This window comes from Tachyglossus aculeatus, chromosome 1 (assembly GCF_015852505.1).
Source record: "Tachyglossus aculeatus isolate mTacAcu1 chromosome 1, mTacAcu1.pri, whole genome shotgun sequence".
NCBI lineage: Eukaryota > Metazoa > Chordata > Mammalia > Monotremata > Tachyglossidae > Tachyglossus > Tachyglossus aculeatus.
The window spans coordinates 70,754,679-71,023,955 of NC_052066.1; the positions used below are offsets into that span (position 1 = coordinate 70,754,679).

Genomic DNA, 269,277 nt, shown 5'->3' on the forward strand with positions numbered 1-269,277 from the left:
TGTATCTACCCCAGTGCTTAGAACAGTACTTTACACTTAATAATCACTTGAAAAATACTACTACCACTATTACTACTAATAATCATTACCCTGTTAACATCCCTCTTGCAAAGGGGTTAACTTACAAGCTACAGGCAACAAAGAATTCGGCTCCTTTGGCCTGGTCGTTGCAGGCTGTAGAGGAAGGATGATGTTACCCTCTTTCAAAAAACCCAGGCTCCAAGACAAAAACCCCTTGCCAACTGGGAGATTTTTAATATATTTATTTGAAAACCAAGTTTTGTGAAAGAGTACACTAAGTAGCCATATAGCTTTTCTTCAACCCCAGACACAGAGACTCGCTTCTTTAAGTCAGCGCAGAGGCGATGTTGCATGCATGGAACTTGAGGTCTTGGGTTGAATTTCCTCATAGATGTGATTCCAATACCAGAGCAATCTTCTGTAGATGGATGACTGAAGATCCTGGAGGACAAAAAATAATCTTTCACTCTCACTTAATTTTGTGCCTTCATTTTCACTGAACAGCCTTTAACAATGCCAACAACTCAATGATAGCTGATTCTCAGACCGGGATGGGGACTGTGTCCAACCTGATTATCATAGTAAGCGCTTAACAAATGCCATTATTATTATTATTATTATTATTATTATTATTATTATTATTATGTACATATCCGTAATTTACTTATTTATATTAATGCCTGTCTCCCCCACTCTAGACTGTAAGCTTGTTGTGGGCAGGGAACATATCCGTAATTTACTTATTTATATTAATGCCTGTCTCCCCCACTCTAGACTGTAAGCTTGTTGTGGGCAGGGAATGTGTCTGTTTATTGTCATACTGAAGTCTTGCTGTAACCCCCCCAGCGCTTAGAACAGTGCTCTGCACATAGTGAGCGCTTAACAAATGCCATTATTATTATTATTATTATTGTATCTACTTCAAGTGTAGTCCAGTGCTTGGCACATTGTAAGCACTTAACAAATACTAAAATTATTATTATTACCACTATTATTAACTGAAATGTCGGAGAGGGGGCCGGATTTAAAACACTTTACCTTGATCCACAAACTCTACATTGTCTAATCAGACAGGACGTGGAGGCCCACACTGTGTAATCTGGGGTGACATCTTTGGTTCACTCAAATCAACTGTATTTATTGAGTGCTTACTGTGTGCACAGCACTGTATTAAGCGCTTGGAAGAGTACATTATAAAAGAGTTGGCAGACACGTTCCCAGCCCACAACGAGTTTACAGTCTATGTTCAGAGCCCCAGGCTAGGCCGGCCCAGGATGGGGCAGGGAAAATCCCTGTGGGCCGATACGGCTTCCAGGAAACTCTTGGAAGATCCTTCATTTCGGCTGTGCCGCTCTGACCGGCTAGAGGAGTCGTGTGGCAGAAGTAAAGGAACTTTCCTTCCAATCCCCTTCATCTCAAGTATTCTTCCTGGGAGGTCCTGATAAGAATTTTGGACCCAGTCCAGGCCTGGAGATCACAAGAGGTGTGTGTGGTTGTAGAGGAAGAGGAGGAGGAGGGGGAAGAGACAGTAAAAAGGGTTTAAGGAACCAAACTGATGAGACAAGGAGAGGGGAAAAGAAGTGAGACCGGAGAGGGCCTTCTGAATAGGAAGTGGCCCGGGTTGGTGGCACGGAGAAGCGGCGTGGCTCAGTGGAAGGAGCCCGGGCTTTGGAGTCAGAGGTTGTGGGTTCAAATCCCAGCTTCACCCACTGTCAGCTGTGCGACTTTGGGCAAGGCACTTAACTTAGGGGAAGCAGCGTGGCTCAGTGGAAAGAGCATGGGCTTTGGAGTCAGAGGTCAGGGGTTCAAATCCCGGCTCCGCCACTTGTCAGCTGTGTGACTTTGGGCAAGTCACTTCACTTCTCTGGGCCTCAGTTCCCTCATCTGGAAAATGGGGATTAATGGGGATCACCTTGTAACCTCCCCCGCACTTAGAACAGTGCTTTGCACATAGTAAGCGCTTAATAAATGCCATTATTATTATTACTATTATTATTATTAACTTCTCTGTGCTTCAGTTACCTCATCTGTAAAATGGGGATTAAAACTGTGAGCCCCTCATGGGACAACCTAATCACCTTGTAACCTCCCCAGCGCTTAGAACAGTGCTTTGCACATAGTAAGCGCTAAACAAATACCATTATTATTATTATTATTATGGTTGGCCATTATCTGCAGCAGGAGGACCGAGGAGGATGGTTGAGCTTGGAGATCGATCAATCAATCAACTGAATTTAGTGAGAGCTATGTGCAGACCATTGTACTAAGCACTTGGGAAGGTACAGTATAACAGAGTTGGTAGATACAGTCCCTGTCCGCAACGAGCTTATAATCTAGAAGGGGAGGCTGACATTAATATACATTACAGATAGGTACAAAAGGGCTGTGGGGCTGAGGAAAGGGTGAATAAAGGGTGTAAATCCAAGTGCAAAGGTAGTGCGGGAGGGAGGGAGAGAAGAGGATATGAGGGCTGAGTCGGGGAAGGCCTCTTGGAAGAGATGTGCTTTGAACGGAAGTTCGGAGGTTGGGGAGAGCGATCGCCTTTTGGATACGAAGAGGGAAAGAGTTCTAGGCCAGAGGCAGGACGTGGGGAGAGGGGTCAGTGGTGAAAGAGATGAGACCGAGGTACAGTGAGGAGGCTGGCATTAGAGGAGCAGAGAGAGAGCAGGCTGGGCTGTATAAAGATTAGGGAGGTAAGGTAGGACGGGACAAGGGGATTGAGTGTTTTAAAGCCCAAGGTAAGGAATTTCTGTTTGATATGGAAGTAGCTAGGCCACTACTGCAGGTTCTTAAGGAGTGGGGAAACATGGACTGAAAGGGTGTTTTAGAAAAAGGATTCCACCTGAAGTGGGGAGAGACAGGAGGCAGGGAGGTCATTCATTCATTCAATCATATTTATTGAGCGCTTACTGTGTGCAGAGCACTGTACTAAGCCCTTGGGAGGTACAAGCTGGCAACAAGGAGGCTGATGCAGTAATCAAGGTGGGACAGGGTAAGTACTTGGATTAACGTGGTAGTAGTTTGGATGGATTTTAGTGATGTCATGAAGGTTGAACTGATAGGATTCGGTGACACTGAATACGTGGGTCGAATGAGAGCGGAGTCAAGGATAACGCCAAGGTTATGGGCTTAGAAAGGGAGGGTGGCAGTGTTGACTACAGTGATGGGAAAGTCAGAGGTGGGCCAGGGTTTCGGTGGGAAGATGAAGAGTTCTGTTTTGGACATGTTACGTGTGAGATATCGGCGGGACAGCTAAGGAGAGGAAATACCAGACTGTAGAGAAGGACAGAGATCTGGGGCTGGATATGAAGATTTGAGGAAACTAAAAAGGAAAGGAAAAACTAAACTAACTGCCGAGCGTTAAGGGAAAAGCAACCGAGTGGCAAAATGGAAAATTAATCCACAAAACTCAGTCAGATGCTATGACGAATCTTTAGTTAGTTGGATGGGACTCAATACTGAATTGGATTCCTTTCATGGCATTACCGGGTCAGTCAGGCCCATAGTTCACTGAAGCCAACATTTTCTAATTCTGACAGTGCTTTGAGTGACTGCATGATATCTATCCCTTCTAGCTTTATTCCTACCATTCAGGAGCGCACCACCGAACACCTCACACTTTCCCTCTAGTTTCCGCTACCACACCCACCTCTGGTCTTAATCATCGATGTACTCAAAAGGTTCTGGTGGTTCCGGCTCCTGCTCCTCCTCCTCAATTTTCGGGCCGTGGGCTGCCACTGGCTCGACCAGCTCCTCCACATCTTCACTGGTGTCCTTCAGAATGATGATCCCCCCAATGGACAGCTGCAAGAAAAAAAACAAAAAACAGCCCAGATCAGAAATGCAGAACATCAGCACCCGGATTTGGATAAGCACCCAGGATTCAGAACCTCCCGGGTACAAATAACCTTCATTATAAGATGGCCACTTAATACTCTATAGAAGTGCTCAAATCAATCACTCCAACGATGGTATTTATTGAGCACTTACCATGCGCACGACACTCCACACGACACCCTCCCTTCAAAGCCCTACTGAGAGCTCACCTCCTCCGGAGGCCTTAGCAGACTGAGCCCCCTTTTTCCTCTCCTCCTCCCCATCCCCCCCGCCCTACCTCCTTCTCCTCCCCACAGCACTTGTGCATATATTTGTACAGATTTATTACTCTATTTATTTTACTCGTACATATTTACTACTCTATTTATTTTGTTAATGATGTGCATCTAGCTTTAATTCTATTTGTTCTGACAATTTCGACACCTGTCTATGTGTTGTGTTTTGTTGTCTGTATCCCCCTTCTAGACTGTGAGCCCGTTGTTGGGTAGATACCGTCTCTATATGTTGCCAACTTGGACTTCCCAAGTGCTTAGTACAGTTCTCTGCACACAGTAAGCGCTCAATAAATACGATTGAATGAATGAATACTAAGTGCTTTGGACAGTACCACACGATACAATTAGCAGACACGGATCCCTGCCTGCAGTGAGCTAAATGAGGCTGGATGAGAAGCTAAAAGCAATGGATTAGAGAGGTATGCTATATTGGGCTCATTTGCTTTTCTGGAACAACTAGTCGCTTTCAATCATCACCCTTCCACCATCACCCTTCTGGCCTCCTTCCCTTCCCCACAGCACCTGTATATATGTATATATGATTGTTTATATTTATTACTCTATTTATTTATTTTACTTGTACATATCTATTCTACTTATTTTATTTTGTGAATATGTTTGGTTTTGTTCTCTGTCTCCCCCTTCTAGACTGTGAGCCCACTGTTGGGTAGGGACCGTCTCTATATGTTGCCAACTTGTACTTCCCAAGCGCTTAGTACAGTGCTCTGCACACAGTAAGCGCTCAATAAATACGACTGACTGATTCCAGTGTATACCAAACAGATCACGCCGCTTTCTATGAAGCAAGCACCATTTACTCAGGAGGCTTTTAGTCCAACTGTGTGTAATCTCTGCCACTGTGAAAAGCAGGAAGAAAAAAACAACAGCCGAATTTAAGAGAGCAGTTTCTTTTTACGGGGTGAAATGGTGGTAGAATGAAAACTGGTCTTCATCCTAGCTGGGCTCATTATATCTAGAAGTGGGAAATAGCGAGTCTTAGTGGATAGAGCACGGGCCCAGGAGTCAGAAGGTCATGGGTTCTAATCCCGGCTCCCCTGCATGTCTGCGGTGTGATCTTAGGTGAGTTACCTCCTCCGGGCTTCAGCTACCTCATCTGTAAAATGGGGATTAAGAGTGTGAGCCCAAATGTGCGACAGGGACTGTGTCCAACCTGATTAATTTGTAACTACGCCAGCACTTAGAACAGTGCTTGGCACATGGTAAGCATCTAACAAGTATTTAGGATAACTATTTAGGAGTATTTAGTATTAGTATTTAGGAAAAGCAATGTGGCTCAGTGGAAAGAGCCCGGGCTTTGGAGTCAGAGGTCATGGGTTCAAATCCCGGCTCTGCCAGTTGTCAGCCGTGTGACTTTGGGCAAGTCACTTCACTTCTCCAGGCCTCAGTTCCCTCATCTGTAAAATGGGGATGAAGCCTGTGAGCCCCCCGTGGGACAACCTGATTACCTTGTATCCCCCCAGCGCTCAGAACAGTGCTTCGCACATAGTAAGCATTTAATAAATGCCATTATTATTATTATTAAGTTAAAAACTTACCTAGCAGTGTCTTTTCTATCTCTTGCCTCAAAAAAGCCTTTGCTGTGCACTATACTTGTTTTAAAGAGATGGGATCTGTATCTTGCTACTTTAAATAAACAACTCCAAGTGGAGTTTCCAAATCCCGAAGAGACCTGGTCAAACTCAGCCTGCTGAGTTCACTGCTCCTCAGGCTCCAGACACTTGCTGTGGATCATGACAGGAGGGGGACTTTATAAGAAAATGAAAAAAGGAGGGAACCTTGAAGTTCAAAGGACAGAACCTTCATCAATCGTATTTAATCGTATTTATTGAGCGCTTACTATGTGCAGAGCACTGTACTAAGCGCTTAGCACTGTACTAACATGAACCTTCCATGTTGAGAGGTGACACGGCCCAGTCCACCCGACCGAATGACCGTTAGGGAGGCCACTTTTCACGGAAACCTATTCAGTGGGCAGTAGAAACAATCCGGTTCTCAGACAAATCAACCACATGGCCTGTGTTACTACAATTGTTGTCTTTTGTCAGTCCCCAATAGAATTACAATAGATATAAAGGAAATAGCACATTTCTACCAGTGGCTGTAAAAGAATGGGATAGGAAGATTAGAAAGGAAATGAGTTACACATCTCTATGTAACTTAGGAAAACATGACAGCACAATAAGGGAGAGTCTTGCTTGTGTATACAACATGGCCAGCACTGTGGGTCCCACATTGGTCTTTTCGGGCACACGGATCGAGTCATAGGTGAATTTCACCGACAGTGATGTCTTCCTTGAATCCAAAGGACAACTCACGCACACACACACACACATATGCAAGATTATATAGATACATAATATCTCAAGTGAGAAATACTTCCAGTCTAAATATTTATTTTTATAGTGTTTTTCTCTGTTCCCTCATCCAATCCCATCATCCTTTACCTTTAATTATATCTATATTTAATAAATATATATATATCTTTACTATATAGGAAATATGTGCTCTGCACACAGTACATGCTCAATAAATACCATTGAGCAATATACACATTATATAAATATGTATATATACACACACACATATGCATATACATATCTATATATGATATATACGTAGATATATGTATATCTAGATATCTCTCTCTTTCTCTATCAATCTGTCTATATAAAAGATATGAGATGGAGGGATTGGATGATCATCAATCGTAACAGAGAAAAAAGGTTTTCTGAAAAAACAGTATTTAGATTTGAAGTCTCATTTACTCATGCGGTTCCAGAATTTTACCTCCCCTCCAAAACCCTAACTACACAGGGTTGAAAACTGTCTCTGAAAAATATCACTGCTTTGCTCATCTGCGAGGTTCTGTTTTGTGAATGGGCCTTAATCCAGGATCCTCGAGTCGGGCAGGGATCAAGAAAACAGGATCGTCATGAGTGTTAAACTAAAAAACAACCTGAAAAACCTCCCAAAGACTAGAGAGGAATGATTCATGCCAAAATCAGAAGCACACATCCACATTCACAAGACAATTTGCTAATTCTCTGGACCTGGGAAGCGTGTGGCTCCAGGATGAGGTCACCGACTCATTCCGTGTCTGGATGGAATTAGATGATCTAACTTTTTACTAATACCTCACACCTCGATCAGAAACTTCAGTGACACGGGCGAGGAAAGCACACTCTGTTCTGTTCTTGGGAAAGGCCTACAACTAGAATTCCAGGCATGGGAACGCTACCCCTGTGGCTGCCAATGTCCACATTATTTCTATCTGTGCCTTATTTCAAATTGGCACAGGAGGTGGTGTGGGGTAGGATCTTTCTAAAACTCAGTGCTGCACCATGAGACCAGCATGGTGTCTAAAGAAATGGTCTCCAAAGAAATGCCCCAGGATGTCGAAGACCCCACTCTAATTACCATTTTCAAGAAGAAAAGTGCTCTGAGGATCAGGAGACCAGGGCTTCAGCTCCAGTTCTGCCTGTGGCTGGTTAACCCGGGCACAGACGTGCACTTGAATTTCACAAAGTGCTACACTCCTGTGCGCCTTACTCGTTCCCTGGGCTCCGTGTACAAGAATAATAATGACAACTGTGGTATTTGTGAGGCGCTGTATGTGCCTATGTGCGAGGTGCTGTACTAAGCACCGGGGTAGATACAAGCAAATTGGGCTGGACACAGTCCCTGTCCCACATGGGGCTCACAGTCTTCAACCCCATTTTCCAGAAGAGGCAACTGAGGCACAGAAAAGTGAAGTACTCAAGGTCACACAACGGACAAGTTGCAGAGCCAGGATCAGAACCCAGGTCCTTCTGATTCCCAGGCCCATGCTCTATCCACAAGGCCACGAAACCACACCGGCAGGGGTGAAAGGCCTTGTGGTTCTGCATGAAAGCTAACATTCCTATTATCAGTTCCTCAGTGTGGGTTCTTGGGGCCGAGGTCTCAGGTCTGAATCGCATCCTTCACCCCCTCTAAACTGTAAGCTCGTTATGGGCAGGGAACACTAAGCCCACTGTGGGCAGGGACTGTCTCTTTATTGCTGCATTGTACTTTCCAAGTGCTTAGAACAGTGCTCTGCACACGGTAGGCCCTCAAAAAATATGACTGAATCAATTCATTCTGTTGCACTGCACTCTCCCGAACGATTAGTTAGGTGCCCTGCACATAGCAAACACTCGATTCATACCAGTCACTGATTGATTGATTCCCGATGGAAGACTCCATCATGACCATCTCTGAACTGGTCTGGAGTCAGTCACTACAGCAGCATCAGACATGCTTTAGCTAGGATATTGCCAGCTGTGGAAGTGAGCGATCTTCTATTTCCAATCACTTCTTCCACCTTCCTTCATGAAGATGGCAATTATGGTGGTGGCTTTGAAGTCTTGTGGCATTCTTCGATGTTCTCGACGTTGAGGAATTGCCCACGCTGTCTTCTAAAGATTAGGTCCCTTTCAGGCCTTGATGCCACATTCCGATTTGGGTTTGGTTTTGCAATAGTTCGACAAGGATAACAACAATGGGGGCATTTGTATTGCTGAATATGAGCCAAGCACTGTGCTCAGTAGAGAAAATATAATCAGATCAGGCACATAGGTTGAGAGCCTAAGTAGGAGAGAGAATAGGAACCTGACCTCATCTTATAGATGAGGAAACGAGTCAAAGGAAAGCTATGTGAGTTGCCCAAGGTCCCACAGTTGGCAAGTGGCACAGCCAGGATTAGAATCCTTATCTCCTGAATCCCAGGCCTGCATCCTTTCCCTACCAGGCCGGACTGCTTCTCCACAATGCTGGCTAGAATCCTGAGCGCATTTGAGAGCAATAAAACAATCATGTCGGTTGCAATGGCCGTCTTTTTCTTGAGGACAGCACTGAATGGTGGTGGCTCTGAAATCCTGTTTTCCTATTTACGTTCAGGACCACCCCCCAGCCCATATCTATGATGGAATGCCAGCTTCATTCTTCAAAAGAGTGGTAACAGGAAGATAACAATTTTCTGGCTCTCAAGGGGCCTGTAAGTGTTTGAGTTCCAGAAAAAGAATAGAGGGGGAAGAATCTGAGTTACCAGCACTTGGTATAATGCTTGGCACACAGTAAGCGCTTAAATGCCGTAATAATTCTTCCCTTCCTTTCCTTAGCATTCTTTTTAAAATTCCTTATTCTTCCTTATCTCAAATGGCAATGAATGCATATAGGTACGCGCTTAGGTTTCAAAGGCAGAGAGGAAGAGATGGAAGGGGAAGAGAAGCAGCCCAAACTCCATGATCTAGGTGACAACTGTGAAGAAGCTTTTAAGAACATGCTCATCATTAAGGGCTGGCATTTCTGAGGCATACGACTCCTTTCGATTCTAACCAGTCCATTCCCCTCCTTCCTTGCTCTGTTAGTCATTATTCTGAGGAGAAAGGTGTTGAAAAATAAACTCTAAATACTTCAGATATGTGACTCCACATCCTCCTTTGGTCCCTTCCTTATGAAGGACTTGAAGGTTTCTTTTCAAACACTCACTCAGTTTTCTTTTGCTTCATTTACGCTACCGAAATGATGATTATGATGACCGTGAGACCGTAAGCTCAATGTGGGCGGGGAACATGTCTACCAACTCTGTTATACTGTACTCCCCCAAGCACTTAGTAAAGCGCTCCATGAATACTACTGATTGAGTGTGGTGCGGTAAGTATTTACATTGTGCTAAGTGCTGGGACAGATACAATTAGATCAAAGTCCTTGTCCCACAAGACTGTAAACTCCTCATGGGCAGGGACTGTATTTACCAAATGTATTTTCTCAAGCACTTAGTACAGTGTTCTGCACACAGTAATCGCTCAATAAATACCAATGCCTGCTATTAATATATTTCTTCCTTCATTTTCCTTACAAAAAGTTAGTCTCCACCCAAGGTAGAATGCTATGCAAGTGGATATAATGAACTGATAATTCAAAGTGTGAGAAAGGAGCCCCAGAACCCACTTCCACTGTAGCCAAAATCAAAGAGCATGGCCAAGTGGAAAGAGCACAAGCCTGGCTTCTAATACTGGCTCTGCCACTTGCCAAGGCAACTGTTACCTTGGGCAAGACACTTAACTTCTCTGTGCCTCACTTACCTCATCTGTAAAATGGGGATTAAGACTGTGAGCCCCATGTGGGATTCATTCATTCATTCAATCATATTTATTGAGCGCTTACTGTGTGCAGAGCACTGTACTGAGCACTTGGGAAGTACAAGTTGACAACATATAGAGACGGTCCCTACCCAACAGTGGGCTCATAGTCTAGAAGGGATATGGACTGTGTCCAACTGGATTAGCTTGTATCTACCCCAGAGCTTACTACAGTGCCTTACAAATAGTAAGCGCTAACAAATACCATAAAAAAGTACTGTTCCATCATCCTTAAGCAGTGCTAATAATAATAATAATGATGATGATGGCATTTGTTAAGCATTTACTATGTGCAAAGCACTGTTCTAAGCGCTGGAGAGGATACAAGGTGATCAGGTTGTTCCACATGGGGGTCACAGTCTTAAACCCCATTTTACAGATGAGGTAACCGGCACAGAGAAGTGAAGTGACTTGCCCAAAGTCACACAGCTGACAATTGGCAGAGTTGGGATTTGAACCCATGACCTCTGACTCACAAGCCCGTGCTCTCACTGTACTTGAATTGATTCACTGATACACTCATTTATTCATTCATTCAATCACATTTTTTGAGGGCCTAGCGTGTGTAAAAGCACTGTACTCATGGGAAAGTACAATATAACAATAAAGAGACACGTTCCCTGCCCACGAGCTTAGAACCTAGATAGTTCAACAACCTATTAACAATTATTATTGTTAAACAGTAATCAACAATTATAATAGTAATACTAATAACCTCACGATGTCAATTATATACTCTACCCCTGCCTTGCGGGGAGGACAGACATGTTATTTACTACTTCATAATGCAATCATTTAATAATTAGTCATCCACTTACCTTTGAGGAAAAGAGAATTTCCAAGGTCACTAAATGAATTGACGGCAGAACCTAGGTTAGAGTTCCCAGCTCTTTTATTTTAGTTGTGACAATTATTCCACCAATCCCTTTCCTTTTAATTCAGACTAACAATAACACTAATAATGATAATAATAGTATTTGTTAAGTGCTTACTGTGTGCCACAGACTATATTATGTGCTGGGGCACGTATAAGGTAACCCAATCAATTCTACCCATAAATTTATTCAGCCACTGAACAGAGAACTTTTTATAGATAATGACCAAAACAGTCTGTAAGAATTTAACGGTTTACAGAGAAAGCAGCTGCCACCAAAGGCAAACTAAAACATGCCACAGAATAGGGACCTCTTTTAATCCTGCCCAGTGTTCATATGCATACACATGGAACAACGGTCAAAAAGCCTATTTCCATTGGGACAAAACTCTGTAGCTGGCTTTAAAAGAGATGCTTGCCACAAGAAACCCCCTAAATATTCCAAAAGATCAAAATACAGTGTTCAACCATTAGCCTTCAGGGTTTCTCACTGATGTTCAGCAGCAGAAATCCATTATCAGAGCCAAGCCACTAAACTGTTTTATTTGACGTGGATAGTTGGCAGCATTAGACAGGGGGACAGAAGAACCCCAGCAGAAATGTGGCCAAAGCAAAACCATTCTCCCTTGATCCACTTATAAAAAAGGCCCCTGGATTGCCAGAGATGCTCCTCTTCCAATAAATCAATGGTACTAATTGAGCACATACTGTGTGCTAAGCACGGTACTAAGTAAGCACTTGGAAGAGTCCAATACAACAAAGTTGGTGGACAGACACGAATATAAACGATGTATTGTTTTATTATGATTATCAAGTGCCGTCATTTCCAAATCATAGCAACTCTATGGGTAGATTTTCTCCGGAACATCCTGCCTTTTGCCATAATCCGTAACCTTTCTAACAGTTCCGTTATCGCTGTTGTGGTCTCTCTCCATCTAGCTGCTGGTCTGCCTCTTCCACGTGTACAATAATAGTGGTGATATTTACTAAGTGCTTACTAGGTGTCAAGCACTGTTCTAAGCCCTGAGGAAGGTACAGGATAAATCAGGTTGGACACAGTCCCTGTCCCACACAGGGATCACAATCCAGGTAGGGAGGACGGGTACTGAATTCTCATTTTACAGATGAGGTAACGGAGGTACTGAGAAGTGAAGTGACTTGCCCCAGGTCACACTGCAGGCACGCAGAGGAGCCGAGATAATAATAATAATAATAATGATGAGAACCCGGGTCTTCTGAGTCCCAGGCCTGTGCTCTTTCCCCTAAGCCACACCGCTTCTCTAAATGTATGCACATATGTACACTCATACCATGACTGCAGAACGCTAGCTTATAGTAAATGGTCCACCAGACCTAAGTTCCCTTACCCAAGTAGAAGAAAGGGCTACAAGCAACTTACTGGCTTGAAAGGCTGGTATCTGCAGGTCTCTGGCATGGAAAGGACTTTGAGCTGGGCAGGCATAACACGGGCTGGATTGTCCAGCAGTTGGAAGTTGGGCTCAGGTTCCTTTTTCTTCTCTTTTTCATCTTTTTTATCCGCTTCATCCTAAAAAGCACCAAAAACCGAACAGATAACACCGTTGGTTCCCAATACGTGCGACATAATCAGCACTTAATACATACCATAACTAACTATTCAAGACAGAGTGAATTAGTGGGCAGAATTCATTCTGCGCTGCTTGAAATCACCATAGGAAGGGTAACACAAAACCAATAATTGATCAACTGAAAGAACTTTTTGGATGTAAAGAAGACAAACTCAGTCCACGTGGACTGCTAATCAGAGACTGCTAATGTCTGCTCTTCCCTCTCCCTCCAAACTGCACGATGCTGATCCACACATTTATCCTATCCCCCCATATTCATTTATTCAATTGTACGTATTAAGCGCTTACTATGTAGAGAGAACTGTACTAAGTTTTTGAGAGAGTACAATGCAACAGAGTTGGTAGGTCCGTTCTCTGCCCACAATGAGTTTGTGCGCTAGAGAGTTTTCAGTCTAGAGCATAGATCAGATTTAATCTCTGCTCTACAGAGGTATACCATATGAAGGGGATGATAATTTAGCTGCACATATACTTAAAAATATCTAATTAAAATAGATCAATCAATGCTATTTACTGAGCACTTACTATGTGCAGACCCACGAACTAAGTGCTTGGGAGAGTACAATACAACAGAGTTGGCAAACACATTCCCTGCCCACAATGAGCTTACAGTCTAGAGGGAAATTAATATAATTTATAATATATAATTTATCGATATGAACATAAGTTCTGTGGGGTTGGGACAGAAATGGCACTTGGAAATACCACAAAACCATCTTTCCAGGCTCTTCTTCCTATCTGTAATTTGGAGTCTGTCCCCGCTCCGCCCCCAAGTATGTGAGCTCTTTGAGGAAAGAGATTTGTCTTCTAACTCAATTGTGCTCTTCCCAAGAGTTTAGTGCAGTGCATGGCACCTAAGAGGAGTTGATTGATTGGGGTGTTGGAAACAAAGCCACTTAGGAGGTTAAAGGGGTTAAGATTATTTGATGTGATGGTGATAATGATGATGGTGTCTCCAGCCATGAGCGACCGGAGCAGCTCAGTCCTAAAACTTCAAGAACTAAAGGCGCTACTTACTGAATGTCACTTTGCTAACCATATTACTAATCTCGCTGATTTCCCTGCCTCTTGTCTCTCTCCACTCCAGTCCATGCTTCGCTCTGCTGCTCGGATAATTTTCACACACAAAAAATGTTCATTTCATGTCTCCTTTCTCCTCAAAACCTCCAATGGTCGACTCCCCCATTTCCACATTAAACAGAAACTCCTCACCATTGGCTTTAAAGCACTCGATGATCTTACCCTCTCCTACCATACCTTGCTAATCTCCTATTACAACCTAGTCCACACACTTCATTCTTCTAACACCAAACTTCTCGCTGTTTCGTGATGTGACCTGTCTTGCCCCCAATCCCTTGCCCGCATCCTCCCTCTGACCTGAATGGCCTTCCCACTTCATGTCTGAGAGACCACCCCTCTCCCCATCTTCAAAGCCCTACTAAAATTGTATCTCCAATAGGGCTTCCCGAGTAACCCATTTCCCCACCTATTCGCCATCCTCTCGGTCATCTATGCACTTGGATCTGTACCCCTTAAGCACTTACCTTCACCTCAATCCCAGCCCCAAAACACTTACATATGTGCCCTTACAAACTGCCACATCCCCTATGGTATTTTTTTTGTGGTACTTGTAAGCACTTACTATGCGCCAGGCATTGTACTGAGCTCTGATCTGGATAAAAGTCCTGATTATTTGTATAGATTTATTACTCTATTCATTTTACTTGTAGATATTTACTCCTCTATTTTGTTAATGACGTGCATGTAGCCATAATTCTATTTATTCTGATGGTTTTGACACCTGTCTATATGTTTTGTTGTCTGTGTCCCCCTTCTAGACTGTGAAGACGTTGTTCTAGACTACCCTTCTAGACGTTGTTGGGTAGAGGCCGTCTCTATATAATAATAATTATAATAATAATAATGACATTTATTAAGCACTATGTACAAAGCACTGTTCTAAGCACTGGGGAGGTTACAAGGTCATCAGGTTGTCCCACAGGGGGCTCACAGTCTTAATCCCCATTTAACAGATGAGGGAACTGAGGCATAGAGAAGTGAAGTGACTTGCCCAAAGTCACGCAGCTGACAACTGGCGGAGCCGGGATTTGAACCCATGACCTCTGACTCCAAAGCCCATACTCTTCCCACTGAGCCACGCTGCTCCTCTATATGTTGCCGACTTGTACTTCCCATGCGCTTAGTACAGTGCTCTGCACACAGTAAGTGCTCAATAAATACGATTGAATGAATGAATGATTGTTGAACACAATCCCTGTACCAAATAAAGCTCACACTCTTAATCCCCATTTTACAGCTGAGGCACCTGAGGTCCACAGAAGTTAAGTGACTTGACCGAGGTCACACAGCAGACAAGTAGTGGAGCCGGAATTAGAACCCAGGTCCTCTAAGTCCCAGGCATGTACTCTCTCCACCAGGCCACACCGCTTCTCCCGAACTGTAATTTATTTTATTTAACATCTATCTCTCCCTCTAGACTATAAGCTCCTTTTGGGCAGGGTTCATATCTACCAACTCTACTGTACTGTATTCTCCCCAGTGCCTAGTACACACAGTAAGCACACAATAAATAACACGGATTGAAAAGGCAATAGGAGATCTTGCCCATAAAGACTTTACAATCTAAAGACTGGTAGGCGTAATTTTCTTAAATAAATCATTGGTTCAGGAGGAAAGGTATATACAACTGGAAGCAAAACAATATGGAAAAATAAATGAATAAGTAGAGTATGTTAATATACTGTATGCATAAATTCTGGTCATATATATCACTTTTAAGAGTGATTAGGCTCAGATTTCACCAGTGATGTTGAAGAATACAATTGGGTGCCATAGCTATGTGGCCAATAATCAGGATTGTCCTTCCAATCTCATATATATCACTTTTAAGAGTGATTAGGCTCAGATTTCACCAGAGATGTTGAAGAATACAATTGGGTGCCATAGCTACGTGGCCAATAATCAGGATTGTCCTTACAATCTCCTAAGAAAGTAACTGTAAGGCAAGCTTCATACTAGGATGAATGTATGGGGAAAGTGAGGCACAACTGTCTGGCTGTGTGACCTTGGACAAGTCACTTAACTTCTCTGTGCCTCAGCTCATCTGTAAAATGGGCATTAAAACCGTATGGCCCATATGGGACACGGACTGTGCTCAACCGGATTAGGTTGTACTCCTGGCACAGAGTGAGCACCTAACAAATACCATTAAAAAGTAATTACAGTGACCATTTTCCAGGAAGGAGTCAGCTTCCTTATAATGGGGTCAGTTCTGGCACACCAAAGGCCTTCGGGTCGTACTTACCACTTCCATTTTTTCTTCTTCCTTCTTCTCCTTCTCCTTCTCTTTCTCTTTTTCTTTTTTCTTGGCCTTGGCAGTGATGGAGAGCACAGCAGTGGAAACCTGAAGATGGTGACCAGAAAAAGCATTCAGAAAGACTTCATCACACTGCAGGCAGAGCCTCGGGCCTCGTTCATCTCTACAGCACACTTTTACAAATTAGCTACTGTGACCAGCGTGGCAGTCCCTAACTCCCAGGGGTTCAGTGGGCTTAATACTAGATGTTTGTGCCCCCGCCACTGTCTGCTACGTTCTGCAATTTGGGGTGGAGTCTACTAAAGATGACATTTGTTTAATATTGGCAAAAACCTCTGGGAGACTCATCCATCTTTGAGAGCGCGGTTTGGCTGGAACCGAACTAAAAGAACCAGTATGATATATCAGTAGCTTGCTGAGCCTAAACAACTAACTCTGAGAGAATACATGAGAAGTGTGCTCCGCAGTGCTAACTTTCATCTAAAACCGGAGGAACTATGCCAGAGAACTCTGCTTGTTTATTCTCTCCCTTGTTCTTGTTTGAGCTGGTGTCTACAGAGTCGGGAGATGAGCATTAGAGTGTTATGTCTTGCCAACTTCTACAGATCAAAGTTTTCTAAACAAGCTATTTAACTGCCAATCACTCACTGGCTGGGGGTCACAGGGACCCAACCCTATTCAGATCAGGACTGCGTGGAAGGAACAACTAGTCGTTTTCTGACATTAGTCACTCACAGGACAACTTGGAGATTTCTAGACTGGTTTAGCAGTGCCGCTCCCGTAAAAGAAAAGAGATCAAAGCAGCAAGCTGTGGTCCTTCTCGTGTCAGACAGGGATTTACCTGCAACGTTTGACAACTACCTCTTATTTGCCTTCCCTGAGACCCTTTTCTTATCTCTATAAGGTGCTCTTGTACCTGGTTCATGAATAAACCTACTGGGGCTCAGGCAGCTGGCTAGTCCGGGTCCTGGTTTGGCTCCCAAGCACGGGTCTGCCTGAGAGTGTAGTGGACTTTTAAAAACAGCCTTACTCACCTTTTCCTTTTCTTTCTCTTTTGGTACCTCCAGAGGGGCGGGATATGCAAACGTAGACGGCTTACAGTTGGACTTGTACTGGACTTTCGGCATCTGAAAGAAAGATACAACCGGGAAATGTTAAAACTGTAAGTTACAAACTAAGGGGAGTAAACCCACCACCTCTTCATTTCAAAGAGATTCAAACACCCCAAATTTAATAGCCCCATCTAATTCCTTCCTTTCCGCCCTTCCCCCATTTACACGATCACAAAGGAAGTTCAGAAGCCTTTCCCAAAGTCCAATGTTCCGCTGAGGTTGTAATGCCTTTCATTATGACATAACTCCTGCTAGAATGGGTTTGATGTTATTTATATGGTTTCCTGATGCCGTTCCAGTTGAGCGCTAACTCTGGCAGAGATCATTCCTGCGTTAAGACCTGCTTCCGCTCTGGCACTAACTAGTCTTGCTTGGCAAGCTGGACCAAATGCTTTTGAGTCCTCTGGTACAAATTAAATGTCTCACTGAAACCTGTTTCCAGTATACTTTGCTGGCAATGGCCGCCCGTCGTTCATCATGGGGGCAGAGATCGACTGGTCTCTTCGTTCCTTCCCCCTTCCACTCTTTCAAAGCTTCAGAGTTATTTTCTTAAACAACCAGAAGTCTTACTACTGAAATGAAAGTCCATAGACAGGATGCATAGGGATTTAATAGCCCCGCTCGATGCAGGATTTTTTTTTTAAATTTAAATGGTATTTAAATGGTATTTGTAAGTGCTCACTAAGCGCCGGGATAGACACAAGATCATCAGGTTGGACACAGTCCCCGTCCCACGTGGGGCTCAGTCTTAATCCCCATTTTACAGATGACGTAACTGAGGCCCAGAGGAGTTAACTGACTTGCCCAAGGTCTCCTAGCAGATGAGTGGCGGAGTTGGGATTAGAACCCAGGTCCTTCTGACTCTCAGGCCTCTGCTCTATCCACTAGGCCATACCATTTCTCTTTCCACTGGGCCACAATGTTTCTCAGTGGGCAGGTGGTTTGATATTGCTGGCCACAGTTCCTGGGAAAATAAGGGGATCTGGATTTTCCAGGAAGCTGTATCTGCTCGGAACTCTCAGAAGGCTGATACTTTCAGGATCTGCCTAAAGGTTTACCTCAACAATATTTTATGCAATTAAATCTCAAACCAATAGGCCAAAAAAATCAGCTAAATGAAGAAAAAGAACGAGGAGTCTTCCCACTAGAATTTCCAGCTTTTGAAAGCAGAGAAATATCAATATCAATTTTGTATAAGGATAAGCCCAAAAGGCAAACTAGCAGAGGAAAATGAAAACGAACAGTTATTTCACAGGAGCAGTCACGTGAAAACAGTCTGCCTAGGGGAAGCAGTGTCGCTCAATGGAAAGAGCCCAAGCTTGGGAGTCAGAGGTCATGGGTTCTAATCCCTGCTCTGCCACTTGTCAGCTGTGTGACTTTGGGCATGTCACTTAATTTATCTGTGCCTCAGTTCCCTCATCTGTAAAAGGGGGATGAAGGCTGTGGCCCCACGTGGGACAACATTCATTACCTTGTATCCCCCCAGCGCTTAGAACAGTGCTTGGCACATAGTAAGTGCTTAACAAATACCAATATTATCATTATATATTACAATGTGCCAAAAGTTTGCCTTCCCTACCACCCAGGAGATTCATGAATAAGAAACGCTGACGTTGAAATTTCCTTCCCACTCGCCCACCATAAACTGGCATATGGGCAAGAGGATATTTTCAGGTCCTGCTGGAATGGACTACATCTAGAAGAGAAGCAGCTTGGCCTAATGGGGAGAACATGGGCTTGGGAGTCGAAGGACTCGGGTTTTAATCCCAGCTCCGACACTTAGTACAGTGCTCTGTACACATTAAGCACTCAATAAATACAACTAAATCGAATCAACTAGGCTTCAGTAATTCATTTAGTCTGCCCTCTCTGTGTCTCTGACACGCCAGTAGTTGAATCACCTACCTTTAGGTCCTTGTTAAGGCCAATGATACACGTAGGAGTGTAAGCCAGGGAGAGGAAGTGTGACAGCGGGAACCAGAACCAGAACTGGGTGAAGACTAGGACCCCCACAACAGAAGGCATGTGCGTATGCCCCGTCCTGGACTGCAAAGAGATTGTGACGTTGTGCCCACCTGTGTAGAGAGGGGAGAAACATCAAAACATCAAGACCATCACAAGGTGGTAATGCAGGAGAGAGGCATAAGGGCATAATAGCCCAGGAGACTACCACGGCATTAGGCAGGGGGTCAAAGGGAGACCTAATTAATATTTAGCAGTATATCCACGGTTGCCAGAACAAATTTTCACTAAGCGTTTGGGCTTGAATACTGTTACGGGTATATTCATCTGATAACAGGGACCAGTCTGGATATTGTTTAGACACAGGATTCAGAAGATACGGCTTGTATGCCTGCATATATATGCATGGCATCAGACACCACAAGTATTACAGAAAGAGGTTTTTTTTGGTGCATAGACTATAGCAATTCCCAGCTCTTCCCCTGGCCCAGGGCTAGCCTCAATTGCTGAAGGCTAGTCTCCTCCCTTCTTCACTCCTTGACTACCATCTTCAACTGTTCACTTTATAATGGCCTGTTCCCCACTGCTTGCAGACATGCATACATCTCCCCTATCCTAAAAAAAACCCCTGCTTTGATCCCAAAGCTCCCTCCATTTACGGCCCCATCTCCCTCCTACCATTTCTCTCCACACTTCTTGAGAGAGTTGTCTACACCCGCTGTCTCCAATTCCTCTCCTCCAATTCTCTCCTAGATCCCCTCCAATCTGGCTTCTGTCCCCTTCACTCCACAGAGACAACCCTCTCTACAGGGCGAGCTCACAGTCTAAAGTCAGTCCACAGTCTAGAGTGTGAGAGCATTTTAAATGTGTAATGGGGTGCGCATTCTTTCCCTGCTGGGATGGAGCAGGACACAAGGAGTCCCAGAGCACGGGGAAGCTAGGCAGCCCACCCCGGGTGGAAGATAGGCTGAGATTGTTTGTTTATATGGTATTTGTTCATTCATTCAATCCGTATTTATGAAGCGCTTACTTTGCACTCATCCTATCCCGACGGGATTACTGCATCAGCTTCCTTTCTGATCTCCCAACCTCCTGTCTCTTCCCACTTCAGTCTATACTTCACTCTGATGCCCAGATTATCTTTCTACAGAAATGCTCTGGGCTTGTCACCTCCCCTCCTCAAAAATCTCCAGTGGTTGCCTATGAATCTTCGCATGAAGCAAAAACTCCTCACTATTGGATTCAAAGCTCTCCATCATCTCGCCCCCTCCTACCTCACCTCTCTCCTCTCCTTCTCCAGCCCAGCCCATACACTCCCTTCCTCTGCGGCCGCTAACCTCTTCATTGGGCCTCGTTCTCGCCTGTCCCGCCGTCGACCCCTGGCCCATGTCCTACCTCTGGCCTGGAATACCTTCCCTCTTCAAATCTGCCAAACTAGCTCACTTCCCCACTTCAGAGCTCTACTGAAAGCTCACCTCCTCCAGGAGGCCTTCCCAGACTGAGCCCCCCCTTTTCCTTTATTCCTCCCCCCACATTGCCCCGACTCCCTCCCCACCCCACAGCACCTGTGTATTTATGTACATACTTATTATTCTATTTATTTTATTAATGATGTGTATATATCTATAACGTTATTTTGATGCTATTGATGCCTGTCTACTTGTTTTGTTGTCTGTCTCCCCCCTTCTAGACTGTGAGCCCACTGTTGGGTAGGGATTGTCTCTATCTGTTGCTAAATTGTACTTCCCAAGCGCTTAGTACAGTGCTCTGCACACAGTAAGTCTCAATAAATATGAATGAATGAATAAATGAATGAATGAATGAATGAATGAATCTTGGGCAAGTCATTTAACTTTTCTGTGTCTCAATTACCTCATTTGCAAAATGGGGATTAAGACTGAACCCCATGGGGGACAGTGACTGGATCCAACCCAATTAACTTGTGTCTACCCCAGAATCCAGTACAGTACCTGGCAGCACATAGTAATAATTGTGGTTTTTGTTACGTGATTACTGTGTGCCAAGCATTGTACTAAGCACTGAGGTGGATACAAGGAAATGGGGTTGGACATAGTCGACGCTTAACAGATAGCACAAATATCATTCTTATTAAGAGATGTCAAAATCTTTTAGAACTGAAGGGATATGGAAAACTGATTTTAAAAGTCTTACGGCCTTGGGGGTTGACGATTGGCTGAAAGAGGTCTAGGGACCATTTGGGGATTGCACTGATTTATCTTCCCTTAGCACTTATGAGAAGCAGCGTGGCTCAGTGGAAAGAGCACGGGCTTTGGAGTCAGAGGTCATGGGTTCAAATCCCGCCTCCGTCAATTGTCAGCTGTGTGACTTTGGGCAAGTCACCTCACTTCTCTGTGTCTCAGTTACCTCATCTGTAAAATGGGGATGAAGACTGTGAGCACCTCATGGGACAACCTGATCACCTTGTAACCTCCCCAGTGCTTAGAACAGTGCTTTGCACATAGTAAGCACTTAATAAATGCCATTATTATTATTATTATTATTATTATTATTATTATTATTATTATTATTATTATTATTATTATTGTGAACAATTGAGAGTCGGCCACAAAGCAATGTAATACACAGGTGTGTAAACAGACAGCTGAGTGTAAAGATGGACCCAGCAATCTGAGTGGAAAAAGGGTTAATTCAAGACGCACAGTTGGAGTTGCTTAGCAGACTGAGTTGAAGAGGGCAACAGGCAACTCCATTACCGCTGACAAGGCCAGACGCAGGGAGTCTAATCGGATTAAAACATGATCAGCCACTGAAGCCAGCGCAGCTCATAATGGGGGGCCTAATGGAAGAGCATTCCTCCGCCTGGCAAAAAGGGCCAGTCGGTGAAGCCAATGCCGAAAGCTAATAAGATCAGGTCTGCTAATGGTCTACGTGACAAAACCAGTAAAGGATGCAACTGCTTCGCCACAAACCTTCCCGTTAGATTTGACAGGAGGAAAAACAAACTTTATGAAAATGACAATAACCAACGAATGTGACCTGCCACCTCTCGGGGATGCACCTGGAGAGTTTCCAGTCCTCTACCAGTCTCGACTGAGGGAGGGAGAGTTAAGCAGAGGCCTGTCCATTCCAATCCTAGCTTGGCCAGTGGCTAGCAAGTGGCAGGCAATCTGCTACAAGTCAAAACTCCCCTTTGCTGGGCAGCAGCGGCACAGGAGAGAGTCGAGGGCAGAGACTCGGGTTTACTGTGTGGAAGGAGACAATGGTAAACCACTTCCATATTTTGACCAAGAAAACTCTATGGATCCATTTCCAGAATGACTGCAGATGGAGGTGGGGCATTCGGGGAGAGATGTGTCTATGGCGTCGCTATTGATTGGACACGCCTCAACGGCATAAGACAACAATAACAATGTGACCTGCCGTTCAATCTAGCCCAGTTGTACACAGATTTTTTTCAGCAAAGATTCTCTTAGACAACTCATCAAATTTGGGTGAGCCCTGCCAAGGCTTTTTGATTTCACTTACAGTGGGTCCTTGAGAGTAGAGGTCCTTTCTACTTCTCTAAACACCCGATGAATATCATTGACTGATATAACAATAACATAGAATAACAATAACATAGCTCAATAACATAGAAGGTGTTTAGCAAACATTTTTAGAGTAACCAAATGTAATCAAAGCAAGAACAGCCCCTCAGAACTCTTGAATTTTCCTATTCCTATGAATAACTGCCACCCGCTGCTCTTTCCCCCACAAAACCATCTCTATATGTTGCCAACTTGTACTTCCCAAGCACTTAGTACAGTGCTCTGCACAGAGAAAGCGCTCAATAAATACGATCGAATGAATGATGGTATTTGTTAAGCGCTTACTATGTGTCAAGCACTGTTCTAAGCACTGGGGTGGGGCAGGGGGTTCAAGGTAATCAGGTTGTCCCACGTGGGGCTCACAGTCTTCATCCCCATTTTACAGATGAGGTAACTGAGGCACAGAGAAGTTAAGTGACTTGCCCAACGCCACAAAGCTGACAGTCAAGGATGAGACGTTTCCAAGAGTGTCCAGAACTGAATAAATGGGAGTGGAAGACTGTGAGCTTGCTGTGGGAAGGGACTGTCTCTCTTTACTGCTGTATTGTACTTTCCCAAGTGCTTAGAACAATGCACTGCACACAGTAAGCGCTCATTAAATACAACAGATGAATGAAGAGGAAGCCAGAGTAAAGGGAAGTGAAGTTATGACCAGTATAAGCATGCCTCAGTTAGTGAGAGCCTTGCTTCGTCAGCTGAAAGTACCAAGTTTCTTTTCTAGAGAACCGGCCCCTCAATCAAAAGCTACTTACTCGTACTTCAGATCTTAAGAGGAAAAAATATTTGTATTGCCTAAAATGAGAAGTCAGGTTGAGGGAGAGGGCACAGGGGTCAATAGCTGAAGCCAGTGATAATTTAACAAGACTTGTCGTGTTAAATTAGTCAGAAAGATGAAGGAGAAAATGACCCAGAAGAGGTCAGAAAAACACATAACAAAAATGCTATAAAAGTAATTTCATTTCATGTTCAATCTTAGCTCAGAAAAACCAATGGAAGAGTTCAAACTGAGGGAATCTTAGTATTTCCCAAACAGCTGTCCTGAACTTATTTTTGAAGCATTAATAAAGAGTATTAACTAACTACTGTGTGCACAGCATTGCACAACACACTTGGGAGAGTGCAACAGAGTCCGAAGGCACCATCCCCAGCCTCAAGGAGCTTACAATCTAACAGGGTAAACAAACAAAATCATTTAAATCTAAGAGGAAAAAGAGAATGGATGAGATAGTGCTCCATCAGAAGAATATCTAAGTCTCTCATATGTACAGAAGTGCCACAGATGGTTTGGAACGTGGTACAGTAATGCTGAGATAATAGTTGGAGAGCTCTGATTTACGGAGATGAAGTAATTAGGGAGGGCTTCCTGGAGGATGTAGGATTTCAAGTCTTTTGAGCTGGGGATAGCAGTAGTTTGGCAGATTCACAGTGGGAAGGAGTTCTATCTAGGAGAACCTGAACAAAAATCTCAACTACCACTGTCTTTATGAATTACCTTCTGGAATTTTCCTGTGTGGCTTCCTTCTTATTTTATTTTTGCATCACACAAGAATGTGTGACCAAATTTCTCAAAACTCAATTCACACTACCAGATGCCTTTTAGGCATTAAGAGATGGAAATCTGTACTTGCAGACATGACAAAGTGCTACTTGTTTTCTTTTTTTTTTAATTCTTCACCTAAGGGGTGGTGATTTAAAACCAAAATATGGCTTCTACTCTTACAAGCCAAAGTAATTCTTTCCTCATAAATCCAATTTTCAAGTAGGTCAAATGTGAACCCTGAGGTATGTGAGAGAAGTTATTATTTTTTTTACCAATTCCCTGATCTCCTGCCTAGAAATGAACATCAATCAAAGAGGTTTTTCCAATTCATCCATTCCCATCTGAATGTTTATTAGCCCCTAAACAGCACCCATTAAAAAGGACACTCCAATTGGGAACAAACAAAATGATTAGCCTGCTTGAATTTGGAAAGCAAATCTTATCTTTGAACTTAAGGCCAGCTGGAGTTAATACACTTCACTCTTCTTAAATACTGCTCAGTTAAGATTTTCCCTCACTAAGTTCTAGGCCAGAAGGCAATGGCTACTTTTACTCATAATGCTGATTCACATCAATCATCATGGGTCACGGTCCTCATAAGTGCTTTTCATTAAAGTGGCCCAATTCAGGCACTCACAGACTAACGTACCGAAGATATTAAAGAGAAAAGAATCTTTGAAAGTGCAAGGCATTCCATATTTTAGAAACTCAACACTTATTCTAGTGTATTTATTGCCCATGTGCAATTTCAAATATAGTGCCCTGATTTTAAATTTAGGTTTTACTTGAAATTTTTGTCAGAGTAGGAAGCACCCTATCCGGTTTCAGAATATCTGAAAATATATCTTTTCAGGCAACTTTGGCACACTGCATATTCTACACATTTTGCAGATTTGCAGACTCTACATATTTATTTGTCCATGAATTTCGTTTTCCCAATTCTCACTGCCACCAATTGGGGTTTATATTCTTCCTCCTGCTCTCAGAATATGAATACGACTTACATCTGTCCGTCTCTCCCACTAGAGCATAGGACTCTTTCTTAATTTTACTGACCTCATTCTGCAAGGGGTAGGTGGTCAATAAAGAACAGCAAAAGAATAAACTGGATGGACTGGTGAGGGAATGGCAGAGGCAGCGCTCTGCACTATGAAAGAACTTGGAAGAGTTTGGGAGAGGTTTACAATTTCCAGCCAGCAGTCATTTATTCATTCATTCAATCGTATTTATTGAGCACTCAATAAATACGATTGAATGAATGAATTTGTATTTCCCAAGCACTTAGTACAGTGCTTACTGTGTGCAGAGCACTGTACTAAGCACTTGGGAAGTACCTACTGTGTAGAGCACTGTACTCGGTGCTTGGGAATGTTAAATGGAATTAGAAGACAATCTCTGCCCAAAGAGTTTACAATCGAGCAGGTTAGATCCACGGTAAAATAAACAGCAAGTAGGAGGGAGTGATAAAGCATAAAGAGGTTTAAATGAGTGCTACAGGGGATGTTGTGAGTATTCTAGTCCTTGGGTGATGTGGAAATGCTGAGGGTGGTAGTTGCTCCTTGTGGATAGGGAATATGTCTACCAACTCTGTTGTACTGTACTCGCCCAAATGCTTTAGTTAGCTCCACCAATTGTCAGTTGTGTGACTTTGGGCAAGTCACCTAACTTCTCTGTGCCTCAGTTACCTCATCTGTAAAATGGGGATTCAGACTGTGAGTCCCCCCGTGGGACAACCTGATCACCCTGTAACCTCCCCAGCGCTTAGAACAGTGCTTTGCACATAGTAAGCGCTTAATACATGCCATCATTATTATTATTAGTAGTAGTAGTAGTAGTAGTAGTACAGTGCTCTGCACACAGCAAGTGCTCAGTAAAAACCACTGTGAGGCGGCAGTTGCTCTTCATGGACAGGGAATGTGTCTACCAACTTTTCTGTACTGTACTCTCCCAAGCGCTTCTGTACACAAGAAGCGCTCAATAAATCCCCTGATGATATATGCTGAGGAGATGAGAGATTAATCAGGGAAGACCTCCTGGACAAAAGAATACCTTCAGAGTGTTGGGGCTTGCAAGGATGGCAAAGAATCAATTTATTGTTATTATTATTACTGTTGTAGTTGTTGTATTTGCTAAGTGCCTAGTATGTGTCAGCACTGTTCTAAACGCTGGGGTGGATACAAGTCATATAAGTCAACTCAGCCCCTATCTCACGTAGGGTTCACAGTCTTAATAGGTGGGAGTACAGGCCCGGAATCCCCATTTTACAGAGGAGGAAACTGAGGCACAGAGCAGTTAAGTGACTTGACAAAGATCAAATAGCATGCAACCAGCAGGGCTAGAATCACAACCGAGGCTCTCGGACTCTGCGGCCCGTGGTCTTTCCCCTAGGCCATGAGGCTCTTCATTCTGCAGCTTCGTCTAGGCAGAGAACATTACTTACCAACTCTGTAGAACTGTATTCTCCTATGTGCTCTTGACAGTGTGCTTGAGAGAATATAACTGAGTTACAATTTGAGCCCTACCCTGAAAGAGCTTACAATCTAAACTACATCATAAATAATGGAAGCATATTTTTCTGTGAGTCCTATACATCCTACAAAAAATAAGGTGCAAAATGCCCTGAATGGTTCAATGGAAAAATAGTCTTTTGTGTAGTCTGGATCACATTTCTTTGCAAAGCCAGCGATCAGCTGTTAACAACAGAAATGCAGGGGCACCAGAAAAGCTACAATCATTCAGCCTAAACTAATATTTTTCCTGAAGGCAGTTGTAAAATATTACCTTGCAGTTTATGCAGGAAAGGATAATAATAATAATGATGGCATTTATTAAGCACTTACTATGTGCAAAGCACTGTTCTAAGCGCGGGGGAGGTTACGAGGTGATCAGGTTGTCCCTCGAGGGGCTCACAGATTTAATCATTTTCCAGATGAGGTAACTGAGGCACAGAGAAGTTAAGTGACTTGCCCAAAGTCACACAGCTGACAATTGGCGGAGCCGGGATTTGAGCCCCTGACCTCTGACTCTAAAGCCCATGCTCTTACCTACTGAGCCACATATCATCAGGCTCCTCTCTTTCTGGGGTGATTTGGTGCCAGAATTTGCAATCTAAAAAACGATTTAATTCTGAAAATAAGCTGCAGTTTCCTACGCAGTTTTAAGACAATACTCAGAAATTAGGAATTCGATCCGGCTTCTGCCACAGATTTTTTGCATCAGGTCCCTATTAGTATTGAGTCACCCAGTTTCTCTTTTACAAAATGGTAGTGATAATCAATTAGTTCATAAATGAATTAGTGCATAACACCAAATAGTTTGACAAAATATGAGGTCCTATGGAAAGATGATTGTAATGAATACAACACTTACCTGCATCCAGAATGCCCTGGGCCAGGATAGCACCAAACTTAGCCATGACATCATCATGCTTATCGTTGATGACTTTGGAATACAGCTGTCTGAACTGGTTGACCTATAGGGAAGAAAATGGGTTACAGTCTGATCAGCCTGTACATATTTATTACTCTATTTATTTATTTATCTTACTTGTACATATCTATTCGATTTATTTTATTTTGTCAGTATGTTTGGTTTTGTTCTCTGTCTCCCCCTTCTAGACTGGGAGCCCGCTGTTGGGTAGGGACTGTCTCTATGTGTTGCCGACTTGTACTTCCCAAGTGCTTAGTACAGTGCTCTGCACACAGTAAGTGCTCAATAAATACGATTGATTGATTGATTGATCAGCCCTGTTGGCTCCAGTACCATACCCCGGGAATTCCGGGTGGAGTGGCAATGTTAAGAAGCAGCGTGGCCTAATGGATAGAACGGGGGCCTGGGTTCTCATCCCAGCTCCGCCATTTGTCTGTTGTGTGACCTGGGGCAAGCCGCTTCACTTCTCTGGGACTCAGTTCCCTCATGTGTAAAATGGGGATTAAGACTGTGAGCCCCATGTGGGGCAGGGACTGTGTCCCAACTGATTTGCTTGTATCTACCTTCAAAACTCCCAACCATGTGCTCCATCCACGAGGCTACACTGCTTCCCATTTACTGCCATGTGAGGCTGAGGAAGACGAGGAGTCCTTAGCTGCGGTATGTAGCAATAATAATAATGATGGCATTTGTTAAGCACTTACTATGTGTGAAGCACTATTCTAAGCGCTGGGGAGGATACAAGGAGATCAGGTTGTCCCATGTGGGGCTCAGTCTTCATCCCCATTTTACGGATGAGGTAACAGGCTCAGAGAAGTTAAATGACTTGCCCAAGGTCACACAGCAGACATGTGGCAGAGCCGGGATTAGAACCCATGACCTCTGACTCCCAAACTCAGTGGAAAGAGCCACGAGCTCCGGAAATTCAAGTGTCTCACTGCCCGCTGGAGTCTCTGTTTTGGACATGTTGAGTTTGAAGTGACATTAGGACATCCCCGTGGAGATGTCTTGAAGGCCGGGGGAAATGTGAGGCTGAAGAGAGGGAGAGAGATCTGGGCTGGAGATGTAGATTTGGGTATCATCCACACTAGAGGTGGTAGTGGAAGCCAAGGCAGTGAATGATTTCTCCAAAGGAGTGGGTGTAGATGGAGAATAGAAGGGGACCCAGGACTGAAACTTGAGGGACCCCCACAGTTACGGGGTGGGAGGCAGAGGAGGAGCCCGTGTAAGAGACTGAGAATGAATGGCCGGAGAGATAAGAGGAGAACCAGGAGAGGACAATGTCAGTCAAGCCAAGGTTGGGTAAAGTTTCCAGGAGAACGGGGTGGCTCCGCACTGCCAAAGGCTGAAGGTCGAGGAGGATTAGGATGGATTTGGCAAGTAGGAGATAATTGGTGACCTTTGAGAGGGCGGCTTCTAAGGACTGAAGGGGAAGGAAACCAGATTGGAGGGGGTCAAAGAGAGAATTGGAGGAGAGGAATTTGAGACAGTGGATGTAGACAACACGTTCAAGGAGTTTGGAGAGGAATCGATTTGCCCCCTGTCTTTATTGTCAAGGAAAAGTAATCACAGCTAAAATAACTAAAAGTTTGACCAACTCGATTTTATTTTCAACACACCCCAACATAAATTCACAAAAGAAACACACACAACTTGGCAGCCATTCCTTGATAATTGTGTGATTAGTGTCTATCTTGGCAGGATTAGCCACTTATACAATCTCGTGATTAAGGAAGCAGAAGGGAGTAGTCAATCACCAAAATAACTGACCCCCAACAAAATCATTAAGGAAATATTTTCTGTAAGCAACAGAAGACTAAAACAGGATGTAATACTTCTGCTCCTCAATTTTCCAGAAGTAAATCAAAGTTTTTTTAGTAATATGCCCTTCTTCCTGGTAAAACGACCTTACTTCTACTAGTATCATCCAACTAAATGGCCTCTATGGTACTCGATTCCCAATAGAGCACATAAGCTGTGTAGAACTTCTGAATGCAGAATTAGGAGCATAAATTAGTCAGTTTTCTTCATTTTATACTTAACACCTACATAAAGAGGCTTATCACAATTTCGGCCAACTACGGATCCTCAGAGGCAATTAATAGCTTTTCAACGACAAAAATCAACTCCTCTCAGTTTCCATTTCCAATGAGTTTATTATTTATAAATTGACGTTACCTTAGCCGACCCGTCAACGGACGACGGCATAGCTTCACTTTACTTTCTAATTATCTTCAAAATGACGTCTCTCCAGGTTTGTATCACGTAAAGGTTTCCCAAAATGCCAAACTGAATACATTTTAAAGGTATTTTTACAACTATTTAATTATATGAAACAATATTTAAAAGGGAGAAACGTCTTCCGCAATGACAATCGCTAACTCACAATGTCTGCTTATACTAAAAGCTCCCTCTGACACAAAGCAACATTGATAAACAATTTTAATTTTCCATCTTGGGCTTTGTTTTCCCCTCTGGCCCATCCAATAAAATCTCATTCCGGAGTCTCAAGGTCAAGAATATCATTAAAGTTATGTTTTCATTTTAAATTGGGCTTTTTTTTCTTCTTTTTTTTTGTGGGGGGAGGTTGTTTGGTTCTGTTTTTTGCTGTACTGTCATCTCATTCCTAAATTCCAAAGTCTGGGTTTGGGGGCTCCTATTATTTACAGAATTTGAGAGCTGTTAGGAGTTCTGAAAAATTGCTAGCACATGGACTGTAATATGGAATTTATACAGTAATCAGATTTGCAGAGAAACAGATCTTGGATGAAGCAAGCAGACATTCAGCAGAACTGCTAATGTTCACACTGGCATCTGAAATCTGAAAATAAAGGGGCTCTGTGCACCGGTCGTTAGAATCTGGAAAGGTGATTATGGAATTCTCTTAAAGCCAGGAAGTTATTCACTTCCACCAAGGCTCTAAGGCATAAAGGCCATCACAACTAATATGAAAAGGCTATTTCCTTGACATTCACACTTAACACTTAAGAACACTCCACTTGAGAAACAGAGCTTGAGACGACAGGTGGCTAGATGCAATAAGGAATTATATGAATTATAAGATACAAAATAGACAAGATTCATGATTATTTGAAGATTTCTGATCAACCAGCTGATACTGCAGGGCCCAGCCCAGCAAAGGGCAGGCTGATTACATGTCTTGCAAAACAACAGCCCGGCCTAAAGGAAGTCACTTGGAAATCTGGGCAGATGCCCAAAATGCCCTTGGCGGAAAAAGTTTAGGAACTGACTCTGTTGTTTAAAATATTAGGTTAGGACCAGTTTTATTTTTCCCATTTTCATACAACACTTATTTTCTAAGTTTTAAAAATGCAGTGGACACAGGGGTCCACGGGTCGTTTTCTGCAGGCATGGGCATAGTTGAAAATGGGTTTCATTGGTCTCAACTTAATCCTTCTCAGTTACCTACATTTATTGAGACTTGGCTGAGCCGACGATCCATCAGTGGTACTTACAGCACTGTACCAAGCGCTTGGGAGAGTACAATGCGACAGAGTTAGCAGGCATGTTAAGACACGACTCCTAAAGTTTGGTAGGAGGGAATGGAATGGGTGGTAATAGCACTTGAGACTGTTCTGCTCTTTTCAACTACTAACAGCCTGAAACAATGAGTGATCCTTTTTCCTAGGTGTAATGGCGTAATTTGGTTTTAAAGGATTAGGAGAGCCTGCCATGAAATTCATTTCCATGAAAACATCAACAGTGATTCAGTCCATTACCTCTCAGCCTTCTCTGAATAGGGTCAAAATATCTTAATCATTAGCCCAAATCATGGCACAGTCATCCACTGAATATCAAACTGTAACCCGAGAAATTGTTCAGGCTCATCTATGTGAGCCCGTTGTTGGGCTCATATATATCGGGAATATATATATATATATATATATATATATATATATATATATATTTGGTCCATTCCTTATCACAATGTCCATTTGGATTTGTCAAAACCTGCATAAAAAGGGCTTTCTCTCATTCGTTCATATATATATTCCCAATTTGTACTTCCCAAGCACTCAGTACAATGCTCTGCACACAGTAAGTGCTCAATAAACACGGCTGAATGAATGAATGAATGAATGAAAAGTGGAGGAGCTGGGATTAGAACCCAGGACCTCCTGACTCCCTGTGCTGTTTACTAGGCACAGCTTCTCCAAGAGGCCTTCCTTTATTAAGCCCTCCTTTCCTTTCCCCTTCTCCCTTCTTTAATCACCCCTCTCACAGCTCCACAGCACTTCACATACATATCTGCACTTTATATTAATGACCGAGTCTCCCCCTCTGGACTGTTATGCTTGTTGTGAGCTGGGAACATGTCTACCAACTGTGCTATATTGGACTCTTCCAATCTTTTAGTGCAGTGCTCTGCACACAATATGCGCTCAATAAATACCATGTACTAGAATTCAGTTCTCCTGATTTCTATTCTGTGCTCTTTCATCACTACCTCCACTACTACTCTTTCCACGTTTATGCTGCCTGGATTCACTGCCTGAACTAGTTTTCCCAAGCCAGATGTACACAGTTTGTTCTTCCAAAATGTGTTTTTTCACTAGAGGTTTTGGTTGAAAGAAGTGAAGAATTAGGGAATAGTCTTCTGACACTTTGACACTTTCCAGAGACAGTGCAATGTGGAGTTGGGAGAAATGGCTCTGCACATACACATGCTCCCAGCCACTGGTTGGGCATTACAATGCTAGTTTTCCCTAAAGTTGGGTTGAGGACAGAACTTCAGAGTTACTGAGCAGGAGCTCTGACTCTACATTTTTTTTATGGTATCTGTTTAGCGTTTATTGAGAAGTGCTATTGAGAAGTATGGATTGGACTGGGGAGGGACCGGAGGTCAGCGAGGAGGCTGATGCAGTCATCAAGCACTGTTTTAAGCGCTGGGGTGGATACAGGTTAATCAGGTCAGACACAGTCCCTAACCCATATGGGGCTCACAGCCTAAGTAGGAGGGAGAACAGGTACTGAATCCCCATCTTGCAGTTGAGGAAACTGAGGCACAGAAAAGTGAAGTGACTTGCCCAAGGTCACACAGCAGGCAAGCAGGGGAGCCAGGATTAGAACCCAGGTTTATTCATTCAATCGCATTTATTGAGCGCTTACTGTGTGAGGGCACTGTACTAAGCACGTGGAAAGTACAATTCAGCAACAGAGACATTCCCTACCCAACAATGGGCTCACAGTCTAGACAGTGACAATCACAGGTTTAGACTGTAAGCTCATTATGGGCAGGAAACATTTCTGCTAATTCTGTTGTGTTGTACTCACCCAAACTCTCAGAATATTGTCGTGCACACTGAAAGTGCTCAATAAATACCACTGATAGATTGGCAGGTCCTCCGGATCCCAGGCCCGTGCTTTATCCACTAGGTCAAACTGTTTCCCTATTCTCCAATTCCAGTTGGAAACTATGTGCTAATTTGAATCATGTTTAATGTCAGCTCCTCCTCTAGACTGCAGGTACTATGTGGGCAAGGACAGTGCTATTCTGTACTCTCCTAAGTGCTTAGTACAGTGCTCTGCACAAAGTAAGCGCTCAATAAATGCCATTTATTGATCAATTAATGCAGGTAGGTGATGGGCAACATGCTTTTTTCTGCCATCCAACCAATGTAACTCGCTACCAATAAGGACAAACATTCAAATGTTAACAGTGGCCTTTTTAAACTACACCGGCAATCCGGCCACTTAGTCCGAGTGCATTGACTTCTGATAGAAGGCTCTGAAAAGACCGCAGCTGTTATTTTCATTGTATCCAATCACAGACTCTAATGCTACCATTCAGACATGGGGGCAATAGCGGTGACCGCCTGGCCTTTGGACAGAAAAGGCGGTCTTCCATCCCCACGGAACACCCATCCCCAAGGAAGGGCATCAGGTATTGAATGAAGAGGCTTTTCTGAACAGACCTGAGGTAGCATGATGGTAACTAATGCTTTCTGTCTAGCCTGGATTCAAAAAACCTCAGGAAATAGGCACCTTTAGATGGGCGGCAAAAGCTTGTGTTTTTCCATAGAATTCTTTCTTGTCCTGACCCCGAATTCAACGACCCCAATCCCGTTATAACTCCCTTCTTTTAGGGGCTTCCACACTGGTGCTATTAAATTTTAGCAGTCAGTTCAGTCCCTCCCTCTCAATCTCCATATTCAGTCTATCATCATAACCTGACAGTCCTTCCTCCATATCCCCAGGATTCACCCGTCCCTCGCCACCCAAATGGCCACCATGCTGGTTTGGGCACTTCTCATATCCTGGGCTGATCTGAATGCATAAATAGAAACATCACGTTACGCTGCTCGGCCACCTGATTTCTGAGCTTCAAGTGCTGCCCCTCTCCAATCCAAATTTAACTCTGGGGCCCAGATCATTTTTCTAAAATGTCTCTCCCATCTTCCAAAACCTCCAGTGGTTCCTCAACCTTTCCCCCTGACAGAGAGACAGTCGTTTCCCCGCCCCTGCCCCCGACCATTGCTCTCTTCTACTTATCAGTTCTCTTCTCTCTCTCCACCTCATCTTGCAATGTGGCTGTGTTTTGCCACACATTTGGGCATCCCTTGGGCAGGCAACATGGTCTACCAACTCTGCTGTACTGAACTCTTCCATGCTTAGTACAGTGCTCTACACACAATAATTTTTTGTGTGCTGGGCAAATACAGGACTACTGTGTAGCATTCAATATATACACCTTCTCGGTTTGGCATTGAAATGATTTATCCCTCTAAAAGATTCAGTATTGAACACCATGACCTTGAGCAAATATCATCAAAGAATTCTACCTAGGCACTCTGCTGGGAAGCAAGAGGGATACATAGCCTGGTAAGCAGCAGTGGGTCACGCGGCAAGAAATAACGTAGGGGAAGCAGCGTGGCCTGGTGGATAGAGCATGGGCTTGGTAGTCAGAGGATCTGGGTTCTAATCCCGGCTCCTCCACCACCCGTCTGCTATGTGTCCTTGGGCACATCACTTCACTTCCCTGGCCCTGTTACTGCATTTGTAAAATGGGGATTAAGACTGTGAGCTCCATGTGGGACGTGGACTTTGTCCCACCTTGTAACTATCCCATCTCTTAGTTCATTTTTTTTTTAAAAGGAGATCATCAAAAAAGGCTTCACAGTTAAATTAAAAATTCTGAACATTTTAAATGGAGATGAGTATCAAATCAAAGCTCTTAGTAGGGATGAATTTAAATATACATGCATTAACATTTAAATCATAATTTTATTATTAATCCGTGATATACACTGAACACTTACTGTAGGCAGAGCATTATATTATACTTGAGAGAGTACAAAAGAGTTGGTAGCCATAATCCCTACCCTCAAGGAGCTTGTAATCTAGTAACTGTATGTTTATTATTAGTGAAGACCTGCATTGCCACTTAATCCTGTAAATTGGTAAAGTGTTAACTATATTCTTGTTTTATGACACGTCTAAAAATAGATTAGATTGTTTTTATCCATATTTTTGACCTTGGGAATAGACTAATGCCGACTGATGTTTATTGCCTATGGGAAACTACACTTTGATTAGCACGCTTTTGTGTCTGATTCCTAGAAAGACACAGACACCTCAAAGTTCTTTAGGATTCTGAAATCAATGTCGTGGTGATAAAATGGCATGGACTTTGGCTCCCTTCAGAGAACTGATAGTTGCCAAAATGTTGCGGCAATTTAACTAAACTATAGAGCTACCTTTTCTAAACTACCAAAAAATAAATTACTCAAAAACTAGAAAAATTATACACACACACACACACACACACACACACACATATATATATATATATGTATATATATATATATATATATATATATACATAATTGTTGGGGGGGGCAGGAGAGAGGGTAAGGAGGGGTTTAATACTGTCTTGAAATTAGCACTAATGGCATTCTAGTAAATGTGGGGCTGGGGAAAGCATGTTCACATAAATGCAGTGAACATCCACAAATTGTCAATCAATACCCTAACAAAATACTATTTCTGAAGGGTACTTGAAGAAGAAAAAACATAATTTGTAACTATCATCAGTTTCCCGTCAAGAGATAATTTAGCCGCCTGGTGTAACTCAGCTAACTCACTTAACACAGCAAAACAGAAAGCACTGTACAAAGGGCTGCCATATTACCACCACTTTGGTTAGTCATAACAGAATCCCCAGCAGCTATGTTCACTCTCATTCTTCTGGCCTCGCTGCCAATCATGAGAGTGTAGCTACATCTGTAGATGTCATATTGTTTACACTTGCTGCCTATCTCTTTCCCAATGCTTTCAGACTCCAGGAACTAATACAATATTACTGTTTTACCAGGGTTTAAAGCACACTTAAAAGTCAACCAGTAGGAGTTTTGAAGGTTTTCCAGTCTTGGGTGTATCGAAGAACTACACAGCATTGCAGATAGGTTTAAAAACCTTTTAGGCTCACATATATTTTACTGACCTGCACAATTTTCACTCCTGCCAATTCCCTTACTGATGACCTGAGGCATTTTTTTATGGTGTTTACTAAGTGCTTACTATGTGTCAAGCACTATTCTAAGCACTAGAATAGAATACAATAGAATGGAATAGAATAGAATAAGAAGTTAATTAGTTGGACACAGCCCCTGTCCCGCATGGGGCCCGCAGTCTAAGTAGGAGGGAGAACAGGCGAACTGAGGCAAAGAGAAGTTAAGTGACATGCCTAAGGTCACAGAGCAAGTAACTGGCAGAGCTGGGATTAAAATCCAGGTCCTCTGACTCCCAAGCCTGTGTTCAATCAATCCATCAATTAATAGACTAATGGTATTTATTAAGCACTATGTGCAGATCACTGTACTAGGCACTTGGGAGAGTACAAAACAACAGAATTAGCAGAAACGTTCCCTGCCCATAACTAGTTTACAGTCTAGAGGGATCTCAGGCCCTGCTGATTTTCAAAGCCTTATTGAAGGCCCATTTCCTCCAAGAGGCCTTCTCAAACTAAACCCCACTTTTCCTCATCTCCAACTCCCTTCTGCATCACTTTGCTCTCCCTCTCTCCCAACCCCACAGCACTTACGTGTATCTGTCATTTTATTTATTTGTATTGATGTCTGTCTCCCCCTCCTAGACTGTGAGCTCACTGTGGTCAGGGAATGTCACTTTTTATTGTTGTATTGTACTTTCCCAAGCACTTAGTATGGTGCTGTGCACACAGTAAGCGCTTAATCAATACAACTGAATGAATGAATGAATGAATGTCCAAGTGAGCAGCAAGTAGTTAGAGCAAGGAATCCTAAACTTTTAATACAGAAGCACATTTAATACAGAAACAGTATTTGTAGAAAAGCAGACCAATGGGAGCATAGGGGTCAGGGTGTGTGTGCATTGTCGGTTTACGGATTAATCATCGTATGTTTGATAATAATAACAATAACTAATTGAGAAGCACTTAATATGTGCAAAGTGCTGTATTAAATGCTGAGGTACATGTAAGATCATCAGGTTAGACGTAGTCCTTGCCCCTCATGGTGCTCACAGTAGGAGGTAGAATAGGTGCTTAATAATAATGATGGCATTTATTAAGTGCTTACTATGTGCAAGGCACTGTTCTAAGCGCTGGGCCCAATTTGCAGATGAGGAAAGTGATGCAAAGAGTAGTTAAGTGACTTGCCTAGTCACAAAGAACACATCTAGCAGATGAGAACCCAAGACTTTCAATCTTGTAATCTCTTTCCACTAGGCCACATAGCTTCTCTTGGTTTGTACTGGCGGGAAAACAGTCTGCTCGGCTCTAGATAGGCTTAGAGAAATTCAGGATGGAGCATTCATAACAGACATCAATGGAATCCAAATATCTAACATATTAATCTATTTAATGACCACATTTTAACTGTCCTTCTCAGGCAAGAACTGTTGCCCTGTCCTACGTTTGTGCTGTATACCTTTGACGACTGAGCCTATTTCTCCCACCCTTACTATTCCATTATTTCTCCTCTGGCCTTTTCCTGTGGGACTCACCTAGAAACTAAATTTGGTTTTGAAACCTTAAGAGAAATTATTATTCACTGACAGATATGCCAAAGCATCAGCAACATCAGCAAAGAAGCCGATTCAACAAGGACTCTGGTTACCGCTAATTCTAAATCTAAAAGTCAACCCGGAAGCTAGAGCTTCACTCCAAGAGTCTGATCTAGGAAGCAAATTCTATTACCGGGTGTAAAAAGAATAATTTAACGCTTGTGGATTTTTAAAATACATTTACTGGACTTTGCTGGTTTCGAAGACCACAAATAAATTATGTGATACCTGCAAAGCTCTCTTCAGTAGCAAGTTCTCTGGGACTGCCTCAACAAAAGAGAAAATCTTGCATCTATGTTTTCTCTTCCCATTTTGAGTCATTTAAACAGTGTGAGCATTTTTGAAGTGTTCAGATTGTTAGCATTGCTCGGCACACAGTAAGCGCTCAATAAATACGACTGAATGAATGAATAAGCATTCTTGAAGTGTTCAGATTGTTAGTACTGCTCGGCACACAGTAAGCGCTCAATAAATATGACAATGAATGAGTGAATTTGCCAACAAGCAACCGTGTGTTTGTGTGTGTCTATGTGTTACTTTCAGTGCCTGTCCGAAGGTTTTGCAGTTGGAACTCAGCAAAACATGACTGATGAACCCCACCTGTGTGCGCAGGTATAAGCATCTGGTTAATGACTCAGGTTGCATTTAGTTATATCATCGCATCTGGTGGTTTGATGCCTATTGCCACGTGTTTTTATGCTTCAAAAATGAATGGATCAGGGAAGGCTGGTGGCAGAGAATGAAGCAAGTTTCTGTTGGTCCCCAGAACAAGGACCTTCTTTCTGTCGGGCGGGGGTTTCCTCGACCCCATCCGGGCTGGCCTAGATCTGCCCATCAGAAGCAGGACTCACCGCTGCATTTCTACCTTCACCTCCACAGTCACTCTGCCACTTCCTTGACCTCCTCCGCCGGAGATGTCATTAGGATTCAGAAGAAGGTGGGCGCCAGGGGCAGGAATAAAAACTGCAGGGCATTTGCTTTTTCCAGTTTTTTTTTTTTAAAACCATATGCAAGTCAAAAAAAAAAAAACCACAATCCAGAGCAGCTCTGGTCTTAAAACAATAATGGTATTTAATCAATCAATCGTATTTATTGAGCGCTTACTGTGTGCAGAGCATTTAAGCACTTACAATGTGCCAAGCACTGTTCTAAGCACTGGGGGAGATCCAAGGTAATCAGGATGTCCCACGTGGGGCTCGGAGTCTTCATCCCCATTTGAGGAACTGAGGCCCAGAGAAGTGAAGCGACTTGCCCAAATTCACCCAGCTGACAAGTGGCGGAGCCGGAATTAGAACCCACAACCTCTGACTTCCAAGCCCGGGCTCTTTCCACTGAGCCACGAAATCAATCAATCAGTCAATCGTATTTATTGAGCTCTTACTGTGTGCAGAGCACTGTACTAAGCGCTTGGGAAGTACAAGTTGGCAACATATAGAGACGGTCCCTACCCAACAGTGGGTTCACAATCTAGAAGGGGGAGACAGAGAACAAAACCAAACATATTAACAAAATAAAATAAATACGATTTTCCTTGCTTACCTTTGGACAGGTGACTTCGGTTTGCTGGATCATGATGAGCGCCGAGGCAATGAGAGCTCCTTGCCTCACGTAGTTCACGGGATCATTCGTCATTGGTTCTAGCAAATTAATTGCTTCCTAAAACCATTGGGAAAAAAAGACAATTAGAACAGTGCTTGGCACATGGTAAGCACCTAACAAATATCATCATTATTGTTATTATAAACTGTTGCCAATCTTCAAAAAACAAGGATCAAGCTCACCACAGCATTAATACATCTGGCTTCTGTGAGACAGGGGATAAAATGGTGCTACAGGTGCAGGCGTTGGCTTAGCTGGCCTAATACTGGGGATTAATTGTAATAAATATATTTATAAATGGGAAATGTTGGGAAGCAGCCTGGCACAGTGGATAGAGCACAGGCCTGGGAGTTAGAAGAACCTGGGTTTTAGTCCCGGCTCTGCCCCTTGTCTGCTGTGTGGCCTTGGGCAAGTCACATAACTTCTCTGTGCCTCAGTTACCTCATCTGTAAAATGTGGATTGAAACTGTGAGCCCCACGTGAGACAGGGACTGTGTCCAACTCGATCTGCCTGAATACCACAGTCATTCCAACGGGACCTTCCCCATTGCTTTCAAACTTTCTCTTATTGCCCCTATTCTAAAAAAAAACACCCCCCTTTGACCCCACAACTCCCTCCAGTTATTGCACCATCTCCCTCCTTCCATTCCTTCCATTAGAGAAGCAGCGTGGCTTAGTGGAAAGAGCTCGGCCTTGGGAGTCAGAGGTCGTGGTTTCTAATCCCGGCTCCGCCACTAATCAGCTGCATGATGTTGGGCATGACACTTGACTTCTCTATGCCTCAGTGACCTCATCTGTAAAATGGGGATTAAGAATGTGAGCCCCACATGGGATAACCTGATTACCTTGTATCTACCCCAGGGCTTAGAAAAGTGCTTGGCACATAGTAAGTGCTTAACAAATACCATTATTATTATTATTATTCCTCTCCAACGTCCTTGAGCGAGTTGTCTACCCTCGCTGCCTCCATTTCCTCTCCTCAATATCCTACAATCTGGCTTCTGCTCCATCCACTTCATGGAAATAATCCTCTCTAAAGACACCAATGACCTCTTTTTTGCCAAATGTAATGGCCTCTACTCCACGCTAATCTTCCGCGCACTCTCAGCTGTTTTCAACCCTATGGTCCACCCCCTTCTCTTGGAAATAATAATAATGAAATATAATGATGGCATCTGTTAAGCACTTAAGTATGTGCCAAGCACTGTTCTAAGCACTGGGGCAGATATAGGTAATGAGCCCCAGTATTAATCCCCATTTTACAGATGATTTAACTGAGGCCAAGAGAAGTTAAGTGACTTGCCCAAAGTAACACAGCTAAGTGACAGAGCCGGGATTAGAACCCAGGACCTACGATTCCCAAGCCTGAGCTCTTTCCTCTAAGCCACTACGCCAAGCTGGAAACATTGTCTAACCTTATTTTCACTGACACTGTCCTCTCCTGGTTCTCTGATTGCTTGCTCCTCCTCGGCCTCTTCTGCAGACTCCTCCTGTGCCTCCCACCCTCTGGCAATGGGGGTCCCTCAAGGCTCAGTTCTGGGATCCCCCTTCTACCATCTCCAATCACTCCCTTGGAGAACTCATTCACACCCATAGCTTCAATTACCACCTCTGCATAGATCATTCTACCTCCGCAGCCCTGATCCTCTGCAGTCTCGTATTTCCTCCTGCCTTTGGGACCTCTCTACTTGGATGTCCCGCCGACGCCTCAAACGTAACATTTCCCAAACAGAATTCGTGACTTCCACTTTTTATTTAGTGGTTCAACTGCCTTCTGTGCTCCCTTCTTTGGCCCAGGGCCCCAAACAGAAATGTGGTCAGCTTCTCGTAGCAGAGACTTCTCCAATTCCAGGGCCAGTACACGTTCTTAGGTTGCCACGTGGTCACTGGCCAGCAGAAGAAATCAAACTTTGAAGCACAACTAAACAATATGTTTGTACAGATTTATTACTCTATTTATTTTACTTGTACATATTTACTATTCTATTTATTTTGTTAATGATGTGCATCTAGCTTTACTTCTAGTTATTCTAATTACTTGACACCTGTCCACATGTTTCGTTTTGTTGTCTGTCTTCTCCTTCTAGACTGTAAGCCCGTTGTTGGGTACGGACCATCTCTATCTGTTGCCAACTTGTACTTCCCAAGCGCTTAGTACAGTGCTCTACACACAGTAAATGCTCAATAAATACGACTGAATGAGTATGTACTTTCTGAGTCCTTCAACTAACATACAACATAAGGTTCTCTGAAGCAGTGACGTTCAACTAATAACAGTTTATTACCAAATATTACCTCCCCCTCTAAAATGTAAGCCTTCTGCGGGCAGGAAACGTGCCTACTGCCTCTGATATACTGTACTCTCCCAAGCGCTTGATACAGTGCTCTGCATACAGTAAGCACTCAATAAATGATTGAATGACTGATCAGTCCTTATTGGATACTCCATATTTATGGAGAAGCCACAGAAGATATTTTCTGTAGTTTCTGTAGTGATAACAAATATGCTCATTTTAAGTTGTGTTAAAATACAGTAAAAGATACTTTGGGGCATAAAACCCAAAGACCTATTTTATCATAAACAGATGCTCTCAATCTTTATGAAATAAAAATAATTAAAGCACAGAACCATGGCCAGACAATTAGTATGGTCCAGGTAACTGACCCTATTTGGGAAGCAGACACATAGAGTATGACTAATAGAAAATGTCTACATAATTAACTTTCTCAGATGCAGTGTCTCGAATAACCTCTAGTCCCTAAATGTCACATTCAATTTGGAAAATAATCTGGAAGAAAAAAATTCTGATTTGTTCTCAGTATATGAGATTAAGCAGCATGGCTTAGTGGAAAGAGCATGGGCTTGGGGGCGGAGGCTTTGTGTTCCAATCCCGCTTCCGCCACTTGTCAGCTGGGTAACTTTGGGCAAGTCACTTCACTTCTCTGGGCCTCAGTTACCTCATCTGTAAAATGGGGATTACAACTGGAAGCCCCACGTGGGACAACCTGATTACCTTGTATCTACCCTGGGGCTTAGAACAGTGCTTGGTACATAGTAAGCACTTAACAAATACCATTATTATTATTATTATTAATAATAAATGAAACTAGGTGAAAGACAATGCACCTTGAAAAAAACCAAACTTAGTAATACAATTACTTTTGGGTAATTCTCTATATTAAACTCTCTTATTAAACTCTTGCCTCATTTCTCCACATAGGTTCCTGCCAGCCCTACGGTGGTTTAGTAATGGGAGGGAGAAGCAGCATGGTCTCGGTAAAATAGGGGACAGAATCAAAAACAGCATTTTTCTCGCAGGTTTACTAATGGCTCGAGCAAATCATTTCACCACTCTTTGCTTCCATTTCCCATCGGTTGAATGGGTTACCACCTCCTGTCCCTTCCCTATCTAGCAGAGAGATTGTGGGGATGAATGAACGCATATGTTACAAGCGCTCTGAACCCCTTGGAAGAAAGACACTAACAAGATTCAGGATATTATTACTTTTGTTGCAATGATGACCAATAGAAGCGAAAATTACATCCTGACCATCCTGATTAAAACTAGAAAACACAAATGAGATCATTCTCCTGCCATTTGCTACAAAAGTTAATAAAATCCTGAGCAGAATCTGTATGAATTACTGAAACGATCCAGTTAGCTTCCTGTGGCTTTAACGGAGAATTAAATCTTTTGCCTCCTGGTCTCAAAGTAAAATGGGTATCAAGTTCAGGATAGCAGAACCTTAATCCAAACAGTGGTTATTTGGAAGAGTGAGATGCCCGTCTCTAGCTCTGGGTGCCAGATGTCACTTTTCCTGTAGCTCCGGGGTCTCTTTCAATCCCAAATCACCAGGCCTGTTCCACAAACCCAGCCGGTCCCTCTGGTCCCACCAAATCTCTGCTCCGGAAACAACGGCATAAGACAGCAGGGGAGAAGTGGCTTTCGGAGTGGGAGAACAGCACAGGCAATGGCTCGAACATTCATAATTATCACACTTATCGATTGCATACTGCTACTTGCTAAACCCTGGGGGTAGAGACAACGGTATCAGATCAGACCCAATGCCCTTCCCACAAGGGGCTCATAATCTACCTTCTCTCCATTTCATAGATGGGGAAACCGAGGTCCAGAGACAGCGACTTATCCAAGGGACAGAGCAGGCCAGAGGCAGAGATAGACTAGAAGCTTGGTCTCCCGATTCCCTGCCCCAGGCTCTTTCCCCTAGGCCATGTTGCCTCCCTCTGGAAGCACCAAGGAATCCTGGAGAAAGGGAGGAAGACCAAACGCTGCCCACCCTCTGTCTTCCACAGTCCTCCATACCCACACATCACCTGACTCGGGCCTGTGGGTACTAGCTAGAAGCCCCAAGTGTGTATTAAGAAGCAGCGCGGTTCAGTGGCAAGAGCCCGGGCTTGGGAGTCAGAAGATGTGGGTTCTAACCCCGGCTCTGCCACCTGTCTGCTGTGTGACCTTAGGCAAGTCACTTCACTTCTCTGGGCTTCACTTCACTTCTCCCTCTTTTAGACTGTGAGCCCACTGTTGGGTAGGGACTGTCTCTATCTGTTGCCAATTTGTACTTCCCAAGCGCTTAGTATAGTGCTCTGCACATAGTAAGCGCTCAATAAATACGATTGATGATGATGATGGGCCTCAGTAACCTTATCTGTAAAATGAGGACTATCCCTGTGAGCCCCAAGTGGGACAACCTGATTACGGTGTATCTACCTCAGTGCTTAGAATAGTGTTTGGAACAGAGTAAGTGCTTAACAAATACTATAAAATACTATAATTCAGAAGCAGCGTGGCTCAGTGGAAAGAGCCCGGGCTTTGGAGTCAGAGGCCAGGGGTTCAAATCCCGGCACTGCCGCTTGTCAGCTGTGTGACTTTGGGCAAGTCACTTAACTCCTCTGGGCCTCAGTTCCCTCATCTGTAAAATGGGGCTTAAGACTGTGAGCCCTACGTGGGACAACCTGATCACCTTGTAACCTCCCCAGCGCTTAGAACAGTGCTTTGCACATAGTAAGCGCTTAATAAATGCCATTATTATTATAATTAAGTATTATTATTGTTACTGGTAAGGTCTATGTGCCCAGCTGAGTACTATGATTGGCATAAAGATTGGCAGAGAAGCAGTGTGGCTCAGTGGAAAGAGCATGGGCTTTGGAGTCAGAGGTCATGGGTTCGAATCCCAGCTCCACCACATGTCTGCTGTGTGACCTTGAGCAAGTCACCTAACTTCTCGGAGCCTCAGTTATCTCATCTGTAAAATGGGGATGATGACTGTGAGCCCCACGCGGGACAACCTGATCGCCTTGTATCCCCCCAGCGCTTAGAACAGTGCTTTGCACATAGTAAGTGCTTAACAAATGCCATTATTATTATAAAGTAAGCGCATAACAAATAGCACAATCATTGTGCTCCTATCCATCCGAAAGCCAACCACGCCCACTGTTGGGTAGGGACCGTCTCTATATGTTGCCAACTTGTACTTCCCAAGCACTTAGTACAGTGCTTTGTACACAGTAAGCGCTCAATAAATACGATTGATTGATTGATCCACGCATAGAGGGGAGATGGGGGCGTAATACTACACTCTCCCCCCACCCCCGACCCCCAGCCCATTCTTTGTCCCCCTTCCACTCCCGCTGCCTCTAGCCACCGCTCTAGCCCTCACTACTCTACCCCCAAAAAGAAAGAACAGGATGAGCACAGAACGGCCACTTACGTACCATTCTGCCCGACCATATAGCCGGCCACCCTGCAAGACAGGCTAGAGACATATAACTGTTGTTACACGTAGGACCCGTTCTCCAGCACACAAAAAAGAGTCTCCTTACCCAGCCCAGCACGGGAGCATCGGCAGCAAAGTTGCAAGACCAAGTAAAAAAAAGTTAAAAAAAAAAAAGTAAGGAGTTTTTTTTTGGAGGTTCAGAGAGGGTATGCATGGATGGTTCTGTAGGTCCAGGGATGGTGTCTGGGCAGGTGCCTATATCCTGGAATAGCACAACATAAAATCTTCGAAATAATAATAAGAATAATAATGATGGCATTTATTAAGCGCTTACTATGTGCAAAGCACTGTTCTAAGCGCTGGGGAGGTTACAAGGTGATCAAGTTGCCCCACTTTTGGGGGGGGTGTGCTCACAGTCTTAATCCCCATTTTCCAGATGAGGTAACTGAGGCACAGAGAAGTCAAGTGACTTGCCCAAAGTCACACAGCTGACGACTGGAGGAGTCGGGATATGAACTCTATTTATTTATTTATTTATCTTACTTGTACATATCTATTCTATTCATTTTATTTTGTTGGTATGTTTGGTTTTGTTCTCTGCCTCCCCCTTCTAGACTGTGAGCCCGCTGTTGAGTAGGGACTGTCTCTATGTGTTGCTGACTTGTACTTCCCAAGCACTTAGTACAGTGCTCTGCACACAGTAAGCGCTCAATAAATATGATTGATTGATTGATTGACTGATTGAACCCATGACCTCTGACTCCATAGCCCGTGCTCTTTCCACTGAGCCACGCTGCTTCTCTAAAATATCTAGAAAGAGCCTGGGCTTTGACATCAGAGGTCACAGGTTTCAAGTCTGGCTCTGCCACTTGTCAGCTGTGTGACTTTGGGCAAGTCACTTCACTTCTCTGTGCCTCAGTTACCTCATCTGTAAAATGGGGACTAAGACTGTGATCCCCACGTGGGATAACCTGATAACCTTGTATCTACCCCAGCGCTTAGAACAGTGCTTTGCACATAGTAAGCGCTTAACAAATACCGTCATTATTATTATTACCTTCCTGCTACCTGTCTTAATCTGAGAATCATTTTACTCCCCGAAATGAAGGACAAAAGAAGAAGGAAACTTAGAGGATTAGAAAGATATAAAACTAAAATTCCAATAGATGAAAATAATTTTTTTAATCAGCCAGAAGACAAATGGCATCAAATCAGATACTACTGAGTACTTGGGAATCTTCTGTAATAAATTCATTCATTCATTCAATCGTATTTACTGAGCGCTTAACTGTGTGCAGAGCACTGTACTAAGCACTTGGGAAGTACAAGTCGGCAAAATATAGAGACGGTCCCTACCCAACAACGCACGAGAGTTAGAAATACTTGAATATTGGACATCTGTGTTTAAACTGTACTTGTAATTAACTCATTGTGTTTATTATTCTATTGGTGCCTGTCTACTTGTTTTGTTGTCTGCCTTCCCCTTCTAGACTGTGGGCTCATTGTTGGGTAGGGATTGTCTCTATTTGTTGCCCAACTGTACTTTCCAAGTGCTTAGTACAGTGCTCTGCACACAGTAAAGTGTTCAATAAATATGACTGAATGAATATTATGAAAAATGGGCTTTGCCTTCTTGAGTCAGTTCCTACCTTGGCTACTTAAGGGGAAGCAGAAGTACTTAACTGGACCTCTTCATTCTTTGTCAAAACAGGTCTCCAACAGGGTTGGAGCCCCTTCCTTCCCTTCCCCACAGCACCTCTATATATGTATATATTTATTACTCTATTTATTTATTTATTTATTTATTTTACTTGTACCTATCTATTCTATTTATTTTATTATGTTAGTATGTTTGGTTTTGTTCTCTGTCTCCCCCGTCTAGACTGTGAGCCCACTGTTGGGTAGGGACTGTCTCTATATGTTGCCAGCTTGTACTTCCCAAGCGCTTAGTACAGTGCTCTGCACACAGTAAGCGCTCAATAAATACGATTGATTGATTGATTGGTTGGTTAGCAGAAAGCTCTCTCAGACACCTCCCTTCTGCCGGGCCCCTCCTGAGACTCTGGTCTTTTCTCTGATCCCCACCCCTAACCCAACACTTCTCCCCACTTTCCTCACTTTCTCTCTCCCTCTTCTTCATCCCTGCTCTTGTGTGATGCCAATTTCCCCCCAAGTCTGGAGACTCTGTTGCATTGACACCAATCTCCCACCCCAGTCTGGAGACTCGGTGTATCAGGGGGCAGCATTTAAATCCCGGCTCGGATACCTGAGGGGACCGAGGGAGCGTAGGAGGGAAATTTGGAAGGATGACGTTTCAGTTTCTATCTTTAATGGAATGAATGAAAAAATGGAACAAATGAATACGTCATCTTTCAGCAGGGAGATCCGTGGGTATCGCCAATGCCAATTTGGAGTTAAGAAAAACAACAGAGTTCAGCAGTTGATCAAAGTCACCAAGCAAGTAAGTTAAGTTGATGCAAGTCTTCAGACCAAAACAAGTCATGTGGGTCTGAGTTCCCCAAAATTTAATTATATAAATTAAAGCATTTGCTAGCACCCACAATCACTTTATCACTCCTCCAACGAAGGAAATCTATACTGTCTATTAATCTGTTTCCCGAGGAGCCCGGCGGTTGGACAAAAACGAGGAAACGAAAGGCTATTCTTCTGTCACAGCTCTCAAAGTTGCTCTGCATTCTTGCTAGTGAAATTCTTTCTTTCCAGGAAACCCAATCGAGGTACCTGAGAAGGTTCTGGTGACATTTTGAGAGGCAAAATTTTGTCTTGGGGAGCGCTAAAAACGCTACTGTTTCCAACATTTCTCATTGAGTTTTGCCAGCAATGAGGGAGGCAGCCTACTGGCTTTGAGCTTTCACCTTGTTTCCTGTTCCGGCACAGCAGATGCCAAGGGCCATTGCAGCTCCGTAACGGACATGGGGGTTGTAGCTCTCTGATAACAACGAAACCACACTTGGACACTGCTCGGGCGTTCTGATAAGAAACAGAAAGAGAAAAGGTCAATGTTATAGACAACTTCACCTTTCTGAACGTAAAGGAAGAGCAATAATGTGTATATATATATGTGCATATACATATACACATTATAAGCATATATTTCAAGAAAAAATTCACCATTTTAAATAAAAACATCAGAATAAATAGCCCTGTCGTTTCAGGCAACCATTTCATGTAGTCATGTCATTCCATGGTGGAATCTCCTGGGTACAAAATTATGACCCCGTGGAAGAAAGCTGTGTGCCCTGATAGAGCATGGGGCTGGGAGTCCAAAGGAGCTGGGATCTAATCCCGGCTTTGCCACTTGTCTGCTGTGTGACCTTGAATCAGTCACTTCATTTCTCTATGCCTCACCTACATCACCTGTAAAATGGGGATTAAGACTATAAGCCCCATGTGGGACATAGACTGTACCTGCCTTGATTATCTTGTATCTACCCCAGTGCGAAGTACAGTGCCTGGCACATAGTACACACAAAATAAATATCATAAAAAAATGACTAAAAATATTGCCAATACTATCAACTCTGTCAATATGTGCACAATATGGAACGATATAAATAGGTAGAATCTACTGATTTACGGATATCTTGATTTCCACTAATGTTCTTCATTTCACAATATTTTGGGGCAAAACAAACACTGACTGTCGGTTGTTTCCATTCCCAATGATCAGAAAATAGGTATCTCTGGTAAGGCGCAGGAAAGTTTAAAACAAAACACAACAACAGCAACAACAACAAAAAAACTGGACTTATCAAAGAAGTGTCTTTTCAACATCAGAATCCACAATTCTACTCTGAAATTGGCTTGGATTTATTCAACTGATCTTTTCAGGTTTCTTGCTTAGGTAGAATCTACTGATTTACGGATATCTTGATTTCCACTAATGTTCTTCATTTCACAAGACCAGGTATTTTGGGGCAAAAAAACAACTGACTGTCATTTGTTTCCATTCCCAATGATCAGCAAATAGGTATCTCTGGTAAGGCGCAGGAAAGATTAAAACAAAACAAAACCACAGCAACAACACCAAAAAAACTGGATTTATCAAAGAAGTGTCTTTTCAACACCAGAATCCACAATTCTACTCTGAAAACTGGGCTTGGATTTATTCAATGGATCTTTTCAGGTTTCTTGCTGATAATGGCAAGAAAACAGTAATATCTGTGTGAGTAAAAAACATAAGTTCACTCTATATATCAGTGATCTAGAAGCAACATGGCGTGGTGGATAGAGCACACGCTGGGGTGTCATCATCAATCGTATTTATTGAGCGCTTACTGTGTGCAGAGCACTGTACTAAGCGCTTGGGAAGTACAGGTTGGCAACATATAGAGACAGTCCCTACCCAACAGTGGGCTCACAGTCTAAAAGGGGGAGACAGAGAACAAAACCAAACATACTAACAAAATAAAATAAATAGAATAGATCTGTACAAGTAAAATAAATAGAGTAACAAATATGTACAAACATATATACGCATATACAGGTGTATATATATATATATATATACAGGTGTCAGAAGATCATGGGTTCTAATCCCGGCTCCGTCACTTGTCTGCTTTTTGAAGTTGGGCAAGTCACTTCACTTCTCTGGCCTGAGTTAACTCACCTGTTGAAACCACCGCCCCCCCCCACCAAATTCTTCTTCATAACTTACTTAAATCCACTATGCTATAGTTTAAGCTCAATTCCTCCATTTCTTTTCTCAGTTGAGATGGGATAGAGATGACCTTTACACCATGAGCTCACTGTGGGCAGGGAATGTGTCTGTTTGTTGTTGTACTCTCCCTAGTGCTTAGTACAGTGCTTTGCACACAGTAAGCATGTTCTAGTGAATAGACCATGGGCCTGGGAGTTAGAAGGTCATAGGTTCTAATCCCACCTCTGTCACTTGTCTGTTGTGTGACCTTGGGCAACTCACTTCACTTCTCTGGGACTGTCTCTATATCATCATCATCATCAATCGTATTTATTGAGCGCATACTGTGTGCAGAGCACTGTACTAAGCCCTTGGGAAGTACAACTTGGCAACATATAGAGACAGTCCCTACCCAACAGTGGGCTCACAGTCTAAAAGGGGGAGACAGAGAACAAAACCAAACATACTAACAAAATAAAATAAATATGTTGCCAGCTTGTACTCCCCAAGCGCTTAGTACAGTGCTCTGCACACAGTAAGCGCTCAATAAATACGATTGATTGATTCTCTAGGCCTCAATTACCTCATCTGTAAAATGGGGATTGACTGTGAGTCCCGCAGGGACAGGGACTGTGTCCAACCCGATTTGCTTGTATCCACCCCAGTGCTTAGGACAGTGCCTGGCACATAGTAAGCACCTAACAAATACCACAATCATCATCATCAATAAAAATGACACTGAATGAATGACCAGAATGATCACATACAACAGACACACCCCTTTGTTGCTAATTCTAGACTCAATTAGTTCAGAACCTTTTATATCCTTTGGGTTTATTCTTCTTTTGTCTTACTTATGATAATTTCATTGCTCAATCTAAGGGACCCATCAAATATCAGTGGGTACCAAGAAGGAGGAAAGAAAAGAAAGATGCAGCAGCAGTAACTAACAATCATCACTACCGACATCTACTGAGTGCCTGTAAGCAGAGCACTATACTACTAGTAGTAATAATAATAATAATGATGATGGCATTTGTTAAGCACTTACTATGTACAAAGCACTATTCTATGCGCTGGGGAGATTAAAAGGTGATCAGGTTGTCCCACGGGGGGCTCACAGTCTTAATCCCCATTTTACAGATGAGGTAACTGAGGCACAGAAAACCCAAAGTCACACAGCTGACAAGTGGCAGAGCCGGGGTTTGAACACACAACCTCTGACTCCAAAGCCCGTGCTCCTTCCATTGAGCCACTCTGTAATAGCAGCAGTAAAGTTATTTATGAATGCCTACTGGATGAAGTACACTGAACTAAGCTCTTGGGAAGTACAACCAAGGCCTGAGCCATGTTCGCTGCTCACAAAAGCTTAATAATTGGGTATGTTTTAACTGCTTTTTATGTGACAAGCACTATACTAAGTGTTGGGGTGGATATAGGATAATTAGATTGGACACGGCTCACATGATGAGGATGATGGTATTTGTTAAGCACTTACTAAGTGATAAGCACTGTTCTAAGTGCTGGGGGAGATACAAAGTAATCAGGTTGTCCCACATGGGGCTCACAGTCTTCATCCCCATTTTACAGATGAGGGAACTGAGGCACAGAAGTGAAGTGACTCGCCCAAAGTCACGCAGCTGACAAGTGGCGGAGCCGGAATTAGAACCCATGACCTCCGACTCCCAAGCCCGGGCTCTTTCCGTTGAGCCATGCTGCTTCACATGTGGCTCATAGTCATAGAAATATTTACGAATAGGGTAATTAGAATAAACTGAATGCACTATGGAGAAGCAGCATGGCTTAGTGGCAAGAGCATGGGCTTGGGAGTCAGAGGTCATGGGTTCTAATCCCTGCTGCGCCACTTGTCTGCTGTGTGATCTTGGGCAAATCACTTAACTTCTCTGTACCTCAGTTACCTCACCTGTAAAATGGGGATTCAGACTATGAGCCCCACGTGGGGCAACTTGATTACCTTGTATCTACCCCAGTGCTTAGAACAATGTTTGGCATATAGTAAACGCTTAACAAATACCATCGTTATGATTATTATTCTTAGCACAAAGATACAAAGGTGCTGATAGAAAGGTACTAACCTACACATTAAGCAAAAACTCCTCACTCTCAGATTCAAGGCTGTCCATCCATCCCCTCGCCCCCTCCAACCTCACCTCCCTTCTCTCCTTCTCCAGCCCAGCCCGCACCCTCCGCTCCTCTGCCGCCACTAACCTCCTCACCGTACCTCGTTCTCACCCATCCCGCCGTCGACCCCCGGCCCACATCCTTCCCTTGGCCTGGAATGCCCTCCCTCCACACATCCGCCAAGCTAGCTCTCTTCCTCCTTTCAAAGCCCTACTGAGAGCTCACCTCCTCCAAGAGGCCTTCCCAGACTTGAGCCCCCTTTTTCCTCTCCTCCTCCCCATCCCTCCGGCCCTACCTCCATCCCCTCCCCACAGCACCTGTAGATATGTTTGTACAGATTTATTACTCTATTTTACTTGTACATATTTACTATTCTATTTATTTTGTTAATGACGTGCATTTAGCTTTAATTCTATTTGTTCTGACTTGACACCTGCCCACATGTTTTGCTTTGTTGTCTGTCTCCCCCTTCTAGACTGTGAGCCTGCTGTTGGGTAGGGACCGTCTCTATATGTTGTCAACTTGTACTTCCCAAGCGCTAGTACAATACTCTGCACACAGTAAGCGCTCAATAAATACGATTGAATGAATATGAGGGCAATAAACAGGAAAGTGCCAGAAGTGAGTGATGACCTGGGGTTCCAGGAGTTACCCAGGGATGTCAGAGAAGGTGAGATTTTAAGAGGGCTTTAAAGATGGGTAGAGCTCTGGTCTGTCACACTATGGGGGAGGACGGGAGGCGAGTTCCAGGTCGGGAGAACAGTGTGAGCAAGAGGATGGACGTGGGAGAGTCGAGTGTGAGGCTGAACATTAAATGGGGGGCGGCGGGGGCAAGAATGAGAGAGCAAGCTGCAGAGTAGCCACTGAATAGGCCCCATACAAAGATGGGGAGGGTTAGTGGAGGACTTTGAAGTTGATTTTGAGGTGTTTTTGTTTACCGCGGTGGGAAATGAGAAGCAGTCGGAGAGTTTTGAGAAGTGAGAAGTTGTGAGACGAGCAAAGCTTCAAGAAGACAACCCATGCAGCAGCGCGCAGTTTAGACTGTATCGGGGAGAGGTTGGAGGCAAGGAGATCAGTGAGGAGGCTGTCTGCAATAGTCTAAAACGTGGTAATAATAATAATGATGATTATGAAACATTTGTAGGATTTGTTAAGCACTTCCACTCCAATACTGTACTAAGTGCTGGGGTAAATACAAGATAATCAGGTCCCACATAGGGCTCTCAGTCTGAGTAGGAGGGAGCTCAGGTACTGAATTCCCATTTTGCAGATGAGGGAACTGAGGCAGAGAGAAGTGAAGTGACTTACCCAAGGTCACCCAGCAGACAGGTGGCGGAACCAGGATTAGAACCCAGGTCCCCAGACTCCCAGGCCTGCATGCCTTCCTTTTTTTTATAGCATTTATTAAGCGCTTACTGTGTGCAGAGCACTGTTCTAAAGCGCTGGGGAGGTTACAAGGTGATCAGGTTGTCCCATGCGGGGCTCACAGTCTTAATCCCCATTTTACAGATGAGGTAACTGAGGCACAGAGAAGTTAAGTGACTGGCCCAAAGTCACCCAGCTGACAATTGGCGGAGCTGGGATTTGAACCCATGACTTCTGACTCCAAAGCCCGGGCTCTTTCCACTGAGCCACGCTGCTTCCTTTAGCTACACTGCTTCTCAGCGTGTTAAGGGCCCGGACCAAGATGGTAGTAGCCAGGAAGGAGAGGATGGAGTAGGTGTGGGAAGTGCTGGAAAGGAAAACCTGGCAGGTTTCAGAAGTGAAGAGTCGAGGGTAACACCAAAGTTGCAGACCTCTGCCACAACACTATCTTTAAACTATGACGCTCCCCAATGCCTGTAACTTGTTTTAGTGTCATCGCCCTGGCTAGGCTGTATAAGCTAATATCATAATTATTAAGCTCCTCAAGGAGGGAGTGATCATCATCATCATCATCAATCGTATTTATTGAGCGCTTACTATGTGCAGAGCACCGTACTAAGTGCTTGGGAAGTACAAATTGGCAACATATAGGGACAGTCCCTACCCAACAGTGGGCTCACAGTCTAAAAGGGGGAGACAGAGAACAAAACCAAACATACTAACAAAATAAAATAAATAGAATAGATATGTACAAGCAAAATAAATAAATAGAGTAATAAATATGTACAAACATATATACATATATACAGGTGCTGTGGGGAAGGGAAGGAGGTAAGATGGGGGGGATGGGGAGGGGGACGAGGGGGAGAAGAAGGAAGGGGCTCAGTCTGGTCCAGTGTCCAAAATGGCTGAGAGGTCAAGGGTTATTATTATTATTATTGTTGATTATTGTGTTTGTTAAGCACTTACTATGTGTCAAGCACTGTTCTAACCACTGGGGTAAATCCAAGTTAATCAGGTGAGATGCAGTCCCTGCCCCACATGGGGCCCACAGTCTAAACAGGAGGGAGACCAGGTACTGAATCCTCATTACAGTTGAGGGAACTGAAGCACAGAGATGTTAAGCTACTTTTCCAAGTTCGCACAGCGGACAAAGCGCAGAGATGGGATTAGAACCCGGCTCCTCCGACTCCCAAGCCTGTGCTCTTTCCGTGCTGTTTTTCCATTAGGCCACGCCGTTTCTCAGAACAGAGTACTCCCCATTTGACTTCACCGTACGGAGACCATCGATGACCTTAGGAGAGTGCAGTTCTGGTGGTGTGAAAGGGGTTGAATATTTAACTGAAGTGGGCGAAAAAGAGTTTGTGGAAAGGAAACATGAGCCGCAAGTTCATACGACCTCTTCCAAAAGTTTGGGTAGAGGAAGGAGATGGTGTGATAGCTGGAGGGGGCTGTGGGATTGAAGGAGAGACTGTTTTAGTATGGTAGGGGACACGTGCCTACTTGAAGACAGAAAGGGAAGGAGGTATCAGAGAGTGAGGCCAAAGAGTGCAGGGAGGGAATAATAATGATGGCATTTGTTAAGCACTTACTATGTGCAAAGCACTGTTCTAAGCGCTGAGAAGTAGGGTAGGAGCAGGAGGAGAGGGTCAGAAGTGCAGGTGGACAGAATAGTTTTAGAGAGCAGGTGGAAACCCTCCTCGAGAAAAAAAACAGGAAAACAGAAAGATGAAGAGGGTGGGTGACAACTCTGGGAATTTCATCCTAATTGCTTCAATTTTACCAAAAAAAAAAGGAGTTGGTGAGGTCATCAGGGCTTAGCAAATGAGGTGGTGGGGACACTGGGGGCTTAAGGAGGGAGTTGAGGGTGTGAAAAGATGGTGGTTAAGGGAAAAGGAGGCAATAAGTTGCCTAGAAGAAGAGAGGGGTGAGAAGTGGCAGAACACAGGGACTGCGAAACGGCAGTGGTTGGGCCACAGCCTGGATATTTGCATTCAACTGCACGGGCATGGGAGTGGAAGAAGCAGACTGTGAGGCTGATTGGGGTGACCTTGGGTTGGTGGGACCAAAACAATGAAGGGAAGGAGTGGAAAGAGAGCTGAGATTGATGGAGAGGCCTAGAATAGGGGAGGGAAGGGTGGGGAGGGATAGGGTGAGGTATTTCGGGAAAGATCCTCAGCATGTAGGCCATGGAGGGGGGCGGGAGGAAGGACCAGTTCACAGGAAAGGGGACGTGGGTGAACAGGCAGGTGGCAAAGGCTGTGATCAGATAATAATAATAATAGTGATAATGATGGCATTTATTAAGCACTTACTATGTGCAGAGCACTGTTCTAAGCGCTGTGGATGTTACAAGGTGATCAGGTTGTCCCACAGAGGGCTCACATTCTTAAACTCCATTTGACAGCTGAGGTAACTGAGGCTGAGAGAAGTTAAGCGATTTGCCCAAAGTCACACAGCAGATGTGGCGGAGCCGGGATTAGAACCCACGTCCTCTGACTCCCAATCCCGTGCTCTTTCCACTGAGCCACGCTGCTTCTCTATCAGATAACGGTGGGGCGGAGTTCGTGAGGTTAGAAACGGGGCAATGTGTTAAGATGATTACACCTAGTTTGTGCTTTTGCTGATGCTTCCCTGAGGAGGGGTGAAGAAAAAGTTTGGCCAACCTGAGAGTTAGAGGAAGTAGTAGACTGGTCCGGGGGGGGGGCGGGGGCAGGGGCATTCATTCAACCATATTTATTGAGCGCTTACTGTGTGCAGAGCACTGTACTAAACGCTTGGGAGAGTACAACAGTAGACACATTTTCCCTGCCCACAACAGTCCAAGGGCTCACCAACATGGAAGCTGAAGGCCTCAACGATTCATTCATTCATTCAATTGTATTTATTGAGCGCTTACTGTGTGCAGAGCACTGTACTAAGCGCTTGGGATGTAGATGGACGACGACATATAGAGATGGTCCCTACCCAACAACGGGCTCACAGTCTAGAAGGGGGGGACAGACAACAAAACAAAACACGTGGACGGGTGTCAAGTCGTCAGAACAAACAGAATTAAAGCTAGATGGACATCATTAACAAAATAAATAGAATAGTAAATATGTACAAGTAAAATAAATAGAGTGATAAATCCGTACGAACATATGTACAGGTGCTGTGGGGAGGGGAAGGAGGTAGGGCGGGGGGGTGGGGAGGAGGAGAGGAAAAAGGGGGCTCAGTCTGGGGACTGAGAAGAAGAAGAAAGCAGTGAGCTCAACCAACCACTGGTATTTTCCAGAGTGCTTTGCTGTGTGCAGAGCATTTGGAAGAGTACAACAGGGTAAGTAAACCCAACCCCTGCCCTCCAGAAACTTACAATCTATCAGGAAGAAGCAACCAAGTAAAAAAAGATGTACAATTAGTGCTGTGGACCAAGGGGAGGATAATCTGGTGCTTAGGGAGTCCCTGAGCTCAGAACGAACCATTGACACTTCACTATAAAGTAGAAGCAGTAAAAACAAATTCAGTCCATTTTCCCATAACACCGGAGTTGCATTTTTATAAAAAGTCCAGGTTATGGAAAATGTGGTACAATACCCAGCGCCTGAAACTGTGCTCATATAATAATAATAATGGTATTTATTAAGCACTTACTATGTGCAAAGCACTGTTCTAAGCGTGGGGAGGTTACAAGGTGATCAGGTTGTCCCACGAGGGGCTCAGTTTTAATCCCCATTTGACAGATGAGGGAACTGAGGCACAGAAGTGAAGTGACTTGCCCGAAGTCACACGGCTGACAGTTGGCAGAGCCGGGATTTGAATCCAGGACCTCTGACTCCAAAGCCCGGGCTCTTTCCATTGAACCACGCTGCTTCTCATATGTTGGGTCCGGAGAGATGCAAGTCAGAAGAACGTCCCTAAATTCTGTCACCGGGTTCCATTCGAGCACCGAAAACTTGTGTGATTGAAAAACAGACTCTATAAAGTGGCGGGTGATTATACCTCTACGGGATACTGACAGGCTGAGCACAGAAAGAAGAACCAGCTCTGTGCTGCAGGAAATTTTGTGGGAAATTAGTTGGGCAAGCTCTGGAATTTTCTCCTCATCCCCAACGCCAACAAATGTTAGTTCCTGTCAGTTCAGGGGCTTGCGCTCGGAATAAATTCAGTTTAAATCTGGAGCCGAAGTGTACGGGCAACCTTGTGCATAGGAAAGGGGGGAGCTACATTCCAGATGACTTCAGGTCATAAAATAAACACTGTGCACGGCCTGTAATACCTTCACACGCCATGCCTACTACTCAACAGAGCTCGGAAGATTTGTAGCACTAGCAAAGGATGATTGTAATTCATTCCTGTTTGTTAAAAAAAATAGTTTTAGGATGGGCAGTGGAGACGAAGTGGGGCATACTGGCCCAAGCACTTATAGTAATAATAATAATAATGATGGCATTTGTTAAGCGCTTACTATGTGCAAAGCACTGTTCTAAGCGCCAGGGGGGTACAAGGTGATCAGGTTGTCCCACGTGGGGCTCACAGTCTTAATCCCCATTTTACAGATGAGGGAACTGAGGCTCAGAGAAGTGAAGTGACTTGCCCAAGGTCACAAAGCAGACATGTGGTGGAGCCAGGATTCGAACCCCTGACCTCTGACTCCAAAGCCCGTGCTCTTTCCACTGAGCCACGCTGCTTCTCTTATCATATCCAAGCCTGACTATTGCTGCATCAGCCTCCTCGCTGACTCCAGTCCCATACTAGCTCCGCCACTTGTCAGCTGTGTGACTTTGGGCAAGTCACTTAACTTCTCTGTGCCTCAGTTACCTCATCTATAAAATGGGGATGAGTCCCACGTGGGACAACCTGATCACCTTGTAACCTCCACAGCACTTAGAACAGTGCTTTGCACATAGTAAGCGCTTAATAAATGCCATTATTATTATTATACTAGAAGCAACGTGGCTTAGCGGATAGCCTGGGAGTCAGAAGGTCATGGGTTCGAATCCCATCTCTGCCACTTGTCTGCTGTGACCTTGGGTGAGTCACTCCACTTCTCCGTGCCTCAGTTCCCTCATCTGTAAAATGGGCACTAAGGGGGTGAGCCCCGTGTGGGACAGGCACTGGATCCCACCCAATTATCTTGAATCTACCCCAGAGCTTAGAACAGTGCCTGGCACCTAGTAAGTGCTTAACAAATATCATTATTATTATTATACTTCCTTCTGCTGCCCACATCATTTTTCTGAAAGAAAACTTTCAGTCCTTATCCCCCCACTCCTTAAAATCGTCCAACGGTTGCCCACCCAGCTCCACATCAAACAGAAGCTTTCTACCATCGGCTTCAATGCACTCACTCGGCCCTTTCCCTCTGACAACTCTCGCTAATCTACTACAATCCAATCTGCACTTCTTGCTCCTCTAATGCCAACCTATGTTTGTTTTTTCTCATACTTGTCAAGTGCTTACCATGCTGTGGGGTAGCTACAAGCTCATCAGATTGGACACAGTCCATGTCCCACATGGGGCTCACAGTCTTCCTCCCCATTTCACAGATGAGGTAACTGAGGCTCAGAGAAGTGACTTGGTCAAAGCCATAAAGCAGACAAGGGGAGGAACCAGGACAAGAAGCCAGGTCCTTCCAACTCCCAGGGCCCTGCTCTACCCACTAGGCCATAATGCTCCGTACCTCGATCTTGTCTGTCCCCACTGTCGACTGTTACCCACATCCTCCTTCTGGCCTAGAATTCCCTCCCCCTTCATATCTGCCAGTCCACCCCACTCCCCACCTTCAAAACCCCACTGTAATCGCATCGCCTGCGAGAGTCCTCGTCTGACTGAACCCTCATTTTCCTTTACCCACATTCCCCTCTATTTTGCCTATGCACTTGGCTGGGTGCCCATTAAGCACTTTGATGGTCACCCCAGCCCTATATTACTTATGTACATATCCTCACTCATTCATTCATTCAATCATATTGAGTGCTTACTGCGTGCAGAGCACTGTACTAAGCACTTGGGATGTACAAGTCGGCCACATAAAGAGATGGCCCCTACCCAACAACGGGATCACAGTCTAGAAGGGGGAGACAGACAACGAAACAAAACATGGAGATAGGTGTCAAACCCATCAGAATAAATAGAATTATAGTTATATGCAATAGCTGTAGAGTCTACCAAATCTAAAAATAATAATAATAGCATTTATTAAGCCCCTACTATGTGCAAAGCACTGTTCTAAGCACTGGGGAGCTTACAAGGTGATCAGGTTGTCCCACGGGGGGCTCACAATGCATCGCTCACTCCCAAGCACATGGTACAGTACTCTGCACACAGTAAGCACTCAATAAACAGCACCGATTAGTTGAAACCAAGACTGAAATTCCATACCAGAATTCCTACTTTCTGAATTTATGGTGTGACTCCAGGTACGGAGAAGCAGTGTGGTCTCATGGATAGAGCAAAGGCCTGAGAGTCGGAAGGACCTAGGTTCTAATCCCGGCTCGGCCATTCGTCTGCTGTGGAATCTTGGACAAGGCACTTAACTTCCCTGTGTCTCACTGGCCTCATCTGTAAAATGGGGAGTAAGACTGTGAATCCCATGTGGGACACGGACTACGTCCAAGTTGATTACTTTGTATCCATTCCCACTTAGTTTAGTGTTTGGCTCACAGTAAGCGCTTAACAAATACCATTTAAAAAAACAAAAGAATTCGGTTGAAGTGTGAGAGTTCCCTAACAGCTCTGCCCAACCTTGGAAGGCCATGAGGTGGGGTTGAGTGGGCACAAAGCAAAACAAAGTTGGCTCTCAGCAGTCTCACAATTTCGATGAAATGGACGGCCTCGTATTTTGGGTGGTGGGTTTAAGTGCTGATAATAATGATGGCATTTATTAAGCGCTTGCTATGTGCAAAACCCTGTTCTAAGCGCTGGGGAGGTTACAAGGTGATCAGGTTGTCCCACGGTGGGGCTCACAGTCTTAATAATAATAATAATAATAATGATGGCATTTATTAAGCGCTTACTATGTGCAAAGCACTGTTCTAAGCGCTGGGGTAGATACAAGGTAATCAAGTTGTCCCACGTGGGGCTCACAGACTTAATCCCCATTTTCCAGATGAGGGAACTGAGGCCCAGAGAAGTGAAGTGACTTGCCCAAAGTCAGCTGACAAGTGGCAGAGCTGGGATTCGAACCCATGACCTCTGACTCCAAAGCCCGGGCTCTTTCCACTGAGCCATGCTGCTTCTCTATCCCCATTCAGTCTTCATCCCCATTTATATATTCGTATATATGTATATATGTTGGTACACATTTATTACTCTTTATTTATTTTACTTGTACATATCTATTCTATTTATTTTGTTAATATGTTTTGTTTTGTTCTCTGTCTCCCCCTTCTAGACTGTGAGCCCACTGTTGGGTAGGGACCGTCTCTATATGTTGCCAACTTGTACTTCCCAAGTGCTTAGTAGAGTGCTCTGCACACAGTAAGTGCTCAATAAATACGATTGATTGATTGATTTTACAGATGAGGGAACTGAGGCATAGAGAAGTGACTTGCCCAAAGTCACACAGCTGACAATTGGCGGAGCCGGGATTTGAACCCATGACCTCTGACTCCAAAGCCCGTGATCTATCCACTGAGCCACACTGATGAGAAGGAGTGCTCAAACGCTGGGCCAAATGGGGCCGGAAACTCGCTTGCTGAGTTTGCCTAAAATGCCACATGACGTCTTCGTCCTCTCCCAAATGAGAATCCAGTCACTGCCATTTGGGCAGCACCATGGCTGCAGGACTAAAGCTAATACTGGGCTGAGGTGAATGTGGGCTGATACTGTACTCTCCCAAGCGCTTAGTACAGTGCTTTGCACACAGTAAACGCTCAATAAATATAATCAAATAAATGAATTCCACACAGACCCCTCAATGTCTGGCCTGAGAAAGGGGCCAGGTCCTGTATCCCATTTCCCCAGCTCGTTTAATCATAACCCTTTGTAAAAAAGTGTGATTGAAACAATCATGTTCACAATTCTCACCGGGACCATCAAACCCTGAACTTTTCCATTCGGTGGAAAGGTTGACGAAAGGGGAATGGGGTATTGTGCTTTGCTTCCTTTTCAAACGTGACTTGCAGTCTTTTGGAGATTACAATCGCTCTTTTGGGACAGAAAATTCTGAGAAAGGAAAGCAGTGTGTCACAGAAGTCAACAGTGCTGAAGTCTCAGCTCTAGGGCCTGCATTAGGCATGAAATGCATAAACTCAGAGGCATGTATAAAACTTTGTGCTGTCTTCTTATTCAAATAACAGCTCAAACACTGGCTCCTTCTTTCTGAAAACGAGCTGTTGTGTGGACAAGGAGTGGCAAATTATTTAATATGTGAGTTTAAACATTCAATTTATCTTGGGGATTGCACAAGTGCAATGAGGCGAACACCTTTATAGGTTTACTTCATTTCAGTGAGCCATTTTTAAAATGCAAAGCAAAGAAGAAGAATCTCTCTGAGCAATGACCAGATCATAAATCTTCACCAAGGCCAATTCCTACACAAATGAATTATATTATAGGAAACATTTCTAGACAGGTGTCTTGAAAATACCTAAAGTTTGGCCAGTTGAACTTAAACCAAAAAATTCAGATAAATGTCAACTCAGATGAAACTACACCAATTAAACAAGTCCCAAATTGGGCTTTCCAGTCCTATTAACCCAATCTGTTGCGGCATTCTACATGCTTCTATCTGGGCCTATTTTTAAAATACCCAAAACTTCGGTGGACTGGCTTTGGGAAGACAGAAATGGATCTGTAATTAAGCAAGATGACCTTGCCCAGCAGGTAACATAGGCAAAAGTAAATACAGCTGACAAATAGGGGAAAAAATGCCAACTATGAAATTCTACACATTGGACACTAAGTTGGCTACTAAATAACACACACTGACCCACAGAATTTCAATTTGCAGGGTCTCCATGGCTCCTGCAAATGGTCATATCTATATAAAGCCTAATATCAAGTCAGACAATTTAAGGATCCCTGTGCAGAAGATTTGCCTTCGAACCCTAATCATACTAAAATACCGAATTTTTCAAACATACCCATTACCTCAATTATAACACCAACAATTGAAGCATTTATCAAACGTTAATACTTGGGGAAGATACAAAGATAATCAGACAGGAGGAGGTTTCTGTCCCAAATCAATCAATCAATCAATCAATCAATCAATCGTATTTATTGAGCGCTTACTATGTGCAGAGCACTGTACTAAGCGCTTGGGAAGTACAAATTGGCATCACATAGAGACAGTCCCTACCCAACAGTGGGCTCACAGTCTAAAAGGGGGAGACAGAGAACAGAACCAAACATACCAACAAAATAAAATAAGTAGGATAGAAATGTACAAGTAAAATAAATAAATAAATAAATAAATAGAGTAATAAATATGTACAACCATATATACATATATACAGGTGCTGTGGGGAAGGGAAGGAGGTAAGACGGGGGGATGGAGAGGGGGAGAGGAAAGAAGGGGCTCAGTCTGGGAAGGCCTCCTGGAGGAGGTGAGCTCTCAGCAGGGCCTTGAAGGGAGGAAGAGAGCTAGCTTGGCGGATGGGCAGAGGGAGGGCATTCCAGGCCCGGGGGATGACGTGGGCCGGGGGTCGATGGCGGGACAGGCGAGAGCGAGGTACAGTGAGGAGATTAGTGGTGGAGGAGCGGAGGGTGCGGGCTGGGCAGTAGAAGGAGAGAAGGGAGGTGAGGTAGGAGGGGGCGAGGTGATGGACAGCCTTGAAGCCCAGGGTGAGGAGTTTCTGCCTGATGCGCAGATTGATCGGTAGCCATTGGAGGTTTTTGAGGAGGGGAGTAATATGTCCAGAGCGTTTCTGGACAAAGATAATCCGGGCAGCAGCATGAAGTATGGATTGAAGTGGAGAGAGACACGAGGATGGGAGATCAGAGAGAAGGCTAGTGCAGTAGTCCAGACGGGATAGGATGAGAGCTTGAATGAGCAGGGTAGCAGTTTGGATGGAGAGGAAAGGGCGGATCTTGGCAATGTTGCGGAGCTGAGACCGGCAGGTTTTGGTGACGGCTTGGATGTGAGGGGTGAATGAGAGAGCAGAGTCGAGGATGACACCAAGGTTGCGGGCTTGTGAGACGGGAAGGATGGTAGTGCCGTCAACAGAGATGGGAAAGTCAGGGAGAGGACAAGGTTTGGGAGGGAAGACAAGGAGCTCAGTCTTCGACATGTTGAGCTTTAGGTGGCGGGCGGACATCCAGATGGAGACTCACAGTCTAAGACACAGAGAAATAAAGTATCTTGGCCCCATTTGAAGGAGGAGACTGAAGCACAGAAAGGTTTAGTGACTTCTGTCAAGATCAAGTTATGAAAAAAATGTGTAACTGCAGGAACGACCAACAATAACAACAAAATCACACCATAGCCAATTACATCCCTTGTCATTCTAATCCAAAATGAAGTTTTCTTACAGCAAGTTTCGAAAACCCGAAAACTCTTTTTAACAAAAGCTCATTCCATCAAAGATGGAATCAGTCCATTTTAAATAAATAAGCAGCGTGTTACTTTTGAGTTTATGTACTCTATTTCCTGCCTTGCCATTACTTGCCCTTCATTACTTAAAAGAAACCTTAACACACCCACACACACACGCACACACACAGGAAAGGCAATGCTCAATGTGTGCAGAATCCTGTGATCTGTTCCACTCATTCATTCATTCAACTGTATTTATTGAGCGCTCAAAAGTTCACCCTCTTTGTGGAGAGCACTGGGATGGATGCCGACAGAGTCCCAGACAAATCGGGACCAGCAGGAGCCAGTAAGAAGCCTCAGAGCTGTGTGGAAGTAGGAAAGTTCCCAATGTTTTCGACCTGCTTTTCCGCCTTCTCGGGGGAGAGGAGATGTTTCAGTCACTGGGAAAGAAGTTGGTCTGTGTCGCCTTTTGGTTAGCGGAAACTTTTCCCCAGTACAAATTCAATGCTCAGGGAAAACGTTACCGGACCACACGAGCGTCTGCAAAATAAGCGTCCCAGGTCCGTGGGGAAAAGGGACAGGGTGAAGCAGAAGGATGGAGGACTTCAATATAAGGCTCTTGTTATATAGCACAATTCATTATTCAGGCATTCCCCAGACACAACCAGGTTTCATTCCTTGAAAACGTGGTCTTATCGAGAAGCACGTGCCCCATGTACTTAAATTCAATTAGACTGGTTTCATTCCAGAATCCACCCCAATGTGATAGTCGAAGACTACCATTAAGTAAAAATATATACTTCAAATCCCTTTCCCCCTTCCCTTGCTCGACCCCTCAATTCCTAGCAGCTTTCAGTCGCCCTATCCCTGGGAACCAAATTCAGTCCTCCCACTACTCGTCTTCCTGGTTCTCTCCACCCAGGATTTCTTTTTCATTTTAAAAATTCACCTCTGTGACAGCTGTTGCTTCAACTGAGGTCATCTTTGTCCCCCCATTTCACCCCTGCCTCGTTCTCTCGGCTATAGGTGAGATGAAAAGGCAGGTCTACATAGCATGAAGGAGGAAGGGAAAAGGGAGGAGGATAAACGAAGGCGAAAAGAAAGACAGGTTGGTATCAGACTCAAGACCAAACTAGGGTCTGCAGAGCAGCAGCGTTATCTAGTCTCCTCTACAGCTGTGTGACCTGGACCCCGCCGGGAAGCCCTACTGGCTCCTTAAATGATGATGATAGCATTTGTTAAACGCTTACTATGTGCAAAGCACTGTTCTAAGCGCTGGGGGGATACAAGGTGATCAGGTTGTCCCACTGGGGGGCTCTGGCACCTTAATGATGATGATGGCATTTGTTAAGCGCTTACTATGTGCAAAGCACTGTTCTAAGCGCTGTGGGGGGATACAAGGTGATCAGGTTGTCCCATGTGGGGCTCACAGTCAATCCCCATTTTACAGATGAGGGAACTGAGGCTCAGAGAAGTTAAGTGACTTGTCCAAAGTCACACAGCTGACAAGAGGCGGAGCCGGGATTAGAACCCATGACCTCTGACTCCCAGTTCTACTGGTGCAATTTATGGGCCAGGCTCAATATCAAATGACAGCCAGATCACAAAGAATGAAGCACACAGTCATCTTGCATTGAAGCTACACTGGGCGGGCCATGTGGCCTAGTGGATAGAGCATGGGCTTGGGAGCCACAGGATGTAGGTTCGAATCCCGCTCTACTACTTGTCTGCTCTGCAACTCTGGGAAAGTCACTTAACTTCTCTGTGCCTGTTTCCTCATCTGCTACAGTGAGGGATTAAATCCTACTCCCTTCTTCCTAGACTGTGAGCCCCATGCGGGACAGGGACTGTGTCTAAACTGATTACTTTCTGTGTACCCCAGAACGTAAGTGCTTGGCACATAGTAAGTGCTCAATGAACACCACAATTATTATGTGTAAAGAATGAGCACACCTCTCAGGGTCATCATCATCATCAATCGTATTTATTGAGCACTTACTGTGTGCAGAGCACTGTACTAAGCGCTTGGGAAGTACAAGTTGGCAACATATAGAGACAGTCCCTACCCAACAGTGGGCTCACAGTCTAAAAGGGTCATGCCTGAATTGTTTCCAGTACTCTACCAGTCCCGACTACGGGAGGGAGAGTCAAGCAGAGGCCTACTCATTCCATTCCTAGCTTGGCCAGTGGCTAGTGAGTGGAAGGGAATCTGCTACATGGCAAAACTCACCTGTGCTGGGCAGCAGCATCATGGGAGAGAGTCGAGGGCAGAGACTCGCTTACGGCGTGGAAGGAAGCAACGGTAAATCACTTCTGTATTTTTTACCAAGAGAGCTCTATGGATATTCATTCATTCAATCGTATTTATTGAGCACTTACTGTGTGCAGAGCACTGTACTAAGCGCTTGGGAAGTACAAGTTGGCAACATACAGAGACGGTCCCTACCCAACAGCGGGCTCACAGTCTAGAAGGGGGAGACAGACAACAAAACAAAACATATTAACAAAATAAAATAAATAGAATAGTAAATATGTACAAGGATATGCTACCAGAATGACTGCAGGTGGAAGTGGGGCATTCTGGGAGAGGTGTGTCTATGGCGTCGCTATGGGTCGGACACGACTCGACAGCATAAGACAACAAAGAATGAGCAACAGCAGGATACGTAAGCAAATACCATATGGAGAACCGAAATTAGGAAACTGAAGGAAAGGAGGGCCGAGGAAACATTTTGAGGACTTGGTAAAAAAGTTATAGTCACTGAGCACTTACTGTGTTCAGAGTACTGTACTGAGCAACTGGGAGAGTGGCAGACGATAGCAGTGGTAGACACACTCTTTGCCCACAAGGACTTTTAAAAGTAATAATGGGATTTGTTATGTGCTTACTAGGTGCTGAGCACTGTTCTAAGCGCTGGGGTAGATACAAGGTTAACAGGTTGTCCCACGTGGGGCTCACAGTCTTAATCCCCATTTTCCAGATGAGGGAACTGAGGCCCCGAGAAGTTAAGTGACTTGCCCAAAGTCACACAGCTGATAAGTGGCGGATCCAGGATTCGAACCCATGACCTCTGACTCCCACGCCCTTGCTCTTTCCACTAAGCCACTTTTACACTCTAGAAGGAGAGACAGACATTGAAATAGAAAGGGGAACTGGCAGGGTATAAGGATAAGTACTGGGGGACCAATGATAGCACCAATATCAAGTGCTTAAAGGATACAGACTGTTCTCTACTTCTAGAATGTAAGCCCATTATGGGCAGGGATTGTCTCTCTTTATTGCTGAATTGTACTTTCCAAGTGCTTAGTACAGTGCTCTGCACACAGTAAGCACTCAATAAATATGACTGAATGAATGAATACAGATACAAAAGTGCATAGAACTAAGTGATGTGCTCCTGGAATACAACTCTGTATAAAGCTGCATGCATATCTATATATCTACAGATATAGATACATTGATATATTAATCAGTGGCTGTTATTAAGCGCTGATGTTTAGTACTAACTTTCTCGGCTGATAAAGAGCTTCAATATGTATATTTGGTGTATATACAATGAAGAAGTAGCAAACCCAAGGCAAGCCCGTTTTGAGGTTTAGTGTGTGCCAGCTGAGTGTTCTAGAATCTGCTAAGTTTGGTTAATATAAAATCTTGGGTGAAAATTGAGGGTGCAGGATAGAAGGGGGGAAGAAATGCCACTTTTTGAAAACCTGTGAGAATGAATTACTGAAAGGCCTCCCACTGCCAGTAAGTTTGAAATTCCTCTACTTCAGTTGGCTGCACTACCTGGTAGAACTTGTTTTTCCCAAAACTTCTGAATCATCCCCCTTTCCGATCCTTGCCAAGAAACAGTTATAAACACAAGACATTAAAATCTTTTCTGTTTAATGGACTTCTCACAAAGCTGAGAAGAAAAGTGCCGTCAACAGGCTTTGAAGAAAACATGACTTCAGGGCTATAAAGATAGTCTTAATAGGGTGGGGCTCCAACGCATAATGCAAAAGGGATACATCTGAAAATTACAAACTATTTTCACCGTACCACAACCCATGACCTTGAGAATCAAACCGTACGTTTTTCGGACTTACAGTATTCATAATGGAAATTTCCAGAGCAAGTTGCATGTTTAACTACGTGTACCAATCAAGCCTTTTCACTGAACGATATCTCATATGAACATAAGAATGTAATGATACATTCAGGCAAAAACTCCTCACCCTGGGCTTCAAGGCTGTCCATCACCTCGCCCCCTCTTACCTCACCTCCCTTCTCTCCTTCTCCAGCCCAGCCCGCACCCTCCGCTCCTCTGCCGCTAACCTCCTCACCGGGCCTCGTTCTCACCTGTCCCGCCGTCGGCCCCCGGCCCACGTCATCTCCCTGGCCTGGAATGCCCTCCCTCCGCACATCCTCATCAAGCTCGCTCTCTTCCTCCCTTCAAAGCCCTACTGAGAGCTCACCTCCTCTAGGAGGCCTTCCCAGACTGAGCCCCCTCCTTCCTCTCCCCCTCCTCCCCATCCCCCCGCCTTACCTCCTTCCCCTCCCCACAGAACCTTTATATATGTTTGTACGTATTTATTACTCTATTTTATTTGTACATATTTATTCTATTTATTTTACTTTGTTAATACGTTCTGTTTTGTTGTCTGTCCCCTCCTTCTAGACTGTGAGCCCACTGTTGGGTAGGGACCGTCTCTATATGTTGCCAACTTGTACTTCCCAAGTGCTTAGTACAGTGCTCTGCACACAGTAAGAGCTCAATAAATATGATTGAATGAATGAATGATACAGTTTTAACCTTACTGCCACTATACCTTTGGGGTGGGAGGGATTGTGGTGGGACGGAGGTGAGGATGATAAACTCCACAGACCATATTTTACTTCACTGATCACCTACTATAACCCAAACCGCACACTTCATAAGTTTAATGCCAGCCTACTCTATGCACGTCAATCTCATCTACGCAGCTACTGACCCCTCTGTCCTGAAACCCCCACCTTCAAAGCCCTCTTAGAACATCTCCTCCAAGAGGCCTTCCCTGACTAAGTCCTCATTTACCCTAACCCCTTTCGCTTCCATGTCACCTTTGCTCTTGGATGCCACCAAAAAAATATTAATTGGGAGAGCTCTGAACTTTCTGTGCTCCCTAGAGCGGAAAAGAATCCCACATTTCAAGAACTACTACCCTCTTGAAAGGATTTTACACTTTACAAATGTCTCCAAAAGTCTGCCGCACTGGAAGTGAACTGCACAAAATTAAGTGAAAATGTACTTGCCATGACTTGTTTTTATTGTTGAATGGCTCTCTCTGGGAAATGAAAAATTATTATCTGCATTATCATCTTCATCCAGAGGTATTTATTGAGGGCCTACTGTGTTCAGAGCACCGCAGTTAACACTGGGAAATGAGAAATCAGACACTGTTCACTGCTCATAGGGGGCAAACGATCGACAACTGAGGCGGGACAGTGTGGTTTGATGACAGATATGTAAGGAGAGATTGAAAGACTAAAAACAGCAAAACGACACCAGATCACCCCCACTCTGCGAGTGAGAAGCTACAGAGACCGGAGTGTCGGGTCTGCCCAGTGCGAATTAAAGTTCAGCACCGGAGGGCAATAAAGGAAGTGTGTGCTCTACCCCGGCTTGTGCTTTTCCTGTTCCGATCTCTCGGTGTGGGCTCTCATCTCTAGAGCAGTGGAGACCGCCCACTACACTGTCGAACAAACAACAGAAGTTGAAAATAATGGGACGGAGTTTATAATTGCTTTTAATTGCTCGGTATGGGCAAAAATTCAAGTTCGTTAAAAGAGACCATTCCAGTATTTCCCTCCTTAAAGTTTACTAAGCATTACAATTGATATCGTGGATAACTGATCTTGACCAAAAAATGCAACAAGTCTGTGTTGCTCACTGTGGGTAACTCTGCTCTCCCAAGTACTCAGTACAGTGCTTGGGGCCAAGTGGGCACTCTATGAATACTAACTGATCAATCGATTAATAATAATCATCAATAATTGACTGATGAAGAGTCTACTCAATCTTATTTACTGAGCGCTTTCTGGGTGCAAAGCACTGTACCCAGTGCTGAGAACAGTGCCTGGCACGTAGTAAGCACTTAATACCATCTTCATCATCATCACTTGGGAGAGTACAATATAACGGATACATTCCCTGCCCGCAGTGAGCATTCACCCTCTTTCTAACAAAACAGGACATTTTTTTTAAAATCGTTTTATTTGATTCTCTTTCCTCTGGTCTCCCACCTCAAGCAGACCTCCCTATGAATTCAACACACTCCAGCTGTGCTAGCAGTTGCATGTTTTTTTAACGAGGGATTTTAAGTCTTTGTTGGGTAATTAAATTCAACCTACATCTGGTATAAGAGATCAACCACAAAATGTTTGTTAACGCTTCATGGCATAAAAATGAGAGTAATGCAGAAACACCAACAAGAGCACAGATGGGTCAGCTGATCACATATTTTTGAAACTTCCAACACTAAAATAAATTCACTACCAACCCAATACGGTAGAATTCAAAAAATATAAAAGGAAAGCATATATCCTCAACTAAACAAGCTGAACAAAAAAAAAAAACCCAGAATAAATGGGGAAGGGGAAGGTAAGACAGAATCACCGCTAAATATATTAATAATAATAATGATGATGGCATTTGTTAAGTGATTACTATGTGTGAAGCTCTGTTAAATATTGTTCCGAACTTGTTCTGCCAGAAGTTTCCATGAGGTTACGATGACATTTATGAAATGAGAAATTCTGAGCCACACACTAGGTCACAGAGGTGTGAACCACACAAAACTGAGATTCAGAACAAAGAGTACTCGACAATTACCATCACTCAGCTGCTCTGGAGTACTAAAATATTACCACCATTTGAAGTGCGGGACAAGACACGATTCTTCAACTGTTCCTATCTGCTCGGACCAAATTTAATTAATGCGGGGTATTTTGCATCAGTTAAAATACTGAATTTAAAGTATAAAAGTCACTGTAAATGCTCTGTGCTAACGAAAGTTTAAAATGTAGTCAAATTCTGATATTTGCCACTGATACCTTCCAACATATTGATTTTCCAGGAAGAGTGGAATAAATCAAACCTGTTGAAATAGAAATATGTCACCAATGCACACTGCAGTCGCTGGGCTAGATAGCAAAAGTTTAGGAACTATGAATGCCCTACTATAATGCTTTTAAAAGGCAAGGTCAAGAATTTTAAAATCTTACAGTTAAGCTAGTCTCAAATGTTTATATAACACCGAGGTGGAATGTATATTGTTATCCAAACACCTCTGGGATCTAAACTCTGTAGGGAGGACAAAAATTTATTTCCAGTATCTAACTTTCCCATGTTGAAGAGCCTTACAACATACTATTCAAAAAAGCAAATTAGCCTTTTTTTAATCCATGTGAAATATCAATACCAGTGTGTATATATTAACTGTGTATATATTCAACTCAGAGCTCTAACTCAAAGACAGAGCCCACAAGTGAATGGATTGCATTTTCACACCAAAGAGGGGTCATAACTACTTGTAACAGAGCTGGAGTTCAGACTACTGAAAACGAACGAAAACACTGCATTCTCTTAGAGAGATATAAACCTCCGAAAACTACAAGGAGCACCGCTTCTTCCGCTTCAAACGAGAGACTGGGCAAGAGCCTTAAACTAAATGGAACTATTAATAATTACTGTGGTACTGGTTCAGTGCTTACTATGTGTCAGGCACCGTACTAAGCACTGGGGTAGATACAAGCGCTTAACAAATGCCATTTTAAAAAAGAAACAAGGGGTAGAGTCAGGATTAGAACCCAAGTCCTCTGACTCCCCATGCTCTTTCCACTAGGCCACACTACTCCTCTACTTTAATACTTGGGAAAGTTACACTCCCCTGGACCTGGACTATTTACGGTTAACTTGTGCTATCACATCTAAGGGAATTTTACAAAGCTATCTCGGCGCATGATCCTGCATGGATTGGGAGACCTAATCACAGGGTCTGGTATGCATACTGAAAGGCTCAAAGAAGAAACGCAAAGTAGTAAAAAGGAAATAACCCTCTTGGCTCACTTCCAGCTACATAACAAGTCGTTTGTTTCCTTGCTTTCAAGCATCAGAGAGGGATGCAACAAAATGTCACTCAACCGGGGAATTGAGCAGCAGCAACAAGTCTGGCTAGCAAGCCCAGGGCGAAGCACACATAAGTGGAAACCGAAACACGAATGAGATGAGAAAGTGACAGAAACGAAAAGTACGGGAAAACTACTTTTTAATTTGACAAGACTCTGCCCCTCCCTTTCCCCGGCTCATGGGGTATCAGTAATGAGTTAAAAATGACAACCTGAAAGCAGAAAACAAACTCTTAATTTGGGGGGGAATACAAGGGAGAAACCTTCATTTGGAACTTGTAACCTTTGTTTCTGATGTTTGGCAGTTCATATGAAGCCTCCGACAAAGGAACATTTAAAACCAAACAGTTCGTTAGAGCATGTATATATGACATAGAGCAATGAAGTTGGAAATCTGTGCTAAAATTTGCCACGTGATAAGGACAAAGATTAAGTTGATGACCCCAAAAACACCACCAACCACTAGGTTTTCAAATAGTTTTCTTCCTTTTTTTTTTTAAACAAAAGGAATACACAGAAAAGTAAGGTACACAGTGGTTTCCAATGAGTCCTTTGCTGAAAATAAACCCAAATCACACCAAGAAATAGCATTACAAATATTTAAGTGTAAATCACAACTCAAATCCTCCTCATATACACAACTTACCCATTAATAAAACACTTCAAGAAGGCCACATTCTGTGTGGGTGTCTGACATGTACTGAAAAGGTTTGCTCAAGTTGCTAGAAGGCAAGCCCTCAAACCCTTCCTTTCCTAGCTCTCCACACCCACTCTCACTCTCATTTTCACATAAACAGTCCATATATTAATTAGTAGTCACGATTAATGACTGTGGTCCTTATGAAGCACGGACTGCGGAAGGAGATTTCTAAGCCATTCCGAACGTCACGGCCACCCACGTTCGGGAAAGCGGCTTTCAGGGCAAGGGTTGAAGAATTATTTCAGACTTAAAATCAGCCCCATCACCAAAATGTGGTGGGGAAATCACCTCTGCAGTGGGAATAGTCTAAGCAGTAAATACGGAAGATGAATGAAAGCGGGGCAGACTTATTTGATGGGGAGGGGCTGAGTCTGTGCTGCACAAGAATGAGTTTCTATTCTTTGTACATAAAAAAATGTAAATGATGCAATCTGCATATTCTGTATCTAGGGGGAACCCTTTGGCATTCACGTTCATACACCATTTAGCTGCTACAGGAAGACACAAGGAGCTAAGAAACTACCTACTTTCCCCAGCTGTCGGATTTCCTTGTAAAACTTTCAGAAACACGAAACCAAGGGAGCACAATGCGACAACTGGACCAGGCCAAAGATGGACAGATGCCCCTGCCCTGTCGTTGCGGAGAAATACATTTTTAAAGAAAAGAGTCTCTTTCGGCTTTGAGCGTTTGGCATGGGTACAGTGTCTTAAAAAAGCAAATGACCAGCTCAGCTGCTGACCATGCTGACCATCCTTCGGGAGAGTACTGGACTAGAGAAAAACTGCAAGGGGCTAGCTCTTACGGGATGCCGGAACAAAACCCGGTTCCTGAATATATTCTACCAGGTACAAAAATGGCCCATCTAACAAGCTTTCCAAACGGGACTGGTTTACCGTCACAATTAATAACAGAAGACTCTAAGCAGATCTTCGGCGAACAGGGAAGCAGACTGCGCTGGGCAGCTCTGCTGACACTCATGGTGATAATACCCACCATCGGGGGGAACATTCTTGTGATCCTGGCGGTTTCACTGGAGAAAAAATTGCAGTATGCTACCAATTACTTTCTAATGTCACTGGCTGTAGCTGATCTGTTGGTTGGATTGTTCGTGATGCCAATCGCCCTCCTAACGATCATGTTTGGTAAGTGGTTTTGTTTTTTTTTGTCATTATTGTCCCTGCTACCCAAACCTCATAAATTAACTGCATAAATTAAGTGTGCTAGAAAAACGCTTTTATAGTTACCCTCTCATTTACTTTTTATTTTGCCTAAAATAAGAGGCTGACCCTCCCAACGTATACCTCTTCCCACCCCCAAAAAGGGGTGGAGGGTTCTGTTAATAACTGCTCTTCGATGTTTCTTTACGTTAAGGGCAGTCTCAAATACGTTTCACTACAAAGGACCCAATTACCAACTCCACTCAGACAGCAGCATCACCAAAGAAATCCTGTCTGAATCACACCATCTGTTTCGACTAAATAATATCTACAGACGCTGCACAGAAGAGAACATAAAAATTAATGGCATGAACTGCAGTTGCACCAAAAAAACTTCTACACAATAAATACTGTAGAATGCTTATTTCTATCATCAATCATTTATAATACTTTGGGTGAGCTACTTCTGCCGGGTTCACTCACTTTCGATAAACTTTCCTTCTCAACTTTTACTGGGAGAAGGCTATCCACTTTGAATATTTTTTCTTTATAGCTTTTCCAATTTAGATGGCATCTTGGGGATACTGTTGGTAATATCTGTGGGGTGATTTCAGGGAAAATAATGTTCAGCTGCAGGAGGAAACAGCTTCATAAGAAATTGTCAAACCAGTCTATCTTTCCTGTTCTCTTCATTTCAGGCCTCCGGTGAACTTCATGTAGAAGAATTTAGATCCCAAGAGATTAGATTTCATGGAATAAATCTGTTGCCATTATATATACAGCTAGTTTACTGTTATAATCCTTATTTCAATCTGTTTTGTTCAACTAAAGATCTCTTAGGGAACATAATGACTTTTAAAATTCACTTCATATTTCTTTCAGTTACTTTTATGTGGGCTTGTTCTATTTAGACACATCCCGTATTTCCTTTTTAGAAAAACTAATTAAAAGTCTGGCCCAAAATAAATTTGTGGGCAATTTATTATTACTCTTTCACTGAATTAGGTACTAAAGTTCTAAAATTAATAATGGATTTCTAGACTCCAGCTGTAAGAGATTTTGGGGAGATGCCTCTTTGCATAAAACACACTTGAGGCCACCTAATCACTTCCACAGGAAATGTTTAATAATCTATTTTCCTTCATGCTTAACTATATAGACATCAAGTTAGGAATATGCTTCACTCCACATTTACACATGGAAAGGATATACCATTTGTGCAAATGATTTGGTTGCATAGAATCTCTTATTGGGAATGCAAATAATGATATTTTTCCAACAAATACCTTTTAGAAATGGACTACAGTCAGCTGGAAAGCCCTATAAGAACCTAAACCAAATTAATTCCTGACCCAGAAATCAAATTAATGTTAGTTTTCTAAATAATATCTCCAAAGAGACTTGCTACTTTTCAAACTGCCTGATCAATACAGTGCATTTCCTGCTCGAAAAATCACCTTCAACCAAAAAGATCAAGCCAACACTGAGTAAGAATAAGTGCAATAAGCAGGTTTCCCTAACTTGCTAATCTCTCTAATCATTAACAGTACCTTTTTAGTTTTCTTACTTCTTTCAGCCTCTTAATCTCTTGAGTAATCCGGCACTAAAGCTTGTACCATGGCTAAAACATTTAAAGAATCTTAATTTTGAAAAGAACAAATGCTTTATGTTATACGAAGCTTAGAGGGGGAAAAACCCCTCAGATTTTATATATTACATAAATATAAGAATATACATACATAATTTATATATTATATATCTTCCAAGACAATTTCCTAAGTACAAATATTCAGATTTTAGAACTACTGCATTTTTCAGAGAAGTTTGAGACAAATGCCTTTGGGATCCAAGCCCACATATATGTGGAAGTTGCCTTAGTAGATATTTTTTTTAAATCTCCTTTTTAATCTACAGGGCAGTTTTAAAATAAGCCCAACTCTCTCCATGCCTCAAGTTACTCTCTGGTAATTAATTGGGTCCTGAGGGAAGTATTAACTCTTTCAGTTCATTCATTCATTCAACTGCATTTATTAAGCGCTTACTGTGTGCACAGCACTGAACAAAGCACTAGGAAAGTACAATTCAGTAACAGAGACAAATAGAGACAATCCCTACCCAACAACAGGCTCACAGTTAGTCTTCTATGAAATCATCTCCATTGTCAATACATAATAGCAATTACATAGTTTCTTAGTGGTGTGAAAAAATTAATGCTTCTCCCTAATGTGCCCTCCTATCAGGGAATAAACTAAAGTTCTGGAAAATATAATTTCAATAATATTAACCATTGTAACTTTTATTTCTGTAGTCCTTTCCCTCCAAAGAAATAAGAGGACTTTCTAAGCATCTAATTTAAAAAATAAACCCCCTAATGGCCTTAAGCATTTCACACCTGAATTCCTCTAGGAAATCATGTAAAACATTTCATTGTCACCTTTTACAAATACCATATTATCTAAAGGAAAATGCTGTACATAATTTAGCAGGTTAGGGTCTGAGGGGGTCATTCTTAAACAACTGTGATCTAAATCAATTTCATGTGATTTGACTAATGCATGACTATACGGGAGAAAGATACAAAATACTTATGACAAACGTATCACTTCTCAATCTTACTGGCAATGAAAAGCTTAGACCTAAAATTAATTTATTAATATTTCTCTACTGCTAAAGAAAGCCGTGTTCTCAGCTTCTGAGCACAGAAACAATACTGTCAGAAGCTAAACTTTCAAATTTCTGCTAACTCTGGGAACTGAAACAAATGTTTATTATGTTAAGTTCATGAATACATGATCTAAAGTGCTTCCCTTATTACATAAATAAATTTTACTGTCTGAAACAGTCAAAATAGATCAGTGGGAATAAGATTTAACTTAAATGGGCAGGACCAAACTGAAAAGGTTTAGTTGTTATATCGTGATTTTGAAAAATGAGCTGGTCCACAAACTGCAACAGCTCAATTAATGTACACTTAAAAATCTGGAAGCGGAGAGAATTTGCTGCACAGTTGAATTCTACATATAATTAGCATCAAGGACTCTGAAGACATTCTGATATTTTTCCTTAAAAGTTGGCTGAGATTTTAAGAGTTACATAGTTAGTGGTTGCTTCATTAAAAGCAACTGTTTCCTTCACATATCCTTCCCATTTATATATAATATGTTACTATGGTAGACATCTCTATATTGTTTTGTTGTCTGTCTCCCCCTTCTAGACTGTGAGCCCGCTGTTGGGTAGGGCCCGTCTCTATATGTTGCCAACTTGTACTTCCCAAGCGCTTAGTACAGTGCTCTGCACACAGTAAGTGCTGAATAAATATGACTGACTGAATGAATATATTGGTCAAATCTCAGTATTTGAGTATCAGGCCTGTTCTCTACATCATTATATATTCTGATGAATCCTTCACCTACTCCTACTACATTCCTTTAAATCAGGACAGAAATCTAGATGGGCCATTTTATAAATATAGCTAGTCCTCTGATACTTAGCACTAAAGGGCATTTTTTCTTCAGTTTACATTGAAACTCTGAATAAATGATGACTTCAGGTGAATCCGGTGAAGTACCAAGACATAAAAATCAATTTCAAAACCAGAATTGAAAAGGACAAACTAAGTCACCTTTAAAAGACCAGGAGAAAGTGTGTCTTAATACCACACACTCTTGGTATATGCAGTTTTCCTGAGGTTGAATTTGAATTATCCAAAGCCAACCGCTTCTAGTTCGTACCTCCTTAATAACTAGGGTAGTGTAGTTTTCAAATTTCACTTCAGTGCCCCCTTCTAATAACGTTCCATCCAAAATGAATGCTTAAATTAGTAAAATTCTTTGTTTTAAAGAAGGCAGTCATTTGTGGAGCAGAGTTTAGTTACAAGAAAACAGTAACCAAGAATATGTGCTAGGATATTATTCTATTAAATACCTTTCCTCTAAGCAATTCACGTAACGAAGGCCTGCAAAATTAAATACAATCAAAAATCTACAGATACTACAGAGAAATAGTAAACCTCTGGAATTGGCTTTTGTTCATCCTTGAATAAGCATATCCACTTAAATCCACACAAAGTAATCAAGGCCTCCTAATCGCAGCTCTCCATAAGAACCATTCATTGATTTAAAGTCACGGTAGAAGATTCAACTTTAAGGACTACCTTCAAAATCTAAGGTCACCAAAATAGAGCTTCCCTGATCCAACAGTACAACAAAATCAAGGTTTTGTGATGCAAGGCATTAGGCAAAACTCAACACCAAACCACAGTTCTGCAATATTCTACCAGTAAAACAAAAAGAGGCATCAATACAAACAAAAGGATCCTTGTTTTCACTATATTGGTCCTTAGGAGAGATGATTAAATGCCACGTCCACCTGACATTAAAAATGGAGATGGAAAGGGCAGAGGGGAGGACAAAAGTCTTTAGAAGCATGGGAATATAGACTGATTTTGGTGTCCATTGTAAAATGTACAGCTGGGGCCAGTTCTGACCCCAAATGGGGAACCAGAGCTAGCACCTACCCTACAATTCCAGTTTTCTCTTTTAACAATGATCACTAAAAAGCAGCATACAAACGTTGGAGCCCACATTTTCGACCGAAAGCCTGGAAATGGTCTGGGTGGCAGTGGAATATGGGAATGTTAAGGAGAGCAGAACAGCCAGAATAAAAACAGGGAAGAGAGCATCCTCAAACTCAGGTACTACTCAGTGCAGTTCTGTTCCATCAGTTGAACAGAACAAATGAATACATGAAAGATTACAGCACACCACCGTTTCCAGAAATCGAGATACATTAGTTCAGCCTTAACAATGGCAAAAACATCATTAAGTTGGTAACCACTGCTACCCAAAAGAACTTCGCTAATCATGTACGAACATATAGAATTTTTTCACATATGTCTTATATCCCAAAGTGGGGGGAAATGCAAAAAGGTTACACTTAGAAGTATTATTTTTGCTATTTATGCAGTAAAGTGTTCCTCTGTCTTCCAAATTTGAAAACAGGAGCAAAGTAGAAAAAAATAAGCAGCAGCAAAAGGTAGGTAGAGAGTTGGCAATATACTTTAAAAATGAACTGCTCTTTACAACCAAAGCTTTAACCGTAACAATGAATGACAAAATATAACTCATAAAGCTAAACTAATCCAGTAAGAAAAATTAAACCTATTAAATAATTTTAACTAGAAATTCAAGAGCCTTCAGCCTACACACGTTTCACTTTTTGCAAAATTAATATCATCCGTGCACTCCAGAATTTTAAAAATTTCAAATTGAAATGCCCATTGTAATTTCTCTTAAAGCAGTTTCAAACAGGTTTGAGGAGTCCAAGAAGTTACATGTGTACTTTCAAACAAGGAGATTTCAACTCAAAATGATAAAAAAGAAATTTGCCTCCATCTAACAATGTTCAAATTCCATTCCATTCCTCTTAATCAAATTCCATGACAGTTTATTCCACCAAACATAACCAAAAGGAACTAAATCCCAAAAATTAGACTGTTGCAGCCTAATATTAACTGATAAGCAAATTCCAGCAGCACGTATTACCACCATCTCTGTTGTTCAGAAGTAGAACTCATTAAACAAATTCATTTTTTACAGACTTAATCACAGTGGGCAGGGAATATGTCTACCAACTCTATGGTACTGTACTCTCGCAAGAACTGACTGACTGATTAATAAATCCAGATTACTACCGATTATTCCCTGAATTTAGGAAACTTTGGGAGATAGATACTCATTTGGAATAGTCCAAGTGGTCGTATTCTCAAAATAATCCAGCTTTGCAAATCGCTGCTCACCCAGTTAAAGCAAGAACTTGGGGAAGTAACGAAGCAAAAATTACTTTTTCTGTGCTCTTAGGAATCAATCAATCAATCAATGGTATTTGGGGAGGTTGGTAAAAGTTGGAAAAGGAAGCTATAGTTTTTATTCTTATTTCCAAGACCAAGTATATCCCCTAGTACTAATGCTATTACCTTTAAAGTCATAAAAAATAAGCAGAATAAGGATTCCAAATTAATTTAAGATGGTAACCTTTTTTTTTTTTGCAATCACCAAATAGACTTTGCTATAATTCACTCAACTCTAGAAAGAAAAGTTTCAATGAAACACAGCATTCTGAAGCATACCCTCTCCACCAGAGGGAAGTAATTTAGGATTTGTCCTCCCTTCTTCACACACTGAAAATACACCCGGCAGAATAAGACACAGAATATGATGTGATACCCATTTAAAGAATGGATAAAAAGGCAAAGTGCCCTAATTTGATTCAAAGTTTTCGATAATGACCAGTGATATAAATAAGGCTTTGTATAAGAAACATCATAAACTGTTTCCAACCTGATTTCATGCATCTGACCCAGCACTTAGAACAGTACCTGGCACATACTAAGTGCTTAACAAATACTACAATTATTACCACAATCAATGGTATTTATTGAGTGCTTACTGTTTTGCAGAGAACTGTACTAGGCACTTGAGAGAGAATAATAATAAAAATAATAATAATAATGGCATTTATTAAGCGCTTACTATGTGCAAAGCACTGTTCTAAATGCTGGGGAGGTTACAAGGTGATCAGGTTGTCCCACGTGGGGCTCACAGACTTAATCCCCATTTTACAGATGCGGTAACTGAGGCCCAGAGAAGTGAAGTGACTTGCCCAAAGTCACATAGCTGACAATGGCGGAGCCGGGATTTGAACCCATGACCTCTGACTCCATAGCCCGGGCTCTTTCCACTGAGCCATGCTGCTTCTCTAACAGAGTGGCAGGGTTTTTTTTTAAATGGTATTTGCTTAGCAGTTGTGTCAAGCATTTTTCTAAGCACTGGGGTAGATACAAGTTCATTCGGTTGGTCAATTGGTGGGAGGATTGAATCTCCATTTTACAGCTAAGGCAACTGAGGCCCCGAGAAGTTAAGTGACTTGCCCAAGGTCATAGAGCAAGCAATTGGCAGATCCGGAATTAGGACACATGTCTTCAGACTCCCAGGACCACGCTCTTTCCACTAAGCCACACTGCTTCTCATAAGAGACACACGGAAGCAGCACTGGCACACTGCAAGTGCGTAACAAATACTATTATTATTATTATTATTATTATTATTATTATTAATAGAGCACGGGCCCAGGAGTCAGAAGCTCATGGGTTCTAATCCCAGCTCCACCACTTGTCTGCTGTGTGACCTTGGGCAAATCACGTAACTTTTCCAAGCCTCAGTTACCACATCTGCAAAAAAAATGAGGATTAAGAGTGTGAGCCCAAACTGGGACAGGGACTGTGTCCAACCTGATTAACTTGTATCTACTCCAGCGCTTAGAACAGTGCTAGACACATAGCAAGCGCTTAACAAGTACCATAATTATTATTACCTGCCCACGATGAGCTTACAGAGGACCCCAACAGTTGCTACCTTTTGCTACTGAGCTTTATTTAGCTGGAATATGCTAGAATATATACAGAGTAAAATAAATGTTCCGGTAAACGGATCATTATTCTTGCAGTGTGTTCTGGTCAGGTAAGTCACTGAGATGAATGTCAACAACATCAGGTAAAGGAAAAACAGTAAATCATATGACAGGTTTGATCAAGGGAAATAAACAGTTTGAATTCTTTTTTTCTTCCAGAGTCAGAGTGGCCCCTTCCTGTGGTTCTCTGCCCTGCCTGGTTATTTCTTGACGTCCTCTTTTCTACAGCATCCATCATGCATCTTTGTGCTATCTCAGTGGACCGCTACATAGCCATAAAGAAGCCAATCCAAGCTAGTCAGTATAACTCTCGGGCAACAGCACTCATCAAGATAACAGTGGTGTGGTTCATTTCAATAGGTATGTGAGAAAAATCTAGCCTTACAATTCTCTTGATTTAGGGAATACGTGGCCGGTTTGGGAATTCAACTCAAGTCGTGGGCCATAGAAGACACTACTACTAATAATCACTGCGGTATTTGTTGAGCACTTTCTTATGTGCCAGGCACTGTTCTAAGCGCTGGGATGGACACAGTTCCTGTCCCATGTGAGGCTCACAGTCTCGATCCCCATTTTAAAGATGAGGTAACTGAGGCACAGAGAAGTGACTTGCCAAAGTCACACAAACCAGTGGTGGAGCGGGATTAGAACCCATAACTCCCAGGCCCATGCTCTATCCATTACGCCATGCTGCTGCCCTAGGACAACTGTTGCCAAGCAAGTGGCCGTGACGCAAAATCCATCACACCAAAAAAAGTGACAATCAAATGTGCAGCAAATGTAGAGAAAAGGAAAACTAAATAATTAATGGTGGGACCAGAGAATAAAAATAATAATAATAACGTTGGTATTTGTTAAGCGCTTACTATAATAATAATAATAATGTTGGCATTTGTTAAGCGCTTACTATGTGCCAAGCATTGTTCTAAGCTCTGGGGAGGATACAAGGTAATCAAGGTTGTCCCACATGGGGCTCACAGTCTTATTCCCCATTTTATAGATGAGGGAACTGAGGCACAGAGAAGTTAAGTGACTTGCCCAAAGTCACACAGCTGACAAGTGGCGGAGCCGGGATTAGAACCCATGACCTCTGACTCCCAAGCCCGGGCTCTTTCCACTGAGCCATGCTGCTTTTACAGTATAAAATGTGGTATAGCTTGGAGATGAACTCAAAATACACTCTCCTTTTCCTCTCAGTCCTTCATGACGAGGGGGCTTCGGCACAATTTTCCCCTTCTGCTAACTAGATCTGGCAACCCGAGGTATATGGCACCTCCATATCGTACCGACCTCTTTAATATGCAGGTGGAGGACGACAGGGTGGAAGTGGTGACTGCAAAATTTGGGCAAACCTAATCTGAACATGGGAGGTAGTTGTAGTTTGTAACACCAGCTTTTTCTGAAGAGTAATTCCACAAAAAATTTGTAATGGCTGCTATTCATGTTAGGACTACACTTGAAACTCTAAGTGAGGTAAAAGTGAATGCACTGGAAAACAAGTTCTTGAAAACTGAACTTCGAAAAGTTAAGGCAACTGAAGTGGCTGTGGTAGAGTATTAAAGTAGTCCCAGAAAAAAGGTTTAACAAAGGTGGGGGGGAGAAGGATTTATTGGGCACCTACTGCGTGCAGAGCACTGCACAATGCTGCAGTATTTGTTGAGCACTTTTATTATGAGCCAAGCTCTGTGCTACGTGCTGGAGTAGATTAAAGATACACAAGTCAGATACAGTCCCTGTTCCACAGAGGGTTCAGTCTGAAGTAGAGAGGACAGGGCGTCTCAGTTTACAGAAGAAACGGAGGCACAGAGAAGGCACAGAGAAGTACGACGACCTGTAAGACGTAAGAAGTAAGATGTAAGAAGACGACCTGTACTAAGCGCTTAGTACAGTGCAAGTGCTTAGTACAGTGCAAGCGCTTAGTACAGTGCTCTGCACATAGTAAGCGCTCAATAAATACGATTGATGATGATGCCCAAGGTAACACAGCAGGCAAGTGGCAGAAGTGGGATCAGAACCAAGCGTCTCCTGTGCTTGTCTCACTAGGCTATGCTCATTCTCTTCTATGTAGTCAAGTTGTTTACAGAAGACAATCACATTTCTTTTTAACTATGGCAAAATTCCCATATCACAGGTTTAACAAGTTTACGAACAAAGCCGGACCATATCGTAACAGGAAATGTTATAACTTGAAGCTCAGTTTAAATGACGGCTCAAAATCTTCCTAAGAAATATCACAAGTCAGCATTTGAAAAGTAATCCAGGACCACTTACACCCGACTACATCGATATGAATTCAGTCAAAGTCTACTTCCCTCTTTTCTGTGAGACTCAATATCCCTCTATAACTGGACCTTCTTGAAATACCAGAAATTAAAACAATAAGAGAAAATTGATGCTTAGGAAATAGACAAAGGGAAGTAGTGGGGAGGATAAAGAAATCGAGAAAGAGAGAAAGCCACACCTTTTGTTCTATCCAAAGGAGTAAAACTACCGCAAAGGTATAACAGTCCTTCCATAATGCATCTTTTTCATTGTGCATCTTGGCTGAACTCAACAGCACAATTAGGCATACTTGATAATAAGCATATGGCTGGATACAATGCAATTTGGTGCCAAAACAAAGATTGTAAACACTCACAGAATCAGACAAGCAGTGAGTACTTTGATGTGAGTTTTCCTGAAAGCTGAGTTCTGCAACTACACGATTTTCGCATTATGCTGCGACTGTACTTGGAAGCTAACAGTGTATGTATTCCTGCTAAGCAGTGCCATACTTCTCTATTTCCTTTTAATCTACTACAAAAATTCAACAACTGAGTTAGGGGATTTAATTCAAAAATTAATCAAAGTTTCATTTTTCATTGTTTGTTCTTTTCATTATTAGGGAAGGACTATAGTTGGGCTCCTATGTAATATGCAGTTTTTGGAAGTTGAACACTATTTAATCCTTCAGTTTTACCTAGGATGTTGAAAAATTGTCATGATGTATGCTCCTACTCTAAGGATCCTACACTGATGTATGCTCCTACCCTAAGGATCCTACACCAGAAGCTCCAAATATTTACGGCAGATTTCACAATCACGTGTTCGGGAGTTTCACAATAGCATCTAAATCAAACCACCAGCCTTCCTTCCCAAGCCCCTCCACAGACTAAAAAGAGCTAAAATTCTCTAATCCTAAAAATGCTGCCCTCATCATCGTACTAATAGCAGCACTTGTTAAAGTACTTACTATAGGCCAAGCACTGTACTAAGTGCCGATGTGGATACAAGCAAATCGGGTTGGACACAGTCCCTGCCCCACATGGGGTTCACGGTCTTAATCCCCATTTTAAAGATGAGGTAATTGAGACACAGAGGAAGTGGAGTGACTTGCCCAAGGCCACAGCGCAGACAGGTTGCAGATCCAGGATTAGAATCCAAGTCTCTCTGACTCCAACACCTGTGCTCTACCCAATCATCATCATCATCAATCGTATTTATTGAGCGCTTACTATGTGCAGAGCACTGTACTAAGCGCTTGGGAAGTACAAATTGGCAACATATAGAGACAGTCCCTACCCAACAGTGGGCTCACAGTCTAAAAGAGTACCCAATAGGCCACGCTGTTTCATATAGCAACTTGAAGGAAACTCAGAGAAGGGCACTAAGTACAACCTTTTCTGAGGGTTTGTTTTTTAGAGATCAAGCCATCCAAGATGTGCTTAGATTAACAGCACGTAGTACATGGACTTTGTCCCACCTGATTAGTTTGTATCTATCCGGCAGCTTAGAACAATGTTTGGCACATAGTAAGCGTTTAACAAGTCCCATTATTCTTATTCTTATTCTTATTATGTGCTTGTTTGATCCAAAAGAGGTTAACAGAGCTTTCATGTTTTCTGTTCTCTTCCAGGCATTGCCATTCCAATCCCTATCAAGGGCATAGAGGCAGGCAAGGGCAACCCCAATAACATCACATGCGTGCTGACAACGCATCGCTTTGGCGACTTCATACTCTTCGGCTCCCTGGCTGCTTTCTTCGTTCCTCTGGCAATTATGATAGTCACGTATTTCCTCACCATCCGAGCGCTGCAAAAGAAGGCTTACCTGATCAAGAGCAGGCCACCTCAGCGCTTCATGTGGTCCACCGTGTCCACAGTCTTCCAGAAGGACGACACCCCCGGCTCCTCGCCCGAGAAGGTCGCCATGCTGGACGGCTCACGCAGGGACAGACACCCGCCCAGCTCGAGCGACGAGCTGCTCATTCGGAGGATGTCTAGTCTCGGGAAGAAGTCTGTTCAGACCCTAACCAACGAACAGCGGGCCTCCAAGGTCTTGGGGATTGTGTTTTTCCTCTTCCTCCTGATGTGGTGCCCCTTCTTCATCACAAACATAACTTCGGTTCTGTGCGCTTCCTGTAGCCCGACCACCCTACAGAAGCTCATGGAGATATTCGTGTGGATAGGCTACGTGTCTTCCGGGGTGAACCCTCTCGTGTACACCCTCTTCAACAAGGCCTTTCGAGAAGCGTTTGGAAGGTACATCACGTGCAACTATCGCAGCGCAAAGCCGATGATGGCCCTGCGGAAGTGCTCCAGCAGGATCTCCTTACGGAATTCCGTGACCGAAAACTCCAAGCTTTTTATGAAGCACAGTATGCGGAACGGGATCGGCCCCGTCACGTATCAGAGCCCCATGAGGCTCCACGGCTCACCCACCCAGTCGTCGTCCGCCGTTCTGCTGGATACGTTACTTCTTACAGAAAGTGAAGCGGATAAAACCGAACAGCAAGTGAGCTACGTATAGCAGGAGCTGCACTGTTTGTACACGGACAGGACCGTCGCTACCCAGAAAGGATAAAGGAACGGCACAGGGGCATAAATGTACTATCTTCGAGTGGTATATTTATAAACAAAATCTTACAGAACTTCTAATTTGTCTCTTCTTAGACTAAGGTTTATCTATCACGTTCTCCAATCTTCCTCATCTGAACACAACTACTCTACATGAAAGCTGTTTTGTTGGGCTGCAAATAAAAGTGATCAGAGCACTGTAGCAAGATGCAAGGGGCCTCAAATAAAGGAAGTAATATCATAATAGTGACTGTGGTATTTGTTAAGGCAACTCTTCGTGCAAAGTATTCTGGTCTTCCTTTCCTTCGCCTCCTAATACTTGTCATCTCAGAAACTTCTCTAAGAAGCACCAACGCATCTCTCTCACATCAAATCAGAATTAAGATTGGAAGAAATGTTGTGAGAAGGAAGCAGTGTGGCCTAGTGGATAGACCACGGAGCTGGTAGTCAGAACGGAGCTGGGTTCTAATCCCGGCTCTGCCACTTGTGACTGTGTGATTGTGTAATTACTACTGCTGTGTGACTTTGGGCAAGTCACTTCACTTCTACATGTGTGCACGTGTGTGCATATGGCACAAGGCAATGGGAAGGTATGGTGACATCACAGGTTTTGCTGAGCACAGGTTCACCAGAGGCGTAGCCCCCACATTATGAAAAAATGGGTAACTTAATTCTTAACACTGTCAATTCTTTCTAGGCAGGTGACAGTTTAGGATCAGGAAGATGGAATACGTCCTGCAGAATCAGTTCTGAGAACAAAGGAGAAAGCAAAACCCAGCCTGTATTTCCTCATAAACGGCACCCACTCCATTCGCTGGTCTCCATTCTGAGAAAAGGAAAAACCCCACCAGGTTTTAGACAGGTAGTTTTCATTCGAATTTGCCATCTTCCTCCAAAGGCTTTCTGTGCTTGAGTTACCACAGGTCTAAGGGGACCACATGATCTAATCTGTGAGACTATCATATAAGACTTTTGAATCATGCAATTAAAAAAAATCCTTTTCCCCCCTCCCATTTTACCTAGTTACCCTAATTCAGAAGCACTGCCAGGTCAATCTACAATGATGTCCACATTTCTTTTAAAATGGAAAACAAAAGATTCTCTGTCTGAGTGCAAAAAAAAATTCAAAGATTAAAGGATGCTTATAGTTCTCATTACTCTCCGCCAATAATGAGATTTTTGTGTCATTGTTTTTTTGCTCACTACAAAAAGGACACCTGTTCGGGAACATTTTACTCTATTCTACTACCCTTTCAAATGTTTCTCACAATTGTCCCATTTCTCACTACGATAATCATGGCTCCCAAGATCAGAGACAAAACACAAGAAATTTGTACTGAGAAGGCCCCAAAGCATAGTCTATTAAACAGGGGCAGGATATGGCACATAAACTCACCTAACCTGCTTACCCTTAGGAAAATCATATTCCAGATGAAAGAAGAAAAATGTGGATTAGGGATAAAGAACAAACACAAGCTATCCAACCGTAGAAGACTGTAGGACTACAAAAGTGAACTAAACTACAGCAGTGACTTTCTATTGTACTAGAACTTGGTTTTTGTTTTTTACGGTACTTCTTAAGTGCTTGCTATGTGCCAGACACTGTACTAAGCCCCAGGGCAGATACAAGATAATCAGGTTGGACACAGTCCATGTCCCACATAGGGCTCAAAGTCTTAATCCCCATTTTACAAGTGAGGTAACTGAAGCACAGAGAAGTGAAGTAACTTGTCCAAGGTCACGCAGCAGACAAGTGGCAGAGCTGAGATCAGAACCTACGTCCTTTTGACTCCCGGGCCTTTGTTCTACCCACTAGGCCAGGCTGCTTCTCTAAAGGTTCTTGTTGGGGAATTCATTATGCACCATCACAATTAAACATTAGAACGTGCAGGCTCGAGGTTCAAATTTCAAACTGAAAATATTTAGGGTTTTTGTTTTGTTGCCACTAACCCGCTTTCTCTTACAACCCTCTCAAGATGAAAAACATTTCACAATTTTTCAACCTCCAGTAGATAAAGATATCTAGATAAACAAAAATGACAGATTCACATTACTCTTCAACCCTCACTGGGCAAACAAACCCTTTTTAGGATGAAATCGCTCCCATTCTGAAATCAAATAGGATAGTGTGCTAAAATCCTCAGGCATGCCAGGAGTCCCTGGAGCATACCAATTGGGAACAAGTGATCTATACCAGCAAATCTTGGCTGTGAATCGCATGAAGGGCAGCCTTTAGCCATAGTTCCTCCTGCTATGTTAACAACCCACTGTTTTTTCCCAACTTTCACACCTTTCAGCTTACATTTCCTGGGTTTTCTAAGCCACAAGTCCTACTCGTTCCCATTAAGCCGCATTTAACTGGGCTGGGCCAGTTATCCTGGGTTTGTGTCAGATTTTGCTCATTTCTGAATATTAAAAATATTTTTATACAGAGTTGGGCTTTAGTTATTACTGACTAGGAGAATTTCACCACAGCAGCTGGGAATACTGAAAGTTATTTCTAAATGGAGGAGGCAAAGCTTTTTGTAATAGGACTGTCTCTTCCAAATAAACCCAAACTACTATCAATGAAGTCTTTTCCTATTTCTTTTCAATTCCACACTGGAAACTAATAGTACAGTCACGGAATGAGTTCAAAGTCCCCCAAAAAAGTAGCTACAAGAATCTAAGTTCCTGAAGAGCATAAATAAATCATGAAGGGTGATTTAAATAGAAAACTACTTCTAGATACCACAATATAAAGAGACGGTGGGAACACGGATTCTTTAAGTATGAATATCACCTTGATAGTACTGCTAAAAAAATGGGGTGAACAGTCATCTGCCGGATGGGAGAGTGGAGGGTGTGAACGGGAGGTCGGTGGTGAGATGAAAACAAGGCACAGCGTCTACGCTGGCTTCTTGCGGGGAGCAAAAAGAGTGAGGTAGGGTGGAATTGGAGAGGAGCTAAGATAAATATGGAGCTGGTGAGTGCTTAAAAGCCAATGATTAAGAGTTTGCTTGACTCAGACAGTAATAGGAGACCATTGAGGGGTTGTGAGGGATTCAATCAATCATATTTATTGAGCACTGGCTGTGTGCAGAGCACTGTACTAAGCGCTCGTGAGAGTAAAGTACAACAATAAACAGACACATCCACTGCCCAGGAGACATGCAAAGAATGATGCATTAGGAAAATGATCCGGGCAACAAGAATGGACTGGAGGCAGGGAGGTCAATAAAGAGTTGAGTCGGCGTATAAGTGAATTTTAGAGAAAATTGTCTCATTGGAACGAAAGGGTGAAGGCCAGATTGTAGAGGATCAAGGAAGGAACTGGATGAGAGAAAGTGAAGGCAACAGGTGGACAAGAATGTTAGGATGGTGATGGGCAATTGATAAAGGGTATAGCTTGCCCTCCCAAGTGCTCTTAGTACAGTGCTAAATACCAGTGATTGATATTTTAGGGTCAAGTGGTTGTTTTTTTTAAAAGAACAGGTGAAAAATGGGTGAGTTTGAAACCACAGTGAGCAAGTGGTTGAAGATAATAGTCAGGGAGGGAAGAATAGTGGGCCCAAGTGTTTCTAAAAGGGGAGATGGGATGGGGTCAGGGGTCAATTGGAGGGGGTAGATTTTGGAAACAGGCAGGGAAGTCTCCTATTGAGTGATGGCTGAGTGGGTGGAGGGGGAAGTGGGAGTTATTTGGAGGAATCCACATAACTTTTATTCAGGCGCATAGGCTGCTTGATAATTAGAAAATTAAAAGTTATCTTCCAAAACTCTCTTAATGGAGTTTAAAGAACTGCAAAAACACACTCTAACCAAAAGGGAATCAGCGTGGCCTAATAGTTAAAGCACAGGCTTGGGAGTCACCACCTGTCTGCTGGGTAACCTTGGGCAAATCACAACCTCTCTGTGCCTGTTACCTCAGCTGTAAAATGGGAATTACGACTGTCAACCCCATGTGGGACGTGGACTACGTCCAACCTGATTAGCTTGCATCTGGCCCCAGTGCTTAGAATAGAGTATCTGGCACACGGTATGTGCTTAACCTTCTCACTGGGCTTCAATCTCATCTATCTCGCCGGCAACCCCTTGCCCAGGTCCTGCCTCTAGCCTGGAACACCCTCCCTCCTCAAATCCGACAGGCAATGACTCTCCCCCTCCTTCAAAGCCTTAGTGAAGCCACATTTCCTCCAAAAGGCCTTCCCTGACTAAGCCTCCCTTTCCTCTTCTCCCACTCCCTTCTGCCTTGCCCTGACTTGCTCCCTTTGTTCATCCCCCATCCCAGCCCCACAGCGCTTAATAATAATAATAATAATGATGATGATGGCATTTGTTAAGCACTTACTATGTGCAAAGCACTGTTCTAAGCGCTGGGGAGGTTACAAGGTGATCAGGTTGTCCCACGGGGGGCTCCCAGTCTTAATCCCCATTTTACAGATGAGGTAACTGAGGCCCAGAGAAGTGAAGTGACTTGCCCAAAGTCACACAGCTGACAAGCGGCGGAGCCGGGATTAGAACCCACTACCTCTGCTCTTTCCATTGAGCCACTCTGTTTCTCAGTACACATCTGTAAGTACACATACACAACTTAAAGTACACATCTGTAACATATAAATGTCTGTCTCCTTCCATCTAGTTTGTAAACTCGTGGGCAGGGAATACGAATGTGTCTGTTTACTGTTGTACTGTACTCTCCCAAGCGCACACTACAGTGCTCTGCACAAATAAATAAATACATACAATAAATACAACTGAGTGACCGAATGAACAAATACCAATTTTTAAAGTCTTTTTTCTAGAAGCCAGTTTTTTTTTACTTTTATAAATCTAAAAACATCGGAAGTAAGGCTGGAATTCAATTCAGCACCTAAGGTCAAGTAGCAGAATGCCACTCTCGCTGGCAAATTACCCAACTCCACCCAACTATAAAGCAGGATAAAATGAAATAAAAAAGTACCAATCTGCTCCTTCTTTTCCTCAATAAAACAGCAAAGAAAGCTGGAAAGGGAACTGCAGGTTGGAAAGATAGATTCCTTCATCTCAGAAACCCAAATGCTTCTATGGCATCGGACTCTTAGGAAGGTCGCTTTCCCCTACTTCCCTAAGGGACAAAAATTGAGGTGGAAGAGGAATGATAATCTACACAATAAAGGTGAAAGATCACTATAATGAATGGGGAAAGAGTTTACTCACTTGAAAAATAGAAAATTCACCAGGTCCAAAACTAAATTCTAGAGTCAAAAGGCCAGCAAGTCCATTTTCCATAAATTCACGTAATTAAGGCAGAGCCGTACTCCCTTCAAACTTTAATGACACAGTGGAAGGAAACACCTCCCAATCTCCTCAAAGAATAGGATTCAGACTCATGGAAACATTAAAAACAAACCATACACTGTGGATTACTCCCCACTACACAGCAACCAATTTTACTTTGGGGGGATTTTTGGTAAGGCTGGCCTAGTTGTGACTCTTTGGCACTCAACCAATCAGTCGATGGTACTTATTGAGCTCTTACTGTGGGCAGAGCACTGTAGTAAGTGCTTGGGAGAGTACGAAGTAACGAAGTTAGTAGATGTGTTCCCTGAAAAAACTGAGCAGGTGCAATCCATCCCAACAATGGGACGGCAAGAAAAGTTTTGTGAGTGCACAAACTGCTCCTGAAAATGATCAACAATTAAAGCAAGAGGGGGATCAAATTACTTCTGAAGATCTGAATTTACTGAAAATAGAAGTTGGTTATATGGCAGAGAGGAAGGCTAAGAAGTTGTGAGATGCAAGAGAACATCGGGGAATAGAGCGGAAGTCAGAAAGAAAGTGGGCTGAGAACAGAGCGCCAGATGGAAAAGGATGAACAGGAATAGTCAAGGAATGCAGGTCTATAATTTTAAGTACAACGCTGCTCGATATTTCCCCAAATGGAATTTTACCATGTTTTACATGCAATTTTAAAAACCTAGCATTTCCGGCAAATGGATTTATTTGGGGGGGGGGGGGGGCGAGGGGGAGAGGAGGGAATCCATAGTGCCGTATGTTCAAAAGGCATATTGATAAACATTAAATTCAACCTTTAAAAACTGATTTTGATAAACAGAAATTCTAAATAAGAGTTGGAATCACATTTACGAATGACACCACTTTATTTTTGGTAAATGTTATCTTAATCAACTGTTAGACACCACCCTTTTTTCTCTGAAATTTTGAGACAATTTTATTGGCTTTTATTTCTATTGCAACCACCACCACCACCACCTAAAAGGGGAGTCGTGTAAATGTGGACTCCTTCAAATAAAGAAAAGGGCCTGCCTAATTTACGACTGCCTGAGTTGTAGAGGACTAGTGATCAAGACAAATGAGTTGCCTCCCTTCCTGAAGGGCAGGCTAGCTATTAATACTAGCTAGCCTCTGTCCTGAGGCCTAGACCTGCATGACTGTAGAGACAGTGGTTTATGAGTGGCTAGAGATAAAATACAACTTTCCTAGATTTTGTTCTAATTAGTGAGCAGAGAGGAAAATATCTCCTGGCTAAATCTTTCCTTTTTCGGGAGTTTCCATTGCTCATATTTTCTATTATGCATACAGACGCAGTCTTAACTTCTAGTCCCCCTCTTCCCCGATACCAGATTGGTACCACTTGGGACAATGTAAATTAAAATTATGGATAAAACTCATTCAATTCCAATACACCACGGGTCAGCAGTATGATTCAGTGTGGCGAGAACAAAATCATGAATCATGTTACGGATCCATTGTTTGTTCATCCCTTAGCTCTTCGGCATTATAGACAGTGCATATTGTGAAATCAATTTCCAACCCCAAATGTGAGTTGTGGACATCTCAAAATGGAAAAAAAAAAATGGAGTTATCTTTTCTATGAAAGGGCTTCATGAGACCATTTCAAAGGAATAGTATCAGCGTCCTACAGCCAGATGTGTAAATGGGCTGGGATTATGAACTGCATCTGGCTCAAACCGAAGTATTAATTGCCTGGAGAAAACGCAAACTGGTTTCAACAACTTTACTTATCTTTGCAAATCTCTGCCCAACAGGCTTAATGATGAAAACATTTCTGAAGAATTCACCATACCCTTTCGTCTTTGGAAAGCCTTGCGTAAACTCTACTTCTACTGGAGAGTGACCCACTTCTCTGAGATTAAATTTAAAGAATTTAGATTTTTCTTTTCAACGAACGGACGGTTATTAAAATAATCTGATCAAAAGCATGATCAGGGTTCAACTCCTTCAAATATTTATAGTCAAGCCAGGCTTGACCAGTTTTTAACTTCCCACACCATCGATAACTCCGGAGAAAGGAAAGAACAGTACAGTGCCTGGCACATAATGAGTGTTTTACAAATACAGCAAAAAAAAAACCCAGATAATGACTACTTGGTACTGACATTTAACAAGCAGCATGGCTTAGTGGAAAGAGCACAGACTTGACAGGCAAAGGGCTTGGGTTCTAATCCCAGCTCCGCCACTTGTCTGTTGTGTGACCTTGGGCAATTCTCTTAACTTGCCGGGGCCTCAGTTACCTCATCTGTAAAATGGGGATTAAGACTGTGAATCCCTCATGGGACAACCTGATTACCTTGTATCTACCCCAGCGCATAGAACAGTGCTTGGCACATAGGAAGCACTTAACAAATGCCATTATTATTATTAATCAATCAACTGTACTTACTGAGCACTTACTGCGCTCAATATTTGCCAACACTGGGAATTTGCCCATTGTCGCATTATGCCAGGATGCAGGCTGCCATGCTAGACTGCCCTGTCTCCATCTCTCCCACTATAACTAGAGGAGGTGCAACGAGGAAACGCACCACGTTCAACAAAACTCAACTGGAAATTCTTGTTAAGTCATTTAACCAGATTCCTTACCATGGCATTGGTATCCGAGAACATCTTGCTTGCCTCATTAAGATTCCTGAGTCTAGGATTCAGGTGTGGTTTCAGAATTTGTTGTCTGTCTCCTCCTTCTAGACTGTGAGCCCGTTGTTGGGTAGGGACCGTCTCTATATGTTGCCGACTTGTACTTCCCAAGCGCTTAGTACAGTGTTCTGCACACAGTAAGCGCTCAATAAATACGACTGAATGAATGAGTGAATGAATGAACCAAAGAGCCAGGCAACTGGGCTAAAAGAAAAAACTGGAAGTGTTAGCCACCTCAGAGCAAGTCCACATCTAAAGGCAGCCTCAGTTGATTGATTCATTCATTCAATCGCATTTATTGAGCGCTTACTGTGTACAGATCCCTGGACTAAGCGCTTGGAAAGTACAAGTCGGCAACATATAGAAACGGTCCCTACCCGACAATGGGCTCACAGTCTACAAGTTGATTGTGGACGGGCAAGGCCTGCAGGCTGCCGGTTCCGCCTTCTCCTCTGACGTAGGCATCTTTCTGCAGCACACGGCTCGGCCCCTCTTGGGTGACATGTCCAAGACTGAACTCCTTGTCTTCCATCCCAAACCCTGCCCTCTCCCTGACTTTCCCATCACTGTTGACGGCACTACCATCCTTCCCGTCTCACAAGCCCGCAACCTTGGTGTCATCCTCGACTCCGCTCTCTCGTTCACCCCTCACATCCAAGCCCTCACCAAAACCCGCCGGTCTCAGCTCCGCAACATTGCCAAAATCTGCCCTTTCCTCTCCATCCAAACCACTACCCTGCTCATTCAAGCCCTCATCCTATCCCGTCTGGACTACTGTATCAGCCCCCTCTCCGATCTCCCATCCTCTTGTCTCTCCCCACTTCAATCCATACTTCACACCGCTGCCCCAGACTGAGCCCCTTCCTTCCTCTCCCCCTCGTCCCCCTCTCCATCTCCCCCATCTTACCTCCTTCCCTTCCCCACAGCACCTGTATATGTATATATGTTTGTACACATTTATTACTCTATTTATTTATTTATTTTACTTGTACATATCTATTCTATTTATTTTATTTTGTAAGTATGTTTGGTTTTGTTCTCTGTCTCCCCCTTTTAGACTGTGAGCCCACTGTTGGGTAGGGACTTTATATGTTGCCAATTTGTACTTCCCAAGCGCTTAGTACAGTGCTCTGCACATAGTAAGCGCTCAATAAATACGATTGATTGATTGCCCGGATTGTCTTCGTCCAAAAACGATCTGGGCATGTTACTCCCCTCCTCAAAAATCTCCAGTGGCTACCAATCTACCTGCACATCAGGCAGAAACTCCTCACCCTCGGCTTCAATGCTGTCCTTCCCCTCGCCCCCTCCTACCTCACCTCCCTTCTCTCCTTCTCCAGCCCAGCCCTCACCCTCCGCTCCTCTGCCGCTAATCTTCTCATCGTGCCTCGTTCTCGCCTGTCCCGCCGTCGACCCCCGGCCCACGTCCTCCCCCTGGCCTGGAATGCCCTCCCTCCCAACATCTGCCAAGCTAGCTCTCTTCCTCCCTTCAAGGCCCTACTGAGAGCTCACCTCCTCCAAGAGGCCTTCCCACACTGAATCCCCTTCTTCCTCTCCCCCTCTTCCCCTTCTTCCTCTCCCCCTCCTCCCCCACTCCACCCCCCCCACCGTACCTCCTTCCCTTCCCCACAGCACCTGTATATATGTTTGTACGTATTTATTACTCTATTTATTTTACTTGTACATATCTGTTCTATTTATTTTATTTTGTTAATATGTTTTGTTTTGTTCTCTGTCTCCCCCTTCTAGACTGTGAGCCCACTCTTGGGTAGGGACCGTCTCTATATGTTGCCAACTTGTACTTCCCAAGCGCTTAGTACAGTGCTCTGCACACAGTAAGCGCTCAATACAATTGATTGATTGATTGATTGACATGTTCCTCGGACCTGGGCCGGGCACCTCCCCAGCTAGTCTAGGTGGCCCAGGGACCGATGGAACAGAAATAGAAACTCGTGCCGATTCAGGTATCCTGACTCTGGAACCTTTCCAGTTCTGGCTGGGTGACAGCAGGAGTCCAACTCCCGAGCCTCAGCTTTCCCCGGCAGCCACGCAACTGCATCCCTGCTACCAGAGAGCACCGTACAGAAACTATCCCGCCATTCCAGCGCTTAGAACAGTGCTTTGCACATAGTAAGCGCTTAACAAATGCCATTATTATTATTATTCCCATTCTGCATCCCAGCAGGGAGGATCTGCAGGAGGATGGGCAGCGGCGATGCCAGCTCTCCCAACAATACCAACAGCTTCCTGAGCCTCCCCAGCTGGAGAAATTCCCGCCCCAGCATCCACAGCCGGATCAGTATCAGCCTCAGTCTCATCAAGCCCGCCACCTGCAGCAGCCTTTCCAGCCGCAGTGGCCACGACCCCCGCACCTGCAGGCCCAACCCTTGCAGTTTTCCTGGTCTATCACAATGCTGAGTCTCCAGATGGGAAAAATCTGCAGCTTAATTTTCTGGACGATTTGTTTGACAATGAAGAGCTTCCCTTTTCAGAAATGAACCATGAGGTCCTGACTCTGGGCTTTGAGGTTGGAAATCACAGTGAAGCTAATTCAGAGATCAGTATGTCCTTTTAGAGTTTTAGTCTTTTGCGTGGTTGTTTTTCGGTGAGGTGGTAGGGGCTCTAAGCTGTGAAGAAGCCCATTGCAAGGGGCTGAAATCCCCCGAAGCCATTTGGGCTGGACTTCTTGTCTCAGTCAGCCCGTGACTCTGACTGGAACTGACAGTTTCCGATCGGAGAGACATCCACCCTCTAGGCCATAAGCTCGTTGTGGGAAGGAAAGTCACTGTTTATTGCTGTATAGTACTTTCCCAAGCGCCAGTACAGTGCTGTGCACACAGTAAGCACTTAATAAATAATATTAATCACTCAATCAATCAATCAATCAGTACTGTACTAACTGCTTGAGCGAGCACAATATAAGAAAGGTGGGAGACACAATCCCTGCCCACAACAAGCTTACAGTGGTCTAGAGGGCAAGAATGACATTAACACTAATAAATTACAGATATGTACATAAGTGCTGTGGGACTGGGGGAGGGATGAATAAAAGGTGTAAATCCAAGTGAGTGATTTGGGGAACAGCTGTATTTACGTTGTAAAGATCAAACTAGATAGCTTCAGACTTGGGGAAATCTTCAGGAATGAAGAGGTGTGTAAAGTTAGGAATGAACAGGTGTGTTAACAGTGCTCTTTCAGAAATCTGCATACTGATTATTCCATTTTCATCCCATGAGATTGAAATGGCCAATGTCTCAGATCTCCTAATTCCCTACCTTTGACCCTGCCAGCAAGACTTGCACACAATTTGGGAGCTATGACTTTAATCAGGAGAATGAAGACAATTTGGGCATTATAGTAATTAGTGGTTTTCCAGCCCCGGTGTTCCCGCGAAGCAGCAGTAGGGATCCAGAGATAGAATCAATCACTGGTATTTACTGAGCGCTTACTGTGTGCACAGCACTGTTCTAAGCGCTTGGGAGAGTACGCTATAAGAGTTTGTAGACACAGTCCCTATCCACAAGGAGCTTACAGTCTGGAGAATAGCAGTGCTCCTTCATCTCTGCTTTCAGCGGCTACAAACTGCTTCAAAAAACCCTGCCTCCTCTTCAAATGCAGCACACATAAGGCTCCTCCTGATTGACAGTTGGCCAGCTGCCCAAAACACTGCCTTACTTACAGAGAACAAAAAACTACCCTGAAAGTTTGCACTGTTTTACTGCACAAGAGCAACCCGACATCTTGATACAGTTGATCTGGAGTAGACGGTAAGCCAACATGATGACGCCCCATTTTCCTCTGTCAGAGGGCAGGGTGAATATAAGAGCACAAGCTTAATAATAACAATAATAATGGCGCTTGCTAAGCGCTTACTATGTGCAAAGCACTGTTCTAAGCGCTGAGGAGGATACAAGGTGATCCAGTTGTCCCACGCAGGGCTCACAGTCTTAATCCCATTTTACTGATGAGGTAACTGAGGCCCAGAGAAGCGAAGTGACTTGCCCAAAGTCACCCAGCTGACAAGCGGCAGAGCCGGGATTAGAACCCATGACCTCTGACTCCCAAGCCTGGGCTCTTTCCACTGAGCCACTCTGCTTCCCTGCTTAGATGTAGTCCTCTAGACTGAAAGCTCACTGTGGGCAGGGAACATGTCTGCCAACTCTGTTATACTGTACTCTACCAACCAATCAGTACAGTGCTCTCCACACAGTAAGGCGCTCAATAAATACTACTGCTTGATGGACTAATGTAGAAGCTTTCCCTGTCTGTGGTAAGCAAGGAGACAGAAGGTTTCAAGGTTCTCAATGGGTAACCGGAAGGTTTTTAAGACACCTTAATTAGTTGGGGAGGGAGTGGAGAGTCCAACTCTATAAGCCAAGGATTGAAAGCTTCCCTGAGTATTCACAGGGCAAAGGAGACATGCCATCATTGGCAGAACAGAAGAGTGTTGCAATAATAATAAATAATAACAGTAATAATAATAATCAGGGTAATTGTTAATCACTTACTATGTGTCAAGCACCGTACCAACTGCTGCGGTAGATACCAGACAATCAGGTCTCACACGGGCTCACAGTCCAATTAGGAGGGAGAACCGTTAGTGAAACCCCATTTTGCAGATGAGGGAACTGAGGCACAGAGAAGTTAAGTGACTTGTCCAAGGTCACACGGCATGTAAGTAGCAGAGCCAAGATTAGAACCCAGGTCCTCTGACTCCCAGGACCATGCTCTTACCACTAGGCCACACTGCTTCCCTGGATCCAGGAGGGTGGTGGCCAGAATGGAACCATTTCATTGTTACTGTTTAAGGTCACCACTATTTAAGTTTTATGAATTTTATCATGCATTTTCACTCCTTTTCGCCGAATGCTCTTCCTACCTATGGAAACAACTACTGGAAATGAAGCTAACACAGGAACTAAAATTTTCCCTTCTCCAAACTTGGTCTTAGCCTTGCCTTTTGAGACAATAGCAGGAAATCCCACCGAGCAGTAATTCAATTTCTGATCATTACAAATAATGTCAACAAAGCCAGACCAAAATTAATTGAATATGAAATTTAGTTTCAGTGTGCCCAAATTTGCAAAATTGCTGTCTCCTCGAGATCTATTTTTCCGAGGAAATAAACTGGGATCCGAAACAGCCAACAGTTATTTTCATTTGGAGCAGTGTGGCCTAGTGGATAGAGCACGGGCCTGAGAGTCAAAAGGACCTGGGTTCTAATCCCAGCTCTGCCCCTTGTCTGCTGTGTGATCTTGGGCAAGTCACTTCACTCCACTGGGCCTCAGTTCCCTCATCTGTAAAATGGGGATTAAAACTGTGAGCCCCACGTGGAGCAAGGATTGTGTCCAACACTATTTGCTTGAACCTACCCCAGGGCTTAGTACAGTGTACACAGTACATAGTAAATGCTTAACCAATACCATTAAAAAAAAATTGTTCAGCTACCTGAAGGGAGAAAATACTGGATAAGTTACTAGATGCTTCCTTTCTCCTGAGGTTGCTGGGAAAATAAATGAGAAACTCTCCATACAGCACTTTCAGCTTCGCTAAAACAGCACGAACTATATAGTGCTATTCTTCAGCTTCAACTTACTTAGAAGATTTGAAGATGTCATCCTCAAGAGGATAGATTATAGCTAGACAAGGCTCAACAAATTCCGTCTTTGACTACTTTAGTACGTACTCAGTCCCACGAGGATGCTAGGGTTCTCAATGAGACCATTTCTATAACTATCATGACCGAAGCACTGCTGGGGGGAATACAAGGTGATCAGGTTGTCCCACGTAGGGCACACAGTCTTAATCCCCATTTTACATATGAGGTAACTGAGGCTCAGAGACGATAAGTGACTTGTCCAAAATCACACAGCTGACAAGTGGCGGAGCCGGGATTAGAACCCATGACCTCTGACTCTCAAGCCCGGGCTCCTTCCACGGAGCCACGCTGCTTCTCTGTACTAAGCACTTGGGAGAGCACAGTACAAAGGAGTTGGTAGACATGGTCCCTGCCCATGAGGAACTTTATGTCTAGAAGGGAAAACAGACTAACAAATAAAATGCAGACATGCACACAGGTGCTGTGGGGCTGAGGATGGAGTGATTATCAAGTGCTTTAAAGGGTACAGTTCCAAATGCATGGGGGACGCAGAAGGGAGTAAGGTAAATGAGGGCTAAGAAAGGAAGGGCTTCTTCATTATTTATATCAGGTCTCACGCTCCCATAAACTATTGTAGATTAATCGATTTATGCCTGCTGTCTTCCTCATTAGGTTGAAAACTCCTCAGAAGAATTGCATCTTTTACTTTTTCTGTGTTTCGCAATGCTCTGCCCACAGCAGGAGCTCAATAAATAGCACTGATGTTGATGATGACAATATGTGCCTCATTTTTTAATATACTGTCTCAACCACTTACGAGTTGTTAGATACTTTGGGTCTCAAGGACACTGAGATGAATAAATGCATAAATTTTAGTTTTCAGAATATGAAAATATTATATCATTCATACAACTATACTGCATTCTGATGGCAATTTTAGGACTATAAACTTATGACCAGTGCTCATTTAGTACCTGGGCTTTGAATTGGCAGTTCAAAGACCATCATTATTGCTATTTCCCAGTTTATGTTTGTAATAGATTCCATGAAAATAAGAGCATTAAGCCATAGAGCACTAAATGAAACAGTTTCCCAATGGAAAAATGTCATAGACATTAATGTGTTCCAAAACAATACCAATCTATTTAAATACTGTTAAAAACGAAAATATGGTTCTACAATCAAGCAGCGACAAATAAACACCAAGAGTGAAATATTTTTACTAGATTTTTGAAGTACATATTAAAATACAGTGTAATTACTGTAGTCTAATTTAATTTACTTTAAAGTATTATCTTTCGCATGCATTCACCAAAAAGAACTTTGTGTCTCCTCATTAGAAATGTCATTAACTGTGCTAAATTGCTATGGGTTATAATCACACTACTCAAACCAGTCAAGTATTGATATCTCCATAGGAGAATCCACAATCAAGTCAATCAAAATACTTCACAGGAAGGAGAATCAAAGTGTTTAAGCCAAGATAAACTTTGTAACTATTATGCTGGAAAAACAGTTATAATGGGACTGCTATATATTGTCATTTCACGTTTAAAATGGAAATGTATGTATTTGGGCCCCAATTCGTCTTTCATTCCACATTAAACCCTGCTTATAACCCTGTTTCATGCACCTAGATGGGATACTTGCTATCAGACGATCACGTGAGACACTAAACTAGTGGAACAGAACGTAATAATTGAGGATTAAAATTTTGGCTTCATTTTACTGTCAGTTTTAAGTTACATATTACCATGATGGGAAGCCCCATTAAGGTTTGTCAACTTAGCATCCTGAACTTCACCCAAATGCAAGAGGAGTGTGAACATTTTTTTTTTATTATTATGGAAAAGGAGTGAAGAAAGAAATGGAGACACTTGGGAACTGAGATCAAAGTTCAGCCAGTTACTTTCAAAAGGGCATTAATGCGAGAAAATACATTTGGAAAAGCAGAAAGCATCCAGAGGAACATATCACAAAAGACAAAACGATTTGTTATTGGACCACTCAATGTTCCCAGGCATGTACTCTCCACATATCTGGGGTGCTAACGATGACGTGGTTTGGGTTCCAACAGAACCTATTTGGGAGGTGGAGCTCTGAAATTAAGAAGAGAAACCTTGCCAAGTTCCTCTGCGAGACACCCACCGTACAGGTCAATTCATTAGCCCTGGTCGGCTTCCTGATTTCTCCAGGCAATGAAAACGGTAGGTGACTGGCCCTGAAACTGATAAAAAGCAACCAGGGAGAGACCTCTGCTGACTATATATGGTTTCGGCATATCTGTGGAATACATGGGCATCCCTCTAACAGCCTACCAAACAAAACATAGCTAGGTTAAGGATTCCAGGCTTCCCCAATCCTAATTCATATGTCTTCTACTCACAATCCAATTTATGGGGGGAATGGGCAGAAGAGAAGAAAGGAGAGAGGGAAAGAATGTATGAAGGAGTGGGGGGGGGAGAAAAAGAAACACACAAACACACACACACACACACACAGGGGGAAAATAATAATGTATCATTTCATTTATAATAACAATAATCGCGGTATTTGTTAAGCACTTACTATGTGCCAAGCACTGTTCTAAGCGCTGGGGAGGATACAAGGTAATCAGGTTGTTCCACGTGGGGCTCACAGTCTTCATCCCCTTTTCCCAGATGAGGTAACTGAGGCACAGAGAAGTGAAGTGCCTTGCCCAAAGTCACACAGCAGGCAAGTGGTGGGGCTGGGATTAGAACCCAGGACCTCTGACTCCCAAGCCTGTGCTCTTTCCACTAGGCCACACTGATTGTGTCTTCTAAATATTCTAAATTCTCCTTGCTATAGTTTGGGTGCTCAACTATTAGTGAGAAAAGGAGTGGTTATTTGTCCTATTATTTTTTTTTCCTGAAAAAATATTATATATATATATATATATATTAAAAGACAAAGCAATGCACACTCGTTGTGGGAAGAAATGTGTCCATTTTTTGTTATACTGTACTCTCCCAAGCGCTTAGTACAGTGCTTTGCATATTGTAAGCACAATACAATAAATACTCTATTTTATTAATGATTTGCATATAGCTATAATTCTATTCATTCTGATGGTTTTGACACCTGTCTACATGTTTTGTTTTGTGGTCTGTCCCCCGCTTCTAGACTGTGAGCCCGCTGTTGGGTAGGGACCGTCTCTATATGTTGCCGACTTGTACTTCCCAAGTGCTTAATACAGTGCTCTGCACACAGTGAGCGCTCAATAAATAACTGAATGAATGTATGAATAATACAATTGAATGACTGAGTGAACTTGAAGGAAAACCAAATAAATTATTCTAAACATATCTCTAGCAAGCTGTTCAGTACATTTAGATTAAGGAACAAAATCTAATGAATGTTTGTTCTGATACTAGTTCACCTACAGCATAGCAGAATTATACCTGAAAGACTCTTGGACTTCCATATTTGACTAAGTGGCTTACAAAACCTGAAATCTGTAAACTGGAGTCAGTAACATAAAATTCCACACAAAATTTCAAACTACAGCAGTTTCAGGTTGCTTTCAGGAGGTCTGGCAATCTCCCAAGTGTCCAAATGTTCTGGAGGTAAAGGGCACACTGGAAAAGTCCAAGGACTCTGCTGTGTTTTAACAAAGCTAACCAAATAATTTGTTAGCCAAAAACTAGAAGTAGTATGGCCTAGTAGATAGAACATGGGCCTAGAAAGACCTGAGTCCTAGTTCCACCTCCACCACTTGTCTGCTGTGTGGCCTTGAGAAAGTCACTTAACTTCTCTGTGCCTCAGTTACCTCAACTATAAAATGGGGGTTAAGACTGAGCTCCATGTGGGACATGGTTGATATCCAAACCTATTAGCTTGCATCTACTCCAGTGCTTAGGGCAGTTCTGCTACACAGCAGGCACTTAAGTACCATTTGGAAAAAAAAAAACCCACAAAGAATTTCAGGGGAAGTTTCCCAAATTTACTACAGCCTGTTCCACAACAATATATCTATAAACCTTATATTGAGAAATTATTTGGGATTCCTTGATTTACAAATTACAGCAATTGCTCAAATAATCCAATATTTTGGTCACCTCTCTCTCTCTCTCTCTCTCTCTCTCTCTCTCTCTCTCTCACTCACACACACAAACCCACACACACATTCTCCTTAACTGACACTTTTCACAACAAAACTGCAACTGGCAATTTTCAATTGAAAGTTTCTACTCGGTATTAAAAGTATAAGAGATATTCGACATGCTTGAGTGTCTCAGAACCTGCTTTTTACATGATTTCCTCACATAAGAGCTAAGGGGAAAAACAAAACCCCGCAAAACATGGAGTATGATAAAATAAGCAATGTTCAAATAAAAGATGCCTACTGTAGCTCTAGTGGACATTTATATTTTTGTCTGTGGGCTTTGAGGTTAAAGAGCTTAAATAAAAGCTGTCAAAGTTAGACACAAAACTAAGCAAGCAACACTTACAATCGAACAGTAATATTAGTACCACTTACTGAGGACTTACTGTGTGCTGTACTAAGAACTCGGGAGAATACAGTAGAATAGAGGGGGAAGACCCGATAACACAGAACTGAGATCATTTAACCATAGATCCCTCACCCAATTTATCTTTTCCAACTGAAAAATTTTCATCCTCTGCTCATCCACCCAAACAAGATATTTATATTAGACATCTTGGGTCTCCTGAGAGAGTCTGGCCAACCCACTGTGCCTCGATCTTGCCTGTCCCACCGTCAACTCCTTGTCCACGTCCTACCTCTGGCCTGGAACACCCTCCCTCCTCAAATCTGCCAAACAATTACTCTTCCCACCTTCAAAGCCCTACCTGAAGGCTCACCTCCTCCAAGAGGTCTTCCCACACTAAGCCTCCCTCTTCCTCAGCTCCCTTTCCCTTCCACGTCATGTCGACTGGTTCCCCTTGCTCTTTCACCCCCTCCCCGCCCCCCAGCACTTATGTATATATCTATAATTCTATTTATTTATATTGATGCTTGTTTACTTGTTTTGATGTCTGTCTCCCCCTTCTAGACTGTAAGCCTGGTGTGGGCAGGGACTGTCTCTCTCTATTGCTGAATTGTACTTTCCAAGAGCTTAGTACTGTGCTCTACACAAAGTAAGCACTCAATAAATATGACTGACTGAATGAATGAATGAACTATGAAGAGCCTGGCTGATGTTTGGGAACATCTGTGAATAAGAGAAGCAGCACAGTCTAGTGGAAAGAGCACCGGCCTAGGAATCAGAGGGCCTTGTCTGCTATGTGACCCTGGGCAAGTCACTTCCCAGTGGCTTTGTTCCCTTATCTGTAAAGTGGGGATTCAGACTGTGAGCCTCCCGTAGGACATGGACTGTGTGCACACTGATTAGCTTGTATCTACCCCAATGCTTAGTATAGTGCCTAGCACACAGTAGGCACTTTAAGAAAGAAATAATTTGGACCACAAGTGCAGGCACCAAGTCTTTTACTTTCTTCCTTGTACTCTTAGAGGCCAGTACAGTCCTCTATACACAAAAGGAGCTCAATAAATAAAATTGAAGGAGTAAATGAATCAATACTGTTGAATACTGTTGAAGCGTTATGTGAGGGGAACTGCCAGCCTTTGTTTAGGTTAGCGAATATAACTATAATTCTATTTATTCTGATGGTTTTGACACCTGTCTACGTGTTTTGCTGTCGGCCTCCCCTTTCTAGACTGTGAGCCCATTGTTGGGTACGGACAGTCTCTATACGTTGCCGACTTGTACTTCCCAACGCTTAGGATAGTGCTCAGCACACAGTAAGTGCTCAATAAATACGATTGAATGAATGAATGAATAAATCAGGCTAATGAAACGGAAGATCAAGAATCCAGCAGATATTTTCTACCCAACAAAGCCTTCCATCTAACTGAAATTCTGAAAGTCTGTCGAACCAAATTAAAACGGCTTCAAGAGTACAATGCAGTTCGATGGGCTGAATCTGTCATGGAAATATTTTTACTCATTTGGTTTCAATTTAGCAAACAAATAATTCCAGTACTTCTAAAAAATAAGCCTATAACCAACCACAGAACACAAAAGAAACATTCAGGAAACAAACAAAAATTTGTAAAATTGTAGGTTCTACAGCACTGAGCAGGTTTTTACCTTACTTTTCCACTTGTTGCTGAAATCAGATGGCAAAAATGGAAAATAAACTAATCAAACAGCCCAAATAAATAAGTGTTAGAAACTGTACCTGAATAGAATGAACCCAAGCGATTCCACTGCTGCCCTCCGCACATCATCATTGACGTCACTTACCTGAGGGGGGGAAAAAAGGAAAGCAATGGACTTCGACATTCAGAATAAAGCATTTTACATGTAAGGACATGGTTTTGAGGAAAATTAACCACAACCTTAATCTATATTTTTTTACATTACAGAATCTTTCATGAAGCAGAATTCAGGTATCCAAGAATTTTGCTTACTGAGTGATCAAATTCACATCAGCTTTAAACTCTTCTCAGTGAGTATTCTAATAAGAACCTAAGTGCAGAGCATTGTTCAAGGTGCTCGGTAGAGTACAACTAGTGGATATGATCTCTGCCCTTGAGGAGTTTACAATCTGGCTGGGGAGACAGGCACTACAGTAAATCACAGACAAAAGAAGGAAAAAGGAGGATGTACATGATGTGGTATCATCTATTTGATTCGATTTGGCAATTAAGAATTACACAGAAGCTGTGTGGGATCATAAATAAAGTTGAAGTGGCAATTTTTTTAATGGCATTTATTAAGCGCTACCTATGTGCAAAGCACTATTCTAAGCGCTGGGGAGGATACAAGGTGATCCGGCTGTCCCACGTGGGGCTCACAGTCTTAATCCCCATTTTACAGATGGGGGAACTGAAGCACAGAGAAGTTAGGTGACTTGCCCAAAGTCACACAGCTGACAAGTGGCGGAGCCGGCATTTGAACTCATGACCTCTGACTCCAAAGCCTGTGCTCTTTCCACTGAGCCACGCTGCTCTGACCTGGGTAGATTAGGAATCATGGAAGACTCCCCTGGAGGAGGTGTGAAGGGTTTCAAAAAAGGGAAAGCTGTGGTTTGCAAGATTTGAAGGGGAAGGGATTTCCAAGAAGGGGGAAGGCTGTAACTAAGTGGTTGATGCCAACGGAGATGAGAAATGAGTCACAGTAAGTAGGTTGTTCGAGAGAAATGAAGATTATGAGCTTTAATCTCTTTAATCTTTATGAAGATTTAAACAGAAGGGAGAGTTTTGACTGAATACCTTAAAGACAATGGTCAGGAGTTTCTGCTGACAGGAAGAAGAATGGGTAATCACTGGAGGTTTTTTGAGAAGGGGGAAATGTGAACAGAACTATGTTTTAGAAAAAAAGATCTGGGCTTCAGAGTAAAGTAAGGACTGAAAAGGAGTGAAACTAGAGCCAGTGAAGAAGCTGACAGATTAATCAAGGAAGGATATGGCAAGTGCCTGGACAGAAGAGGCAGATCCTGAAAATGGTATGGAAGAAAAAAATCATTATGATAAGGGGAAGCAGTGTAGCCAATGGAAAGAGCACGGAGATGGGAGTCAGAAGACCTGGATTCTAATCCCAGCTCCGTCACTCGTCTGTTGTGACCTTGGGCAAGTCACTTTGTTTCTCCGACTTCAAGTTACCTCATCCGTAAAATGAGGGTTCAATACCTGTTTTCCCTCCTACTTAAACTGTGAGCCCCATGTAGGACAGGGAAGGTGCCCAATTGGCATATAATGCCCGTACCCCAACACTTAGTACAGTGTCTGGCACATAGTAAGAGCTCAACAAGTACCAATTCTTTTCTTTTAAAGAGGATACGGTGACCTTCTGAAGATGAAAGAGAGGAGAAAATCAAGGATAATGCCTTGCCTTCAGGATTCTAAGACAGAGAGGGTGGTAATATTATCAACTATGATGGGAGAGTTAAGTGGGGAAGGGGATTTGGGAGGAAAAACGGGGAGTTCAATTTTGAACATATTAAACTTGAGGGGCTGGAGAACCATCCATGTAGAGATGCCCTGGGGAAAGAAGGAAATACGAGATGACAGAAGTGACAAGTGAACCGCAAAGGGAAGCCACAACAGAGGCTTGAGGGATATCTAGGGTTTGGGGATAGATAAAGAGTCGCTTTGCAAAAACAGTGAGCAGATGCTTCAGAAAGGTAAGAGGAGAAACAAGAGAAAAGTGTGCCAACAAAACCAAGGATTGGTTTTTCTATATCAGTTGCTTTCTGAGTAGAATAGTTAGGGTGAGCCGGAGGGAAATACAATGGTTTCCATTTATCACTTTCAGAAATATTTCATGTTTAATAGGATTCCTACAGGACACTACATAGAACAGGCTCTTAGGTAGAAACTGAAATCTTCCAAATAAAAACAGTTGTTGGAAATAATGGCTATTTTAAATTAATACTGCAATGATCAGTGACAAATTCTAATTCAGAAGTTTTATGTGTTGTCCAAGAGCCACCCCAAAGAAACCTCACGGTACTTACAGCAACATGGAGCAGGCGTCGTATAGCCTTATTGTTACCTGACCCACAATAAGCCATAGCTACGGTGTACATTCCAGATCGACGGAGGATCGGATCCTGAAAAATAAAGCAATCCAATATTTGTGCAAATTCATTACACTAATCGTAATACAACCTCATATTCATTCATTCAATCGTATTTATTGAGTGCCTATTGAGTGTGTGCAGAGCACTTGGGAAGTACAAGTTGGCAACATATAGAGACGGTCCCTACCCAACAGTGGGCTCGCAGTCTAGAACGGGGAGACAGAGAACAAAACAAAACATATTAACAGAATAAAATAAATAGAATAAACATGTACAAATAAAATAGAGTAATAAATACGTACAAACATATACACAGGTGCTGTGGGGAGGGGCAGGAGGTAAGGCAGGGGGGATGGGGAGGGGTAGTTGCCCTCACTATATATGTATATGTGTGTGTGTATATATATATATATATATACACACACACACACACACACACACACATACACACACCATCAGGACATTCAAAACCCTGGATTATCTGGAGAAATGTCTGTCCCACTTCTCAGTCAATCATTGGTATTTACTGAGCATTTACTGTGTGCACATCACTGTACGAAGTGCTTGTGAAAATACAACAAAGTTGGTAGTTGCGATCCCTACCTACAAAAAGCATACAGTCCAAGGGGGAAAACAAACAAAATAGATTGCACCAGGCTGAGTAGAAGAATATTTTCACCTTTTAGGCTCAAGTTCTTCCTTCTGACTTCCCACAAAATACTGGCTGGAGGGACCATTATTCTATTATGCTTATCTACTATAACTGTATGGTATACTAACCAGAGAGCTAGATAGGCAGGGGATGAATAAATGATATATTTCTAGACTGTGAGCCCATTGTTGGGTAGGGACCGTCTCTGTATGTTGCCGACTTGGACTTCCCAAGTGCTCAGTACAGTGCTCTGCACACAGTAAGCGCTCAATAAATACGATTGAATGAAGGAATATTGTTCTATAAATCCAGTTCTATGGCCTAGAATCAGGGACTCATTTTGGAGGGTCAACGGTAACAAGTGCTCTGCACACAGTAAGCACTCAATAAATACGATTGATTGATTGACTGATTGACTGATTGACGCAGAGGTGGATAGGCAATCACTGGAGGTTCTTGAGGAGTGGGGAAACACGCGCTGACTTTTTCTTTAGAAAAATGATTCGGGCACCAAAGTTAAGTATGGACTGCAGTGGGTAGAAATGGGAGGCAGGGAGGTCAGCGGAGTAGTTAAGGTGGGATATGATCAGCAGTGTTTGGAACAGCATAGTATGGTTTGGATGGAGAGGAAAGGATGGAGCTTAGCGATGTTGTAAGGGTAAATCCAACAGGATTTTGTGACAGATTGAATATTTTAAAGCCCTCCTAACCTACCCTCAGTGATTTCCTGGTATAACCCAGCCCGGTCACTTCACTCCTCTAACACCGACCTACTTAATTGTACCTCAAGCTCGCCAACACCCTGTTGCCCCCAACCCTGCACTGTCCTGGAACTCCCTCTGCCTTCATATCCCACAGACCACCACATTTGTCACCTTCAAAGCCTTATTGAAACTCACATCTCTTCTGAGAGACTTACACCCTCCTCCCTTCTGTGACACCACTGCAATGGGATCTGCACCCTTTAATCAATCGATCAACGGTATTTACTGAGTGCTTACTATTTGCAGAGCACTCTACTAAACACTTGGGAGAGTACAATACAACAGAGTTGGTACACATATTCCCTGCACACAAGAAGCTTAGAGCCTGGAGCTCTTCATATTCACCCCAGTCTCAGCCCCAAAACACCTATGTATAGATCTGTAACCTATTTTAGTGCCTGTCTCCCCCTCTAGAATGGAAGCTCCTTGTGTCTACCAACTCTGTTATACTGTAGTCTCCCAAGTGCTTAGTACAGTGCTTTGAACATATCAGATACTCAAATACCACTGACTGACTAGAGAAGCCGCAGCCTAATGGGAAAACCACAGGCCTGGGGTCGGAGGACCTGGATTCTAATCCCAGCTGCACCACTTGTCCACTGAATGATCTTGGGTAAGTAACAACTTCTTTGTGCCTCAATTCCTTCAACTGCAAAATGGGGATTCAATGCCTGTTCTCCTTCCAATTTAGACTGCGAATCCCAAGTGGGACCTGATGAGCTTTACCTACCCCAGTGCTTAGTTCAGTGTTTGACCCAGAGTAAGCACTTAAAAAATACTGCAATTATTATTATCTGTTGCACTGTATTCTCCTACGTGCTTAGGACAGAATTCTGCACACAGAAAGCACCCAACAAATACCACTGATTGACTGTTCCTTGAAGGAAGGGCCCATATCCACTGGGATATGGAAGCCCTTCGATCGTTGACACACCAGCAGGATTTATTATCAGTGTTCTAGATGTCCACATTCACATTCTGGCATCACAAAAATACTTATTTCCCCTCTCCTTCAAACTTCCTATATACTTCTTAATTTGCTGACTGAGATCGCTCCCCCTTCAAAGCGTTATTAAAGGCACACCTCTTAAAAAGCACCTTCCCTAAGCCCTCCTTTCCTCTTCTCCCTCTCCCTTCTGTGTCACCTTGACTTGCTCCCTTTATTCATCCCCCTCTTCTCAGCCCCACGGCCCTAATGCACATCTGTAATTTGTTTACTTATTTATTTACATTGTTCTCCCACTAGACTGTAAGCTTGCTGTGGTCAGGGAAACTGTATTTATTGGTATACTGTACTCTCCCAAGCGCTTAGTACAGTGATCTGCAGACAGTAAGTGTTCAATAACCATGAATGACTGAATGAATGATTGAGTGACTCTCCACTGGCTCACCTCATAATGATGGTATTTGTTAAGTGCTTACTATGTGCAAAGCACTGTTCTAAGCACTGGGGAGATACAAGGTGATCAGGTTGTCCCACATGGGGCTCACAGTCTTAATCCCCATTTTACAGATGAGGGAACTGAGGCACAGAGAAGTTAAGTGGCTTGCCCAAGGTCACACAGTTGACAAGTGGCTGAGCAGGGATTTGAACCCATGCCCTCTGACTCCCAAGCCCGGGCTCTTTCCACTGAGCCACGCTGCTGCTTCACCTCATCTTGCCCGCCTACTCTCATTGCCCCTAATTCACTGGCCTGTAATAGATCAATGGTAAAATTTATTGAGTGTTTACTGTGTGCAAAGGATCCTAAGCACTTGGGAGAATACAATGCTAGAGTTGGTAGACAGGTACCTGCCCACAGGGAGCTTAGAGTCAAGAAGGGGAGACAAATGTTACAATGAATTACGGACATGTATGTAAGTGCTGTACAGTCCTCGCTGTACCTCGTTCTCGCCTTTCCTGCCGTTGACCCCCGGCCCACGTCCTCCTCCTGTCCTGGAATGCCCTCCCTCCTCACATCCACCAAGCTAGTTCTCTTTCTCCCTTCAAATCCCGACAGAGCTCACCTCCTCCAGGCCTTCCCAGACTGAACCCCCTTTCTCCTCTCCTCCTCCCCATCCTCCCTGCCCTACCTCCTTCCCCTCCCCTCAGCACCTGTATATACGTTTGTACAGATTAATTACTCTATTTTACTTGTACATATTTACTATTCTATTTATTTTGTTAATGATGTGCATCTAGCTTTACTTCTATTTATTCTGATGACCTGACACCTGTCCACATGTTTTGTTTGTCTGTCTCCCCCTTCTAGACTGTGAGCCCGTTGTTGGGTAAGGACCATCTCTAAATGTTGCCAACCTGTACTTTCCAAGCGCAAGGAAAGTACTCTGCACACTGTAAGTGCTCAATAAATACGATTGAATGAATGAATGCTGTAGGGCTGAGGATGGGATGAACAGCAAGTGCTTAAAAGGGACAGATCCAAGTGCATAGGTGAAGTCTGAGGGTTTAGTCTTGGAAGGCTTCTGGGAGGAGATGGGCTTTTAATAAAGCTTTGAACCTCCACTCGTTTCAAGCCAAGATTACCTTCATTAATAATAATCACAATGATGGCATTTGTTAAGCGTTTACTACGTGCCAAACACTGTTCTAAACACTGGAGAACTTCCATACTGAAGTCAGGTATGTTAGTAACGAGAGACAGGAGACAGATATACAGAGTTTAACTCCATACTAATGTTTTTCAAGTGATACTCATGACTCACCTTATCCCGGCAGAGAGATTCAATCAGGGCATCAGCCTCCTCCATTCTCCCATACATTACTAAAGCAATTCCAACAGCAAGGCCCCGCAAGATTTTCTCGTGTTGGGTTTCCTGTGCGTAACCAACCATATCCTCAATAGCCTGGGCATTTTTAGACCCCAACATAACCAGACCAAGGGCCAGACCAGCTGCTTCTCCTGGACAGCAAGGAAAGAGAAAAATAAAGAATTATAGCTTGTTTCAAAAGTTATCAAAGTGTAAATTCCACAAAACAGGTTATAAAGATTTCCCTCGTCAATCCTATCGATAAATAGATCAGCAGTATTAATTGAGTACAGTAGAACTATGTGCAGAGCAGTGAACTAAGCACTTGGGAAAGTACACTATAACAGAGTTGGTAGACATCTTTCCAGAACAAAAGGAGCTTACAATATAAAACCACAGATTTTCCATCCATGGTTTTGAGGATTGATGCTCTGTTTTCTGTACCTTAGTGTGGCCACCTGGATATGCAGTTTTAGAGTAACCTTTCTGGACGGCTGTAGATAACACCACCCTGCATTTCCTGTTAATGGACTTGGATTGTGCTTTTTCAGTACTACCTCAGAACCTTATTAACATTTCATACGAAGCTAATTGTGTCAATCAACTTCAACGATCGACTGTAGAGCCAGTTTGAAATAAGCTTGTGGTACTTTTGTCTGCTTTCCCAACAAACACCTGAATTTCACGTAATGGGGCAGAAGTTAAGAAGTCTCTGACACTCTTTATTCCTTAAACTGTTGACTCTACCAACTGCAGTTTCACAAAAGAATGTTATGGGAATTTAATCCCTGTCATTGACAAGGGAAACCACTGTAGTTAGTTATCCAAAATCCTTATCTTACTGTAGATGGTAACAACTATTACTAGATTTTTTGTTTCTTTCAAATGGTAGATAAGTGCCTACTATGTGTCAGGCACTGTATTAAGCCCTAGGGTATATTCAAGGCCATCAGAGTGGACAGGGTCCCTGTCCCACATAGGATACACAGTCTTAGGCCCTGTTTCACAGATGAGGTAACTGAGGCACAGAGAAATGACTTGCCCAAGGTCATGTAACAGACAACTAGCAGAGCCATGATTAGAACCCAGGTCCTCTGACTCCCAGGGCCTGTGCTCACCACACTAGGGCACACTACTTCACCTAGTTACCAAAGCAGCTTGGGAAGCAGCTGGCTTTGTGTCAAGAGCCTGGGCTTGGGAGTCAGAGGTCTTGGGTTCTAATCCCAGCTCCGCCACTTGTCTGCTATGTGACCTTGGGCAAGTCACTTAACTTCTCTGTGTCTCCGGTACCTCATCTGTAAAAAGGGGACTGAGACGGTGAGCCCCATGTGGGACAGGGACTATTTTCAACTTGATTACCCTGGATCTATCCCAGTGCTTAGAATAGAGCTTAACACATAGTAAGTGTTTAACAAATACCATAACTATTATTATAATTATTATTCTAAGGGGCCTTATTAATCTATTACTGAACAGAATAGAACTTTTAAGGACTTCTCTACAGCTATCCCGTAATGGCCACTCTGGAAATTTAACTACATGGTCATTCCGCCCTTTTCACTTTGAAGGGCATCACGTCAGCAGCCTTGTGGAAATCGGCAGCCCAGATATATGCAAGGAAACCATATACGCAAGGAAACCAATAACGACTTAACTAGGCTGCTTTAATTAAACTCTCCTATAATAGCCTATTTAGGCAGATAGGGAGTCTCATTTTAATCAATCACATTTATTGAGCGCTTACTAAGCGCAGAGCACTGCGTAAGTGCTTGGGAGAATATAATATAACAGAAGTAGCAGGCACATTCCCTGCCTAGACGAGCTTACAGTCTACACTCGCCGGGGCTTGATTTAAATTGGTCCCTCAATAAAATGTAATCCCCGCCTTGTTCAAATATCACCATAATAGAAGGCTTCAAATAACCCCCATTAGGGACCGATAATATTTCTAGTAATCTCCAATGTACATCTGTGTGGGTTCCAAGTGAGCATCTGGTAACTTACTGCATCGATGAATCCACCCCCGGGAAGTGTATTTTCTAACTTTAGAGGAAATCCTATTACCTGTCACCGCGTCGTCTTGGTAGAGGTTGGTTTTCAGCAAGTCGTACACATCCTGACGGGCAGTCCCCATGGCAGCCAGACCAAGGCCCAGGCTGCCTCCGTGCCGAACAATCTAGGAAACCGAATTGATTTTGTCGGTGTCAGAACATGGTACTGAAATCACAACATGCTACACGACTGGAAAGCAGCAGCTTCCTCCTCACCTAGCTGGGATTCAGCCCTCTGAAAATAGTCTGAAATCCGTGAACACATGCTTATGTGCAAAGTCCATCCCTCAGAGCCCCATCAACTGACCACAACCTGCCTAACCTTCCCAGACTGAGCCCTCTCCTTCTTCTCCCCCTCTTCCCCCACCCCCCGCGCCTTACCTCCTTCCCCTCCCCACAGCACCTGTATATATATTTGTACATATTTATTACTCTATTTTACTTGGACATATTCATTCTATTTATTTTATTTTGTTAACATATTTTGTTTTGTTGTCTGTCTCCCCCTTCTAGACTGTGAGCCTGCTGTTGGGTACAGATCGTCTCTATATGTTGCCAACTTGCACTTCCCAAGCCCTTAGTACAGTGCTCTGCACACAGTAAGCACTGAATAAATACAATCGAATGAATGAATAACCTGCACATCTCCTAGTCCCCAAAACTGCCCCTGCCCCAAGAGTTCCACACCCTCTCTACCAGATTTGTTTTCTTTCATGGCATTTGGTAAGCGTTTACTACGTCCCTGGCACCTCACTAAGCACTGGGGTCAATACATGATAATCAGGTTGGGCCCAGTAAATGTCCCTCAAAGGGCTCACAGTCTTAATTCCCATTTTACAGATGAAATCACAGAGGCACAGACAACTGAAGCGCCTTGCCCAGGTCACAGGGTAGGCAGGTGGCAGAGCTGAGATTAGAACCCATGTCCTCTGACTCCCAGGACCACGCTGCTTCCCAAATGCTGCTCTGAAACTCCAGTTCCACGGTGGGCAGTCTCCATTTCATTCTGGATTCATTCCTATCCTGCTCATGCCACAACTTCCCCGTCATCGAAACACAGCTCTCTTTCGAACTGCGCCCCCTCCCACTCTCACCCTACGAGGCCTCAATCTTCTCTCACTTCCCCTGGTTCATGGGGAAAGGGTGACAAAGTCTGCTTTACTCCTGGCAACCCAACAATACTGCTTCCCGATCTGGCTCTCTCATCTCTGACCCACAATTACCCAAATTACCCATAACAACTAATTGCCATTATCTTTGAGAAACCACCTCCGTATTTCTGGGTGAACATAACACCTTTCTCATCGCCTGCCTCCCAATCCCATTCCCGGCATGGTCCTCGAAAGCTTCACCATCGTGCTGAATTGCCCTCTTCCCATGATTTCCATAAACAATTCAACTCTGCTGGTCCCTGACTCCATCGCACATCACCACACCACTGTGAAGACATCATCTTGGACTCAATTATCACATGCTGCACTGCCTCTGATTTTACAAACAGATTTTAGAGAAGCAGCGTAGGTCAGTGGAAAGAGCCCGGGCTTTGGAGTCAGAGGTCATGGGTTCAAATCCAGCTCCGCCAACTGTCAGCTGTGTGAGTTGGGCAAGTCCCTTAACTTCTCTGGGCCTCAGTTACCTCATCTGTAAAATGGGGATTAAGACTGTGAGCCCCCCGCCGTGGGACAACCTGATCACCATGTAACCTCCCCAGCGCTCAGAACAGTGCTTTGTACATAGTAAGCACGTAATAAATGCCATCATTATTCTTCTTCTTCTTCTTCTTATTCTTATTATTATTATTATTATTATTGTTATTAGTGGAAAGAGCACAGGCTTGGGAGTCAGAGATCGTGGGTTCTAATCCCGGCTTCGCCACTTATCAGCTGTATGACTTAGGGCAAGTCACTTCACTTCTCTGTACCTCATGCTACTTCATCTGTAAAATGGGAATGAAGACTGCGAGCCCCATGTGAGACAACCTGATTACCTTGTATCAACCCCAGCGCTTAGAACAGTGCTTGGCACATAGTAAGCGTTTAACCAATACCGTCATTATTATTATTATTACAAGCCCCATCCCTACACCACCAACAGCACCCTCATATCCCCTCACCCCAAAACTTTCCCCTGCCCAGGTCAAGACTTTCAAACCCTCTCTACCGGGGTCAAGCAACCCTGGACAACCTAATGCCCATCACCTTCCCTAGGCCAAGGGCCATGCCTTCAAAACTGCCGTTTCTTCTAAATTATCTTGTCTTTCCATGGCTCTCATCAATCACTGGTATTTACTGAGTGCTTACTGTGTGCAGAGCAAAGTACTAAGTGCTGGGGAGAATACAATATAACACTACAAGAGCTTGTAGACACGTTCGTCCAGCGATCACTTCCACTGTCCATGTCCTCCACTCTTGCAGCCGAGCACTACCTGCAGACATCCCAACACCAGCCTGGCCTCTGCCACTACAAATTTACCCTCTCTTTAATTTTGCTCTTTCATTTACTCGACAATAACATTAACTCAGTTGAATTGTACTCTCCCAAGTGCTTAGTGCAGTGCTCTACAGACAAGAGCTCGATAAAAACCAATGACGACACTTTCCTTCGTTGACTCCTGGGCTCATTTTTCTGCTCAAATGGATGAATATTGTTTTGACTTTTCCTTCCAATGCTTACGTCGTTGCTGGCGTTCTTCAGCTGGTTAAGTAGGTAGTCTATTATGTCACCCCCATGATTGGCATGAATGAGACCTAATGCGTAGAGACCTCCACCTTCCTGATATGCGGAACCAGGAGAAGTGTCCTTGGGAAGATATGTAGCCATTAGTTGTAGCGCTTCCTTCTCATGACCCTGTAAGTTGGCAAGCACAAAAATATTACAAATCAGAAGGATGAAATAACATGTGAATTACTCTGACGTTTTTCACTTCGCATAATTTGGCAGAAGGATGTGAAAGAATTTGAACACTTCCACAAACCTCTAAGAGCTTTCACCTTCATTTTATAATCAACCAATAGTATTTGTGGAGAGTCTACTGTGAACTTCTTGGCACCAATGGTGAATTATTTTGCTGCCCATAAGATAGTTAAATAGTGTTAGCTCTTGGTTTCCTTCTCTCTATTTACATCAGTTCTTCACAGTCACTTTAGCTCATTCATCTTTTACCTAATGCATGAACCCATTCTTTGAGAACCAATGGATCTAAATTTTCCTGCCCTGAAAAAGATTTTCATCTAAATGTTTTTCACTTAAATTTTCCTCCAAGAGATTCGCTCCAGGTCTTGGTTCAACATACGGTTCTTAGGACCCAAACTGTAAATATATGTTCATCTGACTTAACTTTCACTCACAGACTAATTTCAAAAAGGCAGCCTAGACTTTTAAGAATTTCAACCTTATCACACAAGCAGATGCTTAGACTCTTACCTTATGAATGACGCCCAGGCTAGCTGTAGCAGTAAACTTTGCCCAGTTAGTAGCTCTGGCCAACCACTCTAAATTATCTCTGTGGGAAAAGAAAAGTTGATAATGTTAACTGGAACCAAACGAGTTATAAAACTTTAACGTCGGAGACATAACCAAAGAGAAGAATTACTTTCAAATTACAGGCTGACTACTTCTTCACTGGGCATCTCATCCGCTAAATCATCTTAATTTACCACGAGTCTGCCCTTATTGAATTAATTAGCTCTAATGGAACCATTATCTGGGATGAATATTGGAGTTTTCCATACTTTTCCATTTGAATTCACAGAGTTTAGTTTTGCTTGGTAAATCCACTTAATGAACTCTAAAATATGCAATTCCAATTGTTAAATAATGATTTACAGGACGGCTTGATCACGAGTCAGTAGCTGGTGAGTGTGCAGTGGGTTTCTCATTTCTTTCACACTAAATCCCTTTGTTCATCTCCACCAACCCCGTTTAAAGCACGAGTCCTTAAATAATCTAGAAACAAATGTCGACTTTCAGGTGCTACTTGCAAACAAAAGTGAACACATTTCAATTGTCAGGTACTCTACATTCAAGCTATACTCTTCAAACACCATTTAATAACTAGGGAACGCTACCTAACAAACAGGCACGAGCAATCGGCAAATCTTCGCAAAGCTGGAAAAGAACATGGCAATTCCCTTCATTTCGCCTTTCTCTACATAAGACAAACATATTAGCTTCTGCTCTAGATCGCTTCAGAACAAATTGGACTGTCCCACATATTTACCTAAGGAACTGGTCACTAGTTGTCCCACAGTGCATAAAAGAATTTGCTATGACTGTCGCCGTGTGACATACAGAGTTCCGCACTGCATCCTAAAAAAAAAAAACGAATACGGATCTGAATTACTGGGGAGCAATACGACTAAGCGAAGAAACAAAAGGATGAGAGATAAGCCCTGAAAATAGCCATGTGCAGAGAAAATCCCATTTCCTGGGGAAAAAAATACAGTGATATGGTATTTAGCTATTACACCTGGAAAATTGTTTTATGGCTACTTAGAAAAGAATTAGTGTCAAGTTTGTTTCCCTTCTATAGGGCTAGAAGAGAACTCCCTGGCAACCATTAGCCTTAGGATCCGAATTTCAGTTTCAGCACCAGAAGTTACCTATTGGGCATCCAGATATGCACAACAGGGAATTTTTAAAACCCACCACAGATACAATATCTTTGATATATTTCATCAGGACCCTTTTCCCCTCAGCCACAATCACAAATTACGACATGTACGTACCCAAGTATGGGACCTTAGCTTAAGGGTTGGGGGTTCTCCCTTTCCCTCTACTACTCCTGCCTTTTACCTCCCAACACTCATCTTGCACTGCTGTCCCTGCCAACAGATATTATAGCTACAAGAAATTTAAGAGGAGAGTTTATTCTCCTATTTTACTTTATTTGGTTCTACTTAATATCTTAGCTTGATAATTTTACAAAGATTTTACCATTTTACTCCCATATTTCTTCCACTTTTTTTGCACAATTTTTGCAATTCCAAAACAGAGGAAGGATCACTAAACTGCTGCTTAAGTATAGCAACAAACGGAGCACAGGATAATGCTCAGGAAAAGCTAGACAATATTCAATGGGAAAAACATGAGCTAAAGAAAACAGTCCCAGGGAAATAAGATGAATGATTTTCCTACCTTTGTGTTTTTTAGAATCATGAGGTCTGTATTATTGTTTCGTATTAAAAATTGCAAGTGTAACTCAATAGCCATTTCACCACTTAAAATTTTAATCATTTTTGAAATCTGGTCCTTGGGTTCCGGATTCTGCACACACACAAAAATGAAGAAAAACATCAAAATCATAACATTTTCCTTAAGACCCCAGATCGGTTAAATCAGCTGCACGCGGGCTGCACTCAACTAATTAGGAACTTATGCAGAAAGACCGGACATGTGATGTCACAAGTACCAAGTTTCAGCAAATAGCATAATTTGAGAATTTTGTCCAATACGCCAGAGTAGCCCATACTGTCTGAAGGGTGAAAAATGGGCTCCTTGGACTATATTCGGTCATGTCAAACCACACAAAAGTCACTTTCTCAGATGCTTCAAGGTTGGATATCCGTTTTGCAGAGGGCAGAGCAACAGCAGCTAAGAAGCCTAGCCTGTTACCAACTTATACTGAAACAATGTTAACTAATCCGCGTGGCTCAGTGGAAGGAGCACGAGCTTTGGAGTCAGAGGTCATGGGTTCAAATCCCAGCTCCCCCACTTATCAGCTGGGTGACTTTGGACAAGTCACTTCCCTGAGCCTCAGTTACCTCATTTGTAAAATGGGGATTAAGACTGTGAGCCCCACGTGGGACAACCTGATCACCTTGTAACCTTCCCAGCGCTTAGAACAGCACATAGTAAGTGCTTAATAAATGCCATTATTATTATTATTATTTATTGATCCCTTACTGTGTGCAGAGCACTATTCTAAGCATTTGGGAGTGTACTATACACTAGAGTTGGCAGAAACGATTCCTCCCCACAAGGGGTTTCACAGTCTAGAGGGGGACAAAAGCAGTGAATAACAGATCGGGGAAATGGCAGTACAGACTATGTATGTAAATGTTACGGGTCTGGGGTGAAATGAAAATCAAAGCGCTTAAGGGGAATAGATCCAAGTGCATAGAAGATGCAGAGGGAAGGACAAACAGGGCAGGGGAAATGAAAGGATAGACAGGGAAGACTTCTTGGGAGGATATACAAGCCTTCTTGGGAGGATATCTCTTCAAGGCCCTACTGAGAGCTCACCTCCTTCAGGAGGCCTTCCCAGACTGAGCCCCTTCCTTCCTCTCCCCCTCGTCCCCCTCTCCATCCCCCACATCTTACCTCCTTCCCTTCCCCACAGCACCTGTATATGTGTATATATGTTTGTACATATTTATTACTCTATTTATTTATTTTACTTGTACATATCTTATTCTGTTTATTTTATTTTGTTAGTATGTTTGGTTTTGTTCTCTTTCTTCCCCTTTTAGACTGTGAGCCCACTGTTGGGTAGGGACTGTCTCTATATGTTGCCAACTTGGACTTCCCAAGCGCTTAGTACAGTGCTCTGCACACAGTAAGCGCTCAATAAATACGATTGATGATGATTGATGATATACGATTTTAGTAAGACTCTGAGGATGAGGTGAATGGCGGACTGTCAGATAAGAAGGGGAAGGGAGTTCCAGGCCAGAGGGAGGATGTTGGAAAAGGGTCAGCGTCAAGAGAGATGAGATCAAGGTACAATGAGTAGGCTGGCGTTGGAGGAGTGAAGTGTGTGGGCTAGACTGATTCTAGAGATGCTGTGAGCCTCCAGACTTCGTCCTCTTCAAATCTACACTTTATTCCTCTGCTTGGATCATCTCTCTCTCCCATTCTCCCTCCCTCCCCCTTAGAGAAGCAGTGTGGCTCAGTGGAAAAGAGCCCGGGCTTTGGAGTCAGAGGTCATGGGCTCTAATCCCAGCTCCGCCCATTGGCAGCTGTGTGACTTTGGGCAAGTCACTTCACTTCTCTGGGCCTCAGTTCCCTCATCTGTAAAATGGGGGTTAAGACTGTGAGCCCCCCGTGGGACAACCTGATCACCCTGTAACTTCCCCAGCGCTTAGAACAGTGCTTTGCACAGAGTAAGCGCTTAATAAATGCCATCATTATCATTGTTATTATTATTATTCATATCCACCACTCTTCTCCAGCTTTTCAGCCCTCCTAAAAATCACATCTCTTCTGAGAGGCCTTCCCTGACTACCTCTCATTTCCCTTTCTCCCTTCTGCATCACCTATGCACTTGAATCTGTACCCTTTAAGCACTTGATAGTCACCCCACCCTCAGCCACATAGCACTTCGGTACATAGCCACAATTTATTTTATATTAATGCCTGTCTCCCCCTCTAGACAGTAAGCTCCTTGCGGGCAGGGATCATATCTACCAACTCTGTTGCACTGTACTCTCCCAAGCACTTAGTACAGTGCCCTGCACCCAGTAAGTGCTTGAGATATGCCACCGACTGACTGATCTTCCTGAAGCATCACTTGGCCCACATCTCTCCCTTGCTCGATGTCCTCGCAGGCTCCCTGAGTCTCTTTGTGGCCAACAAAAAACCCTCAAAATCAGCTTCAAGGATCTTCACCACCCAGCTCCTCTCCTATCGGCTCTTTTCTACTATTCTCCTACTCGCTGGGCTCAGCTACTCCCGAGACAATTTTCTAGCTCCACCCAGCTCTCAACTCTCTCACCTCCATCCCCTGCTCTCATGATTTATCCCCAGCTTGAATTCCCACCCTCCCGCATCAGAGAGACCACAGCTCTCCTTGCATTCAAATCCCTCCTAAAAATCCCACCAACTCCAATACGCTTTTCCCTATTAATTTCCCGGCACCCTGAGACACAGCGTGGCACGGTGGCTAGAGCCCAGGCTTGGGAGTCCGGCTCCGCTACTTGTCTTCCGTGTGACCTTGGGTTCACTTCTCTGTGCCTCAGTTACCTCATCTGTAAAATGGGGAATTCACTCAATCGTGTTTATTGAGCACTTACTGTTTGCAGAGCACTGTACTAAGCGCTTGGAAACTACAGTTCGGCAACATATAGAGACAGTCCCTACTCAACAATGGGCTCACAGTGTAGAAGGGGGAGACGGACAGCAAAACAGAAGAAGGAATGAGACTGAGCCCCATATGGAACAGGGACTGTGTCCCACCCAATTTGCTTGTATCCACCCCAGAGCTTAGTACAGTGCCTGGCACACAGTAAACACTTAATAAATACCATAGTTATTATAATTAGCATCACCCCTTCAGCCATCTTCAGCACCTATGTTTGTCTCCCACATTAGGGTGTAAACTCCTGTGGCCAAGCAAAATGTCACTTTATCATTCAGTACTGCCCAACCACCTTTTGCAGTGCGCTGCACGGAGAGGGCACTCACTGAATTTTGCTACTACTACTACTAGGACTATTACTACTAGTAATAATAACAATGGTGGCATTTGTTAAGCGCTTACTATGTGCCAGGCAATGTACTAAGTGCTGGAGTGGATACAAGCAAACTGAGTTGGACACAGTCCCGGTCCCATGTGGGGCTCACAGTCTTAATCCCCATTTTCCAGATGAGGGCACTGAGGCCCAGAGTAAAGACTTGCCCAAGGTCACACAGCAGACAAGTGGCAAAGCTGGGATTAGAACCCATGACCGTCTATTGTTATTATTCTATAATAACTCATTCACTCGTTCAATAGTATTTATTGAGTGCTTACTGTGTGCAGAGCACTGTACTAAGCGCTTGGGAAGTACAAATTGGCAGTAGTAATTATGGCATTTGTTAAGCGCTTACTATGTGCAAAGCACTGTTCTAAGCGCTGGGGGGATACAAGGTGATCAGGTTGTCCCACGTGGGGCTCACAATCTTAATCCCCACTTTTTACAGATGAGGTAACTGAGGCACAGAGAAGTTAAATGACTTGCCCAAAGTCACACAGCCGATATGTGACAGAGCCGGGATTAGAACCCATGACCTCTGACTCCCAAGCCCGTGCTCTTTCCACTGAGCCACGCTGCTTCTCTAATAATAACACTTTCTCTAAAGAGAACACTCACCAGTTCTGTTGTCTTCCCAGCAGGTGCTGTTCCAGTCTTTTCCTCTGTCTCCATTGTGTCACTGAAATTAAAGATAAACTCCAAATCATTTCCTATCATAAACTGGATGATGAGATTAAAAAGAAACGAAAGACTAAAGTTGGAAAGAGAAAGGAAAGAGAACATTTCAAGGGATTCTGGCAAGGTAAATAACATTGACTTTCAGACAGGAACCATCTGCCCTACAGAAATTTGCCTTCCTCCACAGCCAGTAAGGAAGAGAGGATAGAGAACAAGAAGATTTATATGGAAAAACTGTATAATGATGGCATTTATGGAGTGCTTACTGTGTGTCAAGCACTGTTCTAAGCAATCAATCAATCGTATTTATTGAGCGCTTACTGTGTGCAGAGCGCTGTACTAAGCGCTTGGGAAGTACAAGCTGGCAACATATAGAGACAGTCCCTACCCAACAGTGGGCTCACAGTCTAGAAGGGGGAGACAGAGAACAAAACCAAACATACTAACAAAATAAAATAAATAGAATAGATAGGTACAAGTAAAATAGAGTAATAAATAAATAAATAGAGTAATAAATAGAGTAATAATAAATAAATAAATAGAGTAATAGAGTAAGCACTGGGATAAACAAGTTAATCAGGGTGGACACAGTTCTTGTCTCACAGTCTAAATTGGAGGGAGAACAGGCACTGACTCTCGATTCTGCAGTTCAGGAAAATGAGGCACAGAGAAGTGAAGTAAGCTGGCCAAGGTCACACGGCAGGCAAGTAGTGGAGCTGGGATTAGAACCCAGGTCCTCGGGCTCCCAGGCCTGTGCTTTATCCACTTAGGCCATGCTGTTTCCCTGTTTCCCTATCTTGTACAGTTCACAAAATAGAGCAGTAGGGAATTCTGAAGCCTTCCGATAATCAAGAAAGGTTGATAATAATAATAATAATAATGGCATTTATTAAGCGCTTACTATGTGCAAAGCACTGTTCTAAGCGCTGGGGAAGTTACAAGGTGATCGGATTGTCCCACGGGGGGCTCACAGTCTTAATCCCCATTTTACAGATGAGGTAACTGAGGCACAGAGAAGTTAAGTGACTTGCCCAGAGTCACACAGCTGACAATTGGCAGAGCCCGTATTTTATAATAATGGCATTTATTAAGCGCTTACTATGTGCAAAGCACTGTTCTAAGCGCTGGGGAGGTTACAAAGTGATCAGGTTGTCCCACGGGGGGCTCACAGTCTTAATCCCCATTGTACAGATGAGGTAACTGAGGCCCAGAGAAGTTAAGTGACTTGCCCAAAGTCACACAGCTAATTGGCGGAGCTGGGATTTGAACCCACAACCTCTGACTCCAAAGCCCGTGCTCTTTTCCACTGAGCCACGCTGCTTCTCAATAGATCAATAGAGGGCAGGGGCAAAGAATACACCAAGAATGCCTACACTCTGCCCAGGAAGTCATTAGGGAAGAGGATGCCGATTTCTGGGATGAAATCATCTCCTTGAACAAGGCTCTGGGATATTTGGGAGATTGAGAGGGAAGTCTGCCCCTTAAATGCTGCTATTAAAAAGGCACACAACCTAATCCGTAGCCTTGAGCAAAAAGCGGCTGCTTCCCTCTCTGGATGCTTGGCTGTCACCTCAAATTAATTAAGTCAATCAATCAATCAGTCAATCATATTTATTGAGCGCTTACTGTGTGCAGAGCACTGTACTAAGCGCTTGGGAAGTACAAGTTGGCAACATATAGAGACAGTCCCTATCCAACAATGGGCTCACAGTCTACAGCAGAACTACTCTTCTTCCTCCCTAATCTCACTCCTCCTCCTAAGGTATGGTATAGTGGATAGAGCTGGGGCATAGGAGTCAGAAGGTCATGGGTTCTAACCCAGGCTCCGCCACTTATCTGCTGTGTGGCCCTGAGCAAGTCACTTAACTTCTCTGTGCCTCAATTACCTCACCTGTAAAATGGGGATTAAGGAACAGGGACTGTGTCCAACCTGATTTGTTTGTATCCACCCCAGCACTTACGAGAAGCAGCATGGCTCAGTGGAAAGAGCACGGGCTTTGGAGTCAGAAGGCATGGGTTCAAATCCCGGCTCTGCCAATTGTCAGCTGTGTGACTTTGGGCAGGTCACTTAACTTCTCTGTGCCTTAGTTCCCTCATCTGTAAAATGGGGACGAAGACTGTGAGCCCCCGCATGGGACATCCTGATCACCTTGTAACATCCCCAGCGCTTAGAAGAGTGCTTTGCACATAGTAAGCGCTTAATAAATGCCATCATCATTATTATTATTATAGAATGCTTGATACATAGTAAGTACTTAACAAAAACTACAAATATTGTCATTATTATTATCTCTGCCGATACTGTCACCATCCCTGTCCCAGAGGCCCACAACTGTGGTATCCTGGACTCCTCTTCCACCTCTCAGTATCCAACACCCCAAGTGTCCAAATCCACTTGCAATCTGCTGTCCTAACACACCTACTTAAAACATTCCTCAGCACATACATAAGCTTTTCAGTTGTGCGTTAAATGACTTACTTTGACTGTCCTATACACAAATATTTTTAAGTCTGTCTCTCCCACTGAAGTAATAAACTTCTCGAGACCAGGAATATATTGCTTCTTCATTTGTACTTCCCAACTGACCAGTACAGTGCACTGCAGCCAACAGGCACTCAATAAACACTATTGATGATAGCATTTGTTAAGCGCTTACTATGTGCAAAGCACTGTTCTAAGCGCTGGGGAGGTTACAAGGTGATCAGGTTGTCCCACGGGGGGCTCTCACAGTCTTCATTCCCATTTTACAGATGAGGGGACTGAGGCCCAGAGAAGTGAAGTGACTTGCCCAAAGTCACACAGCTGACAGTTGGCGGAGCCGGAATTTGAACCCATGACCTCTGACTCCAAAGCCTGGGCTCTTTCCACTGAGCCACGCTGCTTCCCCCGTAGAGCCGGGGACCGGATCCCATCTCTCCGGCCTCAATCCACCCCACTGCTGGGCACACAGTGAGCGCGCTTCATTGCCAAGTATTAATCAATAATAATCATTCATTCATTCAGTCGTATTTACTGAGCGCTTACCGTGTGCAGAGCACTGTACCGACCGCTTGGGAAGTACAAGTTGGCAACATATAGAGAAGGTCCCTACCCAACAGCGGGCTCACAGTCTATTATTATACAGTATATAGTATTATAGTATAGTTTTATAGTATTTGTTAAGCGCTTACTAGGTGCCAAGCACTGTTCTAAGTGCTGGGGTAAATACAACGTCCTCAGGTTGTCCCACGTGGGGCTCACGGTCTCAATCCCCATTTTACAGATGAGGGAACTGAGGCACAGAGAATAATAATAATAATAATAATAATAATAATAATAATAATAATAATAATAATAATAATGGGATTTCTTAAGTGTTTACTACGTGGTAGGCACTGTACTAAGCACTGGGGTGGATACAAGCCAATCAGGTTGGACACAGTCCCTGTCCCACGTGGGGCTCACAGTCTTCATCCCCATTTTACAGATAGGGGAACTGAGGCACAGAGAATAATAACAATAATACTAATAATAATGGGATTCGTTAAGCATTTACTACGTGGCAGGCACTGTACTAAGCACTGGGGTGGACACAAGCCAATCAGGTTGGACACAGTCCCTGTCCCACGTGGGGCTCACGGTCTTAATCCCCATTTTACAGATAAGGGAACTGAGGCACAGAGAAGAATAATAATAATACTAATGATAATGGGATTCGTTAAGCGTTTACTACGTGGCAGGCACTGTACTAAGCACTGGGGTGGATACAAGCCAATCAAGTTACTACTATTCTATTCTCTATTTCAGGAATGGAGTGTTTTGTACCAGTTACGGCAGTTAAGGACATGAATTTTGGGAAACACTTCTTGTCAAGTCTATTCTCCAAGCCACCAGGTCGGAGAACAAGTCAGTAGTTCTTTCAAAAGCATCAGGAAAAAAAATGAAGCAGTTCACATAAAATATCACAAGTAAAATATCTTCTGGCAAAAGTGAACAAGTTTGATTTCAGTTAACCATACACCACATGATCAGAATATACTAATTTTGTGCAAAAACACACATTCATGAGCATGCACAACACAGACTAAATTGGCTGATCAATGCTCAATTCTCTGCATTCTCTAGGTGTCCAAAAAAATACCTGTCGACTGACTAGGAAGGGAAGAGTTCACGACACCCCAAGTAGGATTACATCCAAAACTCCAAGCTGGCAACAGCACTGAAGATGATAAATCGGGCCTAAGTACAGAAAGATTATTTTGAAGGTAAAGAATATGGCCTTCTTAAAGCCATGCAGTAACTGAAAGCAATTCGAGCAGATAAGTCTGAGCAGTGACACTGAGCTTTGGCTTCGGTGGTTTGTGTTCTAATAACCAAATTAAAAGGTTCTAAGCCAAATACAGGAATCCTAAAGTGCACTTGAATGTACTGCATTCTTTATGCATATTACATTTTGAATACAGTGTCTAACAAAGCAACTTAAATGTAAAGACGTGAAAAAACACAACAAACCCATCAGCCAAAATCATTTGGTAGCTGTGGCTCAGTGGAAAGAGCCCGGGCTTTGGAGTCAGTCATGGGTTCAAATCCCGGCTCCGCCAACTGTCAGCTGTGTGACTTTGGGCAAGTCACTTCAGGCATTAATATAAATAAATTATGGATAATATTGCTGTACTGTACTTTCCCACGCACCTAGTACAGTGCTTTGTTTTATGTTTTTAGGGGTGAACCTCACTGGGGTGTTTTTCAGTCCTACAGATCCAAGAATTAGCAAGCAACAGCCTGCTTGGTTTCATCTTCTAGACTGTGAGCCCACTGTTGGGTAGGGACCGTCTCTCTATGTTGCCAACTTGTACTTCCCAAGCGCTTAGTACAGTGCTCTGCACACAGTAAGCGCTCAATAAATACGACTGATTGATTGATTCTCTGTGCCTGTTCCCTCTTCTGTAAAATGGGGATGAAGACTGTGAGCCCCCCCATGGGAAAACCTGATCCCCTTGTAACCTCCCCAGCGCTTAGAACAGTGCTTTGCGCATAGTAAGCACTTAATACATGCTATTATTATTACTATCTACAATGGTTGTGCTAATTCTGCGAGTGACTATACCGGAATTCTGAAAATTCTCCTCACCCATCTTTCTCCGTTCCTGGAACGGTACCCGTATTGGTTGATCCAGGCACAGAAGCTATAGGGGTGCCAACGGTATGAAGATTCTGGATCACGGCGGATAAGAACTGCTGGCTTGCACTTTCATACAGGTCGAAACAGATCTGATAAGCCATGAGGAGATTGTCTTCCTTTACCAGCTTTTCCAAGATATCACTCACCGCCTGAGGGTCATCTAAGAAGATCAAGCACTGGGATGGAAAAGGCAAAGAAAAATAGTCAGGACTAGGCAAAATAATAAAAAAGACTTTCCTTGAAACGTTTTCCCCAACTTTAAACTCGCAAGCTTCTGCTGTAGGTCTCAAGTCAGTTGAAAAGGGCATTTATAGATAAAAGAAACTCTGCTTTGCTTTCATACTCGTGATATTGACCTTTTTAAGATTACCGGCTTTTGAGGTCCTTTCCCTCTTTTATTAGGGAATAATAGTCATAATGATGGTACTTGTTAAGTGCTTCTTTTGAGGACCTTTCCCTCTTTTATAAGTGAATAATAGTCATAATGATGGTACTTGTTAAGTGCTTCTTATGTGCCAAGCACTGGGCTAAACTCTAGGGTAGATAGGAGGTAATCAGATTAGTCTCTGTCCCACATGGGGCCCACAATCTACGATGGAGGGAGGGCAAGTATTTTATCCTAGGTTTAAGGCATTCAATCAGCTTCCTCCCAACCCACCTATCTTCATTCCTCTCCCACTACACCCTTCTTTCTCTCAAGCCAACTTACTCACTGTACCTCGTTCTCATCTACTTCACCCCCGACGTCTTGCCGTCTCTTCTTGCTGGGACACCCTCCCGCTTCCTACCTGGCAGACGGCTGCCCTCCCCATATGCAGGGCCCTTCTAAAATCACATCCCCTCCAAGAGGACTTCTCTGATTAATCTCATTTCCCCACCCTATTTCCCCTACAATTGTCAATTCAGCACCAAGGCAAGACCTGTGCACTCGGGTACTCAGCCCCCTCATACACTGCAGCACTTATGTAAATACTGTTGGGCTCTTCGCTTTCCCCTAACTGGAATTTATTATAACGTCCATCCATCTCCCTCACAAAACTGTAAACTCCTTGAGGACAGGAAGGATATTTACTATCCCTGTTTTGCTCTGCACAGAGTGAATGTTCAATAAACACCACTCACCAACTGATTTCCCAGCTTATAGATGAGAAAACTGAGGCCCAGAGAAGGTAAGCATCTTGCCCAAGGTCACACAGCAAGTGGGTGGCAGAGCGAAGCCTGAAACTCAGGACTCCTGGCTCAAACTTACTATTAAACAGTGTCTGCATGCATAGTTGGTAAATGCATTATAAATAAGCAACCTCTTTAGACACAGAATAACTACTGCTCACAAAAAAATGCTATATATCGCTCCATCTCTTTTCTTTCCTTAATAGCAGTGCTTTGCACATAGTAAGCGCTTAATAAATGCCACTATTATTATTATTATTATTAACTTGGTGACGGCCTAGGGGCTTACCCTCACCCAGCCACTCTGGGGCCAGAATCATCTTGTAAAAGCCACCTTACTATGGCCACAATCTATGGCGAAGCAGCACGGTGTATCTGATAGAGCACAGGTCTGGGACTCAGGAGGTCAGGGGTTAGAGAAGCAGCATGGCTCAGTGGAAAGAGCCCGGGCTCGGGAGTCAGAGGCCATTGGGTTCAAATCCCAGCTCCGCCACTTGTCAATTGTGTGACCTTGGGCAAGCCACTTAACTTCTCTGTGCCTCAGTTACCTCATCTGTAAAATGGGGATTAAGGCTGTGAGCCCCACGTGGGACAACCTGATCACCTTGTACCCCCCCACCGGCGCTTAGAACAGTGCTTTGCACATAGTAAGCACTTAAATACCATCATTATTATTATTATTATTCTAATCCTGACTCCATCACTTGTCTCCTGTGTGAACTTGGGCAAGTTACTTAATTTCTTTGGGCCTCAGTTACCTCATCTGTAAAATAATAATGATGGTATTTGTTAAGCGCTTACTATGTGCCAAGCACTGAATGAGGATTCGGACTATGAGACTCATGTGGGACAGGGACTGTGTCCAACCTGAGTTGCCTGTATGCGCCCCAGCGTTTAGTACAGTGCCTGACACATAGTAAGCACTTAAATACCACAATTATTGTTATTATTATAGATTACACAAAAGGACTTCATAGTAGCCCTCAGGAACATTTCTTTCTGCTTTTATCATTGTACGTGTTCCTTCTATTATGTGTTCCTTTTAGACTGTGAGCCCACTGTTGGGTAGGGACTGTCTCTATATGTTGCCAACTTGTACTTCCCAAGCGCTTAGTACAGTGTTCTGCACACAGTAAGCGCTCAATAAATACAATTGATTGATTGATTGATTCTATGTAATCAAATGGGCCTTACTAGACATTAAGGTCTTGAGGGGGAAGGACTCTTGAAATTCTAATGATTTTAATTCTCTCCAATCTGAAGTGGTATAAATCCAGATCCATGGAGTTTGGGCAGATAAAGGTGCTGTGAACTTGAAGGTGGGGGTGATTTATGTATGTTTTGAATCATGCTCTTCAAAATAAGAAATGGAGCTAATTCGTTGGTACCTGGAACTCAACGCATGCTACAGAATCCTCAAACGTTCCTCTGGAGTAGGCAGAAAGCAAATGAGACCAATCCTTTTTTCATAAATAAGCATAAGAGGAAAGAGCTTAAGGCTGGCCTAAGGTCAGTAGAGGAGTTAAGAACGGAACCCAGTTCTCCTCACCTCTAAAAGAAACCTTGTACCACGCTTCTGACCCCTGGCTCACGTCTTTTCCCTTGTCTGGAACTCCCTCCCTCTTTGAATCTGACAGATCTCAGCTGTTCCCCATCTTCAACGGCCTTCCAAAGTCTCCCCCCCACCACAGTATGTTGTCCTCGATTTTTTTTCTTCCCACATTACATCTTCCCAACTATCATCACCCCACTTTTGATCTCACAGCCTCCTGCTGCACTTTGGTAGAAATCAGCTTATATACTCCACTATTTCCTATTGGTAAATTATTACATTTCTCTTTCTCTTTGTAGACTGCAAACTCCTTCGGGGCAGGATGCTTGTCTACTAGCTCGGTTAGTACAGTGCTCTGCACACAGTGGGTGCTCTATAAATACCACTGAATGACTGATTGGGAACTCCGTGTGAGCAGGGGATTGTGCGTGAACTCTCCCAGGTACTTAATACACTGCTTAGCCTACCATAATAATAATTACGGTATTTGTTATGTGCTTACTCTGAGCCAAGCACTGTTCTGAGCCCTGGTGTAAATACTAGGTAATCAGGTTGTCCCACATGGGGCTCACACTCTTAATCCCCATTTTCCAGATGAGATAACTAAGGCATAGAGAAGTTAAGCGCCTTGCCCAAGGTCACTCAGCAAAGTGGCGGAGCGGGAAGTAGAACCCATGGCCCCTGACTCCCAAGCCCGTCCTCTTGACACTAAGCCACGCTGCTTCTTGGTTCAATCAATGTTTCTGATGGGTAACAAGTGTTTGGTAACTGATTGTCAAAATGCTGAATGCTACAAAGGTACCTGACAACACTAACACTTTTGACAAGTTTCACCAATAGCTCTGTTTACCCATCTCCACCTTTAGATACTGAAGAAAGATAAAACCTGCGGTATTTGATGCCGGTTCATTTCAGCCTACACAGGCTACTACTGCTATAAGCCTAAGGTACGGTAAACCACAAGATATTGATGGATCTAGCACAGCTACTAAATACTCTGGTGAGATAAAACTCTTCAATACATATCTTTACCTCTGTTCTGTTTCTTGGATCATATTTTAACAGAAATTGAGGAACTACAGTTTCTCAGACTAGTTTCTATTTGGTAGTTTTTGTATTCAAATGACACAATGAGGTAGAATAGCATTACCTGACAAACATTGATGAAGTCTGGTTTCTCAAGGTTCATGTAGATTTTAACCAAAACTCTGAGAACTTTATTACGGAACTGCTTATTCTGCATTAACGACATACAGAGCTTGAGGCTGTAAGCAAGCATCCCAGGGACGTCATTCTGAAAGAAACGTCAAAAAATTGATCTTTATTTTAAAATCGGGTTACATGATTCCACAGTCTGATACTCCTTCAGCCGTCTGTAAACTATCACGATGGACACAGATGAGGCCAAAAAAGATCAATTAGTTCAAGAACCCATTTCATAGCCGGGAAAGGACTGGCACCATTCATCTGAAAACCAAGTTCGGCAAAGGAACTGGCCTTCTTCCATCATAAAATATTCAGAAGCGCGATGACTTGATGCCCAAAAATTAGCTTTTCGACCTTTACCACCACTGATGGTAACTACATGTTTTTATAACATTCAGGGATCCCCTTGATCTAAATGCTCTTCTTTAAATGGTCTTTCACCTAGTGAAAGACCTATGATGCCCTAGTGATGCCATATTGCCACTTATTCTTTCAGTGCTCTTTCTCTTCAAGATAACTCTTTGGTTTTGCAGGACATGCAGTTTTCTTCAGCTCAATCACCACCTTTTCCCTCCCCCACAACCTTGAAAGTATTTTGGCTTTCCTGAAGAGAGACTACTGCCCATTTCAACTGACATTTGTTTCCTATTTAGCATTAATTGCACCTCTACTAGTACAAGGTCCCTTTCTGTTGAACAAGATGTAAAAGATAACATAGATACCCATTAAAAAACCTCATTAACATGTTACTGGTACATATGTATACTGCGATTACATCATGCAACAACCTGTTGCAATTTTGCTACTATTTTAGAATAGATTTATATTTGGGACCTTGAGAACACATCACTGCACTTTACAGTATTTCCTATGGTTGACTACACTTCATTTGCACTTAGTCCAGTGCTCTGCACACAGTAAGTGCTCAATAAATACGAACGAATGAATGAACAATTTACTTGTACATATTTACTACTCTGTTAATTTTGTTAATTATGTGCCTATAGCTATAATTCTATTTGATGATTTTGATACCCGTCTACATGTTTTGTTTTGTTGTCTGTCTCCCCCTCCTAGACTGGGAGCAAGTTGTTGGGTCGAGACCGTGTCTATCTGTGGCCAAATTGTACTTTCCAAGCGCTTAGTACAGTGCTCTGCATACGGTAAGCGCTCAATAAATACGAACGAATGAATGAATGAATTTAGCTCTTCACTTTACACTCTACTCCCTGAATTAACACAAAGACAGAATAAAACCTTCTGAAATATCTACTTCCCAGCCCACGAACGTTAAAATGCCACGTGAGAGAGGGGTTTTTAATGTTCTAGCAAATTCCAAATGTTTTAATAACATATGTATCACTAGAGTTTAAAAAAAACTTTCTTATGGATTCCCTGAAAGAGCAATGGAAACATAGCTTCTCCTCATTCTACAGGACCACTGGAAGTTCATTCATTCAATCGTATTTACTGAGCACTTACTGTGTGCAGAGCACTGTACTAAGCGCTGGGAAAGGACAATCGGCAAATAATAATAATGGCCTTTATTAAGCGTTTACTACATGCAAAGAACAGATAGAGACAATCCTTTCCCAACAACGGGCTCAAAGTCTAGCAGTTCACATCACCAATAAGAAATATCACCAAGTAACTATTTTTTAAAATCCTGAATTGACCTTCCCCCAGCGAAACGTGACTGGACGGAAATCACGTATAAATGTAAGCTACAATAAACGCGATCAACAGTCTAATCTTTTTTTTATTTCAGTGCCACGATTTTTCTTTCTGATAGCCAATAAAGACTGCTTCTTCTCTGGGTAATCCTTTCTCTTGCAATGCTCTCACCCTAAAAGGTAACCTACCGACTCCAAGATGGTCTTCTCAAAGATGTCCAGCCTGCGGGTCTCCAGGGCAATGCCAATGGCCTGCTTGTACTTGTGGTCATCCAGGCACCGCTGGAACATTTTGTTCACGATCCCTTCCAGTCTCTGATCCACAGGTTTCCGCTCACCCTCGGCCAAATCCGCATTCTCCACACACTGCTTGGTGTAATGGTCAATGCATTTTGCTATAAGGAGAAAGAAAGGCAATGTTTCTGAGCAGCCTGAGTCTGTTTTAAAATCAGGGGGCAGAGATGAGAAGTGTCCTCAGGAACACAAATGTGTTGGGAGACAAAATGGGAACAATACACTTTATTTCATGATATTTCACCCCCCCCCCAAAAAAGGAATTAAAAGACCGGGGCAGAGGAAAGATGTTGGGGGAAGGGGAATAACCTCAGATTAGCACAGTGGAATCTCTTCCCCCACAGATGGAAAATAACTGCAAAAGCCAGAGTGCTATGCAAGAGAGGGCAACCATAGCTATAATTCTATTTATTCTGACAGTTTGACACCTGTCTACATGTTTTGTTTTGTTGTCTGTCTCCCCCTTCTAGACTGTGAGCCCGCTGTTGGGTAGGGACTGTCTCTGTCGCCGACTTGTACTTCCCAAGCGCTTAGTACAGTGTTCTGCACACAGTAAGTGCTCAATAAATATGATTGAATGAATGAATGAATGAACCACTGATGTTTGGCTCTTGGTTGAGGTATTTATTATGCATATTCATTCAATCGTATGTATTGAGCGCTTACTGTGTGCAGAGCACTATACTAAGCGCTTGGGAAGTACAAGCTGGCAACATATAGAGATGGCCCCTACCCAACAATGGGCTCACAGTCTAGACAACGGGCTCACAGCCTAGCACATACTAGGCACCGGGGTACACACAAACACAACACTGTCCCTGTCCCACATGGGGCTCACAATCTAGGTGGGGGAAAAGTGTAAAGAACAAGGAACAGAGTCAAAAAACCTAGATGACAATGGTTTGGGGTGGGGAGGACTCCCCTGTGCTTCAGTTCTCTTCACCAGACAAGGGGACATTGCCCCGTTTGAAGGGCTGCCTTCAATAGGTTTCATAAATTGCTTGCGTGTAGGGAATCAACATCCCTGGGTGCAGAGCACTGCTCTAGACATTCTGGACAGCTTGTTTTCATGGGGGCTTGGGCTCTGGTTTGGCCTCACAGCCCGCTGAAGAAGACAGATGCTCTGCCCAAATCCTCTTCTGGGGCCTCTAGTCTGTGAGCTCATTGCGGGCAGAGAATATGTCTGTTTTTATTGTACTGTATTCTCCCAAGTACTGAATACAGTGCTTTGCACACAGTAAGTGCTTGATAAATACGGCTGACTCAATGACAGGTTGAACTAGTTACTGCTGCCCAATCTAATCAAAATGCCAGGTGCGCAAAGCTTAATAATAATAATAATAGTGGTATTTGCTAAGTGCTTACTATGTACCAGGCACCGTACTAAGCACTCCATCCCCACCAGGCCAAGCCCATAAGGGTGATCATTATACACATGAGGTTGACACCTGTACAAACAACTGACTTGCTTATGTTAGTATTAAATAAGAGGGCAAGCATGGCCGTCTTGTGATAAGAGTTTGTGTCATTACCATTTAGGCTGTATGTGGGGTAAAGATGTGTTACTAATAACAAACATAGCAAAGTAGATGAGTGCTGAACTCTGTCTAATGGAAAAGTGTTAACAAATGAGCTTGGGAAAGAACTGGGCTAGACTGTAAGCTCCTTGTGGGCAGGGAACGTGTCTACCAACTCTGTTGTATTGTCCTCTCCTAAGTGCTTGGTACAGCGCTCTGACCACAGTAGGTGCTCAATAAATACCACTGACCGATAAATTGATTGGTATTTCCTCTCCAGAATGAAACTAAACACGAATAAAGCAGAAAGGAATCCCAAACAGAAGAAGATGCCATGCAAGCTATATTCAGAGGAACATGAAGGTAGAAGAGATGAACTTTGGCATTATATATATATTGGCGAAATATATATCAATCAATCAATCGTATTTATTGAGCGCTTACTGTGTGCAGAGCACTGTACTAAGCGCTTGGGAAGTACAAGTCGGCAACACATAGAGACAGTCCCTACCCAACAGCGGGCTCACAGTCTAGAAGGGGGAGACAGAGAACAAAACCAAACATACTAAGAAAATAAAATAAATAGAATAGATATGTACAAGATAAATAAATAAATAAATAGAGTAATAAATATGTACAAACATATATACATATATACAGGTGCTGTGGGGAAGGGAAGGAGGAAAGATGGGGGAGATGGAGAGGGGGATGAAGGGGAGAGGAAGGAAGGGGCTCAGTCTGGAAAGGCCTCCTGGAGTACAATAATATATGTATATGTATTATATATGTATTATATTGAAAAAAAATTACCAATAATCGTCTCCACATATTCAGAGTTGTCATTGACGTTGAAGAGGTCACCTGCTCCCAGGGCATAGTTCAAGGACTCCTCAAAAGCCCCCAGGTGATAAAATACTTTAGACGCCACAAGGGCAGCAAACTGACGACTCCGGAAACCTTCATCTTCATACAGAACCTCACTAAAATAAATCAAAGAAACGCGCCACTTCAGCTTTCATATCCCTTAGTCCAAAAGAAGTCTAAGCCCCAAATCTTGGCTTCGATAGATCGTTCTAGCAGAGAAGTGCCAGATCTATCTTTTGGTACAAATGATTCAAATAACCCCAACAGAAGTAAAGCGTTTTCTTACATTTTGTCTACAGACTCAGAAATTTCTGCCCAGAAGTCATTGACCACGGCGTTCAATTTCTGTAGTGCAAACTCCTACGAAAATAAAAGCAAAATTAAGTCATCAAGAAGTACATTTGCCCTCCTGCCTGCTTTTTCAAAAGATGTTTCTAACAACAAAATGTCTAAACATTTGAGTATCAGTAACTCCATTTCTTAGTTAACTTGAGAATACACCCAGCCCTCCAATAACCTAAGGGGTGCTTTCTTGAAGGACCTCACATTTAAGAAAGACTTGTGCCTGATATCGCCTGCAATCACTTCTTTTGACACTTTATCTGGTTGTTTCCAGACAGGTTCACATGGTCAGAAAAACGTTACCAAATACCGACGTCGTGTTCGATCAAAAACACATAGTGAAATGATGCATTCTGGTAGAACTGAGTGTATTCCAATTTCTTTTACTTTACTTTTTCACCTACAGGCTTCCTTTGGGAAATCACAGAGTAGAACAAAGTGAGTTTGGGGGCTGTTCCAACTGCTACGTGACCAAGGCTGAAAGTTTTCTGGCAGAAACCTGGGGATCTGGGCCCAAACCAGGCCCAGAGGTATGTGACATTAGTTGGAGTGACCAGGGATCCTTACTGCTCAACAACTGGCCAAGGGTGCCCAAAAGGGATCCTAATGTGAACCCCTTGGAAGAGCCCCAAAACCAACTCCATCTGTCTGGCATCCTCAAGACTTAAGATTGATTTAGGGTCACGGTCATCCTGTCACACCGGGCACATCCACCAAGCTAGCTCTCTTCCTCCCTTCAACGCCCTACTGAGAGCTCGCCTCCTCCAAGAGCCCTTCCCAGACTGAGCCCCCTTTTTCCTCTCCTCCTCCCCATCCCCCTGCCCTACCTCCTTCCCCTTCCCACAGCACCTGTATATATATCTGTACAGATTTACCACTCGATTTTACTTCTACATATTTACTATTCCATTTATTTTGTTAATGATGCACATTTGGCTTTAATTCTATTTGTTCTGACGACTTGACACCTGTCCACATGTTTTGTTTTGTTGTCTGTCTCCCCCTTCTAGACTGTGAGCCCGTTGTCGGGTAGGGGCCGTCTCTATATGTTGCCGACTTGTACTTCCCAAGCGCTTAGTACGGTGCTCTGCACACTAAGTGCTCAATAAATACGATTGAATGAATGAATGAATGAACTGGTGTAGTAAGTCACACAGCTGTTCACTCTGCAGCAGGTTCCTTACCTTTGTTATTTCTCCATGACAATTGGGTGACAGTTGGGAAATTGGGAAACAGTGTGGCCTAATGGAAAGAGCATGACCCTGGGAGTCAGAGGACATGGGTCCTAATCATGGCTCTAACACTTGCCTACTGGCCTTGAGCAAATCACATCACTTCTCTGTGCCTCGGTTACCTCATATGTAAAGCGAGGATAAATCATACTCAGACTGTGAGCCCCACGTGGGACAGTCCAACCTGATTAGTGGGTATCTATCCCAGTGCTCAGAACAGTGCTTGACACACAGTAAGCACGTAACAAATACCATCATTATTAGAATGTTTTCTTCCTTACATAAGCAGGACTAAAAAACAAGGTATCAAGGTATATGTGAATGAAGCTAAAGACCTGGTTTTCAGTGGCTTAAAAACAATCCAACATTCCCATGTTACTGACAAACAAGACACTCAGTTCTTGGATGCACTCTGGATGCAATGCAGCTGGGGAATTAAGAAAAGTTTTTCTACCACGAGCCTATTACGGGTAGATTGTGTGCCGCTGGGTCGGAAGAACCAGTTGCATGAGCATGATATAAGTTTGGGTGCGGGCTAATGACTTTTCCTTATCGTGGAGTTTCACAAGAATGAAGCCCTCTCTCTGTTCTAGGAGACTTGGGTGTAGTTAAATGTAAGAACAAGATAGACCGATTCTTTACAATTTCCCGGTAGCCTCTTTATTCCTTTTCTAGCGTTAATGGAGATCTTGGGTTTCAGGGGTACTGAACTCAAGCACAATTTCCATCCCAAATCTGAATAACTCTTAAGGAAAGACCACACTTTTTTTTTATAAGGTGTGAAATACCCGAACGCTGGCGGATATAATTTTCCAACGACAGGGCTAACGACAGTGTTCCTTCAAGTCTGAATCGTGAACCAATCAATCATATTTATTGAGCGCTTACTGTGTGCAGAGCACTGTACTAAGCGCTTGGGAAGTACAAGTTGGCAACATATAGAGACGGTCCCTACCCAACAGCGGGCTCACAGTCTAGAAGGGGGAGACAGAGAACAAAACCAAACATATTAACAAAATAAAATAAATAGAATAGATATGTACAAGTAAAAGAAATAAATAGAGTAATAAATCTGTACAAACATATATACAAAGGACCACTAGCCTTGCTATGGGTATATCAGTGTGAAACTCACAGCTCCGGGAACCTGGACACCTGAGAAGCAGCGTGGCTTCCTAGATAGAGCCCTGGCCCGGGAGTCAGAAGGACCTGGGTTCCCGCCTCCACCACGTGTCTGCTGGGTGACCTTAGGCAAGTCACTCCACTTCTCTGGGCCTCGGTTACTTCATCCGTAGAATGGGGATGATTATAAGAAGGGAGTCTGTAAAGTGTTTACTATGTGCCAGGCCCTGTACTAAGTGCTGGAATAGTGTGAGCCCCGGGTGGGACAGGAACTGTGTCCCACCTGATTAGTTGGTATCCGAGTGCTTAGAACAGCACTCGGCACATAGTAAGTGCTCAACAAGACCAGAATGATAATCGTTATGATTACGGGTCCTAGGATTGACTGTGCAAGTAGGGAGAAGGAGTGCTGGGGCTATATCACGGGTGGTGAAGTTTTCTGACCAAAGAACCACCCAGGATGTTTCACAAGGTGGACAGGCACAGTAGGAATCCTGAAAAGTAGCCGACGCAGGCAGTGAAGATTGCGGTGGCTCTCGCTGACGAATTTCGGCACAGCAGCGGCACTGTTCTAGGATCCCTCAAACCGTAAATAAGTCTTGCGAGCCCTATCTACTCCCTCCCTCACTCCCAGAGTGATCCCCCCAGAGGGGATACGACAGACAGAGGTGGTTGAGCACAAGTGGCACTGTGAGAACCATTCTCATCATCATCATCAATCGTATTTATTGAGCGCTTACTGTGTGCAAAGCACTGTACTAAGCGCTTGGGAAGTACAAGTTGGCAACATATGGAACATATGGCAACTCTCATCACTCCATCATTAGTAATTCCTTCACAAAGGTTCCCAGGACCAAGCCTCATCTGTTCTCGACAAGCGACCCATCCACGAGGCGACCCAGTGCCACTGCCCCGGGTTTAACTCTATCCACTCCCCGTCTGAGGAAAAGAGAGAGAGAAAAGAGGAGGAGAGAGAAAGGTTTGAAGGGTGGGGAAAAGAGGGAAAGGGAAAGAAGGAGAAAGCAGAGAAGGGGAGAAACAGACAGACACAGATGAGAACAAGGAGAAGGAAGGGGAGAGGAGGAGAGGGTTGAAGGGGCTGGCTTCTAACTTCTGTTCAATTTCCTCTTGTCTGAGCTTCTGGTACTTTATGGGAGAACAGAAAGTGGGAGGGAGAGCAAAGGCACCAAACAAACAGGAACTGGGAAAAAGCCGAAAGGCAGAATGTGGAAGGAAGTGGAAGGGCAAGAGGAAAAGCAGAGTAGAGCCAAGGAAGAGTACGGTGGAGGTGAAGAGAGGATGAATGGTCCGGATAAGAGGGTGATACTTTCTTCCTCCAACCAGAGACAGGAGTTGCCTTGCCCTAACCGAAGTGATCTGAGGAATTGAAAGTTTGGGAACATCCGGCCTAAACCTTTTCACACAGTTTTTTCCTAACTGTACATTCCTAAGGATCTTGGCCTCATTCCGTGCCATCAAAATTCACGGACGGAAAGACAGCGACCAGCCGACAGAGCCAACTGAAAACTAAAATAATCCTTATGAAGTCTGAGCAATCTTGAACAAAAAACTATTAATTTACACTTAAAGACACCTGAGAGGTTTATAGAGTAAATGGGTTATCTTCATCCGTCTTCTGTACGGCAAAACCGGGAAGAATTTACCACAGAGAAAGGTTGAATTGCAACTGGAATGAGTCTTTCATGGGTTCACCTATCCCGACTGATATTATAGACAGCCCAAGGAGATACACTCAAAGAGTTTTGTTTTGGGCAAGTAAAATGAGTTAGTTCCACCCATACCTTGAGCTGTGGTTCTTCTTCATCCAGAAGGGAGATGATTCCAGCTGCAAAACAAAGAGCTTGTTATAGCCATGAGTCAACCACTGTAAAACCGAAGGCACGTACAGTCCCTGGGATCTAAATTATACGACAAATGGTTAGAAGGACGATGTGTGAGCTGTACGATTCCGCGACCACTTGGTGCTCCATTATTTTCTTAAAGTCAAAGAGGTCCGCCTCTACCTTGGCAAAAAGCTGATGTACACAAAAACATTCACACAATGTTCAGAGCAACTCATATCACCAACTATCCCTTTGCCCTACTTAACTACTACTGCTATTATTATTATTATCCCCATTATTACTGTTATTATTACTATCTAGCTCCCGGTTGCGAACAGGCAGAAAAGATCATGTTCCAGTCAATCTCGGAAAGAGCCATCATAGCTTTTAGACTGTGAGCCCACTATTTTGTAGGAACTGTCTCTATATGTTGCCAACTTGTACTTCCCAAGCGCTTAGTACAGTGCTCTGCACACAGTAAGCGCTCAATAAATACGATTGATGATAGCCATCATCAAATCCCGGCTCTGCCACTTGTCAGCTGTGTGACTTTGGGCAAGTCACTTCATTTCTCTGGGCCTCAGTTACCTCCTCTGGAAAATGGGGACTAAGACTGTGAGCCCCACATGGGACAGCCTGATAACCTCGTATCTACCCTAGGGCTTAGAACAGTGCTTGGCACATAGTAAGCGCTTAAGGAATACCATCATTATTATAGCAAAATCACGTACTTTTCTTGCTCCACAGAAACTTTTAGACTTGGAGCAACTGAGTCGCAACCGGGTCGGGGGCACCAGCTCTTGGGGGGGATGTTGGGGGGAGGAGACTGACACCATGATGGCCAAGCCATTAGGGTCAGGTGACCAGCTGCAGTCGGTACACTCTGCCCCTAGGAGAGGGAAAGGGGCCAGGAGTGGAGGTGGAGCTGAGATATCATCTCAATATGTGGTTCAATCTCTCATCCTATCCTGACTGGATTACTGCATCAGCCTCCTCTCTGATCTCCCATCCTCCTGTCTCTCCCCACTTCAGTCTATACTTCACGCTGCTGCCCGGATCATCTTTGTGCAGAAACACTCTGGGCATGTTACTCCCCTCCTCAAAAATCTCCAGTGGCTGCCAGTCAACCTACGCATCAGCCAAAAACTCCTCACCTTTGGCTTCAAGGCTGTCCATCACCTCGCCCCCTCCTACCTCACCTCCCTTCTGTCCTTCTCCAGCCCAGCCCGCACCCTCATTCTCGCCTGACCCTCCGTCGACCCCTGGCCCACATCCTCCCCCCTGGCCTGGAATGCCCTCTCTCCCTCTGCCCCTCCGCCAAGCTCGCTCTCTTCCTCCCTTCAAAGCCCTACTGAGAGCTCACCTCCTCCAGGAGGCCTTCCCACACTGAGCCCCCTCCTTCCTCTCCCCCTTCCCACCTCCCCCGCCCTACCTCCTTCCCCTCCCCACAGCACCTGTATATATGTTTGTACACATTTATTACTCTATTTTACTTGTACATATTTACTATTCTATTTTATTTTGTTAATACGTTTTGTTTTGTTGTCTGTCTCCCCCTTCTAGACTGTGAGCCCGTTGTTGGGTAGGGACTGTCTCTATATGTTGCTAACATGTACTTCCCAAGCAATTTGTACAGTGCTCTGCACACAGTAAGCGCTCAATAAATACGATTGAATGAATGAATGAATGAATATCAGCTCCTCGCTGGCTCCTGCAGGCAGTTTATGATTCCCCAGTCTGGTTTCGGCCCCTGCAGGATTTCAAATAATAATAACTGTGCCATTTGTTAAGTGTTTGCTCTAAACACATATTAAGCACAGAGGGATATAACAGATAATCAGATTGGACAATATTGCTGCTCAGCATGGGGCACACAGTCTAAGAGGGATGGAGAACCAGTATTCAATCCCAATCAATCGCATTTATTCATTCAATCGTATTTATTGAACACTTTCTGTGTGCAGACCACTAAGTGCAGGGGAGAGAACAATATAACAGAGTTGAGAGACATGTTCCCTGCCTACCATGAATCCCTTCTTACAGATGAGGAAACTGAGGCCCAGAAAAGTTAAGTGACTCACCCAAGGTCCCACAGCGGACAAGCGACTGAGCCAGAATTAGAACCCAGGGCCTGATTCCCAGATTTGAGAGGCCACACGGCTTCTCATTTCTCCTACCCTCCCTCCCCTCTGCATAGGCTAAGAAGTTGGCTGTGTTACCCCTTGAGCACTTTAATATTCACCCCAGCCCCACAGCAATTACCTATCTAGTATTTTCCCTACCTGTAATTTATTTTAAGGCCTGTCTCTTCCTAAAGAATGTGAGCTCCTTGTGGGCAGGGATTGTGTCTACCAACTCTATTGTATTGAACTTCCCCAAGTCCTTAGTACAGTGTTCTGCACACAATAAGCACTTAATAAATACCACTGATTAATTGACTGATTGACAGATGGCCAGGCTTTATCTCCTGTAAGACCAAGAGGGAAAACTTGGGTTATCCATTTCCCTAGAAGAATACAGAAGAACAAATTTTCTCTCAGACCACATCGCTGAGCAACAGTTAGGGGAAAACTGTGATGGGGAAAGGTCCTTGGCAAAATTTTTAGCTTGGAGAGAGAATAATAATAATCGCGCCATTTGTTACGCGCTTACTGTGTGCCAGACACTGTACTAAGCACTGGGGTAGACACAAGGAAATCAATCAATCAATCAATTGCATTTATTGAGCGCTGTGTGCAGAGCACTGTACTAAGCGCTTGGGAAGTACAAGCTGGCAACATATAGAGACAGTCCCTATGTTGTGATCGGGTTTGTCTGATATCCATTTTGTTTTCCCATCCCTTCCTCCCATCCCTTTGTACACCCTTCTTCATGGAAGAAGAATGCCCGCAAAAACTTCCCGCCACAAAACCTGCCTAACCAAGGCCTCCCCCACCCTGACCTGCCTGACAAAAGCCATCCCTGTTGTCCACTAGCGGAATTGACATGACTGACTCCATTTTGTGCAGGCTGAGAGAACAACTCCTTTTTGTATTGTCTGCAACAGATGCCTTCAAGGCCATTAAACAAGTAACACTTATCTATGTAAGGTCCTAGGTCAGATGACATCCTGACAAGACAGTGACAACAGAAGATAACAGAATTTACACACCTATCTATACAAGGCCATATGGCAGATAACAACAACCTTTACAAGGCAGTAAAAACAGAGAATTTACAGCATCCTGTTGGTCCTAATTGGATTCCTGAAATTCCTAAATGCTCCCTCCCATGTTGCTGTAACTGAATAAAAGACGCAGTGAGAATGGGATCAGGGCTGCTTGATCTGGGTCCCTGGCCCCTTGCAGCCGCGCGCTAATAAAATCCACTTCTAAATTTCTACTTGGGTCTCACTCGCTGATTCTCGGCACAACACCTACCCAACAGTGGGCTCACAGTCTAGAAGGGGGAGACAGAGAACAAAACCAAACATACTAACAAAATAAAATAAATAGAATAGATAGGTACAAGTAAAATAAATAGAGTAATAAATATGTACAAACATATATACATATATACAGGTGCTGTGGGGAAGGAAGGAGGTAAGATGGGGGGGATGGAGAGGGGGACGAGGGGGAGAGGAAGGAAGGGGCTCAGTCTGGCAAGGCCTCCTGGAGGAGGTGAGCTCTCACTAGGGCCTCTGGTTAAACAGGTTAAATCAGGTTAGACATAGTCCCCTGTGCCGCATGGGACTCACAGTCTTAATCCCCATTTTACAGATGAGGTAACAGAGGCCCAGAGAAGTGAAGAGACTCGCCCAAGGTCACATAGCAGACAAGTGGCAGAGCCAGGATTAATCAATCAATCGTATTTATTGAGCGATTACTGTGTGCAAAGCACTGTACTAAGCGCTTGGGAAGTACAAGTTGGCAAAATATAGAGACAGTCCCTACCCAACAGTGGGCTCACAGTCTAAAAGGGGGAGACAGAGAACAAAACCAAACATACTAACAAAATAAAATAGAATAGATATGTACAAGATAGAGTAATAAGTATGTGCAAACATATATACACATATACAGGTGCAGTGGGGAAGGGAAGGAGGTAAGATGGGGGGGATGGAGAGGGGGACGAGGGGGAGAGGAAGGAAGGGGCTCAGACTGGGAAGGCCTCCTGGAGGAGGTGAGCTCTCAGTAGGGCCTTGAAGGGAGGAAGAGAGCTAGCTTGGCGGATGGGCAGAGGGAGGGCATTCCGGGCCTGGGGGAGGACGTGGGCCGGGGGTCGACGGCGGGACAGGCGAGAACGAGGCCCAGTGAGGAGGTTAGCGGCGGCAGAGGAGCGGAGGGTGCGGGCTGGGCTGGAGAAGGACAGAAGGGAGGGGAGGTAGGAGGGGGCGAGGGGATGGACAGCCTTGAAGCCCAGGGTGATTAGAACCCACGACCTTCTGATTCCCAGACTCGTGCTCTAGCAGCCAATTAAACTCCATGGGCAGATAAGAAAGCCAAGGTAGACCTACAAGTTGGCAAACCAGAGTTCAGAAAATCCTGGGAAAAACAGGACATAACAGAATAATTATGCTCCTCACCAGCAGATTCAAGAGATTCAATGAGCTCTCTCCCATCCCATTCCTAGCCAGCCAAGGCACTCGGCTCCCCTAGTACCAACCTACTCACTGGGCCTTGGCACTCACCTCATCCGCCATCCCCCCTGCTCGTTCCCTGCCCCCTGCCTGGCATGCCCCCCTTCTTCAATTCCAACAGACCATCTTCAAAGCCCTACTAAAATCGCATCTCCTCCAGGAAGCCTTCCCTGACTTAAGCATGGACCTCCCCCTATTTTCCCTCCCTAATGCTTCTCCTATGCACTTAATTAATCAATCGTTGGTTGAGAGAAGCAGCGTGGCTCGGTGGAAAGCGCCCGGGGTTTGGAGTCAGAGGTCATGGGTTCAAATCCCGACTCCGCCAAATGTCAGTGGTGTGATTTGGGGCACGTCACTTCACTTCTCGGGGCCTCAGTCACCTCATCTGTAAAATGGGAATGAAGACTGGGAGCCCCCCATGGGACAACCTGATTGCCTTGTAATCAATCAATCAATTGTATTTATTGAGCGCTTACTGTGTGCAGAGCACTGTACTAAGCACTTGGGAAGTACAAGTGGGCAACATATAGAGACCGTCCCTACCCAACAGGGGGCTCACAGTCTAGAAGGGGGAGACAGAGAACAAAACCAAACATATTAACAAAATAAAATAAATAGAATAGATATGTACAAGTAAAATAAATAGAGTAATAAATATGTACAAACATATACACAAATATACAGGTGCTGTAGGGAAGGAGGTAAGACGGGGGGGGGGGATGGAGAGGGAGAGGAGGGGGAGAGGAAGGTTAGGTCTACCTCGTAACCTCCCCAGCGCTTAGAACAGTGCTTTGCACATAATAAGCACTTAATAAATGCCATCATTATTATTATTATTATTTACTGAGTGCTTATTATGCACAGAGCACTGTACTAAGTGCTTGGAAGAGAACAATACAACAGAATTAGCAGACATGTGCCCTGCCCATTATTATTATTATTTATTGAGTGCTTATTATGCGCAGAGCACTGTACTAAGTGCTTGGAAGGGAACAATACAACAGAATTAGCGGGTACGTGCCCTGCCCACAAAGAGTTTACAGTCTTAGAAGACCCCCCCCCCACCCACTAAGCAGTTAAGTAGTCCCCTCTCATCCCCACCCCCACAGGACTCATGCACACTCCAGCGCTCAGAACAGTGCTCGGCACATAGTAAGCGCATAACAAATACCATCCCCCTTACACTGCACTAACTCCCCTAGCTGTAATTTATTTTCATGTCTGATCCCCCCTCTAGACGGGAAGCTCCTTATGGACAGGGAAGCTATCTACCGACTGTATTGTACTGTACTTTCCCAACTGCGAAGTACAACGCTCCTCACTCAGAAAGCGCTCGATAAACAATATTAATCGATTTACGGTTGAATGACAATCAATCGCATTTTTCCACCTGTCGGATTTACTGAGCATTTACTGTGCACTTAAGTGCTTGGGAGAGCACAATATCAGAGAAGCAGCGTGGCTCAGTGGAAAGAGCCCGGGCTTTGGAGTCAGAGGTCATGGGTTCAAATCCCGGCTCTGCCAATTGTCAGCTGTGTGACTTTGGGCAAGTCACTTAACTTCTCTGTGCCTCAGGTACCTCATCTGGAAAATGGGGATTAAGACTGTGAGCCTGATTACCTTGTAACCTCCCCAGCGTTTAGAACAGTGCTTTGCACATAGTAAGCGCTTAATAAATGCCATAATTATTATTATTATTATTATTATTATTATAACAGACACATTCCCTGCCCACAAAGAGCTTACAGTTCAGAGACAAAGGGGAACCTGTTCAAGGGGAGTCCAAAATTTAAGAGGCCCAGAAAAGAAAAGCCAGTTGAGCAGCATCTTTGTTAAATGAGGGAAGAAACGTCAGTCAAGGATCAATTAGAGGCCATCCTCCCTGCCCCCAAAGCCCATTACATTATTCTCAACTCATCAATCGGTGGTATTTGAGCTTTGCACATAGTAAGCACTTAATAAATGCCATCATTATTATTATTATCATTAATCAATCAATCAATCAATCGTATTTATTGAGCGCTTACTGTGTGCAGAGCACTGTACTAAGCGCTTGGGAAGTACAAGTTGGCAACATATATCATTATTATTATTATTATTATTGAGCACTTAACAGGAACACTGAAGTAAACGCTTGGGAAAGTACAATACAAGAGTCGCTCGACACGCTCTTTGCCCGCGACGAGCTGACTCGTGTCACATTCAACCCAAAGATCAATCAATCGTATTTATTGAGCGCTTTCTGTATGCAGAGCACTGTACTAAGCGCTTGGGAAGTACAAGTTGGCAACATATAGAGACAGTCCCTACCCAACAGTGGGCTCACAGTCTAAAAGTGGTTGAATCTAAAAGATTCGATCGGTCTCCAAATTCTGTTGGTTCTATCTTCACGACGCCGCTAAAATCTGTCCTATCCTTTCCTCCCAAACTGCTCATCACTGATCCGAGCACTTATCCGATCCCACTTGGATTACGGCATCAGCCCCCACGCTGACCTCCCGGTCTCCCGTCTCACCCCATCTAATCCTTACTCTCTCTGTTGCCCGAGTCATTTTTCTAAAAAAAAAAACACCCCAAAAAAAGAAAAACCCCATTCAATCCACACCTTTCCACTCCTCAAGAACCACCAGAGGTTATTCATCCCACATCTGCACGTGGCTCAGTGGAAAGAGCCCGGGCTTTGGAGTCCGAGGTCACGGGTTCAAATCCCGGCTCCGCCACGTGCCTGCTGTGTGACCTTGGGCAAGTCACTTCACTTCTCTGAGCCTCAGTTATCTCAGCATGGCTCAGTGGCAAGAGCCCGGGCTTTGGAGTCAGAGGCCATGGGTTCGAATCCCGGCTCCGCCACGTGCCTGCTGTGTGACCTTGGGCAAGCCACTTCACTTCTCTGAGCCTCAGTTACCTCAGCGTGGCTCAGTGGCAAGAGCCCGGGCTTTGGAGTCCGAGGTCACGGGTTCGAATCCCGGCTCCGCCACGTGCCTGCTGTGTGACCTTGGGCAAGTCACTTCACTTCTCTGAGCTTCAGTTACCTCAGTGTGGCTCAGTGGCAAGAGCCCGGGCTTTGGAGTCAGAGGTCATGGGTTCGAATCCCGCCTCCACCACGTGTCTGCTGTGTGACCTTGGGCAAGTCACTGAACTTCTCTGGGCCTCAGTTACCTCATCTGGAAAATGGGGATGAAGACTGTGAGCCCCCCGTGGGACAACCTGATCACCCTGTATCCTCCCCAGAGCTTAGAACAGTGCTTTGCACATAGTAAGCGCTTAACAAATGCCAATTATTATTATTATGAAAATGGGGATTAAGACTGGGAGCCCCGTGTGGGACAACCTGATCACCTCGTATCCCCCCAGTGCTTAGAACAGTGCTTTGCACATAGTAAGCGCTTAACAAATACTATTATTATTATTATTATTATTATCTGCAACAAACCGAATCTCCTGACCTCTGGCTTTAAAGCAATCAACTCGCCCCCATTTTACCTTGCTGATTACCTATTACAACCCAGCCCTCACACTTCATTCCTCTAACACCAATCCACTTACTTTTCCTCAATCTTGTCTATCTCGCCGCCAACGCCCTCACATCCCTCCCTCTTCATAGCCGACAGATCACTATTCTCCCCGCCTTCAAAAACCTTACTAAGATCACATCTCCTCCAAGAAGCCTTCCCTAATTAAGCCCTCGCCTCCCTTATGCCTTCTCCGTTCTGCATCACCTAAACACTTGGATTTGTACCCTTTAAGCCCTTGATAAGAACCCCACGACACTTATGTACGTAGGTACATCACGTACATAGAGAAGCAGTGCGGTTCAGTGGAAAGAGCCCGGGCTTTGGAGTCAGAGGTCATGGGTTCAAGTCCCGGCTCCCCCAATTGTCAGCTGGGTGCCTTTGGGCAAGTCGTTTAACTTCTCTGGGCCTCAGTTACCTCACCTGTAAAATGGGGACTAATAATAATAATAATAATAATAATAATGGCATTTATTAAGCGCTTACTATGTGCAAGGCACTGTTCTAAGCGCTGGGGGTATACAAGGTGATCAGGTTGTCCCACGTGGGGCTCACAATCTTCATCCCCATTTTACAGATGAGGTAACTGAGGCACGGAGAAGTTATTATTATTATTACTGTAAATACAACTGAATGAATGAAAGTGGCAGAGCCGGGACTAGAAGCCAGGTCAAGTGACTTGCCCAAAGTCACACAGCTGACAAGTGGCAGAGCCAGGATTCGAACCCATGACCTCTGGCTCCAAAGTCCGTGCTCTTTCCACTGAGCCACGCTGCAGACTGTGAACCCCCCATGGGACAACCTGATCACCTTTGTAAGCTCCCCAGTGCTTAGAACAGTGCTTTGCACATAGTGAGCACTTAATAAATGCCATTATTATTATTATATTCGTAATTGACAGTTTCTAGAATATAAATTTGTTACGGGAAGGGAGCGTGTCTACTAATTCTGTTATATGATACTCTCGCTAGTGCTTAGTATGCTGCTCTGCACATAATAAGCACTCAATGCAGAAGGTTAATTGATTATTTTAATGTCTCTCCCCACCTCTGGACCGTAAGCTCCTTGGGGGCAAGGAATGTGTCTACGAACTCCATTGTACTGTGGGGTTTAGGACAGTGTTCTGCACCTCAGTAAGCGCCCAAAGAATACCATGACTGGTGGAGTAGGAAATGGCAGCACGACCTGGAGATCATAACTTGTACTTCCCAAGCGCTTAGTCCAGTGCTCTGCACACAGTAAGCGCTCAATAAATACGATTGAATGAATGAATGAAAGGTAGTAAAGGAAACCCCAGGTAAGGGAAACAGCAGAGTACCAGGATCCATCCCTGAGGAATCTGATGGAGTGGGAAGAGTTCACAGGGCTCGGGGGGGGATGGGAACCAGGATTCAGAGTGGTGGAGGCTGGAAGTATATATGTATATATGTTTGTACATATTTATTACTCTATTTATTTTACTTGTACATATCTATTCTATTTATTTATTTTTTTTGTTAGTATGTTTTGGTTCTGTTCTCTGTCTCCCCCTTTTAGACTGTGAGCCCACTGTTGGGTAGGGACTGTCTCTATATGTTGCCAATTTGTACTTCCCAAGCAGTTAGTACAGTGCTCTGCACATAGTAAGCGCTCAATAAATACGATCGATGATGATAATGCCAAATATCTCCCTTGGCAGAAGTGGTGGCCGAGGTGACCCAACCCTCGCTTGGGCCGGGCTTCATTCATTCATTCATTCATTCATTCGTATTTATTGAGCGCTTACTGTGTGCAGAGCCCTGTACTAAGCGCTTGGGAAGTACAAATCGGCAACATATAGAGGCGGTCCCTACCCAACAACGGGCTCACAGTCTAGGAGGGGGAGACAGACAACAAAACAAAACAAGCGCACTCTGTCCTGCTGTTGCCCGCTGCTGGCCATGATCCCGGTGATGCAGAGGACGGGGGAGCAATGAATGCCCAGGGTGGGACTCCAAGGAGGTCGACAGAGAGAAGGTCCGGGATGGCTACTTTGCTACCGATCCACTTCCAATCAATCAATCAATCGTATTTATTGAGCGCTTACTGTAGGCAGAGCACTGTACTAAGCGCTTGGGAAGTCCAAGTTGGCAACATATAGAGACGGTCCCGACCCAACAGTGGGCTCACAGTCTAAAAGGGGGAGACAGAGAACAGAACCAAAACATACTAACAAAAAAAAAAATAAATAGAATAGATATGTACAAGTAAAATAAATAGAGTAATAAATATGCACAAACATATATACATATACACTTCCAGCCTCCACCACTCTGAATCCTGGTTCCCATCCCCCACAAGCCCTGTGAACTCTTCCCACCCTACCAGATTCCTCATGGATGGATCCTGGTACTCCGCTGCTTCCCTTACCTGGGGTTTCCTTTACTACCTTTCATTCATTCATTCATTCAATCGTATTTATTGAGCGCTTACTGTGTGCAGAGCACTGTACTAAGCGCTTGGGAAGTCCAAGTTGGCAACATCTAGAGATGGTCCCTACCCAACAGGGGGCTCACAGGCTAGAAGGGGGAGACGGAGAACAAAACAAAATATATTAAATAAGTAGAATAAATATGTACAAATAAAATAGAGTAATAAATACGTACAAACATATATACAGGTGCTGTGGGGAGGGGAAGGAGGTAAGGTGGGGGGGATGAGGAGGGGGAGGAGAGGGAGAGGAAGGAGGGGGCTCAGTCTGGGAAGGCCTCCTGGAGGAGGTGAGCTCTCAGTAGGGCTTTGAAGGGTAGCCCCTTCAAGGGCAGGGGGCTGCCTCCCCAATAATGGGAGACGGAAGAGGGACCATAAACTTGACTAAGCTCCTTGTGAGCCCACTGTTGGGTAGGGACTGTCTCTATGTGTTGCCAATTTGTACTTCCCAAGTGCTTAGTACAGTGCTCTGCACACAGTAAGCGCTCAATAAATACGATTGATGATGATGATGATGAGCAGGGATCCTGTCTACCACCTCTATTGTACTGTACTCCCCCAAGCACATAATACAGTTCTCCGAACCCAGGAAGCGCCTAATAAATACAAACGACTGTAGTCCCTCTAATCTGCCTGCTAATTCTGGGTTGGGTTTTTTTGATGGTATTTATTAAGCGCTTACTATGTGCCAAGCACTGTTCTAAGCGCTGGGGAGGTTACAAGGTGATCAAGTTGTCCCACGTGGGGCTCACAGGCTTAATCCCCATTTTCCAGATGAGGTAACTGAGGCACAGAGAAGTTAAGTGACTTGCCCAAAGTCACACAGCTGATAAGTGGCGGAGCAGGGATTTGAACCCATGACCTCCGACTCCAAATCCCGGGCTCTTTCCACTGAGCCACGCTGCTTCTCGCTGATTCTGTTGTATTGTACTCTTCCAAGCACTTGGTACAGTGCTCTACATAGTGTAAGCACTCAAATACCCTTGACTGAATGATTGACTGGTGCCAAAAGGATCATAAACAATAATAATAATGATGATGGTATTTGTTAAGCACTTACTATGTGCCAGGCACTGTAATAAGCACTGGAATGCTTCCAAGCACATTGGGTTGGACACAGTCCCTGTCCCACATGGGGCTCACAGTCTTCATCCTCACTTTACAGATGAGGTCACTGAGGCGCAGAGAAGAGAAATAATAATAATAATAATAATAATGATGGCATTTATTAAGCACTTACTATGTGCAAAGCACTGTCCTAAGCACTGGGGAGGTTACAGGGTGATCAGGTTGTCCCACGGGGGCTCACAGTCTTAATCCCCATTTTCCAGACAAGGGAACTGAGGCCCAGAGAAGTGAAGTGACTTGCCCAAAGTCACACAGCTGACAATTGGCAGAGCAGGGATTTGAACCCATGACCTCTGAATCCAAAGTCCGGGCTCTTTTCCACTGAGCCACGCTGCTTCTCCGAAATGAACTGCCCAAGGCCACACAGCAGACAAGCAGTGGAGCCAGGATTAGAACCCCTGACCTTCTGACTCCCATGCCCGTGCTCTATGCACTAAACCAAGCTGCTTCTCAGACAGCAAGCTCCTTGTGGGCAGGAATCGTGCCTACCGACTGTTCCACCGTACTGAGCCAAACGCTTAGTATAGTGTCCTGCACACAGTAAGCCCTCAATAAACACGACTGATGAGAAGCAGACCATAAACTATCAATCAATCGCATTTATTGAGCGCTTACTGTGTGCAGAGCACTGTACTGAGCGCTTGGGAAGTCCAAGTTGGCAACATATAGAGACGGTCCCTACCCAACAGTGGGCTCACAGTCTAGAAGGGGGAGACAGAGAACAAAACCAAACATACTAACAAAATAAAATAAATAGAATAGATATGTACAAGTAAAATAAATAGAGTAATAAATACAAACTAGACTGTAAGCTCCTTGTGGACAGAGAGCATGTCTACCAACTCTGTTGTACTGGACTCTCCCAATCGCTTAGTACGGTGCTCTGCCCACTCTTAACACTAAACTCTCCAGGAGAAGTACTCCGGGCAGGGGGGAAAGGGAGGTGGGGCAACTAGAATTGAGCTGTAAGCTCTCCATACCCTAGACTGATGGCCACTACACTCTCCGGGAAAAATACTCCCGGGGGAGGGCTATCCGAACTGAGCTGTAAGCACTCAACATATACTCCAGACTAACATCATCAATCGCATTTATTGAGCGCTTACTATGTGTGCAGAGCACTGTACTAAGCGCTTGGGAAGTCCAAGTTGGCAACGTATAGAGACGGTCCCTACCCACCAGTGGGCTCACAGTCTAAAAGACTAACACTAAACTCTCCGGGAGAAATAGTCCTGGGGGAGGAAGCGGGGGGCCGCGGAGGGGCTACCAGAATTGGACCGTAAGTGCTCAACAAATAACTAAGACCGGGTACCACTAAACTATCCAGCAGAAATGCTCCTGGGGGAGGAAGGGGGGGCCGGGGAGAGGCTACCAATCAATCAATCAATCAATCAATCGTATTTATTGAGCGCTTGCTGTGTGCAGACCGCTGGACTAAGCGCTTGGGAAGTACCAGCTGGCAACGTGTAGAGACGGTCCCTACCCAACAGTGGGCTCACAGTCTAGAAGGGGGAGACAGAGAACAAAACCAAACATACTAACAAAATAAAATAAATAGAATAGGTAGGTACAAGTAAAATATATAAATAAATAGAGTAATAAATATGTACAAACATATATACAGGTGCTGTGGGGAAGGGAAGGAGGTAAGATGGGGGGGATGGAGAGGGGGACTACCACTAAGTGGACTAACATTAACCTCTCCAGGACAAATACTCCTGGGGGGGGGGGCGTGGTGCTACCAGTATTGAGCTGTAAGTGCTCAACAAATACCCTAGACTGATTACCACTAAACCCTCCAGGACAAATACTGGAGAAGCAGCGTGGCTCAGTGGAAAGAGCCCGGGCTTTGGAGTCAGAGGTCGTGGGTTCAAATCCCGGCTCTGCCAATTGTCAGCTGTGTGGCTTTGGGCGAGTCACAATTTCTCTGTGCCTCAGCTCCCTCATCTGTAAAATGGGGATTAAAACTGTGAGCCCCCATGGGACAACCTGATCACCTTATAACCACCCCCCCCAGCACTTACAAAAGTGCTTTGCACATAGTAAGTGCTTAATAAATGCCATCATTAAATACTCCTAGGGGAGGAAGGCGGGGGGAGGGGGGGGGGAGGAGCACTACTAGAACTGAGCTGTAAGCGCTCAACAATACTCCAGACTGACTACCACTAAACTGACCAGGACAAATAGTCCTGGGGTAGGAAGGGGGGGTGGGCTACCAGAATTGAGCTGTAAGCGCTTAATACCCCAAACCAACTACCACTACACTGACCAGGGTAAATAGTCCTGAGGGAGGAAATCAATCAATCAATTGAAATTATTGAGCGAGCTGTAAGGGCTCAACAAATACCCTAGCCTGATTACCACTTAACCCTCCAGGAGAAATAGTCCTGGGGGGTGGGGGGGCTACCGGAACTCAACAAATAACCTAGCCTAACTCCCACTAAACTGTCCAGGACAAATACTCCTGGGGGAGGAAAGGGCCTACCAGAACTGAGCCGTAAGTGCTCAACAAATAACCGTGCTTGACTACCATTAAACCGTCCAGGGCAAGTAGTCTTTGGGGAGAAAAAGGGCAGGGGCGGGGGGGTTGGTTACCGGAACTGAGCTGTAAGTGCTCAACGAATAACCTAGCCTGACTCCCACTTAACCCTCCAGGACAAATACCCCTGGGGAGGAATGGGGGGAAGCTACAGAATTGAGCTGTAAGTGCTCAACAAATACCCCAGCCCGACTACCACTAGACCCTCCAGGACAAATAGTCCTGAGGGAGGAAGGCGGGGGGGGGGGGCGACCAAAATTGAGCCATAGGCGATCAACAAATAACATAGCCTGATTCCCACTATATTGTCCTGGGGGAGGAAAGTGGGAAGGGGGGTGGGGGAGAGCACTACCAGAACTGAGCCGTGAGCACTCAATAAATAACTTAGCCCGACTACCACTAGACTGTCCAGGAGAAATACTCCTGGGGGAGGAAGCGGGGGGCACCCTACCAGAACTGAGCTGCAAGCGCTCAACAAATACCCCGGCCCTGATTACCACTTAACCCTCCAGGACAAACACAGGAGGAGAAGAGGAGAAGGAGGATGAGAAGAGGAGGAGAAGAGAAGGAGGAGGTGGAAGGGGAGGAGAAAGAGAAAGAGGTGGAAGAGAGGAGGATGAGGGTGGAGAAGAGGAGAGGAGGAGGAGGGGAGGAAGAGGAGAGGAGGAGGAGGAGGGGAGGAAGAGGAGAGGAGGAGGAGGGGAGGAAGAGGAGAGGAGGAGTGAATGGGGGGAGGAAGAGGAGAGGAGGAGTGAATGGAGGGAGGAGAGAGGAGAACAAGGAAGAGAGGGAAGAGGAGGGGAGGAGGATGGAAGAGAGGAGGAGAAGAAGGGTGGAAGAGAGGAGAAGAAAGAGAAAGAGGAGGAGGTGGAAGAGAGGAGGAGGAGGGTGGAGGAGAAGAGGAAGAGGAGAGGAGGAGGAGGGAATGGAGGAAGGAGAGGAGAGAGGAGAACAAGACAGAGAGGAAGAGGACGGGAGGAGGAGGAGGAGGATGGAAGACAGGAGGAGAAGGGTGGAGAAGAGGAGAAGGAGGAGGATGGAAGAGAGGAGGAGAAGGGTGGTGGAGAGGAGAGGAGGAGGAGGATGGAAGAGAGGAGGAAGAGGAGGAAGAAGGGGGGAGGAGAGGAAAAAGAGGGTGGAGGGGAGGGGGCCGGGGCGGACAGGCAGGAGGAGGCAGCGCTGTGGGTAACAACAATAACGACGATGATGATATTTGTTAAGTGCTTACTCTGTGCAAAGCACTGTTCTAAGCGCTGGCGAGGATACAAGATGATCAGGTTGCCCCACGTGGGGCTCAGTCTTCATCCCCATTTTCCAGATGAGGGAACTGAGGCCCAGAGAAGAGAAGTGACTTACCCAAGGTCTCACAGCAGACAGTTGGCGGAGCCGGGATTAGAACCCACGACCTCTCCCTCCCAAGTCCGGGCTCTTTCCACGGAGCCAGGCTGCTTCTGTAGGGACCGCCTCGCCCTGCTGCCGATCCGTACTCCCTCCCAAGCGCTTAGCACAGTGCTGCACGCGCAGTAGGCGCTCAATCGATACGGCTGAATGAGTGAATGAATGAATGAGAGGAGGAAGAGGAGGAGAGGTGGAGGAGGTGACGAGAAGGAGGATGGAAGAGAGGAGGAGAGGAGGAAGAAGAGGGGGAGGGGAGGAAGAAGAGGGGGAGGAGAGGAAAAAGAGGGTGGAGGGGAGGAGGCTGCACAACCCTCCGCCAAGCTAGCTCTCTTCCTCCCTTCAAAACCCTGCTGAGAGCTCACCTCCTCCAGGAGGCCTTCCCAGACTCAGCCCCCTCCTTCCTCTCCCCCTCCCCATCCCCGCCGCCTTACCTCCTTCCCCTCCCCACAGCACCTGTAGAGATGTTTGTACGGATTTACTACTCTATTTATTTTACTTTATTCTATTTATTTTATTTTGTTAATATGTTTGGTTTTGTTCTCTGTCTCCCCCTTCTAGACTGTGAGCCCAACGTCGGGTAGGGACCGTCTCTCTATGTTGCCAACTTGTACTTCCCAAGCGCTTAGTCCGGTGCTCTGCACACAGTAAGCGCTCAATAGATACGACTGAATGAATCCTCCCTTCAAGGCCCTACTGAGAGCTCACCTCCTCCAGGAGGCCTTCCCAGACTGAGCCCCCTCCTTCCTCTCCCTCTCCTTCCCCTCCCCACAGCACCTGTATAGATGTTTGCACGTATTTATTACTCTATCTATTTTACTTATACACATTTACTCTTTTATTTTGTTAATATGTCTTGTTCCCTTGTCTGTCTCCCCCTTCTAGACCGCGAGCCCGCTGTTGGGGAGAGACCGTCTCTAGATGTTGCCAACTTGTGCTTCCCAAGCGCTTAGTCCAGTGCTCTGCACTCGGTAAGCGCTCAATAAATACGATCGAATGAATGAATAAATGTTGCCAACTGGTACATCTCAAGCGCTTAGCCCAGTGCTCTGCACTCAGTAAGCGCTCAATAAATACGATTGAATGAATGAATAAATGTTGCCAACTGGTACATCTCAAGCGCTTAGTCCAGTGCTCTGCACTCAGTAAGCGCTCAATAAATACGACTGAATGAATGAATAAATGTTGCCAACTGGTACATCTCAAGCGCTTAGCCCAGTGCTCTGCACTCAGTAAGCGCTCAATAAATACGACTGAATGAATGAATAAATGTTGCCAACTTGTACATCTCAAGCGCTTAGTCCAGTGCTCTGCACACAGTAAGTGCTCAATAAATACGATCGAATGAATGAATAAATGTTGCCGACTTGTACATCTCAAGCGCTTAGTCCAGTGCTCTGCACACAGTAAGCGCTCAATAAATACGATTGAACGAATGAATAAATGTTGCCAACTTATACATCTCAAGCGCTTAGTCCAGTGCTCTGCACTCAGTAAGCGCTCAATAAATACGATCGAATGAATGAATGAATGAATGAATGAACAAGCAAACGACTGAATGAACTCGTCCCCGGCCCTGACTCAGCTCAATCCCGGCGGCCCTCACCGGCGGAAGTGATCATCCTGCCGCCGAGCCGCGCCGCGCTGTGCTGCACGCTGTGCTGTACGCTGTGCCGTGCCGTGCAGCACGCTGTGCTGTGCGCTGTGCGAAGGTGCGCTGCGCGCTGCTAGGCGACCCGCTGTGCCGCCGGGCCCGTGTCCGCTCAGCGCCTCCCCACACCGCCCCCCAGAGGACGGCCTTCCGGTTGCTCTACGGGGAGCGGGGGGTAGTGCGCCCCCTGCAGGCTGGGCGGACTCCAACGCCGCCCCCACAGGACGTCCTTCCGGTTGCCTGGGGGGGCGGGGGGTAGTGCGCCCCCTGCAGGCTGGGAGGACTCCAACACCGCCCCCACAGGACGTCCTTCCGGTTGCCTCTAGGGGGAGCGAGTCGTGGGGGGAATTAGTGCGCCCTCTGCAGGCTGGGCGGACTCCAACACCACCCGGAGGACGTCCTTCCGGTTTCTCTAGTGGGAGCGGGGTGGTAGTACGCCCCCTGCAGGCTGGGCGGACTCTAACGCCGCCCCGAGGAAGTCCTTCCGGTTGCCCTAGGGGGAGCGAGTCGGAGGGGGGGGGTTAGTGCGCCCCCTGCAGGCTGGGCGGACTCCAACGCGGGCCCCCCCCCCGCCCCCCAGGACGTCCTTCCGGTTACTCTAGGAGGAGCGAGTCGGGGGGGAAATGTTAGTGCGCCCCCTGCAGGCTGGGCGGACTCCAACGCCGCCCCCCCCCCCCAGGACGTCCTTGCGGTTGCCCTAGGGAGAGCAAATCGGGGGAGAAATGTTAGTGCGCCCCCTGCAAGCTGGGCAGACTCCAACACCGCCTCCCCGAGGACGTCGTTCCGGTTGCTCTAGGGGGAGCGAGTCGTGGGGGGGTTAGTGCGCCCCCTGCAGGCTGGGCGGACTCCAACACCGCCCCCCCCCCCCCCGAGGACGTCCTTCTGGTTGTTCTAGGGAGAGCGAGTCGGGCGTGGTTAGTGCGCCCCCTGCAGGCTGAGCGGACTCTCTGCTGCGAGGGGGAATTGTGACGTTTGGTCCACCTCCCCTCCCTCTCAACCCGACCCCCATGGACCCTCAAGGGCCTCCTCTTCATCATCTTCCTCCGTGCGTGGGCGCGCCGGGGGTCAGGCAATATTAGGGGCAGCCCCTGGGAAAGGCCCCCCCCCTCGCCGCCCCCATTATCCCCCGCCCTTCCGGTTGCTCCAGGGGGAGCGAGTCGGGGGGGTTAGTGCGCCCCCTGCGGGCTGGGCGGGCTCCCTGCGCTTTCTGCGGCGCCGGGGAATCGTGACGTTTTTGTGCCCTAATAATAAATAATGAGGGCATTTGTTCATTCATTCATTCATTCATTCATTCATTCATTCATTCATTCATTCATTCAATCGTATTTATTGAGCTCTTACTGTGTGCAGAGCACTGCACTAAGCGCTTGGAAAGTACAAGTGGGCAACATCTAGAGACTGTCCCTACCCAACAGCGGGCTCACAGTCTAGAAGGGGGAGACAGACAACAAAACATATTAACAAAATAAAATAAATAGAATAAATATGTACAAATAAAATAAATAAATAAATAAATAGAGTAATTAATACGTACAAACATGTATACATATATACAGGTGCTGTGGGGAAGGGAAGGAGGTAAGATGGGGGGGATGGAGAGGGGGACGAGGGGGAGAGGAAGGAAGGGGCTCAGACTGGGAAGGCCTCCTGGAGGAGGTGAGCTCTCAGTAGGGCCTTGAAGGGAGGAAGAGAGCTAGCTTGGCGGATGGGCAGAGGGAGGGCATTCCAGGCCAGGGGGAGGACGTGGGCCGGGGGTCGATGGCGGGACGGGCGAGAGCGAGGCCTGGTGCGGAGGTTAGCGGAGGCGGAGGAGCGGAGGGTGCGGGCTGGGCTGCAGAAGGAGAGAAGGGAGGGGAGGTAGGAGGGGGCGAGGGGATGGACAGCCTTGAAGCCGAAAATGAGAAGTTTTTGCTTGATGTGTAGGTTGACAGGCAGCCACTGGAGATTTTTGAGGAGGGAGTGACATGCCCAGAGCATTTCTGTACAAAGATAATCCAGGCAGCAGAGTGAAGTATAGACTGAAGCAGGGAGAGACAGGAGGTCATCCTGTTTGCATCCTGATGTGAGTACTGGTGGATCCCAAAAGAACTTCGTCCATCCCCATCCATTAATAATAATTTAATAATTTTGTTTTTTGTTAAGCGCTTACCATGTGCCAAGCACTGTTCTAAGCAGTGGGTAGGTACAAGGTAATCAGGTTGTCCCATATGGGGCTCACAGTCTCTTAATCCCCATTTTCCAGATGAGGTAACTGAGGGACATAGAAGTGAAGTGACTTGCCCAAAGTCACACAGCTGATAAGTGGCAGGGCCGGGATTAGAGCCCACGACCTCTGACCCCCAGCCCGTGCTCTTTCCACTGAGCCACGCTGCATCATTTAAAAAAAAGTGTACGTTCGCACCCTGATATGATTATTTGTGGATCCCAAAAGAACTTCATCCATACCCATCCATTTTAAAAAAGTGTATGTTCACATCAATCAGTCGGATTTATTGAGCGCTTACTGTGTGCAGAGCACTGTACTAAGCGCTTTGGAAGTACATGTTGGCAACATATAGAGACAGTCCCTACCCAACAGTGGGCTCACAGTCTAAAAGACTGTTGTGCATATTTGTGGATCCCAAAAGAACTTCATCCATCAAAAAGTGAATGTTCGCATATTGATGGGAATACTTATGAATCCCAAAAGAACTCCATCCATCCCCTTCCATTTAAAAAACAGTATATGTCCACATCCTGATGCGAATACTTATGGATACCAAAAGAACTTGATCCATACCCATCCATAAAAAAAGTGTATCTTCGCATATTGAGGTGAATACTTGTGGATCCCAAAAGAACTTCATCCATCCCCATCCAATAAAAAAAAAATGTGCGTTCACATCCCAATGTGAATACTGGTGGATCCCAAAAGAACTTCGTCCAATCCCATCCATGAAAAGCCTACGTCCGCACATAGTAATTTGTTATGTGCTATGTGCCAAGCACTGTTCTAAGTGCTGTGGTAGATGCGAGCCCACTGACGGGTAGGGATTGTCTCTATCTGTTGCCGAATTGTACTTTCCAAGCGCTTAATACAGTGCTCTGCACACAGTAAGCGCCTCAATAAATACGATTGATTGATGCGAACATACACTTTTTTTAAATGGATGGATAATTAGGTTGTCCCACCGGGGAGCTCACGGTTTTAATCCCCATTTTGGGGCTCACATTTTCATTCATCATTTGCACGTCTCTGGAGGAAACTCAGACATACGAAAGGTAGTGCAAAGTGTGTCAATTCATAAAAGATGAATCCACACACCAACCTCTAGTCCAGTACCCTGTTTCTTACCCTAGTGTTTTCCAAATTAGGGAGCCAACAAAGGTTTAGACTACCTCCTAATATTTTTTGAATGGTATTTGCTAAGCACTTTTTTGAATGGTATTTTTTGAATGGTATTTGCTAAGCACTTACTATGCACCAGGCACCGTGATAAGTTTTGGGGAAGATACAAGCTAATCAGGTAGGACGCAGTGGGGCTCACGGCCTTAATCCCCATTTTACAGATGAGGGAACTGAGGCCCAGAGAAGTTAAGGGCCTTAACCAAGGACAAACAACGGACAGGCGACAGAGCTGGAATTGGAACTGGGATAGGTCCTTCTGAGTCCGGGGTCCATGCTCTTTCCACTAGGCCACACTGCTTCTCTACTATGGAGCCAAACTGCCGTGATTTCACTTTTATTGGACTCAGTGCTCGGAACAGTGTTTGACACATAGTAAGTGCTTAACAGATGCCATCATTATTCTAAGGAATATTATTAAAGAAGCAGCATGGCTCAGTGGAAAGAGCCCGGGCTCTGGAGTCAGAGGTCATGGGTTCAAATCCCGGCTCCGCCACTTGTCAGCTGTGTGACTTTGGGCAAGTCACTTCACTTCTCTGGGCCTCAGTTTCCTCACCTGTAAAATGGGGGTGAAGACTGCGAGCCCCACGTGGGACAACCTGATCACCTTGTAACCTCCCCAGCGCTTAGAACAGTGTAGTAAGCGCTTAATAAATGCCATCATCATCGTCTAAGGACAGCACTTAGACCGTAAACCATGTGTGAATCAGGTGTTGAGTCGGCTCGCTCTGATAATCGTTTCTTTTCTTTTAATGGTATCTTGGGTGTATATATCTCTAATTCTGTTTATCTATTTGGATGCTACTGATGCTTGTCTACTTGTTTTCTTTTGTTGTGTCCCCCTTCCAGACTGTGAGCCCGTTGTGGGTCAGGGACCGTCTCTATCTGTTGCCAACTTCTACTTTCCAAGCACTTAGTACAGTGCTCCACACACAGTAAGCGCACAATAAATCCGATTGAATGAATGAATCTTTTATGAGTGTACTATGTTCCAGGCACTGTGCTAAACACTGAGGAAGATACAAGCTAATCAGTTTGGGCACAGTCCATGTCCTACATGGGGCTCTGAGTCATAATCCCCATTTTACAGGTGAGCTAACTGAGGCACTGAAAAGTTAAGTGACTTGGCCAAGGCCATACATCTGACTCGCCGTCTTGTATCTTGAATTCTTATATCTGTCCCCACTTAGAGTCTAGTGTTCGGCATGTAGTAAGTGCTTAGCCAATGCCACAATTATTATTAGAAACTAATTGTTCAATTAATTCGTACGATATTCATTTAGCACTTAGTGTGCGTGCTGTTTGCACTAAGCATTGCTCCCTGGCTCCCAAGGAGCTCAGTGGAAAGAGCACGGGCTTTGGAGTCAGTGGTCGTGGGTTCAAATCCCGGCTCTGCCAATTGTCAGCTGTGTGACCTTGGGCAAGTCACTTCACTTCTCTGGGCCTCAGTTCCCTCATCTGTAAAATGGGGGTTGACTGTGAGCCCCCCGTGGGACAACCTGATCACCTTGTAACCCCCCAGCGCTTAGAACAGTGCTTTGCACATAGTAAGCGCTTAATAAATCCCATCATTATTATTATTGTTGTTATTATTATTATTATTATTATCCCTTCTAGACCGTGAGCCCGCTGTTGGGTAGGGACCGTCTCTAGATGTTGCCAACTTGGACTTCCCAAGCGCTTAGTCCAGTGTTCTGCACACAGTAAGCGCTCAATAAATACGATTGAATGAATGAATCCTGAAAGGGGAAACTGGGAGATTGGCAATGAGCGTGCCAAGAAAGAGAAAAATATTTAAAAGACAAAGTATTGGAAGGTATTAGCCCTATCTTTAGCCCTATCTCCCCCTTTTAGACTCCCCCCCACTTTTAGACTCCCCTTTTTAGACTGTGAGCCCACTGTTGGGTAGGGACTGTCTCTATATGTTGCCAACTTGTACTTCCCAAGAGCTTAGTACAGTGCTCTGCACACAGTAAGCGCTCAATAAATACGATTGATTGATCTTTAAGCATTTTTTAAATGGTGTTTGAAGTGTTTACTATGTGTCAGGCATTGTACTAAACACTGCGGAGATGCAAACTTATCAGATTGGCCAAGGTCCCTGTCCTCTCTCAGAGTCACACCTGGACAGTTTCCAGTCCTCTACCAGTCTCGACGACCAGAGGGAGAGTCGAGCAGAGGCCTGTCCATTTTATTCCGAACTTGGGCAGTGGCTAGCGAGTGGCAGACTAGACTGCCACTCTAGCGTGGCTCAGTGGAAAGAGCCCGGGCTTTGGATTCAGAGGTCATGGGTTCGAATCCCGACTCTGCCACTTGTCAGCTGTGTGACTTTGGGCAAGTCACTTCACTTCTCCGGGCCTCAGTTGCCTCATCTGTAAAATGGGGATGAAGACTGTGAGCCCCCCGTGGGACAACCTGATCACCTTGTAACCTCCCCAGCGCTTAGAACGGTGCTTTGCACATAGTAATCGCTTAATAAATGCCATTATTATTATTATTATTATTATTATTATTAATTATTATTACATGGCAAAGCCATCCTACGGGCTGCCACCAGTGGGCACTACTGCGATTTTCATTAACGTTTTCTGGGCTCTTTGAGCCATAATATATGTATGTATGTATGTATGTATGTATGTGTGTGTGTGTGTAATTATTAATAATGAATAATTATTATTATCGTCTCCCCTCCTCCCCCTCCCCACCGCCCCGCCTTACCTCCTTCCCCTCCCCACAGCACCTGTATATATGTATATATGTTTGTACGTATTTATTACTCCATTTATTTATTTCATTTGTACATGTTTATTCTATTTATTTTATTTTGTTAATATGTTTTGTTTTGTTCCCTGTCTCCCCCTTCCAGACTGTGAGCCCACTGTTGGGTAGGGACCGTCTCTAGATGTTGCCAACTTGTACTTCCCAAGTGCTTAGTACAGTGCTCTGCACACAGTAAGCGCTTAATACGATTGAATGAATGAATTAATAATAATAATAATATATTAAATGCTTATTATGTGCCAAGCACTGTTCTAAGCACTGGGCTACATATAAGGCCAGCAGGTGAGCCCACTTGGGGCTCACGCTCTTAATCTTAATCTTGAGAAGCAGTGTGGTTCAGTGGAAAGAGCCCGGGCTTGGGAGCCAGAGGTCCTGGATTCTAATGCCGGCTCTGCCACTTGTCAGCTGTGTGACTTCTCTGGACCTCAGTTACCTCATCTGTTAAATGGGGATTAAGGCCTTGAGCCCCACGTCAGTCAACCTGACCGCCTTGTATCCCACCCCCAGCGCATAGAACAGTGCTTTGTACATAGTAAGTACTTAACATTGCCAATATTCGCCCTTTCCTCTCCATCCATACCGCTACCCTGCCCGTTCAAGCTCTCATCCTATCCCATCTGGACTACTGCATCAGCCTTCTCTCCAATCTCCCAACCTCGTGTCTCTCCCCACTTCAATCGATACTTCATGCTGCTGCCCGGATTGTCTTTGTCCAGAAATGCTCTGGGCATGTTACTCCCCTCCTCAAAAATCTCCAGTGGCTACCAATCAATCTGCGCATCAGGCAGAAACTCCTCACCCTGGGCTTCAAGGCTGTCCATCCCCTCGCCCCCTCTTACCTCACCTCCCTTCTCCCCTGCTCCAGCCCAGCCCGCACCCTCCGTTCCTCTGCCGCTAATCTCCTCACCGTACCTCGTTCTCGCCTGTCCTGCCATCAACCCCCAGCCCACGTCATCCCCTGGGCCTGGAATGCCCTCCCTCCCTCTGTCCATCCGCCCATCTAGCTCTCTTCCTCCCTTCAAGGCCCTACTGAGAGCTCACCTCCTCCAGGAGGCCTTCCCAGACTGAGCCCCTCCCTTCCTCTCCCCCTCGTCCCCCTCTCCATCCCCCCATCTTACCTCCTTCCCTTCCCCACAGCACCTGTATATATGTATATATGTTTGTACATATTTATTACTCTATTTATTTTACTTGTACATATCTATTCTATTTATTTTATTTTGTTAGTATGTTTGGTTTTGTTCTCTGTCTCCCCCTTTTAGACTGTGAGCCCACTGTTGGGTAGGGACTGTCTCTATATGTTGTCAACTTGTACTTCCCAAGCGCTTAGTACAGTGCTCTGCACACAGTAAGCGCTCAATAAATACAATTGATTGATTGATTAACAAATGCCATCATCATCATCATCATCATCATCAATCCCCATTTTACAGATGAGGTAACTGAGGCCCAGAGAAAGTAGAGTGCTCTGCACACAGTAAGCGCTCAATAAATACGATTGAATGAATGAATGAAATGAAGTAGCTTGCTCAAGGTCACACAGCAGACAAGTGGAGGAGCCAGGATTAGACCCCACGTCCTCTGACCTCCAGAGCCCGTGCTCTTAATAATAACGATTATGGTATTAAGCGCTTACTATGTGTCAAGCCCTGTTCTAAGCACTGGGTTAGATGCAAGGTGATCAGATTGTCCCATGTGGGGCTCACAGTCTTAATCCCCATTTTACAGATGAGGTAACTGAGGGCCAGAGAAGTGAAGTGACTTGCCCAGAGTCACCCAGCTGACAAGTGGCGGAGCCGGGATTAGAACCCACGACCTCTGACTCTCAAGCCCGGGCTCTTTCCATTAAGTCACGCTGCTTCTCTTGCCAAAAGGCCTGCTGCCTTCATGTGCAATAATGCATCTTGCACGGAGAAAAGTCTAAAGCTTGATTTGATAGTGTTAAGTGTTTTCCCTTAAGAAAATAAAATCAGCTGCCACTCTAATCAGATTGCATTTTAATTTGAACAGTCATGGAGAAAAATGTGTTTGGTGATTGTTTCAGATCAAAAAATGCCCCCCTCCTCTCTCAAAAGCTTGATGACACTAAAAAATCATGAAGATTAGCCATTTTTAAAACACAGCGGTTGAGTAAACATTTAAGTTCCGCGGTGCATGCTCTAACATCCTCGTTGACCTGCTTCTAAATCCCTGGGATTCTTCCTTGACTTTTGCTGGGGTTTTCTGGGACATTTGCTCTTTCACCTACCAACTTCATTTCCATGCCACAGATGAGATGCATGAGAAAGGAAATCTATTAAGAGGACAGAAGGTCTGTGGAAAGTCTTAAATGCCAAAGGAATAATTGGTCCAAAGAGTGAAAACAGCCCTGGTCAGCACACACACAAAAAAAACCCTAATGGCAGGCTGAAAAAAAGTCATAGAAATGCTTTAACAGTGTTACAAGTATTTGCTTTATTATTAATAATAATAATTATTATTACTAATTATTATTGATAATAATAATAGTGTGAAGTGCTTAACATATACCGAACGCTGTACTAAGCACCAGGTTAGATACAGGATAAACAGGTTGGACACAATCTGTGTCCCAAAATGGGGCTCTCACTAAGTAGGAGGGAAAACAGGCATTGAATCCCCACTTCACAGATAAAAGGAAACTGTGGCACTGAGAAGTGACTTATCCAAGGTCACACAGCAGGCAAGGGTGAAGCCAGGATTGGAATTTAGGTCCTCTGACTCTCAGGCATGTGCTCTTTTCACTAGACCAACCTGCTTCCATAGCCATTAGTGTGACGGTCGCATTTCATGTGCAGCCTGAGTGGTTTTGATGTTAACCCGACAATAAATATCATCATTATTATCTATTTATAATTACTTCTGCATTGATGCCTCCTTTTTTTCGGCATTTATTAAGGGCTTACTACGTGCAAAGCACTGTTCTAAGCGCTGGGGAGGTTACAAGGTGAACAGGTTGTCCCTCATGGGGCTCCCAGTCTTAATCTCCATTTTTTACAGATGAGGTAACCGAGGCACAGAGAAGTTAAGTGACTCGCCCAAAGTCACAAATTCACCCAATCGAGAAGCACTGCCCAGGAGTTTCTGGTGGTCCTCTACTCTGCCACCAGGCCTTTGCTTTACCTTCCCGAATGTAAAGCCACCCAGATTAGCATTGGGGTGGAGTGGGAGACCAGGGTTTGGGGATGAAAAAGGCTGAAATGCACCCTTTCTTCAGGGGGACGGGAGCTCTTAGGAGTAGCAGTGAATGTTTGTCTTTGTCTGTACCCTGGACTCTTTCCCCACACACTGGTTTACTGGTATCCATTCAGATTTGGACCTAAACCATATTTCACCCCCCCAAAATAAATTCACTTGTCTAAGTGCATTGACTTGGTCAATATTGGTCAAATATCAGAAACTGCCTCCCCCAAAACAAACAAAAACAAAGCCCAAGGTTTCCAGGCTGCAGCCCAGCAAGGAGCTAGAGGCAGCAGTGGTAAAGCATTCTGGGGAAGAGAAAGTGTGCCTACTTCATTCGTTCATTGAATCGGATTTATTGAGCGCTTACTGTGTGCAGAGCCCTGTACTAAGCGCTTGGGAGAGTACACTATAACACTGAAGGTGATTCCTGGATACCCAGGATGGCACCTCCCCTCTCCTCCCCCTCTAATTTCTGCATACAATCCTCAGCTTCTGCAGGATCTGTCTCTGATCTCCCCCTGTAGACTGTACACTCATTATGGGCAGGGAATGTGTCCGCTAATTCTGTCGTACTGTACTCTCCCAAGCTCTTAGTACAGTGCTCTGCATATAGTAAGCTCTCGACCCCTCAGCAGCCTTCAGCACTGTGGACCATCCTTACTTCTCTTTAACACATTACCCGACCTTGGCTTCACGGACTCCGTCCTCTCCTGGTTCTCCTCATCTCTCCAGCCGTTCATTCTCAGTCTCCTTCGCGGGCTCCTCCTCCTCCCATCCCTTTACTGTAGGGGTTCCTCAAGCGTCAGTTCTTGGTCTCCTTCTGTTCTCCATCTATACTCACTCCCTTAGGGAAATCATTCGCTCCCACAGCTTCAACTGTCATCTCTACGCTGAGGACACCCAGATCTACATCTCCACCCCTGCTCTTTCTCCCTCCCTCCAGGCTCGTATCTCCTCCTGCCTTCAGGACATCTCCATTTGGATGTCTGCCCGCCCTCTAAAACTCAACATGTCCAAGACTGAGCTTCTTTTCTCCCCTCCCAAACCCTGTCCTCTCCCTAACATTTCCATCGCTGTGGACGGCACTGCCATCCTTCCGTCTCACAAGCCGGCAACCTTGGTGTCATCCTCGACTCTGCTCTCTCATTCAGCCCACACATCCAATTTGTCACGAAAACCTGCCGGTCTCACCTCCACAACATCGGATCCACACTTTCCTCTCCGTCCAAACCGCTACCTTGCTGGTTCAATCTCTCATCCTATCCCGACTGGATTACTGCATCAGCCTCCTCTCTGATATCCCATCCTCCTGTGTCTCCCAGCTTTGGTCTATACTTCACTCTGCTGCCCGGATTATCTTTGTACAGAAACGCTCTGGGCATGTCACTCCCCTCCTCAAAAATCTCCAGTGGTTGCTTGTCAACCTATGAATCAAGCAAAAACTCCTCACTCGGCTTCGAGGCTGTCCATCCCCTCGCCCTCTCCTACCTCCGCTCCCTTCTCTCCTTCTCCAGCCCAGCCCGCACCCTCCGCTCCTCTGCCACCGCTAACCTCCTCACCGGGCCTCGTTCTCGCCTGTCCCGCCGTCGACCCCCGGCCCACATCCTTCCCTTGGCCTGGAATGCCCTCCCTCTGTCCATCCGCCAAGCTAGCTCTTTTCCTCCCTTCAAAGCCCTACTGAGAGCTCACCTCCTCCAGGAGGCCTTCCCAGACTGAGCCCCTCCTTTTTCTCTCCTACAATTGAATGAATAAGTGAATGAAATACCATTGATTGAGTGATTGATTAATCTCCATCAGCCATCTGAATAGGCCTGCAGGGGTGCGTTGGGGAAGAAGAAGGGTGGATTAGCAGTCAGTTTCAGTTATGGTAGCTAGAGCCTGGGCCTGGGAGGGAGAGGTCATGGATTCTAATACTCGCTCTGCCACTTGTCTGCTCTGTGGCCTTGGGCAAGTCACTTCACTTCTCTGGCCCTCAGTTACCTCATCTGGAAAATGGGGATTGAGACTGTGAGCCCCACGTGGGACAGAGACTGTGTCCAACCCAATTTGCTTGCATTCTGGTGCTAACCTTCTCACTGGGCCTCCTTCTCATCTGTCCTGCCATCGACCCCTGGCCCAAGTCCTACCTTTGGCCTGTAAAGCCTCCCCTCCTCAAATCTGCCAAACAATCACTCTTCACCCCTTCAAGGCCCTAGTGAAGGCACACCTCCTCCAAGAGGCCTTCCCAGACTAAGCCCCCTTTTTCCTCAGCTCCCCTCCCCTCCACGTTGCTCCAACTCATTCCCTTTGCTCTACCCCCTTTCCCCACCCCACATCACCCATGTATATGTACATAGAACAGTGCTTTGCACATAGTAAGCACTTAATAAATGCCATTTTTCTTATTATATCTATAATTATATTTATTTATATTGATGCCTGTTTACTTGTTTTAATGTCTAAAAGGACTGTAAGCCCATTGTGGGCAGGGATTAATAATTATCATTAATAATAATACCAATAATAATAATGATGGCATTTGTTAAGCGCTTACTATGTGCCAAGCACTGTTCTAAGCTCTGGGGTAGATACAAGGTGATCAGGTTGTCCCCCTTGTCTTAATCCCCATTTTCCAGATGAGGTAACTGAGGCCCAGAGAAGTGAAGTGGCTTGCCCCAGGTCACACAGCAGACAAGTGGCAGAGCCGGGATTAGAACCCACGTCCTCTGACTCCCAAGCCTGTGCTCTTTCCATTGAGCTATGCTGCTTCTCATTGTCCCTCTTTATTGCTGAATTGTACATTCCAAGTGCTTAGTACAGTGCTCTGCACACAGTAAGTGCTCAATAAATACGACTGAATGAATGAATGAATCCACCCTAGTGCTTAGTACAGTGCTTGGCTCATAGTAAGCACTTAACAAATACAATTATTATTATTATCAGCCCAAAGTCAATTTCTGTACCTGCCCCAGATTCTCAATTTTTTTTTCTTATGATGGCATTTGTTAAAAACCTTTTATGTGCCAGGCACGGCACTAAGTTCTAGGGTAGATACAAGTTAATCAGGTTGCACAGAGTCCATGTCCCACAGGGAACGCACAGTCTCCATCCCCATTTTGCAGATGAAGGAACTGAGGCTCAGAAAAGTCAATGGACTTATCCAAGGTCTATCTGTACTACCACACCTATCTATCCAGTCCTGCATGCACACTCCAACAGGACAAAGTCCACTTTGCAGGGAAGGAGAAGAATATCCTGGAAATCACTGGAAACTCCTTTGATGTCTAGGCGGCTCCCAAAGCCACATCCCTGAATGAAGTTTCTGACTCTCTTGAAATTCCTTCCTTCCTCCCATGTTGCAGTAGTAATAACAATAATAATAATGGTATTTGTTCAATGCTTAACTAGGGGCCAGGCACTGTACTAAGCGCTGGGGTGAGGAGCAGCGTGGCTCAGTGCAAAGAGCCCGGGCTTTGGAGTCAGAGGTCATGGGTTCAAATCCCGGCTCTGCCACTTGTCAGCTGTGTGACTTTGGGTAAGTCGCTTCACTTCTCTGGGCCTCAGTTACCTCATCTGTAAAATGGGGATGAAGACTGTGAGCCCCCCATGGGGCAACCTGATCCCCTTGTAACCTCCCCAGCGCTTAGAGCAGTGCTGTGCACATAGTAAGTGCTTAATAAATGCCATCATTACCATTATTATATACAAGCGGATCAGGTTGGACCCATTCCCTGTCCCACGTGCTCTAGCCACTACGCCAGGCTGCTTCTCTACTCTGGCTTCCCTCTGGTGTGGGACACAGCTTGGGCCTGATCCAATTATCTTGTATAATGATGTTAAGCGCTTATCTGTTAATTAACCAATCAATCAATCAATCGTATTTATTGAGCGCTTACTGTGTGCAGAGCACTGTACTAAGCGCTTGGGAAGTACAAGTTGGCAACATATAGAGACAGTCCCTACCCAACAGTGGGCTCACAGTCTAAAAGGGGGAGACAGAGAACAAAACCAAACATATTAACAAAATAAAATAAATAAAATAGATGTTGTTAAGCGCTTACTGTGTGCCAAGCACGAGTGTAAGCCTCATGTGAAACAGGGACTGTGTCCAATCTGATTAACTTGTATCTACCCCAGTGCTTAGGACAGTGCTTGGCACATAGTGAGCACTGAACAAGTACCAAAATGATTATCTGATTATATTGTATCTACACCGGTGCCTAGCACAGTGCTTGGTACATAGTAAGCGCTTAACAAATACCATTATGATGATGATGATGATGGTCTTTCATTTGAAAAGCGATGGGAATTACTCATTCACCCTCATGCCAGCTGTGTGACACTGAAGAACTGCCACCTTTTCTTGGAAAGAAGAAACTAAAAGACAGAAGCCACCCAACAAACATGAGGGCCAGGTAAATCCTATCGAGGGGAATGAGATGATGCTCTTTCATTTGGGGAACAATCCTTAAGACGGAGCCTTCTAGTTCATTCAGTGTGCAGAGCACTGTACTAAGCGCTTGGGAAGTACAAGTCTGCAACATATAGAGACGGTCCCTACCCAACAACGGGCTCACAGTCTAGTTCACCCAGCTACCTTCCCAAACAAAGTTCCCTCCCTTATTTTTAAAAAAATCCAGAGAAATAAATACGTTTTTTGTTAAGCACTTACTCGTGCTATGCACAAAAAAAGTTCTAGTTTCCTGCAGAAACACATTCAGATCAATCATTCATTCGGTCGTATCTATCGAGCGCTTACTGTGTGCAGGGCACTGTGCAAAGCACTTGGAAAGAGCAGCAATGATTCCTTTCTGAATGTTCCCGGATCTCTATCATCTTATGAAGATACATCAGCAGGACGCGTTGGTAAGTAGAAGTCAAATATCTGCAGAGGCTTGGAGGAGTTTGGCACTTTTTAATTCCCTCTCTTTAGAGCAAGTATTTAAGATAAATTAAACAAAGACAAAAGATTTCCTGCCCTAAGGCAATTTGCCTAATGAAGTTAAAAATTAGAGACAGGGCGAACAAATGATTTCAAGACAAAGAGCACTGCTGAAAAAAAACCGTAACCACATAAACTGAATCCAAAATTCATTCTTCACATCCACTTTCATTCTTTTCACCATTGAAAAGGGGAAAAGAAAACCGGTTTGGTCTACAAACAAAATAAGAGCATTTTGTAGTCAATACATTGCTTCCTAGGTATTGACTGTATAAAATCATAACTTTATGAGCAGAGCTGAAGTGGGATGACCCTCCCCTTTTTTAGAGAGGGAGAAATCGAGATGGAAATGACTTGTCCAAGGTCACACGGTACATCAACCATAGCTATTTGACTTTCCATAGCACCTTTCCCCCCAGGCGTGCAAAGCCCTTCACACTTCCCAGCGTCAACAGCCACACATTTCAGATGGACCAACTGAGGCGCGGGAAAATGAAGCTCACTCAAGTCGGTGGAATTGCTGGAACAATTTGAGTTCAGGTCATTCATTCGTTCTATCGTATTTATTGAGCGCTTACTGTGTGCAGAGCACTGTACTAAGCACTCGGGAAGGACAATTCAGCAACAAAGAGAGACCATCCCTGCCCACAGCGGGCTCACAGTCTACAAGGGGGGAGACAGACGGCAAAACAGGCATTAGAGAAGCAGCGTGGCTCAGTGGAAAGAGCCCGGGCTTTGGAGTCAGAGGCCATGGGTTCCAATCCTGACTCTGCCAATTGTCAGCTGTGTGACCTTGGGCAAGACATCTGACCTCTCTGGGCCTCAGTGACCCCATCTGAAAAATGGGGATGAAGACTGGGAGCCCCACGTGGGACAACCTGATCACCTTGTAACCTCCCCAGTGCTTAGAACAGTGCTTGGCCTATAGTAAGCGTTTAATAAATGCCATCATTGTTATTATTATTACAGATGAGGTAAACTGAGGCCCAGAGAAGTGAAGTGGCTTGCCCAAAGTCACCCAGCTGACAAGGGAGGCGGGATAAGAACCCACAACCTCTGACTCCTCAGCCCATGCTCTACCCACTGAGCCACAATGCTGAGGGTTGATCAGCACTTAGAACAGTGCTTTGCATATAGTAAGCGCCTAACAAATGCCATTATTATTATAGACACCTTCCTGCCCACACTGAGTTTATTATTAGTAATAACAATAATCATGATGGTATTTGTTAAGTGCTTACTCTATGCTAAGCGTTGGGGTAGTTACAAGTTTGTGAGGTTGGACACGGTCCCCGGCCCAGGTGGGGCTCACGCTCTTAGCCCCCATTCTACAGATGGGGAAACTGAGGCCCAGAGAAGGGAAGTGACCTGCCCAAGGTCACCCAGCAAACAAGTCTAGAGTCTAAGTTTAGAGTCAGCCTGGCCTCCAACAGGCTCGATTAGTCATGGGTTCCCTCCCCTCCCCGCTACCGTCCAAAAATTTCCCTTTTACCTGCATGTGTCCATGAGGTCCTCCGCCATTCCTACCAGGAATCCGTTAGGAATCACCAACGGATTCCTGGGATGAGTCCGTGTCCCATGATGGTCCCAGAAGACTCAAAGAGATATCTGGAGTGGACGGTGACCCCCTCCTCCACTCACCTCCCCATCCAACACCATCGTTTCCCTCTGCAGATGAACAAAAGAGCTCAACTGCCTTTCTTCTCCCCCATAACCATCTGGGAAACGGTCCTCGGAGCTGGGAACACGACATCCTTAACTTCCTACCCCTTTAGAACCATCTTTATTTCCCGTTCCACAATACTTCCGTGCAGTTGGTCCCAGGTTGTAGCCGTGCTGGCTGCGCGGGACTGTGCAGAAATGTTTGATCTGAACTCGGTAGATCGAGTAGCGTGTCCCTGCCCACCCAATCCCGACTTCTTTATTTTGTCTCTTGGGCTTGGGAGCTGCTCTGGGTAGTTGCGTTCTCAAATGGCTCATTATGCAGGTTAAATATCAGCACTAGAAAATGGCATCTTCCTTCTCTGGTGGCTCCCCAGACATTCTCACATCCCCATGGGGCCTCTCAGTCCCCCGCCCTACTCTGCTTTAATAATAATTATGGGACTCATTAAGCGCTTACTATGCGCCACGTACTGTTCGAAGCGCTGGGGTAAATACAAGTTAATCAGCTTGGACACAGTCCCTGTTCCACGTGGGGTTCACACTCTTATCCCCATTTTACAGATGAGGTAACTGAGGCCCAGAGAAATGAAGTGACTTGCCCAAGGTCACACCGCAGACAGGTGGCGGAGCCAGGATGAGAACCCAGGTCCTTCTGACTCCCAGCCCTGGGTTCTGCTTTTTTGTCCTGGCTGGATCCTTCCTTCTCTTTGCTCCGGAGGAAGCGGTTGGAAAAGCTGGAGGTGGAGACGACTTTGTCCTCTTTTCTCTGAGGGTGAAGCACGAGGGGTGTGTGAGGGGGGTGTTTTGTGTGTATGTGTCCCCAGTATCTACACTTAAATGTGCCTAAATAAGCTCCTAGGCCTTATTAGTAATTCGGTAGCTCCCTATAGCCTCTCAGGTCAGCTACCCTATTGTTCTTACTGATAACGATGATAATGACCCTGAGAGGTAGGTTAATCTTCTCCCCAAATGGGTAAACCGAGGCACAGCAGGTTAATACGTCTTGCACGGATCCCACAGCGAGGTGGGGCTGGAAGAAGAACCCCGATTTCACAACCGTTTGTCCCGTCCAGCAACGTTGCGGTCATCCTCCCAACAGCCCTACGAGGCTCCATTTTACAGACGGGGAGATGGAGGCACGGCGGAGGGAAAAGACCTGGACAATCGGGGAGTCCGGCCCCGGCTCGGACGATGACTGCTGTCCCGCGGCAGAGTCCCCCAGCCGTCAGGAGAAGGGCCGAGTTTGGGCCGCCCTGTCCCGGTGGTTGAGGAGAGGCGCCTCCGGCTCCTAGGCTCTGTTCCCTCTGCCCCCATCTTGGCAGTCTCCGTTGGGAGCCACGGTGGTCAGCGCCAGCTCCTCCTCGGGTTCGGGAAGGCCGTCTGAAACAAAAAGGGCAGAGGGGCCGTGGAAACCCGCCGAGAAACAGACAGAGGAACCCGGCACAGAGGTCAAGCTTCTGGGGGTAACTGCATTAAATGATGATAATAATAATAATAATAATAATAATAATAATAATGATGGCATTTATTAAGCGCTTACTATGTGCAAAGCACCGTACTAAGCGCTGGGGAATTTACAAGGTGATCAGGTTGTCCCACGTGGGGCTCACGGTCTTAATCCCCATTTTACAGGAGGTAACTGAGGCCCAGAGAAGTGAAGTGACTTGCCCAAGGTCACACAGGTGACAAGCGGTGGGGCGGGATTCGAACCCCTGACGTCTGACTCGAATGCCCGGGCTCTTGCCACTGAACCACACTGCTTCTCTATACTGTACTATACTATAGTGTTATATACTATCCTATTCCCAAGCGCTTAGTACAGTGCTCTACACACAGTAAGCGCTCAATAACTACGACATGCCATCATCATCATCATCATCTGATGATTTTGAGGGGTATTTACTACATGCCAGGGCTGTAGGGGGTAGATAGGCTAGGATAGGTAGATACCTGTATATATGTATATAGGTTTGTACATATTTATTACTCTATTTATTTGACTTGTACATATCGATTCTATTTATTTTACTTGGCTTATATGTTTTGTTTTGTTGTCTGTCTCCCCCTTCCAGACTGTGAGGCCGCTGTTGGGCAGGGACCGTCTAATGATGATGGTGGTACTTTTTAAGAGCCTACTATGTGCCAAGCACTGTTCAAAGCGCTGGGGGGGGATACAAAGTAATCAGGCTGTCCCAAGTGGGGCTCACAGTCTGTAGAAGCAGCGTGGCTCAGTGGAAAGAGCACAGGCTTTGGAGTCAGAGGTCATGGGTTCGAGTCCCAGCTCCGCCATATGTCTGCTGTGTGACCTTGGGCAAGTCACTTAACTTCTCGGACCCTCAGTTACCTCATCTGTAAAATGGGGATTATGACTGTAAGCCCCACATGGGACAACCTGATCACCTTGTATCCCCACCCCCCAGCGCTTAGAACAGTGCTTTGCACATAGTAAGCACTTAACAAATGCCATCATCATTACTATCATTATTATTATTATTACAGATGAGGTCACTGAGGCACAGAGAAGGTAAATGACTTGCCTAAGGTCACGCAGCAGACAAGTGGCGGAGCTGGGATGAGAACCTACGACCTCTGACTCCCAAGCCCAGGTTCTTGCCCACTTCTAGTCAATCAATCAATCAATCAATCGTATTTATTGAGCGCTTACTGTGTGCAGAGCACTGGACTAAGCTAGTCAAGGCCTAGTGGCTACAGCCCAGTCCTGGGAATCAGAAGGACCTGGGTTCTCATCCCGGCTCGGCCCCTTGTCTGCTGGGTGACCTCAGACAAGTCGCTTCACTTCTCTGGGCCTCAGTTACCTCAGCTACAGAATGGGGATTAAGAGCATGAGCCCCATGTGAGCCCATTGTTGGGTAGGGACCGTCACTACATGCTGCCAACTTGTACTTCCCAAGCGCTTAGTCCAGTGCTCTGCACACAGTAAGCGCTCAATAAATACGATTGAATGAATGAGTGAATGAATGTGAGAAAGGGACTGTGTCCAACCTGATCAGTTTGTATCTACCCCAGCGCTTAGACCAGTGCTTGACACGTAGTAAGCGCTTTACAAATACTATTATTATTATTATTGTTATCATCATCTACAGCTACCTACCTGTTTTCAGTGCTCTTTTTTTCAAAGTATGTGCACTTGGATTTTCTCCCTTTATTTACCCCTCCCTCAGCCCCACAGCACTTGTATCCATATCTGTCTCCATGTTTTGTTTTGTTGTCTATCTCCCCCTTCTAATGATGGCATTATTAAGCACTTACTATGTGCAAAACACTGTTCTAAGTGCTGGGGAGGTTACAAGGTGATCAGGACCATCTCTAGAGGTTGCCAACATGTACTTCCCAATGCTTAGTCCAGTGCTCTGCACACAGTAAGCGCTCAATAAATACGATTGAATGAATGAATGAATCTGCAATTTCTTTATTTCTCTTAATGTCTGTCTATCCCTCTAGACTGTACGCTGCTCGTGGGCAGGGAATGTGTCTACCTGCCCTGGTATGCTATACTCTCCCAAGCGCTTAGTACAGTGCTCTGCATACAGTAAGCGCTCGATAGATATGATCGATTGATTGATTAATAATAATAATAATAATTTTGGTATTTGTTAAGCGCTTACTATGTGCAAAGCACTGTTCTAAGCACTGGGGAGAATACAAGGTGAACAGGTTGTCCTATGCAAGGCTCACAATCTTAATCCCCAGTTTGCAGATGAGGTAACTGAGGCACCGAGAAGTTAAGTGACTTGCCCAAAGTCACACAGCTGACAAGCGGCAGAGCAGGGATTTGAACCCATGTCCTCTGACTCTCAAGCCTGTGCTCTTTCCAGTGAGCCACGCTGCTTCGCTGATTGACTGCAGACTGTAAACACCTTATGGGCAGAGAACGTGTCAACCAATTCTGTGGTACTTTACTCTCCCAAGCACTTAGTATAGTTTTCTGCACCCAGTAAGCGCCCAGTAAATAGCAGTGATTGACTGTAAGCGCTCCATAAATGCGATCGAATGAATGAATGATTGGAGCCAGCGTGAGGGTAAGTCGCTGTGTCCCTCCAAAGTCGTCATCATCATCAACAATCGTATTTATTGAGCGCTTACTGTGTGCAGAGCACTGTACTAAGCGCTTGGGAAGTACAAGTTGGCAACATTATAGAGACAGTCCCTACCCAATAGTGGGCTCACAGTCTAAAACGGGGAGAGTCCTCCACCAGTGGATTGCTCCCTGTTGGTCTCTTGGCCAAAGACCCCGCAGTTGCTCTTTGGGGGTCACAGCAGCCTCATTCAAGGGCGCGATGCTCTCCATGGGGAATAAAGGAGCCGAAAAATGGGTCGAAGAATCTGTCTTTCAACAAAGATAGAGGCAGATGGAAGCAGGCCTTTCCCACAGAAACACACACTCTCACCTCAGAGGACAGATTTTTGCCATAGATTATTCACACTTTTGCGATTCTTGAAACTGACATAATAACGGTATTTGTTAAGCGCTTACTATGTGCCAAATACTGTTCGAAGCACTGGGGGAGATACCAGGTGATCAGGTGGTCCCACGTGGGGCTCACAGTCTTCATCCCCACTTGACAGACGAGGGAACTGAGGCCCAGAGACGTGAAGTGACTGGCCCAAAGTCACACAGCTGATAAGTGGCGGAGCCGGGATGAGAACCCACGACCTCTGACTCCCAAGCTCCGGTTCTTTAGTTTAGGGAGGTGGGAGGGTGTTTTTAAGAGGCGCAAGGGGATGGGTTCCAGGGTCCAGGTGGAGGACTGTGAGCCCACTGTTGGGTAGGGACTGTCTCTATATGTTGCCAATTTGTACTTCCCAAGCGCTTAGTACAGTGCTCTGCACACAGTAAGCGCTCAATAAATACAACTGATTGATTGATTGAGGAAGGTAACCTTTGAGAGAAAGAGGAAGGCCTCTTGAGTGAGCGTAGGAGAAGGAAGTGGAAGCGGAGGTACGAGATGGTTGCGTACTAAGGGTTAGGCGCTTAATACAGTATTCCGCACAGAGCAAGCCCTTGATAATTGGCCCAGTGGACAGAGCACGGGGCTGGGAGACAGAAGGTCCTGGGTTCTAATCCCGGCTCTGCCATTTGTCTGCTGGGTGACCTTATTCATTCATTCAATCGTATTTATTGGGTGCCTACTGTGTGCACAGCACCGTACTAAGCGCTTGGGAAGTACACAGTGCTTAGGCAAGTCACTTAACTGCTCTGGGCGTCAGTCCCCTCACCCGTAAAATGGGGATTAAGACCGAAAGTCCTATGTGGGGACAGGGACCGTGTCCAACCCAATCACCTTGTATCTTTTAGACTGTGAGCCCACTGTTGGGTAGGGACTGTCTCTATATGTTGCCAATTTGTACTTCCCAAGCGCTTAGTACAGTGCTCTGCACATAGTAAGCGCTCAATAAATATGATTGATGATGATGATGATCTACCCCGGTGCTTAGAACAGTTCCGGGCACTAGTAAGTGCTTAACAAATACCATAAATGTTATTGTTGTTGTTATAGGTTTAAATCCCATCAATTGATTGATTGGGGAGGGGTCCAGGGAGGTACTTGGGGATGCTCACCCCAAGTTCACCCCATCCCTTACTGAGCGAACACCAACCTTGAAAGAGCCTGGGCCTGGAAGCCAGAAGACCTGGGTTCTAATCCTATCTTCAGCACCTGCATGCTACAAGCCCATCGGTGTGTCACTTTTCTGCGCCTCAGTTTCCTCATCTGTAAAATGGGGATTGAATCTCTGTTCTCCTTCCTACTTAGACTGAGAGCCCCATGAAGGACAGGGACTGTATCTGACCTGATTATCTCGTATCTATCAATCAATCATATTTATTGAGCGCTTACTATGTGCAGAGCACTGTACTAAGAACTTGGGAAGTACAAATTGGCAACATATAGAGACAGTCCCTACCCAACATTGGGCTCACATTCCAGAAGGGGGTATCTACCCCCGAACTTCCTTCAGCAATTAACAAATCCCACAATTGCCATTATTCTCTGGCTTCCTAGAAGGAGGGAGAACTCGGTGCCCTACTACAGAGCGTGACCTTTTTTTTCTGACTGTGAGACTGAGTTACCAAGAAATCTCGGCACCCTTGTGAGGAAGGGGGAAAAGCCTCCTTGCTTCCCCTTCTTTCGGCACCCCAGGGAAGAAGGTGCAGGCAGGGTGAGTGGAAACGTGGACTGACTCTCTCCTTCAGCCTCGGGGCACCAAGAAAAAGACATCAAATAAGTGGTTCAAAGCAAGTTCATTGAGAAGCTGGGGGGGAAAAACTCATCTCCTCGCTCCCATATAATAATAATAATAGTCATAATATTCGTTAAGCGTTTACTTTGTGCCGGGCACAGTGGGGTGGATACAAGCCAATTGGGTTGGACACAGTCCCTGTCCCACTTGGGGCTCACAGTCTCCATCCCCATTTTACAGATAGGGGAACTGAGGCACAGAGAAGTGAAGTGACTTGCCTGACTAGCAGACAAGCAGCTGAGCCGGGATTAGAACCCATGACCTTCTGATTCCCAGGCCCGCCATGGCGTATCCGTGGATGGGGAAAGGAGAAAGAATCCAGGCCCCCTCCCCTGTCCCGCTGCTGAGCCTGGGCATCTAATTTCCAGGGTGGAAGACGGCCTTTGAAGCTTACAGAGAAACAGTCCAGGACCAGATGAGTCACTAAAGGGGGATTCTCATTCTGGGTGGTTAATATGAATCACTACATCATTCATTCATTCATTCAATCAATCGTATTTATTGAGCGCTTACTGTGTGCAGAGCACTGTACTAAGCGCTTGGGAAGTACATCAGAACTCGCTTTATCAATCCCCGGCCAAAAGTAGCTCCCAAACTGACCAAATGACCAAAATCCTTGCATGAATGAGTTCCTATAATACCAGACCAACATATGCAAGACACACAAATAGTAAGAACTTGACAAATACTGTAATTATTACTATACATACATAGACACACAAACACACACGTACATATACAGAGACATACATACAAAGAAGCAGCGTGGCTCAGTGGAAAGAGCACGGGCTTTGGAGTCAGAGGTCATGGGTCCGAATCCCAACTCCGCCACATGTCTGCTGTGTGACCTTGGGCAAGTAACTCAACTTCTCTGAGCCTCAGTTACCTCATCTGTGAAATGGGGATTGACTGTGAGCCCCACGGGGGACAAGTTGATCACCTTGTATCCCCCCAGCGCTTAGAACAGTGCTTTGCACATAGTAAGTGCTTAACAAATGCCATTATTATTATTATTATTATTATTATTATTACACAAACACAGAAACCAGAGATGCAGGAATAACTGCTTAACAAATACCATAATTATTATTATACATACACAGAGACACACAGACACACACATGCATACACAGAGACGTGCACGCACACAAAAACAGACAAGACACACACACACACAGTAAGTGCTTAACGAATACCATAATTCATTCATTCCCTCAAGTGTATTTATTGAGCGCTTAATGTGTGCAGAGCACTGTACTAAGTGATTGGAAAGTCCAATTCAGCAATAAAGAGAGGTCATCCTTGCCCACATCGGGCTTACAGTCTAGAAGGGAGGGCGATCATTATTATTACCGACATCCACAGACATACACATGCAAACAGGACACACACATAGTAAGTGTTTAACAAATACCATAATTATTATACATACACAGAGACACACAGACCCACACATACATACACAGAACCACACACAAAGACAAGACACACACATAGTAAGTGCTTAAATGCCATAATTATTATACAGACACAGACACAAACATACATACGCAGACAAGACACACACACAATAAGTGCTTAAAAAATACCATAATTATTATACATACACAGAGAAACACAGACCCACACATACACAGACACACACATAGTAAGTGCTTAAAAAATACCATAATTATTATACATACAGAGAAACACAGACCCACACAGACATACACAGACACACACATACATACACACACACATACATACACACACATAGTAAGTGCTTAAAAAATACCATAATTATTATACATACACAGAGAAACACAGACCCACACAGACATACACAGACACACACATACATACACACACAAACAAGACACACACATAGTAAGTGCTTAAAAAATACCATAATTATTATACATACACAAACACAGACCCACACAGACATACACAGACACACACATACATACACACACAAACAAGACAGACACATAGTAAGTGCTTAAAAAATACCATAATAATTATTATACAGAGACACCCAGACGGGCTAAACACTCACACACACACTCACTCACTCACTCACGCACTCACTCACTCACCACTAAGCTCCCTAACCTCGAGTTGGGGAGCTATGAGGATGATAACCTGCACTGCCTCTGATTTGGACGGGGAACCAAATTCTTAGAGGAACAGAAGTTGGGAAAACAGGAAGCGTAGGTGAGGAAAGAAAACACAGACTGGGTGGAGAGAAGGAGCTGAGTGGGGGAGGGGGAGGGGACATCAGGAAAAGAATCCTAAAGAGCCGGATGGGGACTACAGGGTGGAGAACACAGGATGGGGGGGCATGGGATGGGGAATTCAGGAAGGGGAGGGCAGGATGGGGCACACGGGATGGGGTGCACGGGATGGATGTACCTCGTTCTCGCCTGTTCCGCCGTCGACCCCGGCCCACGTCCTCCCCCTGGCCTGGAATTCCCTCCTTCCGCACATCCGCCAAGCTCGCTCTCTTCCTCCCTTCAAAGCCCTACTGAGAGCTCACCTCCTCCAGGAGGCCTTCCCAGACTCAGCCCCCTTTTTCCTCTCCTCCTCCTCATCCCCCCCACGCCCTACCTCCTTCCCCTCCCCACAGCACTTGTATATATATTTGTACAGATTTATTACTCTATTTTACTTGTACATATTTACTATTCTATTCATTTTGTTAATGATGTGCATTTAGCTTTGTTCTGATGACTTGACACCTGTCCACATGTTTTGTTTTGTGGTCTGTCTCCCCCTTCCAGACTGTGAGCCCGTTGTTGGGTAGGGACCGCCTCTATATGTTGCCGACTTGGACTTCCCAAGCGCTTACTTAGTACAGTGCTCTGCACACAGTATGCGCATAATAAATACGATTGAATGAATGAATGAATATTTGTACAGATTTATTATCTATTTTACTTGTACATATTTACTATTCTATTTATTTTGTTAATGATGTGCATATAGCCATAATTCTATTTCTTCTGACGACCTTGACATCAGTCTACATGTTTTGTTTTGTTGTCTGCTTCCCCCTTCTAGACTGTGAGCCCGTCACTGGGTAGAGACCGTCTCTCTATGTTGCCAACTTGTACTACCCAAGCGCTTAGTCCAGTGCTCTGCACACAGTAAGCGCTCAATAAATACGATCGAATGAATGAATGAATTGGAGTGGGGAGAGCAGGATGGGGAGCATTGGATGGAGCACACAAGATGGGGGCATGGGATGGGGTGCACAGGGCCGGGTGCATACGATGGGGAGCACAGGGTGGGGTGCACAGGATGGGGAGCACAGGGTGGGGTGCACAGGATGGGGAGCACAGGGTGGGTGCACAGGATGGGGAGCAGGGGATGGGGAGTGCAGAATGGGGAGTTCAGGATGGGGAGCACAGGGCGGGGCGCACAGGATGGGGAGCACAGGATGGGGAGCAAGGGATGGAGAGCACAGGCTGGGGAGAACCCGACTGGGTTACTGCATCAGCCTCCTCTCTGATCTCCCATCCTCCTGTCTCTCCCCACTTCAATCCATACTTCATGCTGCTGTCCAGATTGTCTTTGTCCAGAAACGCTCTGGGCATGTTACTCCCCTCCTCAAAATCTCCAGTGGCTACAATCAATCTGCACATCAGGCAGAAACTCCTCACCCCGGGCTTCAAGGCTGTCCATCCCCTCGCCCCCTCCTACCTCGCCTCCCTTCTGTCCTTCTCCAGCCCAGCCCGCACCCTCCGCTCCTCTGCCGCCGCTCACCTCCTCACTGTGCCTCGTTCTCACCCGTCCCACCATCGACCCCTGTTCCACTTCCTCTCCCTGGCCTGGAATGCCCTCCCTCCGCACATCCCACATCCGCCAAGCTAGCCCTCTTCCTCCCTTCAATGCCCTACTGAGAGCTCACCTCCTCCAGGAGGCCTTCCCACACTGAGCCCCCTCCTTCCTCTCCCCCTCCCCCGCCCTACCTCCTTCCCCTCCCGGCAGCACCTGTTTGTACAGATTTATTACTCTATTTATTTTACTTGTACATATTTACTATTTTATTTATTTTATTTTGTTAATATGTTTTGTTTCATTGTCTGTCTCCCCCTTCTAGACTGTGAGCCCGCTGTTGGGTAGGGACCGTCTCTAGATGTTGCCAACTTGTACTTCCCAAACGCTTAGTACAGTGCTCTGCACACAGTAAGCGCTCAATAAATACGATTGAACGAGTGAATGTATGAGAACAAGATGGGGAGCACGGGATGGAGAGTGAGGGATGCGGAGCACAGGATGAGGAGCACGGGATGGGGAGCACAGGATGGGGCATGATGGATGGGGAGCAGGGAAGCCCGGGTGGCTCAGAGAGCTCTGGGGCAGAGAGTGGATAAAGGAGAGGATAAAGGACGCCCCCCGGCCCTGTTTAGGCTCTTCCTGAGTGCCAACCACTTTTCCAAGCCCTGAGGCAGATAGGAGGCAATCAAAGCAACAGATTACTACAGTCCCGGGCTTCCCACGGGGCTCACAGTAGAAGGGAGAAAAGGGATTGGATCCCCACTTGGCAGATGAGGCAACAGAGAAGTTAAGCATCCGGCCCAAGGTTACACAGCAGGCAATCGGCAGAGTCAGGATTAGAACCCAGACCCTCCGACTCTCAGGTCGGTGTCCTACTCATTTGACCTCACTGCTTCCCTCTACCTGCATTCAATCACATTTATTTATTTATTTAATGCAATAAATATTGCATTTATTTACTGCAAATAGTAATTACATCTATTCTTTTAGACTGTGAGCCCACTGTTGGGTAAGGACTGTCTCTATATGTTGCCAACTTGTACTCCCCAAGCGCTTAGTACAGTGCTCTGCACACAGTAAGCGCTCAATAAATACAGTTGATGATGATGATGATGAGCGCTTACTGTTTGCAGAGCACTGTACTAAGCGCTCGGGAGAGTACACTACAACAATAGACACATTCCCTGCCCACAGTGAGCTTCCAGTGTGGAGGGGGGGAACACGGACATCATTCATTCATTCATTCCATCGTATTTATTCATTCATTCATTCAATCAATCTTATTTATTGGGCGCTTACTGTGTGCACAGCACTGGACTAAGCGCTTGGGAAGTACAAGTTGGCAACATATAGAGACGGTCCCTACCCAACAGCGGGCTCACGGTCTAGAAGGGGGAGACAGACAACAAAACAAAACATATTAACAAAATAAAATAAATAGAATAGTAAATATGTACAAATAAAATAAATAGAGTAATAAATATGTACAAGCATTTATACATATATACAGGTGCTGTGGGGAGGGGAAGGAGGTAAAGCGGTGGGGAGGATGGGGAAGGGGAGGAGGGGGAGAGGAAGGAGGGGGCTCAGTCTGGGAAGGTCTCCATCAGTGAGAAGCAGCGTGGCTCAGAGGAAAGAGCCCGGGCTTTGGAGTCAGAGGTCATGAGTTCAAATCCCGGCTCCGCCAACTGTCAGCTGTGTGACTTTGGGCAAGTCACTTCACTTCTCTGGGCCTCATGACCTCATCTGGAAAATGGGGATTAAAACTGTGAGCCCCACGTGGGACAACTTGATCACCTTGTAACCTCCCCAGCGCTTAGAACAGTGCTTTGCACACAGTAAGCACTTAAATACCATCATTATTATCAGCACAAATAAATAAATAAATTACAGATACGTACACAAGTGTACATATAAGAAGCAGCCTGGTCTAGTGGCTAGAGCCCGGGCCTGGGAATCAGATCATGGGTTCTAATCCTGACGCCGCCACTTGTCTGCTGTGTGGCCTTGGGCAAGTCACTTCACTACGCCTCAGTTACGTCATCTGTAAAATGGGGTGGGACAGAAAAGGCGTCCAACCGATCCGCCTGTATCCACCCAAGCCCTGAGTACGGCGCCTGGCACGTAGTAAGCGCTTAAGGAACACCATCCTAAGCGCTGCGGGGCCGGGCTGGGGAAAGAAGCTCCTCCCAGCTAGAACTGAGAGCCGACAGAGACAGTGTGGTCTTGACTCGACTCTCTCCCGTGCCACTGCTGCCCAGCACGGGTGAATTTTGACTTTGTAGCAGATCGACTGCCACTGGCAAGCCGCCGCCAACGGACGGGCCTCCGCTTGACTCTCCCTCCCGTCGTCGAGACGGGCGGAGGACTGGAAACTCTCCAAGTGCCACCCTGAGAGAGGAGAAAGTGTGGATCCCACACCATCGTCTGGAACGGTGCGGGGACTGAGAGGTTTTCCCCTCCCAGGAAGACGTAGAGTCATCCTTAGTACTCACAGACAGCGTCGCGAAAGGGGGAATTCATTCATTCATTCATTCAATCGTATTTATTGAGCGCTTACTGTGTGCAGAGCACTGTATTAAGCACTTGGGAAGTACCAGTTGGCAACATATAGAGACGGTCCCTACCCAACAACGGGGTCACAGTCTAGAAGGGGGAAACAGACAGCAAAACAAAACATGTGGACAGGTGTCATTAGAATAAACAGAAATAAAGCTAGATGCACATCACCAACAAAATAAATAGAATAGTAAATATGTACAAGTAAAATAAATAGAGTAATAAATGTGTACAAACATATATACAGGTGCTGTGGGGAGGGGAAGGAGGTAGGGCGGGGGGGATGGGGAGGAGGAGAGGAAAAAAGGGGGCTCAGTTGGGAAGGCCTCCTGGAGGAGGTGAGCTTGCAGTAGGGCTTTGAAGGAGGGAAGAGAGTTAGCTTATCGGGGAATGTACTCTATCACCACTCTGTTCCCGTTTTTGGTAAATGGTCATTTTTTATTGACTTTATCCTGTTATTCTTTTCCCCCGTGACTGGATTTATCCTCCCCTAATACCCTCTCAGGGTCGCACCTGGAGAGTTTCCGGTACTCCTCCAGTCTCGACGACGGGAGGGAGAGTCATCATCATCATCAATCGTATTGATTGAGCGCTTACTGTGTGCAGAGCACTGTACTAAGCGCTTGGGAAGTACAAATTGGCAACACATAGAGACAGTCCCTACCCGACAGTGGGCTCACAGTCTAGAAGGGGGAGAGTCAAGCAGAGGCCCGCCAGTTCCACTCCTAGCTTGGGCAGTGGCTGGCGAGTGGCAGGCGATCCGCTACGAGTCAAGACTCTCCTGCGCTGGGCAGCAGCGGCACGGGAGAGAGCGTCGAGGGCGGAGACTCAAATTGACGGCACGGAAGGAGGCAACGGTAAACCACTTCCAGATTTTTACCCACAAAACTCAACGGATGCACTACCAGAACATTTGCAGATGGATGTGGGGCAGCGTGGCTCAGCGGAAAGAGCCCGGGCTTCGGAGTCAGAGGTCATGGGTTCAAATCGCTGCTCTCCCAATTGTCAGCTGTGTGACTTTGGGCAAGTCACTTCACTTCTCTGGGCCTCCGTGACCTCATCTGTAAAATGGGGATGAAGACTGTGAGCCCCCCGTGGGACAACCTGATGGACTTGTAACCTCCCCGGCGCTTAGAACAGTGCTTTGCATATAGTAAGCGCTTAATAAATGCCATCATTATTATTATTCTTGGAGAAAGGCGTCCATGGTGTTGACGGCGTAAGGCAAGACGATAATAATGATAATAATCTCTCCTATGAATCGACGCCTTATCAAGGCAGGAGAGTTTGCGTATTTTGATCCCCCCATCTTACTTCCTTCCCTTCCCCACAGCACCTGTATATATGTATATATGTTTGTACATATTTATTACTCTATTTATTTATTTATTTTACTTGTACATATCTATTCTATTTATTTTATTTTGTTAGTATGTTTGGTTTTGTTCTCTGTCTCCCCCTTTTAGACTGTAAGCCCACTGTTGGGTAGGGACTGTCTCTATATGTTGCCGACTTGTACTTCCCAAGCGCTTAGTACAGTGCTCTGCACACAGTAAGCGCTCAATAAATACGATTGATTGATTGATTGATTGATGAAGCTCGGAGCCGTGCGACACAGGTGAGTAACCCATAACGGAAAGATCTCAACTGAAGCGTCAAAGTCGATTCACCCGAGCTGGGCGGCAGCGGCGTAGGAAGGAGTCAAAGCCGGATCTGATCAAGTGATCAAAACGTTGATTCATTCAATCGGATTTACTGAGCGCTCACTGTGTGCAGAGCACCGTACTAAGCGCTCGGTCAAAGACAAGGGCAGAGACTCGAGTTTTTACCGCGAGGAAGACGGCAGTGGGTGACCACTTCCGTACCTTTACCGAGAAAACTCTGCGGACACACGTACCAGAACGACTTCACGACGGAAGATGGGGCATTCTGAAGAGCGTGTGTCCGTGGAGTCGCTGTGGGTCAGAAACGACTTGACGTATTTGAAGAAGAAGAAGAAATAATAATAGTAGTAATAACGATGGTATCTGTTAAGCGTTTAATTATGTGCCGGTCACTGCCCTAAGCGCTGGGATAGATACAAGATAATCATCATCATCAATCGTATTTATTGAGCGCTTACTGTGTGCAGAGCACTGGACTAAGCGCTTGGGAAGTACAAATTGGCAACATATACAGACAGTCCCTACCCAACAGTGGGCTCACAGTCTAAAAGGGGGAGACAGAGAACAAAACCAAACATACTAACAAAATAAAATAAATAGAATAGATATGTACAAGTAAAATAAATAAATAAATAGAGTAATAAATATGTACAAACATATATACATATATACAGGTGCTGTGGCAAAGGGAAGGAGGTAAGATAATCAGGTTGGACACAGTCCCTGTCCCACAGGGCGCTCACAGTCCGAATATCCATTTTCCAGATGAGGGAACTGAGGCCCAGAGAAGTGAAGCGACCTGCCCAAGGTCACACAGCAGACAAGTGGCGGAGCCGGGGCTAGAACCCACGACCTTCTGACTCCCGAGCCCAGGCTCTTATCACCAGACCACGCCGCTTCTCAGGCCCTCCCCTCCCCGCCTCACTCTCCGCATCCTCCCTGTGGGTCAAGTAACAGATCCGAAATATTTATCCTTACACTTTTCCCCCGCACTTTATGGGCAAGGGCTCAAAGAATGTCAAAACAAGGGGAAGCACAGAGGTCGTTATCCGGGTGATGCCCTACTCCTCTCTCTCATTCAACCCACATATTCAATCGGTCACTACATCCTGTCAGTTTTGCCTTCACATCACGGCTAAAATCCGCCCTTTCCTCTCCACCCAAACAACTACCACGCTGATCCAAACAGCCTGCCACCCTGCTCTTAGCTCCAGCAGGAGACGGCATCTATCAATCAATCAATCAATCGATCCATGGGGTCTATTACGCGCTTACTGAATAATAATAATAATGACGCTGGCATTTATTAAGCGCTTCCTATGTGCACAGCACTGCTCTAAGCGCTGGGGAGGTTACAAGGTGATTAGGTTGCCCCACAGGGGCTCACGGTCTTAATCCCCATTTTACAGGTGAGGTCACTGAGGCCCGGAGAAGTAAAGTGACTTGCCCAAAGTCACACAGCTGACAACTGGCGGGGCCGGGATGCAGAGCACTGTACTAAAAGCCTGGGAAAGCACAATACAGTAGAGTTGGCAGACATGTTACCCTGCCCGCAACGAGGTCACATTCTAGAGGGATGAGAGAGGAATAACCCCAGAGCCAACCGGCCCTTGCATCAGCAGCAGCTAATCAATCGAAGGTTTTTACTGAGCGCTTATCATGTGCGGGGGCACTGTACTAAGCGCTTGGGAGAGGACGGTGCAGTAGACCGGGTAGACAAGATCCCTGCCCACGAGGAGCTTCCAGCCTAGAGGGGGAGGCAGACCATAATACAGTAAGCGGTACCCGGGACCCCGACCCGTGCTTTCAGTCAGGAACTTCTCCCAGAAGTTCTTCCGTCAGAGCGGCAGAAAAGATAGCAAATTAAGCCTCGCGTTTTCATCCATTCAGCCATATCTATTGAGCGCTCATTGTCCTAAGCACTTGGGAGAGTACAGCACAACCATAACTGTACAACTTGACACCCGTCCACACGTTTTGTTTTGTTGTCTGTCTCCCCCTTCTAGACTGTGAGCCCGCTGTTGGGTAGGGACCGTCTCTATTTGCCAACTTGGACTTCCCAAGCGCTCAGTAGAGTGCTCTGCACACAGTAAGCGCTCAATAAATACGATTGAATGAATGAAATGGATTACAGATAAGGGAAACAGTAGAGTAGGTGGAACCACCCCTGCAGCCCTCAACCCCACGCCCGAGGCAGCAGAAGGCCGCACTTACCTTCGGCAGGCCGGTTGCCCGTGGTCGCGACCCGGCCCTTCCTCCTGGTCCGGGGGCCCCAAGGAAAGCACCTGAAGAGGTCCGAGAGTCCTGGCCTCTCCCGTATCCGCTCATCTAAAACACAAAGTGCCACATTGGTCCGAGGCCCTCTTACCTCACACCTCCCTTCTCTCCTTGTCCAGCCCAGCCCGCACCCTCCGCTCCTCTGCCGCCGCTCACCTCCTCACCAGGCCTCGTTCCTGCCCATCCCGCCATCGACCCCCGGCCCACGTCCTCCCCCTGGCCCGGAATGCCCTCCCTCCGCACATCCGCCAAACTAGCTCCCTTCCTCCCTTCAAAGCCCTACTGAGAGCTCACCTCCTCCAGGAGGCCTTCCCAGACTGAGCCCCCTTTTTCCTCAGCTGTCCCTCCCCTCCACTTCACCTCCCTTTCCTCTACCCAGCCCCACAGCACTTGTATACACGTCTATAATTCTATCTGCATTATTGCCTGTTTACTCGTTTTGATGTCCGTCTCCCCCCCTTCTAGACCGTAAGCCCGGTGTGGGCAGGGACTGTCTCTCTCTATTGCCGAATTGTACTTTTTCAAGCACCGCACACACTTAAGCACTCAATAAATATGACTGAATAAGTGAATGAATGAATCGCATGATGGAGAGGCCTGGGGGACGTAGGAGGCAAAGAGCAGACTTCAGTGCGAAGAATAACAATAGTGATGGCATTCGTTCGGGCTAATCAGGTTGTCCCACATGGGCTCACACTTTTAATCCCCATTTGGTAGATGAGGGAACTGAGGCTCAGAGAAGTGATGCGGCTCGCCCAAGGTCACCCGGCGGGCAAGTGGCGGAGCCGGGATTAGAAATACCATCATTATTATTATTACTATCGCTGTGTAGAAGGGGAGATGGCCATGAACTGAGCGGGATGTGCCCTCCCCGGGTCTGCCAGCCGGTCCTTGGGGGGGCCTGGGGGAGGGTCCCGGGGTTTGCTGCTCCGGGAGAAGGGTCCTGGGGGGCAGGGTCCTGGGGTTTGGGGTTCCAGGGGGGAAGTGTCCCAAGGTAAGTGGGTCCTGGGGTTTGGGGGTGTCCTGGGGTTTGGTGTTCCAGAGTATGGAGGTCCGTAGGGTTTGGGGTTCCAGGGGGGAAGTGTCCCAAGGTACGTGGGTCCTGGGGTTTGGGGGTGTCCTGGGGTTTGGTGTTCCAGAGTATGGAGGTCCGTAGGGTTTGGGGTTCCAGGGGGAAGGGTCCCGGGGTTTGGTGTGCCGGGGGGAGTATCCCAAGGTATGGGGGTCCTGGGGTTTGGGGGTGTCCTGGGGTTCGGTGTTCCAGGGTATGGGGGTCCTGGGGTTTGGGAGCCCTGGTGGGGATGGGTCCCGGGGTTTGGGGGTGTCCTGGGGTTCGGTGTTCCAGGGTATGGGGGTCCTGGGGTTTGGGAGCCCTGGTGGGGATGGGTCCCGGGGTCTGTGGATCCAGGGGGGGAGGATCCTGGGGTTTGGGGGTCCCGGGCTTTGGTGTTCCAGGGTATGGGCGTCCTGGGGTTTGGGAGTCCCGGGGTTTGGGGGTCCCGGGCTTTGGGGTTCCAGGGGGGAGGGTCCCGGGGTTTGGAAGTGTCCATGAGTCTGGGGTTCCCCGGGATGGGGGTGTCCCGGGGTTTGGTGTCCCAGGGGGGCAGGGTCTCGGGGTTTGGGGGTCCCGGGGATTGGGGGTTGGGGTGTGTGCCGTGGGGTACCTGGGGGTCGCGCGGGCAGGGCGTCTTGGAGCGCGTGGCAGGCTGCTTGTCGGACGGCCAGCACGGTGTGCGGCCGGGAGGGCCAGTAGGCCGCCACCCGCACGGCGCCCCCGCCCCACGCCCGCCGCACCAGCGCCTCCAGGCGCCGCACCGCCTCCTCCTCCGCGCAGCCCTCCGCGCGGCCCTCCTCCCGCTCCTCCCGCTCCTCCCGGTCCTCCTGCTGGTCCCCCGGGCGGGCGCCGAGCAGGGCGACGCCGAGGAGCGCGGGCGGGGCCCGTCGGGGGCTCCGGGCGCGGAGGTCCCGCAGCATGGCCCGCACCGCCCGCGGTGCCCCCCGCAGACGGGCCGCCCACACCAGCACCACCAGCAGCAGGCAGCGCAGCGCCCGCCGGGGTCCGGCCGAGTCGGGGCCCCCCCCCCGCCGCCGCCGCCGCCCCCTCCGGGCCGCCCTCCGGGCCTGCCCCGGGCCCCGGTCCGGCGCCGGGCGGGCAGCCCCGGGGGAAGAGGGCGGCGGCGAAGTCCCGGAGCAGCGCCCGTCCGGGCTCCCGGCGGCCCCGGTGGCCCAGCTCGCCCACCAGCACCACGCGCTGCGCCCCGGGGCCCCCCGACGGGCCCCCCGACGGGCCCCCCGACGCCCAGGCCGCCTCCACCAGCGCCTCCAGCTCCCCGTCCCCGGGGGGGTCCCCCTCCGAGGGGGGCTCCCCGTCCCGGTCCATGCCCCCCCTGGGCCCCCGCTGCCCCCCGGCTCCCCCCGGCTCCCCCCGGCTCCCCCGAGCCTAGGGCGGCCGACCCCGGCTCCGCCTCCGCCTCCTCCCCGCCCCCGGACCCGCCCCACCACGGCCGGGGCCCGCCCCCCTCCTCCCCTCCCTTCTCCTTCTTCTCTTTTTCTCTTCTCTCTTCTCCTTCGCTTCTCTCCTCCTCTTCTCTTCTTCCTCCTCCTTCTCTCTTCTCTTCTTCCCTCTCCGCCTGTCTTCTTCTTCTCTTCCTTCTCCTCTTCCCTCCTCTCTTCTCCTTCATCTCTTCTCTCTTCTTCCTCTTCTCTCCTCCTCTTCTTCTCTTCTCCTCCTCTCCTCTTCTCCTCCTCTTGTCTTCTCCCCCTCCTCCTCTTCTCTTCTCTCCTCCTTCTCTTCTCCTTCTCCTCCTCGTCCTTTCCCTCCCCTCTTCCTCCTCCTTCTCCTCCTCCTCTCCCACTTGTATTCTCTCCCTCTTCTCCTCCTCCTTCTCTTCCTCCTCTCCTGCTTATATCTTCTCCTCCTCCTCTCCTGCTTATATTCTCTCCCTTTCTTCTCCTCCTCCTCTCCTGCTTATATTCTCTCCCTTTCTTCTCCTCCTCCTCTCCTGCTTATATTCTCTCCCTTTCTTCTCCTCCTCCTCTCCTGCTTATATTCTCTCCCTTTCTTCTCCTCCTCCTCTCCTGCTTATATTCTCTCCCTTTCTTCTCCTCCTCCTCTCCTGCTTATATTCTCTCCCTTTCTTCTCCTCCTCCTCTCCTGCTTATATTCTCTTCTCCTTCTCCTCCTCCTCTCCCACTTATATTCTCTCCCTCTTCTCCTCCTCCTCTCCCACTTATATTCTCTCCCTCTTCTCCTCCTCCTTCTCCTCCTCCTCTCCCACTTATATTCTCTCCCTCTTCTCCTCCTCTTCTCCCACTTATATTCTCTCTCTTCTCCTCCTCCTCTCCCGCTTATATTCTCTCCCTCTTCTCCTCCTCTCCCACTTAAATCCTCTCACCCTCTTCTCTCTTCCTTTTCTCTCCTCTCTTCCTCCTCCCCCCTTCTCTCTTCCTTTTCTCTCCTCTCTTCTCTCTTCCTCCTACCCCCCTTCTCTCTTCCTCCTCCCCCCTCTTCTCTCTTCCTCCTCCTCTCTTCTCTCTTCTTCCCTCCTCTTTTCTCTTCTCTTCCTCCTCCCCCTTCTCTCTTCCTCATCCTCCCTTCTCTCTTCCTCCTCCCCCCTCTTCTCTCTTCCTCCTCCTCTCTTCTCTCTTCTTCCCTCCTCTTTTCTCTTCTCTTCCTCCTCCCCCTTCTCTCTTCCTCATCCTCCCTTCTCTCTTCCTCATCCCCCCTTCTCTCTTCCTCCTCCCCTCCTCTTGTCTTCCTCCTCCTCCTTCTCTTCTCCTCCTCTTCCCCTCCTTCTCTTCCCCTCCTTCTCATCCCCTCCTCCTTCTCAGCTCCAGACCTTCTCCCTCTTCCTTGCACTTCAGATTTGCTCCCGTTATTCACCTTTCCCTCAGCCCCACACCACTCAGGGACATCCATCCCTAATTTATTGATTTACATTAATGCCTCTGCCCCCTTCTAGACTGTGAACTCGCCGTGGGCAGGGAACGTACGGCGGAGCCGGGATTAGAACCCCTGAACTTCTGACCCCTAGGCCCATGCTCTGTCCACTACGCCAGGCTGCTGCTCACAACCTGAGGGACAGTAACCTCAGCCAAAAATCTCAGGATAGAAATGAGAAATCGGGTCCCTGGGTACTGTAGAACCAAACGTGTTCTGAGAAGCAGTGTGGCTCAGTGGAAAGAGCCCGGGCTTGGGAGTCAGAGGTCGTGGGTTCTAATCCCGGCTCCGCCGCTTGTCAGCTGGGTGACTTTGGGCAAGTCACTTCGCTTCTCTGGGCCTCGGTTCCCTCATCTGGAAAATGGGGATGATGACTGTGAGCCCCCCGTGGGACAACCTGATTACCTGGTATCGACCCCAGCGCTTAGAACAGTGCTTGGCACATAGTATGTGCTTAATAAATACCAAAGTTATCATGATTAGGTTACCTAACGAGAACCGCAGTGTGACAGCCAAGGTTATTCTGGGGTCGGTTTGGCAGGGGAATGTGTCCGTTTATTGTTCTGTTGTACTCTCCCCGAGTGCTTAGTAAAGTGTCCCGCCCGCAGTGAGTGCTCAGTAAATCAATACGATTGAAATTGCTCCCGCTCTCATCACTAGCAGGGGAGCAAGAACCGGGGGACCTAGGCCTCAGTGACTCCTAGCCCAGGGAGCGTGGTGGCCCCCCATTCCTTCCCCTCAGGCAATGCCTCACAAGTACACCAGCTGAGCAGAGTGCCCGCGGAGGGAATGCACACGTACAGGAGACCTGGCCAGGTCAATACTTTAGTTTCCCACATCCACGGCATCAAAATCTAGGGTTCGAGGATGATGATGATGATGGCATTTGTTAAGCACTCACTATGTGCAAAGCACTGTTCTAAGAGCTGGGGGGATACAAGATGCTCAGGTTGTCCCACGTGGGGCTCGCAGTCTTAATCCCCATTTTACAGATGAGGTAACTGAGGCTCAGATGATGATGATGATGATGATGATGATGATGATGGCATTTGTTAAGCGCTCACTAGGTGCAAAGCACTGTTCTAAGCACTGGGGGGAATACAAGATGCTCAGGTTGTCCCACGTGGGGCTCACAGTCTTAATCCCCATTTTACAGATGAGGTAACTGAGGCTCAGAGAAGTTAAGTGACTTGGCCAAGGTCACACAGCAGACATGTGGCGGAGCCGGGATTAGAACCCATGACCTCTGACTCTCGAGCCCTGGCTCTTTCCACTGAGCCCCGCTGCTTCTCGATGGCATTTCATGTCCTTTCCCCTCTCCATTCCCACCCTCCCATTTCCTAAGGGAATTATCCTGCAATTTCCCAGCCTCTTCCGGCACCGTAACTGGTTAAACTAACATCCCCAGGGCACTCATGGCGCTCTCTTGGCATCCACCCCTTAGGCTGCTCGGTCGGCAGGTAGAGGGCAAGGAAAGCGGGGAGAGTTTGCATGGCACGGAGCGTGAAAGGCAAAGGTCCCAAGCCTGATCCTGCTTCTGACACGGAGGAAGAGAAACGACGAGTGTACTAGGTGCTTGGAAAGTGCAAGTCGGCAACAGATAGAGACGGTCCCTACCCAACAACGGGCTCACAGTCTAGAAGGGGGAGACAGACAACTAAACAAAACATGTAGACAGGTGTCAAAATCGTCAGAACAAATAGAATTATAGCTAGATGCACATCATTAACAAAATAAATAGAACGGTAAATATCTACAAGTAAAATAAATAGAGTTATAAATCTGTACAAATATATACACAAGTGTTGTGGGGAGGGGAAGGAGGTAGGGCGGGGTGAGACGGGGAAGAGGAGAGGAAAAAGGGGGCTCAGTCTGGAGGCCTCCTGGAGGAGGTGAGCTCTCAGTAGGGCTTTGAAGGGAGGAAGAGAGTAGCTTAGCGGATGTGTGGAGGGAAAATCAGGGATTAGGGAAAGGACGTGGGCCGGGGGTCGACGGCGGGACGGGCGAACACGAGGCCCGGTGAGGAGGTTAGCGGCGGCAGAGGAGCGGAGGGTGCGGGCTGGGCTGGAGAAGGAGAGAAGGGAGGGGAGGTAGGAGGGGGCGAGATTTTGGAGAGCCTCAAAGTCGAGAAGGAGGAGTTTTTGCTTGATTTGTAGGTTGACAGGCAGCCACTGGAGCTTTTGAGGAGGGGAGTGACATGCCCAGAGCGCTTCTGTACAAAGATAATCCGGGCAGCAGAATGAAGTATAGACTGAAGCGGGGAGAGGCAGGAGGATGGGAGATCAGAGAGGAGGCCGATGCAGTAATCCAGTCGTATTTATTGAGCACTTACTGGGTGCAGAGTACTGTACGAAGCACCTGGGAGAGTGCAATATAACAATAAAGCAGAGTCGGTAGACACATTCACTTCCCACTGTCTGGGCGAGGAGACGGACATTGATATAAATGAATAAGTTACGGATATGGGCAGAAGTGCTGTGGGGCTGAGTGTGGGGTGAATCTTCAAGGGGCCGAGTACGGGGTGAATCTCCGAAGGGAGCAGGTCAAAGCGCACAGCGCAGAATGGAGAGGGAATTGGGGAAAAGAGGGCTTAACTGGGGAAGGCCTCACAAGGTATTAGAAAATCAGCCAGCCAAAATACAAAGAAAGCCTCATGGAGTCATCTACTTTCTATCACCTACACCCTAAAATCATAATCATAACTGTGGCGTTCGTTAAGTCCTTTTTTATGGTATTTGTTAGAGTGCTTACTACGTGCCAAGCACCGTACTTTGCGCTGGGGTGGATAGAAACTCATCGGGTTGAACACATGGGAGTCAGAAGGACCTGGGTTCTAATCCTGACTCTGCCACTTGTCTGCTGTGTGACCTGGGGCAAAGTACTTCACTTCTCTGTGCTTCGGGTACCCTCTGTCCACAATGGGGATTAAGACCGTGAGCCCCACAAAAGACACGGACTGTGTCCCAGCTGATTAGCTTGGATCTACCCCAGCACTTAGTACGGTGCCTGGCACGTAGTGAGCGCTTAACGGTATCATAAAGAGTGGAGAAGCACTTACTATGTGCCAAACACTGTACACGAGGCGCTGGGGTAGATACGACATTAGGAGACGGGATGTACCGCCTGACCCGCAAGGGCTCACAGTCTAAAGCAGAAGGAGGACAACTGTCTTAGGCCCGTTTTCACAGAAGAGGAAACTGGAGCACAGAGCAGTTAAGTGACCTGGCCCAGGGGCACCCAACAGGAGAAGCAGCGTGGCTCAGTGGAAAGAGCCCGGGTTTTGGAGTCAGAGGTCACGGGTTCAAATCCCGGCTCCGCCAATTGTCAGCTGTGTGACTTTGAGCAAGTCACTTCACTTCTCTGTGCCTCAGTTACCTCATCTGTCAAATGGGGATTAAGACTGTGAGCCCCCCGTGGGACAACCTGATCCCCTTGTAACCTCCCCAGCGCTTAGAACGGTGCTTTGCACATAGTAAGCGCTCAATAAATGCCATTATTATTATTATTAGCGGCGGACCTGGGATTAGAACCCAGGTCTCCTGATTTCCCAGCCTCTACTCTTTCTACTAGGCCACACTGCTTCTCATTCATTCATTCATTCAATCATATTTATTGAGCGCTTACTGTGTGCAGAGCACTGTACTAAGCGCTTGGGAAGTCCAAGTCGGCAACATATAGAGACAGTCCCTACCCAACAACGGGCTCACAGTCTAGAAGGGGGAGACAGACAACAAAACAAAACATGTGGACAAGTGTCAAGTCGTCAGAACAAATACGTATCCTTATATTCCGTTAATAATTGTGGTGTTTGTTAAGCATTTACTATGTGCCGGGCACTGTTCTAAGCACTGGGGTGGATACAAGCAAATCGAGTTGACCACAGTCCCTCTCCCACGTGGGGTCCTCTGGAGAGGAGCATTATCTTCTCGAAAAATGCCTTCCTGCCAAACGAAACGACGTCACCTAATCCTGCTTTGCTGCCAGCGCACTATCACATTTCTGCCTTGATCACTCCAGCAGCCTCCTCGCTGCCGTCCCTGCCTCTAGCCTCTCCCGTCCTTACCTCGCTCTGCTGCCCAGATCGTTTTTTCGAGAGCATCACTGTTCTGCTCGTATCTCCCGGCTTCTCAAAAACCTCCAACGATTACCCATCCCTCTCCACAAGCAGCGGAAACTCCTGTCCGTCAACTTTAAGGCACTCGATCGGCTCTCTCCACATAATTCTCACTCCCCTCCACCTGCAACCCGACCTACCCCTTTGACTCCTCTAACACCAACCCACTCGCTGCTTCTCACGCTCATCTCTCTCAACATTAACCGCATGGGAAGCAGCGTGGGTCAGTGGAAAGAGCCCGGGCTTTGGAGTCAGAGGTCATGGGTTCAAATCTCGGCTCCGCCAATTGTCAGCTGGGTGACTTTGGGCACGTCACTTAACTTCTCTGTCCCTCAGTTCCCTCACCTGTAAAATGGGGATTAAGACTGTGAGCCCCACAGTGGGACAACCAGAAAACCTCGCATAGAATAGTGATTTGCACATAGTAAGTGCTTAATAAATGCTATTATTATTAACTTCTTGCCCACGCTCTCCCTCTCTCTGGAACTCCCTCCTTTCTCGCCTCCGGCAAACCGATACTCTCCCCATCTTCAAAGCTCTACTAAAACGACATATCCTCCAGGAAGCCTTCCCTGATTAATCTCTCATCTCCCCCGCCCATTTCCGACCCGTAGGGCATCATCTAGGCACTAGAGTTCACACCCCTTAGGCACCATCTCTGTTGCCGAATTGTACTTTCCAAGCGCTTAGGACAGTGCTCTGCACACAGGTTCTAATCCCGGCTCCGTCACTCGTCAGCTGTGTGACTTTGGGCAAGTCCCTTCTCTGTGCCTCAGTTCCCTCATCTGTAAAATGGGGATTAAGATTGTGAGCCCCACTGTGGGACAACCCGATTACCTCGTATCTCCCCCGGCGCTTAGAACAGCGCTCGGCACATAGAAAGCGCTTAACAAATGCCATCGTTATTATTCTCTTCTAGACTGTGAGCCCATCGTTGGGTAGGGGCCATCTCTATCTGTTGCCCACTTGTATTTCCCAAGCGCTTAGTACAGTGCTCTGCATGCAGCAAGCGCTCAATAACTACGATGGAATAAATAAATACGATTGAATGAATGAATCTAGGTCTTCAACCCCGCATCGGCTGCTTCTGTTGCCTGCAGGCAGGCGTTCTGTCTGTTTACTCTGCTGTACTCACCCGAGCACTTGGTACAGTGCTCTGAACGCAGAAAGTGCTCAATAGGTATCATTGATTGATTGATATTGCTGGATTCTACTTCCCTTCCCTACATTTAGGCCTGCCCCTGACATCCATGACTCTCCATTCCAGCTCGGGAAGTTGCCTCTTACCAACTTCTCCTGAAGGGGTGAGGGAGATTACACTGGAGAAGTCGGGGAGAAGCAGCGTGGCCTGATGGAAAGGGAGCAGGGGCCTGGGAATCCGAAGGACCTGGGTTCTAAACCTGGCTCTACCACTCATCTGCTGTGTGACCTGGGACAAGTCACCTCACTTCTCTGGGCCTCAGTTACCTCATCTGTGAAATGGGGCTTGACTGTGAGCCTCATGTGGGACAGGGACCGTGCCCAACCTGACTAGCTTGTATCTACCTCAGCACCTGACAAACAGTAAGGACTTAACAAAAACCACATTTATTATTATTACTTTATGCCAACCGGGTCTAAGGAAAAGAAAGTTGGTTTTATTCATTTACCTACTACCCAGGAGGGTAGGGTGAGCTAACCCCCACAACCCTAATCTAATTTCTGTCTCTCTCAGTAAACTGTAAGCTCCTTGTGGGCAGGGATCATACCCACTGACTCTGATTTATTGTTTTGGCGCACCTCTTCCAAGAGGCCTTCCCAGACTAAGCCCCCTTTTCCTCAGCTCCCCCTCCCTTCCATGTCACCTCAACTCCCTTCACTTTTCCCCCCTCCCCACCCCACAGAACTTAAGTATATAACTTTATATTGATGCCTGTTTATTTGTTTTGATGTCTGTCTCCCCCTCCCTAGACTGTAAGCCCACTGTGGGCAGGGATTCTCTCTCTTTATTGCTATATTGTACTTTCCAAGCGCTTAGTATAGTGCTATTTATTTATTTATTTATTTATTTTACCTGTTCATATCTATTCTATTTATTTTATTTTGTTAGTATGTTTGGTTTTGTTCTTTGTCACCCCCTTTTAGACTGTGAGCCCACTGTTGGGTAGGGACTGTCTCTATATGTTGCCAACTTGTACTTCCCAAGCGCTTAGTACAGTGCTCTGCACACAGTAAGCGCTCAATAAATACGATTGATGATGATGATGATGATTGAACGAATGAATGAAAGAGGTGCAATCTGGTTTATTTTTCATAGTTGTTTTTGGGGTGTTTTTTTTTTTTTTTTTACTGCAGTGCTCTAGATATTCTAAACCCATCGAAACTTCCTCTACCTCTTCAGCTGTTTAATCCCGATTCTTAAATACCCAGGCAACAAAGCCCAAAGCAATTCAATGTGGGAGTGATGGAAAGGGAAGAGAACAATGGGAAGAGTGTTAAACAGAGCTTGGAGTCCAGGGCTGTGAGGTTTTTCTTTAACCTATTTTATTTAGATCCCAAGGATTTAAGGCTGTCATCAAGGAAAATCTGAAACAGCATAAAAGAAAAAATTCAAATGGAATACTAAGGAAAATCCCCCTCCCACTCCCCACCCTCCGATAATCCAATAAAAGCGGGTGTGGTTTTTACTATCGCTGTTGTTTCCAGCAGAAACGTGGGAGTTCTCAGAGTGAAATTACAGTTTGTAAAACACATTTCCTCCTCCAGATTCATCGGAGCAGAAAACCCCTTTCGGGGGAAAATACCAAAAGAGAGGAGCAAAGTGAACCATGTAGAATGGACTGTCACCTCCAACTTCTGTCTCTCCTGGGAGGCCGAGAAAGTTGGAGACACACACGGGGGGCGGTCTGAGAAGTTCGCTTACCGATGAGCATTAGGAACTAAGAGCACAGCGTGGGCAAAGTTCAAAAAGTTATTCCGCGTTAACCATGTCCTCAACAGCTACAAGCCCCTGTGGGGGACTGTGATCACAAATCTACTTCCTCCTCTTGGGGTGTGTCAGCGTTATGTCTTTCATCAGTTAGTCCTTGGAGACCGGAGATTCATTCATTCACTCAATCATATTTATTGAGCGCTTACTGTGTGCAGAGCACTGTACTAAGTGCTTGGGAAGTCCAAGTTGGCAACATATGGAGACGGTCCCTACCCAACAGTGGGCTCACAGTCTAGAAGGGGGAGACAGAGAACAAAACAAAACATATTAACAAAATAAAATAAATAGAATAAATATGTACAAGTAAAATAAATAGAGTAATAAATCCGTACAAACATCTATACATGTATACAGGTGCTGTGGGGAAGGGAAGGAGGTAAGGCGGGAGGGATGGAGAGGGGGAGGAGGCGGAGAGGAAGGAGGGGGCTCATTCTGGGAAGGCCTCCTAGGCCTAGGAGATAGCAGTGAATGCAGCAAGGAAGACTTTCTTCTTCTTCCCTTGGAATTCCCGTTGTAGATTTCAGGTGGACGGCCTCCCATCCCCATCCCCATCTCACTGGGCTCGCTTGAGAACAGCACATAGTAAGTGCTTAACAAATATCATTATTATTGTAAACTGGAATGGACACTAACGCTTTGGCGGTATTCTCCCAAAGGGAGTGAAACGGGGCTGATTAATAATAACTGTGCTACTCCTTAAGCACTTCCTATATGCCGAGCACTGAATTGAGCTCCGGGATAAATGCGAGATAATTAGGTCCCGCGTGGGGCTAAGTAGGAGAGAGAACAGGTACCGAATTCCCATTTTGCCCAGGAGGCAACTGAGAGAAGTGAAGCGACTTGCCCAAGGTCACCCAGCAGACAAGCGGCAGAGCCGGGATTAGAACCCAGGTCCTCCGACTCCTAGGCCCAGGCTCTTTCCACTAAGATCACTTTGCTTCCCCGATTAGTTCTCCCTGGCTGAGCAGAAAAGATTTCCAGAGTTAATGGGAGCAGGGGAGGGTTCCCCTTAGCTAAAGTTTGGTGTTTTGCTGGCAAAAACCGGAGAAGGCAGCGTGGCTCAATGGAAAGAGCCCAGGCTTGGGAGTCAGAGGTCATGGGTTCAAATTCCAACTCTGCCAATTGTCAGCTGTGTGACTTTGGGCAAGTCACTTCACTTCTCTGGGCCTCAGTGACCTCATCTGTAAAATGGGGATGAAGACTGGGAGCCCCGGTTGGGACAACCTGATCATTTGTAACCTCCCCAGCACTTAGAACAGTGCTTTGCACCATAGTAAGCGCTTGACAAATGTCATCATTATTATTATTAGAAACCAGTACAACAGGCAAAGCCATGAGATCTGGGTTTGTTTGTTTGATATTTTAATTAATTAATTCATTCATTCATTCAATCATATCTATTGAGCACTTACTGTGTGCAGAGCACTGTACTAAGCACTTGGGAAGTACAAGTTGGCAAGTTGGCAAGACAGTCCCTACCCAACAGTGGGCTCACAGTCTAGAAGGGGAAGACAGAGAACAAAACAAAACATGTTAACAAAATAAAATAAATAGAATAAATATGTACAAATAAAATAGAGTAATAAATACGTACAAACATATATACAGGTTCTGTGGGGAGGGGAAGGAGGTAAGGTGGGGGAGATGGGGAGGGGGAGGAGGGGAAGAGGAAGGAGGGGGCTCAGTCTGGGAAGGCCTCCTGGAGGAGGTGAGCTCTCAGTAGGGCCTTGGAGGGAGAAGAGACCTAGCTTGGCGGATGGGCAGAGGGAGGGCATTCCAGGCCCGGGGGATGACATGGGTCGGGGGTCGACGGCAGGACAGGCGAGAACGAGGCACGGTGAGGAGATGGCAGAGGAGTGGAGGGTGTGGGCTGGGCTGGAGAAGGACAGAAGGGAGGTGACGTAGGAGGGGGCGAGGGGATGGACAGCTTTGAAGCCCAGGGTGAGGAGTTTCTGCCTGATGCGTAGGTTGATTGGTAGCCACTGGAGATTTTTGAGGAGGGGAGTAACATGTCCAGAGCGTTTCTGCACAAAGACGAACCGGGCAGCGGTGTGAAGTATGGATTGAAGTGGGGAGAGACAGGAGGATGGGAGATCGGAGAGGAGGCTGATACAGTAATCCAGGTGGGATAGGATGAGAGCTTGAACGAGCAGGGTAGCGGTTTGGATGGAGAGGAAAGGGCAGATCTTGGCAATGTTGCAGAGGTGAGACCGGCAGGCTTTGGTGACAGATTGGATGTGAGGGGTGAAAGAGAGAGCGGAGTCGAGGATGACACCAAGGTTGCGGGCTTATGAGACGGAAAGAATGGTAGTGCCGTCAACAGTGATGGGAAAGTCAGGGAGAGGGCAGGGTTTGGGAGGGAAGACAAGGAGTTCAGTCCTGGACATGTTGAGTTTTAGATGGTGGGCAGACATCCAGATGAAGATGTCCTGAAGGCAGAAGGAGATGCGAGCCTGGAGGGAGGGAGAGAGAGCAGGGTCAGAGATGTAGATTTGGGTGTCATCAGTGTAGAGATGATAGTTGAAGCCATGGGAGTGAATGAGTTCACCAAGGGAGTGAGTGTACATCGAGAACAGAAGCGGACCAAGAACTGACCCTTGAGGAACCCCTATAGTAAGGGGATGGGAGAGGGAGGAGGAGCCCACAAAAGAGACTGAGAATGTACGGCCGGAGAGATAAGAGGAGAACCAGGAGAAGACAGAGTCTGAGAAGCCAAGGTTGGATAGCGTGTTGAGGAGAAGGTGGGGGGCGGAGGGATGGGGCTTTCCCCTTGTTCCCTGAAATCTGTAAATCTCGGCATGCCCATTTCAGAAAAAAGCACATGCTAACAGCCCCATTCTTAAAAAGGACTCAGAAAAGCCCTTTAGAGTAGGTACACTAAGGGAAGAAGCAGGGTGCTTTATAATGACAAGGAGTAGGGTGCTTCCAGAAATGAAGAGGGACTCACCCTCCTATTGAGAAATCCCTGGGAGTAGTTGCATGCTGCAATTAGTCTCAACACAGGGATTACTGTGTGTAGAGCAATCCACTTAATGCTTGGGAGAGTACAATATAACGGAGTCGGTAAGCATGTTCCCTGCCCATGAGAAGCAACATGGCCCAGTGGAAAAAGCACGGACCTGGGTTCTAATCGCGGCTCTGCCAAATGCTTGCTGTGGTCCCTTCTCTGTGTCTCAGTTTTCCTGTTCTCCCTCCTACTTAAACTGTTAGCCTCATGTGGGACAGGGATTGTGTCTGACTTACTTCACTTGAACCTACCCCAGTGCTTAGAAGAGTGTTTGACGCTTAATAAATACTACAAAAAAACCCAAAATAAGCTTAGTCTGGGGGGGGGGGGGAGAGACATTGATATAGACTATGACTATTCACAAGTGTGGTGGGACTGAGGGAGGGGTGGATAAAGGGTGCAAATTCAAGTACAAGGATGATGTAGAAGGAAGTGGAAAAAGAGGAGATGAGAGTCTAGTCAGGGAGGGCCTCTTGGAGGAGATGGGCTTTTAGTAAGTCTTTGAAGGCTGGATATGAAAGAGGAGAGTGTTGCAGGCTACAGGCAGGACATGGACAAGGGGTCGGCGACAAGATAGGTACAGTGAAAAGGTTAGCATTAAAGGAGCGAAGTGTGTGGGCTGAGTTTCAAGTGCAAGGACGATGTAGAAGGAAGTGGAAAAGAGGAAATGAGAGTCTAGTCAGGGAGGGCCTCTTGGAGGAGATGGGCTTTTAGTAAGTCTTTGAAGGTTGGATATGAAAGAGGAGAGAGTTGCAGACTACAGGCAGGACACAGGCAAGGGGTCGGCGACAAGATAGGTACAGCGAGAAGGTTAGCATTAAAGGAGTGAAGTGTGTGGGCTGGGTTGTAGTAGGAAAGCAGCAAGGTAAGGTAGGGTGGGACAAAGTGATTGAACGTTTTCAGGCTGATGGTAAGGAGCTTCTTTTTGATGCGGAGCTGGATGAACAACTACTGGAGGTTGTTGAGGAATGGGAAAACGTGGACTGTTTTCAAAGAAAAATGATCCAGGCAGCAGAGGGAAGTAGCTGCAGGCTACCTAGAGTCCCTACCATATACATTTAGAGCACGTACAATTCTAAGAAAGAAGGCTGAGGGAAGAAAACCACCTCACCCAATAATAATAGCTTACTGGAGACCTGGGGCACTAAGGAGCATCTTTTTGATGCGGAGCTGGATGAACAACTACTGGAGGTTGTTGAGGAATGGGAAAACATGGACTAATGTTTTCGAAGAAGAATGATCCAGGCAGCAGAGTGAAGTAGCTGCAGGCTTCCTAGAGTCCCTACCATTTCTTTTTTCACTTTCAATCGTATTTATTGAGCGCTTAGTGTGTGCAGAGCACTGTACTAAGTGCTTGGGTAGTACAAGTTGCAACATATAGAGGCGGTCCCTACCCAACAGCGGGCTCACAGTCTAGAAGGGGGAGACAGACAACAAAACAAAACATATTAACAAAATAAAATAAATAGAATAAATATGTACAAATAAAATAGAGTAATACATACAAACATATATACATATACATGTAACATACTATATACATTTAGAGCACATACAATTCTAAGAATGAAGGCTGAGGGAAGAATACCACCTCATCCAATAATAATAGCTTACTGGAGACCTGGGGCACTGACTTGAGTACTCAGGCTCAAGCCTGCTCAGGCTGAAGCTGCATGGCTCAATGGAAAGAGCATGGGCTTTGGAGTCAGAGGCCGTGGGTTCAAATCCTGGCTCTGCCAATAGTTAGCTGTGTGACTTTGGGCAAGTCACTTCACTTCTCTGGGCCTCAGTTCCCTCATCTGTAAAATGGGGATTAAGACTGTGAACCCCCCGTGGGACAACCTGATCACCTTGTAACCTCTCCAGTGCTTAGAACAGTGCTTTGCACATAGTAAACACTTAATAAATGCCATTATTATTATTATTATCTCCCTTAGAGATAGCTTAGAAATGCTTCCCTCAGGGAAAAAGCATGGGCTAGTGGATAGAGCCCAGGCCCGGGCGTCAGAAGGTCATGGGTACTAATCCCGGTTCCACCACTTGCCTATTGTGTGACCTTGGGCAAGTCACTTCACCTCTCTGGGCCTCAGTTCCCGCATCTGCAAAATGGGGATGGAGACTGTGAGCCCCATGTGGGACAGGGACTGTGTCCAACCCAATTTGCTTGTTTGCATCCCAGCGCTTAGTACAGTGCCTGGCACATATTTAAGCACTGGGGTAGATACAAGTTAATAAAGTTGGATCCAGTCCCTGTCACAAATGGGGGGGTCACAGTCTAAGTAGGAGGGAGAATAGGTACTAAATCCCCATTTTTCAGTTAATGAAACTGAGGCCCAGAGAAGAGAAGTGACTTACCCAAGGTCACAAAGGAGGCAAGTGACAGAGCCGGGATCAGAACACAGGTCCTCTGGCTCCCAGGCCTTTGCTCTTTCCAGTAGGTCACACTACTCTGTATGAGACGACCGCCGTCAGTATAAAAGGGATGCCTCAGAGATGTCAGTCACCTGCTTGGAACATGCACCAGAGTAAAAATGTTTTCCTACTTGTGAAATGGGTTTGAAAAATGCAGGTGCGAGGCTGACACGCAAAACTGTTTTTGGCTCCCAAGGGTGACCAATGCTGCTGCTCTGAGATGACCTGACGGCTAGTCAATATTTCAAGCCCTTGTTTCGAGCATTACTACCACTGTAGTTAGAAAAGATACCATTTAAAATACCTTTACTTATCATACCTTTAATTATTTGCTCCAAATTTTCCAAATAGAACCTGTACTGGCTAACTAGGCCTTCTTCAAATTCCCTTAGTCTCTGGGTTTCTTTCCGAACCTTGGATGATCTTCCATCATTCATGAAACATTCGTGATTCATTCATTCATTCAATCGTATTTATTGAGCTCTTACTGTGTGCAGAGCACTGTACAAAGTGCTTGGGAAGTACAAGTCGGCAACAGATAGAGATAATCCCTACCCAACGGGCTCACAGTCTATCACAAGAAGATGTTCAAGGGAGGCGTGTCAGAGTGAAGACATTGGTGACTCGGGTAGTAGCAGTAATGGTCTTCGCTAAGCGCTATCTCTGTGCCTACTAGACTACACTAAGCACTGGGGGAAAAATACACTGGGGAAAATTAGACAAGGTCCCTGGCCCTTGGAGGGCAACACGACCTAAGAACAAACCGGGGAGACAAGACGGGCGATGACACGGAAAGGAGGATGAAAACATACGAAACACAAAAAACAACACAAAAGATAAACAACAAGAGGGAGAGGGCATCTCCAAGAGGACTTCTCCAACTACCCCCTCACTTCCCCAATTCCCTCACCCTTCAGTGTCGCCCTGTGCCCTTTAAGCACTCAAAATACTCCCCTCCCTCAGACCTCCAGCACATAGGTACAAATCCATAGTTCGTTCATTTATATTAATGTCTGTCTCTTCCCTTCTAACATGCTCCCTGTGGGCAGGGAACATATCTCCCAACTGCTTAGTCCAGTGCATTGACTCCCACTTGCTATGTTCCAGTCTTCCTCCTTCCTCTTATTCAAAACCTACCTCAAAGCCTACATCCCTCAGGAAATCTGGGATTAAGTGACTATCCATCCCCTAGCACTACAAAACGTATTAAAAAATTAAGAGGTTAAAAGAAGAAAGTCGTTCACATTTGTTCATTTCATCTCCGTACCAACACCACCTTCCCAAAGTGCACTGGATCAATATCCCATCACCAGCTGTAGATCATTCCTCCGCCCCCGGAGCGATCTCTCCCCTCAGAGGCACAGAAGGCAACTGTTGCCAGCGATGCCGCAAAGGATCGGCGCATTCTCTGCTACAACGCGCTAATTGGGTGAACTCCTTCAAGAGGACCCGATAAATGAGTGGTTATATCGGCTCCTGATCGATCGTCTTCATAGTTTAAATGATGAAATAGACCGATCTTGTGCTCAGGGGGTGGCGTCGAGGAAGAGGGAGGTGGGACTGTCCGTGGACAGGATCCCCACTTACAATCTAGTGGGGGAGTGGATATCCACTACAGATATCATTATAACTACAGATATTCTAGCACCAGAAACTTCTTTTTTTTTCAAAATGGTATTTGTTAAGCACTTACTCTGTGCCAGGCACTATGCTAAGCACCAGGATAGATACAGGATCATCAGGTTGGGCACTGTCCCTTTCCCACACAGGGCTCACAGACTTAAGTCCCATTTAACAGACAAGTGAGGCACAGAGAAGTCAAGTGACTTGTCAAAGATCACACAGCAGGCAGGTGGCGGAGCCAGAATTAGAACCCAGGTCTGTGCTTTTCCACTGTACCACACTGCTTCTCAATTCCCCTGCAGAGACTCTTAGTCTCAAAATCTAGGGACTGAGGTTCACCTTCATTCTCAGCAGGAGACTCCATCACCGTCATCGATTACTTACACTGGTTCTTCAGCTATTTCATCCTGGCATACGATCCTTGCTCTTCCTACTGCTGCCACTATTTGTAAATGTATTTATGTCTGTCTGTTTTCGTAGATCCTGTGATCCTTGTGGGCGGGGAGCCTTCCTTTTTTTTTTTTTGGTTTCTGTGGCAGATACTCGATAGGTGCCATAATTACTGCTTATAGTCATCTTTCTCCCCTCCACTTTTGAGCCACCCAGTATGTGGGGCTTCATTCATGTCACAGAGCCCCTTAATAAGCACTTGCTGACCTCTCGGCCTTCTGTCTTTCCCCGTTCCAGGCCACACTTCACTCTGCTGCCTGGATCATTTTTCTACAGAAACATGTTTCCCCCTCAAGACCCTCCAGCGGTTGCCCATCCACTTCTGCATTAAACAGGGACTCCTTACCCTCGACCTTAAAGCATTCAGTCACCTTGCTCCCTCCTTCTTCACCTCTCTATTCTCCTACTACCAACCAGCCCAAACACTCTGCCAACCTTCTCATTGTACCTTGATCTCCCCCATCTCGCCGCCTTCCTCTCACTCACATCCCGCCTCTGGCCTGGCACACTCTACCTCCCCATAGCCGACAGACAATTATCCTCCCTTCCTTCAAGGCCTTATTGAAGGCACATCTCCTCCAAGAAGCCTTCCTTGACTAAGCCCACTTTTTCTCTTCTCCCACTCCCTTCTGCATCGCCCTGACTCGCTCCCTTTATTCATCCCCCCCCCCAGCCCTACAGCATTTAAGTACAGATTTGTAATTGACTGACTTATTTATATTAATGTCTGTCTCCCCCTCTAGAATTTAAGCTTGTTTAGGGCAGGGAATGTGTCTGCTACGTGTGTTGCTATATTGTATTCTCCCAAGTGCCGAGTACAGCGCTTTGCGCACAGTAAGTGCTCGATAAATACTATTGACTGAGTAGTACAGTGTTCTGCAAACAGAAAGTGCCATCGACTGATAGATCAGTTGAGCCCAGCAGTTGCCTGGGAGTCACACATGAACAGAACAACACTTTGACAACTGTTTGACTTGTGGGGCCCACAGAAGTTTATCAGCCCATACCCTTGCCCCCACAGCCCACAGAGTCCCCAGATCTATACTTGAGATATGTTCCGTTTGACTTACATTTTAAAGTCAACAGCCAGACGAGATGCAAACATGGGAAAAGGAGGCAAAGATAGGCAGGAAATAAGGCGTACGTGAGGCCCCGATGACAGAAATATTCCAGGTTTGGTGTTGAGCTGAGGCCAATCAGCCTTGAAGGCTTTATGTTGTCAGGGAGGGATGAGGTTTGAGCATGCCTCAAGGGACAGGAAGAAAATAGCAGAGACTAGGGTGGGCTGGAGGAGACTATTCCGGGCCAAAGGGACCAATTATTCTTCCAATCTCACAGAACCTTACCACCGTTCGGGGCTCTGCAATTTACATTAAAATTATCTTTATATTATTGCTTGTCTCCTCCTCTAGACTGTAAGCTTGTTAAGGGTAGGGAAATTAATTCTGTTAATTGTGTTGTACTGTGCTCTCCCAAGCACTTAGTACAGTGCCCTGCACATAGTAAACTCTAGAGAAATCTCATGGATTGATTGATCGATCAAAACCCAACCCCTGAATCAGGTATTATCTTCTGCCTGGGAAAGGGACTGTGACTAAATCCCACCTCTGTGTTCTTTCCCAGAGCTTAGTACACTGCTCTGCACACTGTGAACCCCTAGGAAAAACTAATCAGTCACTCAATGGCATTGGGTAGGGACCGTCCCTATATGTTGCCAACTTGTACTCCTCAAGCGCTTAGTACAGTGCTCTGCACAGAGTAAGCACTCATAAATATGATTGAATTTACTGAGGGCTTTCTATGCACAGACCACTGTATTAAATGTTTATTAATAATGATGGTATTTGTCAAGCGCTTTACTATGTCAAGCATTCATTCATTCATTCATTTGTATTTATTGAGCGCTTCCTGGGTGCAGAGCACTGTACTAAGCGCTTGGGAAGTCCAAGTCGGCAACAGATGGAGACAGTCCCTACCCAACAACAGGCTCACAGTCTAGAAGGGGGAGACAGACAACAAAACAAAACACGTGGACAGGTGTCAAGTCGTCAGAACAAACAGAATTAAAGATAAATGCACATCATTAACAAAATAAATAGACTAGTAAATATGGACAAGAGCACTGAGGTAGATACAAGGTGATCAGGTTGTCCCAGGTGGGGCTCACTGTCTTAAGCCCCAATACAGATGAGAGAACTGAGGCCCAGAGAAGTGAAGTGACTTGCCCAAAGTCACCCAGCTGACAAGTGGCGGAGCCGGGATTAGAACCCACGACCTCTGACTCCCAAGCTGGGGCTCTTGCCACTGAGCCACGTTACTACACTGTCCCTGGGGGACCTTACTCTCTCTGTTCTGCAGAGCATTGGCCCAGACGCCCGTGTCCTCTGCCATCTCCCCCTTCTAGACTGGGAGCCCACTGTCGGGTAGGGACCGTCTCTCTATTTTACCAACTTGTACTTCCCAAGCGCTTAGTACAGTGCTTGGCACACAGTAAGCGCCAATAAATACGATTGAATGAATGAACGAATCTTGACAATTCAGGTCTCTAAACTGGTCTTTCTAATGGATCGAAGGAGTGTTACGCGATCCTGCGTTATCTCAGAGCTAGCTCTCCATCTGGTCACCGCATCAGGTTATGATGGAAAACGAGTAGTTTTTGAAAGGCCGCATCTCCAGAGTTGGCAGCTAGTTCTTCTAGCAGAGAAGCAGCGTGGCTCGGTGGAAAGAGCCCGGGCTTGGGAGTCAGAGGTCGTGGGTTCCAATCCCGCCTCCGCCACTTGTCTGCTATATGACATTGGACGAGTCACTTCTCTGGCCCTCAGTTACCTCATCTGTAAAATGGAGATTAAGACTGGGAGTCCCATGTGGGACAACCTGATTACCTTGTTCCCACCCCCCCCCACGGCGCTTAGAACAGTGTTTGGCACATAGTAAGCGTTTAACAAATGCCATTATTATTATTATTAGCAAAGCCCTTTGCCCTCCATGGCGTATTGACGTCCTCAGTGAGGAAAGCATAGGCGAAAGCGATAAGCAGGGACATCAACCCATCCGGCGGCAGGAAAGGCAGGGGGGTGGGGGTTTGGCAAGCTGGGGATCCAGAAATGTGTGGTTCACCTCTCCCCTAGCTGTTCCCAGGGAGATGGCTGCACACAAGATAAACACGCTGCCTTGATTCCAAAAGCTTCCGCTCACTGGAGAGCCTTGTCTTTGCTGCGGGTTGCATTAGCATTTCTGCAGCCCAACCGAAAGGCCGGAACCATGGAGGGTGGGAGTCAATCAATCAATCAATCAATCAATCGTATTTATTGAGCGCTTACTATGTGCAGAGCACTGTACTAAGCGCTTGGGAAGTACAAATTGGCAACATACAGAGACAGTCCCTACCCAACAGTGGGCTCACAGTCTAAAAGGGGGAGACAGAGAACAAAACCAAACATACTAACAAAATAAAATAAATAGAATCATTCAGTTAAGCTCATTTATTGAGCATTCATTGAGTGCAGAGCGCTGTATTAATAATAATAATGATGATGGTATTTGTTAAGCGCTTACTATGTGCAAAGCACTGTTCTAAGCACTGGGGGAGATACAGAGTGATCAGGTTGTCCCACGTGGGGCTCCCAGTCTTATTCATTCATTCATTCAATCGTATTTGTTGAGCGCTTACTGTGTGCAGAGCACTGTACTAAGCGCTTGGGAAGTACAAGTTGGCAGCATTTAGAGACGGTCCCTACCCAACAGCGGGCTCACAGTCTAGAAGGGGGAGAATCCCCCTTCTTAACCTTAGTCTTAATCCCCATTTTACAGATGAGGTAACTGAGGCAGAGAGAAGTTAAGTGACTTGCCCAAAGTCACACAGCTGACAAATGGCAGAGCTGGGATTAGAATAATAATAATAATAATAGTAATAGCATTTGTTAAGCACTTACTATGTGCAAAGCACTGTTCTAAGTGCTGAGGGGGATACAAGGTGATCAAGTTGTCCCACGTGAGGCTCACAGTCTTAATCCCCATTTTACAGATGAGGTAACTGAGGCTCAGAGAAGTGAAGTGACTTGCCCAAGGTCACACAGCAGACATAAGAGAAGCAGCATGGTGTAGTGGATAGAGCCTGGGCCTGGGAGTTGGATGGTCATGGGTTCTAATCCCGGCTCTGACACTTGTCTGCTGTGTGACCTTGGGCAAGTCACTTCACTTCTCTGTGCCTCAGTTCCCTCATCTGTAAAATGGGGATTAAGACTGTGAGCTCCACATGGGACAAGCTGATCACCTTGTATCCCCCCAGTGCTTAGAACAGTGCTTTGCACATAGTAAGCGCTTAACAAATACCATTATTATTATTATTATTATATGGCAGAGCCGGCATTCAAACCCATGACCTCTGACTCCAAAGCCCGTGTTCTTTCCACTGCGCCACGCTGCTTCTCTGATTAGAACTATTAAGAGCTTGGTAGAGTACAATGTAATACTAAATAATGATCCCAGCTCTGCCCCATGTCTGCAGTGTGACCTTGGGCAAGTCACTTTGCTCCTCTGGGCCTCAGTTACCTCATCGGTAAAATGGGGATTGAGACCGGGAGCCCAGCGTGGGACAGGGACTGGGTCCGACCTGATTTGCTTGCATCCACCCCAGCGCTTAAGTACAGTGCCTAGCACATGGCAAGTGCTTAACAAATACCACAACTATTATTATTATTACTATAGGACAATAAACAGACATATTCCCTGCCCACAGTGAGCTAACAGTTTAGCTCTTCCTTCCTTTCCCCCTCGTCCTCCCTCCATCCCCCCATCTTACCTCCTTCCCTTCCCCACAGCACCTGTATATATGTAGATATGTTTGTACATATTTATTACTCCATTTATTTATTTTACTTGTACATATCTATTCTATTTAATTTTGTTAGTATGTTTGGTTTTGTTCTCTGTCGCCCCCTTTCAGACTGTGAGCCCACTGTTGGGTAGGGACTGTCTCTATATGTTGCCAACTTGGACTTCCCAAGTGCTCAGTACAGTGCTCTGCACACAGTAAGCGCTCAATAAATACGATTGATGATGAATAAATAGGATTGATTGATTGTGAGCCCACTTTTTAGACTGTGAGCCCACTGTTGGGGTAGGGACTGTCTCTATATGTTGCCAATTTGTACTTCCCAAGCGCTTAGTACAGTGCTCTGCACATAGTAAGCGCTCAATAAATACGATTGATGATGATGAAGTGGAACTAAAAGCGCTTTAAAGCACCCAATTCTCCTGCTCCCTCCTACCTTACCTAGCTACTTTCCTACTACAGCCCAGCCCACACAGTTGGCTCTTCTAACGCCAACCTACTCCCTACATCTCAATCTCGTCTATCTCACCGCCGACTCTTCACCCACGCCCTGCCTCTGGCCTGGAACACTCTCCTCCCTTTCCATATTCAACAAACGTTGACAATGTGGGACCTGATTATCTTGACTCGATCCCAGTGCTTAATAAAGTGCTCGATGCACAGTAAACATTTAACGAATACCACGGTTAATATTTTTATTTCCATCTCCTGAAATGCAGGAAAAGAGAAAGCAGAACTTGCCCTCCTCCAACTGGATAAAGAGGGTTTCCTTTTCTCTCTCCTCTCCTCCCTCTTTCCCCTCCCACTTGCACCCAAGCCACACACACATAATAATAATAATAAAAATAATGATGGCATTTGTTAAGCGCTTACTATGTGCCAAGCACTGTTCTAAACACTTTCGGGGGTAATCAGGTTGTCCCATATGGGGCTCACAGTCTTCATCCCCATTTTACAGTTGAGGTAACTGAGGCACAGAGAAGTTAAGTGACTTGCCCAAAGTCACTCAGCTGAAAAGTGGCGGAGCCGGGATTAGAACCCATGACTTCAGAGACACATCAGTGATGCGGAGCCATACTGCTTTAGTGAAGTTGATTCTCAGTCAGAGAAATGGCTTACGAACCACTGAGAAGAAAGTGGAGCAGAAAAGAATCAAGATTAAAACATGATTTGCAAGATGAATCCAAGGATTTTTTTTAAAACATACAAATGAATAGAAAATGATTGATAAAGAAGCAGCAACAGTGTAAATGAAGTGAACAGGGCAGTGGGAGATTGGGATAGGCTTTGGAGTCAGAGGTCATGGGTTTGAATCCCGGCTCTGCCATATGTCTGCCGTGTGACCTTGGGCACGACACTTCACTTCTCTGAGCCTCTGTTACCTCATCTGTAAAATGGGGATTAAGACTGTGAGCCGCACGTGGGACAACTTGATCACCTTATATACCCCGCAGCGCTTAGAACAGTGCCCATTTTCTCCAGTCTATCCCATTTCAATCACGTTCTCATCGAAAGTCTCCAGTTAAGGAAGAGGTAAATGGGGCCTGCCCAATCCAGAGAGGAGGTCTTTAAGGAGGGCTTTCCTGGAAGTCAGAAGGACTTGGGTTCTAATCTCAGCCCCGTCACTTGTCTGCTGTGTGACCTTGGGCAAGTCACTTAACTTCCCTGTGCCTCAATTACCTCATCTGTAAAATGAGGATTGAGACTGGGAGTCCTATGTGGGATAGGGACTGCATCCAACCCAATTACCTTGTATCTCCCTGAGTGCTTAGCACAGTGTCTGGCATATAGTAAGCACTTAACAAACATTATTATTATTATTATTATTATCATCATCTGCTGTTGAGGAAGAACTTGCCAACTTGTACTTCCCAAGCGCTTAGTACAGTACTCTGCACACAGTAAGCGCTCAATAAATATGATTGATGATGATGAAGAAGCCCAAATATTTTATTTCCCAGCCCAGACTGCACCTCAACTGGCCCATGAGAACAACATGGAGAGAGTGAGTTTGGCTCAATGGAACCCATCTCAGAAACATACACCCAGGGTAAGTTTGCAGATAGAGTACTACTTGCTTCCTTAACCTAAAATTTTTTTAAAAAAGTTCACACCTAGAGGCTCAGGACGTTGGTCATTTGATCGCATCTTTAATGGCCCTCTTCAGGAATTCCCTGTTCATTCCCAATGGGGAAGGAGCTAAAAGAGGTGCCCTCAAAATTCCCTATCTTGTTCACTAAAGGACTGAGCCTGGAAGGCTTTTATCTTGCAATATTAGACAGACAGACATAAAGACGGATGGATTTTCATTATCTCACAGATCTTTTCAGCCACACTGGAGGCAGGCATGGTGAGCAGGTTGGCGTTAGACGAGCTGGGTTACTAGGAGACGTGTGAGCCAAGGAAGGAGAGGGAGAACTTGGCTGAGTACCTCAGAGCCATTGGCAAGACGTTTCCGTCTGATGCCGAGATGGATGGAGAACCGCCGGAGGTTTCTGAGGAGTGGGGAGATGTGTGGACTGAACGTGCTTTTTGGAAGAAGGATCTGGGCAGCAGAGTGAAGTATGAATTGGGGTGGGGAGAGACTGGAGGCAGGGAGGTCAGTGAGGAGGCTGAAGCAGTGGGCAAGGCAGGATATGGTAAGTACTTGGACCGGCGTGGTAGAAGTTTGGAAGGAGAGGAAGGGGAGGATCCTAGAGATGTTGCGAAGGAAGAAGCGACAGATTGAATAGTCGGGTTGCACGGGAGAAGAGAGACGAGTTGAGGACAATGAATAACAATAACGACCATGAGGCATAGGAGAAGCTGATGAAAGGGACTCAGAAGGAGAGGCCCAAGAGATTGGAGGAGAACCAGGAGAGGACGGTGTCAGTGAAGTCAAGGTTAGATAGTGGAGGGATAATCCAGCTCTAATAGCTGAGGAGGCAATTTCCCACATCATCACCATGAAGTTGGCCCCAGTGAACTGAACAATGGTGAAATAATAAAAGGGACAAAATCCGCCTTATTTGTGGCTGAGGGACTCTCTGGGGGATAGAGATGGCTTGAGGATACATTCGACCCTGATCTGCGGCAGGTGTTAAGATTACCATGTGGGACCTGATGATCTTGTATCCACCCCAGTGCTTAGTCCAGTGCCTGGCACATAGTAAACGCTTAACAAATAACATAAAACAAACTGAGGTGTGATAAAGTTTTAGGTGGAAAGGAAAACAGACTGGAAAAGCAGGAATCGTTTTCTACTATTAAGAACCCTTGGATCTGTCCCCACCAACGGAAATGGGGGTAACTCCAACCGTCAAGGCATGGGACTTAGAGGCTCACGGAATATTTGTCCCTTGCCCAGGGGATGGCTTAGCATTTCCTATGACTTTCTCCCAGGAGGTGGGCAATGCTTCCTTCGGGCTCGTCCGCAGTGAATAGCAAATATCTCACACACCTACTCTTGCGGTCACTCACCAGGCCTTGGCGTAAAACCACACAACAGAAATAATCCTGATTTGGAGGAATTTATTGTGATGCACATTAGATCCTTGATGGACAATGGATCTGCAAGAAAAATGAGAAACAAAACCACCAGATTAGAGGTGAGCCGGTAACAAGAACTCAGATAACTTCTCCTAGAGCTTCTAAGGCTCTCCCACTTTCCAGAGTCCCACTTCCTGTGATTCCTCTACATGATTCCACTCCACTCTAGACTGTAAGCTCACTGTGGGCAGGGAATGGGCCAGATTACTACTATATTGCACTCTCCCGAGCGCTTAGTACAGTGATCTGCACACAAATTCTTCTAGACTGTAAACATGCTGTGGGCAGGGAATATGCCCTTTATATTGTTATACTGTACTCTCCCAAGTGCTTAGTACAGTGCTCTGTATACAGTAAGTGCTCAATTGATTTGATTGACGGATTGGATGGATCAATAAATACGACTGAATGAATGAATCCCGGCTCCACCACTTGTCAGCTGTGTGACTTTGGGCAAGTCATTTAACTTCTCTGTGCCTCCGTTCCCTCATCTGTAAAATAGGGATGAAGACTGTGAGCCCCGCGTGGGACAACCTGATCACCTTGTAACCTCCCCAGTGCTTAGAACAGTGCTTTGCACATAGTAAGCGCTTAATAAATGCCATTATTATCATTGTTATTATTGGTTCCTCCTCCAGAGAATAATACAATTCCTAGACTCTAAATTCTTTGTGGGCAAGGATCATATGTACCAACTCTGTTGTAATGTACTCTTCGGCGCTTAGTCCTCTGCATACAGTGAGCACTCAATAACTGCCACTGATTATTTGACTGGGATCCCTTTTGAAGTCTTTCCTCTTTCCTCCATCTTTCCTTCCCACGCTTCCCCTCACTCAGCTGCAGCCCCCTTCTCTGTTCCGACAACACGGTCCCAGCCCAGAAAAAGCTCTCCGGCTTCTCCAGAGTCCTGAATAGCTCCCTCCCCACATCTCCACCTTGATTCCCTCCTCCGTACAAACCTCCCTCGCCCCCCATCACCCTGCTTGTACTTCCCAAGCGCTTAGTATAGTGCTCTGCGCACAGTAAGCGCTCAATAAATACGACTGAATGAATGCCGTGTCATTCTGCTCTGCGTCTAAAAGGCCGGGCTGAGGCCGAGGGAGGAGGCCTGGGGAAGGAGGTCTCGGTAGGCCCCGCCGATGAATGGGGTAGGGGCGGCTTTGGAAAAGACCTCGCTGAAATTTGGAGAAGCGGATTCATCTTACCATCCCCTCCTCGCCACCCCCTCACCCACAACCGGCAGCGTGCTGCCTCCGGTACCTCCGCCTTCAAGCACGATTCAGTCTAGGACCTAATCGCAGGTAGCGCGTTAGTTGGTACAGGATTATTGTCTACGGGCAGCACAAGGAAGACACTGAGTCTGCAGAGCCCTGAGGCTGGCGCTGACAACCTCTTCTTGTAATCCCCTCAGGAGGGGCCCATCCTGGATCAAGATACGTTTTGGTTTTTATTTATATTTTGTTTGCTTTTTTAAATGGCATTTGTTAAGCGCTTACTGGGTGCCAGGCACCGTATTAAGTACTGGGGTAGACAGTTAATCAGGTAGGACACGGTCCCTGTCTCACATGGGGCGGGCAGTCTTAATCCCCATTTTACGCACGAGGGAACTGAGGCCCAGAGAAATGAAATGACTTGGCCAAGGTCCCACAGCAGACAAGTGGCGGAGCCGGCATTAGAATCCAGGTCCTGCTTCTCCCTTGGCCTGGTTTGCTCCAGTTGATTTCTCACTATCTTTAAACAACATGTATAAAGTGCCCCTGGAAAATAATAATAATAATAATAATAATACTGATAGCATTTATTAAGCGCTTACTATGTGCAAAGCACTGTTCTAAGCGCTGGGGGGGTTACAAGGTGATCAGGTTGTCCCACGGGGGGCTCACAGTCTTAATCCCCATTTTACAGATGAGGTAACTGAGGCCCAGAGAAGTTAAGTGACTTGCCCAAAGTCACACAGCTGGCAATTGGCGGAGTCGGGATTTGAACCCATGACCTCCGACTCCAAAGCCCGGGCTCTTTCCACTGAGCCATGCTGCTTCAGTAGAGCATACAGCCAAGCCAAGACATTGCAACTGGTTCACCCAGAGGGGAAGGCGACCCGCCAACTCCCATGCACTGTAACAAATACCCTAATTATATCACGATTATTATTAAGCGCTTACTGAGTGCAGAACACTGTACTAAGCACTGTGCAAGACTACAGAGCAGCAGCGTGGCTCAGTAGAAAGAGCACAGACTTGGGAGTCAGAGGTCATGGGTTCTAATTCTGGCTCCGCCACTTGTCAGCCGTGTGACTTTGGGCAAGTCACTTTAACTTCTCTGTGACTCAGTTACCTCATCTGTAAAATGGAGATTACGACTGTGAGCCCCATGTGGGATAACCTGATTACCTTGTATCCCCCCGGCACTTAGAACAGTGCTTTGCACACAGTAAGGTTAAATGCCACCATCATCATCATTATTATTATTACTAAGTAGGGGATTAGATATGGTCCCTGTGCTTCGGGAGACACCCAATCTGAAAATAAAAAGGGGGAGGTGGAATGGTGACGGACCCCTATGGAGAGATGAAAAAATAACTAGGACAAAATGTAGGGTTGCCAGGGGGCTCCCCTTTCTATTGCAGCTGATTCCTGGGGACACCGACTATTTATTAATTTATTTATTTCTACTAACTGTAAACTCGTTCTGGGCAGGGAACGTGCCTGTTACATTGCTACATTGTACTCTCCCAATCGCTTAGTACAGTGCTCTGCACAAGTGTTCAGTAAATATGATTGATTGAGCCACTACTCATGAGGCGGCTTCACCCTTCACGTCCCTGGAAACTGTCCCTGCACCGGATCCCAGGAAGATCGAGATGGCCAGTGTTCCTTGGAAGTCAGAAGCCAGACTATTCCCTGATCTGGGGAAAGCAGGGGTTGTTCCCAAGTCTGCTGGCTGACAGTGCTCCAGCTTTGCGGGGAGGGAGACACCTTGGAGGAGTGGAGGCTGACGGGCCCGTAACACGTCACTAGCCGAGGGCAGCCCGGCCTGCGATTTCCCACCCGCAAAACCCTCCTAATCCTAATCGCTATTATGATGCCGTCAATTCGGGGCTTGCTGTAGAGAGAAGTCAGTGTGGTAGCCTTGTCCCACATGGGGCTCATGGTCTAAGTCGGAGGGAGAACAAGTACTGAATCCCCACTTTACAGATGTGGAAACCGAGAGAAGTTAAGTGACTTGCCTGAGGCCAGAGAGTGAGCACTTGACACAGCCAGGATTAGAATCCAGGTCTTCTGAAGCCCAAGCCTGTGCTTTTTCCAGTAGACCACACTGCTTTTCCTAAAATCACACCTCCTCCAAGAGGCCCTCCCTCTTTTTTCCTATCCGCCCTCCTCTATGCGTCAACTATGCACTTCGCTGGGTATTCCTTAATCACTCTGATACTCAGTCCTGCCCCGCAGCACTTTTCTACATATCTTTATTATCTACTAACAGTGCTCTGCACACAGTAAGCGCTCAATAAATACGATTGATGATGATTTATTCCAAAGCCTCTCTCCCCCTCCTTGGGGGCACAGATCGCGTCCATCGAATCTACTGCATTGTACTTGTCCAAATGCTTAGCGCAGTGCTCTGTACAGAGTCAGCACTCCAGTCAGTCGACCATATTAACTGAGCACTTACCAACAACAATAATAATAATAATAATGGTATCAAGCACTTACTACGTGCCCAGCACTGTTCTAAGCACTGCGGTAGATACAAGGTAATCAGGTTGTCCCACGTGGGGCTCACAGTCTTCATCCCCATTTGACAGATGAGGGAACCGAGGCACAGAGAAGTGAAGTGACTTCCCCGGTCGCACAGCCGATTAGTGGCGGAGCTAGGATTAGAACCCTCGACCTCTGACTCCCAAGCCATGCTCTTTTCACTAAGCAACGCTGCCTCTCAGTCGGAGCACTGTACTAAGCGCTAGGGAGAGCACAATATAACAATATAACAGACACATTCCGTGCCCGCGACCGGCTTACGGTCTAGACTGATTGATGCAGGGACCCAAGGGAAGGGGTTGGTGGGGAGGGCCGGAGGCCGGAACCTCCGCAGGAGAGGAGAGAGAAGGGGTTACTACAGTACCTCCTCCTCCCCATCCCCCCCCCGCCCTACCTCCTTCCCCTCCCCACAGCACCTATATATATGTTTGTACAGATTTATTACTCTATTTACTTGTACATATTTACTATTCAATTAATTTTGTTAACGATGTGCATTTAGCTTTGTTCTGACGACTTGACACCTGTCCACATGTTTTGTTTTGTGGTCTGTCTCCCCCTTCTTGACTGTGAGCCCGTTGTTGGGTAGGGACTGTCTCTATACGTTGCCAATATGTACTTCCCAATTGCTTAGTCCAGTACTCTGCACACAGTAAGTGCTCAATAAATACAATTGAATGAATAAATAAATGTACCTGAGGGGCGGGGGTGGGGAGAGGCCTGGTTGGGGGGCGGTCCGGTGTCTCCCTAGTGCTCGCTGGAGTAGTAAGCGGCCCCCGCGGCCCCCGCAGCCACAGCTGCTGCCCCGATGGCTGTGAGCACTGCAGCTTTGGACGACATGACCTCCAGCAGGCGGTTTCCTATAAAACCAGAGCAGAAATCAAAAGGGGTTTTTTGGTTTTGTTTTCATTTTTTATCTTTGTTTTTGCTTTAAGGGGGCGGGGGGGACAGGAACCGACGGCAGACACGCTAGACCCCTTGGCGGCCCCCCGTCACCTCCCACCCCGTCTTTGCTGCTATGGGTGATTTTTAGATGCTCTATCCCCACTTCAGATCCCCGGCGAGATTTCCTAATGGGGCCCGACTGGTCCGCAAAGGAGCTGAGGCAGGGATGATTTCGGGTGGTAAGGCTAAAGGGCTGGTGCCTCGGGACCCCCTCCGACGGGGAAAACTCTTCAAAGACGGCAACGAACGTGGCTTCCCTCAACGACGGCCCCATCCCCGCTACCCTCAGAGATGGCGAGGGAGGGAAGTGACCCGTGAGCAAGGCCTAAGTCACGGTCTCCGGGCCGGAGCGGTTTGAGGGGGTGGCGTGGGGGCAGAGAAATTCTCTTCCACAGGACGTTGCCGACGATGTGGTTCCGTTCTCTCGGGAGCACCATCAGGGAGGAGTGTTGGCCTCCTGCACGACGTGTCGGCGGTTCTTCCCTGCCTTGAGCCCGCCTTGAAGTCTCCCGGGATCTCTGTTGAAGGTTCCGGAGCGAGTTCTCGGGGCCACGTCGCCTTTCCCGGAGATCTTCGATGGGACGGCGGGCTCCCGTCCCCTCATTCTGTGACTACCTTCCACGCTAGATAGTGAGCTTCTTGTGGGCAAGAATTGGGTCGTCTTCTTCTGGCATCCTCTCCCAAGCAGTAGGTGCTCGATGAATTCTCTCGATTGACTTGACTGATTGATTCTGACCATTCACTTTAGGGCCCTCTGTCAGCTCACCCCCTCTCTTCTCACTACACCCCAGCTCACACTCTAAAACCTCCTTATCAATCAATCGTATATACTGGATGTGTAATAATAATAATAATGGTGGCATTTATTAAGCGCTTACTATGTGCAAAGCACTGTTCTAAGCACTGGGGAAGTTACAAGGTGATCAGGTTGTCCCACTGGGGACTCACAGTCTTCATCCCCATTTTGCACATGAGGTAACTGAGGCACAGAGAAATGAAGTGACTTGCCCAAAGTCACAGCTGACACTTGGTGGAGTCGGGATTTGAACCCATGACCTCTGACTCCAAAGCACGGGCTCTTTCCACTGAGGCACGGTACTTTCCACCTGAGGTTGTAAGAAGGAATTGGGCCATCTTCTAGTGTCCTCTCCCAAGCACTTAATACAGCACTTGGCACACAGCAGATGCTCAATAAATACTGTGTGCTCTGCACACAGCAAGCGCTCAATAAATACAATTGAATGAATGAATTTATTTATTCAATAGCATTTATTGAGCGCTTACTGTGTGCAGAGCACTGTACTAAGTGCTTGGGAAGTACAAGTTGGCAACATATAGAAACAGTCCCTACCCAACAACGGGCTCACAGTCTAGAAGGGGGAGACAGACAACAAAACAAAACATGTGGACAGGTGTCAAAGCTATATGCACATCCTTCTGAATCCAAGGCCTGCGCTCTCTCCACTAGGCAAATTCTATTTATTATTTATGGTATTGACACCTGTCTACTTGTTTTGTTGTCTGTCTCCCCCTTTTAGACTGTGAGCCCACTGTTGGGTAGGGACCGTCTCTATCGGTTTCCGACTTGTACTTCCCAAGCGCTTAGTACAGTGCTCAATTGAATGAATGAATAGTATTTATTGAGTGCTTACTGTGTGCAGAGCACACAGTATTTATTGAGCATCTGCTGTGTGCCAAGCGCTGTATTAAGCTCAATAAATGCTACTGAATAAATACCACTGATTGACTGACTGATCCTGACAATTCACTTTAGGGCCCTCTGTCAGCTCACTCCCTCTTACCTACCTTCTAGACTGTGAGCCCGCTGTTGGGTAGGGTCCGTCTCTATATGTTGCCAACTTGTACTTCCCAAGCGCTTAGTCCAGTGCTCTGCACACAGTAAGCGCTCAATAAATACGATGGAATGAATGAATGAATTTAATACCCATTCTCTTCTCTCACTCCGCCCCCAGCTCACACTCTCAGTTGTCCTTATCGATTAATCAATCGTATTTATTGGACGCACACTGTGTGCAGAGCACTATGCAAAGTATTTGGTAGAGTGTAATATAACAGAGCTGGGAGACACGTTCCCTGCCCGCTAGCTTACAGTCTAGAAGGGGAGGGAGACATTAAACTCAATTAACAGATCTGTATACAAGTACTGTGGGGCTGAGAATAGGGTGACTAAAGGGTACAAATCCACATGCAAGAGCAATGCGGAAGGGAGAGGGAGTATGGAAAATGAGGGCTTAGGGCCTCCAACCTCTAGCTCATGTCTTTCCTCCTGCCGGGAATTCCCTCAGATTTGCCAGACTCCAGGGCTCCCCCGTCTTCAATATCTTTCTGAGGCCCAGAGAAGTGAAGTGACTTGCCCAAAGTCACACAGCTGACAAGTGGCGGAGTCAGGATTTGAACCCATGACCTCTGACTCCAAAGCCCGGGCTCTTTCCACTGACCCACGCTGCTTCTGGGAGATGTTGGTCCGTGGTTGGACAAGGCCTCCCCAGCCTCCAGGAATTCTGGAATTCTCTCCCCCTTCTAGACTGTGAGCCCGCTGTTGGGTAGGGACCGTCTCTATACGTTGCCAACTTGTACTTCCCAAGAGCTTAGTACAGTGCTCTGCACACAGTAAGCGCTCAATAAATATGATTGAATGAATGAATGAATATTTATTTATTTTACTTGTACATATTTATTCTATTTATTTTATTTTGTTAATATGTTTTGTTTTGTCGTCTGGCTCCCCCTTCTAGACTGTGAGCCTGCTGTCGTGTAGGGACCGTCTCTCTACGTTGCCAACTTGTACTTCCCAAGCGCTTAGTCCAGTGCTCTGCACACAGTAAGCGCTCAATAAATACAATTGAATGAATGAATGAACCCCATCTCCCTCCAGTTAACTTCTCTTCTCCCCGGGTTACATCCTCCAACTGTCACCTCAGCACTTTGACGCCAAACTTCACACTCACGACCTCCAGTTGTACTTTGTACATATCAATTTGCACACTCTGCCATCTCTTAAGTTATGATATATTTGTCTGGCGCCATAGTAAGCACTTCCTGAGTGCTTACTGTGGGCAGAGCACTGTACTGTACAACACACATATTCCCTGGCCACAATGAGCTTACAGTCTAGAGGGGGAGACAGGCACTGACATAAATAAATACATTACAGATATGGACATAAGTGCTGTGGGGCTGCGATGGGGGATGAAGAAAGGGAGCAAGTTTGGGCGATGCAGAAGGGAGCTGAAGAAAAGGACAAGAGGGCTTAGTCCGGGAAGGCCTCTTGGAGGAGATGTGCCTTCAAGAAGGCTTTGAAGTCGGGGAGAGTAATCATCTGCTGGATGTGAGGAGGGAGGGAGTTCCAGGCCACAGGCAGGTTGTGGGTAAGAAAAGTCGGCAGTGAGGTAGACGAAATCGAGGCACAGAGTAGGCGCCTAACCAATGCCACAATAATAACAATAATAATAATAATAATAATAATAATGGCATTTATTAAGCGCTTACTATGTGCAAAGCACTGTTCTAAGTGCTGGGGAGTTTTCAAGGTGATGGGGTTGCCCCACGTGGGGCTCACAGTCTTAATCCCCATTTTACCAATGAGGGAACTGAGGCCCAAAGAAGTTAAGTGACCTGCCCAAAGTCACCCAGCTGAAAGTGGCGGAGGCAGGATTTGAACCCATGACCTCTGACTCCAAAGCCCGGGCTCTTTCCACTGAGCCACGCTGCTTCTAACATCAGTAATTATTATTATTATATCTATTACGCTCTCCCAAGTGGCTAGTACAGTGTTCTGCAGGCAGTGGGTGTCCAATAAATGCTACTGATTGATTGCCATGACCAATGCTGGTAGAAATGAGTCGGGAAACGTTCCCCAGAGTTACTGGGTTTTCAGGTGGCCTTGAAGGTGGGAGAGCTGCGGTCTGGAGGTCCTTTTAAACTTCACCCTCCTCCTGCCACCACAGCTCCCTTCTCTGCCCCTGTTGCTCTTCCCTTTTTCCTGCTTCTGCCGTGACCGGGCCATCTCCAAGTCAATTAGAAAGCGAAGGGGATCCCGGACAAACGTAACTCCTCCTTTTAAATTACATTTACGTGTACCTAGTGTCGAACAAGGCAAATTAAATAGGTGGAGTCTCTGCTCTCTAGGAATTTCGAATTCACCGAAAACGAGAAGGGCTCGTTCCAATAGAAACAGAGGCTACAAGTACCAGCATATTTGTACAGCTGAGACAGAACTCAACAGTAATAGCTTTGCTTCTGAATCAATCAATCAATCGTATTTATTGAGTGCTTGCTGTGTGCAGAGCACTGTACTAAGCGCTTGGGAAGTACAAGTTGGCAACATATAGAGACAGTCCCTACCCAACATGAATCAGTGTTCATCTCCTGTGCAGAGTGCATCGGAGGAAATCTCAGAAGCAGCATGGCCTAATGGAAAGCGCACAGGCCTGGGAGCCAGAGGAGCTGGGTTCTAATTCTGACTCTGCCAAATGCTTGTTGGGTGACCTTGGGCAAGTCCCTTCACTTCTCTGTGCCTCAGTTCTCCTGTTCTCCCTCCTACTTCGACTGTGAGCCCCAGGCGGGATAGGGACCTCATCCACTTGTATCTACCCCAGCACTTAGAATCAATCGATTAATCAACAGTATTTATTGAGCACTTATGATGTGCAGAGCACTGTAGTAAGCACTTGGAAGCGCTTACTACAATACAACAGAATTAGCAGAAACATTCCCTGTCGATAACAAGCTTACAGTCCAGAGATGAGCTTACAGGACTCCTACTCTGCCTCCCACCTCCTAACTCATTCATTCATTCATTCAATTGTATTTATTGAGTGCTTACTGTGTGCAGAGCACTGGACTAAGCGCATGGGAAGTACAAGTCGGCAACATATAGAGACAGTCCCTACCCAACAGCGGGATCACAGTCTAGAAGGGGGAGACGGACAACAAAACAAAACATGTAGACAGAATAAACAGAATTATAGCTATATGCACATAATTAACAAAATAAATAGAATAGTAAATATGTACAAGTAAAATAGAGTAATAAATCTGTACAAATATATACACAAGTGCTGTGGGGAGGGGAAGGAGGTAGGGCGGGGGAGATGGGGAGGAGGAGAGGAAAAAGGGGGCTGAGTCTGGGAAGGCCTCCTGGAGGAGGTGAGCTCTCAGTAGGGCTTTGAAGGGAGGAAGAGAGCGAGCTTGGCGGCTGTGCGGAGGGAGGGTATTCCAGGCCACGGCCACAGCACTCAAGTCCACATCCGTAATCTTATTTATTTATATTAATGTGTTTCCCCCTCTAGACTGTAAGCTCACTGTGGATAGAGAATGTGTCTGTTATAGCGTACTCTCCCGACAACTTAGCACAGTGCTCTGCCCACAGTAAGCGCTCAATTGATACAACTGACTGGCTTGGAGTCTAGAGACATGCTTACAGTCTAGAGGTAATGGTGTTTGACCCATAGTGAGCGCTTAACAAATGCCAATAAAATAAAAATTTGGAGGTGAATCTTCCCGGTCATTCATTCATTCAATCGCATTTATTGAGCGCTTACTGTGTGCAGAGCACTGTACTAAGCGCTTGGGGAGTACAAGTTGGCAACATATAGAGATGGGCCCTACCCAACAACGGGCTCACAGTCTAGAAGGGTTCCTGTTCCTCTAAGTGATTCAGGGAGGACTACTGATTTCCCAGTGAGAACACTCCTATGGTCTCTTCAAAAGAGGCACAGAAAGGCAACCACACAGCAGCCCCTTGTCCACTTTTCCTGTCTCTCCCAGGCAGATAATAATAATAATAATAATAATAATAATAATAATAATAATAATAATAATAACTGTGGCATTTGTTAAGCGCTTACTATGTGCCGAGCACTGCTCAAAGCACTGGGGTAGATACAAGGTAATCAAGTTGGACACAGTCCTTGTCCCTCATGGGGTTCGCCCTTTGATCCCCATTTTACAGATGAGGTAACTGAGGCTCAGAGAAGTGAAGAGTCTTTCCCAAGGCCACACAGCACACGTGGCAGCAGAGACGGGATTAGAACCCACAACCTCTGATTCCCACTTCTTTCCACTAGGCCACGTTGCTTGCTCTACTTCCTGGGTGGCTCCAGGCAGTGGAAAAGAAAGCAGCTGATGCCATCTTCCACCTCACGGTTGACGGCATCGACCTCTCCCTCAGAGCTCCCCAAAGAAACCCCGATGTTTTGCCAGACTGAGCCCCTTCCTTCCTCTCCCCCTCCTCCCCTTCTCCATCCCCCCCACCTTACCTCCTTCCCTTCCCCACAGCACCTGTATATATGTATAGATGTTTGTACGTATTTATTACTCTATTTATTTATTTATTTTACTTGTACATATCTATTCTATTTATTTTATTTTGTTAATATGTTTGGTTTTGTTCTCTGTCTCCCCCTTCTAGACTGTGAGCCCACTGTTGGGAAGGGACCGTTTCTATATGTTGCCAACTTGTACTTCCCAAGCGCTTAGTACAGTGCTCTGCACACAGTAAGCGCTCAATAAATATGATTGATTGATTGATTTTGCCTTTTCAAATTCCACCACCCTAGGTCGGTTTCACCACTGCCCTACTCTACATTGCTTTAGTTGAGCATCCCCTCTCCCTATGCCAAGCCACATCTGTGCCTTCTCCACAGAAACCTTCCGACCTCATCGTCATCATCAGTGGTATTTACTGAGCGCTTACTAGGTGCAGAGCACTGTACTAAGTGCTTGGGAGAATACAACCAAATTATTAACACTATTTGTTTGTACCTACCCCAGTGCTTAGAACAGTGCCTGGCACATAGTAAGCGCTTAATAAATACCATTATTATTATTACTTAGCAGGCACGTCCCCTGCCCGTAACAAGTTTACAGTTTAGAGGGAGCTGCTTGGGAGAATAAGATGCAACAGAGATGGCAGTCATGCCATCACTCATCATTCATTCAATCGTATTTATTGAGCGCTTACTGTGTGCAGAGCACTGTACTAAGCGCTTGGTAAGTACAAGTTGGCAACATATAGAGACGGTCCCTACCCAACAGCAGGCTCACAGTCTAGAAGACCCAAGAACCACCACCCCAGTCCACAGCTACCCAGCCGCCCGTTCTCCTCCATTCAACAGTTCCCTTTTAAGCCCAAGGAACTGTTTCTGGGAGCCTTGCTCTTAGTTGCCCCGCTCTCTCATTCACTCCACACATCCAATCCGTCACCCAAACCTGCCGGTCTCAGCTCCACAACATCACCAAGATCCGCCCTTTCCTCTCCATCCAAACCGTTGCCTTGCTGGTTCAATCTCTCAATCAATCAATCGTACTTATTGAGTGCTTACTATGTGCAGAGCACTGTACTCAGTACTTGGGAAGTACAAGTTGGCAACATATAGAGACGGTCCCTACCCAACAGGGGGCTCACAGTCTAGAAGGGGGAGACAGAACATCCTATCCCGACTGGATTACTACATCAGCCTCCTCTCTGATCTCCCATCCTGCTGTCTCTCCCTGCTTCAGTCTATACTTCACTCTCCTGCCCAGATTATCTTTGTACAGAAACGCTCTGGGCATGTCACTCCCCTCCTCAAAAATCTCCAGTGGTTGCCTGACAACCTACGAATCAAGCAAAGACTACTCACTCTCAGCTTCAAGGCTGTCCATCCCCTCGCCCCCTCCTACAACGTCTCCTTTCTCTCCTTCTCCAGCCCAGCCCACATCTTCCGCTCCTCTGCCACCGCTAATCTCCTCACTGGGCCTCGTTCTCGCCTGTCCCGCCATCGACCCCCGACCCACGTCCTTTCCCTGGCCCGGAATGCCCTCCCTCCACACATCCGCCATGCTAGCTCTCTTCCTCCCTTCAAAGCCCTACTGAGAGCTCACCTCCTCCAGGAGGCCTTCCCACACTGAGCCCCCTTTTTCCTTTTCTCCCCACCCCCCCGCCCTGCCTCCTTCCCCTCCCCACAGCACCTGTATATATTTGTACAGATTTATTACTCTATTTTACTTGTACATATTTACTATTGTTTATTTTGTTAATGATGAGCATATAGCTATAATTCTATTTGTTCTGACGATTTTGACACCTGTCTACATGTTTTGTTTTTCTGTCTGTCTCCCCCTTTTTGACTGTGAGCCTGTTGTTGGGTAGGGACCTTCTCTATATGTTTCCAACTTGTACTTCCCAAGCGCTTAGTACAGTGCTCTGCACACAGGAAGCACTCAATAAATACAATTAAATGAATGAATGAATGCCCCAAGCCAAGCAACGGGTGAGACGAGAGCTGAGCTAGAAGCCAGAATCCACCCATCCCACCCAACACAGATACTTCCACCCAAGAAATGACTTTTTGAAAAGTAAATGTTTGCCTTGCTAAACTCCATATCACGTGTCCCCACTGACAGCAGAGACCCTATCCCGTATTAGGCCCCGGTACCTAGCACTCTGGAATTGAGCAGCTAAAGGAAAGATGGGAATATGCCAGGGGGAGGGTCAAATATTGGCTAATAATGACATCTGCCCTTCCCCACCTCACAGTGAAGTTGTGAGGTCAAAAATAAATGAGTAATGTGAAAGCATTTTGCAACTAAAAGTTGTGGTGTGTTGGGGTTTTTTGGCTTTTTTTAAAGTTCCCTATTTGGGGCTATGGAGGAGGTAAAAAGGGACTGTCCCAGAAAACCTCACCGGTGGAGAAATAACAAGTACTGGGTTAGCTCCTGAGCCCCTGAAGGGACTTAGAGTAATCATCCTGGAGATCGTGAAAGCAAAATCAGCCATCCTCGAGACTGTAAGCTTGACATGGGCAGGGAACATGCCCTACCAACTCTGTTGCACTGTCCTCTCAAGTGTTTAGTACAGCGCTCTGCACACAGTAAGCTCTCACAAATACCCCTGATTGATCCACATTCAACCTCAACAATCTGGATTGGTTCCACAGGCTTGGCTGGTGCAATTCAGAGGCTTTTTTTTTTCCTCCAATGCTAATAAACACCTTGCAAACGCCCCTCTCTCCCTCCGCGGCCTCCACGGATGGTAGAGCCGGCCGAATGATTTAAAGGACCTGGAGGGAAATTTTGATCCAGTAGAAACCGCTCTGGCAGTAGGGACTCTGGGCAGGGAATGTGTCTGTTTATTGTTGTACTGTACTCTCCCAAGCGCTTATTACAGTTCTCTGCACACAGTAAGTGCTCAATAGATACGATTGAATGAATGAATGAACAAATGAATACAGGATGACCCATTCAGCTTTTTCTGTCTTTACAGGTGGACCTCCCTCCTGTACTGGCTAGTGTCAATATTTAACCTTCCCAGGACAAACCCTAACAGTTTCTCTTGATACACACTCCCGCTACTGGAATTCTGTCATGGATTCACAGAGGCTAGGGAGTTAACTTTGCATTAGGAGGCTCTATTAGATCTCTGGTGGCCACAGAATCATGAAATAAAAACCCCAAACTCAAAGATGAGGAACAGGAAAAGCCCAGCCTTGGAGGGCTTTACCAGCCTCCCAACCCCTCCAAACTCCAGAATTGGTCCACCTCTCATTGACCACAATTTTATCTTGCGCTTCCTGATTGGGCCCCACCTTGGGCCTCTGCCAAGACCTTGCTGTGGGACTTTTATCCTCTGTGCTCCTTGCCCCCAGGAAAAAAAGCCAAAACAAGGTTATGAGGCAAAGGACAACAAAATTGAATTAAGGTGGATTAAAAGAGAAGGCACAGAAACAGAGAGAATGGAACGGACATACGATAGGCGGCATCGATGAGAAAAACAGCCTGCCAGGATGTTCTGGATCTGCGAAAAAAACGGTTATTGCTGCGCTGGGTATAATGGATTTGCAAATTATGTCTCAGCGACCGTCTAAAAGCATCACTGAAAGTTGTTGAATTAGTCTTAAGCGTTTAGTACAGTGCTCTGCACACAGTAAGCGCTCAATAGATACGACTGAATGAATGAACTACTCCACAGAGACGACCTCACTCTAGCAACAAGCCCCTAAAATAGACAAGTAATAAGGATTAAATCAGCAGAGTATTTACAGATTGACCACAAGTTTGAAGCCTGCACCTGACAAGGCATTCAACATCTAAGCATCTCCATCTGTGACACACTGTTGAGGTTCTGACTGAACTCTGCTACCCAGAGTATAGTACCAATCAATCAATCAATCAACCAATATGGCAACTATTGCCATATTGCTATGACAGCACCTGTATATATGTATATATGTTTGTACATATTTATTACTCTATTTATTTATTTATTTATTTTACTTGTACATATCTATTCTATTTATTTTATTTTGTTAGTATGTTTGGTTTTGTTCTCTGTCTCCCCCTTTTAGACTGTGAGCCCACTGCTGGGTAGGGACTGTCTCTATATGTTGCCAATCTGTACTTCCCAAGCGCTTAGTACAGTGCTCTGCACATAGTAAGCGCTCAATAAATACGATTGATGATGATGATGATGATGATACTTAAGGTCAATAGAGCAATTGTACCGGCCAATCACTCTTTGGGTGGGAGACTTGGACTTTCCACAGGTGCCACTTGAGTTTCAGATACCCCAACGGTTTCACCGATGCCGCCTACGGTTTTGTTTTTGGTTTTTATTTCATGGCATTTGGTGAGTGCTTACTATGTTCCAGGCACTCTACTAAAGGGTAGACACAAGCTAATCGCACTCCCTGTCCCACGTGGGGCTCACAGTCTTAATCCCCACTCTACAGATGATGTAACTGAGGCACAGAGAACTTAAGTGACTCGCCCAAGGTCACACAGACGAAAAGCGGCACAGCGGGGATTAGAACCCAGGTCTTCTGACTCCCAGGCCTGCCAAGCTGCTTTCTAGGTGCCATGAATTCAGCTTCAACAACCATCTCGGAGCGGATGACCCCAAAAGCTACCTCACTAGCTCTGAGCCCTCATCTCCTCCGCAATCTCATCATTCCCTTTGCCTCCAGGACATCTCTACAATGAGAGAAGCAGCGTGGCTTAGTGGAGTCAGGAGTCGTGGGTTCGATTCCCAGCTCTGCCACTTGTCTCCTGTGTGACTTTGGGTAAATCACTTAACTTCTCTGTTCCTCAGTTACCTCATCTGTAAAATGGGGACTAAGACTGTGAGCCCCACGTGGGACAACCCTGGAACAGTGCTTGGCATATAGTAAGCATTTAAGAAATGAGAAGCAGCATGGCTCAGCAGTAAGAGCAAGGGCTTGGGAGTCAGAGGTCATGGGTTCTAATCCCGGCTCCGCCGCTTGTCAGCTGCGTGACTCTGGGCAAGTCACTTCACTTCTCTGGGCCTCAATTACCTCATCTGTAAAATGAGGATTAAGACTGTGAGCCCAGTGTGGGACAAACTGATTATCTTGTATCTCCCCTAGCACTTAGAACAGTGCTAGGCACACAGTAAGCGCTTAACAAATGCCATCATCATTATTACTACTATGTCTCTCAGGCACCTCAAACTCAACATGTCCAAAACTGACTCTTCTTACTTCCCATGTTCTTTCCTCCCCTTAATTCTACTCCTCGCAACCGATACCACCACCATCACCCCCAATCTTTGGAGCCCTCGACTTTGGCCGGATCCCCTGAATCCTGCCTCTCTTTCAATCCCACATTCAGTCTGTCACCAAATCCGGGTGGTTCTTCACACACAACATTTCCAGGATCCACCCCTTCCTCTCTGCCCAAAGTGGCCACCAAGCTGATCCAAGACCTTGTCATACCCCAGTTTGATCAAGCAATCGTACCTACTGAACACCTACTCCATGCAGGACACTGTACTAAGCACTCGGGAAAGTACAATATAACAGAGTTTGCAGACACGTTCCCTGTCCTCAACGGGCTTACGGTCTAGAGGGGGAGACGCACACTAATAGAAATAAGTTACGGGTCTGTACGTTAAGTGCTATGGGGCTGAGGTAGGGGTGAATAAGGGGAGCAAATCCAAGTGTAAGGGCAACACAGAAGGGAGTGGGAAAAGAGGAAACGAGTGTTTAGTCAGGAAAATATTTGGAAGAGACATGCCTTTAATAAGGCTTCGAAGGTGGGGAGAGCGATCGTCTGTTGGATACGAAGAAGAAGGGGGAGAACAAGGTTTGGGCGGGAAGATGAGGAGTTGTTTTAGACATGTTACATTTGAGGTATCAGCGGGACATTCAAGTAGAGACGTTCTGAAGGCAGGAGGAAATGCAGAGAAGGATTACTGCATCAGCTTCTTTGCTGACCTCCCTGCCTCCAATCTCATCTCTCTCCCATTGCCACCCGAACCATTCTTCAAAATTGTCGTTCTGCACGTCTCCCCACTCCTTTCAAATTTCCGTTGTCTACCCATTCCAATATGCATCAAGCAGAAATTCCTAATCCTAATCAAACTCCTGAGGCAATCAATCAGCTCTCTCCTTCCTCCTTATCCACAATCTTCTCATATTAGCCCTTCGTTAGCTCACATTCTGGGATTTTCCATAAAAGAGTTCAACAGATATTGAAAGATTTTGACGGTACAGAAGTGTATGTAGTTGATGTTGCTTTGGGGCGATCACCAGAGGAACATAACGGGAAATTTGAAAACTGATTGAAACAGAAGACACTGATTAAAAATAAATTTACATTTAGATCAAAGAAAGCGTCATACTTAGGGGAAAAACGTTAATAGACGGCATAGAAATGGTTCAAAACAAAATATAGATTATTAAAAATATCTGTTCCAAAAGACAACGGAGGGTTACAGAAGGAATTAAGTCATATTTTACTTTGTCATAAAGTACACTCTAAATTTGGACCAAGACATTTAATCATCATGATGATGGTATTTGTTAAGCGAAGCGCTTACTATGTGTTCTAAGCGCTGGGGTTGATTCAAGCTAATCAGGTTGGACACAGTTCCTGTGCTCAACAGAGAAGACTTCAGCCCTTGCCTGTTCATTACCATCATCATCAGTGATATTTATTGAACTGAACTAAGTGCTTGAGAAAGTACAGTATAACAGAGTCAGATGATTATTCTCTGCACATGCTGATCTGAAGCCCCGATTACCAAATTTCAGATAAAATTTGTAAGCCATACCTCCACAATTGTAGGTTATTTTTTTACCAAAGCTACACAATATCACGTTGCATTTTGCTCCAGGAAAGCCATTTATTATGACAGGCTCTACTTAGAACATGGCAGGTTTTTCCTACTAACTTGCATATCTCTCACAAAAATAAATGTTCTGGAAAAAAAATTATGACAACATAAAAATGGGAGGTTTTTTTCAGAGATGATACATTGAGGTAACACATTAAAACTCGATTCTGTTGGGTAGGCATCAGAAAATTCTATTTACTCATTAACTGCAAAAGATGGGATACTTTTCATGGTTACCTGTGCCTCTGTTCCTAAGACCCACAGCTTAGACATGTTAGTGCAATTATATAAGGGTCACTTAAGTAGAAGGAAGTGTAAAACCTGATTTGCTTATATTCATTCATTCAATCGTATTTATTGAGCGCTTATTGTGTGCAGAGCACTGTATTAAGCGCTTGGGAAGTACAAGTTGGCAACATATAGAGATGGTCCCTACCCAACAACGGTGTCACAGTCTAGAAGGGGGAGACAGACAACAAAACAAAACATGTGGAAGGGTGTCGTCAGAACAAATAGAATGCACATCATTAACAAAATAAATAGAATAGTAAATATGTACAAGTAAAATAGAGTACTAGATCTGTACAAACATATCTACAGGTGCTGTGGGGAGGGGAAGGAGGTAGGGCTGGGGGGATGGGGAGGAGGAGAGGAAAAAGGGGGCTCAGTCTGGGAAGGCCTCTTGGAGGAGGTGAGCTCTCAGTAGGGCTTTGAATCTACCCCAGTGCTTAAAGTAAGTGCTTTGGCACAAAATAAGCGCTTAACAAATACCAGGATTGTTATTATTATTAAAGCCATATGAGATATATTATGTACTGGTTATAAAATAATAGGGATGGAGAGAAAATGTGAAACATCAAAACTACCAACTGTAGATTAATGGATAAATCGGTAGATCAAGAGATTGACAACTTGGTCAAAAGTAGGAATCGACTTGTTGGAACATGGGGTGTGGGAGGGTTTGGGGTGAGGGACTGGGGTGCAGAAGGGGTTGCGGTGCGGGAGGTGACACCGGAATCCGACAAGGCTCAGATGGCAAAAAGTCCGCTCTAGAGAAGGAAAAGGAAACATTTACACATGTTCCTAGCTGAGAAGAACAGAAGCACCGAGGGTGAACAAGATGTGGGAAAAAGCCGGTTACGAGAGAGATAAACACGGTAGGCTGGAAAACGTGAGGGCCGATAATAATAATAATAATAATAATAATGGCATTTGTTAAGCGCTTACCATGTGCAAAGCACTGTTCTAAGCGCTGGGGAGGATACAAAGTGATCAGGTTGTCCCACGAGGGGCTCACAGTCTTAATCCCCATTTTACAGATGAGGGAACTGAGGCCCAGAGAAGTGAAGTGACCTGCCCAAAGTCACACAGCTGACAATTGGCGGAGCCGGGATTGGAACCCATGACCTCCGACTCCGAAGCCCGGGCTCTTCCCACTGAGCCACGCTGCTTCTCTCTAGTTGCCGATGACAACTTAGAGCGAGAACTACGCCAGGGCAAGGTACTTGAAGAGTTAGATGACAAACTGAAAGTCTTTAAAGCCTTTCAAATAGATGAATATTTATTACCAAAGTCAAGAGGTCTAGTCTGAAGAGTCTCTCTTTAGGAAAAGGAATGACTGAGAAGAGGGTTTTCCACCTTCTTTAGGAATGAGAAGAGGGTTTTCCACCTTTTTTAGACACTACTCTTAGTGTTAAGATTTCCCCTGAAGTACCGCCCTCGAGAAAGCCGACATCCAGGCCGAGCTCCGCCTCTCCACGACACCCACATCCACTCGGTCTCCCTTCCCATGGAAATATCCAAGCCAATCCCTCCTCCCAGCAAGGCAGAACAGCAATGGTAGCAGCAGTAACCATAGCGCCCGAAGAGGCGATAACCAAGCGGGGGACCAAAGCAAGCCACTCTCCATCTCCACGCTCTCCTATCAACCCCCCTGCTCTGGCACTGCCTCTGCTTCTCGCTGGGCCCACGGAGCTCCCGTTTATTAGTTATTTGTCTATCGTAAGACCTGTACAGCCTATAGTGCTTTGAAGTCTTTGAAGTATTCCTGGGGGTCCTGTGTCCTCTGAAAACCTCTGATCTAGGGGATACAGAAAAGGGAGATGGAGGTCAGGAAAAGCAAAGCAAAGGTTGACGTGTGTTAACGTAGTCATTGTTTACTCCATTAAGCGCCTTTATAAAACCGGCCAGTTACAGAAAAACCTTTTCAATGTGCTGCTCTGTGAAGGCCCAGAAGCCCTCTGCGGCGTGGCTTAGTGGCAAGAGCCCGGGCTTGGGAGTCTAATCCCGACTCCGCCACTTGTCCCCCGTACGACTTTGGGCAAGCCACTTAACTTCTCTGAGCCTCAGTTACCTCATCTGGAAAATGGGGATCAAGGCTGTGAGCCCCAAGTGGGACAACCTGATAACCTTGCATCTATCCCAGCGCTTAGAACAGTGCTTGGCACATAGTAAGCGCTTAACAAATACCATCATTATTATTATTATTATTATTCTCCTTCCTCGTTACGGCCCTTGGCTTTCTTGACTGGTTCGAGGCAGTCGGGGAACAGAGATTCAACAACCCTCTCCTCAACACACCCTCTAACCACATGCTTCCCCTCAAAAAGAGACCTACTTTATTCAGGAAAGATAAAAGTATAATCACTACTGCGCATTTTAGGACATTTTTTTCGGTCTTTCCCCGATGCTAGACTGCTAGCTACTTGAAGGCCGTCTTCTAACTCTATTGGACTCTTCCAAGTGCTTAGTACAGTGTCCGGCACATAGTAGATGCTCAGTAAATACTACTGGTCGACCGACTGGAAAGCAGTCCCGTTTGAGAGTGGTGCCCGAAGTTCTATGCCAAACTGCACTCTCGGACAGAAATGGTTTCCGATGGGTGGGACGGGTCCGGTGGGGAGCGAGGAATGGTGGTGGCTTGGTATTTCTGATGGGAATGTTGTGGAAGACAGCTTTCCAATATTGAAAAGAACTATGGAAAGACAAAGTTTCTCCTTCTCTTCCCACATCTGCTACCGAGCCAGGCACAATTTGCCAATGTCTGGGCAACAGCTGCCATCACATTCGGTGAACCCTTCACATCCCACGGTGCGCTGCGGCACACTCGGGTCCGCTGGGAGGGCCGGCCTCATACTGCCAGAGGGCGTGGGGAGGGGGGCTGTTGGAGAGGCAGCCAGGGTGAAATCATACCTGCCTGTCAATTAATCAAACAGGATTTGAAGGCTCACGGAGTCTCAGCCCAGCTTCAAAATCCTCAGTAGACCTAGCTCAAGGCAATTTAAAAAAACGTACCTTCTGGAAATGCCAGAACTGTAATATTCAAAAGCCCAACAAGTTCCCAAGAAGGGGTCAGGCCTTAAAATTTAGGTCGTACTCCAAGCTCCCATCAGGCAGTTGAGAAAGGGCCTCCCCACCACCACTGCCAGCCATTCACCCCCTCCCCTTGGTGTGTGTGTGTGGCGGGGGGGTGGGGGTTCTTCCCGGCCTCTGGATAGTCTCCGTTGGGGCCCAGGGTCTGATCAGTCAATCAACAGTATTTACTGAGCGCCGACTGCACGCAGAGTACTGCACTAAGTGCTTGGGAGGGCACAATACGACGGAGCTGGTGGTCGTGACCCGGCCTCGAGGAGCTGACAGTCTCCCTTGCCTCCCGCCACCCCGCTCAAGTGATCCCGGTCTCCCACTTGGGAGGGGGTTTAAGATGGCACTTCCTCCAGGGCCCAGCTGGGTTGGCCTAGGTCTCACAGGTTGGCTGCCATGCAAAAATCGACGGTCAAAGGGCCCGTTCCCCTCCCGTCTCGGTTCCCGAAGCGTCCCCCGACCCTCACCCGCCGCCTCCTCCTCCGCGAGGCTGGACATCGGCAGCTTCTGGCACCGCCGCTTGTCCCGGGGCGCCCGCTTGGTCCGGCAGGCGGCCTTCATGATGTGCAGGGTCCCGCGGGGCCCGCCCAGGACGAAGGCCTCCATCTCCACGCTGACGGAGTCCAGCTCGGCGCCCCCGCCGAGATCCGGGGCCGGGCCGGGGGGCTCCCGGTAGCGGGGCTCGCCGAGCAGTTGCAGCAGCAGGCGCTGGGCCTCCTCGGCCCCGGCGGGGCTGGACGGGCGCACGAGGACGGCGATGAGGGCGGCGGGCGCGTTCCGGCTCCCCCGCCGCAGCGCGCTCAGCAGCTCCTGCATCCGCTGCCGCTGGACCTGCAGGCTGGAGGTCCGGAACAGCAGGAGGATGCGCTGCATGGCCGGCGAGGGGACGGGGGCCAGGGTGCTCGCCTTAGAGGAGCTGCCGCAGAGCTCGTGTAGCTTCGGGAAGAGCGCCCGGGCGAAGCTGCTCAGAAGCACCAGGCATCGCTTTTTCTCCACGATCTGCTCCGTCGGCTGGATCTGGGCCTCCCCGTCTACTCCATCCACCCGGTTCTGGGCCTCGGGGATGTCGGGGCCCTTAGATGGCTGCTCCTCCTCCTCCTCCTCTTCCTCCATCACCCCCCAGCCCTCCCCAAGGGGAATGCGGTTTAAGACCCCTTGCCTGCCCTCCCCTCGGCTTCCGCTCATGTCACAATGCTTCCAGGTGGGAATGACCCCCTCCCCTGCTTCCTCCTCCCAGCCAGTCTCCCACCAGGCCGATCTCCCTTTCCCCACCCGCCGAAGAGAGCCTTGGCTTCCCTTAAGGCACCCCCGGGCCCAGGCAGCTCCGATTCCGCCGTCGGCCCACGATGGAAAACCGCGGCCTGGAATTCTTCCTTCCGGGGCTCTAGATGTCTTCCTTCTCCTTCCCTAAGCTTGCCCCTCATCCTTCCCCTCCCGACAACCGGTGCCTAAAGCGAATCACTCATTGACAGAGGAAAATGACAGAACCGTTTTCTTTCCGAACGAGGGAGAATCACATATGATGCGCACGGCTGTGGACAAGGCCCTTTGGAGAACCCGGCAAGATATTCTGATGCCTGTGATGTCACACAAGTCAGGGATCGATCCTTCTCTCCCAGTTCACTTCCATGCTCTGGGTACTAAGCCTGGCACACCTAAATCAATCAATCAATCAATCAATCGTATTTATTGAGCACTTACTGTGTGCAGAGCACTGTACTAAGTGCTTGGGAAGTACAAGTTGGCAACATATAGATACAGTCCCTACCCAACAGTGGGCTCACAGTCTAAAAGGGGGAGACAGAGAACAAAACCAAACATATTACCAAAATAAAATAAATAGAATAGATATGTACAAGTAAAATAAATAAATAAATAGAGTAATAAATGTGTACAAACATATATACATATATACAGGTGCTGTGGGGAAGGACCTGACACACCTGTCTACTTGTTTTGTTTTGTTGCCTGTCTCCCCCTTCTACACTGTGAGCTCGTTGTTGGGTAGGGACTGTCTCTGTTGCCAAATTCTACATTCCAAGTGCTTAGCACAGTGCTCTGCACACAGTAAGTACTCAATAAATACAATTGAATGAATGAATGAATGAATGAATAAACCTTACTGTCCTCTTCCTGAGACCAGTTTGGATGCAGTCCCCCTCTAGACTGTAAACTTGGTGCAGGTAGGGAATGTGCCTACCGATTCTACTGTATTGTACTCTCCCAAGAGGGTAGCACAGTGCTCTGCACACAATAGTGCTCAATAAATACCACAGATGATTATGAGGAGGAGGAGGAGGAGGCAGGGAGGTGTGGCCCATCCTTCAAGTTAACCACATGATCTCCATCCACCCAATTAATCAATCCGTGTCTCATTTAGTGGAAAAATGATAGCTAAGAGGCCATTTCCAAACTTCACTGTTCCCAGAATTTAGCTCCTTGTTTTCAGTGACATGGGAAGCAGCGTGGCTCAGTGGAAAGAGCCCGGGCTTGGGAGTCAGAGTTCATGGGTTCTAATCCCTGCTCCGCCACTTGTCAGCTGGGTGACTTTGGGCAAGTCACTTCACTTTTCTGTGCCTCAGTGACCTCATCTGGAAAATGGGGATGACGACTGTGAGCCCCACGTGGGATAACCTGATCACCTTGTATCCTCCCCAGTGATTAGAACAGTGCTCCGCACATAGTAAGTGCTTATCAAATGCCATCATCATCATCATCATCAGTGATGCCGCTACTGATTACAATGCTCTTTCTACTTGGAGGATTGGAGTGGAGACCCGTTGCTAGACACCCGGAAGATAATTCTTTTACAGTTGGTTCTGTCTTCGTGACATCACTAAAATCCACCCTTTCCATCTAAACCTGAGCCAGCGTTGATCGAAGCCATTATCTTACCCTGCCTTGACAACTGCATCTCCCTCCTCGCTGACCTCCCAGACTCCTGTCTCTTCCCACTCCCGTCCTTCCGTCACACTGCTGCCCAGGTCATCATTCCTCCCCCTTTTAGACTGTGAGCCCACTGTTGGGTAGGGACTGTCTCTATATGTTGCCAACTTGTACTTCCCAAGCACTTAGTACAGTGCTCTGCATCATCAATCGTATTTATTGAGCGCTTACTGTGTGCAGAGCACTGTACTAAGCGCTTGGGAAGTGCAAATTGGCAACATATAGAGACAGTCCCTACCCAACAGTGGGCTCACAGTCTAAAAGGGGGAGACAGAGAACAAAACCAAACATACGAACAAAATAAAATAAATAGTAAGTGCTCAATAAATATGATTGATGATGATGATGATTCAAAAAAACCGTTCAGTCCACATCTCCTCACTCCTCGAGATACGCCGGTGGTTGCCCATCCACCTCCGCACCAAACACAAACTCCTTACCATTGGCTTTTAAAGCAACCGATCAACTTGCCCACTCCTACCTTGCTTTTCTGATTTCTTACTAGATCCCAGCCCCGACACTTTGGTTCCCTAAAGCCGACCGACTCACTGTGCCTCAATCTCACCTGTCTTGCTGCTGACTCCTGGCCCACATCCTACCTTTGACCTGAACTCCCTCCCTCTTCATTTATAGTACCCCACCACTGTCTCCACTTTCACGGCCCTATTCAAATTACATCTCTAAGACGCCTTCCCCGATGAAACCCTCATTTCCCCTGCTACCTCGGGTGCGATCGCATATCCATTTTAGATCTGTACCCTTTAAGCACTTGATATTCACCCCACCCTCAGTCTCACCACAGCACATATGTACACATTTTCATTTAGTTTAATGTCCATCTCCCCCTCTAGACTGTGAATTCCTTGCGGGCCAGGGAACATATCTACCAACTCTGTTGTACGGTGCTCTCCCAAGTGTTCAGTTCAGTGCTCTGCACACAGTTGAGCCCTCCAAAAATACCACTGATCGATCATCATCATCATCATAATAATAATAATGGCATTTATTAAGCGCTTACTATGTGCAAAGCACTGTTCTAAGCACTGGGGAGGTTACAAAGTGATCAGGTTGTCCCAGAGGGGGCTCACAGTCTTCATCCCCATTTTACAGATGAGGTAACTGAGGCACAGAGAAGTTAAGTGACTCGCCCAAAGTCACACAGCTGACAAGTGGCAGAGCCAGGATTCGAACCCATCACCTCTGACTCCAAAGCCTGGGCTCTTTCCACTGAGCCATGCTGCTTCATAGTGTTGGCATTTGTTAAGCACTTACTATGTGCAGAGCACTGTTCTAAGCGCTGGGGGGGGACACAAGCTGATCAAGTTGTCCCATGTGGGGTTCATAGTCTTCATCCCCATTTTACAGATGAGGTAAATGAGGCTCAGAGAAGTTAAGTGACTTGCCCAAGGTCACACAGCAGACATGTGGCGGAGTTAGGATTCGAACACATGACCTCTCACTCCAAAGCCCGGGCTCTTTCCACTGAGCCACGCTGCTTCTCACCTGGTGGAGATTGTAAATCAGAAGCCTTCTGCAACCTGTGGTTCAACAGCCATATCGATCACTCGATTAATAGTATTCACTGAGCACTTACTTTGTGCACAGCCCTGCGCTACGCGCTTGGGAAAGCGGTATACAACAGAGGCGATAGGTGCGATCCCTGCCCACAAGGAGCTTACAGTCTAGAAGGCTATCTGACGTTTCTCAGAAACGCATGTGGCTCTCAAAGTAAGGAGCGAACAAGCCCATTACAACTGCCACCTTGGGATCAAAGCATGTGCGTGGAGAGGTAGCCCCTGTGGACGCTCCAAAGTCCACCGGGCTGCTAAAGGGCAAGGTCCAGTCATCGGCGGCTACCTACGGCCAAGCCGGATGGCCCGGGGCCTCCGGACGCCATCCGGGCTCTTGCAGCATCGTCCTGACGTCTCCACCCAGGTTGGGGAGGTCCACACTGACCCGCGTGAGCCCGTCCCACCGGTGGTCTCGGGGAGGCCCCGGGGCTTGGTGAGCCATTTCGGGATCCAGGCTTCTCAGACTCCCCCCGGCACTGGGCCGTTTGGCCCGGGGAACCCTGGCTCCAGGCTGCCCTGGGAGGGAATTCCCGCCCTTTGGAAGAAGGGAATCCAATTCCCGCCCTTTGGAAGTGCTCTGCACATAGTAAGTGCTCAATAAATATGATTGATTGATTGATTGAAGGGAATCCTCCCCCCCCACCAGCTCCCCTGGGGGGCTTCCGTAGACTAGGCAGCTCTCTGGAGCTGGGAGGGAAGACTTCCAAAGACAGACCAAAGCAGCGGGGGAAACGATCAGCATCCAAGTGGATGGATTCAACTTGACATACAAAGATGAAAGCGATCTCTAAGAGGCAGAGGATCCGGAGGGCTGGGAAAGCACGACTGAGAATCCGTTTCCCAAATCAGTCAATCAATCGTATTTATTGAGCACTTACTGTGTGCAGAGCACTGTACTAAGCTCTTGGGAAGTACAAGTTGGCAACATATAGAGACAGTCCCTTCCCAACAGTGGGCCCAAAGATTTCACGGCCTTCGTTTCTGCAAAGTATAAGTTTCCAGTTGCGTCTGACTGAGTAAAAGGTGATGCGTCCTACTAATGAATGATAATTACGGTGTTCGTTAAGCGCTTCCTAAGTTGCCAACCAAGCGCTGTACTAAGCACTGGAGTAGATACAAGATAATCAGGTCAGTCCCTGTCCCACGTAAGACTCCCATTCTAAGTCGAAGGAGGAATGACGGGTAGGTAATGCCCGTTTTGCAGATGAGGAAACTGAGGCACAGAGAAGTGGAGTGATTTGCCCAAGGTCACACAGAAAACAAGTGGCAGCATCAGGATTACGCCCCCTCTGACACTCAGGCCCATGTTCCATACAGTTAGAAAAGCGCTTTTAAAATCTCTCTGTAAAAAATTGATCTCAGACCCTCTTTTGCAGAACTATTGTACATACTGATACTAACGATAAGAGCGCCCATAGACACTTCCTGAGCATTGAAAGTGCATTACATCATGCCAAAAGAAACCCGGTTCTTCCCATCCTGCTTTCCGACCTCTCAGAGATCCATTCACTCATTCAATCGTATTTACTGAGCACTTACTGTGTGCAGAGCACTGGACTAAGCGCTTGGAAAGTACAATTCGGCAACAGATAGAGACAGTCCCTACCCAACAGCGGGCTCACAGTCTAGAAGGGGGGAGACAGGCAACAAAACCAGTAGACAAGTAGTATCAATACCATCAGAATAGGTACATACAATTATAGCTATATACACATCATTAATAAAATAAATAGAATAATAAACATGTACAAATATACACAAGTGCTGTGGGGAGGGGAAGTTGATGAGGCAGAGTGAAAGATGGCAAAAAGGTGGAAGCAGGGAAAAGAGTCTTGGAGGACAGCAAAGATTTTCTTTGCCAGAACAGTGCTCTGCCCACAGTAAGCGCTCAATAAATACGATTGAATGAATGAATGAAAGAACAGAGGAATCATCATTTATTTATTGAGCTTATTTATTGCTATTTATTTACTCGGTATTTACTGAGTGCTTACTATGTGCAGAACACTGTACTAAGCGCCTGGGAGAGTATGATATAACATAGTTGGCGGGCATGTCCCCTGCCCACAACAAGCTCACAATCTAGAGGGATGGAGGAGAAGTAGAAATATCCAGGAACGATGATGATGATGGTATTTGGAAAGCATTTACTGTACGTCAAGCACTGCTCTAAGGGCTGGGGTAGATACAAGGTAATCAGGGTGGACATGGTCCCTGTCCAACGTGGGGCTCAAAGTCTTAATCCCCATTTTACAGATGAGTTAACTGAGGCCGAGAGAAGGTTAAGTGACTTGGACAAAGTCACAAGCAGACAAGCGGCGGAGTCACTATGAGAACCAGATCCTCCCAGGCTGGTGCCCCATTCACTAGACCATGCTTCTTCCTAATAGTTGGGTAAAGCATATTTAAGAGTTTTGTAGTTCATTCATTCAATCGTATTTATTAAGTGCTTACTGTGGGCAGAGCACTGTACTAAGCGCTTGGGAAGTACAAGTCGGCAACATATAGAGACGGTCCCTACCCAACAATGGACTCCCAGTTGAGAAGCAGGAGACAGACAACAAAACATGTAGATAGGTGTCCAAACCATCAGAATAAACAGAATTATAGCTATATGCACATCATTAATCAAATATAATGATGGTATTTGTTAAGTGCTTACTATGTGCCAAGCGCTGGGGTAGATACAAGGTAATCAGGTTGTCCCACACGAGGCTCACGGTCTTCATCCCCGTTTTACAGATGAGGTAACTGAGGCTCAGAGAAGTGAAGTGGCTTGCCCAGGGTCACACAGCAGACGAGTGGCGGAGCTGGGATTAGAACCCATGACCTCTGACTCATCATCATCATCATCAATCGTATTTATTGAGCGCTTACTGTGTGCAGAGCACTGTACTAAGCGCTTGGGAAGTACAAGTTGGCAACATACAGAGACGGTCCCTACCCAACAGTGGGCTCACAGTCTAAAAGGGGGAGACAGAGAACAAAACCAAACATACCAACAAAATAAAATAAATAGAATAGATATGTACACGTAAAATAAATAAATACTCCAAGCCCAAGCTCTTTCCACTGAGCCACGTCTAGCTGAACTGGAAGTGTCTGGTCTAAGTTTATTATCGAGATGGTGCTATCTCGATATCACTTGCTAGACTCAATATTTGGGATAGGGTTGCTTGAGGCCAGGAAGGGGATACATAAAAAAATCAGGGCCCAAAGAGGTGCAAAGGCAGGAAAGAAGTCCTAGATCTGCTCACCAGAATATTGAATATTTTCTTCTTTCTATATGGTAGTTAAACACTTACTTTGTGCCGAGACGCTGCACTAAGTCTTGGAGTAAATACAAGGTAATTAGGTTGAACATAGTCCACGTCCCTCCCAGTGCTCACAGTCGTCATCCCCATTTTACAGATGAGGTGACTGAGGCCCAGAGAAGTGAAGTGACTTGCCCAAGGTCACACAGCAGACAAGTGTCTGCTGACTGTGTCCCAGACTGAGCCCCCTCCTCCCCTCCCCATCCCCCCGCCTTACCTCCTTCCCCTCCCCACAGCACCTGTATGTTTGTACGTATTTATTACTCTATTTTATTTGTACATATTTATTCTATTTATTTTATTTTGTTAATATGTTTGGTTTTGTTCTCTGTCTCCCCCTTCTAGACCGTGAGCCCTGTTGGGTAGAAACCGTCTCTATATGTTGCCAACTTGTACTTCCCAAGCACTTTGTCCAGTGCTCTGCACACAGTAAGCGCTCAATAAATACAATTGAATGAATGAATGAAGTGGCGGGAGCTGAGATTGGAACCCAGGTCCTCCGACTCCCAGGCCCAAGTTCTATCCATTAGGCCATGCCGCTTCTCACTGCTATAATAATAATAATAATAATAATAATAATAATAATGGCATTTATTAAGCGTTTACTACGTACAAAGCACTGTTCGAAGCGCTGGGGAGGTTACCAGGTGATCAGGTTGTCCCATGGGGGGCTCACAGTCTTCATCCCCGTTTTCCAGATGAGGGAACGGAGGCCCAGAGAAGTGAAGTGACTTGCCCAAAGTCACACAGCTGACAGTTGGTGGAGCCGGGATTTGAACTCATGACCTCTGACTCCAAAGCCCGGGCTCTTTCCACTGAGCCACGTTGCTTCTCTATATAATAACATACATCCCTCCCCATCCCCCCTGCCTTAACTCCTTCCCCTGCCCATAGCACCTGTATATATGTATATATGTTTGTACAGATTTATTACTCTATTTTATTTGTACATATTTATTCTATTTATTTTATTTTGTTCATATGTTTTGTTTTGTTGTCTGTCTCCCCCTCCTAGACTGTGAGCCCGCCGTTGGGTAGGGACCGTCTCTAGATGTTGCCAACTTGTACTTCCCAAGCGCTTAGTACAGTGCTCTGCCCACAGTAAGCGCTCAATAAATACGATTGAAAGTGAAAAACATAGTAAAAGCATATGCAATATGTAATACGCACATTGTGTTAGCATATGTAATAGCATAATCATCCTTACAGCCCACTCTTAGGTTGTGAGATGTTGGTGGCGGGGGCTGGGGGAGCAGAAGGTCAATCATTCAATCGTATTTACTGATCGCTTACTGTGTGCCGAGCACTGTACTAAGCGCTTGGGAGAGTACACTATAACCGACACATTTCCCACCCACAAGGAGCTTACAGTCTAGAGGAGGAGACACACATTAATCCTCAAACCTCCTTTTAGCCCAACGCTTCAATCTCCTCCATCAAATTTCCATTTAAGAGCATGGAAACAAATGAATTTGAATTTTACCTTCTTTCGTGTCCCCTGCCTGCCCTCTGTTGGACCTAATAGTAATAATAATAATAATAATGATAATAATAACGGTATTTGTTAGGTAATAATAATCATGATGGTATTTGTTAATAACGGTATTTGTTAGGTAATAATAATCATGATGGTATTTATTAAGCGCCACGTGCCAAGCACTGTAGATAGCACTAGGTAATCAGGTTGTCCCACATGGGGCTCACAGTCTTAGGTATGAGGTAACTGAGGCCCAGAGAAGTGAAGTGGCTTGCCTAAGGTCACACAGCAGACAAGTGGCAGAGCCGGGATTAGAACCCGCATCCTCTGACTCTTTCCACACTGTACTCAGCACGGAGGTGGATACCAGCAAATCAGGTCGGACACTGTCCCCGTCCCACGAGAAGCAGCGTGGCTCGGTGGCAAGAGCCCGGGCTTTGGAGTCAGAGGTCATGGGTTCAAATCCCGACTCTGCCCATTGTCAGCTGGGTGACTTTGGGCAAGTCACTTCACTTCTCTGGGCCTCAGTTCCCTCATCTGTAAAATGGGGATGAAGACTGTGAGCTACGGGTGGGGCAACCTGATCAGAGAAGCAACGTGTCTCAGTGGAAAGAGCTCGGGTTTGGGAGTCAGAGGTCGTGGGTTCTAATCCCGCTCTGCCACTTGTCTGCTGTGTGACTGTGGGCAAGTCATTTCACTTCTCTGTACCTCAGGTACCTCGTCTGTAAAATGGGGATTAAGACTGGGAGCCCCACGTGGGACAACCTGATCACCTTGTATCCCCCCCAGCGCTTAGAACAGTGCTTTGCACATAGTAAGCACCTAACAAATACCAACATTATTATTATTATTATCACTTTGTATCCCCCCCCCAAGCACTTAGAACAGTACTTGGCACATAGTAAGCCCTTAACAAAATACCAACATAACTATTATTATTATTACTACTCTATTATTACTATTCTATTTATTTTGTCAATGATGTGCATCTAGCTTTACTTCTATTTATTCTGATGACTTGACACCTGTCTACATGTTCTGTTTTGTTGTCTGTCTCCCCCTTCTAGACTGTGAGCCCACTGTTGGGCAGGGACCGTCTCTATATGTTGCCAATTTGTACTTCCAAAGCGCTTAGTACAGTGCTCTGCACACAGTAAGCGCTCAATAAATACGATTGAATGAATGAATTATTATCAACTTGTATCCCCCCCAGCGCTTAGAACAGCGCTTGGCACATAGTAAGCGCTTAACAAATGCCATTATTATTATTACTTTCCAAGCGCTTAGTCCAGTGCTCTGCACACAGTAGGCGCTCAATAAATACGACTGAATGAATGAATGATTATCACCTTGTATCCCCCCAGCGCTTAGAACAGTGCTTGGCACATTGTAAGCGCTTAACAAATGCCATTATTATTATTACTTTCCAAGCGCTTGATACAGTGCTTCGCACATAGTAAGCGCTTAACAAATGCCATTATTATTATTACTTTTCAAGCACTTGGTCCAGTGTTCTGCACACAGTAAGCACTCACAATACGACTGAATGAATGAATTATTATCATCTTATATCCCCCCCAGCGCTTAGAACAGTGCTTCGCACATAGTAAGCGCGTAACAAATGCCATTATTATCATTACTTTCCAAGCGCTTAGAACAGTGCTTCGCACACAGTAAGCGCTTAACAAATGCCATTATTATTATCACTTCCCAAGCGCTTAGTCCAGTGCTCTGCACACAGTAAGCGCTCAATACGACTGAATGAATGAATGATTATCACCTTGTATCCCCCCAGCGCTTACAACAGTGCTTGGCACATAGTAAGCGCGTAACAAATGCCATTATTATTATTACTTTCCAAGCGTTTCGAACACTGCTTCGCATATAGTAAGCGCTTAACAAATGCCATTATTATTATTATTACTTTCCAAGCGCTTAGTCCAGTGCTCTGCACACAGCAAGCGCTCAATAAATACGACTGAATGAATGATTATCACCTTGTATCCCCCCCCCCCAGCGCTTAGAACAGTGCTTGGCACATAGTAAGGGCTTAACAAATGCCATTATTATTATTACTTCCCAAGCGCTCAGTCCAGTGCTCTGCACAAAGTAAGCACGCAATACGACTGAATGAATGACTATCACCTTGTATCCCGCCCAGTGCTTAGAACAGTGCTTGGCACATAGTAAGAGCTTAACAGATGCCATTATTATTATTACTTTCCAAGCGCTTGGAACAGTGCTTCACACATAGTAAGTGCTTAACAAATGCCATTATTATTATTACTTCCCAAGCGCTCAGTCCAGTGCTCTGCATACAGTAAGCGCTCAATAAATACGACTGAATGAATGAATATCACCTTGTATCCCCCCCCCCCCCCCAGCGCTTAGAACATTGCTTGGCACATAGTAAACGCTTAACAAATGCCATTGTTATCATTACTTTCCAAGCGCTTAGAGCAGTGCTTGGCACATAGTAGACGCTTAACAAATGCCATTGTTATCATTACTTTCCAAGCGCTTAGAACAGTGCTTGGCACATAGAAAGCGCTTAACAAATGTCATTTTTATTATTATTTTCCAAGCGCTTTGTCCAGTGCTCTGCACACAGTAAGTACTCAATAAATACGACTGAATGAATGAATGATTATCACCTTGTATCCCCGCCAGCGCTTAGAGCAGTGCTTGGCACATAGTAAACGCTTAACAAATGCCACTGTTACCATTACTTTCCAAGCGCTTAGAACAGTGCTTGGCACATTAATCAATCAATCAATCGTATTTATTGAGCGCTTACTGTGTGCAGAGCACTGTACTAAGCGCTTGGGGAGTACAAGTTGGCAACATATAGAGACAGTCCCTACCCAACAGTGGGCTCACAGTCTAAAAGAAGCACGTAGTAAGCGCTTAACAAATGCCATTGTTATTACTTTCCAAGCGCTTAGTCCAGTGCTCTGCACACAGTAAGCGCTCAATAAATACGACTGAATGAATGATTATCACCTTGTATCCCCTCAGCGCTTAGAACAGTGCTTCGCACATAGTAAACGCTTAACAAATGTCATTGTTATTATTACTTTCCAAGCGCTTAGAACAGTGCTCGGCACATAGTAAGCGCTTAACAAATGCCATTATTATAATTACTTTCCAAGCGCTTAGTCCAGTGCTCTGCACACAGTAAGCGCTCAATAAATACGACTGAATGAATGACTATCACCTTGTATCCCCCCAGCGCTTAGAACAGTGCTTGGCACATAGTAAACGCTTAACAAATGCCACTGTTATCATTACTTTCCAAGCGCTTAGAACAGTGCTTGGCACATCAATCAATCAATCGTATTTATTGAGCGCTTACTGTGTGCAGAGCACTGTACTATGCGCTTGGGAAGTATGTATATATGTTTGTACATATTTATTTATTTATTTTACTTGTACCTATCTATTCTATTTATTTTATTTTGTTAGTATGTTTTGTTTTGTTCTCTGTCTCCCCCTTTTAGACTGTGAGCCCACTGTTGGGTAGGGACCGTCTCTATCTGCTGCCAACTTGTACTTCCCAAGCGCTTAGTCCAGTGCTCTGCACACAGTAAGCGCTCAATAAATACGACTGACGATGATGATGATAAATATGACTGAATGAATGAATGATTATCACCTAATATCCCCCCCAGCGCTTAGAACAGTGCTTGGTACATAGAAAGCGCTCAACAAATGTCATTATTATTATTACTTTCCAAGCGCTTGGAACAGTGCTTCACACACAGTAAGCGCTTAACAAATGCCATCATTATTATTATTACTTCCCAAGCGCTTAGTCCAGTGCTCTGCACACAGTAAGTACTCAATAAATACAACTGAATGAATGAATGATTATCACCTAATATCCCCCCAGCGCTTAGAGCAGTGCTTGACACATAGTAAACGCTTAACAAATGCCACTGTTATCATTACTTTCCAAGCGCTTAGAACAGCGCTTGGCACATAATAAGCGCTTAACAAATGCCATTATTATTATTACTTTCCAAGAGCTTGGAACAGTGCTTCACACACAGTAAGCGCTTAACAAATGCCATCATTATTATTATTACTTCCCAAGCGCTTAGTCCAGTGCTCTGCACACAGTAAGTGCTCAATAAATACGACTGAATGAATGAATGATTATCACCTAGTATCCCCCCCAGCGCTTAGAGCAGTGCTTGGCACATAGTAAACGCTTAACAAATGCCATTGCTATCATTACTTTCCAAGCGCTTAGAACAGCGCTTGGCACATAATAAGCGCTTAACAAATGCCATTATTATTACTTTCCAAGCGCTTGGAACAGTGCTTCACCCACAGTAAGCGCTTAACAAATGCCATCATTATTATTATTACTTCCCAAGCGCTTAGTCCAGTGCTCTGCACACAGTAAGTGCTCAATAAATACGACTGAATGAATGAATGATTATCACCTAGTATCCCCCCCAGCGCTTAGAGCAGTGCTTGGCACATAGTAAACGCTTAACAAATGCCATTGCTATCATTACTTTCCAAGCGCTTAGAACAGCGCTTGGCACATAATAAGCGCTTAACAAATGCCATTATTATTACTTTCCAAGCGCTTGGAACAGTGCTTCACCCACAGTAAGCGCTTAACAAATGCCATCATTATTATTATTACTTCCCAAGCGCTTAGTCCAGTGCTCTGCACACAGTAAGTGCTCAATAAATACGACTGAATGAATGAATGATTATCACCTAGTATCCCCCCCAGCGCTTAGAGCAGTGCTTGGCACATAGTAAGCGCTTAACAAATGCCATTGTTATCATTACTTTCCAAGCGCTTAGAACAGCGCTTGGCACATAATAAGCGCTTAACAAATGCCATTATTATTATTACTTTCCAAGCGGTTAGTCATCATCATCATCATCATCAATCGTATTTATTGAGCGCTTACTATGTGCAGAGCACTGTACTAAGCGCTTGGGAAGTACAAATTGGCAACATATAGAGACGGTCCCTACCCAACAGTGGGCTCACAGTCTAAAAGGGGGAGACAGAGAACAAAACCAAACATACTAACAAAATAAAATAAATAGAATAGATATGTACAAATAAAATAGAGTAAAAAAAAATATGTACAAACATATATACACATAGTATATATATATACACATATATATATACACATATATACACATATACACATTGCACATAGTAAGCGCTCAATAAATACGATTGATTGATTGATTGATTGATATACATATATACAGGTGCTGTGGGGAAGGGAAGGAGGTAAGATGGGGGGATGGAGAGGGGGACGAGGGGGAGAGGAGAAAGCGCTGAATGAATGAATGAATGAACGAACGAATGAATGATGCGCGGGTGCCGGGTCCTTACCGCCGCCGTCCGGAGGGGGCGCGTGCTGCGGGGCCGGCCCGCCCTGCGCTTCCGCCCAAATCGCCGCCTGCGTCTCCTCCCAGCTCTGCGCCTGCGCCGCCCGCACTTCCAGGGCTTGCGGCAGCTCCCGCGCCTGCGCCGACCGCTCTTCCAGGGCGGGCGCCTGCGCCGACGGCACTTCCGGGCTGGGCGGCCGCTCCCGCGCCTGCGCCGCCGGCCCGTCCGGCAGCGCCTCCGGCGGCGGGCTCGGGAGCGGCAGCTGTTGGGCGCTGGCGTTGGGGCTGAGGGGCGTCGGAGGCGGGCTCTCGGGCGCCCCCTGCGGCAGCGCCCCTGGGAGCAGGCGGGCGGCGCGGCCGGGCCTGAAGATGGCCGTGGGCAGCTGGGGACCGGCCTCGGGGAAGGCGGACGCCAGCAGGCCGGACAGCACAAGACGGGCTTCCTCCTCCTCCTCCTCTTCCTCCTGATCCCGATCCCGATCCCGATCCCGATCCCGATCGTCCAGCACCACCACCACCCCGACGAGCGTCGTGTGCGGGAAGTCCGCCCGGGCCTGCACGTGGCTCAGGATGTGCCTCAGACTAGGCCTCTGGGCGCGCAACGACGAGGCCCTGCTCAGGACGAAGACCATCCTGGGGCCGCGGGCCTCGGCCGCCTCGGACACGGACACCGTGGGCTCCGACTCCGACCTCCGGGCCTCCGGGCCGTCCTCCGCCTTGCGCTTGGTGCCCCGGCTGCCCTCTCCCGAGAGGCTGGAGGGCCGGTGGCCGCTGACCGCCGTGCCCGCGGACGGGGAGACGGCGGCCCGCTCCCGGACCCCGTGGACGTCAGGCCCGATCTCCCGGGCGAAGTCGTGCAGCACCTTGGTCCCGAGGTCCCGGCCCCACTGCTCGCCGACCAGGAGCACCCGGCCGCGGACCAGCTCCGCCAGCTCGTGGGGCTGCCCGTCCGAGCTCGCCCCCGGACACGGGGACGCCGCGTCGTCGTCGTCCGACCGGCCCGATTCCATGGCGCCGCCGCCGGCCTCCGCTCCTCTCTCCCCACCCCTGGGCAGGGGCTGAGCCGGACCCCAGTACAGATTACACACCCCCTCTGCGTGTCATAATACCCTCTCCTCGACTCCCCCCTCCCACCCCCCACCAACACACGCACCCATTTTGTTCTCAGAAAGTTGTTCCACAGAAGGTGCACACCGTCGAGACCAAGAGAGTTGGGCCTAATGCAACGTTAACATCCCCACTCTGCCACGTGTCTGCTGTGTGACCTCGGGCAAGTCACTTAACTTCTCTGAGCCTCAAGTTCCCTCATCTGTAAAGATGGTGAGCCCCACGTGGGACAACCTGATCACCTTATCCCTCATCTCCCCCTTCTAGACTGTGAGCCCGCTGTTGGGTAGAGACTGTCTTTATATGTTGCCAGCTTGGACTTCCCAAGCGCTTAGTACAGTGCTCTGCACACAGTAAGCGCTTAATAGATACGATTGATTGATCTGTAAAGTGGGGATGAAGATTGTGAGCCCCACGTGGGACAACCTGATCACCTTGTTCGCTCATCTCCCCCTTCTAGACTGTGAGCCCGCTGTTGGGTAGGGACTGTCTCTATATGTTGGCAGCTTGGACTTTCCAAGCGCTTAGTACAGTGCTCTGCACACAGTAAGTGCTCAATAAATACAATTGATTGATCTGTAAAGTGGGGATGAAGATGGTGAGCCCCACGTGGGACAACCTGATCACCTTGTTCCCTCATCTCCCCCTTCTAGACTGTGAGCCCGCTGTTGGGTAGGGACTGTCTCTATATGTTGCCAGCTTGGACTTCCCAAGCGCTTAGTACAGTGCTCTGCACACAGTAAGCGCTCAATAAATACAATTGATTGATCTGTAAAGTGGGGATGAAGATGGTGAGCCCCACGTGGGACAACCTGATCACCTTGTTCCCTCATCTCCCCCTTCTAGACTGTGAGCCCGCTGTTGGGTAGGGACTGTCTCTATATGTTGCCAACTTGGACTTCCCAAGCGCTTAGTGCAGTGCTCTGTACACAGTAAGCGCTCAATAAATACGATTGATTGATTGATCTGTAAAGTGGGGATGAAGATTGTGAGCCCCACGTGGGACAACCTGATCACCTTGTATTCCCCCCAGCGCTTAGAACAGTGCTTTGTACATAGTAAGCACTTAACAAATGCCATTATTATTATTATTATTCCGGCAGTATCAATCAATCAACCGTATTTATTGAGCACTTACTGTGTGCAGAGCACTGTACTAAGCGCTTGGGAAGTACAAGTTGGCAACATATAGAGACAGTCCCTACCCAACAGTGGGCTCACAGTCTAAAAGTATCTGTTTTGGGGACGTACAAAACTCCAAGGTGTGAAAATCCACACCCTATCACGCGCCACAGGCTAGGAAAGATCCCTGACAACGTCTCAAGGTCCAGATCCGTGGGCTCAACACTCTTCTCCTTACTTAAGTAATAATGATGGTATTTGTTAAGCGCTTACTATGTGCCCAGCACCGTTCTAAGCCCTGGGGGAGATCGAAGGTCATCAGGTTGCCCACGTGGGGCTCACAGTCTTAATCCCCATTTTACAGACAGAGTAACGGAGGCACAGAGAAGTGACTTGCCCAAGGACATTCAGCAGACAAGTGGCGGAGCTGGATTAGAACCTACGTCCTCTGATTCCCAAGCCCGCGTCTACTAGGCCATGCTGCTTCAAAGCAGAGTTCCTCGTTACGGGTCGAGTTAACAAGTATCATCATCATTATTATTATTATTGCCTGGGATCGTAACAGGTCTTCCTCACTCAGTAAGATGTTCACTGTTCATACATCAGTGCCACATCACATACAGCATGTAGTGTTAACTGCATGGCTCAGAGACGCAGCATGGCTCAGTGGAAAGAGCCCGGGCTTTGGAGTCAGAGGTCATGGGTTCGAATCCTGGCTCCGCCACATGTCTGCTGTGTGACCTTGGGCAAGTCGCTTAACTTTTCTGAGCCTCAGTTACCTCATCTGTAAATGGGGATTGACTGTGAGCCCCACGTGGGACAACCTGATCATGTTATATCCCCCCAAGCGCTTAGAACAGTGCTTTGCATATATAGTAAGCGCTTAACAAATGCCATTATTATTATTATTATTATTATTATTATTATTATTATTATTATTATTATCTCAGGGCTCCTGCTAGGACTGGTCAGATCCTGGTCACAGTTCAATACCCCGCCCCCCCCCGCCACGTGTAATGAATTTTGAATTATTTATTGCTGCTAAAAATAACACACCTTGTGTAGATCCCAGTACCGATTCAGTTCTCCAGACTATTAAAAGAATCCATAAGGTTCTCCGGATGGTAGTTTTACACCCAGATAAAACACATTACTTCTACTTGCCAACACATTACTTGCCAACTTGTACTTCCCAAGCGCTTAGTACAGTGCTCTGCACGCAGTAAGCGCTCAATAAATACGACTGATTGATTGATTATGGCTTTTATGAAGTGTTAAGCACTGAGATACACATGAGGTTATCCGATTGGACACAGTCGCTGCCTCACATGGGGCTCACAATCCTACTTACCCCCATTTTACAGATGAGGAAACTGAACCCCAAAGAGGTTAAAATGACTCTCCCGAGGTCCCGTAGCAAGGCGTGAGGTTGGGCCTAATACTGCAGTTCCACCAGGCCCCGCTGTCTCGCACGGACACGCTACATGCTGTAAGTGATGTGACGCTGATGTATGAACAGTGAACATCTTACTGAGTGAGAAAGAACTGTTATAATCCCAGGTAATAATAATAATGATGATACTTGTTAAGCACTTACTATGTGCCAGGCACTGTTCTAAGCATCAGGATAGATACAGGTTAATCAGGTTGGAAACCCTATGCCCCTTGAGGCTCACACTCTCAATCCCCATTTTACAAAGAAGGGAACTGAGGCTCAGAGAATAATAATAATAATAAGGAAGCAGCGTGGCTCAGTGGACAGAGCACGGGCTTTGGAGTCAGAGGCCATGGGTTCGAATCCCGGGTCAGCTGTGTGACTTTGGGCAAGTCACTTCTCTGGGCCTCAGTTCTCTCATCTGTAAAATGGGGATGAAGACTGTGAGCCCCCCGTGGGACAACCTCATCACCTTGTAAACTCCCCAGCGCTTAGAACAGTGCTTTGCACATAGTAAGCACTCAATAAATGCTATCATTATAATAATGATGGTATTTGTTAAGCACTTGCTATGTGCCAAACACTGTTGTAAGCACGGGGGCAATCAGGTTGTCCCCTGTGGGGCTCACAGTCCTCACCCCCATTTCACAGATGAGGTAACTGAGGAACAGCAAAGTGAAGTGGCTTGCCCAAGGTCACACGGCAAACAAGTGGCTGAGACGGGATTAGCCTCCCTAAACCGGGACTCTTTCCACTGAGCCATGCTGCTTCCCAAGTGAAGTGACTCGCCCAAGGCCACACAGCAGACATGTGACGGGGGTGGGATTAGAACCCAGGCCCTCCTGACTCTGAGCCACACTGCTTAGTTCATCGTCATCATCAATCGTATTTATTGAGCGCTTACTATGTGCAAAGCACTGTACTAAGCGCTTGGGAAGTACAAATTGGCAACATATAGAGACAGTCCCTACCCAACAGTGGGCTCACAGTCTAAAAGGGGGAGACAGAGAACAAAACCAAACATACTAACAAAATAAAATAGTTCCCTTAGTTCACTCTCTCCATAGTTCTCTAGAACTTCAGATGGACAGCTGAGCTTGGACTCCAGTTGCACCTTAAGTATACACAACTGCTCAAGTAGAGATTTGCCATTGTAAGTGCTTGGGAGTAAAATCTATATGTCCCCCCACCACCCGAGTTTACAATCCAATAAGAAAGCCAATAAACTACCAGTAGGAGGAAAAAGAGGTTGGGAAGAAATGCACGCTTGAATAATAGAGCATCTAAAACCATATGAACAAAAATGTGGGCGGCTACGAGTGCGTAAGTGCTGAGGTGATAGTTGAGAGGGTTGTGATGTGGGGAGGAGAAAATTAGGCAGGGAAGTCCCCCTGGGGGGACTGGACTTCAGAAGATTTTTGAAGAAGGGGAGAGTTAAGGTCTCGCAGATTTGAAGCTCCAGTTAGGAAGGGCGAGATGAGAATCCAGTGAGAATGTTACCTTAGCTGGGTCGTAGTGGAGGAAAAGACCTTAGATACAGGGGAGAAAGCTGAAGGCCAACTGTCAGGAATTTTTGCTTACTAAGGAATGAGTAATCATTGGATTTTTTTTTTTTTTAGAGAGCTGTGCGCAGAATGTTTTAGAAATATGATCCAAACAGCAGAGTGATGTATGGACCAGAGAGGGAACGATTTGAAACAGGGAGAGGCTGATAGAGTAATCTAGCTGAGATAACCCCTGACTCCCGGCCCACGTCATCCCCCGGGCCTGGAATGCCATCCCTCTGCCCATCCGCCAAGCTAGCTCTCTTCCTCCCTTCAAGGCCCTGCTGAGAGCTCACCTCCTCCAGGAGGCCTTCCCACACTCAGCCCCTTCCTTCCTCTCCCCCTAGTCCCCCTCTCCATCCCCCCCATCTTACCTCTTTCCCTTCCCCACAGCACCTGCATATATGTATATATGTTTGTACATATTTATTACTCTATTTTACTTGTACATAGCTATTCTATTTATTTTATTTTGTTAGTATGTTTGGTTTTGTTCTCTGTCTCCCCCTTTTAGACTGTGAGCCCACTCTTGGGTAGGGACTGTCTCTATATGTTCCCAATTTGTACTTCCCAAGCGCTTAGTACAGTGCTCTGCACATAGTAAGCGCTGAATAAATATGATTGATGATGATACGACAAGACCTTGGTAGTAGCTGTTTGGACGAAGAGGGGGGGCAGAGCAGGGAAATATGGCAAGATTTAGCTACAGACTGATGGGAAAATTGAGTGGAGACCTCTCCTCCTCCCCATCCCCCCCTGCCTTACCTCCTTCCCCTCCCCACAGCACTTATATATACTTGTACGGATATATTACTCTATTTTACTTGTACATATTTACTAATCTACTTATTTTGTTGATGTGCATATAGCTATAATTCTATTTGTTCTGATGATTTTGACACCTGTCTGCATGTTTTGTTTTGTTGTCTGTCTCCCCCTTCTAGACTGTGAGCCCATTGTCGGGTAGGGACCGTCTCTATATGCTGCCGACTTGTACTTCCCAAGCAGGGCTCTGCACACAGTAAGCGCTCAATAAATACGACTGACTGAATGAATGAATTTGGGAGGAAAAATGAGTTCAGCTTTATTCATTCAATTGTATTTATTGAGCGCTTAGCAGAGCACTGTACTATGCGCTTGGGAAGTACAAGTTGGAAACATGAAGAGACGGTCCCTACCCAACAATAGATGTTATGAAACAGAGTAGCTGCCTGCTTCTTTCAAGTATTCAAAATGTTTTATGAAATACAATATTTTACAAGGCACTGCATGCATTCTGCACTTGTGGAATGCCTATGGTTTTCGCTTGTAACCCTTGCTTGAATACAGATCTTTAGACATTTTTGACATGACTAATTCAAGGACAGCTGCAATTCTAGGCTATCGGTTGTTCAAGCCACGTTGCTGGAGTTCTTCGCCAAGGACAACATTCAGGAATTGTTCTTAACAGAATATCAGAAGCAAGCTTTAGACCTATTGTGCTTTAGGTGCCAGGAAGCAATCCGTGGAATTTACCGAGTGCTTACTATGTGCAGAGCACTGCTCTAAGTGCTTGAGACATCGATACGGAGATACCTCGGAGGTGAGGGGAAATGTGAAACTGCCGAAAAGGTGAGAGGTTGGTGAAAGTGAGAAAAATGTGGGGATTATGACTGAGCCCCATGTGGGACATGATTAACTTGTCTCTCCCCTAGTGCTTAGAACAGTGCTTAACCATCCTCTTGTCTCACGCTGTTGAGTTGTTTCCGACCCATAGCGACGTTATGGACACATTTCTCTGACAACGCCCCACACTCCATCAGCAGTCGTCTTGTAATGTATCCATAGAGTTTTCTTGATAAAAATACAGGAGTGGTTTACCATTTTCACCTTCCGTACAGTAATCTCGAGTCTCTGCCTTTGATTGTCTCCCGTGCCGCTGCTGCCCAGCACAGGGGAGTTTTGACTCGTAGTAGATCGCCTGCCCCTCGCTAACCGCTTGCCAAGCTAGGACTGGAATGGATATGCCTCTGCTTGACTCTCCCTCCCATAGTCGAGACTGGTAGCGAACTGGAAACCCTCCAGATGTGACACCGAGAGGGGTAACAAATACTATAATCATCGATATGAGGGCTAGGAATAAGTGGAACCCTTCCTTTTTCTCCACAAGGAATAGATGAGGCCCCCTCGGAAGGAAACAGCAGAGGCTACACATTGTCTGCTATGTTTTAGTGACGGTAAGGAGGAAGAGGGGTGGAATGCGACGGCCACAAGCTGTGGATGAAGGGACGCTTCCTAACGACAGTGTGGGGGTTACGAAAGGTCTATCTAGATTCATTCAATCATATTTATTCATTCAATCATATTTACGGAGCGCTTACTGTGTGCAGAGCACTGTACTAAGCGCTTGGGAAGTACAAGCGCAACATATAGAGACGGTCCCTACCCAACAGTGGGCTCACAGTCTAGAGGGGAGAGACAGAACAAAACATATTAACAAAATAAAATAAATAGAATAAATGTGTACAAATAAATAAATGACGAGGGGGGATTCATAGACTGCAGGGCAAAATCATAATAATAATAATAATGATGATGTCATTTATTGAGCGCTTACTGTGTGCAGAGCACTGTACTAAGCGCTTGGGGAGTATAAGTTGGCAACATATAGAGACGGTCCCTACCCAACAGTGGGCTCACAGTCTAGAGGGGAGAGACAGAACAAAACATATTAACAAAATAAAATAAATAGAATAAATGTGTACAAATAAAATAAATAAATGACGAGGGTGGATTCATAGACTGCAGGGCAAAATCATCATAATAATAATAATGATGATGTCATTTATTGAGCACTTACTGTGTGCAGAGCACTGTACTAAGCGCTTGGGGAGTACAAGTTGGCAACAGATAGAGACGGTCCCTACCCAACAGCGGGCTCACAGTCTAGAGGGGTTGTGAGGAGGGAAATGGATGGAGGGGGCCGGGGGAGGCAATAGAGACACTTGGGTAACAGTGAGGTACGATGGGCACGGCTGGTTTGAGGCAGAAGGGAACCACTGACCAAACGTGTGCCACCTGGCAGCTAGAGTCACCTCTTCAGAGGATATTTGACCCAAAGAACCCATTACAGAGAAATTGCGCTGTAGGACTCACAACGCCCCAACCCTGCACGCTTGTGCGCGACTGTTTCTCCTGACACGGCATTGCCCTGTGTCTAGACAGATGCACATCTTCAGAAGGATGTTCCCTAATTCCGCGATAGCATTTCACTCAAAAACGCACACCGACTGCAATCGGTCCGGGGTCTCCTCGCAGAACGTGAATGTGCCAAGTGAGTTGGAGCGGGTATCACAGGTTCCTTTCTGTTGTGGGGGAGAAGGGAGAGAGAGAGGACTCTGGAGGTTTGCCATCTCCCAATCTGCTCTTAGTCCATTGTGATGATAATAATTATGGTATTAAGTGCTTACTATGTGCCAAGCACTGCTCCAAGCACCGGGGTGGAGACGAGGTAATCAGGTTGTCACATGGCGGGCTCACTGTCTTAATCCCCATTTTCCAGATGAGGTAATTGAGGCCGAGAGAACAAAGTGACTTGTCCAAGGTCACACAGCGGACGAGTGGCAGAGGCACTCCCAAGCCCGTGCTCTTGCTCTGCTTCTCACTGTCCCCATCATGTCCCCATCCCCATCATTCAAATACGATTAACTCATATCAGCTAGGGAGGGGAGCCTGTTGGCCCAACCTCCCCTAGCTTCCCACCTGCCACACACAACCTTCCTTCCTGCCTCGTGAGTTGCTTCGCCTACCACTTCCTCTCATCCGCTTGCCATTGCAGCAGAGCTTCCCCCCTACAGCCCTTCATCCTCGGGGACGAGCGCGTCAACCATCTGTTATCACCGGCTTTCCGAGGGTGGACAAACCTTCCCTCCGAACGCCAGAGACCGGAGAAGTCAACATCTTGGAAGGCACAATGGGGTCACAATTCGGGGATGGCCTAACTCTGCGCTAACTCCCTCGGGAAGCGCGGCTGCAGTCAACGCGGCCGGGAAATCGGCCCCGCAGAACTCCAAAGTGAAGGGAGGGGAGCGGGCGGGAAGAGTCCAGCTGGCTCAGGATTCTCAAACTTCCTGGATATCGAGGGTACGGACAGTGCCTCTACTCCTCTAGACTGTAAGCTCGTTGTGGGCGGGAATGTGTCCGCCAACCCTGTCTTACTCTCCGAAGCGCTCCATAAATCAGATCATCAGCATCATCATCATCAATCGTATTTATTGAGCGCTTACTATGTGCAGAGCACTGTACTAAGCGCTTGGGAAGTACAAATTGGCAACATATGGAGACAGTCCCTACCCAACAGTGGGCTCACAGTCTAAAAGATTGATGACGATGACGAGGTGAAGCCCATCTCCGGCTCCATCATCATCACCAATCGTATTTATCGAGCGCTTACTGCGTGCAGAGCACTGTACTAAGCACTTGGGAAGTACAAGTTGGCAACATATAGAGACAGTCCCTACCCAACAGTGGGCTCACGGTCTAGCCCGATTGGGGATTTCTCTGGGCGCTTCCCCCTAATGGGAGATGGTCCCTATATCGTCAGTCGCCGGGTCCCCCGGGGCAGGCCTCCGTCCTATTTGGTTTCGGGTCCCGCCTCGGTCCCTCCCGACTCGGAGCAGTCGGCATTCCCCCGCCCCGCCGCCGGCTCCCAGTTGGCACTCACCGGAGGTTGAGCTCTCCGATGCCGACGGCTGCTCCGCCACCGGCGACAGCATCGGGGTCTCGGGGAGCGGCCGACCCAGGGACTGCATGGACGACGACCGCGTCTCCCACTGGGACGAAGTCCGCGAGCCCGTCGGAGTGCGCGACAAGCACGGCGACGACTGCTTCGACTGCAGGGCCCGGTTGGCGCGGCACGCGGCCTTCATGATGTGGAGGGTGCCGTGCTTCTTGCCGGGGATGAACACCTCCACTTCCACCTTGACGGAATCCAGCTCCATATTTCTGCCCAGGTTCGGGGCGGGGGCCAGGGGCTTCTCCAAGAAGATGGTGCGCAGCAGGCTCTGCATCAGCTGCTGGGACTCCTTGGCCTCCTTGGGGCTCGAGGGGTAGACGATGACGGCGACGAGGGCGGTGGGCGCGTTCTTCTTCCCCTGCCGCAGGTCGTAGAGCAGCTTCCTGAGGCGGCGGCGCTGGACGCGCAGGACGGAGGCCCGACACACGAAGAAGATGAGCTGGGTGTAGTCGGACGGGTCGAGGTCCTTGACCGGAGCCGGCGGGGCCCCGGTCGCGTTGTTGCAGACCTCGTGCAGCTTCGGGAACAGCTCCCGGGCGAAGTCACCCAGTAGCTTCTGGCATTGCTCTTTTTCCACGATTTCCCCCACCAGCTGGACTTGTCCCTCCCCCCCTACCTCGTCCACCAAGCACTGGAACTCTTGCAGGACCTGTTGGGCCTCGGGAACGCTGATTTCCCGAACGGGCGGCTCCTCCTCCATCGCGCGCCTCGGCCGGGGTCCTCTGCAGCGGATGCCCACCCCGTACCCACCATGCCACCCATCGTGTCACAATGCTCCCGGGAAAGCTGGCTAACCCCCCCTCCCACCCCTTCTGCCTCCCAGCGCCCCTGGACAGCGCTCCCTTTCCACACCCCAAAGGAAACCTCGGATTCCTTAAATCCCACTCCCCACCCACACCCCGGTCGATATTTCTCGGTTTCAATCTCCTGCCGTTGGACCTGGTTGGGGTCCGGAGAGGGAGGGAAAATGTAAACCTTGGATAATCAATCAGTCGTATTTATTGAGCGCTTACTGTGTGCAGAGCACTGGACTAAGCGCTTGGGAAGTAATGTATATATGTATATATGTTCGTACATATTTATTACTCTATTTTACTTGTACATATCTATTCTATTTATTTTATTTTGTTAGTATGGTTGGTTTTGTTCTCTGTCTCCCCCTTTTAGACTGTGAGCCCACTGTTGGGTAGGGACTGTCTCTGTATGTTGCCAATTTGTACTTCCCAAGCGCTTAGTACAGTGCTCTGCACATAGTAAGCGCTCAATAAATACGATTGATGATGATAATGCAAAACGTACGCTGCTGTTTCGAGAAAACATAGCGCTAATAATAAGCACTTACTATGTGCAAAGCACTGTTCTAAGCACTGCGGGGATACAATGGGATCAAGTTGTCCCACGTGGGGCTCACAGTCTTAATCCCCATTTTCCAGATGAGGGAACTGAGGCCCAGAGAAGAGAAGTGACTTGCCCAAAGTCACACAGCTGACAACTGGCGGAGCCGGGATTTGAACCCATGACCTCTGACTCCAAAGCCCAGGCTCTTTCCACTGAGCCACGCTGCTTCTCGCTAATCCATCTCCACACACTTGGAGGAATCTGAGATGCCTCTTCAAAGGAAGGCAGGTTTTGATCTCAGAAAAAGAATGACTGACAAAAGCCTCGGTTGACTGTGGGCAATCCCCCTGGGAACAGCGGTATTGGAAGGTGGAAATAGTTTCTCTTGCTCTTGAAGGAAATGGACAGAGGAAGATAAACAGACACACTGGGGATTTAAAGCTAAATTCAAATCACGCACAAGTGCACCCCACATTCACCAGATTTTGCGATTCATCTTCCAACACAGAGTGCCACTTTTAGTTTTATGTTACTATTGATTATTCTACATTTTTCATAGGGGAGGCTAGACTGTGAGCCCGCTGTTGGGTAGGGACGGTCTCTATATGTTGCCAACTTGTACTTCCCAAGCGCTTAGTACAGTGCTCTGCACACAGTAAGCGCTCAATAAATACGATTGATTTATAAATGGAGGAATTGAGGAACAGAGTGGTGAAGTGACTTCTGTAAGGTCACCCAATCAAGTCGTATTGGCCCAGGGGTGGTTCTAGGAGTAGCAGAGAAGAGGGGAGCTGACCATATCGGTCTTCCAGGGGTTGGGAAGGGGGTGATTCATTCATTCAATCGTATTTATTGAGCGCTTACTGTGTGCAGAGCACTGTACTAAGCGCTTGGGAAGTACAAGCACAACATATAGAGACGGTCCCTACCCAACAGCGGGCTCACAGTCTAGAAGGGAGAGACAGAACAAAACGTATTAACAAAATAAAATGAATAGAATAAATGTGTACAAATAAAATAAATAAATGACGAGGGTGGATTCATAGACTGCAAGGCAAAATAATAATAATAATGATGATGTCATTTATTAAGCACTTACTATGTGCAAAGCACTGTTCTAAGCGCTGGGGAGGTTACAAGGTGATCAGGTTGTCCCACGGGGGGCTCACAGTCTTAATCCCCATTTTCCAGATGAGGTAACTGAGGCCCAGAGAAGTGAAGTGACTTGCCCAAAGTCACACAGCTGACAAGTGGCGGAGCCGGGATTTGAATCCATGACCTCTGACTCCGAAGCCCGGGCTCTTTCCACTGAGCCACGCTGCTTCAAAAGGAGGGAGGGGAGGGAGGGAAGGAATACGTACCGTAGCCCTAGTGGGAGGCAGGCGCCCAGTGATTCAAAAGAACCGTTACTCTCCACAGGGCAGTCCCTTGCCCCGGTAATATTATAATAATAATGATGGCATTTATTAAGCGCTTACTATGTGCAAAGCACTGTTCTAAGCGCTGGGGAGGTTACAAGGTGATCAGGTTGTCCCACGGGGGCTCACAGTCTTAATCCCCATTTTACAGATGAGGTAACAGAGAAGTTAAGTGACTTACCCAAAGTCACACAGCTGACAATTGGTGGAGCTGGGATTTGAACCCATGACCTCTGGCTCCAAAGCCCGGGCTCTTTTCCACTGAGCCACGCTGATCCGAAACTACCCCAAAGCTCATCACACCATTCTAAATGCCGATGACAAAAACATTTCCCCTCAACATCAGGGGAAAATCTAATGTTCTGAGCTCCAACATCCAAGTCCTCCTCCAGAATGCCGGAGGGCTTCCTGTCCCTGTGATGTCATAAGTGATGGAGAGTCAGGTCTGCCGCTCGTCTGCTGTGTGACCTTGGGTGAGTCACTTTCACTTCTCTGTGCCTCACCTAGAGAAGCAGCATAGCTCAGTGGAAAGAGCCTGGACTTGGGCGTCAGAGGTCATGGGTTCAAATCCCAGCTCCGCCACTTGTCAGCTGTGTGACCTTGGGGAAGTCACTTCTCTGAGCCTCAGTTACCTCACCTGCAAAATGGGGATTAAGACTGACCCCCACCGTGTGACAACCTGATCACCTTGTAACCTCCCTAGCGCTTAGAACAGTGCTTGCACATAGTAAGCGCTTAATAAATGCCATCATTACTTCTTCTATAAAATGGGGATTGAGAATGGGACAAGGACTGTGGCCAGCCCAATTTGCGTATCCATCCCAGCACTTAGTAATAGTAATTTGGTACTTGTTAAGCGCTTACTATGTGCCAAGCACTGTTCTAAGCACCGTGGGGGAATACAAGGTAATCAGGTTGCCCCACATGGGCCTCACAGTCTTAACTCCCATTTTCCAGAGGAGTCACTGAGGCACAGAGAAGTGATTTGCCCAAAGTCACACAGCTGACAATTGGCGGAGCTGGGATTTGAACCCATGACCTCTGACTCCAAAGCCTGGGCTCTTTCCACTGAGCCACGCTACAGTGCCTGGCACATAGTAAGCACTTAACAAACACCACAATTGTGTGTCAACGGCCAACGCTGCTTCAGTCTTCCCTTCTTCAGCTGCCTAACCGCCAAGTTTTTGCTACCTCCACTACTGAGCGTATTTAATGAGCGCACACTGTGTGTAGCCCCAAGCACTTAGGTGAGTACAAGAGAAATAAGAGCTTACAATTTGCAGGGAAATGGGGTGATAGCTGTATATAGAGCAGGGGGTCCAAAGAGTCTTTAAGGAAAGCCTTGAGGGTGTTTGAAAGAGGGCAAGGAGCCACTGGAAACTGCTTTTGGTCAGGGAGGGAACAAATATTTCTAAAGGGGTGCTAGGAGATAGGAGCTAAAACTTCTCCCCCTCCCTCCCTGACCTACTATTTCCCCCACAGAGCTGCCTCTCTACCAGTAGTAGTAGCAGTAGTATAAGCCCCAGGTATATGTAAAGCACTGGGAAGGTAGGATTCAGGAGACAGGATCCCATGGCCCCCAATGGGCTAGTAACCTAAGAATACAGGGAAAGAGGGGGTTGGTGACAGTCACAGAAGATCTTGGGTTAGTGTTGCAATCAATCAGTGGTACTTATTGATCACTGACTGTGTGGACTGTACTAAGCACGTGGGTGTACGGTATAACACAGTTGGTGAACATGTTCCCTTCCTTTTCATCTGTAAAATGGAATTTGAATCCTACTTCCTTACGCAGACCACGAGCCCCATGTGGGTCTGGGCTTATGCCTAACCTAATTATCTTGTATCTACTCCAGAACTTAAGTGCTTAACAAGTACCCCAGTCAATTATTAAATCTACAATTCAACAGTCCTCTAGACTGTGAGTTCCTTGTGGGTAGGGAATGTGCTGTCTTGTACTTTCCTATGTGCTTAGTACGGTGCACATACTAAACACTCACTAATTGAATGAATCCCTCCTTCCGTCCTTAATTTCCATCTTCAACCACTCACTCCCCAACGGCTTCTTCCCTTCTGCCTTCAAACACACCCACATCTCCCCCATCGTAAAAAAACCCTCTTGACCCCACTGCCCCTTATAGTTATTGCCCTATCTCCCACCTACCTTCCTTTCCAAAGTCCTAGAACGAGTCACCTACACTCGCTGCCTCGAATTCCTCAACTCTCTCTCCTAGACCCCCTCCAACCTGGCTTCCGTCCCCTACGCTCCACCAAAACTGCCCTCTCCAAGGGCACCAATGACCTCCTGCTTGCCAAATCCAAGGGCTCCTACTCTATCCTAATCCTCCTCGACCTCTCAGCTGCCTTCAACACTGTGGACCACACCCTTCTCCTCAACATGCTATCCAACCTTGGCTTCACAGATTCCATCATCATCATCAATCGTATTTATTGAGCGCTTACCGTGTGCAGAGCACTGTACTAAGCGCTTGGGAAGTACAAATTGGCAACATA

General features: G+C 45.8%; 5 protein-coding genes across 6 annotated transcripts; 1 reads left to right on the top strand and 4 right to left on the bottom strand.

The window, feature by feature from the left end:
• Positions 1 to 246: 246 nt before the first annotated feature.
• On the bottom strand, positions 247 to 158,800 carry PSMD1 (proteasome 26S subunit, non-ATPase 1). Its single transcript, XM_038742337.1, has 25 exons — positions 158,738 to 158,800; positions 141,453 to 141,496; positions 137,241 to 137,314; positions 136,901 to 137,070; positions 134,469 to 134,674; positions 132,551 to 132,694; positions 128,628 to 128,854; positions 123,457 to 123,517; positions 119,522 to 119,650; positions 118,605 to 118,693; positions 117,809 to 117,887; positions 117,059 to 117,232; positions 114,399 to 114,510; positions 112,290 to 112,486; positions 108,102 to 108,197; positions 105,822 to 105,886; positions 48,022 to 48,136; positions 39,350 to 39,466; positions 27,686 to 27,788; positions 19,151 to 19,320; positions 17,168 to 17,260; positions 16,122 to 16,220; positions 12,589 to 12,735; positions 3,671 to 3,825; positions 247 to 462 (listed from the first exon to the last, which is right to left on the bottom strand). Exons 1-24 carry the CDS (start codon positions 158,751 to 158,753, stop codon positions 3,679 to 3,681), a joined length of 2,874 nt encoding a protein of 957 aa, XP_038598265.1. The 5' UTR covers positions 158,754 to 158,800; the 3' UTR covers positions 247 to 462; positions 3,671 to 3,678.
• Positions 73,254 to 87,167, top strand: HTR2B (5-hydroxytryptamine receptor 2B). The gene is made up of 3 exons (XM_038742401.1): positions 73,254 to 73,766; positions 81,408 to 81,608; positions 85,144 to 87,167. The coding sequence occupies exons 1-3, from the start codon at positions 73,343 to 73,345 to the stop codon at positions 86,034 to 86,036; spliced, it is 1,518 nt and encodes a 505-aa protein (XP_038598329.1). The 5' UTR covers positions 73,254 to 73,342; the 3' UTR covers positions 86,037 to 87,167.
• Positions 158,801 to 175,338: 16,538 nt separating the features above from the next.
• On the bottom strand, positions 175,339 to 193,641 carry C1H2orf72 (chromosome 1 C2orf72 homolog). Its single transcript, XM_038745240.1, is given in 4 exon segments — positions 175,339 to 176,115; positions 191,199 to 191,312; positions 192,926 to 193,425; positions 193,427 to 193,641. Coding segments are annotated over 4 exon segments (921 nt in total). The 3' UTR covers positions 175,339 to 176,023.
• A 28,948-nt stretch (positions 193,642 to 222,589) lies between these two features.
• LOC119928654 (histone-lysine N-methyltransferase 2B-like) lies at positions 222,590 to 255,078 on the bottom strand. 2 transcript variants are annotated; one of them, XM_038747122.1, is made up of 3 exons: positions 239,809 to 240,466; positions 237,987 to 238,058; positions 222,590 to 222,755 (listed from the first exon to the last, which is right to left on the bottom strand). In XM_038747122.1, exons 1-3 carry the CDS (start codon positions 240,452 to 240,454, stop codon positions 222,643 to 222,645), a joined length of 831 nt encoding a protein of 276 aa, XP_038603050.1. In that variant the 5' UTR covers positions 240,455 to 240,466; the 3' UTR covers positions 222,590 to 222,642. The 2 variants fall into 2 exon arrangements, with proteins under 2 accessions (XP_038603050.1, XP_038603043.1); XM_038747115.1 differs by lacking the exons at positions 237,987 to 238,058; positions 239,809 to 240,466 and adding an exon at positions 254,030 to 255,078.
• An 8,708-nt stretch (positions 255,079 to 263,786) lies between these two features.
• On the bottom strand, positions 263,787 to 264,707 carry LOC119926835 (uncharacterized protein C2orf72 homolog). Its single transcript, XM_038745252.1, has one exon. The coding sequence runs from the start codon at positions 264,705 to 264,707 to the stop codon at positions 263,787 to 263,789; it is 921 nt and encodes a 306-aa protein (XP_038601180.1).
• Between the last annotated feature and the right edge of the window lie 4,570 nt (positions 264,708 to 269,277).

Excerpts from the sequence above, each read along its gene's own strand:
- HTR2B (XM_038742401.1), top strand. The coding sequence starts at position 73,343 with ATGACCAGCTCAGCTGCTGACCATGCTGACCATCCTTCGGGAGAGTAC. Across the intron at positions 73,767-81,407 it reads CCTCCTAACGATCATGTTTG|AGTCAGAGTGGCCCCTTCCT; the intron begins GTAAGTGGTTTT and ends TTTTTCTTCCAG. Across the intron at positions 81,609-85,143 it reads GGTGTGGTTCATTTCAATAG|GCATTGCCATTCCAATCCCT; the intron begins GTATGTGAGAAA and ends GTTCTCTTCCAG.
- PSMD1 (XM_038742337.1), bottom strand. Across the intron at positions 123,518-128,627 it reads CCAGGAACGGAGAAAGATGG|TGACACAATGGAGACAGAGG; the intron begins GTGAGGAGAATT and ends CTTTAATTTCAG. Across the intron at positions 105,887-108,101 it reads GACGCCTGCTCCATGTTGCT|GTAAGTGACGTCAATGATGA; the intron begins GTAAGTACCGTG and ends TCCCCCCCTCAG.
- LOC119928654 (XM_038747115.1), bottom strand. The coding sequence starts at position 255,035 with ATGGAATCGGGCCGGTCGGACGACGACGACGCGGCGTCCCCGTGTCCG. Across the intron at positions 222,756-254,029 it reads GCCCCCTCCGGACGGCGGCG|GAAACCGCCTGCTGGAGGTC; the intron begins GTAAGGACCCGG and ends CTGGTTTTATAG.
- LOC119926835 (XM_038745252.1), bottom strand. The coding sequence starts at position 264,707 with ATGGAGGAGGAGCCGCCCGTTCGGGAAATCAGCGTTCCCGAGGCCCAA.